Here is a 215600-nt window from a genome sequence, read left to right on the forward strand (position 1 = left end):
GGCCTAGAGGCTCCCCGGTCTCCCTCACAGGCCTAGAGGCTCCCCGGTCTCCCTCACAGGCCTAGAGGCTCCCCAACCCCCGTCACAGGCCTAGAGGCTCCCCGACCCCTGTCACAGGCCTAGAGGCTCCCCGGTCTCCCTCGCAGGCCTAGAGGCTCCCCGACCCCCGTCACAGGCCTAGAGGCTCCCCGGTCTCCCTCACAGGCCTAGAGGCTCCCCGGGGCCTGTGACGGGAGTCGGGGAGCCTCTAAGGCCTGTGCTCACCACCCTGGGCTAAAGGAGCCTCCCCCGCCCCTCATCTGGCGCCCCTCTGCCTGAGGAGGGGATGCGGGTTTGGGGTGCTGCAAAGAGGCCATCGCTGCTGTTTCCAACCCAGCTTTCTTGGGGAGCAACATTCTTAAAGAAAGGGGAAAAAACCAAGATGAATTCTACGGAGGGTCGTGGGAGAGGGCAGGAGGGAGCAAGCTCGCAATCTCAAAAGGTCAAGGGGAGAAAAAAAACATAAAAAGCACACCTAGAAACACAGTAACTGCAGCTCGGGCTGGGGCGTGGTGTTCCAGGTCTGCTACTCAACTTGCAACCTCTCTCTAGGTTCTAAATGCTCTCCCAAGCCAAGAGCCTCAGCCCACGTGGCTGTGCACACGTGTAATTTGTTCAGGCACCCTTGAAAGGCCAGACACGGGATCCAGGAGGCGAGCTTCGGAAACCCAGGCCCTGAGCTGGGTGAGAGGGTGAAGCAGAAGCAACAACGCACACAGGCCCGGGCTCAGAGCAGCCAGGCAGAGTCTGCGGGGGTGAAGAGGGCAACTGGAAGGCTAGGAGAGCAACCATGACCTCCACAATCCTGCGAATTCAAGGGACCTGCTACCCCAGGCCTAGAGGCTCCCCGACCCCCATCACAGGCCTAGAGGCTCCCCAGCGCCCCCATCACAGGCCTCAGAGGCTCCCCGGCCCCCGTCACGGGCCTCAGAGGCTCCCGGCCCCGGTCACGGGCCTCAGAGGCTCCCGGCCCCTGTCATGGGCCTACAGGCTCCCCGGCCCCCGTCACGGGCCTACTGGCTCCCTGGCCCCCGTCACGGGCCTCAGAGGCTCCCCGGCCCCCGTCACGGGCCTACAGGCTCCCCAGCCCCCGTCACGGGCCTCAGAGGCTCCCGGCCCCTGTCACGGGCCTACAGGCTCCATGGCCCCCGTCACGGGCCTCAGAGGCTCCCTGGCCCCCGTCACAGGCCTCAGAGGCTCCCCAACCCCCGTCACGGGCCTCAGAGGCTCCCCAACCCCCGTCACGGGCCTCAGAGGCTCCCCGGCCCCCGTCACGGGCCTACAGGCTCCCCGGCCCCTGTCACCAGCCTCAGAGGCTCCCCGGCCCCCGTCACGGGCCTCAGAGGCTCCCCGGCCCCCGTCACACACCTCAGAGGCTCCCCGGCCTCTGTCTTACCTGCTCATGACTTCTGCCTCCTGCAGTACAATGTCCCAAGTTCCCAAGTGTGCTCCAAAAGCCGGACCATCTCCTCGCACTGCAACACGGACATAGCACTGCCAGCCGGCTCAGCTGTGCCTGCTTATCTCTGCTTGTCTCTGCTCGGCTGTGCTCGGCTGTGCTCGTCTCTGCTCGTCTCTGCTCGGCTGTACTCGTCTCTGCTCGGCTGTACTCGTCTCTGCTCGGCCCTGCTCGGTCTCTGCTTGTCTCTGCTAGTCTCTGCTCGGCTGTACTAGTCTCTGCTCGGCCCTGCTGGGTCTCTGCTCGCGTCTGCTTGTCTCTGCTCAGCTGTGCTTGTCTCTGCTCGTCTCTGCTCGGCTGTACTCGTCTCTGCTCGGCCCTGCTCGGTCTCTGCTCGTCTCTACTCGGCTGTGCTCGTCTCTGCTCGGCTTTGCTCGGCTGTGTATACCGGCCCAGACGCCTCCCAGCACGGCAGAGGAAAGCCGAGTGCTGTATCACACTAACTGCCACCCCACACATGCAGAAATACATGGAGGCCTCTCCACTGGGTGAGCTGCTGCACTGGGTAAACAAAGCCCAGGCCCTGCCCCTCAGTTGCTCTGTGAGGAACGGGGGTAGTGGAAAGGTTTCCGGGAACCTCAACTGCAGAATATCAGTGCTAGTCATCCGGTGTGTAACTCCAGCTCCCAGAGGGCCTGTTGACTTGGGACTTAAACTCCCAGGGTTCTTTCGGTTCCCTGACATTGTACCCTGCTCTTAAAGGCACCCTGACAATTCCTATCACAGAAGCCCAGGCCGATGCTCGGTCCCAAGGGTCCTCCTTCCCTCCCGGGCCTTAGTATGAGGCCGTCCGGCCTTGGAGCCCTGATCTTCCAACCACACGTGTCCAGGATCACTGTCCGGGAACCCCACCTGAGCTTAGGACGGCTTGGGCTGGGCTGCCTGGAGCTCAAAGGCCTGAGCCATCAAAGGTGGCGCCGTCTTGTGGCCACCAGCACTCACTGCAGGACGCTCAACCAGACTCTCAAAATCAAGGGAAGCAGCCAGGCCCAGAGAGGCATTCTCTCTCAAGGACACACTTTTTAGAGCTTGCACACGAGTCCCATTACAGAAACCCTACCCACGCCCTGGGGGTCTGCATGGGCAGACAAAGCAGTCCAAGGCCACAGCACAGCACAGCACACAGCGCACAGCACACTACCTCCCTCGCAGCAGGCCAGCAACTTTCTCTTTCTTTCTTTCTCTTCCTACCTGCCTGCCTGTCTCTCTCTGTCCTATTTGCTTGGAAGTACAGAGGAACAGAGAGGGAGAGACAGCAATTTTTCTGGCATCTGCTGGCTCACTTCCCCAAGGACCACCACCAGAGCCAGCTGTGGCTGGGTCAGGACAAGCCCAGGAACCAGGAGCTTCCTCCAGATCTCCCACAGGGCCACAGGGTCACAGGGGCACAAGCCCTGGCAGTATCCTCCGCTGCTCTCCCAGGAGGATCGGCAGGGAGCTGGACTGCAGGGGAAGCACCCAGGATTCGAAGCAGCACCCATAAAGGCCATCCACCTGGCAGGCTGAGGCTTGACCCACTCAGACAATACCCCGCACCAACACACCACACAACACCACACCACACCACACCACACCACACCAACCCTTGCTGGACCCTTCAGCAGCTCCTTCACCAGGCTGCTGAAGGTGCCTGTCCCCCTGGCTTGCACAACTTATGCCGTTGCGTGCTGTGACAGCGGCCACTACAGAGGAGGGATCCAGGCATGTTGCGACTCTACCTGTCCTGGGGAGAAGGACCTCTGTGAAGAACAGACGTCAGCTGTTGGGATGTCTTGTGGAAGGTGGCACATCAGCGGCGGCCGACGGCCCACAGCTGACCAGCAGGAGAAAGAGTCTTGAATCCAGAAGGATCCCTGGAGGAGGGTGAAGTACTCCCTGGTGAACAAGAGGGCAGCAGCATCTGGCTGGAGGCTGTGAGGCCAAATTCCTGCCTCCAAAGCACATGACAGGGATGGCTGACCCCTCAAGTGCTAGCTGGAGGTAGAAAGGGCAGCTTTGTGCACCCTGTCGTGTGCAGGCAGCACAGGCCCTGAAAGCCCTCCCTTGTGCGGGCCTTGGTGGCTCGCCGGCCATCATCAGATGTGCTGGGCAGCAGGGCTGCATGGTGCAGGGTGCTCTCCGCAGCAGCTGGGGCCTGGGACTTCCTATTGCAGATGGCTGCTGACCTCTGGTGCCTACTTCTCCATCCACCTGCTCCTGCCTTAGGAGCCCACATGCCCAGACACCACCCAGCTAGGCCGAGGAAGGCCGAGTAGTGTATCACATCACCCTAACCGCCACCCCACACATGCAAAAATACATGGAGCCGGGGCCCATCAGCGTGGCCTAGCGGCTGTTCGGCCTTGGAGCCCTGATCTTCCAACAACACGTGCCCCGGAATACTGTCCGGGACCCCCACACGATGCTAGGATGGCTCGGGTTGGGCTGTCTAGAGCTCAGAAGGCCTGAGCCGACCAGGGGTAGAAAGGGCAGCTTGGGACCCGGCCGTAGCCTAGCGGCTAAAGTCCTCAACTTGAACGCACTGGGATCCCATATGGGCACCAGTTCTAATCCCGGCGGCGGCTCCACTTCCCATCCAGCTCCCTGCTTGTGGCCTGGGAAAGCAGGCGAGGACGGCCCAAAGCTTTGGGACCCTGCACCCTCGTGGCAGACCCAGAAGAAGTTCCAGGTTCCCGGCTTTGGATCGGCGCCCACCGGCCGTTGCGGCTCCGTTGGGGAGTGAATCATCAGATGGAAGATCTTCCTCTCTGTCTCTTCTCCTCTCTGTATATCTGACTTTGTAATGAAATAAATAAATCTGCTAAAAAAAAAAAAAAAAAAAAAAAAAAAGGCAGGTTTGCGCGCCCTCTCGTGGCCACCAGCACTCACTGCAGGACGCTTATCCCAGGCTCTCCTGCCAAATCAAGGGAAGCAGCCCAGCTCCAGCTCAGAGAGGCATTTGCTCTCAAGGACACTCTTTTTAGAGCTTGCACACAAGACCCATGACCGGAAGCCCTACGCACGCCCTGGCGGTCTGCATTGACAGACAAAAGCAGTCTAGAGCCACAGCACAGCACACAGCACACAGCACACAGCACACAGCACACAGCATGCTCCCTTGCAGGAGGCCGGCAGCTTTCTGTCTTTTCCTTCCTCCCTCCTGCCTCCCTCTGCCCCCTTTGCTTGGAAGCACACAGGAACAGAGAGGGAGAGACAGCAAGCTTTCTGGCATCTGCTGGCTCACTTCCCCAAGGACCACCACCAGAGACAGCTGTGGCTGGGTCAGGACAAGCCCAGGAACCAGGAGCTTCCTCCAGATCTCCCACAGGGCCACAGGGCCACAGGGGCACAAGCCCTGGCAGCATCCTCCGCTGCTCTCCCAGGAGGATCGGCAGGGAGCTGGACTGCAGGGGAAGCACCCAGGATTCGAAGCAGCACCCATAAAGGCCATCCACCTGGCAGGCTGAGGCTTGACCCATTCGGACAATACCCCGCACCAACACACCACACCACACCACACCACACCACACCAACCCTTGCTGGACCCTTCAGCAGCTCCTTCACCAGGCTGCTGAAGGTGCCTGTCCCCCTGGCTTGCACAACTTATGCCGTTGCGTGCTGTGACAGCAGCCGCTACAGAGGAGGGATCCAGGCATGTTGCTACTCTACCTGTCCTGGGGAGAAGGACCTCTGTGAAGAACAGATGTCAGCTGTTGGGATGTCCTGTGGAAGGTGGCACATCAGCGGCAGCCGACGGTCCACAGCTGACCAGCAGGAGAAAGAGTCTTGAATCCAGAAGGATCCCTGGAGGAGGGTGAAGTACTCCCTGGTGAACAAGAGGGCAGCAGCATCTGGCTGGAGGCTGTGAGGCCAAATTCCTGCCTCCAAAGCACATGACAGGGATGGCTGACCCCTCAAGTGCTAGCTGGAGGTAGAAAGGGCAGCTTTGTGCACCCTGTCGTGTGCAGGCAGCACAGGCCCTGAAAGCCCTCCCTTGTGCGGGCCTTGGTGGCTCGCCGGCCATCATCAGATGTGCTGGGTAGCAGGGCTGCATGGTGCAGGGTGCTCTCCGCAGCAGCTAGGGCCTGGGACTTCCTATTGCAGATGGCTGCTGACCTCTGGTGCCTACTTCTCCATCCACCTGCTCCTGCCTTAGGAGCCCACATGCCCAGACACCACCCAGCTAGGCCGAGGAAGGCCGAGTAGTGTATCACATCACCCTAACCGCCACCCTACACATGCCAAAATACATGAAGCCGGGGCCCATCAGCGTGGCCTAGCGGCTGTTCGGCCTTGGAGCCCTGATCTTCCAACAACACGTGCCCCGGAATACTGTCCGGGACCCCCACACGATGCTAGGATGGCTCGGGTTGGGCTGTCTAGAGCTCAGAAGGCCTGAGCCAACCAGGGGTAGAAAGGGCAGCTTGGGACCCGACGCCGTAGCCTAGCGGCTAAAGTCCTCACCTTGAATGCACTGGGATCCCATATGGGCACTGGTTCTAATCCCGGCAGCTCCACTTCCCATCCAGCTCCCTGCTTGTGGCCTGGGAAAGCAGTCGAGGACGGCCCAAAGCTTTGGGACCCTGCACCCTCGTGGGAGACCCAGAAGAGGTTCCGGGTTCCCGGCTTTGATTCGGCACGCACCGGCCGTTGCGGCTCAGTTGGGGAGTGAATCATCAGATGGAAGATCTTCCTCTCTGTCTCTCCTCCTCTCTGTATATCTGACTTTGAAATAAAAAAAAAAAATCCATGAAGCCCTCTTGGCAGCCCATCGGGGAGCTGCTCCACTTGCCAAAGAACTCCCCGAGCCTGCATCTCAGGGTGCTCTTCGAGGAATGGGGGTGGCGGTAAGGTTTCCCGGGACCTGATCTGGCAAAGTACAACCCCAGTCGGCTTGTGTAACACCAGCTCCCAGAGGGCCTCTGGGGACGCAGGCGTGGGACTCCAACTCCCAGAGGGCCTCTGGGGACGCTGACGTAGGACTCCAACTCCCAGAGGGCCTCTGGGGCACGCTGACGTAGGAAGCCAGAGCCCAGAGGGCCTGTGGGCACGCTGACTTAGGCCTCCAGCTCCCAGAGGGCCTGTGAGCACGCTGACGTGGTATTCCACCTCCCAGGCTTCTTTAAGTACCCTGCTATTAAAGGCACCCTGACACTTCCTATCTCACAGGCCCACGCTGATGCTAGGCCTCAATCTACCTCCTCCCCTCCCAGGCCTTGGTATGTGGGCTGTTCAGCATTGGAGCCCTGATCTTCCAACAACACGTGCCCCGGAATACTGTCCGGGACCCCCACACGACGCTAGGATGGCTCGGGTTGGGCTGTCTAGAGCTCAGAAGGCCTGAGCCGACCAGGGGTAGAAAGGGCAGCTTGGGACCCGACGCCGTAGCCTAGTGGCTAAAGTCCTCACCTTGAACGCACTGGGATCCCATATGGGCACCAGTTCTAATCCCGGCAGCTCCACTTCCCATCCAGCTCCCTGCTTGTGGCCTGGGAAAGCAGGCGAGGACAGCCCAAAGCTTTGGGACCCTGCACCCTCGTGGCAGACCCAGAAGAAGTTCCAGGTTCCCGGCTTTGGATCGGCGCCCACCGGCCATTGCGGCTCCGTTGGGGAGTGAATCATCAGATGGAAGATCTTCCTCTCTGTCTCTTCTCTTCTCTGTATATCTGACTTTGTAATGAAATAAATAAATCTGCTAAAAAAAAAAAAAAAAAAAAAAAAAGGGCAGCCTTGCGCGCCCTCTCGTGGCCACCAGCACTCACTGCAGGACGCTCATCCCAGGCTCTCCTGCCAAATCAAGGGAAGCAGCCCAGCTCCAGCTCAGAGAGGCATTCGCTCTCAAGGACACTCTTTTTAGAGCTTGCACACAAGACCCATGACCGGAAGCCCTACGCACGCCCTGGCGGTCTGCATTGACAGACAAAAGCAGTCTAGAGCCACAGCACAGCACACAGCACACAGCACACAGCATGCTCCCTCGCAGGAGGCCGGCAGCTTTCTGTCTTTTCCTTCCTCCCTCCGGCCTCCCTCTGCCCCCTTTGCTTGGAAGCGCACAGGAACAGAGAGGGAGAGACAGCAAGCTTTCTGGCATCTGCTGGCTCACTTCCCCAAGGACCACCACCAGAGACAGCTGTGGCTGGGTCAGGACAAGCCCAGGAACCAGGAGCTTCCTCCAGATCTCCCACAGGGCCACAGGGCCACAGGGGTACAGCGGCAAAGGGGCACAAGCCCTGGCAGCATCCTCCGCTGCTCTCCCAGGAGGATCGGCAGGGAGCTGGACTGCAGGGGAAGCACCCAGGATTCGAAGCAGTACCCATACGGGCCATCCGCCTCTCAGGCTGAGGCTTGACCCATTCGGACAATACCCCGCAACAACACACCACACAACACCACACCACACAACACCACACCACACCACACCACACCACACCAACCCTTGCTGGACCCTGCAGCAGCTCCTTCACCAGGCTGCTGAAGGTGCCTGTCCCCCTGGCTTGCACAACTTATGCCGTTGCGTGCTGTGAGAGCAGCCACTACAGACGAGAGATCCAGGCATGTTGCTACTCTACCTGTCCTGGGGAGAAGGACCTCTGTGAAGAACAGATGTCAGCTGTTGGGATGTCTTGTGGAAGGTGGCACATCAGCGGCAGCCGACGGTCCACAGCTGACCAGCAGGAGAAAGAGTCTTGAATCCAGAAGGATCCCTGGAGGAGGGTGAAGTACTCCCTGGTGAAGAAGAGGGCAGCAGCATCTGGCTGGAGGCTGTGAGGCCAAATTCCTGCCTCCAAAGCACATGACAGGGATGGCTGACCCCTCAAGTGCTAGCTGGAGGTAGAAAGGGCAGCTTTGTGCACCCTGTCGTGTGCAGGCAGCACAGGCCCTGAAAGCCCTCCCTTGTGCAGGCCTTGGTGGCTCGCCGGCCATCATCAGATGTGCTGGGCAGCAGGGCTGCATGGTGCAGGGTGCTCTCCGCAGCAGCTGGGGCCTGGGACTTCCTATTGCAGATGGCTGCTGACCTCTGGTGCCTACTTCTCCATCCACCTGCTCCTGCCTTAGGAGCCCACATGCCCAAACACCACCCAGCTAGGCCAAGGAAGGCCGAGTAGTGTATCACATCACCCTAACCGCCACCCCACACATGCAAAAATACATGGAGCCAGGGCCCATCAGCGTGGCCAAGCGGCTGTTCGGCCTTGGAGCCCTGATCTTCCAACAACACGTGCCCCGGAATACTGTCCGGGACCCCCACACGATGCTAGGATGGCTCGGGTTGGGCTGTCTAGAGCTCAGAAGGCCTGAGCCGACCAGGGGTAGAAAGGGCAGCTTGGGACCCCGCGCCGTAGCCTAGCGGCTAAAGTCCTCAACTTGAACGCACTGGGATCCCATATGGGCACCGGTTCTAATCCCGGCGGCGGCTCCACTTCCCATCCAGCTCCCTGCTTGTGGCCTGGGAAAGCAGTCGAGGACGGCCCAAAGCTTTGGGATCCTGCACCCTCGTGGGAGACCCAGAAGAAGTTCCAGGTTCCCGGCTTTGGATTGGCGCCCACCGGCCGTTGCGGCTCCGTTGGGGAGTGAATCATCAGATGGAAGATCTTCTTCTCTGTCTCTTCTCCTCTCTGTATATCTGACTTTGTAATGAAATAAATAAATCTGCTAAAAAAAAAAAAAAAAAAAAAAAGGCAGGTTTGCGCGCCCTCTCGTGGCCACCAGCACTCACTGCAGGACGCTCATCCCAGGCTCTCCTGCCAAATCAAGGGAAGCAGCCCAGCTCCAGCTCAGAGAGGCATTCGCTCTCAAGGACACTCTTTTTAGAGCTTGCACACGAGACCCATGACCGGAAGCCCTACGCACGCCCTGGCGGTCTGCATTGACAGACAAAAGCAGTCTAGAGCCACAGCACAGCACACAGCACACAGCTCACAGCATGCTCCCTCGCAGGAGGCCGGCAGCTTTCTGTCTTTTCCTTCCTCCCTCCGGCCTCCCTCTGCCCCCTTTGCTTGGAAGCGCACAGGAACAGAGAGGGAGAGACAGCAAGCTTTCTGGCATCTGCTGGCTCACTTCCCCAAGGACCACCACCAGAGACAGCTGTGGCTGGGTCAGGACAAGCCCAGGAACCAGGAGCTTCCTCCAGATCTCCCACAGGGCCACAGGGCCACAGGGGTACAGCGGCAAAGGGGCACAAGCCCTGGCAGCATCCTCCGCTGCTCTCCCAGGAGGATCGGCAGGGAGCTGGACTGCAGGGGAAGCACCCAGGATTCGAAGCAGTACCCATACGGGCCATCCGCCTCTCAGGCTGAGGCTTGACCCACTCGGACAATACCCCGCACCAACACACCACACAACACCACACCACACCACACCACACCACACCACACCACACCAACCCTTGCTGGACCCTTCAGCAGCTCCTTCACCAGGCTGCTGAAGGTGCCTGTCCCCCTGGCTTGCACAACTTATGCCGTTGCGTGCTGTGACAGCGGCCGCTACAGACGAGGGATCCAGGCATGTTGCATCACTACCTGTCCTGGGGAGAAGGACCTCTGTGAAAAACAGACGTCAGCTGTTGGGATGTCTTGTGGAAGGTGACACATCAGCGGCGGCCGACGGTCCACAGCTGACCAGCAGGAGAAAGAGTCTTGAATCCAGAAGGATCCCTGGAGGAGGGTGAAGCACTCCCTGGTGAACAAGAGGGCAGCAGCATCTGGCTGGAGGCTGTGAGGCCAAATTCCTGCCTCCAAAGCACATGACAGGGATGGCTGACCCCTCAAGTGCTAGCTGGAGGTAGAAAGGGCAGCTTTGTGCACCCTGTCGTGTGCAGGCAGCACAGGCCCTGAAAGCCCTCCCTTGTGCGGGCCTTGGTGGCTCGCCGGCCATCATCAGATGTGCTGGGCAGCAGGGCTGCATGGTGCAGGGTGCTCTCCGCAGCAGCTAGAGCCTGGGACTTCCTATCGCAGATGGCTGCTGACCTCTGGTGCCTACTTCTCCATCCACCTGCTCCTGCCTTAGGAGCCCACATGCCCAGACACCACCCAGCTAGGCCGAGGAAGGCCGAGTAGTGTATCACATCACCCTAACCGCCACCCCACACATGCAAAAATACATGGAGCCAGGGCCCATCAGCGTGGCCTAGCGGCTGTTCGGCCTTGGAGCCCTGATCTTCCAACAACACGTGCCCCGGAATACTGTCCGGGACCCCCACACGACGCTAGGATGGCTCGGGTTGGGCTGTCTAGAGCTCAGAAGGCCTGAGCCAACCAGGGGTAGAAAGGGCAGCTTGGGGCCCGGCGCCGTAGCCTAGCGGCTAAAGTCCTCGCCTTGAACGCGCCAGGATCCCTTATGGGCACCGGTTCTAATCCCGGCGGCGGCTCCACTTCCCATCCAGCTCCCTGCTTGTAGCCTGGGAAAGCAGTCAAGGACGGCCCGAAGCTTTGGGACCCTGCACCCTCGTGGGAGACCCAGAAGAGGTTCCAGGTTCCCGGCTTTGATTCGGCACGCACCGGCCATTGCGGCTCCGTTGGGGAGTGAATCATCAGATGGAAGATCTTCCTCTCTGTCTCTCCTCCTCTCTGTATATCTGACTTTGAAATAAAAAAAAAAAAATCCATGAAGCCCTCTTGGCAGCCCATCGGGGAGCTGCTCCACTTGCCAAAGAACTCCCGGAGCCTGCATCTCAGGGTGCTCTTCGAGGAATGGGGGTGGCGGTAAGGTTTCCAGGGACCTGATCTGGCAAAGTACAACCCCAGTCGGCTTGTGTAACACCAGCTCCCAGAGGGCCTCTGGGGACGCAGGCGTGGGACTCCAACTCCCAGAGGGCCTCTGGGTACGTTGACGTAGGACTCCAACTCCCAGAGGGCCTCTGGGGACGCTGACGTAGGAAGCCAGAGCCCAGAGGGCCTGTGGGCACGCTGACTTAGGACTCCAGCTCCCAGAGGGCCTGTGGGCACGCTGACGTGGTATTCCACCTCCCAGGCTTCTTTAAGTACCCTGCTATTAAAGGCACCCTGACACTTCCTATCTCACAGGCCCGCGCTGATGCTAGGCCCCAATCTACCTCCTCCCCTCCCAGGCCTTGGTATGTGGGCTGTTCAGCATTGGAGCCCTGATCTTCCAACAACACGTGCCCCGGAATACTGTCCGGGACCCCCACACGACGCTAGGATGGCTCGGGTTGGGCTGTCTAGAGCTCAGAAGGCCTGAGCCGACCAGGGGTAGAAAGGGCAGCTTGGGACCCGGCGCCGTAGCCTAGCGGCTAAAGTCCTCAACTTGAACGCACTGGGATCCCATATGGGCACCGGTTCTAATCCCGGCGGCGGCTCCACTTCCCATCCAGCTCCCTGCTTGTGGCCTGGGAAAGCAGTCGAGGACGGCCCGAAGCTTTGGGACCCTGCACCCTCGTGGCAGACCCAGAAGAAGTTCCAGGTTCCCGGCTTTGGATCGGCACGCACCGGCCGTTGCGGCTCCGTTGGGGAGTGAATCATCAGATGGAAGATCTTCCTCTCTGTCTCTTCTCCTCTCTGTATATCTGACTTTGTAATAAAATAAATAAATCTGTAAAAAGAAAAAAAAAGCAGCTTTGTGCGCCCTCTCGTGGCCACCAGCACTCACTGCAGGACGCTCATCCCAGGCTCTCCTGCCAAATCAAGGGAAGCAGCCCAGCTCCAGCTCAGAGAGGCATTCGCTCTCAAGGACACTCTTTTTAGAGCTTGCACACAAGACCCATGACCGGAAGCCCTACGCACGCCCTGGCGGTCTGCATTGACAGACAAAAGCAGTCTAGAGCCACAGCACAGCACACAGCACACAGCATGCTCCCTCGCAGGAGGCCGGCAGCTTTCTCTCTTTTCCTTCCTCCCTCCTGCCTCCCTCTGCCCCCTTTGCTTGGAAGCACACAGGAACAGAGAGGGAGAGACAGCAAGCTTTCTGGCATCTGCTGGCTCACTTCCCCAAGGACCACCACCAGAGACAGCTGTGGCTGGGTCAGGACAAGCCCAGGAACCAGGAGCTTCCTCCAGATCTCCCACAGGGCCACAGGGCCACAGGGGCACAAGCCCTGGCAGCATCCTCCGCTGCTCTCCCAGGAGGATCGGCAGGGAGCTGGACTGCAGGGGAAGCACCCAGGATTCGAAGCAGTACCCATACAGGCCATCTGCCTGGCAGGCTGAGGCTTGACCCACTCGGACAATACCCCGCACCAACACACCACACAACACCACACCACACCACACCACACCACACCAACCCTCGCTGGACCCTTCAGCAGCTCCTTCACCAGGCTGCTGAAGGTGCCTGTCCCCCTGGCTTGCACAACTTATGCCGTTGCGTGCTGTGACAGCGGCCGCTACAGACGAAGGATCCAGGCATGTTGCGACTCTACCTGTCCTGGGGAGAAGGACCTCTGTGAAGAACAGATGTCAGCTGTTGGGATGTCTTGTGGAAGGTGACACATCAGCGGCGGCCGACGGTCCACAGCTGACCAGCAGGAGAAAGAGTCTTGAATCCAGAAGGATCCGTGGAGGAGGGTGAAGCACTCCCTGGTGAACAAGAGGGCAGCAGCATCTGGCTGGAGGCTGTGAGGCCAAATTCCTGCCTCCAAAGCACATGACAGGGATGGCTGACCCCTCAAGTGCTAGCTGGAGGTAGAAAGGGCAGCTTTGTGCACCCTGTCGTGTGCAGGCAGCACAGGCCCTGAAAGCCCTCCCTTGTGCGGGCCTTGGTGGCTCGCCGGCCATCATCAGATGTGCTGGGCAGCAGGGCTGCATGGTGCAGGGTGCTCTCCGCAGCAGCTAGGGCCTGGGACTTCCTATTGCAGATGGCTGCTGACCTCTGGTGCCTACTTCTCCATCCACCTGCTCCTGGCTTAGGAGCCCACATGCCCAGACACCACCCAGCTAGGCCGAGGAAGGCCGAGTAGTGTATCACATCACCCTAACCGCCACCCTACACATGCAAATACATGGAGCCGGGGCCCATCAGCGTGGCCTAGTGGCTGTTCGGCCTTGGAGCCCTGATCTTCCAACAACACGTGCCCCGGAATACTGTCCGGGACCCCCACACGACGCTAGGATGGCTCGGGTTGGGCTGTCTAGAGCTCAGAAGGCCTGAGCCGACCAGGGGTAGAAAGGGCAGCTTGGGGCCCGGCGCCGTAGCCTAGCGGCTAAAGTCCTCGCCTTGAACGCGCCAGGATCCCTTATGGGCACCGGTTCTAATCCCGGCGGCGGCTCCACTTCCCATCCAGCTCCCTGCTTGTAGCCTGGGAAAGCAGTCGAGGACGGCCCGAAGCTTTGGGACCCTGCACCCTCGTGGGAGACCCAGAAGAGGTTCCAGGTTCCCGGCTTTGGATCGGCACGCACCGGCCGTTGCGGCTCCGTTGGGGAGTGAATCATCAGATGGAAGATCTTCCTCTCTGTCTCTCCTCCTCTCTGTATATCTGACTTTGAAATAAAAAAAAAAAATCCATGAAGCCCTCTTGGCAGCCCATCGGGGAGCTGCTCCACTTGCCAAAGAACTCCCGGAGCCTGCATCTCAGGCCTGGGTACATTGACGTAGGACTCCATCTCCCAGAGGGCCTCTGGGGATGCTGACGTAGGACTCCAACACCCCGAGGGCCTCTGGGGCACGCTGACGTAGGAAGCCAGAGCCCAGAGGGCCTCTGGGGCACACTGACGTAGGACTCCAACTCCCAGAGGGCCTGTGGGCACGCTGACGTGGTATTCCACCTCCCAGGCTTCTTTAAGTACCCTGCTATTAAAGGCACCCTGACACTTCCTATCTCACAGGCCCACGCTGATGCTAGGCCCCAATCTACCTCCTCCCCTCCCAGGCCTTGGTATGTGGGCTGTTCAGCATTGGAGCCCTGATCTTCCAACAACACGTGCCCCGGAATACTGTTCGGGACCCACACACGACGCTAGGAGATGGCTCAGGTTGGGCTGTCTAGAGCTCAGAGGGCCTGAGCCGACCAGGGGTAGAAAGGGCAGCTTGGGGCCCGGCGCCGTAGCCTAGCGGCTAAAGTCCTCAGCTTGAACGCACTTGGATCCCATATGGGCACTGGTTCTAATCCCGGCGGCGGCTCCACTTCCCATCCAGCTCCCTGCTTGTGGCCTGGGAAAGCAGTCGAGGACGGCCCAAAGCTTTGGGACCCTGCACCCTCGTGGCAGACCCAGAAGAAGTTCCAGGTTCCCGGCTTTGGATCGGCACGCACCGGCCGTTGCGGCTCCGTTGGGGAGTGAATCATCAGATGGAAGATCTTCCTCTCTGTCTCTTCTCCTCTCTGTATATCTGACTTTGTAATAAAATAAATAAATCTGTAAAAAGAAAAAAAAAGCAGCTTTGTGCGCCCTCTCGTGGCCACCAGCACTCACTGCAGGACGCTCATCCCAGGCTCTCCTGCCAAATCAAGGGAAGCAGCCCAGCTCCAGCTCAGAGAGGCATTCGCTCTCAAGGACACTCTTTTTAGAGCTTGCACACGAGACCCATGACCGGAAGCCCTACGCACGCCCTGGCGGTCTGCATTGACAGACAAAAGCAGTCTAGAGCCACAGCACAGCACACAGCACACAGCACACAGCATGCTCCCTCGCAGGAGGCCGGCAGCTTTCTGTCTTTTCCTTCCTCCCTCCTGCCTCCCTCTGCCCCCTTTGCTTGGAAGCACACAGGAACAGAGAGGGAGAGACAGCAAGCTTTCTGGCATCTGCTGGCTCACTTCCCCAAGGACCACCACCAGAGACAGCTGTGGCTGGGTCAGGACAAGCCCAGGAACCAGGAGCTTCCTCCAGATCTCCCACAGGGCCACAGGGCCACAGGGGCACAAGCCCTGGCAGCATCCTCCGCTGCTCTCCCAGGAGGATCGGCAGGGAGCTGGACTGCAGGGGAAGCACCCAGGATTCGAAGCAGTACCCATACAGGCCATCTGCCTGGCAGGCTGAGGCTTGACCCACTCGGACAATACCCCGCACCAACACACCACACAACACCACACCACACCACACCACACCACACCAACCCTTGCTGGACCCTTCAGCAGCTCCTTCACCAGGCTGCTGAAGGTGCCTGTCCCCCTGGCTTGCACAACTTATGCCGTTGTGTGCTGTGAGAGCAGCCGCTACAGACGAGAGATCCAGGCATGTTGCTACTCTACCTGTCCTGGGGAGAAGGACCTCTGTGAAGAACAGACGTCAGCTGTTGGGATGTCTTGTGGAAGGTGGCACATCAGCGGCGGCTGACGGTCCACAGCTGACCAGCAGGAGAAAGAGTCTTGAATCCAGAAGGATCCCTGGAGGAGGGTGAAGTACTCCCTGGTGAACAAGAGGGCAGCAGCATCTGGCTGGAGGCTGTGAGGCCAAATTCCTGCCTCCAAAGCACATGACAGGTATGCCTTGTAAGGAGTTATTCGAATATTCCACCCTTGACCAGGCACCATTTCTTCTTCCTCACAGCTCATGCAATTCGTCCTGCTCTGGCCATCCACCCATCAGAGGTAACCCGACATTCCACCTGAGAATCCCACCCCCAGTCTTCCAGCCCCTTCCCCAATCTCGTCTATTCACCAATCATCCCCAGGCATTCACCTGCAGGGACCTATCCCCTAGGGCCTGCCCTCATCCCAATCCCCGCCCCCACACCTTGCAGACCAAAAGGCCCCCACCCTGTGTGACTCTATCCTTCTGGCTTCCCTTCCCCCTCCCCTCTTCCCTTCTATTCTCCACGCCCACACTGGAATTAACCTCCTAAGATACCTCATTGTGTCTTGTGTTTCCAGCTCATGGTAAAGAACCAGGTTGTGGGAATAAACTGCGTGTAATAATATCGCAATATCGTATGAACTACAACTCTAACCTTTTTAGTAATTAACATGCCTGACCCATCAAGTGATAGCTAGAGGTAGAAAGGGCAGCTTCACGGGCCCTCTCGTGTGCAGGGAGCACAGGCCCTGAAAGCCCTCCCTTGTGCAGGCTTTGGTGGCTCCCCAGCCACTGTCAAACCTGCTGGGCAGCGGGACTGCATGGTGCAGGGTGCTCTCCGGAGCAGCTAGGGCCTTGGACTTCCTATTGCAGATGGCTGCTGACCTCTGGTGCCTACTTCTCCATCCACCTGCTCCTGGCTTAGGAGCCCACATGCCCAGACACCACACAGCTAGGCCGAGGAAGGCCGAGTAGTGTATCACATCACCCTAACTGCCACCCCACACATGCAAAAATACATGAAGCCAGGGCCCATCAGCGTGGCCTAGCGGCTAAAGTCCTCACCTTGAACGCACCAGGATCCCATGTGAGCATCGGTTCTAATCCCAGGGGCTCCACTTCCCATCCAGCTCCCTGCTTGTGGCCTGGAAAAGGCAGTTGAGGATGACCCAGGGCTTTGGGACTCTGCACCGACGTGGGAGAAGCGGAAGAGGTTCCAGGTTCCCGGCTTTGGATCGGCACAGCACCGGCCCAGTCGGCTGGTGTGTAAAACCTGCTCTCAAAGGGCCTCTGGGGACACAGGCATGGGACTGCAGCTCCCAGAGGGTCCGTGGGCATGCTGACATGGGACTGCAGCTCCCAGAGGTCCTGTGGGCACGCTGACATGGGACTGCAGCTCCCAGAGGGCCTGTGGGCACATTGACGTGAGACTGTAGCTCTCAAAGGGCCTGCGTGTATGCTGACATGTGACTGCAGCTCCCAGGGTTCTTTAGGTGCCCTGCTTTTAAAGGCACCTTGCCACTTCCTATTACAGAGGCCCAGGCTGATGCTAGGCCCCAATCGTCCTCCTACCCTCCCGGGCCTTGGTATGTTGGCTGTTCGGCCTTGGAGCCCTGATCTTCCAACCACACGTGCCCCGGAATACTGTCTGGGACCCCCACCTGAAACTAGGACGGCTCGGGCTGGGCTGGCTAAGCTCAGAAAGCCTGAGCCCACCAGGGGTAGAAAGGGCAGCCTCATGCGCCCTCTCGTGGCCACTAGCACTCACTGCAGGACGCTCCTCCAAACTCCTGCCAAGTCAAGGGAAGAAGCCCCAGCCACAGAGGCATTCTCTCTCAAGGACACTCTTTTTAGAAGTTGCACAGGAGTCCCGTAACGGAAGCCCTACGCATGCCCTCGGCTCTGCATTCGCAGGAAATAGCAGTCTAGAGCCAGAGCACACAGCACAGCACACAGCACACAGCACACTCCCTCCTAGGAGGCCAGCAGGTGTCTGTTTCTTTCTGTCTCTTCCTGACTGCCTGCCTGTCTCCTTCTGTCCTATTTGCTTTGGAGCACAGAGGAACACAGAGGGAGAGAGAGCAATCTTTCCTGCATCTGCTGGCTCACTTCCCAAACAACCACCACCAGAGCCAGCCTAGGCTGGGCCAGGACAAGCCCGGGAACCAGGAGCTTCCTCCAGATCTCCCAAGGGCCACAGGGGCACAGGTGCACAAGCCCTTGCACCATCCTCCGCTGCTCTCCCAGGAGGATCGGCAGGGAGCTGGACTGAAGGGAAAGCAGCCAGGATTCGAAGCAGCACCTGTACAGGCCATCTGCCTGGCAGGCTGAGGCTTGACCCACTGGGACAACACCCTGTACTACCCCACACCACACCACACCACACCAACCCTTGCTGGACCCTTCAGCAGCTCCTTCACCAGGCTGCTGAAGGTGCCTGTCCCCCTGGCTTGCACAACTTATGCCGTTGTGTGCTGTGAGAGCGGCTGGTACAGACGAGGGATCCAGGCATGTTGCTACTCTACCTGTCCTGGGGAGAAGGACCTCTGTGAAGAACAGATGTCAGCTGTTGGGATGTCTTGTGGAAGGTGGCACATCAGCAGTGGCCGGCGGTCCACAGCTGACCAGCAGGAGAAAGAGTCTTGAATCCAGAATGCTCCCTGGAGGAGGGTGAAGCACTCCCTAGTGAATGACAGGGCAGCAGTGTTGGCAACACCCGCATCGCCGCATACCCAAAGCCGAGTGGAGGGACTAGGGTTACAAAAAGGACAACACACAGTGGACCATTCTAGTAAGGAGAATGCCAAATGCGAATGATCTTTATTGAAACTCCAGGCTGCCTTTTATACTCTGCCTAGCTCCTCCCAGTGTCTATCCAATCCCTTAGGGACATAACTTGACAAATAGGAAGCAGGAAGTTGCGATTAAGCCAGGGGCTAAATGTATCAGGCCAATATTGCCCATCCTGTTATCCCTTGGAAACAAGCTAAGCTGTGGAGTTAACCCTTGGGAGACCAGGGCCTACACAGCAGCATCCAGCTGGAGGCTGTGGGGCCAAATTCCTGCCTCAAATAACATGACAGGGATGGCTGACCCCTCAAGTGCTAGCTAGGGGTAGAAAGGGAAGCTTCCATGCCCTCTTCTGTGCAGGGAGCACAGGCCCTGAAAGTCTTCCCTTTTGCAGGCCTTGGTGGCTCCCCAGCCACCATCATACCTGCTGGGCAGCGGGACTGCATGTTGCAGGGTGCTCTCCGGAGCAGCTAGGGCCTTGGACTTCCTATTGCAGATGGCTCGTGACCTCTGGTGCCTACTTCATCCACCTGCTCCTGGCTTATGAGCCCACATGCCCAGGCACCACACAGCTAGGCAGAGGAAGGCCGAGTAGTGTATCGCATCACCCTAACTGCCACCCCACACGTGCAAAAATACATGAAGCCCTCTCCGCAGCCCTTCGGGGAGCTGCTCCATTTGCTAAAGAATGCTCGGGGCCTACATCTCAAGGTGCTCTGGGAGGCATGGGTGTGGTGGTAAGGTTTCCTGGAACCTCATCTGTCAAATTCAATGATAGTCAGCTGGTGAGTAACTCCAGCTCCCAGAGGGCCCGTGGGGATGCTGACGTGGGAATCCAGCCCCCAGAGGGCCTGTGGGTATCGTGCTGTGGGACTGCAGCTCCCACAGTGCCTGTGGGTATCGTGCCGTAGGACTGCAGCTCCCACAGTGCCTGTGGGTATCGTGCCGTGGGACTGCAGCTCCCACAGTGCCCGTGGGTATCGTGCCGTGGGACTGCAGCTCCCACAGTGCCTGTGGGTATCGTGCTGTGGGACTCTATCTCCCACAGTGCCCGTGGGTACCCTGCCGTGGGACTGCAGCTCCCACAGTGCCCGTGGGTACCTGCCATAGGACTCTATCTCCCAGGGTTCTTTGGGTGCTCTGACATAGTACCTTGCTGGTCAAGGCACCCTGCCACTTCCTATCACAGAGGCCCGGGCTAATGCTAGGCCCCAATCGTCCTCCTCTCCTTCCTGGGCCTTGGTATGCGGGCCGTTCGGCCTTGGAACCCTGATCTCCCAACAACACGTGTCCACAGTCCACACCTCAGGCTTCAGGAATGAACCCTCAGCCAACAACCACAAAAGGAGCAATGGGCAGAGGAAGAGATGTCCACCCTAGTGCTGCTCATCAGAGATACTGGAAACAACCCCAACATCCATCAGCCAGACTGAGACACCAGTCAGTATACCACCACGAAACACTGGCAGCGGACAAACAAGGCAGATGTAAAATCTACATGTATCAGGACATAGAGTTTCAGTGAACAAAACAGGGAGTTCAAAACAACCTTTAATTTGTTGAACACAATAGTTGTTAAGCAAACAATGAATTACAATCTGAAAACACACCCCATTCCACCCTGCAGAAAACCCCAGTACTCAGGGAAGTTCCAAAAACCACAAGGCAGTCAGCATGATCACCCGCCAGGCCTTCCTCACAAAGCTTCCTGCATGAGGGCACCTGGCCTGGAGCACGAAAGGTAAGAGAGCAGCTGCAGTGGACTGTCATTCTTTGTAGGAACTCAGGGAGCTCCAGTTCAGTCTATCCATGCCTCAGTGGACAGATCTACCTCCAGCTGCTGAACCACCAACTTCTCCCAGATGCATTCCCCAACACAAGGAGCTGCTGACCAAACTGTTTACACATGGCTGCGAGCTAAGCAGCTCTTGGCATCCAACAGGACCCTCTGCATTCTATCCAGAATACTGCAACTGGTTGTGTTGGACACACGTCATTGTCCCAGGGACAGGCTCCAGAGGGACAGTTCAGCTGAGGCTGCCCCCTGAGAACTCCAGCAGCATCTTGGCTCCCCAGAAAGCATCGCCTGAAGTTTGGCCACTAGACCACTGCACCTGCAAAAAAAACAAAGAATTACACACAGAAGTTGCCTTCCCAACGGGTAAAACTGGCACCTATAGACCTACACATGCACTCAGAAGGGAACACTGCCCCACAGCATGCCGTATCCCGGCTCCTAGCCCACCAACAGCCTGTTCCTCTGTGCCCACTTCAAATCCCCACCAACAGCACTGGCTGAGTGTGTGTGACCTGGGATCACATATCCCAGAGCTTGCAGGAAGGCCTCACCTGGCTTGGGGAGAGGTACTGGCTTAGCTCCACAGCCGACCCAGAGTCAAGGAAGGTAGGTGAGGCTGGCAGCAGATCTGGGGGGCTAGAAGACAGGGTGTGAGGCAAGGCCCTGTTTCGAGGCAACAGGTGGAGAAAGGCCCTATCAGGAGCCGCTCTAAGGCCTTGACATACATCACACATGATGCTCTTCCCAGGACCCTCATGGCTGTACAGCTTACAGAACAGGACACATCCAGCAAGGTCACTCACTAGTCACAGAGGGCACCTGTGAGGGGTCAGAACAGGCTCCAGCAGAAGCTGGGAGCAAGGAGTCAGGGCACAGCAGTGCCTGGGGTGTGAAGGAGATGGGAGGAACAATGGGGAATACACAGGCAGTCATTCGGGACAAGGGCCAGAGGTTTTAAAACACACAACATGTGCTTGCAATGTAATCTGAGCAGGCAACAGGCAGTCACTCAGCACAACAGTGACAATCCGGCACTTCAGCTGACCAGGAAATAAACTGGCACTCCTAAACATGTTCACCACACGTCCACCATGGGATCCATCACCACGCTCCCTGAGAAACCACAGCAAACACAGATGGCACAGCACAGGCCTGTTCACAGCAGCCTGTGCTGTCCCAAACCAGGATGCAGCTCTCAGCACAGCTGTGGCTTCCTGGTGGACAGAGGAAACCCAGGGAAGCTGCAGACATTGGTGTGTGACACACACCAATCACAGCTCAGCGAGGGACTCACAATCCTCTAATCAGGAAGGAGCAAGGAGTCAGAGGACTGAGGAAGTATCACGACGGCCACGTGGACAGATTGCTGGTGGCAGCCTCTGCCACATCTCTGCTCCCATCCATATCTGAGGTATGGATTTTCTCACAATCTGAGTGCTGTAGCAAGTACAGTCACGCACACACTCGTGGCTCCTGTATTTCTGCTCTCACTGGTCAAATTACAAAACTTGTACCCTGGAGACATGGTCCTGGGGCTGCCACTCTGTGGCACCACAGGCAATGCTGCTCCCTCCTCCACTGGAGGACTGCACACCCAGTCACAAGCCTCCTGACCCTGGCAGCCCTGTTCTCTCCATTTCCACCTGTCCACAGCACTGATGCCACCAACAAAGTCTCACATAGGTTACTTAAGAGCCTCCCCCAAGTCCCTTTAAAATTGATTCGGAGACCAGGTGTGATAGCCTAGTGGCTAAATCCTTGCATTGCATGCCTGGGATCCTATATGGGTGCTTGTTCATGTTCCAGCTGCCCCACTTCCCTTCCAGCTCCTTGCTGTGTCCTGGGAAAGCAGTAAAGGATGGCCCAAAGCCTTGGGGAGCCTGCACCCACATGGGAGACTCAGAAGAAGCTCCTGACTTTTGATCAGCTCAGCTCTGGCCACTGTGGCCACTTGAGGAGTGAACCAGTGGACAGAGATGTTTCTGTCTCTCCTTTTCTCTGTGTGTCTGCCATTTCAATAAATAAAAATGTTTTTTATAAAAACCTACGACTTGGAAAGTAAAATCAGATCTTGATCCTACTTAGAAACTGACAGCCTTTGCTTGAGAAAAAATGACAGCGAAGGTTTCTGGGGCTCAGGGAGGTCTCAGTAGAAGAATTTCAGAAGTCCCCAGCTACTGATGCCCATCGACATGCCAGGCATCTCCTCAGCCTGTGACTGGGGAGCTTACCTCTGAGGGAGAAAGAAGTCAGGAGCTGGCATGAGGGGCTGCGTCACCAGGAAACCACCGACCTGGACCGCCCCTCCACTGCCTGAACCAGGGCCCTGCTCCAGGTACACACTCGGCAGACTGCCGCTGGATGGGTCAGCAAATCCTGCAGAGAAACCAAGTTCAGCCCACAGAGGACATGAAGACAGCTGAGTGGAGGAAGTGACACAGTCCAGCACAGCTAGCTGGGGTGGCAACATAAAAACTCAGGAAAAAACCATTGCAACCACAACCGATAACTGCCTTATTAGTCCTTAGGAGACAAAAACAAAGGTTTGCTTGTCACCTAAGACCTCACACCACCCTCCCCAGTACAGGGTCTGCTCAGCCACTTGTCCCTCCATATGAGCACCAGTTAGCATCCCTGCTGCTCCACTTCTGATCCAGCTCCCTGATAATGCAACTGAAAAAGTTGCAGATGATGGCCCAAATCTTGGACCCCTGCACCCATGTGAGAGTTCTGGGTGAAGCTCCAGGCTCCTGGCTTTGGCTCCACTGCAGTCACTGGTGAGTGCGCCAGCAAAAGGAAGACTCACCTCTCTCCCCGCCCCTCTTTGTAACTCAGACTTTCAAATAAATAAGGCTATATAAAACAAAAAAAAAGATAGTTATGATGGATTGGTCAGTTCTGGGTGATCCTTTCTGACCCAAGTCTAGCAGCATGGGAACAGCCCTCGTCTCAGAGCCTGCAGGAAGGCTCATTTTGTCCTCCCTCCTGTCTACCTGATGGCTACCTGCCCAGGCCAAGGAGGCCTTCCACAGCAGCTGGGGAAAGTCTGGATACCAGGGCTCAGACATAGTACAGAGATGGGTTCCATCTTCTCCAAGACAAAAGTGGGAAGTCTTGGCACATTGGCCAGGACTAGCGTGTCACACAGCAACTGGTGTCTGACAGAGAGCTGGGACACAGGGCAGATGGTTACTGCAAAGGCCCAGGTCTGCAGACACCATTCTTACGAAGTTAACAAAAAAACTTGAAAAGAACTAAACCTGCAACTGGAGGGTGGGGACAGGCATGTTGGAGTAGCACTAAAGTAAGTCCAGTCCAACTCCTTGTAAAGGCCTGCAGAAAGCAGAGCATGGTGTAAGTGCTTGGAACACTGTAGCCACATGGGAGACCCAGATGAAGCTCCTGCTTTCAGCTTGTTCCAGAGGACCATGGTTCCATCCAGGCCTGCAGACACTTCACCTAAAAATGACAGGGCAAAAGGAGGCTCCCAGCAACGAGTTTCCAAATAGAAGGTGTGAAACACAGTATCCCTGTTACAAAGGGAGACAATGGTTTTAAAAATAATAATAATCAAAAAGCACAACTGTAAGAAACAAAAGCAGGCCTGGTGCTGTGGCACAGTAGCTCAGAAGACAGCCTGCAACACATGCTGGTGTCCCACACTGGAACGCCAGCTTTCATTTTGGCTGCTTCTCATTCAGCTTCCTGCTGATGTGCCTGGAAGGTAGGGAACATGGCCCAAGCCAGGCTGCCTGCCACCCGTGTGGGAGGCCAGGATGTTGCCAACCTTGGCTGTGGCCTGGCCCAGATCTCGTGGAAGGCATCGTTCTGTTTCCCTCACTCTGCCAATCTCCCTTCCCAACAAACTGACACTGCAGACAGGTACCCGTGCATGGAGCAGCAAGAAACGGGGTGAATGCACCGTGACTCACAAGGTAGGGACTCCAATTCATTACACTTGATGAGTACAAACCACGTCTAAATATTCTTAAATGTCACTGACCGCTAAGTGGTAGTAAGAGACACTATGCTGACAGAGGGGTCTATGCAGCTCAGGCCTCCTCCAGCAGTCGGTGCCCCAGCTGAGTCAAGCACCGCAGCAGGGTGGAAACTGTCCTGCTTCTCGGGCTCATGCACACATTCTTTACAAGAGAGGATGAGTGATCCAGGATGTCCGTGGGACAGTCTCTGTTATGGTGGCACTGAGTCTGGGTCTAATTAAAGACCAGGAGCCCCAGTAGAGGAGCCTGCCTCTCCCCACCAACAAACGGGACCTAACTAGGTCAACACTGGGTGCAGACACGGTCTGCTCCAAGTAGACTCACCTGTAAGGTTAGGATCACTGAGCGCAGCAACAGACACAGCCAGAGCAGTGTCTGCAGGGTGCATCACGAAGTCCTGCCTGTGACTAGGTACCAGATGTCCAGCCTGGAAGGAAATATCCTTGGAGGATGCGAGTGCAAGGGACATCAACCATGATTCAGAGGCCACCAGAGAGGACTCCACAACATTGTTGTCGGCAGGCAGAGTGCAGAGACCAGAGCCAGGGCAGATGGTGAGGACGGAGGCAGGATCATGGCCAAGCTCTTCCTGGTGCATCTGACCACCCTGCAGGGACCTGGAAGACATAGCAAATACTGCCCCTCAGTGGCCAGTGGGGCTACACAATGTAGGCTACAGGGCCCAGCACAGCACTAACACATTGCTCCTATTCTAAACCTATGACTGCCACGACAAGGACTGTATTCCTAAGAAAAAAATTTAGAAATATAAAAGACATTAAAGGCAGAGTTATAGAACGAGAAAGAAGACACATACAGACAGATCTTCCATCCACTGGTTTATTCCCCAAATGGCTCGGCTGAGCTGGTCTGAAGCCAGGAATTCCATCTGGGTCTCCCACATGGGTGCAGAGGCCCAGGGAGTTGGTCCATCCTCTGCTGCTTTCCCCGGCCATCAGCAGGGAGCAACTAAAATTTAAACCAGCAACCACACAGGATGGCGGCACTGCAGGGGCAGCTTTACGCACCACACTGCAACGCCAGACCCAGGGCTAGACTCCACCAGACCTGGCTTCCAGACATACTTCATGAAGACCAACCACAAATGCATTCATAGTTTATTTACAATGAGCTTCAATGCGGTGTTGGCAACTTAACATGATTAGCAAACACCCAATCGTCGAGTAAATAAATGCCAGTTGATTTTAAAGGCATACTAGGCAGAAGTTGGTAGCAAAGCATTGAATTTCAAGGAACGCTCACTGCATCCCCTCCCTTGACTTCAGTAACACACCATTTTACAGCTGGGATTGAGACCACACGAACCCACCAGAGGCCCAGGCACAAATGTCCTCAAGAGAGACCACATGGACACAAGTGTGTGTGACATAACAATCAGACCTGACATGAACCTCAGGCCCATAGCTGACAAACACTGAGCTCTCTGTACTTTCCTTATCTTTATGAGGCAGCAGACAAACATGGGCTGGTTGAAAAAGCAGCAAAAATCAAATTCTAAAACTCTTTCATGACCTGTTCCTCCTTTTCTCTATCTCTGCCTACTGTGAGAAAGACTAACTAAAAAAGCCAAGAAAAAAACACTACATGCTTAAAAATCCTTCACTTAGCAGCAGCATGGCCTCCCCCTAGATGACTTCTGGACACCTCATCACCAGGAAATCACACCCCCAGGTGCCCTCAGGATTCAGCCTTAGCCCTGGTCTGAGCTTGGATCCTTCATCCACTAACATTCTTTTGAAGCTGTTGTTGAAGTGTGTTGGGTTAAGCTGTGGCCTGCAACTCTGACATTCCATATTGGACCCAGCAGTCTCAGCTGCTCCACTTCCAAGTTACCTCCCCAGCAATATACCTGGGGAAGCAGTGAAAGATGGCCTGGGTGCCTGGACCCCTGCCACCCAAGGGAAAGACCCGGAAAGCACTGGTTCCTGGATTTGGCATTGCCTGGCTTCAACTGTTGAAGCCATTTGGGAAATGAACCAACAAATAGAAAAAAATCTCTTTTTCTCCTTTCAAACATATTGTTTTAAAAAGTGCACTTGGTTTTCCTATAGTAAAGCCATACACTTCTCCAAGGTTCAAAAGTGCTCGGCTTCTTCCTTCCCACATTACTTCTGCGAGGTCTTCCTGGCAGTACACACGGCAGCGTGCTCAGACAGCATTCTGCAAAGGAGGAAGGTGCTGACTGCATGGGACACACAGCAGGCAGAATACAGCAGACTGACAAACCACAACAGCTGGGGTCGTCTGCGGGCAAAGGCAATCTCCCCCCTTTTCCCAAATACACATGAAGGTGGGCCTCACTCCATGTCAGGTTCCAGAGTCACAGCTGCTCTGTCTCTGATGTGGCTTCCCCTTCCTACAGTCAATCAGCAGTCACTGACCTGGTACCTGTGCGGTGACCCCAGCACTCATGCCCACTCCCCATCCTCACCTTCAGCTGAGAAGGCAAGTGAACAGGTGAGATGACCCCATAGCACGTGAGGACAACAGTACCTGGGAGCCAGGGGCCTTGAGATCGTCTCAGCTCCAGGAAGGTCTGTGACCAGGGCCAGGGCCTCCCAAGGTCTTTGGAGGGCGTCTGGGGACTGCTGAGGTATACCGTCCCTGGGCCGGGCTGGGAAAACCAGAGGGAAGGAGAAGCTTCGTGACCCTGTCTCAGCCTCCCTTCCAGCAAGTAGAACAGGGTGTGGCCACTGGGTCATCCATCCTTGCTGTGAGCTATCCCCAGACCCACATCTACTCCCTGATCCCCACACCAATGCACATCTATCTCCACATGGTAATCTGGACACACGGGGGGACAGCTACAACCTCACCTACACCATTCCTCGGCACAGTCTGACTCTCTCTACCTTCAGGATTAGCTGGCCACCAGGTAAGGTCCTGACTGAACATTGGTGAGGTCTGTACTTACAGCCACAGTGCCCCTGTTCCAGTGTCCCATAGCAGTTAATGCAACGAGGGGGCTTGTCAGAAAGCAAACCCCCAGATACCATGATGCTAGGGCCTTGGGGACACCCACCGGACCACTGACGCCAGCAGTCCAGATGTCTCTCCTTTGCACTGGGGTCATCGGCCACCACCCGCTGGGCTGGCTGCACATGCTGGAGCAGGGACCGTTGGCGCCGCCGGTAATTAGCGAACCAGTTGTAGACCTGCTCTGCAGTCAAGCTTGTCTCCAAAGCCAAACTCTCCTGTCCGAAAACAGAACAATTAGCTTTGTCCACTCCTGGTCTGTGCCCACACTTCCACAGAAACCAAGCTGACCTCTCCAAAGGCAGCAGAATCGGCACCCGCTGCGCTAGTGGTTGACCAGGGCCTCTCCTAGCCACCTGCTTGGAGAAGACACAACACCTCCCAGGTCCAGCCTCAGTTCGGGAGTCAGGCCAAGCCTCGTAGGGAGCCGAGCCTCAGCAGGCCTTGCAGAGCAGGCCCGCAGTGTGCTGAACCTCGGGAGGGGCCCAGTCTGTGCAGTCACCACCCCCAGCACCATGCACCCCACACACGGGGTGACCCTGAGCCAAAGCGCCAGCAGAGAGGGGGACCCAGCCCAGTGAGCAGCGGACAGAAGAGGCCACCAGGAGAAGCCATGCGACCGCGGGAGGGATTTGCTGAGGGAGCAGGAACCAGGCACTATGGACCCAATGCCCCTAACCCTCAACCCACACCCAGTACCAGCCACCTCAGCCTCCATGCCTACAGCCACACTGGGAACCTCAGAAGGTGCCTGGGAGTTCCCTCTGTAGACTAGGCACAAGGCATGCCCTCCCACAAGAGGAGAAAAGAATAGGCGTGGAGGCAAAGGCCCGGGGACAGGCAGTTGAGGCGGAGGTAAGGCTTCCACCTGTACTTACCCGCTGGGCCTTGCTGGGGTTAAGGCTCACGGCCAAGGCAAAGTCCTGGAGCCTCCTGCGGACCTCTCTGGGGAAGTTCCGACTCTTCAGGCCGTCCGGGCAGAGGCCTGCGGGAGGGGGATTCCTGGAGGAGATGAGAACAGCACAATGAGGGGGCCCAGCAGTCCCCTGCCCTGTGACAGCAACATATCTGAGGCAAGGCTGCCCCACAGTGAAGATCAGCATCTAACCCACACACTTGCAGGTCACCGCGAGGAGCTCAGCCCCAAGTCCTTCCCAAGAGGGCTCCAGGATCTGGGTTCCCACCCCTATGTTTTCACTTTTCCATGTGGCTTTTCCCCGTCCTCCCTGTCTCCCCACGGGAATTATGAGGCAAAGTCCTCGGCCTTCCCACCCATCTCTCAGTGCAGCCCCACCCCCACACCCTTGCGCCCTTCTCTGTCCAGCACTTCCTCCCTAGATTTCACTGAGTTAACATCACTGACCTTCCCCAGGGCACCTGCCAGCACACTGCACCCCTCAAATACATGGGGACCCCTGGCAATGAGGCTGCAGCTGAAGTTCTGTGTATTGGCTCCCACTCCCCTGCCTCCCTAAGGACTTTCCAGATTCCACTCAAATTCAAGTGTTTCTGGCACCAGAGGCATCAGGGGCTGGTAAACATTCTGGCGGCTCTCACCTCCCCTCAGCCCTCCAGCTGCTGCCTCAGTCAGGGCTCTCCCAATAAAACTTCTCTAGCTTCACCCAGGGTCACTGAGCCAGCTCCTCCCCTCACCACGGGCAGCGGAGGGTCACTGCTGTTCTCCTCTAACACCCCTGGACTTGCCTCTCCGCATGCCACACCCCATAGTTCCCCTCACCTCCTGGCCACTCCTCAGCTGACCACTCCAGGGGGTATGGGGAGCAGCTAGGGCTGCCCAGGCCACTGGACAACATCTCCTGAGATTGAAGCCTCCTGGAGCTTGGCAGGGGACATGTCCGAGTTGGTCACAGTTTTTCCCCACCACTGAATATATCTGCATTTCTACTGAAGACAAATATCACCTCAGCTGAAGATTTCAGCTCCAAAGCCTATATGGACATACATAATGCCCTGGGCACCTTACACATCCCAAATGTAGCTCATCTCCCTGTAACCACTCCCTCCACCCCTGCCCTGTGTGCCTTAACAAGAACCACCATACTCCTGGTTCCCACCCACGGCCAAAAGCCCTGGAATCTGCTCCCTTTTCACTGAATACAACTGTTCTTTTCCAAAGGCTGTGAACACCCCTTAAGCCAGCGGACACCCCCTAAACCAGAGGCCTTAAGCCAGACCTCTGAGGGTGCCACTCCCTCTGCCTTAAACACTGGTGCCCACAAGACCATCACCATCCCTCAGGCAGCAGGAAAACAGCACCTAGGGTACCCCCGCATCCAGACCCAGGAAGTGCTCCCCAAAGAGCTTGAGTGACAGGATGCCACACCCACACTGGTCACCAAGTGGCTGCTTCTGTTGGGCTTCCACTGGCAGGCTGTCAGCCTCTGTGTGGTGGGTCACACAGCCCTAGCGGTCCCAGGCTCACTGACTGCTGGACTCCGAAGGACTTGCCTCACATTGGCCTCCCTGCAAGCAAGTCTCTGTGGTACAATCCATCTCTTCTCCCTCCAGCAGCCGGGGGGGGGGGGTGGCGGGGGTAGCACTCAGAACAAGGCCTGTGGGTCTTGCTTGGCAACAGAAAATAATGTAAGGGCATGGCCAACCCCTCGGGAGACCCTGACAGCACAGAGCTAAAGCCCAGCAGTACCTCTTCCTGCAGCGGAACTTCTGCACCGGGGTCAGCACAGCCACACCCAGCTTCCTCCTGGCCAGGTCGTAGTGAATGTCATTCCAGAGCTGCACCAGCTCACGACTGCCTCCTGGCACCTGACAACCCTGTCAAGGAGAGTCCACTAAAGCCACATGTTGGTAGGAAGAACCAGGTCTGAGTGGACCCAAGGTTAGCAGTGCTGAGGGCTACAGTGGAGAATAAACAAACAGGCGCTAGCTAGAACCTGGAACAACACACATCAAGCGGCCAGGGAGGCATCAACTGCAGAGGGAATGACATCCTGACAGGGATTCCAGGTGCTGCCAGACTGGGGACCGGGGTGATGATGGGTGTACCTGGCCATCTGATCACTGTCAGCGCGCCAAAGCCAGAAATCAGGTTTCACTCCACCTGCTGTATTTATGAGCTGGCACCACTTGATGCACATCCAGTACTCAGATTCCCAAGCTGCTTGTAACTCATTCAAATGAGAATCACAGGAATTAAACTTTGTTTAAAACACCTCTCCCAGGCAGCCCTAAGGGGTTGGTCTGTGAAATGTGGGCCAGCAACTCATTGCTAGCTCCCAGCACATGGATAATGCTTGAATGGTGCACCCTGCCCCTCCCTAGGCAGCCCCTCACTCCACTGGCCGCTGAGCCCACATGTACCTCCAGAAGCCGGCAGGCTGCCTGTTGTTGCTCCTGCTGGGCCAGGACACGGGCACACACCAGGGCCACATCTGCATTGTCCAGGAGGTGCGGGCGCAGCTGGCTGTCCAGAATGGCAGAAACCAAAGGCTGCACCTGGGTGAGGTCATCTTGGAGGTCATGGCATAGGCTGCCCGCGAGGGGCACCAGCTCCGCCGGGGGTGGGTGGGTGTTCCCGTGCTCCCTCAGCAGCATCAAGAAGTTCTGCATCGTGCCACTCTGCCAACAAAGACCATGATCAGACCGTGCGCACACAGCAGGCCACACTGCAACCTCCATGCCAGATCAGCTGCGGTGCCCACCTGGGAATGGCCAAGGAACACACTCCTGCAAAATTTCCTTCTACCCTCCACCACAAAGACTCTGAATCCTGAGAGGGTGACCCCACGGGAGAGTGGCCAGCACTAGTACACCTCTTTGTCAACACTATTACTGATGTAACTGGAATGAGGTGGGGGGAGAATACAACTCCTGCTAGTTTACTTCCCAAATATCCACAAGGGGTTATGCAAAGCCAGGTCAAAATCAGTATGGACCTCCCACACGGGCAACACAGATCACCACCTAAACTATCACCCACTGCTTCCCAGGGTGCAGTGGGAGGTGGGCTTGAACCCAGGTACCTCACTTATGATACGTGGGATCCCCGGCAGCCTTAACTGTTACTCCAGAGCCTGCCCCCAGTCACCTCACTTCCCTGAGCCCCTTTTCCGCAAGAGATAAACTTCATTCTGTTTCCTGGGGGAGGCCCCCAAGGCGTTCCGGGGCACTTGCCCACTGGCAAGACACCCCTGCTGCTGCTGCTCACGATCACTGAAAACGCTCAGCTTCCACAGGTTCAGCCTGGGGAGGGCGGCCATGACCAAGGGAGATTTCCTTAGAGGCTGTGGGGGTCTGTACCCAGAGCCTACCCAAAACGCGCCCGGGCTAAAGCCTAGGCCTCCGCTTCTCACTACCGTCCCAGCTCTCTCCTCACCGGATTCGACCCCGAATCCCGACGCCCCCTCAGGGGTCCCGACCCCGTGTCCCGACGCCCCCTCAGGGGTTCCGATGCCCCCTCATCCGGTCCCGACCCCGCGTCCAAGCACCTCCTCACTGGTCCCAACCCCGGGTCCCGACGCCCCCTCAGGAGTCCCGACCCCGCGTCCCAGCACCTCCTCACCCGGTCCCCTCAGGGGTCCTGACGCCCCCTCACCCGGTCCCGACCGCGCGTCCCGGTACCGCCTCACGGGGTCACCTTCTCACGGGGTCTTCCCTCCCGGCGCCAGCGTCCCAAGCCCTGGACCGCGTCCTCCGAGAAACCTGGGCTCCAGGAGGCCAGGGCGGTGGAGGCGGGGAAGCTCCGGCGCTGGCCGCGTCCGGAAGACAGACGGCAAGGAGGCGGGGCGGGGTTCACCCTCGGACAAGACCCCTTCACCAGGAAGGACGCGCGCACCAGGCAGGCGGCCGGGGCCTCCACCGGGCTCACCGACGGCGCCAGCGCCCTGCCCTGCCCTGCCGTGCCCGCTGCTCCGGGCGCGAGGCCCGGGGGAGGCCCAGGCTCACACCCCGTGCTGGGCGTCCAGCGCTCCCGCCCGCCACGCCGACTCACCTGCAATGCCGTCCACTTCCCGCTTCCGCTGCGCGGACGTGCCGCACGAGCTCCTCACTCCCGCGGGACCGGAGGCGCGGGCGTCGCCGGCTGGCCCAGGACTGGAGTGGTCGCTACAAAGTATCCACCCGCGGCCAATCACGAGGGGGAGACTGGCGGGGCGGGGGCCCTCAGGGGCAGCCGGCCTCACGCGTCGTCGGCCGGAAGGAGTGGAGCTGCCTGGGGTGCGAACCCTCTGTCCGGGGCAGGCGGGAAGGAGGCGCGATCACCGCACGCGCTCGCCCCTCGCCCCCTGGCGCTGGGCGCGGCTGCCGAGACCCGCTCCTGTCCCCAGCCTCCCCGGAGGAGGCGCTATTGGAACCCACGCGCGCACGGTCCTGAGTGCCCCAAAAAGGGCTCTGCTTGGTGGGTAGAGAGGGGTTCCGACCCTAGGGCCTGGGCCCTAGTGACCAGCGGACCGAAGAAGACAGTGTAAGGAGTTATTCCAATATCCTTCCCTGAACCCGGCGTCATTCCTTCTTCCTCACAGCTCATGAAGTTCACACCGGCCTAGCTAGCCACCAATCGGATGTAACCTGGCATTCCACCTGAATCCCACCCCCCAATCTTCCAGCCCCCTCCCCAACCCTGCCCACTCACCAATCATCCCTAGGCATTCACCTGCAGGCACCAATCCCCTGGGGGCCTGGCCTCAATCCCTCCCAATCCCCACCCCCCACACCTGGCAGACAAAAAGGCCCCCCCCAGGTGCGGCCCACTCTCTGGTCTCTCTGGTCTCTCTCTCTCCTCTCTTCTCTCTTCCTTCTTTCCTGATCTTCACCACCTCTACCCTGTTCCTGCCCCGTTGGAATAAACCTCCTAAGATACCTCATTGCGTCTGGTGTGTTTCAGCTCACAGTAAAGAACCAGGTTGTGGGAATTAGCTGCGCGTAATAATATCGTAATATCCTATGAACTAGAACTCTCCCATCTTTTTAAATAATTAACAGACAGTAGGCACCTGTCCTCAACACCGGCCCCCACGATCTGGCCTAGCCCCTGCGTGCGGACACAGATGACTCTGGTGCTGCAGACCGACCACGTGGGTTTACAAGATCGGCCAGGTCAGACTTGAATGCAAAAAAAAAATTTTTTTTAAGATTTATTTTATTTTTATTTAAAAAGTCAGATACACAGAGAGGAGGAGAGACCGAGAGGAAGGTCTTCCGTCCGGTCCGATGATTCACTCCCCAAGCGGCCGCAACGGCTGGAGCTAAGCCAATCCAAAGCCAGGAGATTTTTTCCGGGTCTCCCGCATGGGGCGGGGTCCCCAAAGATTTGGGCCATCCTCGATTGCTTTCCCAGGCCACATGCGGGGGGCTGGATGGGAAGCCGGACTGCTAGGATTAGAACCAGCGCCCATATAGTATCCTGGCATGTTCAAGGTGAGAACTTTGGCCGCTAGGCCATCGCGCCAGGCTCTATGTGTATAAACTTTTAAAACATATGATTTGTTTATGGAAATTTTTATAGGGTGGCTGAATTCAGAGTTCTGTATTTTCTGCTTTGTGTGTGTGAAAGAAAGAGCTGCCTGTGTGTGCCCTTGCATATGGCACACATCCCTGAGCTTTCTGTTCAATGTACATTTCTTGATATGCAGAGTGACTCCAACTAGTTTCTCTTCCATATTTTTTTAAAGATTTATTTATTTTTATTGCAAAGTCAAATACACAGATAGGAAGAAAGACAGAGAGGAAGTTCCCCCATCCAGTGATTCACTCCCCAAGTGACTACAATGCCTGAAGCTGAGCTGATCTGAAGCCAGGAGCCAGGACCCTCCCCGAGGTCTTCCACATAGGTGCAGGATACGATTCCAAGGCCTCGGGCCATCCTCAAATGTTTTCCCAGGCCATAAACAGGGAGCTGGATGGAAAGCATGGGCCGTGGGGATACCAACTAGTGCCCATATGGGAACTCCAGGCATTCAAGGCAAGGACTTTAGCCTCTAGGCTACCGTGCTGGGCCCTCTCTCTCATATTGTTTTGTTGGCATCTCTTCTCCTGTGACTTCAGGGATTTTTTTTAAGATTTATTTTTATTGAAAAGGCAGGTATACAGAAAGAAGGAGATACAAAGAGAAAGATCTTCTGTCCGCTGGTTCACTCCCCTGGCGGCCACAACGACCAGAGCTGAGCTGATCTGAAGCCTAGATCCAGGAGCTTCTTCCAGGTCTACTACATGGGCGCAGAGACCCAAGGCTTTGGACCATCCTCTACTGCTTTCCCAGGCCACAAGCAGGGAGCTGTATGGGAAATGGAGCCCATATGGGATTCTAATGCATGCAAGCCGAGGACTTTAGCGACTAGGCTACCGAGACCCCCCATGCATTCTTTGTTGTACAATAAGGTTTGACTTTGCATTAAAAGGTTTTGGACACTGGTCATACCCATGTGGTTTCTCTGTATGAGTTTTCTGTACAGCAAGCTATAATTTCAAACCAAAAACTTTCCCACAATCACTAGATTCATAAGGCTTTCTCACTGAATGAGTCATCTGGTGTGACACTGTTATTTCCAACCAAAAGCTCTCCCACACACACTGTACTCACATATACAATGAGTTGTGAATTGAAGCTGAAGACTTTTCCACCATCACTGCATTTGTTAAGTCCTCATATGTGTAACAAGATAGACCTGCTCCTGAAGGCTTTGTGTCATATGACACATGACACGCATAAGGTTTATCCCTGACTTTTCTGATGGACAGTAGGCTGTGACTTCAGTCTGAAGGTTCTCATGCTGGCTGCATCCGTAAGGTTTTTTTCAATGTACTCTTCGTAAAGTACAATGAGCTGTTATCTGAATGTGAAGGCACATTCACTACAACCATGGGGTTTCTCTCCTGTATGGGTTCTTTGATGGATCAGAGGTTTGACTTTGTATTAGGGCCAACACTCAGTGCACTCACATGGTTTCTCTCCTGTAGTTCTTTTCTTTGATATGTGCTAGATAAGCTGTGATTTCAAACCAAAGTTTCTACACATTGATTACACTCAAACTCTTTATCCCAGATGAGTTCTCTGGTGTGAAATAAGCTGGTCTTGACTACTGAGAACTTTCCCACATTCACAGGATTCTCTTGTGTGTGAGTTCGCTCATGTACCAGCAAGTTCACTTGCTACTGAATGCTTTTTTGCAGTAACTGCACGCAAAGGGTTTTTCTTTCCTTTATGCTTCTGGGATACAAGTTTTGAGGTCTTGCTGATAGTAAGAGGAGGGACCCTCCAGCTGACACATCCACCACATGGAGGAACCCCTTGGCTCCCAACGCCACTCACTGCAATCGGTCAGGCAGCTCTTCCTGCAGCAGAGCCGATCAATCCCATGTGCTCCTGCCACCTGGAAACTGGCTCGTGTCAGCTCCTCCACTGATCCATGGAGATGCCACCTGTGTGTCACAGATCTGCTCCAACCTCAAGACTGATTCTGTGGCCCCTTGCAGACCTGGGTGACTAGTAGATGGTCCTGCACAACCAGCCCATCCCTTCTAAGCAGTGGCAGCCATGAAAGGGACACAGAAAATGCGTCAGCATGATCCAAGGGCAGTGGAATTGCCATCAGAAGGGCCTCACCTCCACTGCACTTGGTGCTTAGGTCTCAGATTCCAAGTGGTGGAGCCAACAATGATGTAGCTGCCCTGTTCCACATGGGCACCCATATGAATCCAGATGCTGTGTTTCTTGATCCATCTCCCTCTAATGCACCTGGGACAGCAGCAGAAAATGGACAAGGCCTTGGGTCACATGAGCGATCCAAATGAGGCTCCAGGCCCTTGTCTTTCGCCTGGCTCAGTCCCAGTTACAGCTGTCATTTGGGCAGTGAAACAGTAGATGGAAGATTGCAGGCTTTCAAATTAATCTTAAAATGGGCCCAACGCGATAGCCTAGTGGTTAAAGTCCTCACCTTGCACGTGCCTGGATCCCATATGGTCGCCGGTTCTGATCCCAGCGGCCCTGCTTCCCATCCAGCTCCCTGCTTGTGGCCTGGGAAAGCAGTTGAGGACGGCCCAAAACCTTGGGACCCTGTACCCAAATGGGAGACCTGGAGGAGGCTCCTGGCTCCCAGCTCTGGATCGGCGCAGCACCGGCCGTTGCAATCACTTTGGGAGTGAATCATCAGAAGGAAAATCTTCCTTTCTGTTTATCCTCCTCTCTGTATATTCGCCTTTCCAACAAAAATAAACAAATCTTAAAAAAAATTAATTTTAAAATGAGAATTTAAAACTCCTAAATATTCTTATCCCTTATGTTATCAAACTAGAGCTTTATGTTAAGTCTCTGTAGAGTCAAAATCAAGGATGGCCCATACAGAAACCCAACAGTTTCAAATGTCACATACAATAACAAGTATTCAGGTTAAATTTTTTTTTCTTTTTAAAGATTTATTTATTTTTTTATTACAAAGTCAGATATACAGAGAGGAGAGACAGAAAGGAAGAGCTTCCATCCAATGATTCACTCCCCAAGTGACCGTAACGGCCGGCACTGCGTCGATCCAAAGCCGGGAACCCAGAACCTCCTCCAGGTCTCCCATGTGGGTGCGGGGTCCCAAATCTTTGGGTCGCCCTCGACTGCTTTCCCAGGCCACAAGCAGGGAGCTGGATTGGAAGTGGAGCAGCTGGGATTAGAACCGGCGCCCATATGGGATCCTGGGGCGTTCAAGGTGAGGACTTTAGCCACTATGCCACAATGCTGGCCCCACCCCCCAAAAAATTTTTAAGGCAGATCCTTAGAGAGAGGTCTCCATTCACTGGTCCTCTCCCCAGATAATCATAATGGCCAGAGTTGAACCAACTCACAAGCCAGGAGCCAGGAGCCTCCTTTTGGGTCTCCCACGTTGGTCCAGATCCCAAGGCCCTGGACCATCTTCCACTGCCTTCCCAGGCCACAAGCAGGGAGATGCAGCAGCCAGGAGAAGAGCCAGCATCCATATGGGATGCCAGTGCTTGCAGGCAGAGGATTAGCCTGATGCATCACTGTGTCAGACCCAGGTAACCACAGCAATCCTCTCTCCCTATATGCACCTGAGCCCTGTGAACACTACAAAACCTCTAAGCCTTCTTCAACCCTCCATCACCACAGCTTCCTCCACCAGTAACCCTTCATTTTCTTTTTAAAGTGGAGAAATTCTTCACAATATTTATCACCTTAATTTTTTAAAGATTTATTTATTTTTATTGGAAAGGCAAATATACAGAGAGGAGGAGAAACAGAGAGGAAGATCTTCCTTCTGATGGCTCACTCCCTAAGTGACCACAATGGCCAGAGCTGAGCCAATCCGAAGCCAGGAGCCTCTTCCAGGTCTCCCACCCGGGTGCAGGATCCCAAAGCTTTGGGCCATCCTCGACTGCTTTCCCAGGCCATAGGCAGGGAGCTGGATGGGAAGTGGGGCTGTCAGGATTAGAATCAGCGCCCATATGGGAGCCTGGCACATTCAAGGTGAGCATTTTAACCGCTAGGCTATGGCGCCAGGCTCTATCACCTTAATTTTTTAACATGTTGCCTTATTTTCTTTGAGATGGGAGAGATAAAAGAATACGAATGGGGCCCGGCGGCGTCACCCCTCAATGCTCAGACTATGTACCAATAGGAAGCTGGAATTAGTAGAGGAGCCAGGATTCAAACCCAGATACTCTGATATGGACACGGCAGTCCAACTGGAGTGTAAAATGTTATGCCAAATGTCCATACACAAATGTTTAAACACGGAATTTTCAAGTGTAAATGTACTGTTTTTATATTATACGCATTTCCAATGCTTCTCATCAAGATGTGGTTTATACAAGACACATAAAACATACTGAGCACCAAGTGTCCCAGAAGAGAGGCACAATGCCATACTCATTCACTGGACTGCTACTTCTCTCGATGCAGTAATGGGCACCAATTTATTAATTCTAAGCAACATGTTCCTTTCAGTAACACATTTACTCATTGTATTGAAGCTGGGTTACATTTGTTCAACATCCACTTAATGATTCCTTCTCAGGTTTAGCACTTAAAAGTTTAGTTAAGAACATTCCCACCCCAATTACTTTAGGAGATATTCATGAAAATAGAAAATCTGAAGTGTTTCTGAAATGTTTGTGCAGCTCCCCACCCCAAGACAAATTCTCCAGTGTGCACTACAGTAACAACAAGCATTTCCACACAGATCGTATTTGTACAGCTTCTCTCCAGAATATCTGTAACACAAAAACATCATTCCTCTGAGTTTTCTTTATTTGTGATATTAGGGTCTTCGTTAATGGTTTGTCTGATGTTTAGTAAGGTGAGCGCTGTTAACAAGCACTGCCCCACACTGATTGCACTTTAAGAACTGCTCTCCAGTATGAGATATTTCATGTACTATAAATGGAGAATTCTCGCTGAAGATAATGCCACACTGACTACATTTATAGGTCTCTTCTCCAACATGAATTCTCTGATGCTTAATGAGGTCATTCTTCCGGATGAAGGCTTTCCCACACTGATGACATTCATACGGTTTTTCTCCAGTATGAATTCTCTGATGAACAATAAGGGCAGAACTCTGGCTGAAGGCTTTCCCACAATCATGACATTCATAAGGTTTCTCTCCAGTGTGGGTTCTCTGATGTGAGAAAAGGTGAGAGCTTCGACTAAAACATTTCCCACAGTCTTTACACTCAAACGGTTTTAGTCCAGTGTGAATTCTATAATGCACAACAAGGTGAGACCTCTGGCTGTAAGATTTTCCGCATTCATTACACTCATAGGGCCTCACTCTCACATGAGTTCTCTGATGAAGAATGAGATGTGTGCTTTGTCTGAAAGATTTGCCACATTCAGAACATTCATAGGGTTTCTCTCCAGTATGAGTTCTCTGATGTCTAATAAGTCGAGAGCTATGAACAAAAGATTTCCCACACTGGTTACATGTGTACAGTTTATCTCCTGTATGAGTTCTTTGGTGGGTAATGAGGTGAGAGAGCCAGCTAAAGGATTTTCCGCATTCTTTACATTCATAGGGTTCTTCACCAGTATGAGTCTTCTGATGTCCAATGAGGTGAGAGCTACGGCTGAAAGATTTCCCACATTCTTTACATTCATAGGGTTTCTGTCCAGTATGAATGAGCTGGTGCCTGGTCAGATTAGAGCGCCAACTGAAGAACTTTCCACATTCGTTACATTCATATGGTTTTTCTCTGTGTATGACCTTTGATATCACAAGAGATGAATCATGACTAAGAGAATTATCCTGACCAGGACACTTGCAGGCTTTGTCTTCTGTGTGAGTTCTTGCATATTGAATAAGGTGAAAGTTTTGACTGAAGTTTTGATCACGTTTATTACTGTTACCTGCACAGCTTTTCTGATAATCATTACAAAGTAAATCATGTTGTAAACTTTTAGAATGCGAATCATGTCTATGGAAATATTCCCTCAGTACGAGCTGAGCAGGAAGGAGACAGTTTCCTCCATATTTACCACTTCCAGAGACTCTCTCCTGAGTAAGTAATTTCTTCTGGGTGAATACCACCTGCCTCAAATGTCTCTCTTGCTTTTGCTGATACCTGTCCACTTGGTCTTCAGGTGTACAGACTTCTTCTAATGACAAATACCACAGATCATTCCTTGCTGTTTCTTTCATTTTAATGTCATAGGACTGTTCATCTTTAGAAATGCTCTTACTGGAAACTGATTTAATTTCAACTCCAGTAGCACAATCTAAAAACAAAAGATAAACTTTATATAAGTAAATATTAATGTGAAAATGGACAGATGGAGCCTAAGAACTAAGACACTCATAGGCTTATTTTCAAATAAGACTTTATAACCTCAAAAGTGAAGGACAAAAGCAAAGACAGATGAGGAAACACAAATGCAGTGAGTTGGGAAGCACACAAAGGAACAAGAAGTTCAGAGAAGCCATAGGACTGAGTGTGACAGATGGGATGATGAAGATGGTGGGAGGACCAGTAAGGAGAGTTACAAAGAAAGGATGGCATTCTCACCTTCTCACCCAAACATTAAGACACAACATCAAAAATTTCTGGATTCAGCAGCATTTCAGATTTTTGATTAGGAATGCCTGACAAGCATTTTGTTATAGTGGTCCTATGAAACTACTGACTTGTTAAATAGGCCCAGTTCCAGGTTGGGTCCTGTGACTTCTTCATATAATCCCGCCTTAATCATAATTTTTTTTATCAAAAGACACCTTTAGTCAGTGCCATGATAACATTATTACATTTAGCCATCAACAGCATGATGCAGAAAACATAAAACTACATTAAAGGTTTTGTTGACATGCTTTCAACAAAATAGAAACTAAAATAAGTTGTTATATATTAATCACAAATTCAGAACTTAAGATTTTTTTTGCTATACGTATGAGTATTATACCACCACTGGACTTAACTGAGTTCACAAATCTGTTACAACTTCTATCTTCCCTGCCACTTCTCTTCTATTATTTTCTGGCAGCCATTAAAAGCTGTCACTGACACAGCTACTGCTCGAACTACCATAACCATCTTGATTTCATGGTTTGGCAAAATACTGGCTGCTATCTTCAAAGTGTCAGAATTTCTGCTTCCAAAGCTTCCTCCTTTTATGGGTACAAAATCTGATGTCCGCCTGTTCTAATGGCCAGAATTACTGTAACTTTCACCATCATGGTGACCGTCCCCACTTTTGCCACATCCATTACCCCCATGGCTGCTGCCAAAGCCACAAGCACAGAGGCTCCTTCCACATCAGAAGTTGTCATTGTCACCAAGCCACTTCCAGAATCAGTTCAACCTTCTTATTTTCAGATTGACTGATAGAGTTGAAAGGCAGAGTTAGAGAGAAGGAAACACAAACCTTCTGTCCACTAGTTCACTTGCCCAAAATGGCAACAACACTCAGGGCTGGGCCAGCCTAAAACTGTTCTGCACCTAAACTGTTGACATATGCCTTGTTAGAGTTATAAGCCAGTTTAGACTACCCTAAAAACTGCCAAGTTCAGCAAAATTATACTTCAACACTATAAACTCCTAAATACTAAAATGAAAATAAACACAAGACAGCTGAATAGTACCCTATTGCCATTTAAAGGTTTATAGAAGCTGGTTGTATATAAACTAAAATTGTAATGTCAATGAAGTAGTCACAGGATGTGGTTAAGAACTTGCATTGTTTGACATATTGGTTACTCAATACCATGTCAATTAATTTCATAATGTTGTAAATTGTTGTTGATGTTATGTTGGGGCTTTTAATTGATCGGGATGATATTCTGCCAGCTCTACCTTCATACCAGAGATGATCTCCCCAAGAAACCGATGAATTTATCTGGACAATGAGATGCTGGACTCTGCTTGGTATATGCTTGCAATGTAAGAATCTTGACTGAATTTGAACTACAATACTGCAACAAGGTGGAGGAATTCTCTATGGGGGGAGGGCACGGGGAGACGATGGGGAAATCCCCGAGCCTATGAAACTGTGTCACATAATGCAATGTAATTAAAAAAAAAAAAAAAAAAAAACTACACTGTGAGCCAAAAAAAAAAAAAAAAAAAAAAAAAAAATCAACAGGGTGGTATCTGATGACAATCTTCTCCACTGAGCCATGGTCATCAAAGATCACAAAAACAAAGCCCCTCTTACTGCCACTGCCTCAATCAGTCACTATCTCAGTCACTCCAGAATTCCTATTCTGCTAAAAAAAAAATAACCTGAGGTGATGCTCTTCTTTAATACCAACAACAAAGATCTCTTTCTTTTTAAGATTTACTTTTTTTGGAAAGGCAGATATGTAAAGAAGGAGACAGAAAGAGAGACCCTACATCTGCTGGTTCGCTCTCCAAACAGCTGCAACAGCCAGAGCTGAACTAATCTGAAGCAAGGAGCTTCTTCCAGTCTCCCACACAGGGGCAGAGTCCCAAGACCCTGGGCCGTCCTCGACTGCTGCTCCAGGCCACTAGCAGGGAGCTGGATGGGAAATGGAGCCGCTGGGGACAGGAATCAGTGCCCATACGGGATCCCAGCACTTGGTGAGCATTTTGCCATTCAGCCATCACACTAGGCCCACAAACATCTTTTTCACAGTTGGACAGCTGCCCTGTCTTTGAAAATCTTCTGATGGGGCTCTCTGGTTCCACAACTCCTCTGTCCGCTGTGTGTCCTTGCACTTCTGGCTGCATCAGCCTCCCTGTTGGTGACCAGGCTACAAGCCCCAGTCTCTGGTTGTGTGGATCTCCCAACAGCAGCACCTGTGAACATTCCTCATTCTCAGGATGGCTCCTCAGATGCTCCCTTTTCAAAGCTGAGACCTCAAGGGAAGAGCCTGTACAGCTCCTGGTTCCTGAGGAGATGCAGATTTAGAGGTGACAGCAGAAGAGAAGTGGCGTCGACAGGCAGAAAGGACAGTCAGTGCATATATCCCCTCAGTTCTCATTTTAATTCACACCTTTGCAGGTTCCTGGCTTCTACTTACTGATTTCTTTCTTTCTTATTTTCAATTCGAAGTCCAGAGACAGAGATTTCCTATCTGGCCTAAATGCACAGAACAGCCAGGATTGGGCCAGGCTGAAGCCAGAGCTAGGAACTCAATTAAGGTCTCCAAAAAAATCGAAGGAACCCAGCCACATCGTTATTGGTTCCTTCCCCAGACTGCACACTAGCAGGAAGCTGGAATCCTACATGAAGTTGAGACTTGAACCAAGGCACTCTGATTATAGGATGTTGGCATCTTAAGTGAGATCCTATTTTTTTTAAACATTTTTCATTTTTTATATATTTGAGAGGCAGAGTTACAGAAAGAGGGAAAGGCAAAGACAGAGAGAAACCTTCCATCCACTGGTTCACTCTCCAAATGACTGCAGCAGCCAGAGATGTTCCAAAACAAACCAAAAGACAGGCTCTTCGTCCACGTCTCCCATGTGGGTGCATGGGCACAAGCGCTTGGGCCATCCTCCACTGGTTTCCCAGATCATAAGCAGGGAGCTGCATCTGAAGTGGAACAGCTGGGACATAAACTGCCACCTATATGGATGCTGGTGCTTCAGGTGGCAACTTAACTCACTGTGCCACAGCGCCAACCCTTGAGAAAGGAATTTCTCACAACCATCCAACAAGATAATTATTAGAACACAGTTTATGATATAATTTTTAAGATTTATTTATCTTTTTATTGGAACATCAGATTTAAAGAGGAAGAAATACAGAAAGATCCTCCATCTGCTGGTTCTCTCCCCCAAGTAGCCAAAATGGTCGCAGCTGAGCTGATCCAAAGCTGGGAGTTAAGGGCTTCTTCTCAGTCTCCCACACGGGTGCAGGGACCCAAGGCTTTGCGCTTCTTTGACTGTTTTCCTAGGCCACAAGCAGGAAGCTGGATGGGAAGTGGTGTAGCCAGGATATGAACATGCAAACATATGGGATACTGGCACATGTGAGGCAAGGACTTAGCCACTAGGCTGTTGCGCTGGGCCCAGTTTATGATATTTCTAAATGAAGAGTTCAGTAAGTGGAAATTCATAAAGAGAAAGGATCTTACTCACACATGAGGGGTTACGGAAGTTTTCAGAGAAACAACTGAGGTTTACCTCAGAGGACAACTAAGACTTGGACAATGGCTACTATCATGGAAATGGGTTGATCCTTTGTTTGAAGTGCCACATCCTATGTATGGAGTGGTTCGAATCCCAGCTGCTCCACTTCCAATCCAGTTCCCAGAAAATGTGCCTGGGAAGATGGCCTAAGCAATTGGACCACTGGCTGGCTCCCAGCTTTAGACCAGCCAAACTCTGGCCACTGTGGCCAGTTCTGACTGAACCAGTGGGATCTCTCTGTTTCTCATTTTCTCTCTGTTAACTCTACCTTTCAAATAAAAAAAATAAATCTTAAAGAAAGTAGTAGATTTGACTTAGATTACACTCAGAGTTCAAGATTTAGGGAAATGCCTGACCTATGTGTGCATTAGCTATTGGAGACACAGCCCACTGACTGAATCAATGGTGTGTATCTTGCCCATTCTACTAAGAAAAAGGTTGTTTGCACTGATTGAGATAGCAACATCCAAGATAGCTATGAAGGAAGATGTCAGGGCCAGCACTGTGATTCGGTGAGTTAAGCTAGTGTTCCATGTTAGAGCTTTGACTCCACTCCACTCCAGCTCCATGGTAATGTTCCTAGAACACCAGTGGAGGATGCCCCAGTGCCTGTGTGGGAGACCAATGAAAGTCCTGGATTCTGGCTTTGGACTGGTACATGCCCGAATGTTGATCCACTTGGAGAATGAAACAATGGATAAAAGATCTGTCTCCCTCTCTCTGTGTAACTGACTTTTTTTTTAAAGATTTATTCATTTTATTACAGCCAGATATACACAGAGGAGAACAGACAGATAGGAAGATCTTCCGTCCGATGATTCACTCCCCAAGTGAGCCACAACGGGCCGGTGCGCGCCGATCCGAAGCCAGGAACCTGGAACCTCTTCCGGGTCTCCCACGCGGGTGCAGTGTCCCAGTGCATTGGGTCGCCCTCAACTGCTTTCCCAGGCCACAAGCAGGGAGCTGGATGGGAAGTGGAGCTGCCGGGATTAGAACCGGCGCCCATATGGGATCCCGGGGCTTTCAAGGCGAGGACTTTAGCCGCTAGGCCACACCGCCGGGCCCTGTGTAACTGACTTTTAAATAAATAAATATTAAAAGAAAAAGAAGAAAAAGGGCCTGACATGGTAGCCTAGCAGCTAAAGTCCTTGCCTTGCAAATGCTGGGATCCCATGCGGGCAGTGGTTGTGGCTCCCTGCTTGTGGCCTGGGAAAGCAGTTGAGGACGGCCCAATGCCTTGGGACCCTGTACCCAAGTGGGAGCCCTGGAGGAGGCTCCTGGCTCCTGATCGGCTCAGCTCTGGCCATTGTGGCCACTCAGAGAGTGAACCAGTGGATGGAAGATTTTCCTCTCTGTCTCTCCTCCTCTCTCTGTACATCTGATTTTGCAGTAAAAATAAATAAATCTTTTAAAAGAGAAGGATAGGAAGAAGAAGGAAAATAGTAGCTTTATTTATTTATTTATTTATTTATTGAGCTTTAGAAAGGTCAGAGATAATATTACAGAATAAGGAAGTAGGATGTTGAAAGAAAACTTTCCATTTTTTTTTAACCCTAGAAGGTCAATTTTCCCTGTATATATTTCCTCATATACACAGCAAAGTAGGGTGAAGAAACTATTTTTGTGGGCCCCGGTGCAATAATGTAGCGGCCAAAGTCCTCGCCTTGAATGCACCAGGATCCCATACAGGCGCCAGTTCTAATCCCAGCGGTCCCGCTTCCCATCCAGCTCCCCGCTTGTGGCCTGGGAAAGCAATTGAGGACGGCCCAAAGCTTTGGGACCCCCCCATGTGGGAGACCTGGAAAAAGCTCCTGGCTCCTGGCTTTGGGTTGGCTCAGCTCCAGCCATTGCGGCCGCTTGGGGAGTGAACCATGGACAGAGGATCTTCCTCTCTGTCTCTCCTCCTCTCTGTACATCTGCCTTTCCAATTAAAATAAATGAATCTTTAAAAAAGAAACTATGTTTGTAAACATCATAACTTGCATCCTGTAGGTACTAACATTAAAATGAACCAGGAATGAATTGAATAAAGCCTGGCATTTTTGAGAAGGTTCCTTCTGCAGAGGCAGCTAAGCCAGCGTGCAGCTTGTGTACCCTCTGCAGAGGGCCAGGAGTCCCACAAGCTTACACAGAGAAGGGAAGAGTCTACATGAAAAGAAGAGGAGCAAAGACAAGCAGTGGGACTTAGCTGGGACGCCAGAGATGGCAATGATGACCGCAGGGCTAAAACAAAGCATATCAAGGAAGGGAATTTTAATGAAAAAGTGAGACCCCTGGTCTCTGATAACAAACCAATGCAGGACTGCAGAAAGGAGAGGAGCAACGTGGACACAGAAGGCAAAAAAAGTCAGTCTCCTCCCCAGAAGCAAGCACCTGTGAGGAAAATTTGGGTCACTATGTGCAGAGGTCCCAGGCCCTCGTTGGTCATGGTCTAGTTCTTACCTGAGCACGTCCTGCCGTGAAAGCCTCTGCCCACCAGCCACGGCTCTTCTCCCTTCTCCAGCCTTAGGATCACATCTGGCTTAGGAAGCAGGAGGCCTGTGCCCAGTGAACAACAAAGGTTTAGGTGAGAGCTGGAGAAAGCAGGGGTGCACACAAAGCATCCCACTGTCTACCCAACCCTGTCTGAGTGCTAGGGACTGAGATATCAAAAAAGTAAGGGTGTAGAGGAAGAAAAACAAACACACCTTAAAAATTAAATAAATTTTCCATATAAGTAGTAGAAAAATACCGTTCTATGCCTCAAACATATTAAGCCTCAGAAGCCCAAGCCCATCTTCATGATATGTTCCTTCAAAGCCAGAGATCAGGGCTGGTGTGGTGCCTCTACCTAACCCTCTACCTGCAACTGCCAGCATCCCATCCAGTTCTTGTTCCCAGCAGCTCCACTTCCCATCCAGCTCCCTGCTTGTGGCCTGGGAAAGCAGTCGAGGATGGCCCAAAGCCTTGAGTACTGTGGGTGAAGTTCCAGCTATTCCACTTCCAGTCCAGCTCCCTGCTAGTGTTCCTGGGAAGGCAGTGGAGGACAGCCCAAAGCCTTGAGTACTGTGGGTGAAGTTCCAGCTGCTCCACTTCCCATCCAGCTCCCCACTAGTGTTCCTGGGAAAGCAGTGGAGGATGACCTAAGGACTTGGTCACTGTCACTATGCAGGAGAGCTGGATGGAGTTCCAGGCTCCTGGCTTCAGCCTAGCCCAGGTCTTGGTCATCCGGGAAGTGAGCTGGCAGAGGGAGATCTCTTTCCTCTGTCTCTCCTTCTATCACTCTGCCTTTCAAACAAATAAGTCTTTGTAAATACCAAGAAACAAAAACAGAGATTAGAGTCTTACCCAAGGAAAGCAGGTTCTCGTAGTTCTCCAACATGACGTCCCTGTACATGAGCTGCTGCACAGTGTCCAGCAACTTCCACTCCTCCTTGGTGAAGCGCACAAGCACATCCTTGAAGGTCACCAGTATCTGCAACATCAGGTAAGTTGTTTGGATTCAGCCGTGTACCCTGGCTTTCTTCCCTGAGTTCCGTGGCACAGCCCATTAAGCCATAACCTGCAAAGCTGACATTCCACATGAGTAGCCAGTTCAAGTTCTAGCTGTTTCACTTCCAACTCAGCTCTCTGCTCATATCCAGGGAGTTAATCAGTGGATGGAAGACCTTTCTCTCTACTTTTCTGTGTAGTTCTACCTTTCAAATAAATTTTAAAAAAGAAGCAAAAGAAGCAGCAGGAATAAGTGTGTGACTCAACAGACTAATTCTCCACCTGCAAGTGCTGGCATCCCACAGATCCAGCTCCCCACTTGTGGACCTGGAGAGCAGCAGAGAAAGGCACAAGTGCTTAGGACCCTGCACCCATGTGGCAGAACTGGAAGAAGCTCCTGGGTTCAGATTGGCTCAGTTGTGGCTGTAGCAGCCACTTGGGGAGTGAACCAGCAGTTAGAAGATCTTTCTGTGCCTCACCTTCTCTCTCTGTAAAAATCTACCTTTCAAATAAAAATATGTAAATCCTAAAAAAGGAAAAACAAAAGAGGAAGAACACAAGGTAGGCCACTAGTTATGCATTCCCTTGTGAGGACCACTGCCATGTTACGATGCAACCGGTAAGCTCTTGTGTGTGTGTATGTGTGAACAGCTCACATTTAACTGTGATTATTTTTTTAAAGATTTATTTATTTTTATTACAAAGTCAGATACACAGAGAGGAGGAGAGACAGAGAGGAAGATCTTCCGTCCGATGATTCACTCCCCAAGAGACCACAATGGCCGGTGCTGCGCCGATTCGAAACCAGCAACCAGGAACCTCCTCCAGGTCTCCCACACAGGTGCAGAGTCCCAAAGCTTTGGGCCGTCCTCGATTGCTTTCCCAGGCCACAAGCAGGGAGCTGGATGGGAAGTGGAGCTGCCGAGATTAGAACCGGCGCCCACATCGGATCCCGGTGTGCTCAAGGCGAGGACTTTAGCCGCTAGGCCACGCCACCAGGCCCGAACTGTGATTATTTTCATTGTGCAAGTATTTGATTCTTCCCCCGACCCTCCCACATCTACCAACCTGAAATCATGGCAAGGCCATGGGAAAGGGGTTGACACCATCAGCCAACTCTCTACAGAGACAGTGATGGCCCAGAATCTTTCACCAAGGTGGGAAGGAGGCTCAGAGACCCGTGCTGGTACCAAGTACAACCTGAACACCCCCTAGGAAGGCTCTTACCTCATGTGCTACAGACGCCAGTCTCTAGACCATGAGGCACACAAACCTCTATCCTTCCTAAATGAGCAAACGAACACAAGAGACTTTAGGCTAATGGCACTGCAGCAAAGCAAGGGTACAGGCCAGAAGTCATTCCAGCAGTATGTGTTGCGAGGGATCTTGTTAAGCCCTAAAGGCAATACTGCTCTTCCAAAAAAAAAAACAGCCCCATGGGAATTTTAAATTAAGAAACCATCATGAGCATTTTGATCTAAGGTTTGTTTCGAACTGCTATACAAGAGATACTCAGATTGTAAAAGTAACCCATGTTTTAAATATGTGAATTAAGAACTCTAGAAAGCAAAAGAAGAGTCTCTTCATGCTGAACACTTGCCACTCCAGCCATGTTTTATAACCTAAAATAGCTAAAACATTTTCTTTGTGCACTAATAGGTAGGAAAAAAGTGGAAAAGCTAGGTGATTATATCAAAGTAGCTGTTAAAGTTTGGACAAAGAAATAAAGTAGGGCCTAGCGTAGAGGCCTAACAGCTAAAGTCCTCGCCTTAAACGTGCCGGCATCCCATATGGGTGCTGGTTCTAATCCCGGCTGCTCCACTCCCCAGCCAGCTCCCCGCTTGTGGCCTGGGAAAGCAGTCGAGGACAGCCCAGGGTCTTGGGACCATGTACCCACGTGGCAGACCCAAAGGAAGTTCTTGGCTCCTGGCTTCGAATTGGCACAGCACTGGTCTTTGTGGTCACTTGGGGTGTGAATCATCGGATGGAAGATCTTCCTCCCTGTCCCTCCTCTCTGTATATTTAACTTTGCAATAAAAAAATAAATCTTTTTTAAAAAATGAAAAAATAAATAAAGTAGATGCAATGCCTTTATTAGCTATACTGAAAAAAAAAAAAAAAACCTCAGGCAAGTGTTTGGCCTATGGGTTAAGATGCCCAGGAAGGTGCCCATGGCTCCATGGCTCTGGCTCACAGACCCAGCTTCCAGCTATGGTACACCCTGGAGGGCAGCAGTGATGGCTCAGTGGGTTCCCAGCTCCCAGTCAATACCAACATTTGGAAGGATAACAGGTGGATGAGAACTCTCTCAAATACTAACGATCTCTCAAATTTTAAGTTTTAAAATATGTGTGTGTGTGTGTGTGTGTGTGTGTGTGTGTGTGTGTACTATTTACAAGTTACAGAGAGAGAGGGAAAAACATAAATCTTCCTTTAGCTGGTTCACACTCAATGGTCACAATGGCCAGAGCTGGGCCAGTCCAAAGCCAGGAGTCAGAATGAGTGTAGTGTTTCAAGCACTTGGGTTAACTTCTGCTGCGTTCCCAGGCACATTAGCAGGGAGCTGAACTGGAAATGGAACAGCTGGGATTTGAACCATTATCCATATGGGATGCCAGTGCCTTGAACAGAGGTTTTACTCTGCCACAGCATGAGCTCCTCAAGTAAGTACTTTAAAGTGTTAATTATGTTCATAAAAATCTATTTGAGTGGCTGAGGAGTTTGTTTCAAAACCACAAGGGGTTAGAAGACAGTGAAGAATGTTTGTGTTAAATGCTGAAAAGAACTGTCAAGCCAGAATTCCTGTACCCAGTGAGAATATTCTTTGCAAATGTCATAAAATAAAGACATTCTCAAGTGAAGTGAAGCCAACATTATGTGTCCCAAGATCAACTACTCTCAAAGATGTGCTGGGGCAGGTGTTTGGCACAGTTGGTAGGGTGCTGCCTGGGTCTGTTGCACCCAGTAACAGAGTACCTTGTGGGTCTAGGCCCCTCCACATGAGTGCAGCTACTCTATGAAATGGCAGATGAGGATTCAAGCACTTGGATCCCTGCACATTCAACTGAGTTCCAGTCTTAGCTTTGACCTGGCTCAGCACTGGCTGCTGCAGGCATCTGGGGCCTGAACACACAGATGGGTTATTCTTTTCTTCAGTCTTTGTGCACATCTTTCAAATATAATGAAAATACATAAGTAAAAATTTTGTAAAGCTTATAAAAAATGGATCTGAAATATATTTTCAAAATATGCTAAAGGAATTTCTTCAGGCAGTAAGGAAATTATTCCAGAGAGAGACCCAAAATTTCAGGAATGAGGGCAAACAACAGAAACAGTAAGTATCTGGATAAAATAATAATTTTCTTCTCTTAAAATCTTCAAAGATACAAATAGAAATTGAAAGTGAAAACTGCAACATTTCCTAGAAGGGCTTTGCAATATATGTACATACAACTTTAATAAACAGATAAAGATAAAGGAATATTTTAAGGCATCTCAAATTTACTCAAAATAGTAAACAGAATATAGATGATTAGCTATGCATATTGTAATTCCTACAATCATTAAAAATGGAAACACATTTAACTAAAAAGCCAAACTACAAATGATAATTAACAATAAATATTCAAATAATTGAAGGCAGTAACAGATAATGGCAGATAAGGATATATAAAAAAACATGGAATCAAATAATACCCTTAAGTTTGAAAATGCCAATAGTAACCTTAAACAGTGTAAACACTCTAAAAGCCACAGACTGCCAAACTGGATTTGAAAGGCAAATTTAGAGAAAAGGAGAAACAGAGAGGGAGACTTCTCTGTCTCTAGACAGATTCTAGACATAATCTTCCATCTAGCTGGTAGATACAAGAGTCAATCTGAGGTCAGTCCAGGTGAGGTTTCTTGGGGGGCTCCCCAACTAGACTACTGGACTCAGACGCAGGCCACAGGGAGAATCACAGGATGTGTGGTCCAACCTTAGAGTGCACGTGTAAGGACTGGGCCTCTTCAGTTGCTAAAGCCTGTCTGGTGGACAGCATGCCCAGATGCATACTGGGAACATGACAGCCAGCTCATCTAGGCCAGCAGAGGACATCGACTGCCTCGTCAGACAAGGCTGCACAATTCTCCTGACCAAGCTTTGCAGCATATTCCTGGATCTGTGGATGTACTGAGGTGAACTTTGGAAAGATTTTCTCAAACCTGGAGCAATAAAACTGATAACATCTCATGGCTATTAAAACACTCAAATAACATCCTCAGAACACTCTTCCCCACACTGGGATCTCTTAAGCAGCATCAAATGACCATTCCTTAACCCTGGGTGTTGATGTAGTTTGAGAGTGAGGAATGGCCCTCTCCCCCTCCTCCCCTGTGGACACAGGAGGACATATGAAACAAATGTCCCTCCTAACTTGCTGCATATCCGACCCTACCTACCAAAATCTGGCCCACATGTGTGAGCATCCCTCTCAATTATGTAAACAATATATATGAAAAGGTTTTAAAATTTTTAAAAATAAAGGAAACAAAATGGTCCTATTCCCTGCAAACACAGGATCAGAGATAACATTTTTGAGGTTGTTAGCAAAAAGCAATTCCCAGTTGGAAAACAAAAAGAGCAACACAGCTTACCTGGGGCCGGTCAGTTGGCCATTCAGCTTCCATGTCTTCTTGTCCTTGCAGGCACTTTCTTGAGTGGGAAAAAGAAACAAGCATGAGGCAGTAAGTGATGCTGGGGGAGTGGGGGAATGCTCTGAACTGCCATCCAGAGAACACCAGCCATTCTATAAATAAACCCACAATACTAAGAGGGTAGAATGTGGGCCTTTATCCCCTTAGTCTGTAGAATTCCAGGTTAAACTCCACTTGGAATTTATCAACCATATTCCTATCACTACAAATATACCCTCACCTGCCCCTTTTTGAAGAAATAAACAAGCCTGTTATTATATTATGCTCTTACATTAAGTACAAGAAAAGCACTTTCTCCATCCCATCACAGAAGGGAAATCAAGGAATCTGAAACACAGTCAAACATGGTCAGCGTGAGGTGTCACTAGTGGGAAGATGGAAGGTGTGGCAGGACAAGGCAGTCTCCAGCAGCTAAGAGCAGATGTTAAGAGCAGCACCTGCCTGGCAGCCTGCAAGCAGCCAGGACTGGATTCTGACCTCAGTACAGCTGGCCTTGGGCTTCCAGGAGACTCCAGGTCTGACCTTAAAGTAGCCAAGATGTTAAGAGCAGCACCTGCCTGGCAGCCTGCAAGCAGCCAGGACTGGATTCTGACCTCAGTACAGCTGGCCTTGGGCTTCCAGGAGACTCCAGGTCTGACCTTAAAGTAGCCAAGCCTCAGGCTCCTGGCATAATTAGTTCAGCAAGCATCCTGACTGTAGCCTCAGGCTCCCTGAGCCAGGACCCAGCCACGTCATGGTGACTTCCAACCCACAGAACTGGGAGCTAGTAAGGGAGTGCTCATTGGAGTTTAATTTATGGTAATTTGTTACACAGTAATACAGAGCAAATACAGCCAAGTGTAAAAAAAAAAAAAAAAAAAAGCGTAAACTACCACGCATTTCCCTCTGCAGCTACCAATGCAGCACTCGCCTTTGCTTCAGGTACATGCAGGTCTCTGTCTGCTTCCATTTCCTCTCATCCAGAACGGCAGTCTTTTGGCAATTCTTTCAGCTTTAGAGTGTGTCACAATGTCTTTAGTGTGTCTTTGGTAATTTTTTTCTTTTTGAAAAGATTTATTGTTTTGTAATTTTTACTTTAAATTTTTAATTTTATGGTACAATTCTGTATAGTCTGGAATTCCCCTCCTCCCAATTCCCAACCCCTCCCCAGAATGCTTTTCCCCATACTGTTACAATAGTACATTCCTTCCTGGGCCCGGCAGCGTGGCCTAGCGGCTAAAGTCCTTCAACCTGCCGGGATCCCATATGGGCGCCGGTTCTAATCCCGGCAGCTCCACTTCCCATCCAGCTCCCTGCTTGTGGCCTAGGAGAGCAGTCGAGAACGGCCCAAAGCTTTGGGACCCTGCACCCGCGTTGGAGACCCGGAAGAGGTTCTGGGACCCGGCATCGGATCGGCGCGCACCGGCCTGCTGCGGCTCACCTGGGGAGTGAATCATCGGACGGAAGATCTTCCTCTCTGTCTCTCCTCCTCTCTGTATATCCGGCTTTCCAATAATAATAATAATAATAATAATAATAAATCTTAAAAAAAATAGTACATTCCTTCATAAGCAGTTACAATTCCATCTTTGGTCATTTTTAGGCAGCTTTATTCAGTTTTAACTCACATCACACAATTCACCCACATATTATGTGTAATTCAGTAGTTTCAGGTATATTACATAGAGGCTTTATCATTTATTTGGAAGGCAGTGGGGATGAGAACAAGGAGGGACAGAAAGAAATCTTCCATCCATTGGTTCACTCCCCAAGTGGCTGCCAATAGCCAGAACTGGGACAGGCAGCAGCCAGGAACCAGGAACTCCATTCTAGTCTCCTATTCGGGTGGCAGGGCCCAAGCCTGCTTCCTTAAGTCCACGAAGCAGTTGGACTGGAAGTAAAGCAGGATGCCACCTTTATCAGCAGTGGCAGCTTAACCTGTGGCACCACAATGCCAGCCCATGTAGTTGGTCTTATAAATATTTACTTGAGAAGCCGAGACAGGAGAGCATCCATTTTGCTGTTCACTCCCTGGATGCCAACAGCGAGGTGGGGCCAGTACCACTGGCCTTCAGGATCTACTTGAGCAGGACACTGGAATATGAATCTGGATCTGGAGAGGTACTTCACTGGGATGCAGGCTCTTAGGCTACATGTCCAATCTCCAGCTTTTACATTGCATTAAAGTATTTCTTAAAAATCTTTCATCCTGGGGCCCGGCAGCGTGGCCTAGCGGTTAAAGTCCTTGCCTTGAAAGCCTCGGGATTCCATATGGGCGCCGGTTTTAATCCCGGCTCCTCCACTTCCCATCCAGCTCCCTGCTTGTGGCCTGGGAAAGCAGTTGAGGACGGCCCAATGCATTGGGACACTGCACCCGTGTGGGAGACCTGAAAGAGGTTCCAGGTTCCTGGCACCAGATCGGCGCACACCAGCCATTGTGGCTCACTTGGGGAGTGAATCATCGGACGGAAGATCTTCCTCTCTGTCTCTCCTCCTCTGTGTATATCTGGCTGTAATAAAATGAATAAATCTTTTAAAAAAAAAATCTTCCATCCTGGCTTGGCGGTTAGGGTCCTCGCCTTAAACGCGCCAGGATCCCATATGGGTGCCGGCTCTGGTCCCAGAGGCCCTGTTTCCCATCCAGCTCCCTGCTTGTGGCCTAGGAAAGCAGTCGAGGACGGCCCAATGCATTGGGACCCTACACCCGCGTGGGAGACCAAAAGGAAGCTCCTGGCTCCTGGCTTTGGATTTGCTCAGCTCCAGCCGTTGCAGCCGCTTGGGCAGTGAACCATCAGTTGGAGGATCTTCCTCTCTGTCTCTCCTCTCTGTATATCTGACTTTGCAATAAAAGTAGATACATCTTTAAAAAAATCTTCCATTCTACTCATTTCTAAGTTGAGTGGTGTTAGCTACACTCACCATGTTGTGCAATTACTGATTCTAAAACCATCCAACATCTCAAACAGCATTTCTTTAACCATTCACGAAAATTCCCCATTCATCTTTAGTCCTACCCCAATTAACCATTTCTCTATTTTCTGTCTGTAACTGTCTGCTTTAGGTATTTCACAAAAGTGAAATTATGCAGCAGTTGTTCCTAGCTTACTTTTCTTACCACACAGTTTGCAAGACTCTTTCATGTTTTAACGGGAGTAAACTAGCTAGGTCATATGGCTGGGGTTAGGGTTATCTAAAAAAAAAATTTTTAAGACTTATTTATTATCAGATATACAGGAGGAGATACAGAAAGATCTTTCATGTGCTGGTTCACTTCCCAAGTGGCTGCAACGGCTGGAGCTAAGCCAATCCGAACCCAGAAGCTTCTTCCGGGTCTTCCATGCAGGTGCGGGGTCCCAAGGCTTTGGGCCGTCCTCTCCTGCTTTCCCAGGCTACAAGCAGGGAAGTGGAAGGAAAGTGGGGCTGTCAGGATTAGAACTGGGACCCCCATGGGATCCTGGCACATGCAAGAAGAGGTCTATAACCACTAGGCTACCACACCAGGCTTGATTTATTTATTCGAAAGGCAGAGAGAGAGCTCTTCCATCCACTGGTTTATTCTCTAAATGCCTGCAACAGCCAAAGCTGAGGGGGTCCAAAGCCAGAAGCTTCTTGCACGTATGCCATATGAATGCAGGGGCCCAAGCACTTGAGCCATCCTCTGCTGCTGGGGCACATGGCAGGGAGTTGGATCAGAAGTAGGGCAACTGGGACTCAAACTGGTCCCCGTATGAGATGCTAGCAGTGCAAGTGCTGGCTTTACCTGCTCCACCTCAGCCCCAGCTCCTGGGTTAGTTTTTCAATGAACAACTAAAAACTGTTTTTGATTGTGACTGTATCAACTTCACATAAATAGCAGCAATGTGTGAGGGACTGCTGATGTCTCACATCCTTGCTAACACATTATTCCAGTTTAAACTTAGTCATCATAGTAGATGTGGTTCTGATCTGTCTCTCCATAATGGCTCATGACCACTGACTATTTTCACAGATTTACTGGTCAACTATATATCCTCTTTGAGGAAATGCTTTTTCACATACTTTGCCTGTTTTTAAATTATAATTTTTCTGTTAAGTTGAACAAATTGTTTATATACTGTAGATTTTAATCACTATTATATATAGCTTTCAAATATTTTCTCATGTGGAGGTCATCTTGTCCTTATTGCTCAAGACTTCTCTGCCAAGGTGTCTCCCTTGCAGGCCTCTGTGAATGTACCTGACAGCATGTCCTTTCTCTAGATCACGCATTTTCCCTCTGGCTGCTTTCAATATTCTTCTATTTTGGAGTAATTTGTGGACAATCTTCCTTGGTGTAGTTTCTTCATGTTTCTTTTTTTTTTAAAGATTTATTCATTTTATTACAGCCAGATATACACAGAGGAGGAGAGACAGAGAGGAAGATCTTCCGTCCAATGATTCACTCCCCAGGTGAGCCACAACGGGCCGGTGCGCGCCGATCCAAAGCCGGGAACCTGGAACCTCTTCCAGGTCTCCCACGTGGGTGCAGGGTCCCAATGCATTGGGCCATCCTCGACTGCTTTCCCAGGCCACAAGCAGGGAGCTGGATGGGAAGTGGAGGAGCCGGGATTAAAACCGGCGCCCATATGGGATCCTGGGGCTTTCAAGGCAAGGACTTAAACCGCTAGGCCATGCCGCCGGGCCCTTCTTCATGTTTCTTGTGCTCATAGTTCCTTGAATGTCTTGGTGTGTAGGTTTAGTTTAATTTGAAAATTTTCAGATTTTTTTTTTCATTTTTATGTCCTTCTTACTCTAAGACTTCAATGACTTCAATGAACTGTCCCCTGACTAAAATGCTAGTGTCACTTAACTGACGGGGCAGATCAGAGAGAAAACAGTTACAGGATTTCCTCATTGTAGTACATTGTGACCCTAAAAGGTCAGGGAGCACAGGATTACAATTGATCGGATATCCTTTATATGAGAACAGCTGAGTGGACAGCATGTGAATGGGAACACTTGGTGGGACAGACAAGACAAAAGAGTTCCAAACAAGAGTATAGAAAGAGCTGATGGGTTTTGTTGATAAGCTCAATACCTCCTCCCTTATTGCACACGACCCTCAGTCTATAAAGTCTGATGCCACTAATAAACTTCGGCTTTTGACCATCAGTCAGAGTCCACGCGTGTTATTTTCGGCTCTGTGCACCAAGTCCATCAATGCAGGACAGCTACACCTCACTGTGCAACAACTGCTGTGTACGTACACAGACTTACGTGACACAGGCTAACCAACCTATGTGGCCTCGAGATGCAGTCAAGAGCATGGAAAACATGACATGGTACGCTTACAGTCAAATTTTTATAAGCAGGACTATACTGCAAAATAATAATCAAAATCAGTAAATTATTTATAATCAAATATCATATACAATATACAATGGTATATGCTATTCCTTGATACAACCGATGGTACAGTATGTCTGTTTATACCTGCATCAACAAAAACACACATGTAACATGTTATGCTAACCTCAATGCCTGTTGCCAAATGTGGTAGAGTCTATATCCTGGACAGTGCAATGGCCAAATGGATTCATCTTCTCCTTGTGGCACTGGCATCCCATATGGGAACTGCTTATGGTCCCAGCTGCTCCATTACCCATCCTGCTCCCTGCTGATGGTCTGGGAAAGCAGCAGAGAACAGCTCAGGGCTCTGGACCATTACACCCACGTGGAAGACCTGGAAGAAGCTGCTGGCTCCCAGCTTCTGAACAGTCTAGCCGGGGCCACTGCAGCCATCTGGGGAGTGAACTAGCAGTTGGAAGGTGTCTTTCTTTGCTTCTCCCTCTCAATGTAACTTTAAGTAAAAAAAAAAATTTTTTTAAGAGAATAGACTCTATTGTCAGGCTGTCTAAGTTGAATCCTTGCTCCATCACTTACTATGTAGCTGCTCTCAGTCCCCTACTCTCAACTGTACAATGAGTGGGGCTAGAGCAGTTTCTATCTCATGGAGTTACTATGACAATCAGATGAGTTATCATTATTGACACACAACAGGGCCAGTGCAATAGCTTAACTGGATAATCCTCCACCTTCAAGTGCTGGCATCCCATATGGGCAGTGGTTCATGTCTCAGTGTTCCACTTACTGTCTGGCTCCCTGCTTGTGGCCTGGGAAAGTACAGGATGGTGGCTCAAGTTCTTGGGACTCTGCACTCATATGGGAGAACCAGAATCTGCTTCTGGTGTCTTTAAAAAACACTTCAAAAATTATTTTATTGGAAAAGTAGATTCACAGAAAGGAGACAGAGAGCTTCAACCTGTTCATTCACTCCCCAAATAGTGGTACTGACCGGAATAGAGCCAGTCCATAAGCCAGGAACCAGGAGTTTTTCCAGGTCTCCCACATGGGTGCAGGGTCCCAAGGCTCTGGGTCATCCTCTTTCCAGGCCATAAGCAAGGAACTGAATGAGAAGTGGGGCAGGGGCCTGGCACGATAGCGTAGCAGTTAAGGTCCTCGCCTTGAACGCGCCAGGATCCCATAGGGCGCCGGTTCTAATCCCAGCGGCCCCGCTTCCCATCCAGCTCCCTGCCTGTGGCCTAGGAAAGCAGTCAAGGACAGCCCAAGACTTTGGGACCCTGCACCCGCGAGGGAGACCAGGAGGAGACTCCTGGCTTCGGATTGGCTCAGCTCCAGCCATTGTGGCCACCTGGGGAGTGAACCATGGACGGAAGATCTTCCTCTCTGTCTCTCCTCTCTATATATCTGCCTTTCCAATTAAAAAAAAAAATCTTAAAAAAAAAAACAAAGAGGGCTCGGCAGCGTGGCCTAGTGGCTAAGGTCCTTGCCTTGATCCCATATGGCCGCTGGTTCTAATCCCGGCAGCTCCACTTCCTCTCTACCTCTCCTCCTCTCAGTATATCTGACTTTGTAATAAAAATAAAATAAAATCTTAAAAAACAAAAAAAAACAAAAAACAAACAAAAAAAAAACCAAAGAGAAGTGGGGCAGCTGGAACATAAATCAGCACTCATGTAAGAACCCAGAGCTTTCAAGGTAAGGATTTAGCTATCAAGTCATCATGACACGCCCAAAAATAAATAAATCATTAAACACACACACACACACACACACACACACACGCCTAAACTTTTTTGTTGGTTTTTTTTTTTTTAATGACACCACAGTGACCCAGCAGCTCAGTTTTAGTGTCCTCTTAACATACAGAGAGAGACAGAGAGAAAAATATTCCATCCACTGGTTCGCTCCTCAAATGGCCCCAATGGTCACAACTGAGCTTATGTGAAATCAGGAGCCTGGAGCTTCTTCTAGGTTTCTCACCTGGTACAGGGTCCCAAGACCTTGGGCCATCCTCTACTACTTTCACAGGTCATAAGCAGGGAGCTGGAAGGTAAGTGAAACAGCTGGGATATGAACTGGCGCCCATATGGGATCCTGGAACATACAAAAGCAAGATTTTCGCCACCAAGCTACTGAACCAGGTATGCTCATCACATTTTGTCCATCGACTTGACTTGCCTCAGCTTTTGTATGTAAGCCATTCCTATTCAAATAATATTCTTCCCTTTTGTGTCTTTTGGTAAAACTCTATAACCATTCTGCAAGACCAGCATCATCCTGTTTTCTATTATTCCCTAATTTCTCCAGGAAAGTTTAGTTTACTCTTTCAGGAAAACAAGAAGCAACACAGACAAAACAGGAGTACAGTATTAGTGTAAACAGGCAGCTGATATAGGAGTCCTACAGGGGCACAGGCCTTTCATTCCAGGGAGAGAGATAACCACACCAGGAAAATGGTTGGTTCTTGTCAAAGATGCCATATTTTTTAATCCTGTCCCCAGAAATAATTAGTTACAAATTTAAACAAATAGCAAAGGCAGCAAACATGCTAATGAGGGAATTAACAAACAGAAGTTGATGCTCTAGATGTAATTGTATGGAATTTTCAGATAAGAGTCAGGATGCCACAGTGAGCAAAAAGTGATGCGATGATCCCGTATGGTTCATTCATTAATTCTTGCATTAGACACTGAATGAGTCCAAATGCTATGTACTACTTACAGACTAACAAAAGAGCAGTGGCCATTCAGACAGAGCTCTCTCTGACAGAGCCTACTTTTCAAAGTGAGTAAAAGCTAATGTAGACAGAGATGTTTAGCTTGCACACAGAAACTTGAAGGAAGCAAGAAAATGGCTTTCCACACATTTGTAGGTTCTGTGAAACTGTGGTATTTATTCTGAGTTGTTCCAAAAGAAAGAATCAGAACAAATATGTGGAGTCACAAACCAGTTACAAGTCAATATGATGAGACACTTGAGCAAATGGCATAACCAGAAATAAAACAGGCTGTCTAGAGGCAGAAAACTTGTGATCATCAATATTTTTTTAATTCAAACTTATTAAAAAAAAGAGTATGATCTCCAGTTTAGACTCATGTTTAACGTCCATTCCAATGACATTTCCATTTTATGACTTGAAACAAAAATAGCTTGCAAAGGTTTCATTCAGCCTAATTTAGGAAGCAAACAGAAAAAAAAAAAACAAAAAAAAAAAAAAACAGAAGCCAACAAAGACAACAGGGAAAGAATCACCAGACAGTGGAGGGTTATAAAAGAGCTGGGCATTATCAAAATAAAGCTAATCAATTAAGGGCTGAAATGTGTTGGATTGGTTAGATAAGGTAAGTTTACATAAGGTAAGTTTAGATATGGTAAGTTTACAAAGATGGGAGGTAGAAAAAGGAGGACAGAAAGGACAGAGCTAGAAGAGGTGGGTGGGAGGGTTAAGCTGGAGCTCTTCACCTGTTTGTAAGCTTAGGAAGGAAGTAACAGACAAGAAAAGCCGGTGCTCAAGGAGAGAGGAGGAGGGAAGAGGAGGAATGAGTCAAAAGCTCCGATGCAGAGATCAGGCTGAGAGAAGAGTACACTTCATTCCTTTCTACCTCCTGGAAGTTAGGACAGGTACAATGTCAACAGCAGGCACTAAGCCTAACCCTAACCCAGAACAGGAAGCCAGGCTGTATGTCAGAAGAGAAAAGCCTTGGAGTTGGTGTTACTTGAGGACAGTGATGAAGGACAGGGTCATGTAATGGTGTGTTAGCAAAAGCAGCTGACAAGGATAAGCTAAGGCTGTGGAGAACCTCTAGCAAGGAGAGGAAGAGAGCAAAATCTGGTTGACAGTTGTATGGATAAGCACTGCATATGTAGGAAAGCATGTCTCATGTAAAGACTGAGGGAACCTTCAAAGGTACAGGGAGAACAAGGTATGAGAGCCAGGAGGACAACAGGCAACAGAAGGCAGGAGCACAGTGACATTGGGCCCCCAGATGTCAGGATGCTGAGACAGGATCACCTTCCAGGTAACCTCTGTTCACTTAATGGTAACAGAAAAATGTAACTCTATATAGGAAAGTATTTCAGATCTCTACCTAAAGACATCCAGCGTTCTTTCTTCCTGTGTTGGCCACAGTGACATAATCAACTTTGACCTTTAGGGAACAGTACCCTTTCCTGGGTCACAACGCAGAGCTCAGAGTCCATCTTCCTATTTGGGTTGCTGCTGTGTAGGAAACAAAAGAACAAGAAAAGGCATTTCTGATGCTATCAAACCCAATAATCGTCCCAGGGGGCCAAGGCACATTGAAGAAAGGCAAGGACCAATCTGTGAGACACAAGAGCAAAGGCACTTGGGGTACAGGCGCTTGGCCTAGTGCTTGAGACCACTGCAACCCCTTCATCCCACACCAGGCAGCCTGGCTCAAGTCCCAGCTATGCTCCCAAATTCCTGTCAATGTGTACCCTGGGTGGCTGCAGGTGATAGCTTAAATAACTGGGTTCCAACCACCCATGGGGGAGACTAAAGTTGAGTTCTCAGTTACTGACTGGGAATGTAGCAGTGGATGGGAGATGCCCCACCTTCTCCCCAACCACCCCCATTTCCCTCTCTAGGTCTCAAAGAAAACTAGGAAGAAAAAAAAATATCCAAGTAGCAAATGAGAGTGACTGTCTCCTTCCTTTCTCACGGAAATGCAAAGACACAAGCCCTAATTCAGGGCATCGGAAAACACAACAAAAGTCAACCCACATCATGACCTTTACCTGGCAAAGAGGGGATTTTTCTCCCATTATTTAAGCCTTCAAATGGAAAACATAAAGGAGATAAACAGTAACTCAACATTGTGAATGAGAAGTCACATTTAGAATGTGCATTGTCCCACTCATGAGGGATTACTTTGTCATCATTCTGTTATTCTACTGAGGTGAAGTCAGAAAACACAAAGAGAGACCATCTTTACTTTGGTGAACTTTGGGTATGGAGAGACTTACTGGTTTTCTATTTTTGTCATCAACACACATTTACTGCATGATAGCTCTGGAATTCCCAAGTACAACATGGGCCTCAGAGGACTAAAATCCAGGTATTGGCAGGGCTGTCTCTTTCTCCCTGAGTCTCAACTTATGCTAAACCTAGTAGATAGGGCCTGGCGCGATAGATAGGCCAGGCCCTCTGTTCCAGCACTTGAACATTTTCCTGACACTATCAGTAACTATTTGTCTTCCTTGTAAGAAAACAAACCATTTTGGAATTAGGACCGATCTCTCCATCCTAGAATGAAGCTAATCTGGTACTTGCTACTTCATATTCACTGGGATATATGGCAACTGTCAACATCTACCTAACACCCACAAAATTAACTTCTCTGCTTTCCAAGGAATCTGTTTCAACCCGTACTGAGGGTCAGGACCCACAACTGGACAAGACCTAGCCCAAGAACGTGTTTCTCTTAGACACATGGAACACATAATTTTTAATCAAAGAAAATGGGATCTCTTTAAATTCTAAGTTTAGCAGTTTTGCATCTGTAAAGAAAGGGAAAAAAAAAAAGATCAATAAAAAGGATCCAGCAGCCAGGAAGTTAAAATTCTGGGGCCAGCAGAGATGATCAAGACATATTTCAAGCTATGAAAACCAAGAATGGGGCCCGGCAGCGTGGCCTAGCGGCTAAAGTCCTCGCCTTGAAAGCCCCGGGATCCCACATGGGCGCCGGTTCTAATCCCGGCAGCTCCACTTCCCATCCAGCTCCCTACTTGTGGTCTGGGAGAGCGGTTGAGGACGGCCCAATGCATTGGGACACTGCACCCGCGTGGGAGACCTGGAGGAAGAGGTTCAAGGTTCCCGGCTTTGGATCGGCGCGCATCGGGCCCGTTGTGGCTCACTTGGGGAGTGAATCATTGGACGGAAGATCTTCCTCTCTGTCTCTCCTCCTCTGTGTATATCTGGCTGTAATAAAATGAATAAATCCTAAAAAAAAAAAAGAAAGAAAGAAAGCCAAGAATGGTGTACTTCTGGGCCTGGCGCAGTGGCCTAGCAGCTAAAGTCCTCGCCTTGAATGCACCGGGATCCCATATGGGCGCCGGTTCTAATCCCAGAGGCCCTGTTTCCCATCCAGCTCCCTGTTTGTGGCCTGGCAGGGCAGTCGAGGACAGCCCAAAGATTTGGGACCCTGCACCTGTGTAGGAGCCCCAGAGGAGCTCCTGGCTCCTGGCTTCGGATTGGTGCAGCTCTGGCCACTGCGGTACTTGGGGAGAGAATCATCAGACAGGAGGTCTTCCTCTCTGTCTCTCTTCCTCTCTGTATATCTGACTTTGCAATAAAAATAAATAAATCTTTTTTAAAAAAAAAAAGAATGGTGTACTTCTTGGGGACAGTGTCATGGCATACCAGGCTAAGCCTCCAACTGTGGTGGCAGCATCCCATATGGGCATCAGTTCAAGTACCAGATGCTCCCCTTCGGATCCGGCTTCCTGCTTATGGCCTGGGAAAGCAGAGGAAGATGGTCCAAGAGCTTCAGCCTCTGCTCCCATGTGGATCTTCAGTTGGACCTAAATGTGGCCATTTGGAGAGTAAACCAGGGGATGGAAGAACTTTGACTCTCTTTTTTTCTCTGAATCTGCCTTTCAACTAAAAATAAATAATTCTTTAAAGAATGGTCCATTTCTCAGAACTTAGCAAATTCATAGTTAAAATTCATGCATTTTATACAAATTTTACATCAAAGAAAAACCTAATTTTAGATAATATTTATACATTCTGAAGTTTTTAGGGAAAATGTATAAATGTTCACAATTTGAAAAGTAATGGATGCAGATAGATATACTACAATTAAGCATATTGAAATATCAACAGTAGAGTCCAGATGAGAGGTTCATAAATATTCACCACATAGTTCTTCTAATTCACCTACATATTCAAACTTCATGATAAAATGCTGTGTAAGACAAGGCAGAAGATAGGTATTACGTGGGAAAAGGCAAAAATCATGTTTTTGGATGTTAGTCTTGAGTCAGAGACATATTTAGCACAAAGGAATCTCTACCACACTAAGTACAAATCTAATGTCACAGAAGACTCAAATGCTAGAGTGCTGCAGCAGAAAGTAAAATACTATAAGCAGTACAGCAATATTAACCAGTGTTCTTAAAAAACACACACACACACCAAAGCTTTGGTGCTTAATTTGCTACTTGATAAAAACCAAAGAAAATCATCATTTCAGGAGTAGTTTTCCTTTAAGAGAAACAACTTTCTCCCTCAACTCTGAACAAACGAATGACATTTTCAAGTACCATGAAAGTTCCTGAGGGAAACAGCAAGGAAAAAAAAAAAAACAGGTTTGGATGTAGGCATCCGTTCTGGTAGCTGAAACACCCACATGCCACACTGGAATACAGGGTTCAGGTCAGCTCCACCGAGAGGTCCTGACAGTGGCAGCTCCAGTAGTCAGGTTTCTGCCTCACACACACACCCTGCCTTTCTCATTCACACACACACACCCCCTAAATCCCTTCTTCTCACACATACCCTGCCTCCCTTTCTCACTCACATACCTTGCCTTTCTCACACATTGTCTCCTTTTCTCTCTCACACACACCCCCTAAATCCCTCACTTGATAAATCTCTCACACACACCTGTCTCCCGTACACACACACACACATCCTGCCTTTCTCTCACTCACACACCCCTTGCCTTTCTCACATGCACCCTGTCTCTCTCACAAACACACACAACCTGCCAATATTTTCAGATTAATCCAACAGAAATCTAGACGCGTTAGCACAGCACATTAAACCGCGGCTGCTCCACCTGGGACCCAGCTCCCGCCTCAAGCCCTAGGAAAGCAGGGGCCGCGGCCAGGCCGGCGGACGCCTCTCGCGGGGCGCGAACCGCTCAGCCCCTCAGTCAACAACCGCCACCAAGGTCCGCGCTGGCGACGCGGCCGGCGGCCTGCCGGGAAGCCGTGTCACGGGGCAGCAGCCCGCCACGCGCGTCCTCTCCCCGGGCTTCTCTCAGGATCGAGGCGCCCTCCCAACCGCCCCGACAGCCGCGGCCAGAGGGAAGGCGAAGCGAGGCCGGACGCCGCGCTCGATCCCCGCGGAAGGTGGACTGCGCAGCGGCCGATGCCACGGGCCCCCGCGGGGGCCACCGTCCTGGCCGCAGGACCGACGCGGATCTCGCCGCGATGCACCGACACCCGCAGGACCCACCAGAAGGTTCGGGGGGCGAAGCGATCCCGGTTCGCGATCAGCCGGCCGGGGCTAGCCGCTCGCGGCCGAGGCCCACGCCCAATGCCGGCGCTGCTCTGACGTCACGCGCGTCGCCGCCACGGCAACGGCCCCACGCGGGAGCTGCGGCGTCCGAAGGCGCGTCTGCCGAGGGCCTCCTGGGAAGTGTAGTGCGGGAGCCCGGGGGACGCTCCAGGGACGCCCGGAAAGCAGCTCGGGGGTGCCCAGGGGGTTATTCCTATCCAAATTCATTGGGTTCTCGGGATTCGCTGCTGAGTCTCCTTCCAGCACCTCGCCCACCTATTGTGGACGCCCTCAGGCCGGTTTCCTCTCATCCTGTAACAGCGCGTTCCCCTCCTGCCTTCCAGGATGTCCTAATGATGTAGACTGGTGAATAGTCACCCTTCTAGAGGGTAAATTGCTGAGTATTTCTTAGGCGTGCACCATCCTGGCTTGCAGGACCACCCAGCCTTCACCTATTTACTCTTCTGTGTTAACATATCCCACTTCTTGGAAACCACAACTCCTTTTGTAGTGAATTGCGACTGTTGTACTTTTTTACATATGACAAAAAATTTTGTTCTCACATCTGTGCCTACTGTAACAGTCCTAAGAAATTATTTCCCATTATAATTTCTCATTTTTTACAATTTGTTGATGTTTACATAGGTGATTAGGGCGGGAGGAGTCCAGGATTAGGAAAAACTGTGTGAGACCATTGTTTCCAAATTTCTTCTTCTTCCTGTATCTGAGGGGGCTGGGGAAGAGAAGAAGAGAAGCCACACCCAGTATCCCAACCACATCAATGCCCAGGGTCCTCAATGTGGAGCATGCTCTGAGGGTTCTGCTCAAGTGGTTTCAAAGCTGAGATGGTATCAATCTCACCGCTCCAAGGATGAGAAAATCCTTCCAAGGTCCATTGGCTGATATTGGCCACCGTAAGAGTCTTCCTTCACCTGTTGTGCCGGATTTTGAAATCCCCAGATAATCATCAAGTCTGAAGTTGGTGCTAAGGCATAAAGGTGGTTTATTCATGTTAGCCTAGGTCTCCCAGCCACCTCCCCCAGCCCAGCATGGCTGGGTGGGGAAGGGGCAGCCGCAGCCGAGGCTGCTCAGGGAGGACAAAAAGAGAAGGAAGCGCGAGCCAGAGAGAGAGCCCGTGCCCCTCAGTTCTTACACATTACAGGCTATTAATTATACAGTCATGATCTAGCAGGCTTCTATTGGTGGGTTTGAAGCTTTCAAAAAGTACACATCCATGAGCTGTAGGGCGGTGGGTCTTATCAAACACCAGGGACAAATCCATGAGCTGTAGGGCGGTGGGTCTTATCAAACACCAGGGACAAATCCATGAGCTGTAGGGCGGTGGGTCTTATCAAACACCAGGGACAAATCCATGAGCTGTAGGGCGGTGGGTCTTATCAAACACCAGGGACAAATCCATGAGCTGTAGGGCGGTGGGTCTTATCGAACACCAGGGACAAATCCATGAGCTGTAGGGCGGTGGGTCTTATCGAACACCAGGGACAAATCCATGAGCTGTAGGGCGGTGGGTCTTATCGAACACCAGGGACAAATCCATGAGCTGTAGGGCGGTGGGTCTTATCGAACACCAGGGACAAATCCATGAGCTGTAGGGCGGTGGGTCTTATCGAACACCAGGGACAAATCCATGAGCTGTAGGGCGGTGGATCTTATCGAACACCAGGGACAAATCCATGAGCTGTAGGGCGGTGGATCTTATCGAACACCAGGGACAAATCCATGAGCTGTAGGGCGGTGGATCTTATCAAACACCAGGGACAAATCCATGAGCTATAGGGCGGTGGGTCTTATCAAACACCAGGGACCTCCTTCCTAACGAGTGGTCTGCCTACGTAACCTGCCAGGTGTTCTGCCGGTGTCACGTAGACTGTCAGGCCTGGAGTTCACACAGCCCCCAGCCAAGGCATTAAGGCAGAATCAAAAAAGGCAGAAAACATCTAGGTTCTTCACACCCGCATATTTGCTGCCAATGCTTGGCATGGGTAATTGACTATTTGTTCTGCCCTCCTTCCTCTGCTATAGTACCACATGTCCTCTATAGGCGCCAACGGACTGCCATATCTCCCATGTGCATCTGGGCATATCATCCACTACTCCATCTAAGCCACTGAGGAGGGCCAGTTCTGGCACATGCACTTCAGTCAGTCCACTGATTCTGCAGTTCTCCCAATGGTTGGCGTTCTGAGTCCAGTAGTTCCATTGGAGGATGCCCAAAGAAACCTCATCGGAAGTGACCTCAGACCTGAACTCCTGCGTGTGCTTGCCAGTACAGGGTTCAGCTCAGTCTCACCCACATCAACCTATGCACACATTGGAAGTTGCAATTACTGGGTCAGTTCTGTATCTAGCCCTGTCTTCTTTTTCTTTTGAATTGGAAAGTCAGCTTTACACAGATGGAGAGACAGAAAGTAAGAGCCTCCATCTCCCAAGTGGCCACAACTGAGCCGATTTGAGGAGCCCAGTACCTCCTCCAGGTCTCCCATGTGGGTGCACGGTCCCAAGGCTTTGGGCCATCCTCGACTGCTTTCCTGAGCTACAAAGCAGGGAGCTGGATGGAAAGTGGAGCAGCCGGAACACTTCCCTTCCAGTTCCCTGCTTGTGGCATGGGAAAGCAGCAGAGATGGCCCAAATTCTTGGGACCCTGCACCTGTGTGGGAGATCTGGAAGAAGCTCCTGGCTCCTGATCAGCTCAGCTCCAGCCATTGCAGTCACTTGAGGAGTGAACCAGCAGATGAAAGATCTTTCTCTGTTTCTTCTCTCTGTATATGTGCCTTTCAAGAAAAACAAAAAACAAAACAAAACAAAAACCGTAAACAGATTTGCTTACCTTCCAGATCAAAGCAAGCTTTCTCTGATGATGTCACTTTTGCCAGCTGTGCAGCTGATAATGCCAGAACAATATATTTTTTTAAAGATGTGCTTATTATTATTGGAAAGGCCGATATACAGAGAAGAGGAGAGACAGAGAGGAAGATCTTCTGTCTGATGGTTCACTCCCCATGTGGCTGCAATGGCTGGAGCTGAGCCAATCTGAGGCCAGGAGCCAGGAGCTCTTCCAGGTCTCCCACATGAATGCAGGGTTCCAAGGCTTTGGGCTGTCCTCGAATGCATTCCTCAGGCCACAAGCAAGGAGCTGGATGGGAAGCAGGGCCTCTGGGATTAGAACTGTCATCCATATGGGATCCCAGCATGTTCAAGGTGAGGACTTTAACCACTACGCTATCGTGCTGAGCCCAGAACAGTATTTTTTTTTTAAGATTTATTTATTTTAGGACCAGCATGGTGGCCTAGTGGCTAAAGTGCTTGCCTTAAATGCTCCGAGATCCCATATGGGCACCACTTCTAATTCCAGGATAGGAGGCGGGCCTGGTGGGGGTTATTGTGGATCGCTCCAACTAGGCTGAAGCTCCTACTGGTTTATGTGAGGGCCAAGAGTGTGCTGGGCAGAATCAGACTGGACTGCAACACCCATTGGTTCCAGTGGAAGACAGGGCTGGAAACAGAACCAACCCAGCAATTACAACCACAAGCTGATTGGGCAATAGACTGTACCGGGCCCCATACTTGCAAGTACACACAAGAACCTGGTCTGGGTTCCTCAGACAAAGTTTCTTTAGGGATCCCCTCAGTTGAACTGCTGGACTCAAATCCCTAACCATAAAAAGACAAGACAGAACAAATCAATCAACAAACTCAGCCATATGCTGGCAGTGAAAACCAGGGCAAACGCAGACTCTAAGATGGACTATGTCAACCAGTGGATTCTGCAGTGATTTCTTCATGCTTGGAATGGCAAGATTGGCAGCAATTCATAACTGTTGAACTATCAAAACCACTTGAGCAAGACCCTCGGAGCATGCCCCACATCGGGGACCTGGGATGATGGGGGAGACTGGACCGGGCTTCTCCCTTTACCTCCCCCTTCACCCCAGATATAGAAAAAAAATGTGGAAATGACAGTCTTACCCACTTTCCTGTAGACCTTGAACCTTTGTGCCCTAATTAACTATGTAAAGATTGTAAAAAAAAAATCAATCTCTGGAGCTAGGAAAGGAACAAAATGGAAAAATTACAAAACAGAACATCTTGGCAGCTAGTGTTTGGGCAGAGCTAAAGCTGTCACCTGTAAAACCAGCATCCCATATGGACCCAGTTCAAGTCCTGGCTGCTCCACTTGCGATTCAGCTCCCTGATAATGTGCCTGGGAAAGCAGCAAAATATAGCCCAAGTACTTGGGCCATGCACACACAGGGGAGACCAGGAAAAAACTCCTGTCTATGGTTTGGCCTACTCTCAGCAATTGAGACCATCTGAGGAGTTAATCAGGGCATAGAATATCCTGCTGCTTCTCTTTCAAACACATCTTCAAAACAAAACAAAACACCTCCCTATTGCTATTTGTTCACTTAAAAAGCATATCTTTCTTATCCAGTAAAATTACTTTGATACTAGAAATGGAGGCAGCCCATGAATCTGAGTATGAAGAAAGAACATTACATGATCAGATGGTTTCAAAATCACCATGAGCAAATACAGGTTGTTTTTTTTTTTTCTTGGCTACTGAAATGGCTGGCATAGAGAATTACTTTTATTTAAAGTACCAATTCTTCATCAATGTCAGAAAACTGATAAAAACACTGCTAGAAAGACTGGTGCAGCACATCATGATGACACAATCTGTGCAAAAGAGAAGTCTTTTGTTTGGAATCAAGCTGTTGGACTTTTCTGAATTCAATTACTATGCACATTACTTTTTTTTTTTCAACCAACAGTACAAAATTCTAAATTAGCCAAATCAAACTGAATACATCCTAACAGTAAGATGATGGACTGACAATGTCCATGCCTACATTGTCGGGAAACACTTCAGTAACAACATTATGGACTTGTGACTATTCATGAAGGGCATCCATTGTAAAACTAGAGGGGAAATCAATGGGCGGAGGAAGGACCCTGGGGAAGGGCATGGACAACCCCAGAGCCTATAGAATTATATCATAAAACATAAGATTTTTAAATGTAAATAAAATAAAATAAATTAGCCAAATCAGTTCAGGCATGATTAAAGACAAGCATACTTATATAATGCTGATTTACTAGTGGGAAGTTCTTTACATGAATAATGCAACTGTCCAAAGAAAATAAAACACAAATATTTCAAGTAATAATGTCTTTTTTAATATTTGTTCAGTATCACAGAAATTTCCAAGGCAAAATACACTTCCATGAATGTGTAAAGGGTATTTCCTCACCACAAAATCCTTTCTATTTTATATCTTCTAAGCAATGGTTATTAATTCAGCTTATCCACCTAACTTTCAAGATAGTGTGTGAAACACCAAAAGTAACAGCAGCACAAAACACTCATGTATCATAATATAAGTCGTACTTGGGCTACACAGCATTTAAGACAAACACACTTGGTTAACTGAAGCTTCTCACTGAAGAAAACAATCGTACACAGCACTACTACCATTCACTGAGTGCTGAGTGATTTCTTTTGATCACACAGTATTATATACATTACTACTGCTATTCTGTGGTTCCTGTGCTTAGTGAAGCTACTACTAACAGCAGGTCTCTTATATTTGACAGCAAATTAGAAAAAAGTTTGGTACTGTTACCCAACCAACTTTCAGCAATAGCCAACTTGTATCAATTCCTCATTTTTATAGTAACAAAACATAAAACCTGGTGTTATGACAGACATCAGAGGCACTGTAAAATGTATGCAGTTCAAGCCCCCAACTAAAGTAAACTGCCAACTGTAATGCCAAAAGGTTAAATGTGTAACACAGGAAAACAAGCCATAATGCAATTAAGTTTCAGATGATTCAATGACTTAAATCAGTCACATAGTTTTAACATTTCATATTTCAAAAGGAACATGTTCCCTGGTGGTCTAGTGGTTAGGATTCGGCACTGTCATATTTCAAAAGGAGTATCTGTCAACCAGTAGAAGTGGCTATTTTTGGTCCCATCTATGAAAGTATATATTTTCCCTCTGAAGCATTATTTCTAGGGACACAGGTTTCTAGTGTCCTCACGGTTTGTAACTTGAACCACCCAAAATACAATATAATTGGATTACTAACCCTATATTTACTACTTCTTCACATACAGTTAACTGTCACTTCTTGATAAAAATACAGCCTCCCTTGCTGGTTCTATAGAACTTTCCCTCACCCCTTGTGGGAATATTTATAATGATTAGTGAAACATGACCTCTGGGAAGGTCTCAGATAAGATAAGAAGTATGAGGATTACGTCACTTTGATGCAATTTCCTCCTCTGTAAGGCTCGACTAGGGTGTGAAAGGCTGAGATCCACTGCATGCTCAGCTTACTCCACTCTGCAATGATGCTGAAGGCATGCCCTGCACAAAATCCTGCATGACCTCCATAAACTCCATCCCTAGGATTTCCTCTCTGTGTGAGTTCTCTGATGATTAATGAGCTGTGATTTCTGTGAGAAGGCTTTCCCACATTCATTGCATCCATACGGCTTCTCTCCAGTATGAATTCTCTGATGATTGACAAGTTGTGATTTCTGAGAGAAGGCCTTCCGACAGTCACTGCATCCGAAAGGTCTCTCACCTGTATGTGTCCTCTGATGAGGTATAAGATGTGACTTTCGAGAGAAGGCTTTACCACACTCACTGCATTCGAAGGGCTTCTCTCCTGTATGTATTCGCTGGTGATTAATGAGACTTGACTTCTCCCTAAAGGCTTTTCTACATTCATTACATTCAAATGGCTTTTCTCCCGTATGAGTTCTCTGATGTCTAATCAGCTCTGACTTCTCAAAAAAAGCTTTCCCACAAAAACATTCATAGGGTTTCTGCCCAGTGTGGATTCTCTGGTGAGTGTTCAATTGTGACTTCTGGGAGAAGGCCTTTTCACAGTCCCTGCATTCATAGGGCTTTTCTCCTGTGTGTGTTCGCTGATGTGTTGCAAGGCTTGATTTCTCACCAAAGGCTTTCCCACACTCAGTGCACTCATAGGGTTTCTCTCCTGTGTGTGTCCGCTGATGTGATATGAGATGCGACTTCTGACAAAAAGCTCTCCCACACACACTGCACACATAGGGTTTTTCTCCTGTATGAATTCTCTGATGGTTAGTGAGACTTAGTTTTTCACTGAAAGCTTTTCCACATTCACTGCATTCATAGGGCTTTTCTCCTGTATGAGTTCTCTGGTGTCTAACAAGCTGAGATTTCCTACTGAAAGCTTTCCCACATTTGCTGCATACATATGGCTTCTCCCCTGTGTGTGTCATCTGATGTGATATGAGATGGGACTTCTGGGAGAAGGCTTTCCCACACTGGATGCACCCATGGGGTTTCTCTCCTGTATGAGTTCTCTGATGATTAATGAGACTTGACCGCTCCCTAAATGCTTTCCTACATTCACTGCATTCGTAAGGTTTCTCTCCAGTATGGATGGTCTGATGCCTAATAAGCTCTGACTTCTCAAAGAAGGCTTTTCTGCAATCACTACATCCATAGGGCTTTGTTCCTGTATGAGTTCTGTGATGTGTAACAAGTTGTGACTTCCTGCTAAAGGCTTTCCCACAATCCCTGCATTCAAAAGGTTTCTCTCCTGTGTGAATTCTCTGATGGTTAATCAGATTTGACTTTTCACTGAAGGCTCTCCCACATTCATTGCATCCATAGGGCTTTTCTCCTGTGTGTGTCCTCCAATGGGATATGAGATGAGACTTCCGGGAGAATGCTTTTCCACACTCTCCACATTCATAGGGTTTCTCGCCTGTATGTGTCCTCTGATGGGATGTGAGCTGGGACTTCTGAGAGAAGGCTTTCCCACACTGGCTACAATCGTATGGTTTCTCTCCTGTATGAGTTCTGTGATGTGTCACAAACTGTGACTTCTGGAGAAAGGTTTTGCCACAGTTACCACAGCCATAGGCTATTTCTCTGACATGTCTGTTCTGATGTCTAATGAGACTTGATTTCTTACTAAAGCGTTTCCTACACTGACTGCATTCGTAGAGCTTCTCTCCTAAACGAGTTCTGTGATATATGACAATCTGGGACTTTCTGCAGCTCTCATGATTGCATTTAGCAAATTCACAGTGTTTGAACCATCTATCAGCTCCCTCAGGCTTGCTAGGAAGAAACAATTTATCAAACACAGTAAAATCATCTGACTCTATTCTCCCATAATCTGTTTCTGGTATTAGCAAGTCCAAATGATGCTTTAAAATCAATCCACTTAAGTCACTCTCACTGTTTGATTTCCTTAAAGTAACAGTGTTCACGCTCAAATTTTTTCCAAATGCATCACATTCATAATCTTTTCTCATATTTTTAAGTTTGTCTTGGTTATCCTGGTGCCACATCATGAGATGATCCACTTGCCAGACTTTTTCTAGAAGAGAAACAACCTGGTTGGTTGTGTTTTGGGGAGGGGAGGAAGGGCTCAAATGCTATATAGTGAGGGGATGACTGTTTTCTAAGGTTTAGTTTCCTAGTACAAAGTAAGTACAAAGAATAATATCTATCTTCTAGCTACCAAAAAAAAGAGAAATCCTGAAAACTGGAAAACAGTTGTAATAAGTCATCTTTGGTTACTGACAAATATATTCACCAAACAGAATGTAAAAAGTACACAAAGAAAAATGAGCAACAAAGAAACAAGGCTGGAAGAATCATTCATTAAACGTTCTGAGAAACAGGATCACTTGATACTTGACCCTTCTCCAACTTAAAGATGACATCAGGTTAGACCAGGTCCACCTAAACCAGTAAAATCAAAGTTTTCAGCGTACTAGCAGTGGCATCTCTGACTATACAGGAAGGAGCAACACAGCAGATCAAACAAATCAGGACAAAGAATACCAAACACCCAAGTCTCAGATGTGAAACATAGGGAACAATGTCAGGACTCACATAAGCCAGACATATTTGGTTTTATGCTAAGAAAACATCTAATGTGACTTACTTGAGTAGCTAAAATCAACTGTTCTGAATTACCACTAAAGGCTTGAGGATTTTTAAGAAATCTCGCAGTCAGACTTTTGAAGACATACCACATCACTGATCAACAGAGGCTCAACTTCCTCCATACCTAGTTGTTACGTGCTTACCTGTAGAATCTGAACAGGGAACTTCTCTATCTCCTATCCAAGGCTCTTCTCCCTGCTCCAACTTGAAGATGATATCTGGTTTCACAACCTTATACCCTGTTCAGGGAAAATCACAAAGGTTCAACTGCTGGAGCTTTAGGGCTTCTGAAGATAAGTAAGTTCATAACACAGTCAGCCTTCAATTCTCAAGGTCAAGGTCTCTCACAACTACACTGCAGAGAACACAGTCTCTATGTAGGACTGCTACAATTCAAGCCCAAGCTCTTGAGCCACATCGGAGTTAAAATCCATGGTTTTCCATGTAGCTATCAGTCCTGGGAAACTTAGTTAACCACTCTTGGCTTCTATTTACTCATAATATAGTTTCTACACAGGATTGTACTGAAGACTATAGGAATCAATATCTATGCAAAGCAACTGATACAGCTGATACAGTATCAGGCTTTGACATCTGGGGCTACCAAAATTACTACTTAATTAATTTCAAAGATAAAAACAAACTTAAGATCTCATTATTAGAAAATCAAATACAAATATTTTTGCATTTGTTATTGTCCAATAAATTTTAACCTAATTTAAGCGCACAATTGGTAAAAATTTCAGAGCTCAAAGCATTCAGTAACTAAAAAAAGGGGAAAGCAATTTATTGGGCACAGTTCAAGGTACTTGAGGAAGCTTTTTTATTACCCAGTGACACTAGGCTGCTATAGTTCTCCAACATGACATCCCTGTATAATTTCTTCTGATGAGGATCCAGCAGCTGCCATTCCTTCCGGGTGAAGTCCACAGATAAATCTCCAAATGAAAATGAGTCCTGTAAGAGCACAATTCTGGTAAATCTGAAGCAGTGATCACTGCATGTTGTGAGAAAATCTAACAGTTTATTTGGACATTGTTATCACAGCAGGTTACATAAATGCCTACTACATCCCCACCTTTACATTATACATATTTCTTCCTTAATGGTTTGTTTATATATTTGCAAGGCAGAGTGGCAGAGTCACAGAGACAGGAAAGGACAGCTTCCATCCACTTCCCAAAAAACTATAACAGCCAGGCTAACGGCAAGAAACAAGGAACTTCCTAAAGGTCTTTCATATGCAAGGGCTCAAGTAGTTGGGTCATCTGCTGCTGCTGCTTTCCAGAGAGCTCCACTGAACAGAACCAATGTCCAAATGAAATGCTGACATTGTAGGCACGACTTAACCTTGTACATGGCAATACTGGCCCCCCTTCATTATATTTTACATGATAAAATGCCACTTTGCACTCTTCTAGGACTTACGGGGAAGAGTGCTTGGCGTTCTGCTTGGGAGGCTGGGGTCCATATTACAGTATGTAGCTCCAACCTGAGTTCTGGCCCGTTAATGCCGACCCTGTTAAGGCAGTGACACTGACTCATGAAGTTGGGTATGGCCACATACATGGGAGACCTGAATGAGATCTGGGTTCCCAGCCCTGGCTTCGCCCAGTCCCGGTCACCGTATGCATGTGATAAATGAACTAGTGAACGGGAACTATGTCGATGTCCCTCTCAAGTATATGGGAAAAAAAATGCAGAGATAGCACCCTTATTTCTATGTTATGCCAGGCTCTGTAAAAAAGGTAAAGTTTCAGAATAGTTGTTAAAAATTAATAGCATTTCCAATGAAAAGGGGCATGCAAAGGCATTCCTGGAAGCAGCAGCTCAAGCAAGGGAAAAAACCCTAACAGGGCTAAGCAGGTATTAACACTGTTGATGACTAACAGAGGATACGGTATTAATTAGATTAAGCAACACAGCAGAAGGGGAGCAGGTAGAATGCCTTTAACACTCTCTTGTAGCCACGAAACAATTTTTTTTTATATTTTTATTAATATTTTGCATTATGTGACAGTTTCATAGGCTCTGGGAATCCCCCCACCCTTCCCCCTCCCCTCCCCTCCCCCCTGGTGGATTCCTCCACCTTGATGCAGCATTACAGTTCAAATTCAATCAAGATTCTTTCCTTGCAAACATATACCAAGCATGGAGTCCAACTACTTATTGTCCAGATGGGTTGAACAATTTCTTGGGGAGACCATTTCTGGTCCGAAGTTACAGCTGGTAGAATATCATCCCAGTCAATTAAGAGTCCCAATATAACATCAACAGCAATTTGCAATATTATGGAATTGACATGGTTTTGAGTAAAAAGTCCTAACCACAACCTATGATTAGCTCATTGACATCTCAATTTTAGTTTATATACAGGACCGGACCGGCTGCTATATACCTTAAAGTGGCTATAGGGTACCATTCAGCTGTCTCGTGTCTATTTCATTTTAGTATTTAGCCATTTGTTGTGTTGAAGTATAATTTTGTTGATCTTGGCAGATTTTGGGGTAATCTAGACTGGCTTGTAACTCTAACAAGACATTTGTCGACATTTAAGGTGCAGAACATTTTTTTGGGGGGGGGGGTTGCAGAAAAATCCGCAACACCATGGTGAGGAGTGACTAATCTTTGTGTCCCACCCAGCAAGGCATGAGCCAATCCACGCCAGCTCTTTCCTATCAGATTTCAAGCTCTACTTTCTATTGTTTGTCTATTTATTTTAGGTTTTTTTTTTTTTTTTTAGTTTGTATGATTGTTTGTTTGCTGTGAGGGGTTTTCGAAGCGATCCCGATGGTCATTGCGAGGGAGGGCGGGGGTCCAGAGGTGGAGCCAGGCTCGGACCAGAGAAAGCTCTCCTCCCTGGTCCCGAAGGACATTTATTGTTCTTCTGTGTCTGTGGACCGCTCAGGGCTTCTGGTTGTCTTTCCGATGATGTTGGTTTCTGCGTGGTAGTGTTTGGACTTCTTCCATCCCCTGCGGAAGCTCCGGTTAGGGGTGGGTGACCTCAGAGTACTGAGCCTCCGAGGGCATCCAATTCCCTGTGGCCTCCTTGGCAGTTGGGATATAGTCCTTGTTGCTCGTATTAATAGTTTGCCACGAAACAATTTTATAGGAAGGGGAAGAACAGAAGAAAAGTTCAATTTTAGAAATCTAAATATTGGATCAAGAGGGGACTTTGGTCCCAAAAATCTTCTGAGATAACACAATGCCACATTTAAAAAACCTACTGCACCAGTCCGGCGCAATAGCCTAGTGGCTATTTTTTTAAACATTTATTTATTTTTATTAAAAAGTCAGATATACAGAGAGGAGAGACCGAGAGGTAAATCTTCCATCCGATGATTCACTCCCCAAGTGAGCGCAATGGCCGGTGCTGCGCCGATTTGAAACCAGCAACCAGGAACCTCTTCCGGGTCTCCCACGCGGGTGCAGGGTCCCAGTGCTCTGGGCCGTCCTCGACTGCTTTCCCAGGCCACAAGCAGGGAGCTGGATGGGAAGTGGAGCTGCCGGGATTAGAACCGGCGGCCATATGGGATCCCGGGGCTTTCAAGGCGAGGACTTTAGCCGCTAGACCACGCCGCCGGGCCCTAGTGGCTAGTCTTTACCATGCACACGCTGTGATCTCGTATGGGTGCCAGGTCTAACCCCAGTGGCACCACTTCCCATCCAGCTCCCTGTTTGTGGTGTGGGAAAGCAATCTAGCTTTGGGACCCTGCACCTGTGTGGAAGACCTGGAAGAAGCTCTTGGCTCCTGGCTTCAGATCAGCTCAGCTCTGGCAGTTGTGGCCACTTGGGGAGTGAACTAGCAGACAGAAGATAGATCTTTCTCTTTGTATCTCCTTCTCTCTGTATGTCTGCCTTTTCACAAATCTTAAAAAAGAAAAAAATCTACAGCACTACCAGAAAAGTAAAAAAAAAAAAAAAAAAAAAAGCATACTCTACACCTAGAGAAGTCAATTATAAAAAACACACATTTGAACAACAAAAAGGAAAAAACTTCCAAATGGACAGAGCTGGAACACTGTCCCAGGTCAGTGCCTTAGCACAGCTGGCTAAGGTAAGGTTGGGTGTATGGTGCTGCCTTCCACATGTGTGCCAATTTGGTCCTGGCTCCTCTACTTCCCATCCAGCTTTCATTCTGTTCATTTGAGAAATGAACCAGCATATGTAAGATCTCTCTGTCTCTCCTTCACTCTGTAAAATCTGCCTTTCCAATAAAATACAGAAATAAATAGAAAAAAAAAGAAAGAAATAGCGCCACCAGGCAACTTATAAAAACAGGCACAAATAACACACATTCTACTGTTCTCCTCTCAAGTTTATTTCATGGTTAAAAACAAAAATTGCAACATCGTCTTATATGAGTGTTCAATACTCACACAGAAGATAAACAAGACAGCTATAATAGGAGACAGAATACCATTCTCAAGTGTAAAATATTATGTGAAGTGTTTACACTTTTAAAGATGGCTCTATAGAATGAAATGACAAGAAACAGACTGAAAACAAATATTTGTAAATTCTGACAACAGACCTAACTCAAAATATAAAAGCAACTCTCCCAAATCCATAGTCAAAAGACAACTCAATTTAAACCCCTGCAGAATACATTAATGCATTTCACCAGTGAAGATACAGGAATGGCTGAAAGTTCCAGGGAGTAATGGAACCGCTGTCATACCACCCCGGAGTCCTGAACACGGCCCCCACTCTCTCCTGACCCCAGCTTCCCTCCAAACCGAATGCTGCCCAGCTGGTTCCTGCCACCTTGTGAGGACCTGGATTAACTCAGGATGATGATGGAGCACACATATCACTCAAAAAAATGAGTAAATAAGGTTATTACGTTATATTCACTAGAATGCTATATCAGAAATGTAAGGAGAACAAGTGTTGGGAAGGAAATGGAGAAAACAGAACCCTATGCTAAGTAGGAATGCACACATGGGAGACTCAGATGAAGCTCCAAGTTCCAGTATGGTCTAGCACTGGCCATTGCAGCCATTTGGGAAGTGAATTGGCAGATGAAAGATCTAAGTTGTTCATATAAATAAATCCTTACAAGCAAACATTAAAAAAAAAATACAAGCTTTTAATCCCCTCTCCCATGTGAGTGGCAGGAGTCCAAGCACTTGGGCAACCCTCAGCTGCTTTGCCAGGCCATTAGCAGGGAGCTGCATCAAAAATGCAGCAGCTAAGACTCACATCCTTACAGACAGGGGCACTGCAGGCAGCAGCTTAAGCAGCTGAGCTACAACACCAGTCTCTGCAAACACCTTTTATAAGATCAGTTGACCCCGATCCCAAACCTGACAAAGACATAACCAAAAAGAACAGAATCGCTAACAAAACAGTAGCAAGCCATATGTGAGAGTAAGCATTGGTATACATGCTACCAAAGTGAGCACATGGGAGTAAGCATTGGACAGAAGAAATCTACACACTACTGGGGGCACCAGCATCTTACCACAGAGTAAGTAGTTTGAGGCCTATTTCCTCTTCTGATTCTAGCTGCCTGCTGATGCATGCCCTAAGAGACAGCACATGATGGCTTAAACACTTGGTTGATGTCACCCACAGGGGAATCCAATTGGGTTCTAGGTCTCTAGAGTTGTTCTAAGTGTTGCAGTCTTTTGGAATGTGGACTAGCAGTCGGAAAACCTCCATCTAGCGTCCAGCGCCATGGCTCAATGGCTAAATAGTCTTTTTCTTGGATTTCTGGAATGTCCTCAGTGCCGCAAGTATCTCAGCTATCAGGGGTCCCTCCTGAGTTTAGAGCAACAAGGTGATTCTAGGTAGTCCTCCAGGCAAGCTCAGAACAGGGACTGGACAAGAGGTTAATCCACTACATGACCACAGGGTTGGGCTCTCAGAGAACAGGGATGGGGATGGGAAGAGCTCAGTCAAATGGCCAATGACCAACTCACCCACTATGCAGTCAGACTCCACATCGCAAGTGGTGTCCTGGATGGTCAACACAGCTATCTGTCTAGCGTCATCACAGGTTCTTCTTACAAGGGACAGGCGTGAACAGGCTCCAACATCAACACCGTCCAGACTCTGCCCTGTTCATCTTTCTCTTCAACTAAAGGGCCTTGGCTTACATGCGAAGTACTAAAAGTGCAATCCCATGTAAATGCTTCCCTGAGTTGTCGTGGGTTGTTCTAGTCAATTCTCAAATCTGAAGGATTCAAAGGAATCTTACTGAATTTATGGTTGATCAGGCCTGGGGATCCCCAGACATACAGCTGGCAACAGAGGACTAACTCTGGGGAGCTGACAATCAGCATAAAAACTGCCACAGTGTACCACCATTAGATCTTGCAGGCACAGCCCACAACAAAGATACTCCCTAATACTGCACCACTCTAACCTGCTCTGAGGTTCCAGCCAGTGCAATACCAGACAAAGAAAACAGACACTTATAAAAAAGACCCTGCGGGCCTGGCATGGTGGCCTAGCAGCTAGGGTCCTCGCCTTGAACACACTGGGATCCCATATGGGTGCCGGTCCTAATCCCACTGACCCAACTTTCCATCCAGCTCCCTGCTTGTGTCCTGGGAAAGCAGAAGAGAACGGCCCAAAGCCTTGGAACCCTGCACCCACGTGGGAGATCTGCAAGAGGCTCCAGGCTCCTGGTTTCAGATAGGCTCAGCTGTAACTGTCGCAGCCACTTGGGAAGTAATCAATGGACGAAAGATCTTCCTCTCTCCCTCTCCTCCTCTCTGTGTATTTGACTTTCCAGTTTAAAAAAATATTTTTTATAAAAGACACAAATGAGTAGATATTACAGCAAATAAAACCAAAGAACTGCATTTAAAAATATAAAGAAAAGCAATGAAGTGACAGCCTTCGTCCGCCTTGTCAGAAGAGGCTGTGACTGGAAGGGCTCAGGGAGTGCCTCCCAGCAGCTTGAACTTCCTCCTGCTGCCCTGGGCGGTGCTCTTCTGTCATCAGCTGATAATTAATACACTGTACTCTCTTTCATGTACTTTCTGGCATTTGAATTAGGCTTCACAACTTAGAAAAATAAATGAATTGTTACTAAGTCCTGCTTGACAGTCTACCCTTGTGTCATATCTGAGGAATACCACTTTTAAAAAAGCCATAAGATCATACATTTATTGCAGTTTCTCCTAATGATATTTACCTATCTATATATTTATTTTCTGCACTTGATCTTAGCCAAAAGGCCGAGAGATGATATATATATAATATATATATTATAAATTATATATATATTTTATATATAAATTATATATATATATATTTTCTAAAAGCAAGAGGTGAAAAGAAAGAGATCTTCCATAACCTGATCCACCCCGCAAACAGCACCAACGGCTAAAGCCAAGAGCTTGACTAAGGTCTCCCAAAGTGGGTAACAAAGACCCACCATTTGAGCCATTTTTCACTGTTATTTCCAGGTCACCAGCAGGGAGCTGGATTAGAAGAGGAGCAGCTGGATCTCAGAACTATTGAAACGACTTCAGCAGTACCCTCAAACATGCTCCACACTGGGGACCCTGGGATGAGATCGGGCGGCCATCCCCCGTTCCTGGGTACTGATGCAGGCCTTCTCTCACTTTCCCCAGATACAGGAAAGACAAAGGAGATTGGAAGCAACTGTCTCATCCACTTTCTCCCATTCCTCAGCCCTCCCCACCCTAATCAGTGGTCCACATGGGCATGCATCCTCTCAACTACGTAAACATCATCAAAAATAAAATGAATTTATTATTAAAAAAATGAAATGGAGCAGCTTGGACTAGAACCAGGAACCATATGGGATGCTGGCATTGCAGGCTGTGGACTTACCCATATGACACAATGCTGACATTTTTTATCATATATTCACCAATTTCACCAAGGAAAAAAGTAACACATGATCAAATGATATTTCCTGTGAGGAATCAGTTTATTTTTTAAATTATGAAACTTACATAAACATCCATATTTCTTTGTTACAACCGCCACAAACCTGAAGGTCAAGTTCCCAATTCAAACTCAGTAATTACATAGGACACTATGGCTAGTAAGTGTTCTCAGGGACATATGACAAACGTCTCAGTGCTGCATTTCTGACCCATCCTGATGTATTGTGAGGTCATTCACCTTTGCTTTCTTAGCCAGTTTAGATTCTCTTCAAATCTTCTGATGAGGAATAAGCAACATACTCACCTGCAGCATGGCCATCTTACTCTATGTCAGATGATTTTATTCCTGGCTCTTCTGTCTGCCCCAAGGCTCTGCACCAAGGTATTGGCAACAACTTTCTGGTTGCAGATTCTTTTCACATCCCAGAGAAGCAGGCTTATTTGAACTGTGGACACAAGAACAAACATACTACAGCTACAACGTTCTCATTCTGTCTGGAATCTCTTCCCTGGTTAGGAAACAGGAATTTATAATCATCTAAGGCAAGGCCAGAAACATGTTTCCTATGTAAGCCCCTGCAGGACAGAAGCAGGTTACAGGGATGTCCATAAAGAGATAAATAAAGAGCAAATGAAACACTTGGGAGAATCATTTCAATGTGGACATTGAAATATTGTAAAGAAAAAGAACTTTGGGTGCAGTGTGATGCCTCAGTGGCTAAATGCTTGCCTTGCATCAGCCAGAATCCCACATGGGCACCTGTTTGTCTCCCAGCTGCTCCACTTCCCATCCACCACCCTGCTTGTACTCTGGGAAAGCAGTAGACGATTGCCCAAGTGCTTGGGATCCTACACTTACAAGGGAGACCTGGAAGAAGCTCCTGGCTTCTGTCATTGGATTGGCTCAGCTTCAGCCATTACGGCCACTTCATCCTCTGGATCTTTCATCCACTGGTTCATTCCCCAAGTGTCCTCAACAGCTGGAGCTGAGCTCATCCGAAGCCAAGAGCCTGGAGCTTCTTCTGGGTCTCCCACGCGGGTGCAGGGTCCCAAGGCTTTGGGCTGTCCTTGACTGCTTTCCCAGGCCACAGACAGGGAGCTGGATGGGAAGTGGACAGCCAGGACATAAACCGGAACATCCAAGGCATTGACTTAAAAACTAGGCTACTGTGCCAGGCAATCTAGTTAAGTACAATTGTAACCTGAAAAACTGCTTATTTAATAAGCAATCCTAAATTCTCTTTGCAGGGTGAAGATGCCTTAATCCCACACCAGAACACTTGAGTCTAACACTCAAATCCTAGCTCCTGATTCCCCTCTCCTCCTCATAGACTCTGGGAGGAAGCAGTAGTGACCCGAGCAACTGGGAATCTGCCAGACATGTGGATCAAATGCCCATTTCTGTCTTCTAGCTTTGGTTCTTGCCCACTCTCAGCCACCCAGTGAACAAGCAAATCAACACTCTTAATTTTTTTAAAGATTTATTTATATTGGAAAGTCAGATTCACAGAGGAGAGACAGAAAAATCTTTCATTCACTGGTTACTCCCCAAGTAGTCACAATGGCTGGAGCTGAGCTGATATAAAACCAGGAGCCAGGACTCTCTTCCGGGTCTCCCATGTGTGTGCAGATCTCAACGCTTTGGGCCATCATCTACTGCTTTCTCAGGCCACAAGCAGGGAACTGGATAGGATGTAGAGCAACCAGGATATGAGCCAGTGTTCAAGGCAAGGACTTTAGCTACTAGGCTAATGCATTGGGCCCACAAGTGAACACTCTTTCTTCCCACCTCAAGTAAGTAATGTTTTAAAGTTTCAAATTAAAAAAATAATAATAAAGTTCATCTCAAAGAATAAAGCTTTAGAAACAGCTTGAACACTTTCAGAAACACAAGATAATAAATATGAACAGGGTCAAAGCAACAACATGCATTAAAATAACCAAAAGAAGAGTTGACACTGACTTAAGTATAAAGATGAATGAAACTTAATTTACAAATATGAAAGGATGTACCATGACTGTCAGTGTAGCACAGCAGGTTAAGCCCTCACTATAGCACTGGCACCTCATCTGTATGCAGTTTCAAATCTCAACTTTTCTACTTTAAATCCAGTTCCTTGTTAATGTGCCTGAGAAGCAGTGAAAGTTGTCCCTTCTCTCTAATTCTGTATTTCAAATGTGTGTGTGTGTGTGTGTGTGTGTGTGTGAGAGAGAGAGAGAGAGAGAGAGAGAGAGAGACAGAGAGACACACAGAGAGAGAGAAAAGAATTTAACATAGATGCCTACCACCACCATGTTGGTGGGTTGAGTTCAAGTAAGTCTGAGCAGCACCATGGGTATCTGGATCCCCCAGTCACGTGGCTGTGGCTTGGGAACCCTGTGCCAGCCAGGCTTCCTGATAGGGATCATAGTACCCCACGCACTGCTGCTAAGCAGGGGACGGGTCCTGGGTTTGTGGGCAGCCAGAGCACCAATTGGTGCCGGGCTTTGCCCGCTGGCAACCTAGTGGCAGCAAGCTCTAAAATCTTGCAGATATGGAATTACTGCCTCGGGACATTTATGGATAAGGCCACTGCATGTGTAGGTGAGGAATGAATCCTGAGGGACACCCAGTGACAGGGCCACTGTACTTGTAGGTAAGCAAGGGGTCTCAGACCTGGTGGTTTGGAGGGGAGAAACCTTAAGATCTTTATGGGCCGGACTGATACACCAGCCCAAATCGGAGTTCTGGGTCGGGCTTGTTAGCATGGGATATGGCTGACCACCACATGCCAGTGCACATGCAAGTTATGGCTGGGAGCCTGTCTGGCAGGGGTAGATCCCACTATCTGACATTGAGTGTTGGATCAGGGGATGGGTCACATTAGACTGGGTCATGACACCAACCAGCACACAAGAGAACTAGGTCCAGGCATGGATTCTGTGGGGATATGTGGGTCCAATCCTATGAACTGCAAGTCCTGCTGGTTAGAGTTGGGATGCTGATGGGCTGAGCTAGACATGACCATGGAACTCACTAATGCTCTTCGGTACTGAGGCTGGGAACAAGTGGGGCAGGTCCAGTCTGCAGCACCCACATGAGCATCCTAAAACAGGGTGTGGGGCAGGCTGAGCCACACCAGCTCATACAAAGGCCAGGACAAAAGGGGCAGGTCATGTTGGGTAAGGGCCAAGCACCCACTGGCATGCATGAGATCTGGGTTTGGGAGTAGCCCAAATTGGGGAACCTGGGAAACTCCTCCTTGTGGGTCACAGCTCCCACTGATGAGCACGTGGTCCAGGCCTTGGTGTTGGGCAGACTGGGCAGGGTAGCTTCATCCATCGGCAAGTATGTTGCAGACCTGGCGGGGCCAAGCAAATCACAGTTCACTGGCAAGTGCAGAAACCAGAATGGAGTGCAGCTCATGCCGGGCTAGGCTGTCATACCTACTGGTTTGCATGAGCCAGAGATGAAAGTGGACTGAGCAGGGCCAGGTTGCAGCACCCGCCAGTAAGAGTTAGGACTGGAGGCAGGCTGGGCCAGGCCAGGCTGCAGCATTCAAAGGCAAAGGCCAAGACAGGGGAGGAACTATGCCAAGCTAGATCAGAGCAACCACTGGCACGCCCAAGATCTGTGGCAGAGATCAGGCCTGGCTGGGGAGCTAAGAGGATGTTCTGGCTGGGTTGTGGGTCCCACTGGTGAGTGCAGGAGCAGGGCCGGAATGGGGGCTGCAGTCTGGTCTGGACATGGCTGCAGTGTCCCTTGGCATAGATGTGGACTGGGTCTGGGGTGTGCCAGACTGGGCTAGACTCCAGCACCCACTGGTGCTCATGAGAACCAGGGTAGATGTAGGACAGGCTTGGCTAGGTCTCTATCCTTGTTGAGACAAGCGTGAACTGTGTCTGGGTATGGACTAGGCTTGGCTGGGATGTAGCACCCAATGGTAAGAACCAGAATGCATAAAGACCAGTCAGAATCAGCTAGGACAGGAGGTAGACTAAATAGGGCTGGCCCATGGACTCACCAGTGTGCATGACATCTGGCATTCGGAGAAACCCTGATGGAGGAGCTTGGAGAATTCCTCTGTTGGGTCACAGTCCCTGTGGGTGAGCATAAGAACCAAGAAAGGGAGCAGTCCAGACCAGGCCAGGTTATGGCACCAGGCTCACCTTTGGCTCAGGTCTGGAACGAGCTAGCCTGGTCCAGTTCATACCACCCACTGGCAAATCTGAGAGCCAGAATGGTGTGTGGGTCACGCCATGTCAGGTTGCAATACCAGCCAGTTCACATTAGGGCCAGGACGGGGGGCTGGCTGGGCTGGCTAGACTGTAGTCCCCACCAGTGTGAGCTGGAACTGGGGATAGGCCAGGCCATGCCAGGCTACAGCACCCACTAGCAAATGCCGAGGTGAGGTGGGCCATGCTAGTCTGGGTCTCAGTGCCCAACCAGCACACGTGAGACACGGGGGAGAGCAGGCAAACCCAGTAGGAGACCTGCAGGGAGCTGCAGGGACTGTACTGTTGAGTCTGAGAGTTGGGATGGGGGCAGTCCAGGCCAAGCAGGGATACAACACCTGTTGGCCTGGATTGGAGATAAGCCAGGCTGGGCAGACTGTACCTACTGATACATGCATAAGCCAGAGTGGGTGAGGGTTGGCTGGACTTTGCCGCAGCATCAATTAGCAGATGTTGGCACAGGGGAAAACTCTGTCAAGCTAAACTGCAGTACCACCTGCACAGTGCAAGATCCGGGAGTGGGAGTGGACCCAGTAGGGAAACAGTGGGCATCTCCCTCTTGGGTTGCCACTCTGACTGGTGAGCATGAGAACCAGGACTGGGACAGGCATGGCTAGACAGAGTGGTACCCATTGACAGGTGTGTGGGCTGGATAGTGGGGCTGGTCAAGTTGAACTAGGCTTCAGTGCCCATTGACACATATGAGAGCTGAATGGGATGTTGGACAGACAGGGCTATGCTGTACATACTGACAAGCACAGGAACCAGGCCGATCTGGGCAAAAGACTGTACCAGACCCTGTAATGGCATGCACATACAAGAATCAGGTCTGGGATCAGCTCAGATGAAGTTTATTTGAGAATCCCACCAACTGAACGCTGGACTCAGATTTCCAACCATGGAGATAATCTCAGGATCCATGGTCTGACTGTGGAATGCATGTGTCAGAACTGGGCCTCCTCAGTGGCCTAGACAGGGCAGGGGATAGCATATCCAGATGCATGTGTAGGATATGGCAGTACACGGGAGCCTGCAGAGGATACCTGGTACCATAACAGAGGATGAAGGACAGAACAAATCCATCAACTTCCCCAGCCAAGAGTTGGCAGAGAATCTAAGGTGAACCATGTCAGCCAGTGGAGTCTGGAGAGGTTTCATCGAGATTGGAGTGTTAAGATCAGCAGTAACACAGAACTGGTGAACTATCAAAACCACTTGAGCAGGACCCTTGGAGCATGCCCGACACTGGGGAACCTGGGATGATTGGGAGGCCGGGTGTGGCTTCTCCCCTTGTCTTTCCCCTCCCCCTAGATACAGGAAGGAAAAAAAGACAATGTGAAAATAATGATCTCACCCACGTTCCTGTAGCCCTTGACCCTTTGCACCCTAATCAAATCTGTAAAAATTATCAAAAAAATTTATACAATTAAAAAAAAGAATTAAACACAGAGACAGCATTGTGGCATAATGACTTAAATCAGTGCTTTCAACATCAGCAATCCATGGTGGGATGAGAGTTGGAATCCCGGCTGCTCCACTTTGGATTCAGCTCGGTGCTAATTTGCCTGGCAAAGCAGCAGAAGACACCTAAGTATTTGGGCCAGCCACCCACAGAAAAGACCTGAATGGAGTCTCTTTAACTCCTGACTCCAGCCTAGCCCAGCTCTAGCCATTATGGCCGTTTGAGGAGTAAACCAGGGAATGAAAAATCTGTCTCTCCTTCTCTCTTTAAATGCCTTCCCAATGAAAATAAATAAATCATTATTAAAAAGGGAGGGCCTGGCACGACAGCCTAGTGACTAAAGTCCTCGACTTGCATGCACCAGAATCCCATAATCCACTTCTGGATCAGAAGTGGAGCCACTGGGACTGAAACAGATACCACACGGGATGCCAGTGCTGCAGGCAGGGGATAAGCCTGCCACACCAACCATCTCGTGACAAGCTCATGAAAAACAAATGTGTCATTGTGAGATCTGGTTCATGTAGCTTCAGCAGTATGTATTTTACCTTGCAGTATGTATATTACCCCAAAACCTCTCAACTGATCATCAGGAGAACAGACAACCTTCATGATCACCCAAAGCTCTAAGGAAATTCCAACACGTATCTGATAGCTGCTGTAGGAGGGGGCCTGGGCGTACTCCAGACCTCAGTCTGTAAGCAGACAGGTCAGCTCTAGCCAGGTGGATATTCCTGACTTCATTTGGACTTAAACAGAGCCCGTGCCATCTCTGGTGCTCCTCCCACATTCCCCAGCTTGCCTTTCTACTCCCTTCCCTCTTTCTTCCTTGCTGCATGGAGAGTGCCTGAGAGCAACTCCCATAAAGTCTTTTTATAACTTTTTACAACCTGTTGATATTTTTCTTCTCAAGGGTGGTCAGCAATCTAACAATACCATATTCCCAGTGTTTTACGCATCATCCTGTCTTTTCAACATACAAGCACCCAAGACAGAATAACACACAGCACACAGAGGTTCAGCAACTTGCCCTAAAACTGTGACTAAATTAAAAAGCGGCATTGGGACACCTGGAGTGTAGACTCCACCCCGTTACCTGTGACCACAGCCCCTTTTCAAGATGGCAAGGTGGGGAGGACAGAGGTGGCAAATGTCACCAGCACATGTTAGGAATGAACACAAGGGACAGGCATTTAGCTTAGCAGCAGAGACGCCTGCATCCAACATGCCAGAATGCATGGATGGGATGCTCAGGCCTGGCTCCAGGTTCCAGCTTACTGCCAGGGTAGAACCTCAGAGGAAGCAGTTGGCTCCCCATCACTATAGAGCAGATTTGCCCAGAGTGCCTGGCTCCTGGCTCTGAGGAGTGAAGCAACCACTGGAGCTCTGCCACAGTGTTTGTGCCCTGTACCCCCAAAGAAAAAGAGAAATAAACAGGAGGAGCAGCTACGTTTTCAAGGGTCAGTTGACAGAACTTCAAGTACATCTACATTTTACACTTAGAACAAAATTTCATGTTAAGGAAAAATGCCAAAAGTAGTGTGTAGGACCCAGCCCAATAACATAGTAGCTAAAGTGCTCGCCCTGCAATGCACCAGGATCCCATACTGACGTGGGCTCTATTCCAGCTGCTTCATTTCCCATCCAGCTCCCTGCTTGTGGCCTGTGAAAGCAGTTGAGGACAGCTCAAAGCCTTGGGACCCTGCCCCCATGTGGGAGACCTGGAAGAAACTCCTGGTTTCAGATCAGCTCAGCTCCAGCCATTGCGACCATGTGGGGAGTGGACCAGCAGATGGAAATCGTTTCTCTGTCTTTCCTTCTCTGTAAATTTGACTTTATCTAAATAAATAAATCTTTTTTTAAAAAAAGTAGTATGTAATAGTTTAAACTGCATACACAGCATATTCCCCCCCACTCTTATTTTTTTTTAAAGATTTATTTACTTTTATTACAAAGTCAAATATACAGAGAGGAGGAGAGACAGAGAGGAAGATCTTCTGTCCGATGATTCATTCCCCAAGTGAGTACAACGGCCGGCGCTGCGCCAACCCGAAGCCGGGAACCTGGAACCTCTTCCGGGTCTCCCACGCAGGTGCAGGGTCCCAGTGCTCTGGGCCGTCCTCGACTGCTTTCCCAGGCCACAAGCAAGGAGCTGGATGGGAAGAGGCGCTGCCGGGATTAGAATCGGTGCCCGTATGGGATCCCATGGCGTTCAAGGTGAGGACTTTAGCCACTAGACCACGCCGCCAGGCCCACCCTTATTTTTTTAATGTTTGTTCTTCATTTCTGAGAGGCAGTTAAAGAGAACAGGAAGGTCTGGTTCGGTAGCCTAGTGGCTGAAACACTCAATTTACATGCGCCAGGATCCCATACGGTAGCCAGTTCTAGTTCCAGTCGCTCCACTTCGCATCCAGCTCCCTTCTTGTAGCCTGGGAAAGCAGTCAAGAACAGCCTAAAGATTTGGGACCCTGCACCCACATGGGAGACCTGGAAGAGGCTTCTGGCTCCTGGGTTTGGATCAGCTCAGCTCTGGCCATTGTGGCCGCTTGGGGAGTGAATCATCGGACGGAAGATCTTCCTCTCTGTCTCTCCTCCTCTCTGTATATCTGGCTGTAATAAAATGAATAAATCTTAAAAAAAAAATTAATAAATTTTAAGAAACAAAAGAAAGGAGCCGGTGTGGTAGCCTAGCAGCTAAAGTCCTTGTCTAGAACGCACCAGAGTCCCATATGGGCATTGTTTTCTGTCCTGTTGGCACCACTTCCCATCCAGCTCCCTGCTTGTGGCCTGGGAAAGCAGTCGAGGACGGCCCAAAGCCTTGGGATCCTGCACCCAGGTGAGAGGTCCGGAAAAGGATCTTCCATCTGCTAGTTCACTCCACAAACGTCCCCCATGGCATGAGCTGAGCCCACACAAAGGCAGAAGCCAGGAGTTTCTTCCAGGTCTCCCACCCATGTTCAGGGTCCCAAGAACTCCAGTCATCTGCTCCTATGATTGCATCCCACATAGGTGGCACTCCGAGCCCTGGTTGCTCCACTTTGGATCCAGCTCCCTACTGATGTGCCTGGGAAAGCAGCGGAGGATGGCTCAAGTCCTTGAGACCCTGCATCCTCGTGGGAGACCCAGAAGAATCTGCTAGCTCCCGGCTTCAGATGGGCTCAGTTTATGCCACTGGGAGACACTGTGAACTAGAGGATGGAAGATCTCCTCCCCACCTCTACCTTGCAAGTAAATGCACACACCTAACCCTTGAAGAAAAATATATATATACTAAGGCAGAGAAAAAGCAAGTCGACAGGTCAAAGAAAGCTGCAGAGCAGGTTCCAAAATTAGAAAAGACCAAAGCCACGCTTCCCCCACTCCACACACGCCTTCACAGAAAGCTCCCGCAGCCTGCGGCAGCCGGGTTGCCGGGAACGGCTGTCCATTCCTGCAGGCCCTCCGGGGTGGGGGCTGGTCCGGCAGTCTCGCGCCCACGAACCCGCTCCACCGAGTCCCGAGAGGCCCGAGTCACCGTCCTGAAAGGCGCCGCCCCGGATGACGCGGGGAGGCCTCCGCAGAACGCGCGACCCGCACAACCCCAACGTCTCCCACCCGCTGCCCCCTGGAGAGCAACCGTCCCACACGACCCGAAAGGCCCGAGAACCGGGGGCCGGCCGCCAGGGCTCTCCCGTCAGTGCCCCCAACCCGGGCACCGCACTCACCCTCCGCTCCCGACTGCAGTCGGATCTCCCGCACCGGCCGCGGCCGCTCCCGCAGAGTGACTGAGGCGACTGCAGCCGCCAGCCCCCAGTCACGTGACGCCGCACCACGCCTCGCGCGGCCGCGAGCTTTTGTGCGCTCCCGAGCGGGCGGGACTCCGTGGGGGCGCGCGCGCACTCGGACCTCGCGGGCGGGGAGACGCGAGACGGCGTTAGCCCACCCCGCGGGGAACCAGAACTACACTTCCCAGAGTGCTCCGCTGCGACCGGAAGTGCGTGAGCCACGGCTGGTGGCACGGACACAGAGTTCAGGAGTTTTGAATTTTCATTGATTTGTTTCAGACACGCACACAGCTTTTCCCGCTGGCCCACTACTCGGAGCCGGCATGGCCAGAGTAGTCTTGAATCCAAGCCAGGATCAGTCCAGGTCTTCCTCAGACGGTGGAGGGAGCCGTCACTGCTGTCCCCCAAGTGTCCACTGCAGGGGTACCCGCTTCTACCAGAAGCTTTTTAAAATTTGTTTTATTTTTATTGGAAAGTCGGATATACAAAGAGGAGAGAGAAAGGAAGATCTTCTGTCCGATTATTCACTCCCCAAGTGACTTCAACGGCCGGTGTTGAGCAGATCCAGAGCCGGGAGCCAGGAGCCTCTTCCAGGTCTCCCATGTGGGTGCAGGGTCCCAAAGCTTTGGGCCGTCCTCGACTGCTTTCCCAGGTCACAAGCAGGGGGCTGGATGGGAAGTGGAGCCACCAGGACAGAAAACAGCGCCCATATGGGATCCCAGTGTGTGCAAGGCAAGGACTTCAGTCACTAGGCTACCGTGTCAGCCCCCCATCAGTTTTAAGAAGTTACAGCAAGTGCTGAAGGAACAGACGGAGACCGGAGCTACACGGAAGGCCGAGTGGAAGTCGTCCCTAGGTTAACATGAAATTCGTGGAAACATAAGTGACTCTCCAGAAACAGGTGCCAGTGGCAAGAAGCTGGATGAATTTGTAAGCAGTTATTTCTGGTACCTGTTCAAATGAGGAAGGGAGGGGTCCCTTTAACAAGTGAGCAGGACGGTTGCTTCTGTCACACACGTTTTGGCCTACGGTGCCAACATCTCGTAGACGCTGGCTCACTCCACTTCCCACCCAGCTCCCTGCTAATGGGCTGGGAATGATTGGAGGATGACCCAAGTCTTCGGGATCTTGCACCCAGGTGGGAGACCAGGAAGTCTCCTGGCTCCTGGCTTTGGACGTCCGCAGCACCAGCCATTGCAGCTGCTTGGGAAGTGAATCATCGGACTGAAGCACTTCCTCTCTGTCTCTCCTCTCTGTATATCTGACCTTCCAATAAAAATCAATAAATCTTAAAAAAAAAAAAAAACCCTAATGCACCTATCTTTTACTTTTCTCTAAAAGTGAGTTATCTATACGCTACTCTGTCCTAACAGTTGTTAAAACAAAAAACACCTCAGTTAAGCCAAAAATAAAAACATTTTATTGAGAAAATACAAGGAAGCACAGAGCCCAGGAAACCAAGTTAAAATGGAGTAACACCCAACGTTATCCTGGGAATCAATTCAGCAGAAAGAATTGATGGTTTTAACAGAAATACGGAACAAGAATAAATTTCCACATTTCCCTCTGGGACCATGTAAGACTGAATTACAGACTCAAAATCTTCATAAAAAGGTTACCAAATCTAACAGGGAGCTAGTGGGAAGGACACTCTGTAAGGCACTGCCACCAAGAAGCACACAAGAGGTGGGATCAGAGCTAATAAGGGGATTGCATCCACGGGCAGCAAACTGTGAAAATATCCAAAATGCTCGCTGCTTTCAAGCAGCAACCAAGTCCTTACAGAAACAAAACTCTGGAAAAGTCAACTTCAGTGACTGTAAGTCACATGATTTTAGTGATATTGCTGGAAAATGGAGATAATGCATGTATTTAGCATATAGTAAGAATACTGGGAGATGTTACACCACAAACTATCAAATATATACAGTAACAAATCATATTTAAGAATAAAACATCAACATTCCAAAAATGCTACTTAGTGTTAACCCAGGAAAGCCTAAACATCCTTTCACTTTTAAAATATTAGGGCTTCAAAAAGTTAATGGAAAGGGGAATTTAAAAACTCTGCTTCCATGTACTTTTTTTTTTGAAGGCTCTTGTACATTCCTTATGGTTTTCTTGACAACTGTTACTTATTATAAAACAAAACAGAAAACAATCTTATACTCCACCATGAGTCTTCTTTGTCACTAAAATTTATTTTATAAAAACAGCTTCAAATCTGAAATGTGACTTTCCACATTACATACTTGCTATAGGGAAATGCTTTCCTAATTTACTTAACATGTTAGGTGTCTTCAGCATGAATTCTCCAAATTATCACGATACAACTGTACTTGGTACAGTTATTGTCCCTCATTTCTTCAAATACTGTCTTCCCCACAAAGGTGTGTACATTCCAAATATGACCAGTCTTACGTGATTTGCTCAGTAAATGTCCAGAAATCCTGGTATGGCCTGAAATATCCTGAGACCAGCTTCTAACACTCACTAATTTGGACTTTTCACTTATGAGTTTTCCGATGAATGCGAAGTCCTGAGTTCCAACAAAACGACTTGCCACAGTCAGAGCATTTCCAGGGTTTTTCTCCTGTGTGAACTCTCTGATGCTCGCTCAAGGATGACTTCTGAGTGAACGCTTTCCCACATTCTCCGCACTTGAAAGGCTTCTCTCCTGAGTGGGTTTTCTGGTGTATCTGAAGTGATGCCTTCCGGGGATAGGCTTTCTCACACTCACTACATTCATAGGGTTTCTCAGTAGAATGGGTTCGCTGATGGATAATTAGCTGTGATTTCCCACAGAAGGCTCTCTCACACACATCACATTCATAGGGTCTCTCTCCCGTGTGTGTCCTTCTGTGTATGACAAGATAGGACTTGCTGCTGAAGGCCTTCCCACACTCACCACATCCATAGGGCTTCTCTCCCGCATGAGCTCTCAGGTGGGCAGTGAGCTGTTCCTTCCTACCAAAGGCCTTCCCACACTCGGTGCACTGGTGAGGGTTCTTTCCTGTGTGGACACCCTGATGAACAACAAGTTGGGTCTTCATGTTGAAAGCTTTTCCACAGTCACTGCATTGATAGGGCTTCTCTCCTGTGTGCATTCGGATGTGAACAAGGAGGTATGATCTACTCCGAAAGGCTTTCCCACACTCACTGCATCTATGGGGTTTCACTCCTGTGTGAGTTCTCTGATGTACAATGAACGGGGACTTCAAACTGAAGGCCTTCCCACACTCACCACATTCATAGGGTTTTACCCCAGTGTGACTTCTTTGATGTAAAATAAGCTGTGATTTCCAACTGTACGCTTTCCCACATTCACTGCAACTGTAAGGTTTTCCTCCTGTATGAACTTCCTGATGGACAATAAGCTGTGACCTGAAGGAGAAGACTTTCCCACACTCAACGCACGAATAGGGCTTTTCTCCCGTGTGAACTCTCTGATGAGCATTGAGGTTTGACTTGGCACTGAAGGCTCTTTCACATTTAGTGCACTCATAAGGTCTCTCTCCTGTGTGGATTCTGAGATGTACAATGAGTTGTGATTTACAACGAAAAGCTTTCCCACATTCACTACACACACAGTTTTTTCCTAGGCTGTGACCCCTTTTGGGCTTAAGGAAGTATGATTCCTCATAGCCATGAAACCTGTCAAGGTTCTTTCTCCCATAACTTATGCTTGAACCTGAATTTTGTATCAAGTTTTTCCCATGTGTGTTACAGAGTCTTTGTTTTGAAAAATCACACGTTTTGGTTAGATGTTTTCCAAACATATTACAAGCAAAGCTTCTCTCAACATTTTCAAGCTCATCTTGATTTTTCTGGTACCATTCCTCCCAGACTCCTAGAAAGGGAATAAAACACACTTTGAAAATTTTGGTATACAATGCTCCACATCAGGGACCCTGGGATGACACTGGGTGGCCGTTGCCCACCCCTGGGTATAGAGATGGCTGGGAGGCTGGGTGTGGCTTCTCCCCTTTACTTCCCACTTCCCCCAGATACTGGAAGAAGATATGGAAGGTGTGGAAATAGTGGTCTCACCGACTTTCCTTTAGTCAACACTTCTCATCCTAATCAACTGTGTAAACATGATCCAAAATAAAATTAAAAATTCAGTATACAGTTAAAGAGCTTTAGAATGGCCTGCTGTGTTGTGACTCCTTTCTGTTGGTAAAAGACTATTACCACTGATTCAAAAGAGACATTACTAGTCAAGCAGGAATGCCTGCATCCCTTCAGGGAAACTGGTTGTGAATTAACAGTAATCAAAATTGGTTTAGAGGCCAATATTGCTGCCCAGTGTGTTAAGCTGCCCCTTACAATGCTTGCAACCCCTATCAGAGTGCTTCAGATCCAACTTCCTGCTAGCATGCCGGTAGAGAAGGTAGAGTGAAACAGTCTAAATCTTTGGGTGCCAGCACCCATGAGGCAGACTAGGATGGAGTTCTTGGTTCCTTGATTTGGCGAGGCTGTTGTTGCTACCTGAAGAGATAAAAACCTCTTTCTGGAAGAAAAAAAATAAGTTTTTAGGGACCAGCATTGTGGTATTGCAGCTGAAGCCACTGCCTACAGCACTGGCATCCCATTTGGGCACTGGTTCATGTCAGTTGTTCCACTTTTGATCCAGCTCCCAGACAATGACCTGGGAAAAGCAAAAGACAATGGCCCAAGTGTTTGGGCTCCTGCTATCCACATGGGAGACCTAAATGAAGCTCCTAGCTTCCAGTTCCTGGCTTTAGTCTGACCCAGCCCTAGTCACTGCCAACACCTGAGGAGTGAACCAACCAATGGATGACCTCTCTCTCCATGTAACTCTGCATTTCAAATAAATGAATTTTGAAAAAAAATTTTTAGCCTGTGCTTAGGAGCCACTTGTCAATTATTTTTTTTTTTAAGACTTATTTTTATTACAAAGTCAGATATACACAGAGGAGGAGAGACAGAGAGGAAGATCCTCTGTCCGATGATTCACTCCCCATGTGAACCGCAACGGGCCGATGCGCGCCGATCCAAAGCCGGGAACCTGGAACGTCTTCCAGGTCTCCCACACAGGTGTAGTGTCCCAATACATTGGGCCGTCCTCGACTGCTTTACCAGACCACAAGCAGGGAGCTGGATGGGAAGTGGAGCTGCCGGGATTAGAACTGGCGCCCATATGGGATCCAGGGGCTTTCAAGGCGAGGACTTTAGCCGCTAGGCCATGCTGCCGGGCCCATCAATTATTTTACAGCACTGTTTTATATTACAAGATTTTTTTTGCTTTCTATTCTTTTCTTTTTCAGTCGTTTAGTAGCATGTGAACTTAGATGGGCAGAAATAAATAATACCTACTTCATTAAACTTTATTTTTATAAAAGATATACTTATTTATTTAAAAGGCAAGAGTTTCAATAAAAAAACAAATCTTCAAAAATAGAAATCCGGGACTTAAAACTAGATTTCAGTTCAGGATGAGACACACACTATCTTTTGGAAAGTGACAATCATATTTTATGTTAACATGAGAATTTTTAAAGACAATGAGATAGCCAGAGGACACACTGAATTAACCATTCAACGATGGGCCTATAGCCAGCTGCTCTCTGCCTACCCAAGGCTATGTCCACCTCTACTCCCAGAAGGGGCGAGGCTATCCACCTTCTCCTGTTTGTGTGTGACAGGCAGAGGGACAGGATGCAAGTCCTGAAGCCCTCCATGCTGCACACTGTGTCTTGTTCAAACCTGTTGGGGGCCTGGCAGGGTGGCCTAGCAGCTAACGCCCTCACCTTGAACATACTAGGATCCCGTATGGGCGTCAGTTCTAGTCCCAGCAGCCCTGCTTCCCATCCAGCTCCCTGCCTGTGGCCTGGGAAAGCAATCGAGGACAGCCCAAAACTTTGGGACTCTGCACCTGTGTGGGAGACCTGGAGGAGGTTCCTGGTTGCTGGTTTCGAATCGGCGCAGCCCCGGTCGTTGCAATCACTTGGGGAGTGAATCATTGGAAGGAAGATCTTCCTCTCTGTCTCTCCTCCTCTCTGTATATCTGACTTTGCAATAAAAGTAAATCAATCTTTAAAAAAATCCTTAAAAAAACAAAGGAAAACCTGTTGGAAGGCTTTCAGAAAGGCTCTAGGCACTAATCAAAGGTGTTTTTTTTTTCTTAGAAGGAAATTTGATTCAGTGGTTTCTGCATGTGACATCTGGCACTGAGGAATCATTCGCATTAGGCAGAAAGGGGTTGATGGGGAAAGATGACAAAAGGAAGATATATGGAAGCTTGACTCCTGGCCACATCAAGTTTCTGACTTAAGCCACGGTGCAGTTGCTCTATGACAGACAACTTTTTATTTGAAACCTTAAATTCTTTATTGTTTTATTCTGATTGAATCACAGCTTTAAGAAATACCTATTTATTTTCATAAAATTCTTATTTTATGTCCAGTGTGGTAGCCTAGTGGCTAAAGTCTCCGCCCTGATTGTGTTTAATTCTTGGTTATGCATTTTGAGCTATAAAGTATGAAACAACACTGACCTAGTTGGGGTGACAACTGAAGACGTAAATGACAATGTGGGTAGGATAGAACACTCTTGCTGACAGAAACAGAATCAGCAGCAAGGTCAGTGAAGAAACACTGGCCAGAGTCCAACACACTGGAGAAGCATGGCAATTGTAGGGTTCCTGCCCACTGCTACTATATCCAGTGACACATGGAAGGCACAGAGCAGATTCCTGAAGGACTGAGACAAGGAGGCTGTCAGCGCTGGGACTGGGGGAAACTTCAGTCTTCAGAATGGGAGTCTTTCAATAGTTACAACATAGGAAACGACAGAATTGGTACACCAAACTCAAAAGGGAAATGCTAAAGTCCATCAGACATTGGGATTAAACTGTGCGTATAATCTAACTGTGGAAGGCAAAGGAGAAAATAAAGGGATACTGAGGAATAAGAGTCCTTGCACGCAGTGAGAGGAGAGTCTCAATGCCTGATTATAACAAAGAAGGGAATACAGACCAACACACTTATCCCAGTTTAAATAGGGGCAAACCTCCCTCTCAAAGCCAAGGTGAAGGAAAGTCCCCGAGGCAAGGAATCTGAGGAGTCAGGTTTCAGGGCAGTTTCTCTTGAGTTCCTCTAGGAACAACCAAGTCACTTTTTTATACCTCCCAACTCACCTGGACAACGCTGACCGGAAATCTTGGCACTTGTCCAAGGCTCTTGTCCTTGCTCCAGCTTGAAAATTAAATCAGGTTTGGTACCATGGTACCCTGTTAAAGGAAAATCAAAACCATCATACACCAAACTGACAAGGATCAAGAGCTACAAAATCAAACCTTTGGGGTTGGGGTTGTGGCTCTGTAGAAACAGCCACCCACCGAGATGCCAGTATTCCCTATCAGTCCCAGCTGCCCGGCTACTGATCCAGCTCCCCGCTAATGCACCTGGGAACGTGGTAGAAAAGACCCAGCTCCTTGTCCTTGGGTCACTGCCATTCTCATGCGAGACCAGGATGCAGTTCTGGACTCCTGGTTTCGGCCTAAATCAGCTCCAGCTGTGGTGGCCAGTCAGCGAGTGAACCAATGAATAAAAGATTCATTCATTCTCTCTCTGCCTTTCAAAACAAGTAAATAATTTTTTTTTTAAACTGGCCATTTGGAGGAAAATCACAACTATGCAGTGAGAGTCAAACGAGGACTCAGAAGATAGGTCTCGAAAACTCCAGTTCATTAAGCACTGCAGAGGGCCCCAGGTTAATGAACATAAGAAAAAAAGATGCCACATTTTGAGTCACCAACTGAGTTAAGCTGAGAAGCAGTTCTTACCCACTGAGACCAAGTTGCTGTAGTTTTCCAGTATCACGTCCCGGTACAGGTACTTCTGCGTGGAATCCAGGAGCTGCCATTCCTCCCAGGTGAACTCCATAGATATATCCTTGAATGACAATAATCCCTGCAATAACACATGTCCCATTCAACTGGTACAATGCATTAGGTGACAGAGAAAAGATGTAGAGGAACTGTTGGGAATGCAGACATGTTCTTGCATGCTATCTCCTGTGATGGATTCAGCATTTACTGTGAGAAAAATGTTAAATCAACCAACCACTAAGCGTTTCTGTGTGAAATACTAACCTTTTCTAGGGAGACAAATACATGCTACACACATAAACGAAATGAGCTGTTTTGAGTCTGATAAATATCTGCAGGTATACTTGGCACAGAAATACAGGCAATACTTATAAACTTGGTTCCACTGAGGGCCAGCTAGACAGTACTAAAGATTCATGATGGCTCCCAGCTGCAGGCAACTGCCTAGGTTGTATTGCACCTAGGCTAGGGTTAACACCGCTGGAAGAAAAGCAGCTAAATGTCCTCAGGTTTATTAGCCTGCAGCTAATAGCTGGACCTGGTTCAAGCTAAGTGTGCCAGCATAGTTGCTTATTCTATCTTTTTGAGAGTAAGTGGGGGGAGGGAGCAGGGGCCTGCATACCATCAAACAGGGTCTGGGGACCTGGTGCCAGTGTATGTGGGTTTTGGGAAGGCAAGCAGGGCCCCAGGCTGGCGGGACCACCATCAGAGAACCTGGCTTGGGAATCTGCATGCTCGCAAGAGTGGGGGACTGTGGATTGCTCAGGGATGTGGATCTGGAGATGTGTGCAAGGGAAGACTGCTGAGGAAGAACATAATAGGTGAGGAGTAACTTCTGGGGGACACTATCAGCCAGGCTGCTACACTTGCAGGTAAATGAGGCCGAGACCGGGTGGTGTAAGAGGAGGAAAACCTGAGGACATTTTGAGGCCAAACCAATATACCCACCCACATGGGAGCCCTGAGCTGGGCTGGTTGCTATCATCAACCACTGCCTACCAGCACACATGAAAGCCATGGCTGGGGGGCCTGCCTGGCAGGGCTCAATCACAGTACCCACCAGTGAGTGTCGGGGCAGGGTGTGGACCATGTTAGGCTAGGCTATGGCACTAAATCAGCTCATGAGAGAACTGAGCTGAGACCGTGGGATCACCCCTGTGGGACTACCATACCAGCTGGTTTGCTCGAAGGCTGGGGGTGGTAATGGGCTGAACTAGGCATAATCACGAATTCAATAACACTGGGGTTGGGAATGAACCAGGCTGGTACACCAAAAAATTAGATGCAGAGTAGGCCAGGTCGCAACATCCACCAGCACACAAACGCTGACACTGGGGGGCAGACTATGTCACTAACCCACTGGCATGTGAAATATGGGTTTGGGAGTGGGCCTGGGGGGTAGAACTTGGGGAACGCTCCATCAGTCCCACAGGTGAATCGGGGCTGGTTGTTGGTCATGGCTGCTTCACTTGTTGGCAAACGTGTGGGTTGATTCTTGCGGGGGCAGTGGAGGAGGAAGGTGGACCAGGCAGGACCAAGCCAAACCACAGCATTCTGGCATATATGGCAGCCAGGATAGGGTCTGGGCCATGCCAGGCTGGGTTAGGCTATCATACCCACCAGTTTGTCTGAGAGCCAGGGATGGGGGCAGACTGGGCAGGCTACAGCACCCACCAGAGATGAGACTGGGGGCGGGCTGGGCCGGGCCAGGCCAGGCCAGGTCAGAGCAACACTGCACGTGCAAGATCTGTGGCTGGCAGTGAGCTTGGCTGGGAAGCTAAGGGGATGTCCCAGCTACGCTCCAGTTCCCACTGGTGAGTGTGAGAGCCAAAATGGGGGCAATAAACTGAGCTGGACATGGCTATAGTATCCCTCAAGCAGGGGTGTAGTCTGGGTCTGGGTGTGCCAGAGTAGGCGAGGTTCTAGAATCAGCTGGTGATCTCAAGAGCTAGAGTGGGTGTAGGACAGGCTGGAATAGGTCTTAGCATCTGCTGAACCATGCAAGAGCTGGGTCTGGGGATGGACCAGGTAGAGCTGGACTGTAGCACCCAACAAGAGTCAGAATGGGTGCAGGCTGGTCAGGCAAGGTCGCTGTACCTGCCAGGACAGAAATTGAGCCAAGTCAGACTGGGCCAAGAACCCACCAGTGTGCGTGAGATCTGCCACTGGGAAGTGACCTGACAGAGGAGCTTAGGGAACTCCTCTGTCAGGTCATAATCCCTGCAGGTGAGCACAACAACCAAGGCTGGGAAAACCCCAGACGAAGACAGGTTACAGTAACCCGCTAGCATTTGTGTGGGTCAGGTCTGGGCGCAGTCCTGACCGGGCCAGTTTACACAACTCATAGGCACATGTGAGAATCAGGACAGGCCGGGTTGGGCCACAACACCAGCCAGTTCACATTAGGGCTTGGACTGGGGGCTGGCTGGGCTGGGCTACGCCACATCATCAGCCAGCATGAGCTGGAACTGAGGCAGGCCACGCTGAGCCAGGCTACAACACAAACTGGTGAATGCTGATGTTAGGTGAGCCATGCCAGGCTTGGACACAGCTCCCGCCAGGAGCTCAGGATATGGGGCAAGCCCAGTAGGGGAACTGCAGGGGTTCCCTGCTGGACCACTGTTCCTGCTGGTGAATGTGAGAACTGGGACTCGGGGCAGGCTGGGAAAGACCACAAAGCCCACTGGCCTGCATGTGAGCTGGTTTAGGGGAAGAGCCAGGCTGGGCTGAGCAATCATATCCACTGGTACATGCATCAGGCAGAGTGAGCGCAGGCTGGCCGAGCTTTGCCAGAGCCATCAGATAGCAGGTGCTGGAACTGAGGGAAAGCCCTATCAGGCTAGACCATAGAACCACCTGGAAAGTGCAAGATCTAGGGCAAGGTGCGGACCCAGTAGGAAAACTGTGAGCTGCAACTCCCACTGGTGAGCATGAGGCTCATGGAGGACATGACAATCAGTTCATCCTACAGAGAACATCTAGTACCATGGAAGGTACAACAAATCAACAGCTCTCCCAGCCAAGCTTTGACAGCGAGTATCTGGGTGAATCGACACTCTAGGGTGGACTATGTCAGCAAATGGAAAGATTTCCTCAACCTTGTTGCAAGGAAATCACCAGTATCTCAGAACTATTGGAACCACTTAAGTGGTACGCTGAGAACACGCTCTGTATCAGCAAACGTGGGATGACATCTGCTGGCCACCCCTGGGAGTGGCCCTCTCCCCTTCTTCCCCTGGCCAACTTTCCCCAGACACGGGAAATAAACGAGATCAGACACAGTTGTTTCATCAACTCTCCTACATTTCTTGAGTCTTCCCACCCCAGTCGATGAGCCACATGACACTGCATCCCTCTAAACTATGTAAACATCATCAAAAATAAAATGTATTATTAAAATAAAATTAAAATTTTAAAAATTAAATAAAAAGAGTCATGATGTCCCCAAGAAGAAATGAGGGTCATTAGAATGGGGCTGCCTGGGAACAAGTGAACAAAAATCAAGAGAACACTTTAACAGAGCATCTTGCTTCTACTTGCGGGAGTCTGAGGTAAACAGCTATAGGGTAGGAAAGAACACATGGTCCAGGCACCCCATCACCTCCTGTCTTTTGCTTGGCCTTACGTACTCCACTGCTAGGGAACCAAGCTCTAAGGAGACTAATTTTGTTTGCATTCTAAGCAGTATCAGAGAGCCACAGCACAAACAGCAGAGACACCTGGAAATGCAGTCTGCTTCTTTATGTGCTCAACAGAGAAACTGTAAATCTATATGGAAGAAAGAAAATCTAGAGACAACTCACAGACCCGTACAAGTAGCAAGTAACATACAACTCCTGGCAGAGCCTGGTAAATTCAAGATGCTACCACTGTATCAGAAATAGAGAAAGCAGTTCTGATGGGCGAGGAGGGAAGGAGGGAAGCAAACTGGGAATATTTGTCCTGTAGAGAACAGCCAACATAGGGTTACATAATGGAACCAATTAGGCAATATCTGAAGAAATACAGGTTGACAATTCCCAGAAGTAAAGACAAATATGGGAGTTCACATGAGAAAACAAGTGAAAAGAGCAGTTTCTAACAAAAAGTACAAATTTAAAGTATAGAAAATAAAGCATAAAGAGAACATATGATAACAGAGGGAAAAGAAAAATGTAATGAAAAGTGAGAAAAATAATGTGTTAAATAATTTTGATTCTGGGGCCCGGCGGCGTGGCCTAGCGGCTAAAGTCCTCGCCTTGAACGCCCCGGGATCCCGTATGGGCGCCGGTTCTAATCCCGGCAGCTCCACTTCCCATCCAGCTCCCTGCTTGTGGCCTGGGAAAGCAGTCGGGGACGGCCCAATGCATTGGGACACTGCACCCTCGCGGGAGACCCGGAAGAGGTTCCAGGTTCCCGGCTTCGGATCGGCGCGCAACGGCCCATTGCGGCTCACTTGGGGAGTGAATCATCAGACGGAGGATCTTCCTCTCTGTCTCTCCTCCTCTGTGTGTATCTGGCTGTAATAAAAATGAATAAATCTAAAAAATAATAATAATAATAATAATTTTGATTCTGGTTCTTTCGGATCAATCAGCCCCAGATGTTGAGGCCATTTGGGGAATCGCTGCAGTAGAGGGAAGGTCTTTCTTTTCTTTTTTCGCTTTGTAAATCTGCCTTTTTTTTTTTAAGATTTATTTATTTTTACTGGAAAGGTAGATTTACAGAAAGAGAAACAGAGGAAAAGATCTTCCATTCACTGGTTCACTCCCCAAGTAGCCACAATGGCTAGAGCTGAGCCAATCTAAAGCGAGGAGACAGGAGCTTCTTCCGGGTCTCCCACTCGGACGCGGGGTCCCAAGGCCCTGGACCATCCTCGATTGCTCTCCCAGGCCACAAACAGGGAGTTGGATGGGAAGTGGGGCTGCCAGGATTACAACCAGCACCCATATGGATTCCAGAGCGTTCAAGACAAGGACTTTAACCACTACACTATCGCGTCAGGCCCCAAGGAAAAAAAATTTTCTTAATGACTTCTAAAATACCTGAAAACGGTTAAAAATACTTATCTATTTGAAAGGCAAAGTAATAGAGAAAAAGAGGGAAAGCAGGGAAGAGACATTCTTCCAGGTCTTCCTGGCAGAGAAAGGAGCCCAAGGACTTGGGTCATCCTCTGCTGCTTTCTGAGGCACATTAACAGGAAGCAAGAATATAAATGGAACACCTGGGACTCAAATCTGCAGCTATATAGGATGCAGACACTGCAGGCAGACTTAACCTACTAGGTCATAGCACTACTCTCTCCGACATCCTCTCACTATCTTCTTTTTTTATATTTATTCATTTTTTATTTTAAAGTTAGATTTACAGAGAAGGAGACAGAACGATCTTCCATCCTCTATTTCACTCCCCAAATAGCTGCAACAGCCAAAGCTAAGCAAATCTGAAGCCAGGAGCTTCCTCCCACGCGGGTGCAGGGTCCCAAGGCTTTGGGCCGTCCTCGACTGCTTTCCCAGGCCACAAGCAGGGAGCTGGATGGGAAGTGGGGCAGCCAGGAAAGGAATCAGCACCCATATGGGATACCCACATTTGCAAGTTGAGGGTCTGCCCTAGACCCATCACACTGGCCCTGCAACATTGCTTCCTAAGGGGCCCAGGCCACCACTAAGGTGAAAAGTGGAAAAAGCCAATCTAACTCAGCTTTGTGAACAGACTCTGGGCACGACAGTCTCTTTTCTACACTCAAAACATAATGCTAACTCTTGCAACAAAAATTCTAGCAATGTGGCTTCTGTGAGAGGTAGGTACTGTTTTATTTTCTTCCTTTTTTTTAAGATTTATTTATTTTTATTGGAAAGTAAGATACAGAGAGAGGAAGAGAGGAAAGATCTTCCATTTGATGGTTCCTTCCTTAAGTAGCCACAACGGCCAGGGCTGAACCAATCCAAAGCCAGGAGCCAGGAGCCAGGAGCTTCTTCTGGGTCTCCCATGTGGGTACAGGGTCCCAAGGCTTTGGGTTGTCCTCGACTGCTTTCCCAGGTCACATGCAGGGAGCTGGATGGGAGGCGGAGCTCCCAGCACGCACAAGGCGAGAACTTTAACCACTAGGCTTTCGTGCTGGGTCCTGTTATTTGTTTTAAGATTATGTATGTATGTAATTATTTGCTTATTATTTATTTATTTATTTATTTGAAAAGTAGAGACTGATCTTCCCTCTGCTGGTTCACTCTCCAAATGAACACAATGGCTGGAGTTAGGCTGGTCCAAATCTAGGAGCCAGGAGCCTCTTTAGGCTGTCCCACATGGGCTGAGGTGCTCAAGGATCTGGGCCATTCTCTGCTGTCTTCCCAGTTCACAGGCAAGGAGCTGGATGAGAAGTGGAGCAGCTGAGACTCAAAGCGGCGCCAACATGCAATGCAGGCACCACTGGCAGATGAGCTTGCTGCACCAAGGCACTGGCCCAAGAGAGGTGCTTTCTTTAGGGAACCTCACCATTACACCGTCTTCCTCAAGAAGGTGATCTCTGAACAGCTCCACTGAGCCTGGTCATCTGGCAACATCCCAAGCAAACACCAGTTGCTTTCAAGTCTTAAAGGGGCAGTGAGAACCTAAACTCTGGGGCACACATTTGGCACACAATGTTTGGTGGTCACCTGGGATGCCCACATCTCAGACTAGAATGCCTGGTTCTAGTCCCAGTAACTCCACTTGGAACCTGCTAGCGCACACCCTGGGAAGCAGCAGTGAGTCCACCCAACTCCCTTGGGCGACACAGGATCCACCGCGGAGCAACCATTTCTGTTCCTTCATCTTCCGACAACGCGAATCTAAATAAAGCACATTTAGGATGAAGCAAATGGGCCCGGCGCAATAGCGTAGTGGTTAAAGTCCTCGCCATGTCCGCGCCGGCATCCCATATGGATACCGGTTCTAATCCTGGAGGCCCCGCTTCCCATCCAGCCTTGGGACCCTGCACCGCGCGGGAGACCCAGAGGAAGCTCCTGCCTTTGGATTGGCTCAGCTCCAGCTGTTGCAGCCGTTTGGGGAGTGAACCATCGGACGGAAGATCTTCCTCTCTGTCTCTCTTGCTCTGTATATCCGCCTTTCCAATAAAAAATAAATAAATCTTAAAAAAAAAAAATCAGCAGCAAACATGAGACCCTGGACGGGTAAGCAGCGGGGATCAGGGCAGGCTCTCAGCTCCCTCCCCGCGGACTCTGTGCACTCGGACACGCCAAGCACAGTGCAGGGGCGGCCAGCACTGGGCGGCTCCTTCCACGGCCGACCCGGGGAGCTGACGGTGCCGTTTCTGCCGCCCTCGCTTACCCAACACGAAGCGGTCCGTAACCCGGTGGCCATCCCCACGCGTTACCGGTCACTCTTGGGCACGCCGGGAGCTGGTGCCCTGCCGCGGCACGCACGGAGGCCCGCGAGGCCGGCAGATCCGTCCGCGCCCTGGGGCTGGCAGGGCGCGGACGGTCAGGCTCCTGTCCTCCCGGGGCCCATGGGCTCGGGACGACGACTCCGACCGGACGCCCGGGCCCACTACAGCTAACCCGGCCCAGCCGGAAACAGCGCCACACGCGGCGCACACGGAAGTGTGTCATGAGTGAAGCGATGGGCAGGGACGCGACTACAACTCCCGAGAAGCTAAGCGCAAGGCCCTGGTCACTACGCCTGGCGCGCGCAGAGGGGCGGGTCTGGGGTTGGAGATGTGGCCATATAGGTTCGAGACTCGGCCGCCCCAACTCCGATCCAGCCCTCTGCTACTGGCCTGGGAGAAGAAAGGAAGATGGTGCAAGTGCTGCTCCATTGTACCCACGTGGGAGTCCCGGAAGAAGCGCCTGGCTTGGGTCTGGCCCCGCCCCAACAGTTGTGGCCATTTGGACGTGTGAACCTGTAGCTTGAAGACCTCTTTCTGTGTAACTCTACCAGCATGATGGCTCAACTGACTAATCTTCCGCCTAGAAGCACCAGCATCCTATGTGTAACAGAGTCCCAGCTGCTCCACTTCCCATCCAGTTCCCTGCTTGTGGCCTGGGAAAGCAGTTGAAGACAGCCCAACGCTTGGGATCCTGCACCCACGTGGGAGACCCGGAAGAAGCTCCTGGTTCCTGGCTCCTGGCTTCGGATTGGCTCAGCTCCAGCTGTTGCGGTCACTTGGAGAGTGAACCATTGGGTGGAAGATCTTCCTCTCTGTCTATTCGCCTTTCCAATAATATAAAACAAATATTTTTCTTTATTTTTGACAATCTCTCTCTCTCTCTCTCTCTCTCTCTCTCTATATATATATATATATATATATATATATTTTTTTTTTTTTTTTTTTTTTTTAAAGAAATGTCAGGACACTGAGGCTTAACAGAACCCAATGGGCCCATGAGAGCAGAGGCAGACGGATCTGGTGGAGGCTGGTGGAATCTGGAACAAGGCCCCGCAGAAGGGACTCTGCCTACTGCTCAAACACTACCTCTCCTCATGATGCCTCCATAAATTCTTTCCTACTTCAGCCGCCTTCCTGTCTTCTTCGAACAGTAAAATCTTAAAACCAGCGATGGAAGCTTAGTTTCTCCCCTTCTTCTTTGACGCTCTGACTTTCAAATAAACCATTATGGATATGATTTGGAAAGCTGCAAAAGCCCACGACCAGCTGTCTCTCCGCAGGGCTTGGTGAAGTCTTAAACATTCTTTGGTGGACACACAGGAGTGCTGCTAGAGTCCAGCAGTTGGAAATGCCAAGTCATGGGAAATGTGTTAAACAGATTTGGGGGCCAGGGTTGTGCTGCAGTGCATAAAGATCCCAAATGTCGGGCCCAGTGGTGTGGCCTAGTGGCTAAAGTCCTCGCCTTGAACATGCCGGGATCCCATATGGGTGCCGGTTCTAATCCCGGCAGCTCCACTTCCCATCCAGCTCCCTGCTTGTGGCCTGGGAAAGCAGTCGAGGACGGCCCAAAGCTTTGGGACCCTGCACCTGTGTGGGAGACCTGGAAGAGGTTCCTAGTTGCTGGCTTCAGATCAGCGCGCACCGGCCATTGCGGCTCACATGGGGAGTGAATCATCGGACAGATGATTCTGTCTTTCCTCTGTCTTTCCTCCTCTCTGTATTTCTGACTTTGTAATAAAAATAAATATGTAAAAAAAAAAAAGATTTACAAAGCAAAAAATAGACAAAAAAGATCCCAAATGTCGTTAGTTCTAGATCAGATTGCTCTCAGGAACCTTAGGATCAAAGTCCCAACCATTTGTTCATGGCTCATTGCTACTAAGAAACTGAGCTTGCAGGCCAATGGCCTATATGACCTTTAGCACCGATGGGCTTCAATTCTCATGAATCAAGGCCCACTCAAGTCTGGTTATCTCACAGGTGGCTACAAGTTATTAATTAGGTGGTTACCTTAAGAGCCAGGCATGGACTACCCATCTGAGATAGGCAGGCAATGTGTGGTATTTCCCCTCACCTTGCAAGCTATTGTGAATTGGCCCTTTTGAAGCTATCATGGACTCCCCCTATAAAAACACTGTGAATGTGCTGTATGGGACTGCACTCCAGTAAGGGGTGTTGGTCAGCAGGCTGCCTGCTCTCAACCAAGAATCCAAACTCAGACCTTCCTTGTGCATTTACATCAACTTCAGACTCCTGGTGATTTCTGGGGATATCAAAATCTGGGTACAACAGCCACTTCCGACCCAGCTCCCTGTTGATGCGCCCAGTGCGGATCCTGCTCCCACGTGGGACACCAAATGCGGCCAGGTCCAGCAGTGGCCTTTGCGGCCATCTCGGGGAGTCAAACAGCAGATGGAAGGACCCCTCCCCACATTCTCTCTCTCTCTCTCTGTAACTCTGACTTGCAAATAAACAAAATACAAGGTGACGATTCTGCCGGAGCCTGACTCCAATTCTGCCTAGGACCCGCAAGTACTCACTCACTTGCCAAGGGCTTCCTCCGGGCTATCCATCTTTGCAGACTCTGTGATCCGAAGATGGTTTCCATCTACACCAACCTGGTCAAAGACAGGGGCCCTGGCGCTTCAGGGGATAGCCGTGGACACCTCTGCTTGAAACGATTCTAAAGTACGGACGCCCGTTCTCTCTGCCCCAACTTAACATGGCGCGATCCCGGGCGGGGAAGTCGTCCCGGACAACATCAACGATGACCGGCCGGCCCACGGCCTGGCGAGGGCGCACGCTCCGCTCCGCACGCACGCCTCCTCTTGGTGGCTGCTCTAGCCGCCGCTCTCGGTGGGCGCCATGACAGCCAATCGCAGGCCGGGGATGCCGGCTGGCCCCGCCCGCGGATCAGCTGAGGGACCCGCAATGTCTGTTGACAGCCGCGGCGGTGCCGCCGGTTCCGGGTTCGGCGCAGGTCGGGGGGTAAGCGGGGCTGCCGAGAGGGCCGGGAAGCCGGCGGGAGGACACAGCCGCGGCCGTGGAGGGGAGAGACGGCGGGGGCGTGGGCGGCCCGAGGCCTGGAGGCGCGCGCGGGAGGAGCGGCGGCCCCGAGCCTCGGTCTGGGCGGCCGCAGGGGCCTCAGCGGATGCTTCCGGGCTCTCGTCAGATGTGACTTCGATGGAGCGGCCCGAGAGAGGCGAGCAGCCGTCGCCGCAGAAGCCCTGGGGGAAGCTCCGCCGCCTGGGCGCGGACGAGGGCGAGCCGCCCGTCCTGCTGTGGAAGCGGGAGTGGACCATCGGGCGGAGGAGAGGTGCGGGGCCCCGGGACCAAGGGAGCGGGCTGGGGCGGGTGTGCGCACAGCCCGGTCACCGAGGGACCAGGTGGGCCGGGGCGGGTGTGCGCACAGCCTGGGCACCGAGGGAGCAGGTGGGCCGGGACGGGTGTGCGCACGGCCTGGGCACCGAGGGACCAGGTGGGCCGGGGCGGGTGTGCGCACGGCCTGGGCACCGAGGGACCAGATGGGCCGGGACGGGTGTTGCGCACAACCTGGGCACCGAGGGACCAGATGGGCCGGGATGGGTGTGCGCACGGCCTGGACACCAAGGGAGCAGGTGGGCTGGGGCGGGTGTGCGCACGGCCTGGGCACCAAGGGAGCAGGTGGGCTGGGGCGGGTGTGCGCACGGCCTGGGCACCAAGGGACCATGTGGCCTGGGATGGGTGTGCGCACGGCCTGGTCACCGAGGGACCAGGTGGGCCGGGACGGGGTGGAGGTTGGGGGGCAGGAGTGCAGGACGTGTTGTACCTTCTGGTTTTCTCCGTGAGATGGGCTCCCAGAGGAGTCACTGTTTATTCCCTGGCCTAGTGCTTGGTGGTGCTCTTCCCCTCTCATTGTGACTTCAGAAAGTAGTTGCGGTAGCATCTCTAGCTTGCAGACTTTTCGAATTTGCTACCATACTAGCTAGCTTCTCTGGCTATTAAGGGAGCAGCAATGGAGGGCAGGAAAATACTCGGCTTTGTGGAAGTTAAGCACCAGAGCCTGAAACAATTCATGAGGTCAGTCTCAAGGACGTTCTGGCACACCTTGCGATGAATGGAAGCCGGGCTGGCATACACAGGGCCAGCGAGACGGCCTAGGGCATTAAGCCACCTCATGTCCTAGCTGCTCCAATGCTAATCCAGCTCCCAGCGAGTGGCCTGGGAAAGTGGCAAGGTGGCCTAGTCCGTGGTCCTGGAGGTTCCAGGTTTCTGCTTGGTCCTGGAGGCCTGGCTCCGGGTTTCTGCTTGGTCCTGGAGGCCTGGCTCCAGGTTTCTGCTTGGTCCAGCCCTGACCTTTGCTGCCATTTGGGGAGTGAACCAGTGAATGAAATCTCTCTCTGTGCTTTCCCACCCCGTGTCTCTGTGACTTTACCGTTGAAATAAATCTAAAAGTATGTAGAGAAAGTATACCAGAACTCATGGGATAGAGCTTAAATGTGCTCAGAGGCAAATTTATACCTGTTAGTGCCAGGGTGAAGGGAATTCTCAAGTCGTGACTACTAGGAACATTTACTTATTCTGTGGATCTGGGAAGCTAACATGGGAGAAACAGATGATTTTGGTTAGTTTTACCACTCCGTGTATGTGACCCTAGGGCTTTTGTTTTTTGTTTTTGGTTTTTCTTTGCACTTATATCCCAATATCACGTTAAATCATTTTTACAACTGTACAAATATTTACATTTCCTTAGAATCTTTGGGAAAATGTGTTGTCTTTAATTGGTGGAGGGTGAGACCCTGGAGACAAGGTGCTGTCACCACAGCCTGTGCTGCTGCATGTGCTCTGTAGAGGTGCCATGAGGACTGTGGTTGTCCTATGTGAGCTGCCTAGAAGGGTTAGGGTAGGGGTAGCCTTGTTAGAATAATAGCAGTGCATTCTGCTGTGGCTTACGGTTTTGGATCCTGGGGGATATTGGTGGTCTAACCTGCTATGCCAAATTGCCAGGTCCTACCCTTCTGTTTGTATCTTATTCATGTATGTACATGTACCTATAATGATGCACTCATGTTTTGTCTCTGCCATTGCTTTAATTTGGGGCTAACTTATGAAATCTAAGATTGCACAGAGAACAAAATTAAGAATTAGGTTGAGATACTGAAGGATTACATAAGCTCCTTTTTTATTAATTTCTAATATGTATTAGTCTGACTGTCTCTGTGTGCATATTATGGCATTGTCTTTAAGAAGTTGCTTATGGGCTCAAAACAGTTTGTGCTTTATGAGTTTCTGTTCATGTTTCCTTAAGCATGTGTGGTGGAACCCTAGTTTCACATCTAACAGTGAGACAAAAGGCAAAAAGAGTTACACTGCAATATATCCCTGCTGTCCTCTCACCCTTTCTGTTTAGGTTGTGACCTTTCGTTCCCCAGCAACAAACTGGTTTCTGGAGATCACTGTAAACTTGTAGTGGATGAAAAATCTGGTCAGGTGACACTGGAAGACACCAGGTGAGCTCTTTGGGAACATCATCTCTATTACCTCATGCAGCTTCAAAAGTATCATTTCCATCGTGGGTGTATTGTGTGCCACTGCTGGGGAAAACTGAAATTTTCAGCTCATTTTCCATAACATAGTAGCTAACTTAGGCTCTCAGAGTGTTTGAGGACGTATTTTCTGGTTTCCAGTGAGGGACACTCTGATTCTTTGGTACCTCAAATCTCACATTCAAATTAAAACAAACATATTTCAGAAATAAGACCTAAAACACATGGGTTAATTTTTGTTTGTGGTAAAATGTATTCAAGTTTTGCTTCTTTCCCACTAGCCAAAAAAATCTTTAAGAATTAGTAAGTTTTTACGTAACCCAGTCAGTCCAAATAAAGTATAAAACCTTCCAGAAATCCCACTCACACATTAAAAATGCTTGTGTAAGTATATTTGTTTTACATAGATGAGATTCGATCATGCATGCTATTGTGGTATTTGCTTTTTTTTCTTTTTTTAAAGATTTATTTATTTTTATTATAAAGTCAGATATACAGAGAGGAGGAGAGACAGAGAGGAAGAACTTCTGTCCGATGATTCATTCCCCAAGTGAACCGCAATGGCTGGTGCTACGCTTATCTGAAGCCGGGAACCAGGAACCTCTTCTGGGTCTCCCACGTGGGTGCAGGGTCCCAAGGCTTTGGGTCATCCTCGACTGCTTTCCCAGGCCACAAGCAGGGAGCTAGATGGGAAGTGGAGCTTCCGGGATTAGAACCGGCGCACATATGGGATCCCGGCGCGTTCAAGATGAGGACTTTAGCCACTAGGCCACGCCGCCAGTCCCAGTACTTGCTTTTTTTTCCACTTACAGTATTTTAGAGTGGTTACCATGTCAGTACATCAAGATCCAGGTCCTCTTTTTCATTATCTTTTAAAATAATATTTATTTTAGTATTGTTTTTATTTGAAAGGCAGAGTTACAGAGAGAAGGAGTGAGAGATAGATCTTCCATTCTCTAATTCACTCCCTTCATTGTCACAAATGCCAGAGCTGGGGCTGAGCTGAAGCCAGGAGCTTTTTCCAGGTATTTCGCATATGTACAGGGCCCAAGACTTGAGCCATCCTTCTCTGCTTTCCCAGGTACATTAGCAGGGAGTTTGCTTGGAAATGGATCAGCCAGGACTCCAACCAACATCCCTTTCCACTATAGGTGGAAGCTTAACCTGTTGTGCCACGGTGCCAGCCCCTTCACTATTGTTTGATAATGTGTTTGTTGCTTTCCTTACTAGTATACATTTGTTGTTGTAACACTGCAGTGACTCTTTCTACACACTTTGCATTCATGTCTATTTTCTGGGGATGGTTTCTTGACAGTGAGTGCTCTGATTATTCTCAACCCGGCACAAGCAGTAATATATTCAGAGTGTACTTTTCTCACCAGAGGTTTGTTTTTATTGTTATGGGCATCAGGTGACATGGGATTCAACGGTCTCAGGGATAGAGGACTGTGAATACAAACACGTTTATAAGGAAGGGCTGATGCTTCTTTTCCTGCCCCGAGAAGTAGCAAGCAGTCAGTCAGCACAGTGTCGGGAGTAGGGTGGTATTTGCAGAGCTGTCCAGCTCATGTCATGGCCTGGCTTCCCCACACTACCTCTGTGACAGTGTCGGTATCCTGGAGCTGTTGGGACAAATTACCACAGACTTAATGCTTGAGACAGCACAAATTGGTGGACAAGATGCCTCATCTCAGATATGAGGGCGTCGTTGAGTCCTGGCTCCCCCACTTCTATTTCAACTTTCTGCTATTACACACCGGGAGACAGCAGGTGATGGCCACATGGGAGACTCAGATGAGGTTCCAGGCTCCTGGCTCCCAGCTGGCTCAGTTCCAGCTGTTACAGGCATTTGGGAAATGAACCAGAGGATGGATGATTCCTCTTTGTCTGCCTGTCTCTTTCCCTCTCAGTCTTGTAAATGAAATTAATTAAAGTTTTAAAGCATGCATGAATTAACTGTCTTGTAGCAGTCCAAAGTGAAGGTCTAAGCAGGGCTACTTCATCCTGGAAGCCCCAGGGGGAAAGTCAGCTTCCTGCTTTTTAAATTTCCAAAGATGCTGTGTTGCTTGACTGAGGTGGGCTGGGGGAAGGAGGGGATTCACTCAAAAGGAGTCCTATGTTTGGTGGCGCATATGCATTAAGCAAGTAGTAAGTGACAAAGCCATGCTGGGAAGTCTGGACTTTTAGCCTAATAGCAGTGAAAAGACATGGAGGAAAGGTAAGCAAAAGATTGTAATAATAATATTTTTGTTTGTTTGTTCAGCAAGACTGAGAATGGATAGTTAGGCAAAGCAGGACTCCTACTCTGTGTGAAAATTGAGACTGAGATCACACAGTGGCTGCTGCTGCTGCCCCTTTAATACATCTTCTTGCGACACAGCCATGGCTGCTCATTTACACACTGTCTTGCCTGCTCGCAGGTTGCGATGACAAAACCAAAGCTGGTCACTGTATAACCCTGTACAGAAAGAGATAGGACTTTTTGAATGTCTGATGTGTTTGTTGCATGTCCCTTGTCTTATTTCCACCTTCACCCAGCTAACTCTTGTTTCCTACCAGGTGTCCTCTCACCCCTGCTGGGGAAGTGCTTCCTGTTTGTCCCACTGACCCTTTGTGCCTAGCACTCCTCCCCTGGCCTCTCCATTCTGACTCTAACTGGATCACATGTTCTTAGTATGGGCCCCCTGTTCTCTTAGCCCAGCATTTATTCTGCTTCATCTCAGAATTCATCTTTAGGAGGGGTTGTACATTTAGGAATGGACTGGTGTAGGTTTGACTGTTGGAGAGGAGGGAGTGAACCCCAAAAAGTAGGAAATGAAAATGTGATGCTGTTGGTGAGGCTTCGGGTCCACCAAGAAGCAGGGAGAAGGAACCTGGCATTGGAACAGCGGAAATGTTAGGACACATGGTTGTTAGTAAGGAAGTAAAGGGCAAGTTTTTCTTGGGGAATTGTAAGTGTACCATTTAATACTTTGTCATTTTTTTGTATATGTTAAAAATGGTGATATTGAGTTTACTTTCCTAATGATATAGAAGATTTTTTTCTTAATTGTAAAATATTGTAGTTAGAAAAACTTGTATTTTTGTTTTCTTTACAGCACGAATGGAACAGTAATTAATAAACTGAAGATTGTGAAGAAGCAGACTTGTCCTTTACAGACTGGGGATGTCATCTACTTGGTGTACAGGAAGAATGAGCCAGAACACAGTAAGAGAGAGGAATAGTTACTGGTCTTAGACACACGCCCGGGGTGTACCATGGGAAGTCCAGCTGACCCAGGGAAGCCTGTTTCCCCTGTTCTCCCAATTGTTGATGTAGAAGGTACTGCCTGTTGGAGAGGGACCATGCTGACTTTGCAGTTGGAGTCAGGCTTCAAGAACATGGCAGTACGTCTCCAAATAGCAGCCACAGAATGATACATGGAATGGCTTAGGGTCAGGAGCGATACACAAAATGGGTTAGGGTCAGGAGTGATGATGCGTGGGATGGGTTAGGGTCAGGAGCAATGCATGGGATGGGTTAGGGTCAGGAGTGATGTGTGGGATGGGTTAGGGTCAGGAGTGATGTGTGGGATGGGTTAGGGTCAGGAGCGATGTGTGGGACGGGTTAGGGTCAGGAGTGATGATGCATGGGACAGGTTAGGGTCAGGAGTGATGATGCGTGGGATGGGTTAGGGTCAGGAGCAATGCATGGGATGGGTTAGGGTCAGGAGTGATGTGTGGGATGGGTTAGGGTCAGGAGCGATGTGTGGGACGGGTTAGGGTCAGGAGTGATGATGTGTGGGATGGGTTAGGGTCAGGAGTGATGTGTGGGATGGGTTAGGGTCAGGAGCGATGCGTGGGACGGGTTAGGGTCAGGAGTCATGATGCATGGGACAGGTTAGGGTCAGGAGTGATGATGCGTGGGACGGGTTAGGGTCAGAGTTTTGACACAATGGTTCTACCTTTGCAGAATTTCCCAGAGATCGCAAAGGTTCGGTTAGGTTTGATTGGGTTCCTGGAGAACCTTCCCAACTCTGGATTCTGTGCTTATGGAGAGATAATGTAGAGCAGGGAGTCTTTTTAAGGGTACCCATAAATAGTTAAATGCTGTTGTTGGAGGTGAGGAAGAGGAGGAAGGGAGATACAATCTCTTAGGTCATCTGCAAGATAACCAAAACCAGCCCTCTCCCACACAGAAGGATCTGTGTCTGTTCCTTTCAGTAGTTTGAACGGACCCTACACCTCTGTCTACCTCCAAGTGCAGACATTTTCCCTACTGGTCTCTCTCTCTTTTTTTTTTTTTTTGTAAAGTTGATAAAGCTATTTTGAATCCCTTGTTTTGGGAATTCTTTAATCAGTAAATGTTAATACTAGCTGCTAATCCCAGATAATCAACAGAGACAAGTGGACTGTGAAATGCCTGGAGGGAACAAGAGAAAAGTGAGTTCTCTGTACCTGGCCACCACTGCTTCTCTCATTTGATGAATCTCCTTTTAGATGTGGCATACCTGTATGAATCTTTAAGAGAAAAGCAAAGCCTGACACAGGAATCCTTTGGTAAGTTTGATTAAGGCAAGGGTACAGATGCATATGCAAGAACCTTTCTCTGAAGAGTGGTGCCCACCTGAGCCCTGAATGTGTGCTCCCTGTGCTCCTTTTGTGGTTACAGAAGCGAACAAAGAGAATGTGTTCCACACGACCAAAGATACCTCAGGTACAGTGCGAGGTGACGATGCCCAAGCCCTGCCATCGTCACCGCTAACTCAGGCATGCTTTGAGGAACCACAGCCATCAACGTCGACGTCGGACCTCTTCGCTATGGCCTCTACCTCTCCCACAGAGCCTACTTCTGCAGGGCAAGAGAATTCCTCCAGTTCTGGTGAGCTCATAGTGTAGCTGCATAGTTTCTAGTTCACTGCTGCTTATCTGTGTTGGTGCAGTAGAGTAGTGAAATTTCTGTTTTAGTAAATGCTGATCTGTTTAGGAGAAGTGCTGCAGGTCACGTGCTGTAGTGTTGCACTGTATACATCTCACAATTTTATCAAGAAAAACTGTGTATACAAGAAAAGTCACCCAACTGAAGAGTTCATTTTGATTGTTATAGCGCTTCTGTGGGGCTGTACAGGAATTACCACTACTTCTGGAACATTTTTGTTCCCTGAAAGGAAATCCATACTCAATAGCAGTCATTCACGTCTCCTTCCCTCCATCCCTGGACACTCGTCTGCTTTCTCTCTGTCATGGACTTTTCATATACATAGAATCTTATTTGTATGGTTTTCGGAACTGGCTTCTTTTACTGAACGTAATGTTTTCTTTTTTAAGATTTAATCTATTTTTTTAATTCGGAAGTCAGGTATACAGAGAGGAGGAGAGACAGAGAAGAATATCTTCTGTTCAGTGATTCACTCCCCCAGTGGCTGCAACAGCTGGTGCTGCGCCCACCCGAAACCAGGAGCCCGGAGCCTCTTCTGGGTCTCCCATGTGGGTACAGGGTCCCAAGGCTTTGGGCTGTCCTCGACTGCTTTTCCAGGGCACAGGCAGGGAGCTGGATGGGAAGCAGAGCTTCTGCGACACAAACTGGCACCCATATGGGATTCTGGAATGTCCAAGATGAGGATTTTAGCCACTAGGTTACGGCGCTGGGCCTCTAAGTATAATGTTTTCAAAGGTCATCCAGAACAATATATGATTTAAAGCCAGTTTTATGTATTCCTTTCCTTACCACCTTATCCTTTTCCTTAGATCACTGGAAAAATTCAGACCATCTTGGTACACTGTGATGCATTTCCTCATAGGTGTTGGGTAGAATGTCTATACATATATATTCCTAAGGTTGGATTACATTATATATACTAGTTTTTTAAAAATTTGCTTCCTTAGCTATTATTTTTGTCTCATATTTATTTACTAATTATTATTATCTTTTAAAATTCTCAGGTTGGAAAGAATGAGGTTTTTACAGTGCTCATAAAAATGGTCTTTCTTCCTGTTTATTAAGCTCACTGATGCTGTCGATTAAGTTTTATACTTTTCTTCACTGCAATTTAGAGACGAGCCTTATTTATTTCTAGAATGGTTGGCTTCCTGTCTCACACTGAATAGTAGTCTGTAGATTTATTTATTTATTTATTTTTATTGGAAAGCCAGATTTACAGAGAAATCCACAGACAAAGAGACAGATCTTCTTCCATCCATTGGTTCACTCCACAAAGGGCCACAGTGTCTGCAGCTGAGCTGATCTGAGGCCAGGAACCAGAAATTTCTTCCAGGTCTCCCTGCAGGTGCAGGGTCTCAAGACCTTGGGCCAGCCTCCACTACTTTCCCGGGCAACAAGCAGGGAGCTGGAAGGGAAGTGAAGCAACACCCGTATTGGATTCCAGCACATGCAAGGCCAGGACTTAGCCACTAGGCTACCACTCAGGGCCCAGTTTGCAGATGTCCAATTCGAGGGAGGACCTCCTCAGATCCTCATTAGGACTTTCCACTGTGTTCCTCTCTACCATTTTGTCTTGAGCCTTCCAGCCGGGTGGGAAAGCTTTAGATATCACAAGCACACTGTGTGGTGAGAGCCAGAACCAGGAAAAGGGCTGTGACTCCAAGTGACCCTGTCACATGGTCAGCACAGTAGAAGTCAGCTCCCTTGCCTTGTTGATCAGCTGCTTCTCTGCCACTCCTCCTATGTCTAGAATGGGCTTTGAGAATAGAAGCAGCAGGCACGGGCCCTGCCTACCTTCTCAGAATTAGTCTTTCCAATGCTACCTGAACCAGTTTCCATTTTTGTTCCTAATACTCTTCTGAAACACTGCACCGACCTTATGTGTTTTCTTCCTTGAGGCTGTATTGTATCTGTCCTCTGGAGAATCCTTGACTGCTTGGCAGTACAGTGTTCACACAGCGCAGCCATCTGAAGAGTATATCTCAGATGTGTCAGTGTGGCTTCCAAGGGCCCATGAAAGGGATTCTCGTATGCCCTTGGGTTTCTGCAAAGGCCCATTCATGTGAGCTCTGAGCAGCCTTTACCCACCATTCCTAGTGATAAGATGAGCCAGTTGGACCAGACCAGAACAGTGACAACAAGGGTTTGTACCAAATCATGATGAACTGCTTTTAGGCCCTTTGAGTTCACCTCTGTTTTAGCATCACTGCAGATTCACAAGGGAAAGAAAATGCTAATATTTGCCACAATGAAAATGTGGTATACTAAAGTTTAGCAATTCCTTGGGTGGTTGAAGTTGTACAGTTCTCTAGGCCTCTGTGCCCAACATGGCGTTGCCCAGGTTCCTTAAAACAGACGTGGGAACAGCTGGGTTGTTACTGACTGTAGATAGCAGTTCCAACACCTGGCACATTGCTCATGTGTGATAACCCCAAAGTAGAGGTTCTGAGTATGCAATGTGTCCTGACAGCATTTCAGGCACAGCAAACAAATAAGGTGGAAGTTACAAGGGATGAGTACAAGTATCTGAGTCATCTGCCATGTCTGCTTCATGGATGTGGTCTGAAGCTCGTTAGAAAGAAGCACAGACAGCTCTGACTATAAAGAAAGCCTTCCTGACCAGTAAAACTGTGTTCTGATTCATCCCATTCATATGTGCAGTATGCTGTGTATTCTGAGTGAAAACGTTTTACTAATTTTCTGATAATGTTCTAATGTCTTAGAAGAGTAATGCATTCATAAATTATTTCTTTAAATATTTATTTGTTTTTATTGAAAAGGCAGATTTACAGAGAGAAGGAGAGACAGATCTTCAATCTGCTGATTCAGTCTCCTAGTGGGTACAATGGCCAGAGCTAAGCCAATCCGAAACCAGGAGCCAGGAGCTTCTTCCAGGTCTCCCATGTGGGTACAGGGTCCCAAGGCCTTGGGCTGTCCTCGACTGCTTTCCAGGCCACAAGCAGGGAGCTGAACGGAAAATGGAGCAGCCGGGACACAAATCGGCACCCGTTTGGGATCCTGGCGCTTATAGAGGGAGAATTAGCCAACTGAGCCATTGTGCCAGGTCCATAAATTATGTGTTTTATAAGATAGCAATCTTATGTGTTGCTAAGTGTAAATATACTCACAAAATAATTTATTGTTAATGCTGACTGAGCACTTGTAAACATCAAGTAGTGTCCCAGTTGTGAGTTGATGTCAGCATCACGGGGTCTGTTAGATGAGGTGAGAAGCCTGGCTGGACATAGGGACTGTGGTGCAAACAAGTGCCAGGACCAAAGCCAACCCAGAGATCTCTTTCTTTTCATGAAACACAAGGTAACTTGTTCCTAGTATCATTCTTTTTTCTACTAGACACCATTTTCTTTTTTTTTTTTTTTAAGTAATAACACTCATATGCATATTATAATTGAGATATATATTTTACTGTAATGATATAAAGTAGGTCTTAAGATCAGGGCTATTGGAAAGTACCTGTCTTTCGGCTGAGGTCAGGGCAATTGTTCTTGTGTTTCTTGCTGACAGAAAACAGATCTTTATCTACAATGCCCTGCCCTTGCTTCTTCCTTGATCCCACTTTTTGGGCACTGGTTCTTTTTTTTTTTTTTTTTTTAATATATATTTTATTATATCATTTATGTATCTGAGGTGAAGGGGGATATTGAGGGAGAATCCCCACCCAGTCTCCCACCCGCCCAAGGTCCCAGATGTGGGGCATGCTGAGATACTTGCTCAAGTGGTCTTAATAGTCCTCCAGTTATGGATCGCTGCCAGTCATATCCCTCCCAGCTCGATTAGGTCATTGAAGAAGCCACTGATTGTCACAGTCCATCATGGAGTCTTCATTTGCCCAGTATTTCGCTGCCCAACGTTTAGCTCAGGTAGTTGATTGACCTGTTCCGTCCTCCGTCCTCTCCTAGCCAGGGCTGAGTCCAGCAGTTCGATTGGGGAGATCACCAAAGAGACTTAGAGGTATTCAGATTCCCGCATGTTCCAGCTAGCACCGGTTCCAGCACAGTCCATCGCCACAATCAGTTGGTGGTTGCAATCGCTGGGCTGGCTCCGTTCTCAGTCCCGACTTGCATTGGAACCAAGGGTGTTGCAGTCCAGCCTGGTTCTGCCCAGCATGCACTCGACTCTTTCATCAACCAGTGGGGTCTGCAGCCCATGGGCACTGGTTCTTACCTGCTCCTGCCAGGAGCCTCTGCAGCCCTCCAGTGAAGTGTCAAATTATGTCATACTGTGTGTTATGTGGATCTGCCTTGTGTTATACTCTGTGTTCTGTAGCCGACGCCAGTCACAGTTGAGTGTGTGTGTGTTGTTTGTGTGTGTGTGTGTTCTTTGCCTGGGAATGTGCTCCTTGCCTCTCTCTCCTCCAGTGCAGCAATAACGTTAATGCATTTCAGTTGTGTGAGCTGAGTGGTCAATGTTTCTAGTAGCCATGTGTTACTCTTCACTTAGGACATCGTAAGTTTCAGTTTAAACCAGGGACACTTCACCTGACATGCTTTCCTTCTGACATGACTGAGTGACAGCCTGTCTTCTTGTCCCTCTCCAGGGGCCGGGAGTACAGGCATCTCCCTGAAAGGATGTGGTCTATTTGCGGCAAATGATGAAGTCTCCTCCAGCTTGGCCTCAGTCTTCCCAGACGGAGAAGGAACAGCCTTTGGTGTGCTGGAACCCCAGGATCGCGAGGAGTTTGAGCCCATTAAAAAGAAAAAGAAAGGAGGTTAGGATCCTGCCATCGGTGTGCATGCTCTCAGGAGAGAGGAGCACCCACAAACCTGACTGACCATACTCTGTGCTGTGGTGGCTGGTGCCCTTAATAAGGGCCTCATTTCCTGCAGAAGAAGTGGTGATAGCTGGGATATCTGAGCATTTCCTTTTTTTTTTTTTTTTTTTTCATTTTCAAAGATTCATTTGTTTTTATTGGAAAGGCCGACATACAGAGAGGAGAAAAGACAGAAAGGAAGATTTTCTGTCCGATGTTCACTCCCCGATTGGCCACAACAGCTGCACCTGAGCCAATCCGATGCCAGGAGCCAGGAACTTCTTCTGGGTCTCCCACACATGCACATAGTCCCAAGGCTTTGGGCTGCCCTCAACTGCCCTCTTAGGCCACAAGCAGGGAGCTGGATGGGAAGCAGGACCGCTGGGATTAGAACCAGCGCCCATATGGGAACCTGGCACATTCAAGGCTAGGACTTTAACCACTATGCTATCGGGCCTGAGCATTTCCTTTTTAAATGATTCTCATGGATAATTTCACGGTATTTTTATTTGCTTATTTGTTTACTTCAGAGGCAGGAACAAGATGGAAAAGCGGAGTGCTGTCCCATTGCTTCACTCCCTAGAAGCCCACAGTAACTCTAGCCTGGGGGCCTTAGCTGGGGCCAGAAACTCAGTCCAGGTCATCAGTAGAGATGGCTCGCATCCGAGCTGTCAAGCTGCCTCCCAGGGTCTGCACTGACTGGAAGCAGGAGTGAGGAATGGAACTTGTGCTTGAACCCGAGCATTCCAGGATAGCGCATGGGTCTCTGCCAGCACCCTCCCAACGCTAGACCACCCCTCTGCTCCCTCAACATTCTCTGAATGTTTGTGTAGCTAAATCCTCTGCTTACAAACACCAGGATCACATATATGCACTGGTTTGTGTCCTGGCTGCTTCACTTACCTTCCAGCTCCCTGCTTATGGCCTGAGAAAGCAGTTGAGGACGGCTGAATGTCTTGGGACCCTGCACCCATGTAGAATATACCAGGAGGAAGCTCCTGACTCTGGCTTTGGATTACCTCAGCTCCAGTCGTTGAAATCATTCGGAGAGTGAACCAGTGGAGCAGAGATGTGTCTCTCCTTTTCTCCATAAATCTGGTCGGCCTTTCCAGTGTAAATCAATAAATATAAAAGAAAGAAAGAAAAAAAACCTGTTGACTACCAAGTTAATGTTGTTAGTTTGGGAAACTAAACTCCCAGTCTTAGAGCTGATATCAATTAAAATACCTTGCTCTCTGATAGTAGCTTTTAAAAATGTTACTGTTAAGGAAAAATAAGTTTTATATATTTATCTGACAGTTACCAGAAACAGAGATCTTCATCTGCTTGCTCACTCCTCAGAGGGCTACAATGGCCAGGAGCCAGGTGTTTGGGTGCATGGGCCAAGGACTTGGACCATCCTCTGCTACTTTCTCAGGTGTGTCAGCAGGAAGCTGAATTTAAAGTGAAGCAGCCAGGACGCATAGATGTCCTTTTATGTGTCGTGTCTCAGGTGGTGGCTTAGCTCACTATGCCACAACACTGCTCTCCTCCCACACCTGTTTTTAAAAAGAAAATGATTTATTACTTATTTATTTGAAAGAGTTAGAGAGAGAGTATGTGCACTTCCATCCTCTTCTTCACTTCCTAAAGGCCACACCAGCCAGGACTGGGCCAGACCAGAGCTAGGAGCCTGGAAATCCATCTGTATCTCCCAAGGGAGTGCAAAAGCCCAAATGCTGGGACCACCTTCCACTACTTTCCCAGGCACACCATCCAGAAGCTAAAACACTTTGAAGAGTACAAAGAGGAGCATGTGGGACTCGAACTGGCACACAAGTGGAATAGATGCTGGGCTTGCAGCTTAATCTGCGCCACAGTGTTGGTGAAGTATTACCTTTAAACAGATTTTTGATCATTTTAATTTCATTTAAAGAAAAGGGAAGACAAAGATCTTTGCTTTGCTGGTTTCACTTCTTGAAAGCCTACAGCAGCTAGGGTGGGACCACAATGAAACCTACACACACTAAAATTCAGTCTGGGTCTCTCATGAGGGTAACAAAGACCCAAGTGCCTGGCGGTCATTTGCTGCCTCCCCTGCTACCTCCCAGAGTGCCAATTAGGGTGAGGTTCAGTTGGAAGTAGATTTGCTAACACTTGAGCCAGGCATTCTGATAATGACTGTGATTACACCTTAACCACTATGCCAGATGCCCACCCCAAAATATGTTGTTGTTTAAGTGACCATCTGAACTTCACCTTGAAGATGATTTAGCGACAGATGTGCTCTTTAATAGCTTAAGTATAACAGATCATGAGATGTATCTCTCCATTCCATGTGGGATGATAGCTGCATGTGCAATTGCTGTGGTGGGAAATAGCCATGTGCAGGCTCAAAGCGTGGCCAGCACAGCAGTGGTGCTTTAAGAAGCCCCCAGCAAAGAACACTCGGGAAGAAAGTGGAGTCAGAATCAGTTACCTGGAATAAGCCAATGTGAAACATGAGACAGTTTTTAAGGACCAGCTCTGTGAAATAATAAACCAGGGCTCCACCTGTGGCACTAGCATGTGTGCGTAGTTAACACCTTGGCTGCTCCACTTTGGATCCAGGTCCCTTCTAATGCACCAGGGAAGGCAGCAGAGGCTGGCCCAAGTGCTTGGGCCACCCATGTGGGAGACCTGCAGCCATGTGGGAGACCTGGAAGAAGCTCGTTATTCCTGACTTCAGGTTAACTAACCGTGGCTGTTGTGGCCATTTGGAGGGTGAAGCAGTGGATAGAAGATTCTCTCTTTGTAATTCTACTTTTCAAATAAAAATAAATCTATATAAAAAAAGGCAGAGGCAGTTTTAATGTCAACAAAAATTTAAAAATAATTTAAGAAAACTCAATTTTAGTATACTGGCTAGCTCAGCAAAAAATAGCATGTAATCATTCTTTTATAAATACAATATAATGAGCCAAGAGTTGTGTTTAATATTGGGAAAGGGTTCTTGGATCAGAATCCTTCTGTACCATCACAAATATTAAAAGATGATATCTAAAGTTGATTTAAACATGTTACTGTAGTTCAGAAACATGGAGGCAGATACCAGGGAGTGGGGGAAATAAAGCTAAAAAACTCACAATGCAGTTTACTCAGAAGAGTTTGAGGAGAGACTGGCCAGAAGATGATGGGTGGCTGCCTTTTTTTTTTCATCTAAATATTTGCTTTTTAAATGGTGTGTAAATATTCCTTTAGTTGAAAACAAAATTTGAGGGACACGCTTTGTGATGCAGAAGGGCACCTGCCTCCCACGTGAAGTGCCCAGCATTGAGTTTCGCTTCAACTTCCCAGCTAGCTTCCTGCCAAGCACCCAAGAGGTGATGGTCCTGCCACACTCATAGGAGATCCAACGGAGTCCCTGGTTCCTGGTTTTTGCAGGCATATGGGGAGTGAGCCAGTGAATCAAAGATTACTTTCTCTGATGCTCTGTGTCATTCTGCTTTCCAAAGAAACAAATAAGTGTTTAAAATTAATTAAAATTGATCCATGATGACCAACATGTGAGCATTGCACAGAAGACTCTATCAGAAAAAATACATGTGAATTTTCTGGTAACATCTTAGAGTTCGTGCCACCTTTTACTTTCTTTTGTGTGTGTGAGATTCTTGCTAGTACCAAGAGCCATTTAGATACTGATAACATCACTCATGGGCCATACAAAGTTGTTGGTTTAAAAATTTGCCTGCTATAAAGAATTAATTCTTTATTATTATTATTATTATTTTACATAATGACCATTTATTAACAGAAAATATTGTGGGGAGTCCTGCTCACAGGCGGCGACCACGGCAACCCCCCCTTCCTGTGGGTGCTGTCGAAGAGGATGGGGGTGACATCCTCAATTCACCCAATTTTCATCCCTGAGTGGGCAAGGGCTCTGAGAGCTGACTGGGCTCCAGGTCCAGGAGTTTTGGTCCTGTTTACTCCTGTGGCCCACAGTTTGATATGTAGGGCAGTGATGCCCAGCTCTTTGCACCTCTGGGCCACATGCTGGGCAGCCAACATGGCAGCATATGGCGAGGGTTCATCTCAATCAGCCTTCACCTTCATTCCACCAGTCACGCAGCAGATGGTTTCCTTGCCAGAAAGATCTGTGACGTGGACAAAGGTGTCATTGAAGGACGCAAAGATGTGGCAGACCCCAAAGACATTCTCGCCTTCGGCCACCTGAGGCCCAAGGCTGATGACCTGCTCCTTCTTCTTCTCCTTCCCCTTGCGAGGTGCCATTTCTGCATGTCTTCTCTCGACTCTGCCACCGGAAAGGAGAATTAATTCTGAGTACCACTTGCAGTTGCCTTGGCGGGGCACAGACCAAGTGATTTCTTCATACTTACACATCCCACAGGCTGGGCTTTCCCCACCCCTGCTTTAAACAAAAATTGATGCCATATACAAATACTGTTTGATGGCTGCTTAGCTATATGTCCTGAATGTTTTTTAAGGATTTATTTTTGTTTGAAAACAGATTTTACAGAAAGAGGTCCTCCATCTGCCAGTTCACTGCTAAGTGAGTGTAATGGCTTTCCCAGGCCATAAGCACAGAGCCAGATTGGAAGTGGAGTGGCTTGGATTCATACTGGTGCCCATATGGGATGCCAGCACCACAGGACAGAGGATTAGCAGTACCACAGCTTTGGCCCCAAGAATGTTGTTTTAAAAACAAAACTTAGGCCCAGCAAAATGGCCTAGTGGCTAAAGTCCTTGCCTTGCATGCCCAGGATATGCACGCCGGTTCTAATCCTGGCTGCTCCACTTCCCATCCAGCACCTTGCCCATGGCCTGGGAAAGTAGTTGAGGGCAGCCCAAAGCCTTGAGACCCTACACCCAGATGGGAGACCCAGAAGAAGCTCCTGGCTTTGGATTGGTTCAACTCCAGCTGCTGTGGCCCTTTGGGGAGTGAACCAGCAGGAGGAAGATCTTTCTGTTTCTCCTTCTCTGTATATCACCTTTCCAATAAAAACAATAAATCTTATAAAAGTAAAAACAAAACTTACAAGTGCTGAAATATCAGATCTATTCTGGGTCTTTTGAACAGGACTGTAAATAGCTGCACCTGGACCAGGCTTCTGAGGACTGTGTCCACAGGTTAGAATTGTCGTCAGGCAGATTCTCCCTTTATTTCCTCCTTGGCTATGGCAGTCAGAACCTGTCTCTTTCTCTTACAGATGAGGAGCTTGACCTGAAGCTGCAGTTGCTGGCCACAGACCAGCACAAAAGCACTCCAAGCACCTGTGAGGATGTCAGAGTCACAGCCATGAAGCCGGACAAGATGGAGGAAACACTCACATGCATCATCTGCCAGGACCTGCTGCATGACTGTGTGAGGTATGTCTCCAGGGGCAGCCCGGATGACACGCACCCTTGTTGAGTGCAGAGAGAAGGACTGCAGTGAAACGGGCCTCTGTTCTGAGGCTATGCTGTTCACTTACCTGCATGACCGGCGAGGAGACAGCCTAGAGCCCAGACACGAGGATGTAAAGCTAACTAGATTTTGGCGGCATCAATTTTGACTGACATGGGGGGACCCAATTCCTGACTTGCAGAAGACAGGTGTACTATACTGAAGCTTAAGCATTTCCTAGTGAAAGAAATATAATATTTACCATAGCAGGAATACCCCACAAGTAAATTAGGAAGAACCTTACCCTGGCTTTTCTCTGAGAACTGAAGGATTGGAGCTAATTCAACTTTCATCTAAAAATGTTCAATTACCCCTCTTGCTTCTATTCTGAAGTGTTATTCCACTCTCCTCTATGCCTCCAGAAAACACAGTAAGCCATGGTACCAGCCAAGGTGGAATAGGGTGTTTTTTGGGTGAGTTATCGGGAGTCTACTCTTGCTCTTTGCCAGGCACTCAGGTTGCCCCTTTGCTTAGGTGGGCCTGGAGTGGGCCTTGACTCAAGGGTCACTAGCAAATCTGTAGATGCTTCTGAGCTTCCTTGGAGAACTTTTCCCTGAGACGTGTCCTCCATGTACCTCAGTTTGCAGCCCTGCATGCACACGTTCTGCGCAGCCTGCTACTCCGGCTGGATGGAGCGCTCATCCCTATGTCCCACTTGCCGTTGTCCGGTGGAGAGGATCTGTAAAAACCACATCCTGAACAACCTTGTGGAGGCATACCTTATCCAGCACCCAGGCAAGCGGGGTTTGAGGCACTGGGAGAGTGAGCTCAGCTGAGCATATAGGTTGTGTCTTACTGAGCGTCTAACTGCCAGTGAAGGGTGCTATCTCCTTTGACTTCTAGACAAGAGTCGCAGTGAAGAAGACATGCGAAGTATGGATGCCAGGAATAAAATCACTCAAGACATGCTACAGCCCAAAGTCAGGAGGTCCTTTTCTGATGAAGAAGGGAGTTCAGAGGACCTGCTGGAGCTGTCCGATGTTGACAGTGAATCCTCGGACATCAGGTAAGCTCCACCAGACTCATGGTAGTCCTAGGACCAGACATGTGCTTGGTACTTGATGCACAGTTCCATGTTCTCAAGGTCTGATTCGTTCCTCAGCAGCCAGGCTTCTAAACGGCTTCATACTGTCTTCTGATGTCAGGTAGGTGAGCTCTTCAATGTGATGTGGCCAGGCCTGGCTGACTCCTTGGGTGGCAGCTGGTGAAATGAGCCCTCAGTGCTGTGATAGGTGCCAGATTCTCTTCCACATACCCTCTTGCTTGGACTCCTGTTCATGACTCTTTTTTTTCTTTTTTTTCTTTTAAGTTTTTTTTTTTTTAAGGAAAGACAGATTACACAGAGAATGAGAGTCAGATATTCCGTCCACTGTTTCATCCCCTCAAATGGTCACAAACAATGGCCAGAGCTGAGCTGATCCAAAGCCAGGAGCCAGGAGTTTTTCCGGGTCTCTCAAATGGGTGCAGGGTCCCAAGCTTTAGACTATGCTTTGCTGCTTTCCCAGGCTAAAAGCAGGGAGCTGGATGGAAAGTGAAGTAACTGGGACACAAACTGATACCCATATGAGATCCTGGCACTTGGAGCTGAAGGATTTGTCAATTGAGCCAGTGCTCCAGACCCTGGTCATGACCTATGACCATAAAATTACTTTTGTCATTACCTAAGCACACTTATTCTTTGTGGGTTGTCTAGGAACCACAAAATATGACACCATGAATATTTATCATTTATCAAGTTGTTACTGAAAAGATATAGCCTTTGGAAGCCTTATTTTATCTGCTGATATGTTGATTTTTTTTTTTTTAAGATGCATTTGTTTTTCTTGGAAATGCAGATTTACAGAAAGAAGGAGAAACAAAAAGAAAAATCTTTCATTTGCTGGCTCACTCCCCAAATGGCCACAATGGGCGGAGCTAGGAGCCAGGAACTTCCTCCTGGTCTCCCATGCGGGTGCAGGGTCCCAAGGCTTTGGGCCGTCCTTGACTGCTTCCCCAGGCCACAAGCAGGGAGCCGGATGGGAAGTGGAGCAGCCAGGACACAAACCGGCACCTATTTGGGCTGCTGCGCTCATTGTGCTTGCCCCTCTTTCTTAGTGTTTTTTTTTTTTCTGATTCTGTTTTTATCATATGCTTTATTTTATAATAGTTTTTGAGTGTATAGGGGAGGTACCATAAAGAAAAGTGGCTTGGGTCAACTGAAAGCTGTGTAAATATGATGCCAGCTGTAAAAACTCCTAGGAGAGAGAGAGCACCGTGCAGCCAAGGTTCATTTTGCCCAGGTTTGAGCAGGTGGCTCCTGAGAGTCCCAGAATGCTGCTGCATATACGGGGCTCCTGGGTACGCCAGGTCTCACTGAGCATGGGGGTAGAAGAAGCCTAGACATGGCTGAGAGGTTGGGACATGGGCAGTCCTCTAGCAGGGGCTTCACATGGAGGAAGGGTTGACCCTTCCCTTTCACATACAGGTATAGAAGAAGCTACTGGTTCCTGGCTTCCAATTGGCTCAGCTCTGACTGTTGCGGCCACTTGGGGAGTGAACCAGCAGATTGAAGACCTCTCTCCTTCTCTTTGTAAATCTGTCTTTCCAATGAATACTGAGCAAGGGCTGAGCTGAGGCTGCCACAGGGCACAGACAGCAGATCATCTTCTTGGTGGGCGTATGGGTGCTGCACAGCCCTGTGCCTCCATGGCTCCAGCTTTGTCCGTGCTCTGCCTGCAGTCAGCCATACATCATGTGCAGACAGTGTCCTGAGTACAGAAGACAGGTGGCTCAGCCTCTTCCCTGCCCTGCACCTGACAGTGACCCGGGGGCCCTGCCGGCCGTTGCAGACACACCGTCCACGTCCTCCAGCTTCACCCCAGGTGAGACAGCTGTGCCCTGCGTGTACGTTTTCCTCCATAGTGTCTCAGGTACTTGTTGTTTGTTGTCCTCACAAGCAGCCCAGCCAACAGCTGCATGTTCTTTGGCTCTTCTGGCTGTACTGTCGCCTGTTACACCACCCAGAGTTCCCACCCCATGTGCTCTTTGACTTTGTTTTCATAATCAGTTTAGTCACTGTGAGTTTCCCTTCCTGGACACTCCTAGGGATTAGCTTTTTTTTGTAGCTGTTTTTAAGCCTTAATTGCTCTAGCCTGATAGCTAACCTGCTGAGCAGCTGGTGTCCGAGGGTTTCCCAGACGGAATGGGACAATCATACATCTGTCCATTCAGTAAGTGGCTAGCTTTTCTGCAGTGATGAGTGGGGCATTACTGGGAGCTACTGCACATCTCAAGAGTTGCCCTAAATGTTCTCCTGTCAGCTACTATTTTTCACCAGGCAGGTCTCCAGATGTCAGTAAAAACAAAGGCCAAGGAGAACTGGTCAGGGTGTATGGACTGTGGTTCTCCAACCTATCCACTTGGTTGCTACAAAAAAGCCCTGGCCTCCTAGCCACTGCTCAGATTGAGCACACACCAGGGGTCCTAACTCACTGTCAGGCAGAGCCATGTTCCTAACCACTCTGCTGAGGCATGGGACCACAGCACTCTAGTGTTCATAGAGCCTGTAGGTGGAGCAGACAGGGCAGTATTTGGCCACAGTGTAAATGCTCAGCTTCTGTCTCTCGCCAGCTTTGCTTGGCTCCCAAGGCTGTCTCCTTCTGCACAGTGGCTGTTAGCATTTCCCTGCAGGATCATCAGCTGTGCTCATATGTACTATGCATGGAGGATATGTCGTGCACACAGAGCCTGAGTCCCCAGCAGGAGCCCAGGAAATGTTGGCAAGATGATTTCTGTCATGGTGCTTGACATGGCCACTACCCCAGTCAAGGCGTTTCCTGTGTGGCTGGTCAGTGTCCAGGGAGCTTGGCCATATTGACACAGAGTTCCTGGTTCAGGCTGTTGGTTTACTTGAAGGGTAAATTCTTTTTCCTTGGTAGAAAGTAAATATATAGTTTACTGTACTTCTCAGTACTCTGTGTTTTATGGGAATATTTTGGAAAGCATTTTGTAACATAAGCCAAAAGATGGTTTTGGTTATTTTCAACCTGCTAGAGCTCCCCTAATTTAAATGGTAGAATGTTATGTATCTGTTTAAGCATAGGTTTGGATTCTCGGGTTTTTCTCTTAGAGTCTTTATTCATGAATACTTTCTCACTACGTCTCTGGCAGTCTTTAATTTCCTGTCTGCTTGGTGTCCCAACATGTACCCGCCTGGACATCCTGTGTTTGGCAGCAGCCCAGGATTATGTGTGTCCTCTGCAAGGAAGCCATGCCATATGCACCTGCTGTTTCCAGCCCATGCCTGACCGGAGAGCAGAGCGTGAGCAGAACCCTCGCGTGGCCCCCCAGCAGTGTGAGTATGTTGGGCCAAGTCTGTCCAAGGGGCCTTCCGCTTGACAGAAGACACACACCATCTTCATGGCTCAAATTGTTGACTTTGTGTAGGATATGAAGTAAGGAGTCAGGTGGTTTCCTGTCAGGTGAGTTCAGTGCCAGCTCTCCTTGCTGTAATCCCACAGAGGTGGGCCCACAAGTCCCCTACAGAATCTACCAGCACATCTGATTCTTTCATGTTCTGGTGGATTCTGTGGCCCACCCACTGTTTTTGACACTTGCAGGTGGGTGCTGTGGCCTAGCCCAGCCAAGCATGCTTCCCAATTGCAACTTTTGTGTATACCAGCGATGGGGCAGCAGGCGATGCTATTTAGGCCCAGTCTTCCACATGGGCACGTGCCTTGGCCTTGCCCAGAAGTACCTTCTGGTTTCTCTCCTATAAACCACTTCTTCTCAGCTTTTTCACCTACCAGAGAATGTAGTGGCCCAGACAATGGAAGACCTCAGAAGTCATTCTTCCCTTGTTGATCATGCCCTTAGCTGCTGCTACTACAATATGTCCGCAGAAACTTTTCCCCAGGCAATCTGCAGACTCTGACCTGAGGGTCAGGGTGGCATATCCTGGCCCATTGGTCCCTGCCTTCCACACATATCCTTTAAAAAATCAAAATAGAATAGGATAGGCAAGTGTGCTGACACACTGGTATAGTTAACACAAATTTTGCATTAACCAGGCCCAGAATGTGTGTCAGCTACAACACTCATAGCAGCGTGACACTTGCCTAGATAAAAGGCAACCCAGGCAGTAGCCCACAGCTACTTTTGCGTATGCATAATCAGTTGCTCCCACTTCACCGTGTTGAATAATGCATCTTTTCCTGCAGTTGATGCATTACCCCATTCAACATGCCATGTTTTCATTCATGGAGGTTTTTCTTCTTAGGACCCATACCTACATCTGTCCCTGCATCAGTACTATAGTTACTTTACAGTATTTTCTCTTAAGCATGATAGGTGGAATATGAAGTCCTGCTTCAATTTTTGCTTCTCAGTGTTACAACAGGGTTAATCATTTACTTAATCATTAATTGAATATACTGCTGACTGAAACGTTGCTTCAAGCCCATTACTTCATTTTTAACACTTCCCATTATATGCAAGTTACTCGCATGTCACACACCTCTGACCACACTTCCTGTGCACAAGCCCTAACGGGTCACGCACCTCTGACCACACTTCCTGTGCACAAGCTCCTCACACGCACCTCTCTGACCACACTTCCTGTGCACAAGCCCTCACGGGTCACGCACCTATCTGACCACACTTCCTGTGCACAAGCCCTCATGTGTCACGCACCTTTCTGACCACACTTCCTGTGCACAAGCTCCTCATGTGTCACACACCTCTCTAACAACATCAGTTGTCCCCCTATTTGCAGGGTCTTGTTCTGTGTGCCAAAGGTACTACATGTTCTCTTTTTGGATCTTTTATGATACCACATGATCTCTTTTTGTGCTTGCTACTCAGAGGAAGCCGCAGAACAAGTCTTATGAAGGGTCTGCTCCTGATATGAGTGAGGTGGGCACTGGCAGAGCCGCATGAGGATCCTGGATCAAGCGACATGCTGGTGGCCTCGCTCTAGGACACACATGCTGGTGGCCCCTGGATCATCCCTGGCTTTTTGTCCCTGTATTTGATGCCACAAATTGGGAAGGAGCAAGTGAGAAATTGTAGCGCCAGACACATACAAAGTGACTGTCAATTGGGGCATCTGAGGAAGCGCTTAAAACACTGACAAGAGGCCAGCTTCTCACCAGTGATCTTTGATTTTGACTCTAACTTCATGTAGAATGCCTTATACACAGAAAGATTTCATTATGCAATCCTATGAAAATTTTTGTTAGGGTTATCTATTCTTACATGCCATGGACTTCTATTCCATACAATATTAAACATTAAAAAATAATGCCTACAGGGAAATGTTACATTAGAAAATGTAACAGTGTCAGAACGTGCTCTGGCTGAAGTAGGGTGTGGTATGTGGTTGTTGAAATTGTTTTTCATGTGCAGAGTTAGAGGGAGATGCCATGTGTGGGTGGTGGAGAGGTACCATATTGTTCTTTTGTGGATCTTGCTGTCTTCCGGGGGTGGACTTTGGTAGAATAGGAGAGACGGTGTGGGTCTGATCTTTATTTAGGGTCACAATTCTTACCTGCCATAGCTTGGTCACCTTTAATGTGAGCTAGGATGGGGCCTGGCACCATGGCCTAGCGGCTAAAGTCCTTGCCTTGAACGCACCAGGGTCCCATATGGGCGCCGGTTCTGGACCCGGCAGCTCCACTTCCCATCCAGCTCCCTGCTTGTGGCTTGGGAGGGCAGTCAAGGACGGCCCAAAGATTTGGGACCCTGCACCCGCGTGGGAGACCCAAAGGAAGCTCCTGGCTCCTGGCTTTGGATCGGCGTAGCACTGGCCGTTGTGGCCACTTGGGGAGTGAATCATTGGATGGAAGATCTTCCTCTCTGTCTCTCCTCCTCTCTGTATATCTGACTTTGTAATAAAAAAATGTGAGCTAGGATGTAACCATGATCCCAAATTTCATGAAGCTCCCTAACAGCATTTCAGAGAGAGCTGGGTTCCTGAGTCACGGCAAGGGCCTGACTGACGGCTGTTCTCTGTCCGTAGGTGCCGTCTGCCTACAGCCCTTCTGCCACCTGTACTGGGGCTGCACTCGGACTGGCTGCTTTGGCTGCTTGGCCCCATTCTGTGGTAATATCGGCTCTCGAGCCTCAAGTTGCCTTGTTTTGACTTTGGTGTGCTTTGTTGATGAAGTCGAGGGCTAGAACTGGTCTGCTGTGTGCATAGAAAGTGAGGAGGCCACTTTAGTTCCTTAGTGATTGGCCGCAGGGGTTTGCCAGCTTAGAAGGGTCACGTTCTGGGCCCGGCAGCGTGGTCTAGCGGCTAAAGTCCTCACCTTGAAAGCCCCGGGATCCCATATGGGCGCCGGTTCTAATCCCGGCAGCTCCACTTCCCATCCAGCTCCCTGCTTGTGGCCTGGGAAAGCAGTCGAGGACGGCCCAATGCATTGGGACACTGCACCCGCGTGGGAGACCCGGAAGAGGTTCCAGGTTCCCGGCTTTGGATCGGCGCGCATCGGCCCGTTGCGGCTCACTTGGGGAGTGAATCATCGGACGGAAGATCTTCCTCTCTGTCTCTCCTCCTCTGTGTATATCTGGCTGTAATAAAATGAATAAATCTTTAAAAAAAAAAAAAAAAAAAAAAAGAAGGGTCACGTTCATGTTGGCTCAAAAGCAAGAAATGCCAGAATTAGGGGCAATACCCATGTTCAGTATAGAAGGGTTCATTTATGTCTATAAAGCACCACCAGTGAATAGGTTTGTTTCCAGTTCAGATTGTGTGATTCAGGTCAGGTGTTTGGGAAACAAAGAGCCAGTCACTTTAAGGAGGGCCTGGGGTGAAAATAGGTTTTTCCTTTCTTGTGCTTAAAATTGTACTCAGCCTGCTGACTCTATTCTTTCTGCTTTCGAAAGGTCTTCTGTCTTCTCAGTTGCCACATGCTGTCTGCCTCACCCAAGAAACTGGGCCACACTGGGCCAAACTGGGCACACTGATGGGCTCCTAGGGGGTCCCATTTCTTAGGAATCACACAGTGGGGATAGGGGAAGGCATTAAGTAGGCAGTGGCCAACATAGTACATCACCTCCTAAACCAACATGCACCCTTCTTTGTGTCTGTCCTTTATCCTTCACTCCAGCTTGATGGTAAACGTACCTGACTCTTCCTGGCCACTTCTTCTCACAAGACCTTCAGAATTAAGACTTCTGGCCAAAAACAAAAACACAATTGTTCCATTCCCCAGTGGTTTCAGATGAAGACTTGGAATAAAATCTGGTATAACTTCACAAAGAGACACTGGGGAAGGATGGAGCCGGGCCAGAGGAACTGTACTTGAATCAGTAACACACTTGTTTATCCTGTATCTTAAACATATCAAGCTGGACATCTTACCATCGTTTGATGTCACTAGTGGGTTGGTTCAGTAGTAACTATGTGATGCCTATTGAAAAAAACATAAAATTGTGTTTTGGGACCCACATTGGAGTACTTAGTTTAACCCAACTGCTGCTTCTGACTCCAGCATCCTCCCAATTTGAATCCTAGAATTCAACAGTGACAGCTTGATTACTTGGATCTCTGCCACCTACATGGCCTGAACTGAGCTCCCTGCTCTAGGTCCAGGCTGGCCTGGTCCATCGCTGCCTGTTTTGCCTTTGGGGAGGGAACCAGTGGATGAGTTAGCACATGCTCACTTGCACTTTTCTGCCTGACTCCTGGCCTCTCTAAATAAATAAAGGAATAAAGGAATAAATAAATAAGCTTTTGAAAAGCCAGATAACATTGCTTTCTTCATGTTGGCAGAATTAAACCTGGGGGACAAGTGCCTGGATGGAGTGCTGAGCAACAACAACTATGAGTCGGACATCCTGAAGGTACTGAGCTCAGCTTACAAGACTCTCTGCATTTCGTTGGCTGTGTCGACTTTTCCTCATTTTCCCAAAAGAGTTGCTTCTTTTTTTTGCTTTCACATCATGAGTACATAGGAATTGGTTCTCATAGCTCATGGAGAGGCATTCCCAGAAGAGCTAACTCTTCTCCCTGGCACCTAGCCTTTTCTGTTTCCATCTATGTACCAGCTGGCTTTCAATGTGGTAATGCTGGCCACACACACAACGCTAGGGTCTTCCTGTCTGCCATGGAAGCAACAGCTACAGCCCTATGCCCTGCTTTGGTGTCTACCTAGGAGGGCCACACAGTACCATGCTTGTGACAGGACTGTGGAGGCTCATTTGTACTCATGCTGAATGTCTGAGAGTATAGGGGAACTCGCCCCAATTGGCACTCACCACAATTGGCCCTCGGGGTTTGCTTTCCCTTGAGGTTCCTGCTGTGTGGCAGCAGGTAAGTGTGTCAAGAGTGTGTCAGCTGTGGGCTCAGCTTTCCCTCCCCCTGGTGGCCTTCCATGAGATGTTTCCTGTCATCAGCTCAGTATTTCCTCATGCAAACTGGGATTTCTTTTTTTTACCATCACAGAATTACCTGGCAACCAGAGGTTTGACATGGAAAGATATGTTGTCCGAAAGTCTCCTGGCTTTGCAGCGGGGGGTCTTCCTGTTGTCTGGTAAGCTCCGCTTCGGGTGTCTTCTGTCCCTGCAAAGGATCTGAGTCTCACAGCTACCTTTGCCTGTTATAGGGCAGAGAAGCCCTATCAGGGAGGAAAGGGTCTGGTGCTTCTTCATTGTTTTCAGAAATTGGGTGTGGGCCTGTGTGATGTATCCCAGCACCTCTCTCAGCAGGGAAGGGCCTCACCACTTACCTGCTTCAAGGTCCTAGGGCTGGTTGTTCTCAGGTCTTTCTTGTGGCTGCCTATCTTTGAGGAGCACACGGTACCTTGTGAACGGAGATTTTTGTTAGGGACGGAGGCTGCAGAAATATCAGCAGAGTTTCCTTAAGTTGATATGAAAGGAAGACTTGAAATATTCCTTTAAATTCTTTTGAAGCTGTTTCTGTGAGTGTCTTGCCTTTGTGTTTTGGAACAACTGCTGTGTGGGTGCCTAAAGCTGCCTGCTGCATCTGAACCTGTTTGATTTTTACATGGCTTCCTGTTTCTCCAGTAATGTAGCTTACTGAGAAATTGCCAGTGGTCCAGGGAAGTACAGAGGGTATGGTAAAGGCCACTGGAAATCTCACCATCCAAAATCACACACTGTGTTGATCGCATAATCGCCCTTCCGGGTACCACTGTACACACACACAAGGGTATGTGCAGGTACCAGTACACATAACTGGATGTGTGTACAAGCATAACTGTCACTAGTGAAATCCTACTAAGTATGACAGTGATGTGCTGTGGACTACTTCCTATCCATTAAGGTCTGCCCTGATTTTATACATTACATATTATTTTAAACATTTATTTAGCCAACTCATTGGTAAAGCATACATTATTTCAAATTTAATACTATTGCAAACAGCACAGCAATGTTATAGACTTTTATTTATTATTTTTTTAAATTTTTGGGCCTGCTGCTATGGCTCAGTGGCTAATTCTCACCTTGCAAGCACTGGAATCCCATATGGGTGCCATTTTGTGTCTGGGCTACTACACTTCCTTTCCAGCTCCCTGCTTGTTGCCTGAGAAAGCAGTGGGGAATGGTATAAAACCTTGGCACTCTAACACCCTTGTGGAAGACCCCGAGGGATCGTCTGGCTCCTGGTTTATGATCCTCCATGCGTCCACTCAGGGTGTGAACCAGCAGATGGAACATCTTCCTGTAAATCTTATCTGCCTTTCCAAAGAAAATAAATAACATCTTTGAAAAAAAATTTAAAAGATTTTGTGTTGTTGGAAAGGCTGATTTACAGAGGGAAGGAGAGACATCCATCAACTGATTCATTACCAAATGGCCACAATGGCCAGAACTGACTGGACCCAAAACCAGGAGCCAGGGGCTTTTTCAACATCTCCTATGTAGTACAGGATGCTAAGGCTTTGGGACAACGTTTGCTGACTTCCCAGGCCATGAGCAAGGAGCTGTATAGGAAGCAGAGCATCTGAGACATAAACTGGCGCTCACATGGGATCCTGACACTTGCAGGGAGAGATTAGCCAGTTGAACCATCACAGCAGCCCCAATATTGTAGACTTGAAAAGTTGTCACAGAATAAAAAAATAGGATTTTCATCCCAGCAGTTTGCACATATGAACACAGAGTTCTCAAGTTATAGCACTTCCCCTCTGCCTCGGTGCCTGCTCTATGTCTGCCCTAAACCTTGTGAATATGAGAAACACATGGTGATTGATCATTGGTCTATTTGCCCATGTTTGGTTATTAAAGAGATTGAAGCTCTTTTTGTCTCTGATCTTGACCAGTATTTATCGCATGATTTCTTTGTTGAAAGTAGTAATACATTGCTTTCAATATGTCATTAGTATTTCACCTTGATTATTATTCTACGTCCATGTTATTGTTTAAACTAGGCATTCAAATTTATAAATCTCTTCGTGTTGCTGTTTTGTTTTCATGACATACAAGTAAAGCATCCTTGGCTCCGGCACCGTGGCTCAGTGGCTAGAGCCTCACCTTCAACATGCCAGGATCCTGTATGGCTGCCGACTTGTGTCCCAGCTGCTCCACTTCCCATCCAGCTCCCTGCTTGTGGCCTGGGAAACCAATAGAGGATGACCCTGCATTCACGTGGGAGACCTGGAGGAAGAAACTCCTTGCTCTAGCTTTGGATTGACTTAGCTCAGGCCGTTGTGGCCACTTTTGGAGTGAACCAGTGGATGGAAGATCTTTCACTCGTCTCCTTCTATCTGTAATTCTGCCTTACCAGTAAAAATAAATAAATCTTCCCCAGGTGTAGGCAACTGCCTAGGTTGTATTGTATCTAGGTAAGTGTTCCACTGCTGGGAGACCAGCAGATTTCAGCCGCCGGTATCCTGAGCCTGGTTAATGTCAAATTGCTGTTCAGTATACCAGTGTGCCAGCTTAGTTACCACAAAATAAGTAAATAAATGAAAATAAGTTAAGCATCCCTCATTTAAAAATCTGGAATGCAAATGTTTTGAGTTGCTGATGAGACATCAGAAGTAGAAAATTCTACACCCAACCTCAAGTGATAGGTTGTAGTCAGAATTCAGGCATGCTTAAAAATATATCAGATTCCTTTCAGGCAGCATGTATAATGTAGCATAAATATAGTGTATAGGCTTGGATCCTAGCTCCAAGGTGCTTCATTATTACACAAATACAAATTATTATTTTTTAAGTTATTTTTGCTGAAAGTCAAATTTACAAAGAGAAGGAGAGAGTAAGAAAGATCTTCAGTCTGTTTGCCCAAAGGCCGGAGCTGAGCCAGTCCAAATTCAGAAGCCAGGAACTCTTTCCAGGTCTCTTGCACAAGTGTAGGGTCCCAAGGCTTTGGGCCGTCCTCAACTGCTTTCCCAGGCCACAAGCAGGAAGCTGGATGGGAAGTAAAGTAGCAGAAACATGAACCAGCACCATTATTGGCTCCTGGCACTTGCAAGGGGCGGATGAATCAATTGAATCATCATACCAGGCTCCAAACATTGTAAAATTTGAAAAAAATATGAAATCTAAAACACTTCTGTTAAAAGGTAGTTGAACCTATACTTCAAAAGAATACAAAAAGTGATCCAATAGAAAATAATACACATTTCTGTTTTCTTCTTAGTATTCTTTCTGGATTTAAAAATTTTTTTTCCTATAAATCTTTTTTTATTTTTATTTTTTCCTATTTTATTTTTAATTTTATGGTACAATTCCATAGGTGTTCCCATACATCTTAATCTGTGTGTCTGTAAAGTGTCTGCATGAGGCCCTGTTCCTTCCAGATGACAGAATCACTGGGGACACTGTGCTGTGTTACTGCTGTGGTCTGCGCAGCTTCAGGGAGCTCTCCTATCAGTATCGGCAGAACATTCCTGCTTCCGAATTGCCAGGTGAGGAGCTCTCCCTTAGCCCGTTGCTCCCTTGCCAACAGACATGCTGTTTGAGCCTCTCCTTTTGGCCTAGGCAGACAGCTGTCTGAGGGGGAGCCTATTGTTACTGGCTGAGGCAATGTGAATTTCTAGGACGTAGATCATTAAAGGTATCAGATAGACCGCAAAGTGATTTCATTTCCTAAATTTAGTTTTTAATTACTTGTGCTAATTTAGTTACTTGTGCTAACACATCCAGGGAGATGTCTTTGGTGACAAGATGCCTTGCAGCTCAGTGGTGCCTCCACTCTGCGTCTTCACTTGATGCCACCTGTGGGATGTGTCTCATGCAAACCTGTGCTGTTATTCTTTTTCCAGTGGCTGTAACATCCCGTCCTGACTGCTATTGGGGCCGCAACTGCCGCACCCAGGTGAAGGCTCACCATGCAATGTGAGTGAGGTCTGGGCACACGCTTGCTAGCCACAGATCTTTAAGGCCATAGAAGAAGTCGACTGTCCCCTTCCTTTGAGTCGTGCTGTGTGTGACTTGGGACTGCTCTTCTATGCCCTCATTTCATGGGATTTTTGTGTAAACATATTCATCCTAGTCTTTCTCCGTGTCCTTGTGGCTGGAATCTTTGCCCCTCATGGAGCATACCCGAGGATTAGCAGTTTCTGAGTTGGTGACAGCGCTATGAGAACTGGAGTTTTCTTTCATCTGTGAATGAATGGTAGTGATAACACAGTCATCCTCACAGCAACATGCAGGTTGGCCTGTGGGGTCCTTGGTTAGGACTCTCTCTACTCTGCTGCTAGTCCCTGTGAATTACTGCTTCACTGCTACTCCAAGTGCCTGCCCTGGGAAACAGAGTGCTGCTGAGGTATCTGATGGCAGCCTAAGAAGGAAGCCAGGGTATCCCTGACGCCTTCCTGCCCCTCTGAGCTATGCTGGTTGGCTACAGGACCCCTCATGTGCTGCCAGGAGGCACAGCTTCCCTCTCCCCTCTGACAAGCACAATTACCTTAGAGACTAGATTTCTTTGATAGCTTGAAAGTGAACCCATCTGTTTTTCACGTAGTTCTTGAGTGTGCAGTTTGAAAACTTGCTTGTTTGAATGTCTCTGATTTGACCATTCTCTCCCTGCAGGAAATTCAATCATATCTGTGAACAGACAAGGTTCAAGAACTAAGCTTCAGGGGAGGCACCGAGACAGCTGCAGTGCTGCAGGCAGTGACAGCACATTTTCAAAAGTCCTGAGAACAGATGCTCGTCGGGCATTTTTACAGTCCCCTTGAGGCAACACTGGGGGTCTCTGGTCAGGCGCTCTATCCCCCGAAGTGACTGGGGTCCCTGGCCACAGCCCTCCTCCTGGCAAGCTCCAGATAGAGCCACCAGCAGCAGAGGGAGGCACCACCCGCAGGACACACACATCCTCTTTGCTCTGACTGATAGTGCAGGTGTGCCCTCATTGTACCTTGTCCAAAAATCTAATCAGGAAAAGTTCGTGGGAGTAAGGGGAAGGGTTATCAAAACCATCATGTTCCAGGAAAGGGAGCCTCCGTTTACATCCTACAGGATGTGCAGCTCACTCTGCTGTGGGGAGTCACAGTGATTTATATAATTTTTATTTTAATAGGTTTGGTGCTTATCTTCTAATAAGATTTAAATATCACAAACTAGCACAAATAATATAATTTATAATTTACAAATTGACTAAATGGAGGAGTGGATGTCATTTGAAAGATAAGCATATGTTTCTGTTTGTTTAAAAAAGTCATCACATGTCCGGAACTGCTAACCTTAGACATGGATGTTGAGTTAGCAGCCTTTGCTGAAGTGTGTGACTTGAGGTACTGCTGTCCCTCATCTAGGGCTGGTGACGGGTCCTTGCTGTGGAGCAGGGACAAGCAGGGCCGTGTTCGTCCTACTCCCTGTGAGGCACACCCTCCTCACTGGGACCCCAGAGTGTGAGTGGCTGCTGGGCCTTTGCTCCTGCCAGCCATTTCCTCCCATGTTAGGTTTGCCATGCCATCTGGAATAATACTTGAAGCTTTTGGATTTGTTAGGAAAATTTTTTATCTGTCATTGAGATCACCTGTTATGTTTGCAAACTGGTAGCGTTTTTGCTTCTTCTCAGGAATAATGATTTTAGCGACGACTTGCTCTTGATATACACTGAGAAGCAGCACTCGGTATTTGTGGGAGAACATCCTTGCTTTTATTTTAATAAACAAGCTGCATTTGTTTCTCCCCTCTCTGTGTTGGGCTCATGTGTGAGGCTACCCCAAGTGACCATGGTTTTGGAGACAGATCCTGTGAAGGTTTACTGGTTTGTTACTGCTTATAGTGTTCACTAAATTGTCTACTACTCAGTCAAAGGACTCTGTCTGCAGATCAGCCTCGTGAAGTGCAGACTTAAGAGTCACAAGTAACTGCTGTGGGGGGACAGTGGCATGGGGAGTCTTGGTTCCACCAACCCTGGGAGCCGCAGCCCAGGAGGGAGGCAGCAGGACATCTGCACCAGCCCAGGGTGTGCTGCCTGAGCAGTGAAGCAACCTGTGTCTGCCTTGCAAAGCCTGGCTCACCATTCATTGCCTTCCCTCTTCCTCCCCTAAAAGTAAAAGTGAAACTGCAGAGTCTAGGATTGGACAGAACCTTCAGCTTCCCTCGGGTTTTGCAGGGTCTGTACAGGAACGGCAGGAGATGTCAGAGCTCTGGGACCCTGAGCATCTTTAGGACTTACAGAATTGTGATGCTTGGCCCACCACGAAGAGGCTAAAAGGACTCTGCTAGGCCTCACATTCCAGATCCAGCTGTTATTTCCTGATGAGCTGAAGGACCTGAGACCAGCTGGTGCTTCCTGGCCTTGAAGAGGAACTGTTTATAGAGACAGGTCCACGTTAACCTGGGCAGTGCTTCCTGCTCCTCAAGACCCTTCCAGCACACTCTAAAAGACAAACACCCTCCAGCTTTTGGAGCCCTGTGTCCTAGCGGGTCAGGTGAGGTAAGCCCTCACAGTCCTCCATGGAGTGACAGCTAGCATCTGCTGTAGACTCCTGGCAGCCTCTGTATTGCTGCCTGAGTGCAGCCCGGAAGACATCAGAGTTAGATCCTTGCTGCCCACTGACTTTCCCCTGCTTCTTCGCTATGTACCCCTTGTGGTCAGCCCTGCCCACGTCCCCTTGCTCAGCAGCCGTGTGTTATCAGACAAGGTCAGCCCTGCCCATCTGCCTCTGAGCAGCTATGCCATGTCTTGTGTGTTGTCATAAGGAGGTAACATGAGGGCTTGTGAACCGCAAGCCAGGAGAAGGGGATTTAAGGGTTCTAGGGGAGCCTGGTGGAGACCCCACTGAGTCTCTGGAGGGTTCCTGATCAACATGAAGAATATTTAGCTTTTTTTTCTGTCTCGGACACCAGAGAAAAGGACAATTTGAAATAGGTCTTTAAAAGATTTATTTACTTGGCAGAGATGGAGTTACATCTGTCTAGTAGTTCACACAACAGCTAGGATTGGATCCGGCCAAAGCCAGGAGCCAGAAACTCAATCCAGGACTCCCTCTAATGTGGCAGGGACCCAAGTTCTTAAGCCATCACCTGTTGCCTCCCAGAGCTGGAGTTGATGGCTAGAGCAAAGGTGGAATGCAGATATCCCAAGATATAACCAAACTGCTGGGCCAAGCACACACTCCTGAAATAAGCTTGGAATCATCTTAACCTCAGTGCTAGCTTGAGTGGAATGATCAGGCCCAGACCTGGAGCAGCAGGTACACACCGCTGGCCACACCCGGTGTTCTGGGACCTTTCCCTGGAAGGCAGCCAAACAGGCGGTCTGGAATAGCCATCTGCCTGCTGGGGACTTTGCTGGTAACCCACCCTCTTTGTACTTGGCCAGCAGCTAAGCTGAGGGGAGAGCTAGAGCAGCCTGCAGTGTTTTTACCAGACGCCTCTAGTACCCTGTCATGGGAAGCCAAACATGGGAGGGAAAATGGAAAGCCAGGAGCTGCACATTTCCCCTCAGGGCCCTTCGGCAGCCACCTGCCAGCTCAGTCTGGTGTGTCAGTAGTGGTTCTGAGTTACTGCTACGGCTGCAGAGCCAGTGGACAGACAACTGTGTAGTTGGCCAGCCAGGGACACTCACACAGCAGCCTAGCCGGCATAGGTTCTGTCATACCATGTGAGGATTCGATTTGTGTGTGGTTCCTGTCATACCACATGTGAAGATTCATGTAACCAGCAACACAGTCTAAATCCAGAACGTTCCATTTCCATCAAGATCTCCCTTGTGCTTTTTCCATCATTTCTACTCTGTGGCAGCCACGGATATATTTGCTGTTTCTATAAGTTTGTTATTTCTTGAGTGTTAAGTAAGTGGTTTGTGTCATACAGTGTAGAGCCGTACACAAAGGACTGCCCCAGAGGAGTGTGAGTTCTGAGTCGTGGTCAAGGTCATGCCTTGTTCCTTTTCAGAAATTGCTCCTGTGGGGGGTGGTCTGTGGTATCAATGTGCCTGTCACCCACCATAGCACCTTTTGTTTGTTTTCCATTTTTGCACCACCATTATCAACAATGCTTTCAGGACAGTAATTTTAAAGTTTTCTGTAGGCCTGATTTTGTTTTCCCCAAGATACATGCCTAGGGAGCAGTTGACAGGTGATGTGTGGATGCACCTGTGGGAAGGGAGGGATCTCATTTCTGTATGTCATTGCCAATGTATGTTGCTGCCACTATTTTGTCCTTACTGTTCTATTAGGGGTGTGATACTATTCAAACAGAGCTTCTTGAAAAATATTTACTTATTTGGAAGGGTTACATAGAGGGACAAAGATCTTCCATCCACTGGTTCAGCCCCCAACTGGCTGCAAACAGCCAGGGCTAGATCAGGTCGAAACCAGGAGCTTCTTCCTGGTCTCTCATGTGAGTGCAGGAGTCCAAGGCCTTGGACCGTTCTCTGCTGCTTTGTCTGGTGCCTTAGCAGGGAGATGGGTCAGAGGTGGTACAGCTGGGACTGGAACCTGTGACCTTATGGGATGTCGCCCTACAGAAGGAGACTGACTGTAAAGCCACAGCACTGGTTCCAACCTGTAATAATTGCCTAAATTTCTTTTATGTTTCAAAACTTTTTATTGGAAAGGCAGGTCAGATTTACCAGGAGAAGGAGAAACAGAAAGATCTTCCATCTATTGGTTAACTCCCCAAATGGCTGAAAAGGCCAGAGCTGAGCTGATCAGGAGCCAGGAGCTCCCTTGAGGTCTTCCATTGCGGGTGCAGGGCCCCAAGGCTTTGGAACATCCTCCACTGCTTTTCCAGGCCCTACGTAGGGAACTGGATGGGAAGCAGAGGAGGGACTGGTACCCATATAGGATGTTGGGGCTTGCAGGGGGAGGATTTAGTGATTAAGCCATCGCACTGGACCCTAATTCATTAAACTTCTAATTTTCTTTATTCAAAGACACAATGACAAACGGGGAGAGAAAGATCCTCATTTTACTACTTTCACTTAGCAGGTCAGAGGGGAGTTCCATCCCCGGGGACCTACGAGGTGCTGGGGTCTCTGCTCGACTGCCAGTGACCTCCCAGGTAGCTGGGCCCCACGCGTGGAGTGGCGGCATCACCTGCTGGAACGCAGACGCCCACTCACTTGCCCAAGTCTGCTATTTGAAACGACCTGATGGGTTGTTGTGTGGAAAATTCCGAGGGATATATACAGAAAAATATGGAGCAGTTGAGTCCAGGGGGGCCTCAGTGTACAGCATCCACATGTGCTAGTCACTCCTCTGGATCTGCGACCGCCACGTGGCCATCAACAAGTATTCACCGCACGTATGCGCATGCAATTCGTGAAATCACAAGATGCGGTATCCAAAGGCAGGGACGTCATGCCATGCCCCCATCAGCTCTCCGAAGCAGCGCACTTGTGGAGGACTCGCATGGGCTATCACCATAGGACCAGGCGCGGGGTCTGTCCACAGGTAAAACACAGCTGCTTCCGCCAAGCCTCGCGCCTGCGTTGCCACCACGGCCTGTGTCTTGAAAGGGCACGACGCTCACATGGCCCCACAGCAGAAGCCACTGTGGAATTGGCGCGTGGGAGACCAGCACAAACTGGGATGCCCGAGTTGCGAGCAGCCGGGCCACGCCCACAAACAGGGCGGAGCCAGCAGGGCCACGCCTCCCGCTGGGCGGATTGGGCGTGGCCGGGAAGCAAGCGACGGCGCCCCGCCACGCCACTTCCGCCGGAAGCTGAGTTGTCTGGCCTCCTGTCAGAGTGGTTCCCAAACGTCTGAAGTTGTATTTCTGGGTGGGCCGTGGTCACATTCCGAAGTCCGCCTTGGGCCGGTCGGGGGTCAGCGCGCGTGGACCCCGCCGCAGGAAAAGGCTTGGGCTGAGTGCAGCTGCTGTCAAGCCGGAGAGGACGTTTTCTCCTCCGGAACGGAGGCAGCGCGCACGCTGTTTCCGGGGCCCGGAGTGGGACCCGCCCCGCGAACGGCCACGTCTCAACGGGCGGCGGGCTCGGATTGCTGCCGTGGGGCCCGAGCGCCGGGTGAGGTTCATGAGGGGCCGTGGGGTCCTAGCGCCGGGTGAGGTTCATGAGGGGCCGTGGGGTCCTAGCGCCGGGTGAGGGTCATGGGGGGCCGGGGCCGTGGGGTCCGAGCGCCAGGTGAGGGTCATGGGGGGCCGGGGCCGTGGGGTCCGAGCGCCAGGTGAGGGTCATGGGGGGCCATGGGGTCCGAGCATCAGGTGAGGGTCATGGGGGGCCGGGGCCGTGGGGTCTGAGCGCCAGGTGAGGGTCATGGGGGGCCATGGGGTCCGAGCATCAGGTGAGGGTCATGGGGGGCCGGTGCATGGGGAGCTCCCGTGGTAATTACGGGTTGGAGAGGGCTCTGGCGCGTCCCCGGTTGCTGTTGCCCAGTGAGTCACCAGTGACCGTTTCCCTCCATCCCCGGGTGTTTGTGGGTGCTCGTGGGCCATACCTTGCGGAGGGACGCAGGCCGCCCGTGGGCCATCACGGAGGTGGCTGGTGGCAGGGCGGCTGCACGGGGTTCGTGGGGAGGTGCGAGCACCTGAGACTAGGGCGCTGTGGGACGGGGGTGTGTGCAGAGGGGAAGGTGCGACAAGGGGACCAGGTCACTCGCGCCCTTCTTGTCGCCGTCACCGTCTGTGGCCCTTTAATGGTTCTTCTTAAGGCAGTCAGTCACCTGATGTTATCCTGGTTCAGAGGTGGCTTCGTGTGCAGTTTATTTTGTTCCAGCTGCCTGAAGTGTGTACGTTGTACAGTGAGGAAGTCTCTAGTTGGCTTTACCTGTCAGTGTCAACCAGCCTCAGTTGAGGGAGAGAGGCACCTTTTGCTACCAACCAGGTTCTGCCTCTGTCTCATTCAATCCTGAGAAAAGCTTTGCACTTTTTTTCTTGCATATATAACCATTGTGATAATTTTATTAATATAAATAAATTCATCAAGTTTATAGGATATAGAGATATTTTAGTCGATTATGGGAAAATTGCCTTTGATATAAGTTGAATTTGTATTGGTTTATAAACTTCATTGCATGTAGGATTCTGTCATAACCTGCAGGTTTATATTGGGTGGCTGCAGAATACTTAATTTGCATACAAGCATTACCCACAATGCCTTCCTCATAATACAAGCTTCCTCAGTGATGAGTGGTGGCAGACTGGAGCTGGCCAGATGGTTTGATTAATGTCAGAACATCATCAGAGGAACTCCAGGAGTCTGTCCTCCTCCTCAGAAGTTCTCAACCAGTTCATCACATTTTCTTCCACATCCTCATCTGTTCTCGGGGTTTAGCCTGCCAGCGGGCGAACCTCAGTAACTTCTTTCATTTCTGTTACTCAGATTGTTTTCATCTCTAAACATTTATATGTGCTAGGCACCATGAGTCAGATACTAGAATCTTTGGTTTGTGGTAACTTTGGATTTGCTACTCTGGATTTACATTTACTAATGCTTTCACACATTTTTGTCAGTGATTTTTTTTTTAAGATTTATTTTATTTTTGTTGAAAAGGCAGATTTACAAAGAGGAAGAAAGACAAGAGAAAGATCTTGCAGCCATTGATTTTCTCTGCAAATGGTTTTAGATTGGCTCAACTCTGCAATAGCCGAAGTTGAGCCAATCTTAAGCTAGGATACTAAGAGCTTCTTCTGGGGCTCTGATGTAGATACAGGCTCCCAAGGACTTGGACCACCCTCTGCTGCTTTTCTAGTCCATAAGCAGAGAGTTGGATGGGAAGTAGGGCAGCCAGAACATAACCTGGAGACCATATGGCACACTGGTAATTGCAGGTGGAGGATTCATCTGTGGAGCCACCATGCTGGTCCCCCAACAGTATTTTCTACTTATAAGACCTTAAAGCTACTTTTGTTCTAATAGAATACATAAACATCCTGTGTGGGTTTTTTTTCAGATTTATTTACTTGAAAGGCAGAATTACAGAGAGAGGGATAGACTAGAGAGATGAAAGAAAGATTTCATCTGCTGGTTGACTCCCCTAATGGTGATGGACTGGCCCAAGGAAAACCAAGAGCAACAAACTCCATCTGGGTGATGGGGACTCAGGTTTCCAGGAATGATCACTGCTTTCCCAGGCCATTAGCAGGGAGCTGCTGGGACTCAAATCAGTGCCAGTATAACACACTGTAGCACAATGCTGACCCTTCTATTTATTTTTATTCAAGATTTATTTGAAAGAATTACAAGAGAAAGGGAGAGAGATCTTCCATCTGCTGATTCACTCCCCAAATGGCCACATGAGATCAGAAATGGATAGCTGGAACTGAAGCAGTGCCAGTGTGAGGTGCTGGGGCCACAGGTGGAGGCTTAGCGTGCAACACTACTGCACCCATGTGGAAACCCAGTAGAAGCTCTGGGGCCCGGTGCCATGCCTAGTGGCTAAATCCTTACCTTGTAACCGCTGGTATCCCATGTGTTTGCAAGTTTGTGTCCCCACTGCTCTGCTTCCCATCCAGCTCCCTGCTTGTGACCTGGGAAAGCAGTCAAGGACAGCCCAAAGCCTTGGGACCCTGCAACCACTTGGGAGACTCAGAAGAGGCTCCTGTCTCCTGCCTCAGACTGTGGCCAATTGAGGAGTGAGCCAGGAGATGGAAGATCTTTGTCTCTTCTCTCTGTAAGTCTTCCTTTCCAATAAAAATAAATCTTTAATTAAAAAGAAAAAAGGAGTTTCTGGTTCCTGGCTTTGAATCTACTCAGCTCAGCTCCAACTGTGTTGACCGTTTGGGAAGTGAAACACTGGATGGAAGATCGCCATCTGATTTTCCCTCTGTGAACTCTGCTTTCCAATAAAGATAAAATAAAATCTTAAAAGAAATTTGTATTACGTTATTAGAGATTGAGAGAGAGCAACAAAGGGAATAGAGGAGAGAGAGGCAGACCTGCACACACACAGCTCCTCTCCACTGACTCTGCAAATGCCCAGGAACACAACTGCTTGAGCCATCACTACCACCTGTTGGTGTCTACTTCAGCAGGAAGCTGGAAGTCCAACCCAGTCACTCTGTTGTGGAATGCAAGCACATTAACTGCCAGGGAATGGATGTTAAGGGAGTAATTTTTTTTTTAATGTTTGCTTATTTTGACCTACTTTAAGAGTGACAGAGCAAGATTGAGAGACTCTCCCATCTACCAGTTCACTCCCTGGCTGGGCAGTGCTGAAACCAGCACTCAAACTCCACCTTCCTCTCTCATGTGAGTTGTAGGGACACAAATGCTTGAGCTGTCTTGTGATGCCTTCAGGGTGCCTCGGCAGGAAGTTGTATCAGAAACGGAGGCTCCTGCATTTGAATTGGCACTCTCATATTTGATACTGGCATGCTAAGCTGTGGCTTAACCTATTGCATCTCGATCCCCACCCTCACTTTCATATTCTGAATAGCAGTTTCATTAACTCAAGTGACCTGTGTGATACAAAGCAGCAGAGCAAAGAACTCGCCCATGAGTCATTGAAGAGGGGACACTTATGTACTAGGTTACACAAGTGACTAGTGGTACAGGGCAGATGGAGTCAGAAAAGATACTCATGGGATCGCAGGCATGCTGCCAATGTGTTATGCCAATCCAAAGCTAGGAGCCAGGAGCTCTTCCAGGTCTCCTGAGTGGGTGCAGGATCCCAAGGCACTGGGCCAGGCTCAACTGCCTGCTCAGGCCCCAAGCAGGGAGCTGGATGGGAAGCAGAGCTGCCAGGCTCAGAACTGGTGCCCATATGAGATCCCGACACGTTTAAGGTGAGGACTTTAGCTGCTATGCCACTGCACCAGGCCCCGAAGCTCATTTTCTTTACCTTTGAGAAGAAATTAAGTTAATATCAATACATTGACAACAAACTGCCAAACTTTGGGCAGATTTTTGCTCCCTTAAACTTAGCTTGGCAGGAGAAGAAAGATGGAAATGAACGCAGATGTAGGCAACTGCCTAGGTTGCCTTGTACCTAGGCAAATGGTACACTTCAAAATGCACTGCTAGAAGAAAAGCAGGCAGTATTTGGCAGGCATTTTGGGCCTGGTTAGTGTCAAATTTGTGTTAACTATACAGTGTACCAGCGTAGTTGCCTATTCTGTTTATTATTATTATTTTTTAAGGTAGATAGGGAAGGTGGGGAAGGGAAGGTGGGGAACTGGACCCAGACATAATACCTCAGCCCCCAAGGCAGGGGCACTTCAGATTGCGCGGGAAAGGGGTCTGGATGTATTGGTGTGGAAGTGGCTGCAGTATATTTTATAAGGGAAGAATGGCTTCTGGGGTCTTCCATGAACCAAACCATTGCACTCGCAGATAGGCATGGGAGCTGAGATGGAGTGGTTTAGAGGTGGAAAACTAGAGAGCATGTCTGGAGTAGGCCAAGGCATTTGCCTTTGTGAGAGACCAAGGCTGGACTAAATAGCATCATCCTCTGTGTATTGGCGCATATAAAAGCTGGAGTTGGGGTACAGGCCTGGCTGGGCTAAGCTGTAGTACCCACCGGTAAGTGCCAGGACTGGGGCTGGCCACATCAGTCTAGATAGCAGTACCTGCCACCACATGCAAGGTTCATTCCTGGGAGTGGGGCTAGTAGGGGAACTTAGGGAACGCCCCTATTAGGCTGCAGCTCTTGCTGGTGAGTGTGAGAGCCATGGCTGGGAGCAGGTCTGACCAGGCTGGGCCACAATACCCATTGGCATATGTGTGACCCAGATCTGAGGTTGATCCAGGCAGGATCAGTCTGCAGCATGTGGTGGCGTAAATGAGAGCCAGGACAGGGAGCATGCCAGGCTGGGTTGGACTGTAACACTCGCCAGTTAACATGAGGGCCAAGCTGGACTAGGCTGCTGTACATGCCAGTAAGAGCTGGGACTAGGGGTAGGTCAGGGCCAGGCTGTAGCACCTGTTGGCAAATGCCAAGACTGGGGTTGGGGGCATCTCAGACTAGGCTGCAGTACCTGTTAGCACACAAAAGACCCAGGGCTGGGAGCATACCTGGTAGGGGAACTTGGGGATGCCTTTGCTGGGATGCTGCTTCCACTAGTGAGTGTGAGAGCTGAAACTGGGGGCAGGTTGGTCTGGGAACGGACCAGGCTGGGTTAGACTGCTGCACCCACTGGCACACTAGCCAGAGTGCTGCCTGACTGTAGCACTACCTGGTCAATACCAGAACTTTGTGCAAATCATGTCATGCTGGACAGTAGCACCCCTTTTCCAGGCACAAAGATCTGGGAGCATGCCTGACACAGGAACTTTGGGCAATCCCTTGCTAGGTAGCACCTGTAGCTGGTCAGCATAAGAGGCAGGACTGGCAGGATGTCAGCCTGGACAAGGCAGTGGCACCTTAGGGCATACCTAAGGGCCAGGTCTGGGGGCAGGTTGGACTCAGCTAAGCCACAGCACCCATGGATGTGCACAAGAGCTAGATGGGATGTGGCCTGGGCCAGACTAGGCTGCTGCAGATGCTGGTACGTGAGAAAACCGGGGCTGGGGGCAGGAGGTGGACCTGGTAGGAATTACTGGGGGTTGCCTCTACTAGGCTGCGATACCCACAGGTACAGCTAAGGACTGGGTCTGTGGCAGGCTAGTTGGGCCACAGCACCTGTAGGTTCCCATGAGACGGACTAGGGCAGAACTGACCAGGCAATCACATCCACTGGTATATGTGTTGGCTGGGGCAGGTTACAGATTAAATCTGATCCAGCACTGGCTGGTACACAGAAGAGTCAAGTCTTGAGGTCACCCCAGGCGAAGTTTGTTGGGGGACTGCCCAGTCTCCTGTGTCTACAGCAGGGGAGAAGAACTCTATTCCTTACTGTCAAACTAAATCAGCATCTGGGCGTTGGAGGTCACTTCATGATTCATTAGAGATCATCATGTCCCCCATGTGCATCTGGGCATGCTGTCCACAGCACAGGCATCGGGAGTCTGAGTCCAGGAAAAATCACAGAATGTGTCGTCCATCCTTGGAGTACATGTGCTGGGACTGGGCCTCCTCAGTTGCTAACGCCTGTGCAGTGGACAGCATGCGCAGAAGCATACAGGGGACACGATGGCCAGCTCATCTAGGTCAACAGGGGACATCGACTGCCTTGTCAGAGGATGGAAAGCAGAGCAGGTTGGACCACTCTCCTGGCTAAGCTTTGCAGCATGTTCCTTGGTCTGTGGATGCACTAAGGTGGACTTTTTCACCAATAAACCTTGGAAAGATTTTCTCAATCCTGTAGTAACAAACCAACAACTTCTCAGAACTATCAATTATTCAACTATCAATTATTACTCTTGGAACATGCTTCCTCACAATGGAGCCTCTAAAACATCATCAAATGACCTCTCATCCCCAGGTGCTGATTTAGTTTGACAGTAAGGAGTGGACCTCTTCCTCCCCGCTGCTACGGACACAGAAGAAAAAAAATAACAAACATTGGTCCACTCACCTTTCTCCTTACCTCAGCCTTCCCTTCCCTAATCAAAGAGAAAACAAGAGAAGATAAAAAAATTAAAAATAAAAGATGGAAAAGGTCACCACCGGCTGTGTGTGCAAGTGTCCTGCTAAAGCGTGCAGTCACCAGGAACCATGGCAGCTGCTGCTTCAACTTCTCGCCTTGTAGACTGGAGCTGTCCACCTCACAGAGGAGGTGTCTGGCAAGAATGTGGCCTCATGTTGCTCATGCACATGCAGCTGTGTGTGACACAGAAGCCACACAGGTGACTGTTTGAATTCAAATTAATGATGTGTAAATAGAATTTAAAACTTGGTTTCCAAATTGCCACTGATGATGGCAGACAACTGCAGCACAGATCATAGAACTAGTTCATTGTGTGATGTGGACCCTGGGCACGTTTAGGAAAGGCCAAAGTGTTGCTGGCCTGGCATTGTGTTCTCAGAACCAAGGATTTTATATGTACTGTAGGGTTATTTCTCAAGTGCGTCTGTTTACTTTGTGTGGTTGTACAAATACAAGTTAGAAACCAAGCATTCACTTTTTTTTTCTCTTTACCTCAGGTGTAATGATAGCCCTCAGTTGAACTTCGTACCTCTAAGTCCTAACCTGAACATGGAAACCAGAATGAGGGTTCTGCCCAGATCGCAGTGCTGCTTTTGATAGCAGAAGCCAGACTTACCTGCAGTTCCTTGTGGCTCTCCACACTGGCTCATCCTTTGTCACTCTGATCATGGATGGTGCATCAGCTAAGCAGGATGGCCTCTTGGAGGACAGACCCAGCAGTGACAACGCTGCTTGTCCCAAGGGCTCCCTGGCACTGCCCGACCAGCAGGACGGAGCCCAGCGTAAGTGCTCAGCATGGTCTATGTGCTGCTGACATTTTATCTTTGAACAGGTCAAGCTGTTTTTGCAGAGCCCTGTGGCATTGAGATGATCCATGAGCTTCACTCATTGGACTGTGTTGTAATCACATGAGTGCTTTGTAATAGCTGGTGCTGTCTTCAGCCCAGGCCCGCTCTTATTGAACATGGTGGGAGGATCTGAATGAGTAGTGGGATTTTCCTTGAAGGCATCTGAGGGTTTTGTTGACATGTTATTTCTTGTCTGTAATTCTGCCTTTCTGGCTGGCTGGTTGCCAGAGTTTTAATAACTGAATTCAGAAATGATCCAATAGAAATCTAAAGATTGTTGAGTCACATTTTAATTTTAGCTACTGACCTAGTCATACATCCAGAAAAAAGGAGGGTATATGTGAATTATTCACGTATTTCTCATGACCTTGCCTGGTCATGAGATACTAATGTGATGCATGCTTTAAAATTACAGAGTATGGGGCCCGGTGTAGTAGACTAATGGCTAAAGTCCTTGCCTTACATACACTGTGATCCCCTATGGGTGCTAGTTTGTATCCTAGCTGCTGTACTTCCCATCCAGCTCCCTGCCTGTGGCCTGGGAAAGCAGTAGAAAATGACCCAAGGCCTTGGGACCCTGCACCCGCGTGAGAGACTCAGGAGAATCTCCTGGTTTTGAATAGGCTCAGCTGAAAATGGGTGTCCTTTCTTTGCAAACCATGCTGTGTGCTCTCTTTCTAGGGGCCAGTGCCGAGGCAAGCAGAGCTTCCAGTGGAGAAGGAAGCCCCCATGGACCTGGGCAAGATGGCCTCTGTCAGAACGGGCCAACACTGCACTTCTCAGACCCTCCATTGCCTCTCGATTCCACCCCAAGCCCAGTGGGTCCTGATGCCTCTCCAGGTGTGGCTGGTTTCCATGACAACCTAAGGAAGTCTCAGGGAACTAGTGCTGAGGGCAGTGTTAGAAAAGAAGCTCTGCAGTCTCTCAGAGTCAGTCTTCCTATGCAAGAAACGCAACTGTGTAAGCATCTGTCCCTGTGGCTCTTCCCTCCCCGCCCACCAAGGGCTGCAGCCCTCACAGCTCTGGCCCTGCCCAACACTGTCTGGGTAGTGTCATGCTTTGCCACCTTCCTGCGCGGACCCTTTGAGCAAGAGTTGGTACACTTGGGCATTGGGACATCCCCGAAGTCTGGAGTTGGTGGTAAAGCTGAATTTCCTGATGTCCAGGGCCTTTTAACTCCAGGTGGTCAACGAGCTGACAGGAGCCATGACTCTCAAGATAGCTCTACAATAATGATAGAGACCTTCTTTGATAAATTACTTGAGCTAGCATTTATTTTTTGCTGATGTCTGTGATTCAGGGGTGAACAACTAACAAACTGGCAGACTTGGAGCCCCAGAAACATTGGGACTTTTTCAAAGCATTTTTTTGATGACCCATCACTCCCTCTCCTCACTTCCTGCCCTCTGGGTAGATCATATTCTCACCGGATCTTTTGCAGGCCTGTCAGTATGCCCGAGTTTTTGGTTATTGTTTGTATCTTGCTCTTCACACTTAGCTTTGCCACATGGAGAATTGTACCTGTTGCCTGGGACAGTTTTGAATTCGTTCTTTCCAGCCTGAGTTTATCCTCTAGGTTTGCTGGGCCAGCTCTGCCACCACCTGCTGTTTGTAGTCCTGGGCTGGAGTGACCAAGCTGCCACCTTAAGAGTCTAGGTGTCTCCCTCCCTGGTTTCCCCAGCATGTAGAAACTGCAGTTTTGCGATCATAATGACCAGAGGATCTGGGTACCTGGTTATCTGATTTTTAGCCATTTGAACATCATTTACTATGAGTTGTCCCTTTAGATGTTTGGACCCTTTTTTTTTTTTTCTTGGTTTATTTGCCTTTTTATTTACAGGCTTTATTTTGTTTGGACTGCAATGTGTTTTTTTGTTTTTTTTAAAGATTTATTCATTTTTATTACAGCCAGATATACACAGAGGAGGAGAGACAGAGAGGAAGATCTTCCATCCGATGATCCACTCCCCAAGTGAGCCGCAACGGGCTGATGCGCGCCGATCCGAAGCCGGGAACCTGGAACCTCTTACCAGGTCTCCCACGCGGGTGCAGTGTCCCAATGCATTGGGCCGTCCTCAACTGCTTTCCCAGGCCACAAGCAGGGAGCTGGATGGGAAGTGGAGCTGCCGGGATTAGAACCGGCGCCCATATGGGATCCCGGGGCTTTCAAGGCGAGGATTTTAGCCGCTAGACCACGCCGCCGGACCCAATGTGTTTTGTTTTTAATGTTTGTTTTTTCATCTACTTGAAAGGCAGAGCAACAAAGAGAGCTTTCATCTGCTGGTTCACTCCCCAAATGCTTGAAACAGCCAAGGTTGGGCCAGGCCGAAGCCAGGAGCCCAGAACTCCATCCAGGTCTCCCATGTGGGTGGCAAGGGCCCAACCACTGGTATCACCTGCTGCCTCCCTGGGGTGTGCCCTGGCAAGAAGCTTGATCAGAAGTGGGTGTTCAGGGACTCAAGCCAGTACTCTGATAGGAGATACGGGGTATCTAGCAGCAGCTTAGCCCGCTGCACCACAGTTCCCTGTTTCTGCAGTGTGTGTTTAAGCATTTCTGGAGATTAGCTGCGTGACATGAGTCACAAGATGTGGAGGAAGTCTGCATTCTCGATCCTACAGCTCTGTGTTTTCTGGCCCTGGCTGCCCAGGTGGTAGCACCTGCTGGTGCCTGCTGACCTATTTGGGGAAATGGACCCCTCCCATGTGACATTGTACATGTATTACCACTGCCACACTGACCCCGCGGCTGTGTGTCCTCCTTGAGTGTCCTGTTGGCTTGAGTTCCCTTCTGATGATCACTCCTAGGGTCGAGCTGTTTGGCCCACTTGGCCTGGTGCAGAGCTCTGGCGTCTGTTCAGTGATTGGTGCACAGATGAGTTGGGACCACAGGAGTGCCCAGTGAGCTTGGTGACTGCCAAGGTGTAGAATTGTTTAAAACAAATAATTGTTTCCCTCCTCAGAATCCCAGGTCTAAAGAGGGTGCCGTGTATGCAACTCTGTGAGATTATTTCATGTTTCCACTTGGGTCAGTGTCTAGGCCGTCTGGTGGTGTCTGGCAGGTATGTCTGCTGATGTAATAAAAAAGGATATGCCGTAAACCCAGCATGTGGCCATCCTAGGTTTGTAGCTGTCGTGGTTTGTACTCAACATTCAGCTCTTTACTATCCAAAATCAAGTTTGGGTTTTAAATTTTTGGCTAAAGAGTTATCATTTCTCCTTTTTGTCCTTGAAGATGAGTCCAGATCGGCATCTGATGTGTTAGGGAAGGGTCCTGACCAGCCTCGCCGCTTGTGGACAGGCGTCTGTTTGGTCACTCCTCTGCAGTGAGTCTTACAGTCACACCGTGCAGTGGCTTTATTCCTTAAGTAGATCATGTGTGAGTACTGCCAGTCTGAGTACTCTTGGTTTTACAGAACCTTAGTATTTTTTTTATTTATTTTTTGTAATTTAATTGGAAAGGCAGATCTACACAGAGAGGGAGGGACAGAGGGATAGATCTTTCATCTTCTGGTTCACTCCCTAAATGGCCACAGCTGAGCCGATCCAAAGCCAGGAGCCAGTCTGGCACACACATGCAGAGTCCCAAAGCTTGGGGCCATCCTCCACTGCTTTCCAAGATCACAAACAGGGAACTGGATGGGAAGTGGAGCAGCTGGAACACGAACCAGTGCACATATGGTATTTGGGATTAACTAGCTGAGCCAAACTAGATGGTTCTGTGTTATTCTGTTGAAACGTGAACCTGCATGCAGGATGATCAAGTTGTTGTTTTTGATGTGTTCTTTGTGCCCTGCCATTCTCCACTGCAGGCTCCATGGAGTCTTTGCTGCTGACGGAAGAAGAGGAGCAGGGACGACTTGAGGCTCGCAAGCGGCTGGAAGAGCAGCTTCAGCAGTACAGAGTGAAACGCCAGAAGGAGCGGGTGAGTGTCCCTCCTGCACCCCTGAAGGGCCAGGCTCCCACAGTGCTGACCTTGAGCCGGGGATAGCTCTGGCTCTGCCTGTTCTTGTTTCCTTTGGAGACTTAAATCTGTCATTGGAAAAGTGGCAGTAAATGTTTACAGACCTTATGCTGTGTTTTTGAGCTGCCAGTTTTAGCTTTGTCATGTTGATGGTTTCGGGGAACTTTACCATTGTGTTGCTGGTGTCCCTGTGACACTTGGCATGTTCACATAGTATGCTAAAATCAATTTTATGTACGTATATAACTGGTTAATATGGTCACATGAATGATTTTTTTAAACATATTTTTATTGCATTTCATTTTTTAAAAATTAATTACATTGCATTATGAACACATGAATGATTAAAAGTTAAGGGAACGTATATGACTGTCCTTTCACAATTCTTGGCAATTTTCTGTGGATTTGAATATTTTCAAGCCAGTTTAGGGCAAACTGACGTTAAGAGGCTGTTGTGAGTGAGTTAATAGTGGCTGTTGCCACCAGAGTTAATAGCTCTTTTTGCCAAAAAGGAGGAGTTTACTGCTAGAAGCAGGCCTTAGGCCTCTTGCATGGTAGGAGCAACTGTTCACTGAGCTGTGGGCCGAACCAATCAAGGCGGTAGTTACTCTGTGTGATGCATTTTATGATGTTTTCCTACAACTTCATCTAAAATGAATGTTAGTAACAGTTGAGTAAAAAAAGTGACATTTCAGAAGGATCAGGGATCAGTAAGCTGCCGAAGGGACTTGGTGGTCAGGGGAGCAGGTCAAATTGTGTCCACTGCAGGGCTCATCCATGCTGTGCCTGCAAAGCCTGCACTGCTTTTCCAAGGTCCAGCATGTCATCCATGCTTTCAGGATGACTACCTCCTCTAAGAATATACAGTCCTTTATATCCCAAAAACCTGGGGTGACAAATCTCTTGTTGCAAAGGCCAGGATATGCAGTCTTTTGTTAATCACTGTCTTGGGTGGAACTAAGAGTCTTCAATTAAACTTGAAAAAAGCCAAAAGGGAAGAGCAACATAGCCAACCTCCACGAAGAGAGATAGGAAGAGATAGCGTTGGGATTAGGGGGCCTTCTTCCGTAGTTTACAGCCTGAGGGAGACAGGAAGGGGAGATAGCTTGGGACTTGGTTGCCCCAGATACCAGGTGTTCTTGGCTGTATAAGCCTCTAGTCCACAGACGCTCTCAACTCATTCACTCTCCATAGCCCAGAGGAGACATGGCACCTGAGCGCCTTGGTGCCTGACATCCCCTTGGCTTTGAACCCTTCCGACCCTGAGCAGTGCTCCCTGCTGCTGCTGCTGCTGCTGCTGCTGCTTCACTTCCCCAGGGCTCACAGAGGGACACAGAATAGGGCAGGAGTCATAGCAGGAGAATCTGTGGATGGGAACTTGTTTGGTGCTGAAAACAGCACTGAATGTTTCTCTGCAGGACAGAGTTGTGTTGAATAAACCAGAAAAACTGTTTTCATCACCCCAGTTTCATTTCAAGGCTATTTGGAAGTTGTAGCTAACTTAATACAAGAAAAAAAAGAAAAGGATAGAAACACTTAGAAAGAGGAGAAATGTTATTATTTGCAGATGTGAATAACGCCTTGGGCACTCTAGAGAAATGAATGAAAAAATGACTAGATTCATTCTTTTTTTTTTTTTAAAGATTTATTTATTTTTATTACAAAGTCAGATATACAGAGAGGAGGAGAAACAGAGAGGAAGATCCTCCATCTGATAATTCACTCCCTAAGTGAGCGCAACGGCCGGAGCTGTGCCGATCCGATGCCGGGAACCAGGAACCTCTTCTGGGTCTCCCACGCGGATGCAGGGTCCCAAGGCGTTGGGCCGTCCTTGACTGCTTTCCCAGGCCACAGGCAGGAAGGAAGCTGGATGGGAAATGGAGCTGCCGGGATTAGAACCGGAGCCCATATGGGATCCCGGTGCATGCAAGGCGAGGACTTTAGCCGCTAGGCCATGCCGCCGGGCCCCTAGATCCATTCTTGGTTTAGGGAATTGTCTATACAAATACAGAAAAATCAATAGTTATGGGAACATCAGTGATAAAATTTATGGGAAAGATATTATAACAACAACCAAAACTGACAAAATGGAATGAGATTGGTAATGAGAAGATTTAGAATATAGGTGAAGATCTTGTTTGTGGAGGGACATGCAATCATTTCCAAGTGGAGGGAAACAGCATAAAATTGCCTAAGGAACTGACGATTTAAAACAGCTTTAACTTGGGCCCGACCCAATAGCACAGTAGTTAAAGTCCTTCCCTTGTGTGCGCTGGGATCCCATATGGTTGCCGTTTCTAATCATGGTAGCCCTGCTTCCCATCCAGCTCCCTGCTTGTGGCCTGTGAAAGCAGTCAAGGACAGCCCAGAGCCTTGGAACCCTGCACCCACGTGGGAGACCCAGAAGAGCATCTGGGCTCCTGGCTTTGGATTGGCTCAGCGCCGGCCATTGTGGTAGCTTGGGGAGTGAACCATTGCACGGAAGATCTTCCTCTCTGTCTCTCCTTTTCTCTGTATATCCGACTTTGCAATAAAAATACAGTAAATATTAAAAAAAAAAAAAAAAAAGGCAAAGGACCCTGACTATCCATTTCACATAGTTTATATGGGTTTGGCTGCAATTTCAGGAATGGGCCACTGATTCTATGAACAGGCATTGGCAAGATTGTAAGTGGTCAGTTTTTATCGCCCATGGCCACTCTGTTGGTCAGTCTCTGTTATCCGTGCCCACCTCAGTGGTCAGCCTCTGTCGCTATGACCACTTGATGACTAGGGACCTCTCAAGTCTCCTCTGATTGGATGACTCTGTCTAGGGTACATGGCGGCCCACTTCGGGGAAGCGGGGTGCCTCAATTCTAGGAACTGTCTGAGGCCTCCTCGAGGCCTGTCATGGCTTTATCTTGGTTCGCCTTTGCATCAAGCAAAGCACTTAGTACAGAGGCCAAACTTAGCGGTTAGCTTAGCAATTAATTAATCAGAATCATTCTAATATTATGTATCCTATATTCTAATTAGCATTACTCATCCAACTCTCTACTAGTTGCTATCTCTTAACTTTAATCTCTATAATCATCTAATGTTATCTTTTAATGCTTACATATTTTTGCCATTAACTTTATTTTCTTTATTTCTAGACATTTATTTGTTATTGAACTATTTCTTAATACTACTCCCTAATACTATTTCTTATTATTATCATTCTAGTATTATTTACCTACTGCTTAACATGCTGTTCTCTTGAATCATCTATCACTCAGCACATTTTCGTACTACTTAGCTCTTTCTTTAATTCCACAGTCTCACACAAGGTGTGACTATTCCCGTAAGCCCGTAAGCACTGAGCCCTGAGGGGTTAGACGGGTTACACTGAGCCTGTGTAAAAGGGCTGGGGACGCAGCTTGTCAATTGTAAAGTATATTTAAAATAATGTTTGTACTTTTTTGTTTGCTTTTCAGTCCAGTCAACCTTCAAAAACGAGGCTTTTTAGCACACTTGATCCTGAACTCATGTTAAACCCAGAAAACTTACCAAGAGCCAGTACCTTGGCTATGACAAAAGAATATTCCTTCCTGCGTACCAATGTCCCACGGGGGCCAAAAGTGGGCAGCTTAGGGCTCCTGGCACATTCTAAGGAGAGGAAAAGTTCCAAAGCAAGCAAAATACGCTCTCTGGCTGATTACAGAGCTGAAGACTCTGATGCTGGGAGTCCTGTTGGCAGTCTCCCAGCCAGTGACTCCAACAGGGCCTCTCTGAGACCTAGCAGAAGTAGTGCAGTGGCCCTTGTGTCTGAGATCAGCCTGTCTCCTGACGCCGACGACCCTATGGAAAATGCCTCCCTGACTGGGGACAGCGTATCTGAGGCCGATGGCAACGAGAGTGACAGCTCCTCCTACAGCAGCACCTCTGCTCGCAGGACCCATGCCGTCCTGGGAAGCCCGTCGGTTACTCAGAGAGCATCCTATGTGATCAATGGACAGGAGTTTGCTGCAGATACCCTAGGCCACTTTCCTTCCATTAAGGATGTACTGCAGGCTGCTGCTGCTGAGCACCAAGACGAGGGTCAGGATGTCAATGGGGAGGTGCGGAGCCGGAGAGACAGCATGTGCAGCAGGTAGGCAAGCCATGAAACTTCACTTTTCTTTGCTAATCAAAGTTTCCTCCATTCACAACCCTATCGTGTCGTAAGAAAAAGGCCTTGGCTGTGATTGCACAGATACTTGTGTGTGCCACAGCCCTTGAGCATGTCCTAGCAAAATGATGGCTGGCATTGCTGACTGTGTGGGCAGCAGCGCCTCCTGGTGGCAATGGTAGAAGCTTTCACTCTCCCCACTTCAGTGAGTGCAGAGGGAAAATGGTGCTCAAACTGGTTTCTCACCACCTGATCTTTATGCCTTTGTTCTCCAGTATATCAATGGAAAGCTCAGTCGCTGGAACTCAGGATGAAATGTTGCAGGTTCTTAAAGAAAAAATGAGACTTGAAGGACAGCTGGAAGCTGTAACACTGGAGGCTAGTCAGGTAATAGATATTTAATATCTGAAACAATGTGTGATTCCTCCTTGTTGGGTAAAGTTTTAAAGATGTTTTTACAAGTAAGCCATGCTGGCATTGCCAAGACTTATGTTGGCATTGCCAGCATTCTTTCATGTTTGTCAGAAGAGAGCTTTGGCCTTGGCGCGGTAGCGTAATGGTTAAGGTCCTCGCCTTGAACGCACCGGGATCCCATATGGGCGCCGGTTCTTATCCTGGCAGCCCCACTTCCCGTCCAGCTCCCTGCTTGTGGCCTGGGAAAGCAGTCGAGGACGGCCCAATGCATTGGGACCCTGCACCCGCGTGGGAGACCCGGAAAGAAGTTCCTGGCTCCTGGCTTTCAATTGGCTCAGCTCTGGCCTATGCGGTCACTTGGGGAGTGAATCATCGGATGGAGGATCTTCCTCTCTCTCTCTCCTCCTCTCTGTACATCTGCCTTTCCAATAAAATAAAATAAATCTTAAAATATATATATGTAGAGAGAGAGAGAGAGATAGAATGTCTCTGGAGGGCATCCCCCCTTTAAAAAAAAAAGAGGAAGAAGAGAGCTGTCCTCAGGTGTGACTAAGATGCAGGGGTTAGACCGCTGCTTGTGACCAGCTCCTGCTAATGGCCTGGGCTGGCAGTGGAAGACAGTGCAAGTACGTGGGCCTCTGCCACCTTATCAAAGACCTGGGTGCAGTTCCTGCTCCTGGCTTTGGCCTGGCCCAGACCTAAAGCTTGTGGCCATTTGGAGAGTGAGTCAGCTCTCTCACTCTGCCTTTCTCTGCCTTTGAAATTAAAGAAAAAAAAAAAAAAAGATTTATTTTCATTTGAAAGGCAGAATTATAAGGAGAAGAAGAGACAGAGATCTTGATCTGCTAGTTCACTCCCCAAATAGTTGTAACAAGCAAATGTGGGCCTGTTTGAAGCCAGGAGTTTCTTCTTTGTCTCCCATGTAGATGCAGGGTTACAAAGCTTTGGATGATCCTTTACTGCTTTCCCAGGCCACAAGTAGGGAGCTGGTTGGGAAGTGGAAGAGCTGGGACAGCCTGTATGAGATGATGGTACTTGTAGGCAGAGGAGTAGCCAATCATACCAGCATGCCAGGCCCTAAACGTCCCTTTTCATGCCCCAACACAGCCAACTCTCAGCCCAGATCAACAAAGTGTAGACAGTGGGCAAGCTAAGAAGAGTGGCCCTCCACCCTGGACCCATGAAAAGCCCCATCTTAATGGGGGCCTCTGCACCTGGGTTCTCCTTGATCTTCTAGGAACTTTTTCTATCTGATTAGTCTTTATCTGGAAAATCATTTTACAGTTTTCATTCTTTCTTTGTTGTTTGGTTGTATACAGTGGGGTTGGTGGCAGTATCCAAAGTTAGAGGAAATGACTTGTGCTCCTGTGGAGAGTGAGGGAAGGTACACACACATCCAAGGCTTGATGGGTCTGCGTTGTGGGGACGCAGGGCATAGGCATAGCCACTCACTGATGACACCACCCATGACGCTTGCCTTGACATCACTGAGGTTTCAACTACGTCCGTTCCTGGAAAGTTCCCTGGGTTAGTTTTGGTTGTCTGTGATTTCCACCGTCCCTATTTTCTAGATCCTCACCCTCCTGGGGTCACTGACTTGTACTGTGTGCATGCAGACCACAGTCTGAGTTTACAGTCACAGGCACAGACTTTCTGGCATGCTTGCAGGTATAATGACACTAACTTAATTTCTTTCTGCCTTTGTTCTTCTTTTGGTTGATCATGTTGTCTGTGTCCAGGATGTTAGTTCTCCCTGAATGGGTGGGATTGGATTTTCACATGCACCATTTACACCTCCACCCTACCCTAGTAGACTTCAGGGTGGAAAGAAAGTGCTGAAAGGGCCTGTGCCCCTTGCTCATCATCAGTGTGGCTGGCCTCACTTCTGTTTTTATTCCCCTCCCTGCTTGATTTTATGAGAGGTGTGCTGCTCCTGAGCCCAGTGGTAGCCCTGGCTAGAACTTCCCAGAACCTTTCATGTGATAACAGAAAGGTTTTCTTTTTTTTTTTTTTTTTTTTTTTTTAGATTTATTCACTTTATTACAAAGTCAGATATACAGAGAGGAGGAGAGACAGAGAGGAAGATCTTCCGTCCGATGATTCACTCCCCAAGTGAGCTGCAACTGCCAGTGCGCGCCGATCCGATGCCGGGAACCAGGAACCTCTTCCGGGTCTCCCACGCGGGTGCAGGGTCCCAAAGCTTTGGGCCGTCCTCGACTGCTTTCCCAGGCCACAGGCAGGGAGCTGGATGGGAAGTGGAGCTGCCGGGATTAGAACCGGCGCCCATATGGGATTCCGGGGCGTTCAAGGCGAGGACTTAAGCCGCCGGGCCCAACAGAAAGGTTTTCTACAGACGTCTACTGCCTCAACCTGTCTGTTGTCCTTCCCAAGTGTGCACATGCATGTGTTCCAATTCTGGATGCAGCATGAACACCTCCTGCCCCTTGGGCCAATTTGAACAATCCCCTTCCTCTGGGTGGCTGCCACATTGTGGGGACAGAGTGGAGGTTGGGGAGCATAGTGTTTCAACTCCAGGTTCACTCGCCTGGCACCCTTCTTTGTTTCACTGGATGAGTCTTTTACATTTTCTGGCTGGAAGGGACTTGCCATTCTGAAATTTGAATGTTTGGGAATCTTTTCAGGCACTGAAAGAGAAGGCCGAGCTGCAGGCCCAGATGGCCGCCCTGAGCACGAGGCTGCAGGCGCAGGTGGAGCACAGCCGCAGCAGCCAGCTGAGGCAGGACTCGCTCAGTTCCCAAGTGGACACCTTGAAGCAGTCCTGCTGGGATCTGGAGCGGGCCATGGCTGACCTGCAGAACACTCTGGAAGCCAAAAATGCCAGCCTAGCTTCCTCAAACAGCGACCTGCAGGTGGCAGAGGAGCAATACCAGAGACTCATGGCCAAAGTTGAGGACATGCAGAAGAACATCCTCAGTAAAGACAATACAGGTGAGGGCGCAGGTGTCCAGCCTTCCTGTTGACCCCCGTGTGGGTCAGGTGGTGGTGACTGCTGAGCCATCAGGTCCATCTCTCTGGACCGTTAAGTTAGTCTACTGTCAACACATGAGTGTGTGCTTTTCTGAAGTCAGTATGATCTCGGCTGAAGTCTGTGTGGTGGGATGACTGAGGTCTTAGTAATCGATTCACCCTTGACTGTCAGAAGTGATCACTTCTGCTCATCCTGCCTTGCAAGTCTGGTGTTCCTGGAGCAAGACAAGCTGCCTGCTTTCCCACAGAATCACTGATTCCATTCTAAGTATTTAGAAACACTTCCTACCTGTTCTCCCTGTGTTAAGTTTAGAGACATGGCCTGACTACCTTCCTGTAGGACTATACCAGTGCATCCCCTGCGCATTCCTTGCCTGTCCATCTCCTCTCCATGCCAGAGTCAGCACCCGGGCATCGAGCAGGCAGTGAGAAGACTCTGGTTGGCCTGTTTGGAAGAACACTTGGGAGAGAGTCTCAAATTGGGGGTTGAGATGAAGGATCCAAGCCCACAGAGCAGAATCGGCCCAGGTCTGAAATGCCCTCAATTCATGTCTCTCCGATGATGCTTTCTCCTTCAGAGCTCCAGATGCCAGAGCTTTTGGAGGGCTGAGGCACCGTCACCATGACCTTGGCTCTCCCTGTGGCTCTATGTGCACCAGTGCCGTGTTTGTGTGATGTTCAGAGTCTGGGAACAAGTGTGTGGTTGGCCCTCTGCAGAGCTGCAGCTCTTCCAACAGGGGCTGCTGATCTGAGCTGGGTATGCTTGCTTACTTTCAGTGCATGACCTCCGGCAGCAGATGACGGCCCTGCAGAGCCAACTCCAGCAGGTACAGCTGGAACGTACAACCCTGACCAGCAAGCTGAAGGCCTCCCAGGCTGAAATCTCATCCCTGCAGAATGTCCGGCAGTGGTATCAGCAGCAGCTTGCTCTGGCTCAGGAGGCCCGGGTCAGGCTGCAGGGAGAGATGGCCCACATCCAGGTATGACTGCAGGGGCCCCTTTCGGGGGAGGCATAGCATCTGATTTGATCACTGTTCACATGTCCAGGTAAAACAGGGCTTCTGTGCAGCGTTAAAGAGAATTTTCCACTTTTACATGTCATAAATGGTGTTAAAATCTGCTAACCACTCAAGTACCCTACACTGTCCCATGCAGGAATCTCCCTCCTTGGCCTTTGGGCATGGGGTTACATCCCTTCTGCTTGAGCTTTTGTGATTGTGTGAAGTAGACAACATCTGACAGGTCCCATTTCTCCACTCATGGGTGACTTACTTGTGGTTTGACTTTGGTGCTCCAGCTCTTATGTGTGTGGGCCTCAAGACCCATCCCCTGGTCTTCCCTACTCTGGATCTAACAGCTCGTAGCAGACCTTCCCTCACACCTTCCTCTGTGTGTTTGCCAAGACTCTTGGGCACATGGAATGATCCAGTCCTTTTCATGTACTCTTTATAACAACCTGTAGACAAGCTTTCTTGGCCCTCTTGTGTGTTTGGTAAGTGGCTGCACAACCCTTGATAGCTTCTGATGGTGGGAGTGGGAGTTGTGGGTCAGCAGGAGCATGTGTGCTAGTGCCTCTGCTGCAGCAGCCTCCAAGGCAGTTGGGAGAATACTCCTTGCTCATCCCCTGGATGTGTTGGGGGCTGAGGATGGTGAAAAGCGTCCTCAGTTGCAGCCCTTGGGAAATACAGCTGTGGGTGTCCTGCATCAGATAGCAGGGTTCAGTAGGAGTTGCAATGAGTGGCGGGTTGAGAATCACAGTTGCATTTTCCAAAAACCTTTGGAAGCCAGATTCCACATTTCTTCATTACGGATTATGGCACATTTTCTATACCCGAATCTCTCTCTGGTTTCATGAACATTTCAGAGGGAAAGTGCACTTGTCTTAAAACAGCCCAGCCAGAGCTACCTTCCCTGTCCTAAGCCTGAAACCTGCAGCTCTGTCCCATGTGGGCACCTTGACAGGCGGGGTGCCTACAGTGGATGGAGGATCAGCACAGACCCATGTGCTGTGGCACTCTTCAGGACTTGCTTCTCTTTGCTGCCCCTTACAGCCTGGGACTGTGGCGCCAGGCTCCTTGTTCCTGAGCAGACAGTTGGTGTCCATGGCCATTGTTGGGTGTCAGATGGAGGCATGGGCCCTGATGCATGACTGCTGGACTTGGTCAGTGCAGAAATGGTACCCACCTTTAGGATTCAGAGGCATACCTTCATTGAGGATGTTTACATAGACTCCTCCACAGACTAAAGTGTCAGGTGCAGAGACTACTGGTTTCTGGGATCTTCTTGGAAACCAGATGGTCTGAGTCTGAAAGTCTGGAGGTGTGGTCTCTGGGAGTAAGCCCTAGGCAGGAGTGCGGCAGGCAGAGGTGTTTCCTGTCTTGCACGGGGAGCCAGCTGCTGTCACTGGGCTGAGACCCTTACCCTGGTGGTCTGCACATCTTGCTTGAGATTGAGCAGACTTGGACTTCATTGTGCACTTTTCTTGCAGGTTGGACAGATGACCCAGGCAGGTCTCCTGGAGCACCTGAAGCTTGAGAACGTGTCCCTGTCACACCGACTGGCAGACACACAACAGAGGTCCATCAAGGAAAAGGAGCGTGTGGCTGCCCAGCTTCAGAGCATTGAGGTGAGGGCTGCTGCTGGAGCAGCAGCCGATGATATTGATCCATCATTGGACACTTTAGTCATTAATGTGATAAGTATACATAAGCACAGCATAAATGTATCGTTTGGATCTTAGTGTTTTTATGCATTATGTTTTTGCATAAGCACAGGAAGGAATTGTTGCTGCCTGGGATACTTGTCCCGCATCTCAGGGGCCTGGGTTTGAGTCCTGCCTCATTCCTGCTAACGTGTCCCTGGGAGGCCGCAATGCTGGTGCAAGTACTTGGATCCTCACCACTCACCTGAGGGACCCAGATTCAGTTTCAGACTCCTGGCTTTTGCCTGACCCACCCCAGACTGTTGCAGACATTTGAGGAGTGAACCAGAGGGAAAAGAGCTCTCCCTATTTCTTTGCCTTATAAATAAATTTAAAAATTTAGAGAAAGAATTCACCATGACTTGAACGAGAATTTGAATAAATGATATGTTCCTGTAATAATGAAGTCATCTCTATGTTTTGTAGTTAAGATGCCTGTGACCCATACTCGAGGGCCTTGGTTTTAGTGCCGTTCCATCTTCCTCCTAACATGCACCTTGGAAGGCAGTGATGATGGCTGAAGTGCTTGGGTCCTTGCCATACACATGCAAGCCCCAGTCTGAGTCCCAGCTTCTGGTTCTGACAAGGCCTCAGCCCTTAACAGGCAGTGGGGCGGGAGCCACTGAATGACAGCTCATGTGCATGCGTTCTCTCAAGTGAGTAAGCTGAAAGTTCTTAAATCTAAGCTTCAGTGCAACAAAAAGGTTTTTGTTTATGTATTTGAGTTACATACGGACAGAAGGAAAGACAAAGAGAGAGTTTCTGTCTGCTGGTTCACTTCTCAGGTGGCCATAGTGGCCGATCAAAGCCAGGGTCTAGGAGCTTCTTCTGGGTCTCCCATGTGGGTGTTGGGACCCAAGCACTGGGAACATCTTCCTCTGCTTTTCCCACACTACCAGCAGGGAGATGGCTCAGAAGTGGAGTGGTGCCTGTGGAATTGTATCATAAAATAAAAAATTAAAGTTTAAGAAAAAAAAAAGTGGAGCAAACTGATGGTGCCTAGGAGGTGGTTTTGTGCGCTGTGCCACAACTCCAGTTCCTAGAACAACAATTTTGAAATTTGTGCCTTGTTTTATCATAGCACTCATCACCTTTTTTAAGGCTTTCCTGTGTACTAATGTATATTTTTGAGTGTATAAAATACTTTTTGTACATTTTGTGTTTTTACAGACTTCATGTAAAATTTTACTTTTTAAATGTGTCTAACACATTAGAATAGTGTTCTGCACAGCTTCCACTGGTAGCTGCTAAAAGATTTGAGATTGCATCCCTCATGTCTCCGATACCTGGGATGACTGTGAACTCTTCTTTACTCACTCGTGCCTCTAGCCTGGGGCCCTGTGGTACTGGGCACGGGGGGCGGGCGGGGACAGGGAAGGGGCCATTGGGTGACTGTTTCACAGCCCACTGGGAGGAAATGTTTTGGCCTGGTTGCCCCGCTCACATTGCCGAGTTTGGTATTGCCCCAGCTTCGTCAGGAGGCTTCTGTACTAGCAGCAGACTCAGCAGCTTTCACCTGAACCCAGAGATCCCCTGACTTCCTTACAAAGATTTAGAGATATAGATAGACTGACAGAGAGTTCTTCCACCCACTGGTTTCCTCTCCAGTTGCCTGCTGCAGCCCAGGCTGGGCCAAGTCTCAGCCAGGAAGCCAGAACTCCATTGCCATCTCCCACATGGGTGGCATCATGGCTGCTGCCCAGGCTATGCATTGGCAGTGAGGTAGATGAGAAGTGGAGCTCAAGTCTGAACCCTGGCACTCAGATATGAGGGTGTCCCCTGTGGAGTGGTGAGCACTGCCCCAAATATCGACGTCTGAGCTGTTCTGTAGGCAGCTGTGAGACTCAGTGATTTCTCAACTTGTCTGAGCCTCATTCTCTTTTATGAAACAGGAATAGTGGTGCCCACTTAATAACCCTGCTGGGAAAATCCAGCAGGTATAAAGCACCCAAGCAGGGTTTACTGTGGTTGGTGTGTGACTGAGGCTCTTGAGGACAGTTGTGTCACATGAAAACTGGGTTTCTTGACTCCTTGCTCTGACTCTGCTCTTTTTCTGTCTAACTTGCAGGATGACAGAGTCATTCCTGTCAGTGCTAATGCTTCAGGGCTCCGGTAATACACTTGAGAAAATATTAGATTGTAAATTTTTTTTCCTTGAGAAGTATGCCCAGATGTTAGCTTGTAACCATGTGCTTAACACTTCAGAAATCGTGTCTGTCCCTGTAGTTCCTTGCCTTCCTTATGGTTTGCTAAGGGATGTGCTACCAGCATCACTTAACACTACATCTCAGTGTCGGTCTGCGCTCCTGGGTCAAGCCTGGGAGTCTGCAGAGTGGAGGACCGTGCCTGGGCAGCCAGGAAGGGAGTCCCAGGTGCCCTGACCCCTGCTTCATGGCCCTCCAGGCCCAGCATTCCTCATTTGTGGTTTGTGGAAAGTGGCGATACAAACCATGGCATCTTGCTGGAGGTAGTAGTTTTTTTCCTGCTTTTTAAATTCGTTGTTTCCTGGGCCTAGGCTGATCTGCTGGACCAGGAGGCAGCCTTTGTGCAGATCCAGGAGGCCAAGACAATGGTGGAGGAGGATCTCCAGAGAAGGTTGGAAGAGTTTGAAGACGAGCGGGAGCAGCTGCAGAAGGCAGCAGATGCCGCGGCTTTCTTGGAACAGCAGTTGGACCAGGCAAGTGTCTGCCACCGCTGGCTAGGAGGCCACCTGCAGAACAACCTACCTGTCCAGGCCTGGCCTGAGAGGTCCAGAGCTATATACAAATGGCTCTGGGATCTTCTCGTGTCAGGCCCCATTGCCATGGGTATGTGTGGTGTTGTGTGTGGGTTTTGCTCCAAGAGTCACCTTTACCAGGTCCTGGGACTTGTGCAGATCTGCATGATCACACTGTTGGTATTCTCGAGAATTTTGCAAAAGGGACTCCAGTGTGCAGTGTAATTATTTCAAACTTGAATGGGGGTCCAGCCCTGGAGCACAGTGAGTTAAGCCTTTACCTACAGTGATAACATCACCTATGGGTGCCAATTTGAGTCCTGGCTATTCTACTTCCAGTCCAACTTATGGTCTGGGAAAGCAGCGGAGGAAGACCCAAGTCCTTGGGGCCCTGCACCCAGGTGGGAGACTTAGAATGAAACTCCTGGTTCCTGCTTAAATAAATAATAGTTTTTTTTAAGGTTTATTTCTTTTTATTACAAAGTCATACATACAGAGAGGAGGAGAGACAGAGAGGAAGATCCTCCATCTGATGATTCACTCCCAAATGAGCGCAACGGCCAGTACTGCTCCTATCCGAAGCCAGGAACCAGGAACCTCTTCCTAGTCTCCCACGCGGGTGCAGGGTCCCAAAGCTTTGGGCCGTCCTTGACTGCTTTCCCAGGCCACAAGCAGGGAGCTGGATGGGAAGTGGAGCTGCCGGGATTACAACCAGCGCCCATGTGGGATCCTGGTGCGTTCAAGGCGAGGACTTTAGCCACTAGGCCACGCCGCTGGGCCCTAAATAAATAATAATTTTTAAAATATTTATTTATTTTTATTGGAAAGGCAGATATGCAGAGAGAAGGAGACACAGAGAGGAGGACCTTCTGTCCATGATTCACACCACAAGTGGTTGTAAGTGGCCGGAGCTGAGCCAATCCGAAGCCAGGAACCAGCAGCTTCTTCCGGGTCTCCCACAAAGGCACAGAGTCCCAAGGCTTTGGGCCATCCTCGACTGCATTCGCAGGCCACAGGCAGGAAGCTGGATGGGAAGCGCACCACCAGGACATGAGCCAGCACCCATTATGGGATCCTGATGTATGTAAGGCGAGGACTTTAACTGCTAGGCCATGCCACCGGGCCCTAAATAAGTAATCTTACAAACAAACAAACAAACAAAAAACCTGAATGGAGTGTGTAGCAGGGTCAGGAGCAGCCATATTGAATTTATGTGCTTTTTCCAGGTGAAGTTGACGTTGCAACAGCGAGACCAGCAGCTGGAGGCTTTGCAACAGGAGCACCTGGCTGTGATGCAGCAGCTCACTTCCACGCAGGAGGCCCTGCAGGCCAAGGAGCAATCCCTGGGGGACCTGCAGACTCATTATGAGGAGCTGCAGGCCAGGCTGGAAGAGCTGCAGGGAGAGGCCACCTCCAAGGAGGACACAATCCGCTTCCTACAAAATGAAAAGATTGTCTTAGAGGTAGCCCTGCAAGCAGCCAAGAGCAGCATGGAAGAATTTGACCAAGGAGCAAAACGCTTGGAAGAAGGCACTGAAGGAACATCAGAAATTCTAGAACACTTAAGACAAGAACTGGCCATCAAGTCCGGTCAGGTAATGCTGTCGTCTTGTTACACTTCAGAGCCATGTGTGCCACAGCCATGCTGCCCTGTCTGTGGTTGGCCATTTTGTGCTTGCAGGTGACCACAGAGGAGTGCCTTCAGGGCAGGGATGGGTGAGACCAACCACTGCTGCTGTGGCCCTGCCTTGGTCAGTGGGTGTGGAAAGACCCTGAGTGGGGCAGATTTTGTTGGGCATATTTGAGAGAAGTATTCCAAGAAGCACTGTGTGTCCACTGATGCTGCAGAGCTTGATTTTAGGAGGAGCTTCAGAAACTCACCTTTGCTTGTGCTGTGTGCATGTGGTTCTGGCTGAGCCCACTGGCAGGCCGGGCCTGGTGTGAGATGCGTGAGAACCCCACCGCTGACCACACCTCACACCCCTAGAGGTCCCGGTGCTGTGAGCCTAGCAGCAAGTCACAGCTGGGGAAAACCAGAACGTTCACGGCACGAGATGGTTTTAGGGCAGACACTGAAAACGGGAGTCACAGTTGCTGAAGGATGTGGAGGAAGTAAAGTGTGTGACTGATTCCATCTCAGTCCCTCCTGAGGAGCTCACTGATCTATTTTCCCTTTGGGAAAGTAAAGTAAAAGGAAGCTATGTTTCCTTACCAACTCTGACCAGCCATGCCCTGCTGCTGCTGTGCTGCTCTGCTGAGGCATTGCTTCAGTAAGCGGTTAGACTTCTTTGATGAGTCAGAGGAGCACATGAAACTTGAAAAGGCTAAGTGTGAACAGAGAGTACAGGCCCTGTTGCTGTCTGAGGGACTCCAGGCGCCACGGCACATAGCATATGCAGCCTTCTTCCTTGGGGTCCTGACCCGGGAAAGCTCTGAGGAACAGCCTCAGGGCACAGATTTCTTTGCAGCCCTCAGTGTCACATCTGTCACATCTGTGCTCCCCACAGGTGGAGCACATGCAGCAAGAGACTGCGGCTGTGAAAAAGCAGATGCAGAAGATAAAAGAACAGTTTCTTCAGCAAAAGGTGCTTGTGGAGTTTTCTTTTTTATTTTTTTTAAGATTTATTTATTTTTATTACAAAGTCAGATATACAGAGAGGAGGAGAAACAGAGAGGAAGATCTTCCATCCGATGATTCAAGTGAGCTGCAACAGCCAGTACTGCGTCGATCCGATGCCGGGAACCAGGAACCTCTTCCAGGTCTCCCACGTGGGTGCAGGGTCCCAAAGCTTTGGGCCGTCCTCGACTGCTTTCCCAGGCCACAAGCAGGGAGCTGGATGGGAAGTGGAGCTGCCGGGATTAGAACCGGTGCCCATATGGGATCCCGGCGCGTTCAAGTCGAGGACTTTAGCCACTAGGCCACGCCGCCAGGCCCAGCTTGTGGAGTTTTCTTCCCATGAAGCTTGGTGGTGGGCTAGGGAGGAAATCCCGCAGAAGCCAGGAGAGCCACGTTTACTCCTTGATTCTAAGATTCTCTCTGAAGTCAGGGTGCAATTCCAAGCATGGTGGCATCTTATCCCCATAGACTTGTGTGGTGCAGCACCTATCAGGACCTTACTGTCACTCTAGAGAGCAGTGGGTCTGGTGCATTGTTATTACGATGCAGGACCCAGGTTTGGAACAACCCTGATCAGTGCAGGAGGTGTCTGTCAGGGAGGCCAGTTTCTCTGTGGAGGAGTGGTTGGGCCACCTGTCCCTGCAAGGCCTTGGGCCTGTGAGAAGATAGTAGTAAGAGTGGCTCTGTGAGTATGGAGATGCAGGCCAGTGAAGGTTTCTCCGTGTCAGGCCAAGCATTGCCACCAGAGGGGGAGGGAATGGCATCCTCGGAACCCATCAGGTATCTTGGAGGGAGATGTGCTGTCCCCACACCACTCAGTGGGTCCAGGCATGCTGCTGCCTCAGGATGAAGCATGCTACTCACTGGCGTGTGTGATCACACATGCTTGTTTTAAGCCAGCTTGACCCCTGGGCAGGACCAAACTTGGACCTGACTAGGAGTTTCTGTCTTGCTTGGCAGGTGATGGTGGAGGCTTACCGGCGGGATTCAACTTCCAAAGACCAGCTCATCAGTGAACTGAAAGTCACCAGGAAAAAGCTGGACTCAGAGATGCAGGAACTAAGGCGAGACTTGATTAAAGCACAAGGGGAGAAGAGGGCTGTGGAGGGGGAGCAGGCACGCTTGCAGAAGGAAGTGTCTCAGGTCCACCAGCAGATGGCCGACCTGGAGATGCAGCTGCAGTCAGCGCAGACGGAGCGAGATGCGATGGAGACACAGCTACAGGCATGCAGGGCACAGTGGGTTCTGTGGGACTGGGTGGGCATGGTGGAAAGACACCTTTGTAAAGATTGATCTTTGAAAGGCAGTGTTATAGTAAGTGGTAAAGAGAAACAGATAGATTTCCATCCTTTGGTTCACTCCCCAAATGGCCACAATGGCTGGAGCTGAACTAGTCCGAAGCCAGGGGCAAGGCGCTTCTTCTGGGTCTTCTACATGGATGTAGTGGCCCAAGTACTTGAGCCGTTCTCCACTGCTTTCCCAGGTGCATTAGCAGGGAGTTAGATTGGAAGTGGAGTAGCCAGGACTTAAGCCAATGTCCACATAGGATTCTGGTGCCACAGGTAGCAGCTTCAGTTGTTGCACTGCTCCGTCAGCCCCAAAAGGAGTTTTTAATTGGAAAGTCAGATTTACAGAGAAAAGGAGAGAAAAAGATCTTCCATCCAGAGCTGAGGTGATCCAAAGCCAGGAGCCAGGAGCTTCTTCCAGGTCTCCCACACAAGTGCAGGGTCCCAAGGCTTGGGTGGTCCTCTACTGCTTTACCAGGCCACAAGGATAGAGCTGGAAGGGAAGTAGAGTAGCTGGGATATGAACCGGCACCCTTATGGGATCCCAGTGCTTGCAAGGTGAAGAACTTAACCACTAGGCTACTGTGCATGGCCTTAGGGCAACACTTTTTTTTTAAGATTTATTTATTTTAATTGGAAAGATAGATACACAGAGAGGAGGAGAGACAGAGAGGAAGGTCTTCCGTATAATGGTTCACTCCCCAAGTGGCCACAGTGGCCGGAGCTAAGCCAAACCGAAGCCAGGGGCTAGGAACTTCCTCCATGTCTCCCATGCAGGTGCAGGGTCCCAAGGCTTTGGGCCGTCCTCGACTGCATTCCCAGGCCACAAGCAGGGAACTGGATGGGAAGCAGGGCCGCCAGGATTAGAACCAGTGCCCATATGGGATCCACAGTGCGTTCAAGTCGAGGACTTTAACTACTACGCTATCACGCCGGGCTCTCAGGGCAGCGCTTCTAAAGGGCAGCCTAGGAGAACACCTCTTGTCACTTAGGTTCCGGTAGGCAGGTAGGCCAGTCCAGGTGATGTTGTCATGTGCCAAGAAACAGATGCTGTCTTCTCGGGACAGGCTCTAGAGCGCTAGTCAGCATTTGGGTTGAGAACCCTATAGAGAGCCAGTGTGCAGGGGCTTGGGACACACACATACCAACCATCTCTCTGAGACTCACACTGCAAGTAGTAGTGGCTGATAAGGTTTTGGATTTCTTCTTCTTCTTCTTTTTTTTTTTTTTTAAGATTGATTAATTGAGAGAGACAAGAAAACAGATAATTCCATCCACTGGTCCACTCCCCAAATGCTGCAGCTGCCAGGACTGGGCCAGGCTGAAACCAGGAGCTACAAGCTCCAGCCTGGTCTCACACATGGGCAGCAGGGTCCAGTTACCTGGGTCGTCAGGGTCATCAGGGCTGGGCCAAGATCAGGTGTCTGAGAAGAGTCGGGCTGTGTTTCAGACCCATGGAGAAGCTGGTGTTGAAATGGGTGGTGTACTGCAGGCAGTAGTTTAACCTGTGGTGCTCCAAACATAATTCTTGAACATGCCTCCTCCCACAGAACTGAGCCTGCCCCATCCTGTTGCTCTGTCCCCAGCCTCCCAGCACTGCCTGCCTGCTACTTCACACACCCAGCCCAGTCTCACTTTCCATACCTGTTCCCTTCCAGTACCCAGCTCACAGGCCCTCAGAGAAAGGATCCCACACCCCCTTTCTGACCATTGTGGGTGTTTCGGGAATGAGCCAACAGATGGAAGATCAGTCTCTGTCTCTCTGTAATCTGCATTTCAAAAAGAAGAAGAAATCCTGTCCTGCCCATGCTGTTCTTTTTTGCTGTGGTAGTATTGCTGCAGCCCCACTGAGGGAACAGAAGGGCTGGAAATAAGGTGGTGGCGGGGTGGAGAGGCCCTTCCCACAGCCGCAGTCAGGGAGGACACAGCCATCAGAAGCACTTTTGACTTCGTTTACAAGGCTACCATCACCGTCAAGATTTTCCTGCAAGTGTGCACGGCAGTCTTGACACCATGTGCACTTCTGACAGCCCTCTCTCCATTTGAAGTCCCTGCAGCTGGATAGTGAGCGCATGGCGGCGCTTTCAGAGGCCAACGAGGCACTACAGAAGCAGGTGGAAGAGCTGCAGCAGGAAGCCCAGAAGTAAGTGTCAGGACACCCTCAGCAGTAAGTGGTGGGCCTTGTCCTGAGAGATGATCCCAGTTTACAAGGCGATTTACTGAGCACCCTTTAATAGAAGCAATCCTTTTGTATTTTCACTTATGTTTTTGTGCTGTCACCTTGTGGCAACATCCTTCCCCTCCCAGTTTTCTTTTTTTTTTTTTTTTTATTATATTTTGGCAATCTTTACATTGTTGGTTAGGGTAAAAAGTTACAAGGGCTAAAGGGAATATTGAGGAGAAGCCCCACCCAGTCTCCCACCCACCCCAGGTCCCAGATGTAGGGCATGCTCTGAGATCCTTGTTCAAGTGGTCCCAGTAGTTCACCAGTTATGCATAGCTGCCAATCTCGCCACTCCAGACACCATGAGGCTGTTGAATAATCTACTGATTGACATAGTCCATCATAGAGTCTCCCTTTGTCCAGTGTTTCGCTGCCAACATATAGCTGTGGTGGTTGACTGACCTGTTCTATCTTCCATCTTTTCTTGGTTAAGGTTCTAAACCCCTCCCAGTTTTCTTACTCTCCACATGCAATCATGTTTCTGTGGACACAAGCAAACAGCCTTCTGCTGCACTCACCTGTGGATGCAGAATACTTCCCGGCCTTCTGCCCCGTGCCACATCTTTTGCCATGCCACTGTTGTTGCTGGAATGTGTTAGGGCCGTTGCTGGCAGTCAGAAAGAGTGCTGGACACACCCCTCTCTGGCTGCAGTGGCCTCTTTCTCCGCCTTCCCAGGCTCAGGTGGTGTTGGAAATGACTGACACTCAGAGCTCTTGCCCCTTCCCGCGGAGTCACACCTGACGGGATCAGCTGTCCCCTTTGCAGCAGCTTGGGAGGACCTGTGCATGCTCCCCCACATTTCCCAGGGAGCAGTCAGAGAGGAGGCAGGGGAGTGGGTTATTGAGCTGCAGCAGTCGTCACTGTGAAGCACTCTGCGCTCTCTCCAATGCTGCCCAGCAGGCTGCCAGGGAGTCCTGGCACTGTTTAGTGCCACTGCCAAGGCCTCTGTCTCCCCACATCACCCCAGGGCCATCACAGAGCAGAAGCAAAAGATGAAGCGCCTGGGCTCAGACCTGACCAGTGCCCAGAAGGAGATGAAGACGAAGCGCAAGGCATATGAGAACGCCGTGAGCATCCTCAGCCGCCGCTTGCAGGAGGCACTCACTGCCAAAGAGGCCGCAGACGCAGAGCTGAGCCAGCTCAGAGCCCAGAACACCATGGGTGGCAACGACCCCATGCTACATGTAGGTAAACACCTCTGTCACCATCAGAGGCAGGAGGCTTGGCATCGGGAAAGGGCCTCTCAGGAATTTCTCCCAGAAACCCTGTAAGAGGATTGACGAGAATGGTGGGAGGTGTTTAGGGGACATTCCTGTAAAACCCTGCCTGGTGTCATTGTGAGCCAGAGTTTGTGTGTAGTTTCCCACTCAGCTGCCACCATCATGGGTAAGCCTGGCTGGTCTGCTCGTGTCCCCCCAGTGTCTCAGGAGGTTGTGTTGGGAGGGGGAGGATCCAGAGGGGTCAGGTCAGTGCTGAATAGAGCCCAGAAGAGCTGGAGGAAGTCATGTTTGAGGTGATCTAGAACAAATGGGGGTGTGTGAGGTCGAGTGACGCTCTGAAAGGCAGACCTACCTGCAGGGCTGGAGGGCCAGGGGCTGGTGGGCAGGAGGAAGGAGTTTAAACTTGTGATGACATATGGACAGCCACCTGGGGATGGCCCTGTGAGCGTTTCTGTTCAGAGGCCACGGGTGAGAACGGGGAGTGGATGAGGATGGGCTGAAGGTGGGGACAGTGAGTTCAGACGGCTCTACCACATCAGTGTTTGTGTTTGCCTTACAGCTAAGTTGAGTGGCAGATTGTGGGAGGCTATTATTATAATAGTGTGGGACAGTTTAAGAGGAATCTGGGGTCAGGAGAATTGTGGGACACGCGAGGGCTGAAGCAGCTATAAATGCCCAGCTTCAGGAGGGGAGAAATGACTGACTTCCTCCGTCCCCGCCTCACCCCAGGACTGCTCTTCTTGCTCTGCGTGCTATGACACGTGGAGCTGACTTCTTCCCAATTATTTTTCAGAGAAAGCAGTTAGATTGAGTCCTGAGGAGGTCCCCTGTCCCAGTGGCCAGCCTCTCTGGCTCTAAGTAGGCTCCTGGGTTCCCCACATTCTCACCTTTTCTCTTGAACTTCATGAGGAAGTGTAAAGGTTGTCCTTGCAAATTCATCTGCACCCTCCAATTTACCTCATTTCACCTTGTGTAACTAGAAGGAGACTGTATCATAGCATGGTGTTTGGACACATCACATCAAGGTCTCCCCCTGCTTACTTACATGCGCTTTTGGGGACATGCTCCATTGCCCTCCCCTTTCTTTGCCGATGCGTAAGGGTGAGGGTGTCAGATGCTTTTGAACCCTGCCTTGTCCTGCTCGGCTGGGGGCTGTGGCCGGTACCCATTTCTGGGCTGTCTGACATCCATCTAGAAGTGGTGACCTTGGTGACTCACCTTCGTGGTATTTAGTAAGGTCAGGCTGAAATAATGTGGATGTAGAACCTCCCTCGTGAAGTGATGAGTGTTGTGGATCTTTGGAACGTGCTTTGACCAGGGCCTGGCTCTGTTGGGCAGCCTGTGTGGTGTTTGTGTTGCTGAGTGCTGGTGTTTCTCCATACGTGGGCATTTTTAGCCTTTACCTGTAGGTCAGATTTTTCTATATTAATAAAGCATTTATCTAAGAAACCTGGCTTCTTTTTTTGTCCTCATGCTGTTCTGTAGCTGTGTGCATTGAGGTTACTTTGTTCAAATCTTTCAAGGTGGGACATTCTGTGAGAATGGCTTTACTCCTGTCAGTGCCATGGGAGGCAAGGAGGTAGGGACCATGACCAAACATACTCTGTATTCTGGTTGTTAGGAAAGGATCCAGGCCCTCGAGGTAGAACTGCAGAGTGTGAGCCACAGCAAGCTGCTGCTGGAGAAGGAGCTGCAGGAGGTGATTGCCACAACCAGCCAGGAGCTGGAAGAGTCCCGGGAGAAGGCACTGGAGCTGGAGGACGAGGTAAGGCTGCATGACCATCGTGGCCGTGGAGCCCATGGAGAGTTTGTGTCGGCTTTGGAGCAGCATGCTCTAGTCCCTGCACATGAGTGAGGCTAATCTAGCCTTTCCAATGGGATGCCCATGCGTATGCATAGTGATGACTCTTCTCCCCATTAAAGTGCTTTGGTTTCAGGGAGAAGCCCGACTCAAACCTTTCTGAGCTCAAAACTCACAGGTCCAGAGACAGTTCAGTTCCACCTTCAGACAGGCCCAACTACAGCCCAGTGCTGTCTGCAAGGGCCCTTGCCATCTTTACCTGCCCAGCCACTCCATCAGGGTCCCAAGGTCTGCATGTGTCGCTCACCCATCCTGTTCCTTCCTGCAGTCAGTTCCCTGCCCATACCTTGCTATAGCCTTGCCTGGCCTGTCCTGGGCCAGGGCTCAGCACATGGTCCCCTAAGAAGGTGAGGCTGCAGACCAGGACACGAAGGAAAGGAAGGGGCTTGGGAAAATAGCACCCTTGACCTTCCACCTTTTGGGTAGAAAGGAAGGACAGTTTGTATGTTAGCATTAATCATGTCATTCCTTATGCAGAACCTGTAATGTCACAGTAATTTTGTGTGTTTCAGCTTCAGGAATCCAGAGGCTTTAGGAGGAAGATAAAGCACCTTGAGGAGTCCAATAAGAAGCTGGCCCTTGAGTTAGAGCACGAGAGAGGAAAGCTCACAGGTCTCGGACAGTCCAACGCAGCTCTGCGGGAACACAACAGCATCTTGGAGACGGCCTTAGCCAAGAGGGAGGCAGACCTAGTCCAGCTGAATCTTCAGGTATTCGGCTCATGTGTGTCTTACCTGTACTTGATCATCAGAAGCACCTGCAAAGAAAGTAGAATAATCTTCTCGTTTCATGTTGAAAAGACAGCTAAAAATTTTTTTAGTTTAAAGCTTTTATTTATTTGAAGGGCAGAAAGAGAAAGAAAGAGCTCTCACATCTGATGGCTTACTTGCCAGATTTCCACAACAGCTAAGGCTGGGTCAAGCGAAAGCCCAGAGCCAAGAACTCCTCCATGGGGCAACAGTGATTCAGGTGCTTCCCAGGGTGGGCATTATCAGGAAGCTGGACTGAACCAACACTGCAGCATAGGATGCAGGCATCCACGTCATGTCCGAGCCGCTGTGTCTCAACTCTCACCCTGTAATCCTGATTTTGAGACCCAGGGACAAGCTTAGAAAATCTGGTTAATTGTCAAGCCTGGCCAGCCAGGTTGAGGGGGTAGACTGTGTAAGTGGTGCTCTGTTCCAGCTTCCCCCTGGTGGTGTGGGTGGGATAATCTTGTAGTTCTGGCAAGGCCCATCTGAAGACCTCATGGGGTCTCCTCACTGGCTGGTTCTTGGCTGCAGTCCCTCTTGAGGCTCCTTGGGCTTCTCATGAACAGGCCTGGCCATTTCAGGGTCTTCTGCGCAGTCGTCATTCTGAGCCTCTAGCGTATGGCTACTCCGTCACTAGGGAGCTAAACTGTGTTGTCCCAGATCCAACCAGCCTTGCCAGAAGACGTCTGTACTTGAATTCCTAAGTTCATATGCATCTTTTGGGTTTCCAGCCATATTTGGATGTGTTTATGTGTTTACACTCCTGCAATTCAGGTTCTTGTTTCTCCAGCAGTGTTTCCCAAAGGAATTTTCTCTAGCTCCCTAGCTTGTGCTCTCATATGACACGTCATGTGCTACAGAGCAATGAGCGTGTCCCTCCCCCTGGATCCGAGTGCCTCTGGGCTATGTTTGCAACTTCACATCTCTTGTCCCCATGCAATGGAATCTAGGTACAGGCAGTTTTACAGCGGAAGGAAGAGGAAGACCACCAGATGAAACAGCTTGTCCAGGCCCTGCAGTCTGCCCTAGAGAAAGAAAAGACAAAAGTGAAGAACCTCAAGGAGCAGGTGTGTGCCCAGATTCTCACTGGTTTTACTTTTTTGAAGCAGGGGGAGATTTGGTGGGGATGGGAGCCGGAGACAGGGTTTTCCACCTGTTGACTCATTCCCTAATCCCTGAACTCCAATAACAAGGTTGGAGAAGGCCAAAGCCAGGAGACAGGAACTCTATCTGGGTCTCTCACATGGGTATCAAGGACTTAAGTACTTTGGCTGTCACTGTTGCCTCCCTGGTGCATTAGCAGGAAGCTGGATTCGGAGCAGAATCAGTGTGAGGACATCCAAATGGCTGGCATACAGCCTGCTTTAATGGGGAGACAGCAAGCATTCTGTGGAAGGTTCAAGGGGGCCCTTTGTGAGTCCTTTCCAGGGAGTTCACCATAGAAACAGATGGTGCCAAGGGTAAGGCTGCAGGGGGCTGGTGTTGGCCACAGAACACGCTCTTGCTTGAAGTGATGGTTTTGCTTCTGCCATGCCTGAGTTCTGTGTGCACACACAGCAATACTATGCTGGGAGGCATCCCATGTGTGGTGCTGAGTTACCAAAGTTACTTTAGAACAGCCAGTGGTTTCATGTTGAAACAGCAGACAGAGGTAGCTGTGCAAGCCTTTTCTGCACAGGGAATCGTTTTCATAGTGGTCTCCTTCCACACATCAGGTGTTGGCCATGGCACTAGGGAAACCACCTCAGCAGTAAGGCCTGTCCTGACCCAGGGAGTCCCTGCCCCCAGGCCGGCGTGCTCCCTATCCTCTTGCCTCCACCATCAGACATAGAATTTGGTTCTGTACTCACTTCCAGAAATAGAACAGATGCTCAGAACACAGTCACTGTGTGTGTGTGTAAGAATACACGCATGTGTGTGGCATGTGATCTTGCAAGGTGTGTGTTTGCCTACATGGATATGATTGTTCAGTGGATGTATGCACACGTGTATGATGCTTGATTTTCATGAGCAGTGTGCAGTTTATTGTGTGTACCTGTAGGTGATAGCGTGTACTTATTTTGGTGTTTATGGACACATAAACTTCTAGGAGAAGCACAAGAAGTAATGGGTAGCCATTGAGAAGGCGAGAAGGGATGTATAAGGATGTATCCCCCCCCCCCCGCCTTTTAAGATTTATTTATTTATACATAGAAAGGAAAGAAAGAGAGAGAAGGTATTCCATCCATTAGTTCACTCCCCAAATGGCCACAATGACCAGAGCTGAGCTGATCCGAAGCTAGGAACCCAAGGACTTGGGCCATTCTTAGCTGCTTTCCCAGACCGCAAGCAGGGAACTAGATGGGAAGTAGAGCAGCGAAAACATGAACTGATGCCCGTATGGGATCCTGGCGACACAGGATGGAGGGTGAGCCTGTTGAGTCACAGCACCAACCCCATCATTTTCTCTTTAAATGATGATTAAATTGCTTTATGAGCTGTCAGTATTTTTCACAACTCAAACTTTCATAACAGTAAAGCTGCTGCTTGTTTGAGAATTTCTGGGATAACGTAGTTGATGGAATCTTGGGTGAGACAGTAAAACTTACTTTAAAATATAACTGTAAGATGTGCTAGAGATGTTTTTTAAGTTTTATTTATTTGGGGCCGGCGCCGAGGCCTAGCGGCTAAAGTCCTCGCCTTGAATGTGTCGGGATCCCATATGGGCGCCTGTTCTAATCCCGGCAGCTCTACTTCCCATCCGGCTCCCTGCTTGTGGCCTGGGAAAGCAGTAGAGGACAGTCCAAAGCCTTGGGACCCTGCACCCGCGTGGGAGACCTGGAAGAAGTTCCTGGCTCCTGGCTCCAGATAGGCACAGCACCGGCCATTACGCTCACTTGGGGAATGAAAGATCAGATGGGAGATCTTCCTCTCTGTCTCTCCTCTTCTCTGTATATCTGACTTTCCAATAAAAATAAATAAAAATATTTTAAAAACAAAAAGTTTTATTTATTTATTCATTTGAAAGGCAGAGTTTCAGAAAGAGAAATCCTCCATTGCCCGTTCACTCCCAAAATGGCTGCAACAGCCATAGCTGGACCTTTCTGAAGCCAGAAGCTTCTGGGTCTCCCAAGCAGGTGTAGGAGCCCATGTACTCAGGCATCCTTTGAGATAGATCAGAATTGGAGTAGCAGGAACACGAACTAGTGCCCATATGGCATTCTGGTGAATTAGCTTCTGCAACATCATGTCGCCTCCCCCATATTAAAGTATTTTCACCTGAATAGTTATTGACTATTTCTGGACTTAGGGGCCCATCTGAGCCCATGGAACCTGTGCTTAAGAGGGGCACTTGCCAGGGCTTTTGAGCTGCTACCACCAGCATGAGCTGCTGTCTTCTCGCCTCTTACCTTTGGCTGAGTTCTTTGACTCATGATGGCAGCAGTGGCACCGGCTGGCAGACATTGACACTCAAGGATGGGGTGCAGATTGCCTGGAGTCCCTGTCAGTGACAGCCCCTGCTGCTATACTTCAGGGGATATGGTCTGGCAGATATGAGAGAGCTCTCTGTATTATTCTGTGCTGTGGTGTCCCATTGAACTTTTGTTTTTTTTTTTTTGTTTGTTTGTTTGTTTTATAAAGATTTATTTTATTTTTATTGCAAAGTCAGATATATGGAGAGGAGGAGAGACAGAGAGGAAGATCTTCTGTCCGTTGAGTCACTCCCCAAGTGGCTGCAATGGCTGGAGTTGTACTGATCTGAAGCCAGGAGCCTGGAGCCTCTTCCTGGTCTTCCACACGGGTGCAGGGTCCCAAGGCCTTGGGCTGTCCTTAACTGCTTTCTCAGGCCACAGGCATGGAGCTGGATGGGTATCAGGACCACCAGGATTAGAACTGGTGCCCATACGAGATCCTGGTGTGTGCAGGGCAAGGACTTCAGCCACTGGGCTGTTGCGCCGAGCCCTGAATGTTTTGTTTTTTGTTTTTTGTTTTTTTGAATTTTGTTTTTAAATGCAGTGCTTTTCAGTACAGTAGACAAGGAAACTCAATCATCAGCCACCAAAATGGGGTAGGCTTTTTGTTGCTGTTCTTTGAGATGCTGCTTATCCTTTTGGAAGGCTTGAGAGGCTGTGGTTCCCTATGGAAAGCAATGGAGGGAGTCCTTGCATCAGCAAGAGGAATGGCACAGTCATATGCCAGAGAAGTAGACTTCTCTCGGATAAACTTCAAAACTGAGACCATTTAGATAAGAAAATCCTGAGTAGATATTTGTTCATTCAACACTCACTGCATGCCAAACCTTCTACCAGGACCTTCCTGTCGGGTAACGACTTGCTGAGTTTGGAAAGGAAGGGCACTAGGACACTGTGTTGTCAGAAGGCACAACATACTGGCACTGGTGTGCCACCTGCTGTAGCTGTCACCCAGAGTTCTGAGTGGATGACATTCTTGTTCTCCCTCCTTTGCTTTTAGGTGGCTGCTGCTAAGGCAGACGCTGGGCATAACCGCCGCCACTTCAGGGCTGCCAGCTTGGAGCTGAGTGAGGTGAAGAAGGAGCTACAGGCCAAGGAACATCTGGTGCATACGTTGCAGGCCGCCACCACCGGACTCCAGTAAGCACCCGAGCCCCTCTCAGGGAGACCTTCCCAGCCTTGTGTCTCACAGCATGCTGTGTCATGGGCTGGGTCACACACATCTGCGGCAAATGCCACCTGTGTTTTAGCAAATTGCCGAACACTCTTGACTCCTGTTTTATTAGAGAAGCCTGAACCAACTCTCAGCACCCTGTGCTCCAATATGAGCATTCATCTTGAGAGCTGTGTCCTGGTTGCTAGGAGGTTCTTTGTGAGCTTTATGCTAGTAAGTGACAAGTCAGACACATTGCTGGGCAGGGCTGGGCAGGGCCGGTGCTACAGACCTGAGGCACCCACAGCACTTATGGGGCTGGGCAGGGTGCTTCATTGGCAGACACCCCAATCTCTGGGTGAGCAATCTCCATCCACAACACAAAGCCTCCTGTATGTGTGGTGGGGGGTGGGGTGGGTCTAAGAGTGCTGCTATTACTCCATTTGCTTAATCTCTGCTAGGGCACAGGAGGGTAAGCACCGCCAAGAAGTTGCACAGTTCCAGGCAGAGCTGGCAGAGGCCCGGACCCAGCTTCAGCTCCTGCGCAAGCAACTTGATGAGCAGCCAAGCCGGCAGGCCACGGAAGACCAAGAGGTGACAGATGGTCCCGCCTCCTGCCCCTGGTTAGGGTGGCCCTGCTTGGTGTGTGGGATTGGGGTGCCTTTGGTCATTTTCTTGTCTACTGAGAAAGGGATGCTTTGTGTTTCTAACTATAGTGTCAGAGCGGCTCTGCATTGTGGACAACCATTTTGCCATTCTTTTGGTCTTGTGTCTTTCCTCCTTTTAGATGGAGAATCTCAAATGGGAAGTGGCTCAGAAAGAAAGGGAAATCCAGTCCTTGAAGCAACAGCTGGACCTGACTGAGCAGCAGGGAAGGAAGGAGCTGGAAGGGACACAGCGGCTGTTGCAGGTACCTGTTGCACACGGCTCCACCATTTATACCAGGTGCATTCCCAAGCCAAACTGGTTCTTGAACACATCTCTGTGTCACAGGGAGGCTCAGCTTAGCTCCACTCCAGGCCCACAGCCTCACTCTTCCAAGGCTCAGTGTGCCAGTTTTTTTGTTTGTTTGGTTGGTTTTTTTAGGAAAAATTTATTTTTATTGGAAATTCAGATTTATAAAGTGAAGGAGAGACAGAAAGCTCTTCCATCTGCTAGTTTACTCTCCAAGTAACTGCAACAGCTGGAGCTGAGCCAATCTGAAGTTAGGAACCAGGAGGTTTTTCCGGGTCTCCCATGTGGGTACAGGGCCCCAAGGCTTTGGGCCATCCTGTACTGTTTTACCAGGCCACAAGCAGAGAGCTAAAAGGGAAGTGAAGCAGCTGGGATATGGACCGGCACCTATATGAGAGTCCAAGCATTCAAGGCGAGGACTTTAGCCATTAGGCTACTACACCAGACCCAATGTGCCAGTTACAAACTGGCTACGGTTCCCCACTTGAAACTTAGTGCCTAGAGTCATGGTTGGGGTTGAGCTGGATTGCTCAGGCCACAGGGACATTGCTCTTTCCTGGGTGGGGGCTCTGGAGTTGGAATAGAAAGTTGAGGGTGCCATCGTAACTGATTCTTCCAGACCTTGACTCTTGGTGCAGTATTGTCCTGGGAAGGACGTCTTTCACCCTTCATACGTATAGCACTGTTGTGTCCTAAAAAATCTTCTGAGTGTAAAGGAATTTTAACTTTAAAGATATAACTTTACGGGCCCGGCGGTGTGGCCTAGCGGCTAAAGTCCTCGCCTTGAAAGCCTCGGGATCCCAGATGGGCGCCGGTTCTAATCCTGGCAGCTCCACTTCCCATCCAGCTCCCTGCTTGTGGCCTGGGAAGGCAGTCGAGGACGGCCCAACGCATTGGGACACTGCACCCGCGTGGGAGACCTGGAAGAGGTTCCTGGTTCCCGGCATCGGATTGGCGCAGCATCTGCCCGTTGCGGCTCACTTGGGGAGTGAATCATCGGACGGAAGATCTTCCTCTCTGTCTCTCCTCCTCTGTGTATATCTGGCTGTAATAAAATGAATATATCTTTAAAAATATATATATAACTTTACTTTTCTTAGAATATCAAGTCTGAGTTGGAGATGGTACAGGGAGACCTGTCCTCGACCCAGAAGGATAAATTTGTGCTTCAAACGAAAGTGTCTGAGCTGAAGAACAGCATGAAGACCCTACTGCAGCAGAACCAGCAGCTACAGCAGGACCTGCGCCGCAGCACGACAAAGACGGTACCAGACCCAGGTTCTTTCAGGCCTAGGCAGCCAGTATTGGGGTGGAAATGAATGATGGTGGTGTTTGTGCCTGAACAGTAAGCCATATCATTTTACTTTGGCACCTTTCTCAACAGAAATTCAGGTGGCACCACCAACTAGTAATGTTTCGTGAATCAACTGACAGGGCCCATGTGCTGGCCTGCCTGCCTGCACCCTGTGTTGCTGTTGCTTGGCACATCAGAATGTGCATTTCTGGCTATTTGTCCTCAGTCTAAGTAAATAGTCCTGAGAGGCAGATGCAGAGAACCCCAGGATTCAGAGTTTGTTCTGCCATCCTTTATCTACCATTTGGAGAAGCTTTGCTTCCGAGGACCAGGGGTTTAAGTCTGGATGTTTTGATTTCATGGAGAAGCTCAGAGGCCCAGGGTCTCATAGAGGTGCCACAGTGGATGTGTTATGTGCCTTGGGAATGGAGTTGCTTCTTCAGCCAGCATCTCTTGAACCCCTAATTGCGAGCCTGTGCTGTGTCTTTGGCTGGCTCAGTGTCCTTGGTGAGGCCCTGATGGCAGAGTACGGCCTGAGGAGGACTAATAATGTATGTTTTAACACAGAGAAAAGAGCTGAAAGGTGAGGCCAGCTCATCCAGCCCTGCGACGCCCATCAAGATCCCAGACTGCCCTGTCCCAGCTTCTCTGCTGGAGGAGCTCCTGAGGCCCCCACCTGCTGTGAGCAAGGAGCCCCTCAAGAACCTCAACAGCTGCCTCCAACAACTCAAGTACGCCTTGTGCACTTAGTCCTTAAGAATAAGCCACACATTGCCAGCCTTGAGGGCCAGCCAAGTCTGAGTGGGTGTTTATTGAGGAGAAACCTGCCCTGATGGGGTCTCCAGTCCTAAGGGGTGGGGGGCGGTACCCAGAGCTCAGCGACCCTGAGGAACCCTGAGAAACTACAGACTGAGCACGTGTGGGGTCTTCGTGGGCAGGTGAAGGAAGACATGGGTGACACCGACTTCAGCCTGGCTTCCACACAGCAACTTGGAGGACTGAGCCCCCGGCTCCATCTTGAGCTCACTCCCTGTGGAAAAACTGGGCCCTGCATAGACACGTGGTCCTGTGGCTGCAGTAAAAGTGCTGGGGAGTGAATCACTGCCAGGTCCACCTGGGGTCGCTGGTGCACATGTGACTAGGAATGACTGGGGATCCCCCTTTTTGTGTGTCCCCAGGCAGGAGATGGACAGCCTGCAGCGCCAGATGGAGGAGCACACCAGCACTGTGCACGAGTCCCTGTCTTCATGGACTCAAATGGGAGCCCACCTTGCAGAGCCAGCTGCTGCCAGCCCTACCCCCAGGGACGACACAGACACGCAGCCTGAGCTGAGATCGTGAGGAAGGACTGGACAGCAACCACTCCCTGCGTGGGACTGCAGAGGAGGCTTCTGTCAATATTATTTATTTGATTGTGTGCTCTGTTTCCCTAAGAGATGAAAATTAAGTTTTGCTTTTGCCTTTAACAGAGTAAGATTCCAGAATAAGAGCCATGGATTAGAGAATAGTCACCTGAGCATCACACTTAGTTTAGCCTATGAAATGACCAAATCCTAAGACCCTGGTGTAGGGCTCCATGAGGAACTTGAGTGTGAGGGGTTGTTTATGAAGGGAGGCTTTCTCTGAGCTGCCCAGCTTCTGCTGCCAGAACTGCCCCTTGGGGTGGGGGGAGTGCAGCTGCCCTCTCAGCAGAAGCTACGCTTTGCTGCAGAAATGGGGTCTTCCCTGTATCTCTGGCTATCGCCATGGACAAGGGTCCCCACAGCCAGCTGGCCTCTCCTCTTCACTGCTGCTACTTTTGAACCTGTATTCAGTGGGGTGCATATTCATAGAGAGTAGGGATGACGATCATAAGAGATGAATCATTTTATTCACGGCACTTTCTGAAACAAAATATTCTTACATGGAAAGTGTTCTGCATTGTTCATGATTTCTGAGGGTCTTTAACTGCTGCTTGCAGCCCTTCCAGACCACCAACCCTCGAGGCATTCCAGGTTGATGACCTTCAGAAGATGGGGGACACCAGGGTCAGCACAAGCTAACCTGTTCTGGAGAGGTGAGGGAGCATGGGTGGGAGAGCATGTAGGGGGCTGGAGGCTTGCAGCCATGTTGCAGGCCAGTGTTTACTGGGAAGCAGCCTGTGCCCAGGTGGCTACAGTCATCACACGTGGAGAACAGAGAGCTCTGAAATGCCAGCACCTTCAGGCAGATGCTGCGTCCTCCTGGCATGTTTCAAGCCAGCCCATGCTGAGAATCGGCAGGGATTATGACAGGTGGCACCAGTGTGTGTGTTCCCGTCCCCCAACCCCTAGGCGGTGGGACACGGCCGAGGATTTCCGGCAAGAGTTGAGATCTGTGTGTATTTATTGTCATGAGTGGTTCCTGGGTACCACCACTGGTCCACTAGTGCTGAGTACAGGTGACCTGTGCCTGTTTGTGGAGAAAATGGCTATTTTTATGCTGTGTTCTCATGGACTGCTAGGTGATTAATTGATACATTAATGTAGCATTAATCACAGAGATTTTGTTGTTGAAAACATATTCCCTAGCAAGTTATTCAACCTCTATAATATGTATCACTTGTACAGGGTTAATCCAGAAATAATACTTGAAACTTCCTTAGAAATATGCCCTGCTTACCTTGTGTTGGAAATCGGTGGGACTAAATTATTTTTGTGCTGTTAGAAAAGGAGCAGTGGTAATTCCTGTTATTTATTTTGGTTGTATTGTCCCTGGGTCTAGTTGTAAGGCCAGGAAGTGACACTGGCCCTGTTCTGGCTCCTCACTGCATTTGTGCATCTCTGGAGATATGTGACACTTACTGTCCTGGTCTCTGACAGAAGCATACGCTGATTCTCACATGTGCACTGAGCGCAAGCCCCTCTCTTCCTCAGCCCTACCCTGGTGTGCATCCCTACACAGCCTCCCCTCTCAGTGTGCGTCCATCCTCTGAGCACCCACTGGGGGCTCAACAAGCGGCTGGGGTCCTTGCCCTGCCCACTGCCTGGTGTTCTTGGTCACTAGTCTCTTAAGCAACCTGCATGGGCCCAAGTCACTTGTGCTTTAGAGTCACCTGATTTTGATTGTTCAGTGTTTTCTTTCTCTGTCTTGTGCACTGCACTGGCACTTCCACCTCCCAGTTGTATTCCTCAGTGAGTAACATTGGGATTACTGTGCTTGTGGGTAGAAATGGCAGGAAAGTTAACTCAAGCCTGGAGTTAAGTTGTTACCTGTGCAGGGAGTTGTGCTACATTGTGGGGAACCTGAGCTGAGGCCCTGCATGATTTTCGTCCTACACAGTTAAAGCAACTTGGTTTTCACTGGTTTTCCAGTAGTACATGTTAGGTCAATGCTCGGATCTTACAGATTTACAGTTTCGTTCTTTTCTGCAAACTACTGGACAGTGTTTTGAGGTTGGGGTGTGAAGTTCTTGGACCTGGGCCAGGGAACAGACTGGCCACCCCACAAGGCAGTCTGTGGTGGCATGCACCTAGAGGCTTGCACTGACACCTTCCCAGTTGGAAGTCTCACTTGTCTTGGGTCTAGGGGCAGTACAAAAACCATGGCTGGGCCTACTGAGTCATCATGACACACACACTGACTTCCAGGACTGACAGTTCCAGGAGTGAGAGGGACCAACATATCTGGAAGAGAGATGAGCTGGACTTGCATCGCTGGGATGAGAGACATGATTAAGGGCTGTTCCACTCGAAGGCCTCAGGTTATGGCAGGGCCCTTGAGGGCAGTGTTTTACAATTACTGATCTTGATTAAAGTTTACTCATGAGAATCCTGACCGGGCACACAGGGAAAGGTGTCACCGTGTACACAAATTTAATTTTAAAGAGCATGTTGATTTTATATATATACATAATATAAATAAGTGTGCTTGAGAATTCTTTAAACTTTGTGCAATAAACTATTTTTTGGTAAAGATGTTCCTATTCCTTTGGGGCCCTTCATTTTAATTTTTATATTTTGTCTTCTTTGGGAAGTAAATTTTTTTAATCAAATGTTTTACAGTCCGTTCAGGTATTTGTTTTAAGGAGTACAGGATGTTAACTCTAAATTGTTGATTTGATCACAGGAAGTAAGCTTGCCCCTGTGTCAGGCAGGAGCGATGAGCTAGTGTTGTCTAGTGTTGACAGGGGTCAGCGCTCCGTAAGCCCTTGCTGCAAGGCGCCGTCCGCCTCCAGAGTGCCCAGTGCCTTCAACCGGCACCTCACCCTCCTGGAGCGCCACCGCCACGCCCTGTGACTCGCCAGTCACTGGAAGCCGGGACTGCGGAATCCTAGGAAACTCCCGTCCCTGCACAGCCCTTCGCTCTGGCGGTCCCCGGGCAGCAGGGCGCAAGGCGCACCCCGACAACGGGCAGCTCCCCCGCAGGGCGCAGGCTGCAGGCCGCACCCCGACAACGGGCACAGGCCACGCCCCCAGCCCCACCCTCGCGTCGCCGTATTTTTGCGTCTGCGAGCCTCGCTCGGCGCGCTGCAACAGCGCGACCGCACCGCGCCCGTACGAGGACCCACTCCCGCGCCGGGGCTGCCCGCATCCCTGCCTGGCGGCATGCTGGGGGCTGCAGCCGGCGCTCCGTCGGGCAGGGGCGTGGGCAGCCCCGGCGCGCGGCGGGCGGCGCAGGACCCCGGGCTCCTCGGCGGCGGCGGCGATGCTGTGGCCGCGGCTGGCGGCGGCCGAGTGGGCGGCGCTGGCCTGGGAGCTGCTGGGCGCCTCGGTGCTGCTGCTCGCCGTGCGCTGGCTGGTGCGGCGGCTGGAGAAGCCCCGGGGCCTGGGCCGCGGCGGGGCGCCCGGCCCGCAACCCGGTGAGGCCGCAGCTCCGGACCCGGGTAAGTCCGCCCGGCCGGGGCTCCCCCGCGGACCTCCCGCCCCGCTGGGCGAATGGCGGCCGTGAGGGGCGGTGAGCACACGCGGCGGACGCGCGCGCCCCTGGGCCGACCTGGACGACCTCCCGGCGGCCCCGGACGGTGCGAGTGCTGCGGGTGTTGGCGGGAGTGCCGCGTAGCATGTAAGCGTGTGGTGTGGAGTGTGTGTGGTGTGCCTGTTGTGTATGTGTGTGCTGTGTGTAGCGTGTAAGCGTGTGGAGTGAAGTGTGTGTGGTGTGCCTGTTGTGTAATGTGTAGTTGGTGTAGTATGTAAGCGTGTGGTGTGGAGTGGAGTGTGTGTGGTGTGCCTGTTGTGTGTGTGTGTGGTGTGTGTAGCATGTAAGCGTGGTGTGTGTAGTGTGTGAGTGATGTGTGCCTCTTGTGTGTGAGTAGGTTGCTGGGAGTGTATTGTCTGCCACAGCCAGCCTTGGTTCTCCTTCTTGCGTCCATGGCAGCCACCCTTGTGCCTCCCTGCTCTAGTCTGGGAGGGCAGGAGAGGGTCCCTCCAGTGCTGACGTAGGAGAGGGCTCCTCCTCAGGCAGAAGGCAAAACTGACGTCCCCCCCTTAGAGGCTGGGGTGTGAAGCAGCTGTGGGGTCAAACATTTCTCTTGTCTTGGGTTTACGGCCGAAGGGATGGTCTCGGTCAAGGTGGGGTTTCCTGTTAATGGTGTCACAGGTCTGTCACAGCCTGCAGTAGTAGCCAGGGCTGAGCCAAGCCTCCCCATGAACCACAGGGACTCCAGTGCTTGAGCCTGCTTGCTGCCTCCCTTGGTGTGAAGAGGCAAGAGACTGAATTGGAAGGAAGCTGGGGTTTGAACCCAGGACTCCAGTATGGGTTCCCGGGTGTCCTAGGCAGCAACTGACTAACTAGCCTGTTCATCTGTCCCTGTTCGATCTCAACACTGACTGCAGGGGCCCGGCGTGGGGCACGCCTGCAGCGCCAGCATCCAATAGGGACACTAGTTCAAATCCCAGCTGCTCCATCTCTGATCCAGCTCCCTGCTAGTGCAGCTAGGAAGCAACGAAAGGTGGTGTGAGTGCACCAACATGGGAGTCATGGAAGACGCTCCTGGATCCTTGCTTTGGCCAGGCCTCGCCCTTGGACCTTGGAGGGTGAACCAGTGAATGAAAGCTCTCTAGAACTCATTCAAATAAATAAATAAATCTTAAAAAGAAGAGAAGATTGTTCCCCTGGCTGCTTGCTTTGCCTGAGTTCCTGCAGCCCCCACTTCTCAGCAGGCTGTTCTGCTCGTCCATACGAAGCAGAAACTTGGACCTGAGTGACTAGGAAGAGTGCTGACACAGCTTACTTTTTTTAATTAAATTTTTTTAATTTACTTTTTCTTCTTTTTGGAACGTCACATATACAGAGAGGAGGAGAGACAGAGAGGAAGATCTTCTGTCCATGACTCACTCTCCGAGCGGCTGCAACAGCCAGAGCTGTGCGGATCCAAAGCCCAGAGCCAGGAGTCTCCTCCAGGTCTCCCATGTGGATGCAGAGTCCCAAGGCTTTGGTCCATCCTTGCCTGCTTTCCCAGACCACAGACGGGGCTGGATGGGAACCAGCACCCACGTGGGATCCCTGCAGAGGACTTTAGCTGCTAGGCTACCCTGCTGGGCCCAATTTATTGAGAGGCAGATTTACAGAGAGAAGGAGACTAAGAAAGATCTTATGTCTGCTGTTCACTCCCTAAATTGCCACATTTTCTGGAGCTGAGCCAATCCAAAGCCAGGAACTTGTTCCGTTTCTCCCATGCAGGTGCAGGGAGGGTCCCAAGGCTTTGGACCATCCTTTCCTGCTTTCCCAGGCTGTAAACAAGGAGCTGCATGGGAAGTGGAGCAGGGATACAAACTGGTGACCATATGAGATATGCCGCCTCTTGGATATAGAGGATTAGCCAGTTGAGCCAATGTGACGGCCCCAATAACAATGTGACCACCGCACTACAATGTGACGGCCCCGATACAATGTGCTGCTTTACAATTCAGACTTGACTTTTGAACATATTGTGTACATTCTCAAAGATTACCAGGTCTGGGTAGAGGGTAACTAGTCAAGATTTGTGGCTTGGGGCCCCGGCGGTGTGGCCTAGTGGCTAAAGTCCTTGCCTTGAATGCCCCGGGATCCCATATGGGTCCTGGTTCTAATCCCGGCAGCTCCACTTCCCAACAAGCTCCCTGCTTGAGGCCTGGGAAAGCAGTCAAGGATGGCCCAAAGCTTTGGGACCCTGCACCCGCGTGGGAGACCTGCAAGGGGTTCCTGGTTCCTGGCTTTGGATCTGCACCGATCCGGCCGTTGCGGCTCACTTGGGGAGTGAATCATCGGACGGAAGATCTTCCTCTCTGTCTCCTCCTCCTCTCTCTGTAAATCTGACTTTGCAATAAAAAAAAATAAATCTTTAAAACAAAACAAAAAGAAGATTTGTGGATTGGACCCAGCGCCGCGGCCTAGCGGCAAAGGTCCTCATCTTGAATGTGCCAGGATCCCATATGGGCGCCGGTTCTTACCCCGGCGGCTCCACTTCCCATCCAGCTCCCTGCTTGTGGCCTGGGAAAGCAGTGGAGGACGGCTCAAATCTTTGGGACCCTGCACCCGCATGGGAGACCTGGAGGAAGTTCCTGGCTCCTGGCTTTGGATTGGCACAGCACCAGCCGTTGTACTCACTTGGTGAGTGAATCATTGGGCAGAAGATCTTCCTCTGTCTCTCCTCCTCTGTATATCTTTGTAATGAAAATAAATCAATCTTAAAAAAAAAGATTTGTGGATAATTTGTGTGAGACATAGTGGTTACAGATTTTAACGTGCATTGTTTTGACTAATTCTCATTGTAAATAGGAAGTCGAGCTGTTGTGTGCATTTTATGGATGTGCCCCAGGCCATAATGGGGATATGGTGAAGTTGTTCTCTGACAGGCTGGTAGTGCAGTGCTGTCGGGAGAGGCTTGTTCAGGGTCTGCTCCCTTTGCTTTTTTTTTTTTTTTTTTTTAACATTTTGTTTTTAATCGCAAAGTCAGATAGAGGAGGGGAGACAGAGAAAGGTCTTCTCGAAGATTCACTCCCGAAGCGGCCGCAATGGCCAGTGCTGTGCCAATCCAAAGCCAGGAGCCAGGAACTTCCTCCAGGTCTCCCACGCGGGTGCAGGGTCCCAAAGCTTTGGGCCGTCCTCGACTGCTTTCCCAGGCCACAAGCAGGGAGCTGGATGGGAAGTGGAGCTGCCGGTATTAGAACCGGTGCCCATATGGGATCCCAGTGCGTTCAAGGTGAGGACTTTAGCCGCTAGGCTACGCCGCCGGGCCCCCCCATAATACATTTTTGCAAAGATTAATATCTCCATTATAGATAAACAACAGCTGTTTTAAAACTTAGTAGTTTACATTGTGTTATTGTCTCCTGGTTTACAGCTCCTAAATCCTTCCACTTTTCCAGGCTAGAACTGTCTTTCTCTGTGCTAATGAGCGGACTAGTCCAGGGCTAGTCCCAGCAAGACCAGAGACCTAAGGCTGAGTCCATCACCAGCAGCCAGTGATGTGACTGGTTTGTATATTGACACCTCTGTAAACATCCTGAACACCAGGTCTTGTACTGATTGGGGGAGAACAGGAACAAGTCCTTGATGTTCTTCCTGTATCCATAGGCATCACGAAACATCAAATACACAACAAACAAGTGTTGCTTATTCTTAAAGGTTTATTTGAAAGAGATGTTCATCCTATGTCTGCTGGGCCAGGCTGAAGCCAGAAGCCTGGAACTTCATCCTGGTCTCCCGTAGAAGTGTTAGGGGCCCAAACACTTGAACTGCTTTTCCAGGTGCATCCGTGGTGCAACTGGCACTCAAACTGGTGTCCCTGGGATGCTGGCATTACAGGCTGCACCTTAAATGCTGTTCCCTCTAAGTACTGACCGTGTGGATGTTGTGCGTGTGGCAGGGGCTTGTTGGGTGGCCGTGCTGTGACTGAGGAAGAGAATTCCCTCCTTCCATTCTGCCTCCGGGCATCTGGAGAAGTAGGTTACCATCCTCCCTGCCTCATCTTCGGTTGGTCGTCTGAGTGACCTGTCACTGGGGCCTCCTGTTGCTGTGCCTGCCTCTCCTACCTTCCCCCAGTCCAGCTGCCGCACAGCCCTGCAAGCAGGCCTGGGGGACCCCATGTAAGGCCTGTAAAACCATTTGGTTTGGCCTTGCCAGTATGACTTCATGTGGTACTTGAAATTCAGTGAGTCTGTGGTAGGCTAAATTTTTAACCTGTTAACTTGGGGATGCTTAAATACTCAGGCCTGGCAGAGGAAAGCTCCCTTCCCCACCCGGGGTGTGGCCGGACTTGACCTTGGTGTGCCTGTGCCAGCTATCCTCAAGGCTCCATCTGCGTTGGGGTCGCTGTGGCCTCTTGGCCACAGGGCTGCCATGCATGAGTGCTTTGAGCTGCGTGAGGCCCCCAGACAGCTCTGGAAGCATTGGTACCACACGATGTACCAATGACAGAAAAGTGCAGCTGTCCCTATAGCACAGGTCTCTAGAGTTAGTACTTTGCCAGCTGTGGAGTGGCCTGCTCCAAGTGAGTGCACGTAAGGTGATGGCAACACACGAGAGTGAGGGCACCAGGTTCTCAGAGCACCCAGAGACTGCTTGTCCTGAATCTGTGTGGGTAACTGCAGGTGTGCCAGCTTCGCAGCCTACAGCTTGGTGTCTGTTCCCTTAGACCCAGGAAGAATGACCATGGACGCTGTGTTGGCGCGGCTGAAACTCCTGAACCCAGATGCACTGAGAGAGGAGATTGTCAAAGCTGGACTGACGTGTGGACCCATCACATCAACCACAAGGTTCATTTTTGAGAAGAAGCTGGCTCAGGCCTTGCTCAAGCAGGAAGGGTTGCTGTCTTCCTCTTTCCCCAGCTGCCAGGAAGCAGATGGCATGGCACTCAGACGAGAGACATGGAAGTCGGCTGTGGGAATTCCAGATGAGCAGGCCAGCCTTCCTGAAGACAGAGAGTTCGGTTATGATGTGGGTTTGAACCCTCCCCTGGAAGAGGTTGTGCCATCCAAGAACTGCCCAGTGCCCTTCTGTGCTGCAACTCATGTCAGCACCCGCAGAGCTGGCATGACAGCTGCCAAGGAGCCGCAGCAGTACTATGGAGTCTGCCCTGCATATGAGGACCTTCCTGTGAGAAACGGTAATGTGACCATGGCACACAGGTGGCACAGGACAGCGGGAAGGAGAATTGTCTTGAAAATTGAAAAAGTACTGATTAAGAAGGAAAATATTTTTAAAAAGTGTTTCTTTCCATCGGCCCACAACATCAGGCTTTCTACTAAAGCCACATAGGGACCCGTGTACTTGGACTGTCATCCACTGCCTTCCCAGGAGCGTTAACAGGGAGCTGGATCCAGCCTGGAGCAGCTGGGACTGGACCTGTGGGTGTTCCAAGTGGTGCCTTAACTCACTGGACCATAACTCCTGTCCCTTAATGTCTGCTGGTATTTCCATAGATCCATTATTTAAATCTTTAGTCCATCTGTAATTAATTTTTTAGTGTGTATAGTATCTCAGGACTTGGAATGTCTATATATGCACATGGTGTTTTTATACACACACACAACTAAGGTTCTTTTGCAGGTAAAGCAGTGGACTCTCTACACTTGTCCACAAGTGCAGGAAGATACTTCCTAATCTCTTTGTTGCTTTTCCCGTGCAGATCGGATCCATGTTTATGATGATAAAAAGGAAGCACTGCAAGCTGTTAAAATGATCAAGGGTTCCCGATTCAAAGCTTTTTCCACCAGAGAAGATGCTGAGAGATTTGCTAGAGGGATCTGTGATTACTTCCCTTCCCCAAGCAAAGCCTCATTCCCACCTTCTCCTCTGAGGAGTGCGGCAGTCCTCAACAATGGTGGGCTCAAAGGTAAAGCAGCCCGACTGCTGTGTGTGAGAGAAGTGCTGTGTCAGGAGAGGAGGAAGGAGTCTCAGCCTAGTTTTGGTGTTTCAGGTCACAAAGGCAGACGTGGTCACCGAAGTCCACGTGTTTGTCGTGAGTGTGTTATGGTCTGGGTCCCTTACTGATATCCTGGCCCATGGGGGCCACAGCTGCTTCTGGGACAGGCAGCTGCAAAGCCAGGTGACCTGTGGGAGTCATTCAGCCAGAAATCAGACTGCACCTTTCTTCGACTCAGAGCGGGCCTAGTGGGAGGCTCAGCCTGCTGTCCCCTGCCCTAGCTCAAAGCTGTGCTGCCCAAGCTGGTGGGCTTCCAGAGGGACAGTTCCTTCTGGGCATCGAGCTCTCATCGAAGGGTGTGTTCACCTCACTTCCCTGCTGTCCAACCCAACCTTACTCAGGTGCTTCCTGAATGCGAACTAGATGGAGTTCGATAGTTTCTTTTCAGTCTGTGGAAATTCCCTGGAGGAAAACACTTTTAGGCCTTCTCAGGTGCTGTGATTGGAGTTGGGGCCGTCTTGTGTGGTGTGTTAAGCTGCTTTTTTTTTTTTTTTTTTTTTTTTTTTTTTAAGGCAGAGAGAGAAGGAGAAACCAAGACAATAGCCATAGTTGGGCTGGTCAGGAACCAGGAGCTTCCTTCAGGTCTCCCATATAGTACTTACACTATCAGAAGTGGAGCAGCCAGGACTTCAACCAGTGCCCAAATGAGATCCTGGCACCACAGGCTGAGGATTAGCCCAACTCTTGAAATAAATAAGTCTTTAGCAACAGCAACAATGGGAATCCTGTGGTGGCTTGCCCCCACTGACATGCTGTGGACATAATGGCTCTGGTGTGACTGATGATGCTGCTGTGCCGTCACTGCCTATGCTCCCTCTGACCTCGCTTCAAGTTCACCCAGTAATCCCTTCTGCTGAACTCCAGTCTGGTCTGCATGCCCTGTGCTATGCCGATGGCAGGGCCTGGGTGCCTATTGACTGGTCTAGATGGTGCATGGTCCAGGTGGGAGGCTTCTTAACGCCTTCAGCGTGGCACTGGCAGTGTGTGGAATGGCATTGTGTCTTCCCAGCAGGAAGTTTGTGGGGTTTTTTTTGTTTTTTTGTTTTTTTGTTTTTTTGATGATCAATAGCCAAAATTTATTAGGGGCAACAGACTTTATATGCTGAGGGTCATACAGGATTAGGGTAGAGATACTTAGTTCATCAACAGAACCATCGACTGTTTCTATGCCTTTGTTTGGAAGTCCTTTTGTATATTACTTCCCACTCAACTGTTCTTATACAAATGATATCTCATCAGGTATACAAAAGGTAGCCATTCAGTTCTCATGCAAAGGATATCCAATCAGTCACACACAAGACATCCATTAAGTTGTTTATCATACAAATATTGTCCAACTGTAATCCTTTGCTCGCTGACCTTCTAGGGTCACAATGTCCTCCTGGAAGTTTGTGTTTAAGTGAATCAGATGTAGTGAACAAAGAGCGGGCCAACAGCTACAAAACCCCCCGCACGCAGGACCTCACTGCCAAGCTGCGGAAGGCTGTGGAGAAGGGAGAAGAGAATGTCTTCTCTGAGCTTGTCTGGAGTAACCCACGGTATCTGATTGGCTCAGGGGACAACCCCACCATTGTCCAGGTGAGTTTGCTTTCGATGCTGTCAGTCCTGCACGAGCAGGTGGTGTCACACAGAGGAAGCTCAGGACATGCTATTTCTTCCAGGAAGGGTGTAGGTACAATGTCATGCATGTTGCTGCCAAGGAGAATCAGGCTTCCATCTGCCAGCTGACCCTGGAGACCCTGGAAAACCCAGAGTTCACGCGGCTCATGTACCCAGATGATGACCCGGGCATGCTGCAGAAGCGCATCCACTACATTGTTGATCTCTACCTGAACACTCCCGACAAGATGGTGCGTCTCCTTCATGTGTCTGATTTTGAGGAGGAAGGGTAGAAGCTGATACTGTACTGAAAGTCTGTGTGCCTGGCATTACTGAGCGTTTCGTGCCCCTTGGGTCTTAGTGTGCTGAGCAGCCTCTTTGAATATATTACAAAGGTGTTGAGTGATAACCCACCAAGTGCATCCCACCAGCCAGGGGCACGTGACTGCTCTCACAGTAACAGATACTCTAGAGCCTTCACTCTTGGGCTTTGACCAGAGGTTGGACAGGTGGCAGAAATGCAGAAAAGGAAGTAAAAACAGTTTGCGGCCTATTACTGTAGCATTTATGTTTGTCATTTGTGTTTTCCACTGAGCACTGCATTGGAATAATCCCTATGGGATTAATTTTAATATCTAAGAACTCTTCCTGAGATGCTGTGTGTATTTTATATGAGGGAAAATTCAGGGGCGACCCAGAGCTGATGCATTTGGCAACCTTGATGCTGGAGGAAGTGAAGGCAGTGTCTTAAGTTGCAAGACATGCTGGGTGTCTTGCGAGTCTCACTGTGCCTCTTAAGTCGGGGAACTCTTGCTTTATTTAAGGGTGCAGTGAATACATTACATTGAATTGCAGAATTGAAAAGTGGAGTAACTTCAACAAGACAAAAAAAAATAAACAGATTGGCTATGCCAGCACAGTCATAGGAACTGGCAAAAGGAGACCAGTGACCTAGGGACATTGAGAAGTCAGAAATATCTGCCGCCCATCATGGCCTTACATGTTCCACAACATGCACACAGTCCTGCAGCAGGCTCATCTCCTGGGGGAGGTGTCACCTCCAGGTCCGGGGCTCAGTCCCACAAATGCACCAACCAGCTGCCTGTAATAGAGGATGTTCTTGGGGCGTGTTGTAGTGCCATGGGTTAAGCTGCCCTTGCTTGCGATACCTGCATCCCACTTGGCTGCTTCTGATGCAGCTCCCTGCTGGGAAGACAGCACATAATGTCCCGAGTATATGGGTCCCTTCCACCCAGATGGGAGACCCAGGTGGAGGTTCTGGTTCCTGGCTGTTGGTGTGCATTAGAGGATTGAACCACTGGATGAAACATCTCTGTCTCCCTTGCTTCTTTTTTAAGATTTATTTATTTTTATTGGAAAATCAGATGTATAAAGAGGAGGAGAGACAAAGGAAATCCATCCGTTGATTCACTCCCCAAATGGCTGCAACAGCTAGAGCTGAGCTCATCTGAAGCCAGGAGCTTCAGGGTCCCAATCCTTGACTTTGGGCTGTCCTTGACTTCTTTCCCAGGCCACAAACAGGGAGCTGGATGGGAAGTGGGGCCCATATGGGATCCTGGCGCATGCAGGATGAGAACTTTAACCTCTGGGCTACCAGGCTGGGCCCTGTCTCCCTCACTTCTTATCATTCTGCCTTTCAAATAAATGAGTCTTAGAAAAAAATTAAATGTTACAGAGGGTACTGATGAACAGTTAGATGAGTAAGTCGTATAAGATCTCCTTTGGGGCTGGTGTGATGATCTTCCAGCCAATGGCTCACTATCCAGATGGCCCTAACAGCCAAGGCTAGACCAGTGTGAAGCCAGGAACTGCTTCTGGGTCTGCCGTAGGAGGGTCCCAAGGGTTTGGGCGAGCATGAGGTGGTGTGTCATGTTCAGTAAGGGTGTCCTGTGAGTCTCAGTGTGCCTCTTCTGCACCTTTCACAGGGCTATGACACACCGTTACATTTTGCTTGTAAGTTCGGAAATGCAGATGTGGTCAACGTGCTTTCTTCACACCCTTTGATTGTAAAAAACCCGAGGAATAAATACAATAAGACACCTGAAGAGGTAAGTAATTATGAACATGCAGTTGCTGTGTAGCATTGACAGAGCCACATGCAGCACAACTCTGTTGGAGTGATGGGGAACTCGATGTGAGTCGTGTGTCTAAGGACCTTGAGGAGGTGCGACACCACAGAGCCAGGGCCAAAAAGCACCTGGTTTGTAGATGCTGCTTTCTGGTGATAGGTAGTTAGTTTTTCATCAAGTTCCCAGGCTCACAGAGGAGGTAACAGTGGTACTAGTAGTGGTGGTACTGACAGTGATGCTGGAGACCACCGATGTGTGTTTAGCCCAGTTGTACCAGGTGCAGTGCTAACCTCACAGATTTTTCACCTGCCCTGTGTGAGGAGTCCATGGAAGATGTGTATGATGTGATTCACAGCAGGCTAAGATGCCACTTGGCGTCCAAATCCCACACTGTAGTGACTGCTCCAAGTTGTAGCTACTTGGCTTCCATCGCAGCTCTCTGCTGTTGCACCTTGCGGCAATGGATGACGGCCCAAGTCTTTTGGTTCCTGCCACCTTGATGGGACCCTGGATAGGCAGTTCCTGGCTTCTGGCATTTGGCTTCAGCCTGGAATGGCCCCAGTCATCTCACCCTCTGTTGAAATGAACCAGCGGGTGAAGGATCTGTGTATGAGTTTCTCTTTGTGTGTCACTCTGCCTAGTGAATCGATCTTGAAAAATGTTCAAAACAGCTATGCCTAGTTTCAACATTTTTTGCATCAAAATAAATGTCTTGTACTTTTGTTTTTTCCCCTCAAACTCCTGCAAGTCCCTCCTGCCTGTGAGGTCAGAGCCGTGTGAGCTGTCAAGGTGGCCCAGGCACCTTGGGAGTGAAACATGCAGCTGGGACCCTAAGAGCTGGAACACAGGAGTGACTTGTACCACCAATTGCAGCTTTTGGCTGGCCTGGACCCCTGCCCCTTTGGATAAAATTTGCCAGGAAATTGTACAACCAAGATTATCTGGCAAGACACATGCAAAATGTGACTTCGCTGTATGGGCCTGTTGTTGCAAGTAACCAACTTTATACTCCTAGCCCTTTAAGATCTTTGACTTTGCCTCCCAGACAGTTAAATGTTCATTTGCACTCAAAGTGTCAGTTTGTCTCCTAGGTCCCTTTCTTCACGCAGGATGTCATGATGAGAAGTTCACAGTTACCCGAGGGCTCACGGCCTGATGCCTACAGCCACAGACATGACACATCTGTGGGTTCTGTGGTAGATTCAGGCCACACAGATGCACAGAGCAGGCTCTCAGGCAGTGGACATACAGGGAGGCTTAGGTGTGCCGTGCACTCTGCTCTCACGTAAATGGGATGTGTCTCAGTGCCCATTCCTAAGTGCAGAGTATGAAAGGAAGCAAGCCAAGGGAGTTCCCCCCAGTGTAGGAACCTCTTAGCTCATGTTCTGATATAAAGTAGCACAAAGCTGCTAGGATATTTTGTCGACTTGAAAACTTGTTTTTGTAAAATGACCATAATGGGATAGAGTAAGATTTAGACTGTTCATTTGATCTGTTTGGTTTGAATAGGTTATTTGTGAAAGAAGCAAAAATAAACCCATGGAGCTGAAGGAGCGGATCAAAGAATACTTGCAGGGTGAGTGAGGGCATTGGTGTGTGGAATGTGAGACCAGACCTAGCACTTCCTTGGGGCAGCTTTCCCTCTTTGATTCCTTGTTTGTTGTTGGCTGGTTTTGAGAAAACCTTCAGGTTTTGTCATTTGACTAGTGCTCATGGTTCCTTCTCCCACCCCCAACCCAATAATACCCATTTCTGGGATGGAGTGGCCTCAGTGGCCATGCCTTCTCAGGCAGTGCAGGTCTCCTGGTCTCAGGGTCTGTCAGTTTCACCTCTGTCTCCAGGTGCAGCCCTTTACTGCACTGGGTGTTGGGACTTTTCTTCCCACAGAGGATAGGAGTCGCCAAGCCTGTAGAGTGGTTGGTTGCGGGTGGGCTTCCCGCTTTCTTTGCTACTGAGTGAGCTTGCGGCCAACAGCAGACACAGTAAGTTCGAGGCCACCCCTTGCCATCTGGTATCTGCACTCTCCCAGCCTGCCTTGTCCCTGGAGAAAGCTCTGGTATCCTCTTAAACCTGTGGGACTCTTGCCTGAGTGGACTGCAGTGCTCAGGAAGGAAATGGACCCTAGGGTGCTGTGAGCAGAGATGAAGCCTAGAGACATACAGATGTATTGCCTGGACAGACCGCTCCACTCTGTGGGTCTCAGCCCACCCTGTCAGGGCTGCTGGGGACATGTCGACATTAAGAGGAACTCTGTGACAGTAATCAGGTGCAGCCCTCTGTATGTTCCTGTCTGCTGAGGGGAAAGCAGCCCCTGAGGCTCAGGTCTCACCATCTGCTGCACCTGTCCCTGGCTCCTTCTGAGCGCCCCGTAGGACCTGGTCCTGGTTCGGTCTGGGACGATCTTGTGGTGCTCGGTCCCCTGCAGTGTCACATACTTCTGTAGGCTTGACCACATCTGCACTCCCCTCTTCTTTAAGATGTATTTATTTGAAAGGCACAGTGACAGGGAGAGACAGATCTTCCATCTGCTGATTTACTCCTCAAATGCCATTAATAACCAGGGCTGAGCCAGACTGCAGCCAGGAGCTCTGTCTTGGTCTCCCATGTGGGTGACTCAAGGTCTTGAGCTGTCAGCCGTCACCCGCTGCCTGCCACGTATGTTAGCTAGAAGCTAGGTTGGGACCTGAGCCAGGCACTCTGGTGTGGGGTGTGGACATCCCAAGTGGCAACCTAACTCACTGCGCCACCTGCCTGCCCTTGAGTTCAGTCTCCTAGCTATAAACCATTAAGTGACTGTGCCTAAGAGTAAACTTGTTTTATGGAAATTAAAATAATTTTCTTTCCTGTGTATTGTTATCACTTACCCATCATACCGTCCTCCAGAAGATCCTCGGTTAATGTACACTTTCCAGGTACCTAGGGAATGTTCTTGTGCCTGTTACGTATCCCAGTCTCAGATAGTGAAATATGAGGGACAGTTTTTTAGTCACTATTCCTCAGTATACTTTATCATGAAAATATAGCACCTTTATAACTAGAAAACAAAATATTTAAAAATATAAGCATTTCAAGTTTTGAAAATGCCGGGAAGCCCTAAACAGCCTTAGGAGGCATGCCCTGGCACCTCAAGGAGCCTGGGACAGGGGCTTCCCGACACTCCCCTTCCCTCTGTCCCAGACATCCCAGGCTGGGTGGGGCAAGAAGGGACAGGTGCTCTTCAACAGATGGGCTCAGTCCAGTAACCTGCTTACTGTAAATGGAAACTCCTGGACACACCTAACCTGCGGACGGCACAGCTCAGGTGTCCAGGATCCAGTCAGGACTGCCCAGGGCAGGGAACAGAGTCGGTGAGAAGTCTCCTCTCAGACATGCTGACTACTGCACACTGCTGTTGTCACCTGGGGATGCTGACATCCACCAAGTCCCTCTCCCCTTCCATTCTTTCTTGTTTAGCAAAGGAAGAAAGCAGGGCTAGTTGACTTGAAAAAGTGCTACTTGGAGGCAGTCTTGCTCTGGGCCTGCATCTCTAGGACCCGTGGTGGTTTATCCCCATACCATCTGTTTGCAGAGTCCACCTCTACCCTTCTCATACCACCCTGCACACCTGTCACACTGCTGGGCCGGGGCTGACCCCGTCTCCCCCCAGGTCACTATTACGTACCGCTGTTGAGAGCAGAAGACACATCCTCACCCGTGATTGGGGAGCCGTGGTCATCAGACCAGACAGCTGCAGCCTCTCACCGTCACTCAGGAGGTGGCCCCCGGGACCCTGTGCTGACCCTGAGAGCTTTCGCTGGGCCTATGAGTCCATCCAAGGTGAGCTGCTGGGGAGGCTTCTGAAAGCAGTTCCTGCCTGTCCCCACATTGTCCTGCTATCATCCAGCCTGTTGATTGTGTGCTTAGTAGAGACCCAAGTCGGGGAACCTGAAGGCAGCAAAGTGACCAGTGAGTTGGTGACCAGGGATGGGCACATCGGCTCGAGAAATGTTTGTTGCTGGCCATGCTGCTGTTGGGTTAGTGCGGAAGGTGTGCTCAGGGCCCACAGGCCCTTCTATGAGCACCTTGCCAGTATCAGCGGTTCTCTGCATTTCCCCCATCCCTGGGCTCCTCGAGCTATTTCTCCCTGTGCAAGGTGTTTCCCTTTTACCCATGTCTCAGCAAGAACCCGTCATACTGAGTTGTGGAGTCCACCGTTACCCATGCTTTTTTTTTTTTAATGTATTTATTTTCATTGCAAAGTTAGATATATAGAGAGGAGGAAAGACAGAAATATCTTCTGTCCGATGATTCACTCCCCAAGTGACCGCAATGACCAGTGCTGCACCAGTCCAAAGCCAGGAGCCAGGAACCTCCTCCAGGTCTCCCATGCATGTGCAGGGTCACAAGGCTTTGGGCTGTCCTCAGCTGCTTTCCCAGGCCACAAGCAGGGAGCTGGATGGGAAGCAGGGCCGTCAGAATTAGAACCAGTGCCCATATGGGATCCACAGTGCGTTCAAGTCGAGGACTTTAGCCGCTAGGCCACGGCGCTGGGCTCATTTACCCACACTCCTTTTTTTAATTTATTTTTTGGGTTTTTTTATAACCTTTTTTTTTTTTTAAGATTTATTTTTATTACAAAGTCAGATATACAGAGAAGAGGAGAGACAGAGGAATTTCCTCCGTCTGATGATTCACTCCCCAAGTGACCGCAATGGCCAGTGCTGTGCCGATCCGAAGCCCAAACTCTTGGACCGTCCTCAACTGCTTTTCCCAGGCCACAAGCAGGGAGCTGGATGGGAAGTGGAGCTGCCAGGATTAGAACCGGCACCCATATGGGCTCCTGGCGCGTTCAAGGCAAGAACTTAAGCCACTAGGCCACACCGCCAGGCCCTACCCACACTCTTAATGCTGCCTTTGCAGGTAACAATTTATGTAGCTGAACTATTTTATGTACTGATTTACTTGTAATCTCATGACAGAAACTTTCCAAATAATTGCCACTGTAAAATAAAAGAAAAAGACTTCTGCTGAGTTAGGATGAGTACAAGAGTGGCTGCTGTGAGTGCTGTAGAGGAGGACATCCAGTGCTGCCTGCCAGCCCCAAGGCCATCCCTCGAGTGATGCCCTCCTGGGCCAGATGTGACCCTCAAACCTGAGCAGAGTCCCTCCCTCCCTGGGCCAGGCAGGCATGAGGCACTGCCTGGGGAGGCCGGAGGAGTGTGTGCAATATGTGCTACACTTTGTTTTCCCAGGCAGAAGATTTTCGCAGACTCTGGAAGACTCCACCACGAGAGAAAGCAGGTTTTTTTCACAGCGTCAGGAAATCTGACCCAGAGAGAGGCATTGAAAGAGTGGGAAGGTACTTATGGGGACATCGCCCACCTAGTGTGCAGTGGCTGTGTGGCTGTGTTTATCTGAAGGTGGAACCCAAATTACAGCTTTGTTCAAAAGAACAGACCTAGGAAGCATTACTGGGAGAGCCAGGGCCCTTCGCTTAGGATCCAGTTCCTCATAGAGGTTACTGTGCAGTGTGCGAGGCAGAATCCCAAGCTAAACAGGCCCTTCCCTGACCATTCCCAAGGGTCTTATTTTCAGGAGCGAGGTATTGCAAAATGGGTGTTTCCTTGGGAGACAGACTACCAAGATCCCCCCTTCCCTTGCTGGCTTAGAGGCAAGTGTGACTAGACACAGCTGGTCAGAAAGAACTCACCAACACAGGGCCATAGAGTGCAGCTTCACGGTGCTTTCAGAAGCCGTCAGGGGATGTACCCAGCTTCAGGCCTTGGAACTAAACCTGAGAAGGACATGGCCAACACCAGCATCAGAGGCAACATCATCTAAAGCTGTTTTCACCAGAGTATGCTCTTGGTGGAATTTGTGTGACCTTTCAGCTCACACATTTATTGGAGTGAGGATGTCAGGGCTGACTGACTTCATCACAAAACAGATCTCAGGGAAGACTGTTGGGCCAACCCTGTCAGGGAAACACCAATTCAGAAAACACATTTTGGGTGAAATAAGGTTATACAACTATGTGCCAATGAAAGTAAAATTAGAACTGAGAGTCCCAGTGTTGCTTGAGCGTGAAGTGGCCGTGGCCATTTGCTGTGCTGTCCTTGAGTGTTTGTTCTGATTTCACAACTGGCTAATTGTGTTCTATTTCTTACAGGGAGCTAGCTCATGAGCTGGGGTATCCCTGGGTTGAATACTGGGAATTTCTGGGCTGTTTTGTTGATCTGTCTTCCCAGGAGGGACTGCAAAGACTAGAAGATTATCTTGCTCAGCAGGAATTGGGCAAAAAGGCTCCACAAGAAACAGCAGAAAGGGAAGCCTGCCTGGGGGACAGGGCCCTGGCGTCTGGTAAGTGCTGCGTTAGGGCTGTGGCCATGCTAGCCCGGTGGGACGACTCCAGCAGAAGCCTGCAGACCTCTTTCAGCATTGTAGTGTTCACGTGACGCGGCTGCTGTTCAAAGTAGCGTGCACCCTTCTCCCCCATGCACACACGTTGCCCTGACAGCCTGCACCATCCAAGGGACTGGGGCTGTGGTGTGGTGGTGAAGCCTCCCTTGTGTCGCGGCATCCTGTGGGGCACTAGTGAGTCTTGGCCTGTAACATTTCAGACCCAATTCTTCTCATTGCTTTTCCGAACATACTTTGGGTTTGTGTGTGCTGCATATTTGCAGTTAAACAGCCAGGCAGGCCCCTGGCAGAGTTCCAGGATATACGTATCCCATCCGGAGCACACACCGCAGCAGCAGTTAAAGGAAAGGCTGTGGTTGACTGAAAAAAAACTTAGCACAGTGCTTTTAAAGTGTGGAAATGTGGGCCCGGCGCGTTGGCCTAGCAGCTAAAGTCCTCGCCTTGAACGAGCCAGGATACCATATGGGCACTGATTCTAATCCTGGCAGCCCTACTTCCCGTCCAGATCCCTGCTTGTGGCCTGAGAAAGCAGTGGAGGACGGTCCAAGGCCTAGAAACACACTGCACCTGCCTGGGAGACCCGGAAGAAATTCCTGGCTCCTGGCTTCGGACTGGCACAGCACTGGCCATTGCGGTCACTTGGGGAGTGAATCATCGGAAGGAAGATCTTCCTCTTTGTCTCTCCTCCTCTCTGTATATCTGACTTTGCAATAAAAATAAAATAAGTCTTTAAAAACAAAAAGTATGGAAATGTGCCCCAAGACTGAAATAGGTAATGGAGAAGTTCTCCAGAGGACAGAGAAGCGAGCACCTTATTGGCAGTAAGAGACACTTTTCTTATTTATTTATTTATTTATTTATTTATTTTTTATTTTTTATTTTTTTTAAGATTTATTTTATTTTTATTACAAAGTCAGATATACTGAGAGGAGGAGAGATAGAGAGGAAGTGGAGCTGCCGGGATTAGAACCAGCAGCCATATGGGATCGAGGCGAGGACCTTAGCCACTAGGCCACGCTGCCAAGCCCTATTTATTTATTTTTATTGCAAAGTCAGATATACAGAGAGGAGCAGAGGGAAAGATCCATCTGCTGGTTCATGCCGCAACGGCCAGAGCTGAGCCAATTCAAAGCCAGTAGCCTCTTCCAGGTCTGCCACCCGGGTGCAGGGTCACAAGGCTTTCGGCCATCCTCAACTGCCTTCCCAGGCCACAAGCAGGGAGCTGGATGGGAAGTGAAGGGGCCATCAAGATTAGAACCGGCATCCATATGGGATCCCAGCGCACTCAAGACAAGGACTTGAGCTGCTAGGCTACCATGCCAGGCCCTATCTCTTCTTTCTTTAATAAGATTTATTTATTTATCTTAGAAAGAAAGTGTCTGTGCTGGTTCACTTTCCAGATGGCCACACTGGTGCCCATCTGGGATCCTGGCACTACAGTTGGGAGGGTTAGCCTGCCACACCATAGTGCCACTGCCGTAGAGATGCTTAGCTGACAGATGTGTGACCCTGGTGTCCTTGGGGTTGGCAGCGCAGGCAGAACACCGCAGAGGCTGAGCCATGGGACAGGGCTGAGTCAAGGTTCATGTCAGTTCACTCCCTGAGTCACACACACCAAGGGGCTGTGGAGGGGCAGGGTGGTGAACATCACACCTGTGTGAGGACAGGGCCGCCCCCAGGGCTTCTTCTGATTCTGTTGTAGACTTGAGGGGGCCAGTTCTGCATCTGGCACACATCAGCCTGGCTCAGGATCCACCGGTCAGAGTGGGAGAGGGGAGAAGATGCAGTTCACCCCACCATGTGGGATGCTTGGCCCACAGCTGTTCTTCGCCAGTGCAGTGTTCTGCCTGCCTGTTTTGGGAGTGAAGCAGGTGGTCTGTGTTCTGTCGGCTGAGGCTTTGAGCAAAGAGCTGTAGGGTGCCTGAGTCCTGCAGCTCGGAGTCAGGCTTCCTGTCCATGCCTAAGCCCTCCTTTCTTCTTGCAGACAAGGGGACAAAGGGCAGCAATTCCGTCTCCGTGGGGGCATTTCTAGATGAAGAGGAGGATATGAGCTTGGAAGAAATGAAGAATCAGCAAAATGCAGCTCGAAAACTGGGCCAGCTTACAGTCTGTGCCTGGGGAGACTCATGTGGCCCCCTTTCCTTGGAGCAGAATGAGCAGAACGTGGCCTTGACAGAAGCCTTGGGCCCTAGCAGAGGCCCCAGAAGCAGAAATGGGTTCCTAAGTCCCAGCAAGGACCCAGGGGGCAGCAGCCCAAAGGCCTCCCGTGCAGGAGAAGTCCTCCTGTCACCTCTCTCTGAGCTGACTGTGGACTTCGATAAGCTGAACTTGCGAAGTCCAGAAAGCAGCTTTTCCAAGACACCAGAAAAATACGTGGAAACCGAGGATGACAAGATGCCAACTCCCAGGATGGACACAGCAGAATGTGACTTGCTACCATCTCCACCTGCTGCTGACAGGCTCAAAAAGAACCACAGAAGGATGGAGCAGGAAATGTCGGCTGAAGTTGCTGAGCTGCCCCTAGAGCCCAGCAGCCCCCCACACAAGGCCCAGGGCAGGTGTTCACCCAGGTCCTCCCCTGACTCCAGGCTCTTCCTCTTTGGGTAGGTAGCTCGTTTGAGGTCCCCCCTTTCATCCTCCCTCTCATGAGTCTGCCTGTTCTGCTCCCACAGAGCAGTGACTGTGTTGGTCCTGGGAATTTCATTGTCTGAATCCCTATTCCCAATCGTGGAAATTCCAGCTTTGCAGCACTGCAGCTGAGAACTGGATGTGCCATGACCAGCCCTTCTTGCCCCGCCTGCACTCACCTAGGACAGCTGTCCTCAGCCATCACCCTGGCTGGCCGCGGTACCTCCCTCTATGGACAGGCAGTCACTGGCCAACAGTTGCTTGTCTTCTTGAACCACATTGATCCTTGCACGGCCTGTGGGGCTGTTGGGGCTTGAGCACCAGTGGCCCATGTTGGAGCTCTGGTTCTAGTCTGGCTGCTTGGTTAACGTGCCTGGGAAAGCGGCAGAGGATGGCTGTAGTACTTGGGCTCCTGCCAGCCCTGGGGAGATCTGAGGGAATTTCTGGTTCGTGGCTCCTGGCTCCAGCCTGACCATGGAGGGAGTGAACCCCCAGATGGGAGGTTTCTGTTTCTGTCGCTGGCTGAGTTGCTGTGGTAGTTTGGAAGTCCCAGCTTCTAGTCAGACATGCTTCACCTTGACCATGTGCATTCTAGGGAGATGCCATCCAAGCTGGACCGGGATGTTCTGGCAGCTCTGGAACACACAGATGTGGACCCTCGGCAGTACCCGGCCGTGCACAAATGGAAGAGTGCCGTCCTGGGCTACTCACCTTCCGACAGGCAGAGGTACGGGAATGGGAACATAACTGGGAAGGTACCAGTTCTGGGAAGGGCCAGTTCTAGTTCTCACTCCTACACAGTCTCATGGCCTCTAACGAAGAGCTACCCAGGAGCCGGTCTGGTCCACGGTCATGGCCATGGCACAGCAGAGATCCCCAAGTGATGCAGGCCAGGCTTCCATCTGGGGTCCCGTGGGAGAGCTGTGCAGCCCATTTGTTTGAGAAGCAGACAAAGATGCAGGGGTTTCTTGCAAATTCACCATTTAGTTACCCACCAGCCGGGAGCTCAGTCCAGGACTCCCACATGGCGGCAGGGACTCAGGCAGCTGAGGCAGAGTGGAGCTGAGACCTGAACTTGGGCACTCTGATACGGGCTGTGGTGTCCCAGATGTCCCCATTTGAGTTTGAACTTTTCCGTAGCCCAAGTTTGGGGTTTAGAAGCCTGTCTGAGCCACAGCAACCCTACCTGGGGCTCTCGGAGGGTCACTGCGAGACGCGCGCATGGCTAACATACCTTTCTTATCTTCCACAGTTGGCCAAGCCCTGCACTGAAGGGGAAGTTCAAGTCTCAGCTGCCTGATCCACCCAGCAGCAGTCCTGGGAGAAGCCCCGTGAAGCCTGGCCACACCACCCACTCTCCCAGCCTGGGGCGCTACAGCCCTGCCCACAGGAGCCACTTCTGTAGGATGGCACAGATGGCCCAGCTCGCCACCCCTTAGGTCTGGGCAGCACCCGGTTCCATCATTTCCAAAGAAGAGAGGGTGATGTGTTTCATTGGTAAAATTTTGTTAAAAGATATTCTGAATAATTTATCCATCCTTACCTTGAGGGTACAAGAACTTTAAAAACACAAATGTTCTTTATAAAATTTACAGTTCCTAGAAAATGTCAACATGCCGAACACAGAGATCCCTGGGTAGCAGTGCCTGGGTTTGAGATGACAGAAGAGCGAGCTAGGGAGGAGGAGGAACTGGAGGAACTGCTGGCTCGGATTTCCTGGGCTGTCCCTTCAGCCAGCCAGGATGCCCTAGTTATTGCTGCAGTCACCGATCAGACAACGGAAGCCTTCCAGCCAGCGAGTGGTGAGCCAGCGTGCACCAGCTCCTGGGCTTGCAGTCTGTTGAGGATCAGGTTGAGGATTCCCTGTGCATAATCTGGCATGTCGCAGATGGCCCCTCACGTGTCCCACCTTGTCAGGATCTCTGTGTGGCAGAGCAGTATGTTGCAGGCATGGGAGACGGGGCTGAAGCAGAAGCCAACACTGACAGCTGAGCCATCGAGGCCCAGTGATAGCTGGCTCATCCACACAAGGTGAAAAACTGTAACAATGCTTTTGCTAATGTCAGTGCCTTTCTAAGTAATTTCCAATTTTTCTGTATTTGTTTCTTAAGACTATGAAATGGTCCTAAGTAGTTGTAACTAAGATAATTATTTTATTGGTAAAACTTTTGAGCTGAAATTTGGATTAAAGTGCTTATTGCTTTAAGGAATGGGCTGGGGAAACTGGGACCTGGAACTGACACTGTAAGTTTTCAAACTGAAGCTTTGCTACACAGGGTGTTTTCATTGGTGTCGTTGAGGTCTTAGGTACAGAAACTGTGGAGATCTTTGTGGAGTTCTGGTGTTGGTGGTATGGCAGACAGAGATCAGGTACACTCTGACAGAGGAGCCTTTGTTGCTGTTAGCATTACCATACATTTCTCTAAATCTCCCTTCCTGGCCAGGTGAAACACCTGGACTAGAAGTTCCATGCTCTCAATCTAGTTGATGTGTGTCCCAGGCTGTCTGGTCACGGTGCCTTGGGTTCTGATTCCCGCACAGTTCTGCACATGGGCATTTCTGAGAAATACTCTGGACAGTTTAATGCTTGTTCATCAGAATATTTTTTTTGAAGATTTATTCATTTTATTACAGCCAGATATACACAGAGGAGGAGAGACAGAGAGGAAGATCTTCCGTCCGATGATTCACTCCTCAAGTGAGCTGCAACGGGCCGGTGCGCGCCGATCCAAAGCCAGGAACCTGGAACCTCTTCCGGGTCTCCCGCGAGGGTGCAGTGTCCCAATGCATTGGGCCGTCCTTGACTGCTTTCCCAGGCCACAAGCAGGGAGCTGGATGGGAAGTGGAGCTGCCGGGATTAGAACCGGCGCTCATATGGGATCCCGGGGCTTTCAGAGCGAGGACTTTAGCCGCTAGGCCACGCCGCCGGGCCCAGAAACTAAGATTCTAAAAATAAATTCCTTCCATCAGAACATGGATACTTGGTTTCCTCAAAATCACAGGATACTGGGCTTGGCAGCGTGGCCTAGTGGCTAAGGTCCTCGCCTTGATCCCATATGGCCGCTGGTTCTAATCCCGGCAGCTCCACTTCCTCTCTATCTCTCCTCCTCTCAGTATATCTGACTTTGTAATAAAAGTAAAATAAATCTTAAAAAAAAAAATAAATTAAATAAAATAAAATCACAGGATACTGTCCTGTACACTGTTGTAAATATTGAGGGGAATTAAAGTAGCATTTTGTCCTATTTTGCCAACTTCTGCTCCTGCTTTCTGAAGTTGGCCTTCTTTGTTGTTGCAGTGGTACTGGCCCTGGTGAGTGGCAGAGGTGTCTGAGTCTGTAAGCTGACTTTCCACAAAGCTTTCACCTCTGCCCGGCACAGGTCCCTTTTAAGGGATAAAACACAACATTAATCAGATCTGCTGTTTTTTTCACCCGTCTGAACAGCTGTTAGGAACACTGGCACCAGTTAACTAGCCTATGGCAATGAGGACCATTTCCTTATGCCAGGAAAAGCTGGCATGTCAGACCTGCCCTGCCACCCACCGGGGCACAGTGCAAAGCGTGGCCAGGGTCTGGCTGGTTGTGGGTGGGATTCCAGCCCAGCCTATTAGAGGCACTTACTCTCCCCTCTGTATGCTCAGCTGTGTCTACACTGCCACCTAGTGGCACCCCATCCCCGATTTGGGGGTATTGCTGCTGCAGCTTCAGGGACCCCCTCCACCTGCTCTGGCATCCCCCAGCACTTCTGCTTGCCCCTCCCCTGTCCATCACAGACAAGTGAGACACCCCCCCCCCCCCGCAAGCCGTCGTCACTGTGCTATTTGCAAGTGCAAGAAGTCCTTACCACAAATGCAAAGTTGGCTAGGAATTTAGGGCAGGAAACAATCCGGTTTCCTGTGGAGGCTGTGGTGGCTTTGTGCTCCC

General features: G+C 49.5%; 7 protein-coding genes and 1 pseudogene across 32 annotated transcripts; 3 read left to right on the top strand and 5 right to left on the bottom strand.

Moving 5' to 3' along the window:
• Positions 1 to 19965: 19965 nt before the first annotated feature.
• ANHX (anomalous homeobox) lies at positions 19966 to 32390 on the bottom strand. Of its 11 annotated transcripts, XM_058656759.1 has the most exons (11): positions 31846 to 31937; positions 31728 to 31745; positions 30583 to 30838; positions 29909 to 30036; positions 28122 to 28245; positions 27290 to 27461; positions 26761 to 26881; positions 24571 to 24863; positions 22477 to 22621; positions 20797 to 20908; positions 19978 to 20561 (listed from the first exon to the last, which is right to left on the bottom strand). In XM_058656759.1, the coding sequence occupies exons 3-11, from the start codon at positions 30829 to 30831 to the stop codon at positions 20475 to 20477; spliced, it is 1431 nt and encodes a 476-aa protein (XP_058512742.1). In that variant the 5' UTR covers positions 30832 to 30838; positions 31728 to 31745; positions 31846 to 31937; the 3' UTR covers positions 19978 to 20474. The 11 variants fall into 11 exon arrangements, with proteins under 11 accessions (XP_058512747.1, XP_058512745.1, XP_058512742.1 ...); XM_058656758.1 differs by lacking the exons at positions 31728 to 31745; positions 31846 to 31937 and adding an exon at positions 32213 to 32390 and having other exon boundaries at positions 30583 to 30840; XM_058656760.1 differs by lacking the exon at positions 31728 to 31745 and having other exon boundaries at positions 31828 to 31914.
• Positions 32391 to 38117: 5727 nt separating this feature from the next.
• On the bottom strand, positions 38118 to 65902 carry ZNF10 (zinc finger protein 10). Of its 9 annotated transcripts, none has more exons than XM_058656689.1 (6): positions 65483 to 65902; positions 61365 to 61492; positions 51916 to 51973; positions 47137 to 47263; positions 46252 to 46347; positions 38118 to 39937 (listed from the first exon to the last, which is right to left on the bottom strand). In XM_058656689.1, the coding sequence occupies exons 2-6, from the start codon at positions 61409 to 61411 to the stop codon at positions 38493 to 38495; spliced, it is 1773 nt and encodes a 590-aa protein (XP_058512672.1). In that variant the 5' UTR covers positions 61412 to 61492; positions 65483 to 65902; the 3' UTR covers positions 38118 to 38492. The 9 variants fall into 9 exon arrangements, with proteins under 9 accessions (XP_058512672.1, XP_058512670.1, XP_058512673.1 ...); XM_058656687.1 differs by having other exon boundaries at positions 61365 to 61495; XM_058656690.1 differs by lacking the exon at positions 65483 to 65902 and adding an exon at positions 64650 to 64772 and having other exon boundaries at positions 61365 to 61495.
• A 5744-nt stretch (positions 65903 to 71646) lies between these two features.
• LOC101526436 (zinc finger protein 84) lies at positions 71647 to 92002 on the bottom strand. 2 transcript variants are annotated; one of them, XM_058656749.1, is made up of 5 exons: positions 91766 to 92001; positions 82689 to 82830; positions 75341 to 75467; positions 74654 to 74749; positions 71647 to 73935 (listed from the first exon to the last, which is right to left on the bottom strand). In XM_058656749.1, the coding sequence occupies exons 2-5, from the start codon at positions 82701 to 82703 to the stop codon at positions 71960 to 71962; spliced, it is 2214 nt and encodes a 737-aa protein (XP_058512732.1). In that variant the 5' UTR covers positions 82704 to 82830; positions 91766 to 92001; the 3' UTR covers positions 71647 to 71959. The 2 variants fall into 2 exon arrangements, with proteins under 2 accessions (XP_058512732.1, XP_058512733.1); XM_058656750.1 differs by lacking the exons at positions 74654 to 74749; positions 75341 to 75467 and having other exon boundaries at positions 91766 to 92002.
• A 1640-nt stretch (positions 92003 to 93642) lies between these two features.
• Positions 93643 to 109796, bottom strand: ZNF26 (zinc finger protein 26). 4 transcript variants are annotated; one of them, XM_058656997.1, is made up of 4 exons: positions 109662 to 109796; positions 99636 to 99744; positions 98988 to 99080; positions 93643 to 95675 (listed from the first exon to the last, which is right to left on the bottom strand). In XM_058656997.1, exons 2-4 carry the CDS (start codon positions 99733 to 99735, stop codon positions 94333 to 94335), a joined length of 1536 nt encoding a protein of 511 aa, XP_058512980.1. In that variant the 5' UTR covers positions 99736 to 99744; positions 109662 to 109796; the 3' UTR covers positions 93643 to 94332. The 4 variants fall into 4 exon arrangements, with proteins under 4 accessions (XP_058512980.1, XP_058512979.1, XP_058512978.1 ...); XM_058656996.1 differs by having other exon boundaries at positions 99636 to 99762; positions 109662 to 109794; XM_058656995.1 differs by lacking the exon at positions 109662 to 109796 and adding an exon at positions 106986 to 107213.
• Positions 109797 to 109903: 107 nt separating this feature from the next.
• On the top strand, positions 109904 to 142427 carry CHFR (checkpoint with forkhead and ring finger domains). 4 transcript variants are annotated; one of them, XM_004595362.2, is made up of 18 exons: positions 109904 to 110031; positions 110216 to 110359; positions 112433 to 112532; positions 115667 to 115776; positions 117048 to 117107; positions 117220 to 117429; positions 122048 to 122218; positions 127450 to 127609; positions 128266 to 128420; positions 128529 to 128691; positions 130404 to 130546; positions 131899 to 132018; positions 134683 to 134766; positions 136438 to 136508; positions 137110 to 137197; positions 140435 to 140542; positions 140900 to 140972; positions 141669 to 142427. In XM_004595362.2, the coding sequence occupies exons 2-18, from the start codon at positions 110227 to 110229 to the stop codon at positions 141709 to 141711; spliced, it is 1992 nt and encodes a 663-aa protein (XP_004595419.2). In that variant the 5' UTR covers positions 109904 to 110031; positions 110216 to 110226; the 3' UTR covers positions 141712 to 142427. The 4 variants fall into 4 exon arrangements, with proteins under 4 accessions (XP_004595419.2, XP_058512976.1, XP_004595420.2 ...); XM_004595363.2 differs by having other exon boundaries at positions 109905 to 110031; positions 131902 to 132018; XM_058656992.1 differs by having other exon boundaries at positions 109911 to 110031; positions 110183 to 110359.
• Positions 126026 to 126541, bottom strand: LOC105942359 (small ribosomal subunit protein uS11-like; annotated as a pseudogene).
• Positions 142428 to 146767: 4340 nt separating the features above from the next.
• Positions 146768 to 189513, top strand: GOLGA3 (golgin A3). The gene is made up of 24 exons (XM_058657019.1): positions 146768 to 147063; positions 154022 to 154306; positions 155054 to 155212; positions 158182 to 158294; positions 161789 to 162444; positions 162738 to 162849; positions 165519 to 165825; positions 166642 to 166844; positions 168353 to 168490; positions 171081 to 171242; positions 172508 to 172876; positions 173789 to 173866; positions 174859 to 175122; positions 177233 to 177327; positions 178377 to 178593; positions 180251 to 180394; positions 181003 to 181200; positions 182193 to 182309; positions 185695 to 185834; positions 186309 to 186441; positions 186635 to 186757; positions 187902 to 188066; positions 188663 to 188826; positions 189274 to 189513. The coding sequence occupies exons 2-24, from the start codon at positions 154192 to 154194 to the stop codon at positions 189434 to 189436; spliced, it is 4335 nt and encodes a 1444-aa protein (XP_058513002.1). The 5' UTR covers positions 146768 to 147063; positions 154022 to 154191; the 3' UTR covers positions 189437 to 189513.
• Positions 189514 to 192677: 3164 nt separating this feature from the next.
• On the top strand, positions 192678 to 213355 carry ANKLE2 (ankyrin repeat and LEM domain containing 2). The gene is made up of 13 exons (XM_058656998.1): positions 192678 to 192938; positions 197670 to 198140; positions 198663 to 198995; positions 200326 to 200537; positions 200621 to 200809; positions 202505 to 202627; positions 204158 to 204224; positions 206295 to 206464; positions 207880 to 207986; positions 208797 to 208987; positions 211032 to 211650; positions 212271 to 212402; positions 212928 to 213355. Exons 1-13 carry the CDS (start codon positions 192761 to 192763, stop codon positions 213112 to 213114), a joined length of 2979 nt encoding a protein of 992 aa, XP_058512981.1. The 5' UTR covers positions 192678 to 192760; the 3' UTR covers positions 213115 to 213355.
• The last annotated feature ends 2245 nt before the right edge of the window (positions 213356 to 215600 follow it).

The sequence above is a fragment of the Ochotona princeps genome, chromosome 29 (genome assembly GCF_030435755.1).
Source record: "Ochotona princeps isolate mOchPri1 chromosome 29, mOchPri1.hap1, whole genome shotgun sequence".
NCBI lineage: Eukaryota > Metazoa > Chordata > Mammalia > Lagomorpha > Ochotonidae > Ochotona > Ochotona princeps.

What these genes read in the sequence shown, in the direction of transcription:
- GOLGA3 (XM_058657019.1), top strand. Translation starts at nt 154,192, where the DNA reads ATGGATGGTGCATCAGCTAAGCAGGATGGCCTCTTGGAGGACAGACCC. An exon ending in TGGAACAGCAGTTGGACCAG is followed by an intron (nt 171,243 to 172,507) that starts GCAAGTGTCTGC and finishes TGCTTTTTCCAG; the next exon opens with GTGAAGTTGACGTTGCAACA. An exon ending in GCCGCAGCACGACAAAGACG is followed by an intron (nt 188,067 to 188,662) that starts GTACCAGACCCA and finishes GTTTTAACACAG; the next exon opens with AGAAAAGAGCTGAAAGGTGA.
- ANKLE2 (XM_058656998.1), top strand. Translation starts at nt 192,761, where the DNA reads ATGCTGTGGCCGCGGCTGGCGGCGGCCGAGTGGGCGGCGCTGGCCTGG. An exon ending in GGACCTTCCTGTGAGAAACG is followed by an intron (nt 198,141 to 198,662) that starts GTAATGTGACCA and finishes TTTCCCGTGCAG; the next exon opens with ATCGGATCCATGTTTATGAT. An exon ending in TCCAGGCTCTTCCTCTTTGG is followed by an intron (nt 211,651 to 212,270) that starts GTAGGTAGCTCG and finishes TGTGCATTCTAG; the next exon opens with GGAGATGCCATCCAAGCTGG.
- CHFR (XM_004595362.2), top strand. Translation starts at nt 110,227, where the DNA reads ATGGAGCGGCCCGAGAGAGGCGAGCAGCCGTCGCCGCAGAAGCCCTGG. An exon ending in GTCCTCCAGCTTCACCCCAG is followed by an intron (nt 130,547 to 131,898) that starts GTGAGACAGCTG and finishes TGTGTTTGGCAG; the next exon opens with CAGCCCAGGATTATGTGTGT. An exon ending in GTGAAGGCTCACCATGCAAT is followed by an intron (nt 140,973 to 141,668) that starts GTGAGTGAGGTC and finishes CTCTCCCTGCAG; the next exon opens with GAAATTCAATCATATCTGTG.
- ZNF10 (XM_058656689.1), bottom strand. Translation starts at nt 61,411, where the DNA reads ATGTCACTGTGGCCAACACAGGAAGAAAGAACGCTGGATGTCTTTAG. An exon ending in AGAACGCTGGATGTCTTTAG is followed by an intron (nt 51,974 to 61,364) that starts GTAGAGATCTGA and finishes TTCCCACTCAAG; the next exon opens with AAAGTGCCTGCAAGGACAAG. An exon ending in TCACGGCAGGACGTGCTCAG is followed by an intron (nt 39,938 to 46,251) that starts GTAAGAACTAGA and finishes TTTTGTTTTTAG; the next exon opens with ATTGTGCTACTGGAGTTGAA.
- ANHX (XM_058656756.1), bottom strand. Translation starts at nt 30,900, where the DNA reads ATGGAGGTTGCAGTGTGGCCTGCTGTGTGCGCACGGTCTGATCATGGT. An exon ending in CTGCTGGCGTCAGTGGTCCG is followed by an intron (nt 26,882 to 27,289) that starts GTGGGTGTCCCC and finishes TGGTTTTCCCAG; the next exon opens with CCCGGCCCAGGGACGGTATA. An exon ending in AGTACCTCTCCCCAAGCCAG is followed by an intron (nt 20,562 to 20,796) that starts GTGAGGCCTTCC and finishes TTTTTTTTGCAG; the next exon opens with GTGCAGTGGTCTAGTGGCCA.
- LOC101526436 (XM_058656749.1), bottom strand. An exon ending in TAGCAGCCTAGTGTCACTGG is followed by an intron (nt 74,750 to 75,340) that starts GTAATAAAAAAG and finishes TTCCCTGAACAG; the next exon opens with GGTATAAGGTTGTGAAACCA. An exon ending in TCCCTGTTCAGATTCTACAG is followed by an intron (nt 73,936 to 74,653) that starts GTAAGCACGTAA and finishes TTTCTCTTCTAG; the next exon opens with AAAAAGTCTGGCAAGTGGAT.
- ZNF26 (XM_058656994.1), bottom strand. Translation starts at nt 107,018, where the DNA reads ATGGCCACCGGGTTACGGACCGCTTCGTGTTGG. An exon ending in TACGGACCGCTTCGTGTTGG is followed by an intron (nt 99,763 to 106,985) that starts GTAAGCGAGGGC and finishes GTGTTATTGCAG; the next exon opens with GGATTATTGTCATTCAAGGA. An exon ending in CAGCAACTTGGTCTCAGTGG is followed by an intron (nt 99,081 to 99,635) that starts GTAAGAACTGCT and finishes TTCCTTTAACAG; the next exon opens with GGTACCATGGTACCAAACCT.